The 288,358-nt window shown below is 38.9% G+C and overlaps 1 protein-coding gene across 3 annotated transcripts; it reads left to right on the forward strand.

The window, feature by feature from the left end:
* The first annotated feature begins 53,236 nt into the window (after positions 1-53,236).
* Positions 53,237-201,794, forward strand: NECTIN3 (nectin cell adhesion molecule 3). 3 transcript variants are annotated; one of them, XM_062207874.1, is made up of 9 exons: positions 54,955-55,133; positions 95,374-95,715; positions 97,808-98,104; positions 104,311-104,428; positions 116,202-116,353; positions 137,145-137,283; positions 140,061-140,145; positions 193,773-193,835; positions 194,630-201,794. In XM_062207874.1, exons 1-9 carry the CDS (start codon positions 54,971-54,973, stop codon positions 194,807-194,809), a joined length of 1,539 nt encoding a protein of 512 aa, XP_062063858.1. In that variant the 5' UTR covers positions 54,955-54,970; the 3' UTR covers positions 194,810-201,794. The 3 variants fall into 3 exon arrangements, with proteins under 3 accessions (XP_062063848.1, XP_062063858.1, XP_062063838.1); XM_062207864.1 differs by lacking the exons at positions 54,955-55,133; positions 137,145-137,283; positions 140,061-140,145; positions 193,773-193,835; positions 194,630-201,794 and adding exons at positions 53,237-53,321; positions 123,888-125,207; XM_062207854.1 differs by lacking the exons at positions 137,145-137,283; positions 140,061-140,145; positions 193,773-193,835; positions 194,630-201,794 and adding an exon at positions 123,888-125,207.
* The last annotated feature ends 86,564 nt before the right edge of the window (positions 201,795-288,358 follow it).

Consider the following 288,358-nt stretch of genomic DNA (forward strand, 5'->3'; position numbering starts at 1 on the left):
ATTACAAATTCATGCAGTAAGATTCAACTTGTATAAGGTTTAAAATTAAACAAACTAAACTATATAATAATGTTTAATGATAAATATCTAGGCAGCAAAACTACAGAGCAAAGCCATGAGAATAAAAATTTAGGATAGAAGTTACCTCTGGGAGACAGTAAAAGGAATACTTTTGTCAAGGTATCTCCAAGATGTTGGTCATTTCCTGTTGCTCTTTTTTAAAAATATTTATTTATCTATTCATTTATTTGAAAGGCAGAAAGACAGAGAGAGAAAAGAAAAGGAGAGAGCTCTTCCACCCACTGGTTCACTCCTTAAAGGGCTGCAACTTGCCAGGGCTGGGCCCTGCCAAAGGTAGGAGACAGGAACTCCATCCAGATCTCTTGCATGGGTGGCAGGGACACAAGCACTTGGGCCATTGTCCACCGACTTTCCAGGCACATTAACAGGAAGCTGGACTGGAAGAAGTGCAGCCAGAACTCTGATATGGTATGTAGGCACAAAGTGCACAATGCCAGCCCCCATTTCCTGTTTCTTAACCCTGAAGGGTACGTCCAAAGATAGTTATTTTATTGTTATTTAAACTCTACAGATATGTTAAAACACATGTTTATAAAATCTGTTTATTTGAAAGGCAGAGTCACAGAGAGAGAGGGACAGAAAAAGAGAGAGCCTTCATCCTCTAGTTCATACTCCAAATAGCTGCAATGGCTGGAGCTGGTCCAATCTGAAGCTATGAGCCAGAAGCCAGGAGCTTCTTCTGGGTCTCCCACGTGGGTGCAGGGGCCCAAGGACTTGGGCCATCTTCTACTGTTTTCCCAGGCCATAAGCAGAGAGCTGGATCAGAAGAGGAGCAGCCAGGACTTGAACCAGTGAAACAGTGACGGAGAAAATATTATTACCTCTATTCTTTGTCTCACATGGAAGAATTTCCAAGCAGACAAGGCAAAGAGAAAAGCAAGATTTAAAGGTTTAAAGCAAGATTCATTAGAGAAGAGACCTCCAGCCAGAGTGGCATGGAGGGAGGGCTCCAAGAGAGAAGAAAATAACAATAAAAAACAAACCCTGTATTTACATAGATTTAATAAGGCAAAGTTAATGGAAGTGAGATTGCCTGAAAAGAAAATAGAAAAGCAGTTGATGGGTGCCGGCACTGTGGTGTAGGAGGTTAAGCCTCTGCCTAGGGTGCCTGCATCCCATATTGGGGCCAGTTTGTGTCCCAGCAGCTCACTTCCAATTCAACTCTTTGCTCTGGCCTTGGAAAACAGCAGAAGATGGCCCAAGTCCTTGGGCCCCTGCACCAGTGTGGGAGACCCAGAAGAAGCTGCTGGCTCCTGGCCTCAGATCAGCCCAGCTCCAGCCATTGTGGCCATTTGGGGAGTGAACCAGTGGATGGAAGACCTCTCTCTCTGTCTATCCCTCCTCTGTCTATAACTCTGCCTCTCAAATAAATAAATAAATCTTTTAAAAAAAAAAAAAGAAGAGAAGAGAAGAGAAAAGAAGAAAATAAAGGAAAAGAAAAGAAGTTTTTGGCCTCAGACCCATGGAGAATTTATACAGGAGAAAACTGAGCAGATATTCCCTGCGTCTGGAGAAGAAAAAAACAAAATACATTATATTTAAAGAAAATAGATGATAGATGAATATAGGTTGTTTTGTTTGCAAATACATATTTAAAATGCCTGAACAGATACACAACAACAAGGATTTACCTCTAATGGATGGCATCAGAAGAGAGATCCAGAACACGCCCCTTTGACTTTCCATCATCTTGTAATATCAGGTGTTTTTTTGTTTTACATTGAGCATGTATTACCTTTTACTTTTCTAATTTAAATTATTAATAAAGAAAAAAGTATTATGGGAACCATTTGAGTCAGAGAGCACCATGTTCTGATATAGTCTGTCATCTCTTTTATCCTGTTATCTTTTAATTGGAAATGAAGAACTTTAAATCATAAGCATTGTCATAATCAAACATTATTTAGTTGCAAGAAACAGAAATTCACTCGAGCTATCATAAAGCCAACCTTTTAGAGGACAGTTGGTGAGGAATGCCTGGGAACTGAGGAGCAAGCTGGCAGGATTCCCCCAGTCTGCTCCCTGCTCCTCTGTGCTGCTTGCTTTTACTCGTCAATAAATCCCATCTATTTTTCCATGCGTGAGAGTTGGTGTCTTCCATTTCTTAATCTACATCATTTACAAAAACCAGCTCCTATAGCCAACTACCTAAAATTTCTAAATCACATTTTCAAGTCAATCCCAGCTCTTCCTCATGACATCAAACACCTTTTCCAGAATGTTAGATTCCATGTCCATTTTTCCAGCTCACAGGGACTGAGGGGGAATAGAAAATAGGTTCTCTAAGCTGTGGAATCTGAGAGCAGGAAGCGAAGAGTAGTAGTCGAAAGGCTCACCGGTATGCTAAAGCTCATCTCTTGGGAATATTCTGTCCATTCCAATGTTCTAAAGGTCAAAGCCAGACATGTTTATAACATTTACCTATGATTTTTAGTAACATTATATTTGAATTTTCATCAGATTATTTTATCCATGGAAATGTTTATTGATGTTATTCAGAAAAGAGAAACTTAAACAGACATGGATAGCTTTATAAAGCGGAAGCAATTCTGCAAACTCCACAGCCTGGGAAAGAGTAGTTATCACAAAATACCTATGCCATCAGGAAAGCTAAAAATAACAAATTGCCCTGGGTGTATACCGGAAGACGGCAGTTCACCACTTCCAGATAACCTTGATGGTATCCGAGACAGGAAGATTCGGCCAGGCTCCCGGGGCAGAAGAGATGCTAATGTTTTGCTGCACGTGTAAGGTGGCAGGAGAGAGACTAAGAGTAGCAGTCAAAGCACTAGGTGTATTAGTGAAGATAGTGTGTGGTAAAGTGAGCAAAAGAAATAATTTTCTAAGCTAAAACTAAAACTTTCAGTATTCTATATAGAGAGACAAATACACATAGATCAGATTGGGGGAGAAACATATACAGCAGATAAAAATTTTTGTTGGTGTCATGGTCATGAAAGTGCACTTTGTATTCTTTTCTTTTTCATCATTACTGTGGTATTTACTTCCTTAGTTTTTGATTGGATATTGAACAAAAGATAGTTGAGATATGAGGAATTTGTTTACAATGGGAATATATCCCCTGTGAGTCACATCTTAATACATTGGCATTGAAAATCTAATCATACAAACTTTTTTTCAGACAAGGGAAATATAAAAATCTAGAAACAGAGATTGGGGTGCAGAGGATTAAGCTACAGCTTGGGACCCCTACATCCTATATATGAGTGCTTAGGATCAAGTCCTATCTTTTTAAGTAAGAAAAAGTACACACAAGAGTAAAGATTCTTTCAAAATATGATGGTCACCACATTAATAAAACATTCTGGAAATTGATGTGGTGTAACAAAAGTAAATGGCCTTGGGGCCGGCGCCGTGGCTCACTTGGTTAATCCTCTGCCTGTGGTGCCGGCATCCCATATGGGCTCCGGGTACTAGTCCCGGTTGTTCCTCTTCCAATCCAGCTCTCTTCTGTGGCCCGGTAGGGCAGTGGAGGATGGCCCAAGTGCTTGGGCGCCTGCACCCGCATGGAAGACCAAGAAGAAGCACCTGGCTCCTGGCTTCAAATCAGCGTTGCTCCGGCCGTAGCAGCCATTTGTGGGGTGAACCAACAGAAGGAAGACCTTTCTCTCTGTCTCTCTCTCTCTCCCTGTCTAATTCTGTCTGTCAAATAATAAAAAAAAAAGTAAATGACCTGATAATCTGTGAATGCAATCCAACCTAGATGATTTTTCACTACTTTTTGTTATTATATATTGCTCTCTTGAGTTATTTAAATACGATTGGTTTTAGGAGGCAAAACCACATGCCAATAATTTTTTTAATATGTAAATGTTTTCTTAACTAGTATTTTAAACTTAGCATACTCCTGGAATCTTGAGTACATGTGCTGGAGACAAGCCCCAAATGATACTTGTTGACACAGTTGTGGGACAGCATTGTGGTAGAGTTAGCCATTGTCCGTGACACAGGCATCCCATATTAGAGTTGCAGTTCAAGTCCTGGCTGCTCTGCTTTCCATCCAGCTCCCTGTTAATGTACCTGGGAAAGCAGTGGAAGATGGTCCAAATATCTAAGCCCCTGCTATCCATGTGGGAGACAAAAATGAAGTTCCATGTTCCTGGCTCCAGCATGATGCAGGCCCGACTATTACAGTCATTTGTGGAGTGAACTAGTGGATGGATGGAAGGTGTCTCCCTCTCTCTCTTTGGCGTTCTGCCTTTCAAACAAATAAAATAAATAAATCTATAAAACAAAGACAGAGTAGAGAATTCAGTGCATTTTAAAGACCATATCTAGACCATATATTTTAAGCATTTTAATTGAATATCTTTCTGATAAAATAACAGAACATAAATTCAAACACAATGAAGGTTACTACTTCCTTTAATTTAAACAAGTGGTTCGATCATCTCAACGGATGATCCCCAGACCAGCAGCATAAGCACCATCTGGCAATACAAAACAGATTCCACCGCAGACCCAGTGAATCAGAAACTCTGGGAATGGGGCCCAGAAATTTTAACAAGGCTTCCAGATGAGTCAGATGCACTCTAACATTTGAGAGCTACAGCTTAAACCATTCTAGTCTGATGACCTGTACTAGAAAAAGGGAAAAACTTAGAACATTGATTAAAAAATGAATTCTTCACCAAAACACCTGCAAACGTATTTTGAAGCCTTGATGGATTAATCGTTCAGCCTGGGATATAAAGATTAAGCAAAATAATTGCAATTCAGCAGCCTGCAAGCGTGACATAATTTTAGATGAAAGGAGGCAAGTTTCCATTTTTCAGGTGAAAAGTATTACAATAGTATTACAAGAATTTTTCTGTTGCTATTGAAGATTCTAATTATGGCATTTTCTGTAATCATAGCCCTGCAGAAATGACTCTCTGGTAATGACTAAGAATGCTTGTTTAATGAGGTTGTCTAATTCAAGAACTTAAGTCAAAATTCCAAAACAAGTTTTCCCCTGGCCTAAAGATTTTTGTACAGCAGTCTTCCCTTATATGCAGTTTCACTTTCCATGGTTTCAATTATCCATGGTCAACCATCATCAGAACATATTGAACGAAAAATTCTAGAAATAAACAATTCAGAAGTTTTAAGTGAAACAGTGTTCTGAGTAGCAAGATGAAATCTAGCACTGTCCTGCTTTCTCCTACCTGAGACACCAATCAATCCTTTGTTCACCATATCCATATAAGCTGCCTGTCAGTCACCTATCAGCCCTCTTGGTTATTGGGTAAATATGGCATAAATAACCCTTACACTGTAGCCTAACAGAACATCACAACACCTGTATCATTCACCTCACTTCATCACATCATAATGGCATTGTACCATTTCATGTCACCAGAAAAAGAATAGAGTACAGTACAATGAGATGTTTTGAGTGCAACTGTAACCACATAATTTTTGTTACAGCATATTGTTCTATTTTATTATTAGTTATTATTAATCTTTAATGTGCTTAAATTACAAATTCAACTTTATCATGGCTATATAGAAAAAAGAAATATAGGGATACCAGTATGTGTTAGGTTATTCTCTGTAGTTTGAGGCATCCATGGAGGTTCTTAGAAGGCATCACTACAAATAAAGAGGGACAACTTGCTAAGGTCTGAAAATGGTTTTAGTAGTCCCCATGGGTTACTGTACTGAAAGCTTGGTCCCCAGTGTTGTGGTGTGAAGAAATGGTAGAATCTTTACAAAGTGGGGCTGATGGAAATTACTTAGTTCATTGAGAGCTCTGCCCCCCAAAAGATTGATGCTGAAGCTGGCACGGAGACTTAGAAGGTTATGCCTCCACCTGCAGAGTGGGCATCCCATATGGGCACCTGTTCAAGTTCTGGCTGCTTCATTTCTGATCCAGCTCTCTGCTAATGTGCCTGAGAAAGCAGCTAAAGATTGCCCAAGTGCTTGGGCACCTGCCACCCACATTGGATACCCGGAAGAAGCTCCTGGCTCCTGTCTTTGGCCTGGGCCAGATCTGGCCATTGCAGCCATTTGGGGAGTGAATCAGTGGGTGAAAGATCTCTCTCTCTCTCTCTCTCTCTCTCTCTCTCTCTGGATCTCTATCTGTGGCTCTCTTTCTCTGTAACTGATGTTCAAAAAAATAAATAAATATTTTAAAATGAGAGAGAGAGAGGGAGAGAGAGAGAAGGAGATTAGTGTAGTTTTTTTAGGGACCTCAGTTCTTGCAAGAGTGGGTTATTATATAACCAGGCTACTATATACACTTGACTCTTTCTGCACAGGGCTGGCTCCCTTTTCTTTTCTTTCTTTTTTTCTTTCTTTTTTTTTCTTTCTTTTTTTTTTTTTTTTTTTTTTTTTGACAGGCAGAGTGGATAGTGAGAGAGAGAGACAGAAAGGTCTTCCTTTCTATTTCTGACATGTTATAACCAAGCCATTGAAACTATTACCAAAGGCCAAACAGATGAGGCCACCTATCTTGGACTTTCAGCCTCCAAAATTTGTGAACTAAATAAATCTTTTTTCTTTTCTTTTTTTAAAGATTTATTTATTTATTTGAAAGTCAGAGTTACACTGAGAAAGGAGAGGCAGAGAGAAGTCTTCCGTCCAATGGTTCACTTCCTAGATGGCTGCAATGGCCGGAACTGCGCCGATCCAAAGCCTGGAGCCAGGAGCTTCTTCAAGTCTTCCATATGGGTGCAGGGGCCCAAGGACTTGGGCCATCTTCTACTGCTTTCCCAGGCCATGGCAGAGAGCTGGACTGGAAGAGGAGCAGCCGGGACTAGAACCGGCACCCATATGGATGTCAGTGCTTCAGACCAGGGCATTAACCCACTGTGCCACAGCGCCGGCCCCAACCTTTTTTCTTTAAAAATATCCAGGTTCAGATATTTTGTTACAGCCATGGAAAATGGACTAGTACTCATACTACTGAACTGGTATTACAAGTTTCAAAAACTCATTCTTTATTCATATCTCTCCCTATTTATTATGAGGACTTCAAAGAATGTTATAAATTCTAGTTAACATGGGGAATTGATTGTTATCTATTTTATGGCCTAATTCTTCTGTATCTTTTTCCTACATCTCTCTGCATGCTTCTCAGATCCTTGTTGTTGGTCTCCAAGAGTCCTTAGAGGTTAGTAATATTGTCAAGGGATTAATGAAGCTAATTATATATTAGAGAACCAATTTCAGTTACTGAGGATATTAACAAAACTTTTATATAAGACTTTCAAAATGTGTATGTTTGGATAGTTGTTTAGGCCTAATCAAGCTCCCTGCCGACAAATGGGCCATTTTAAAATAGGCTTATTTAAGCTACAATATTCTGAAGGAGAGTTTTAAATGCACTGTCACTTACAAAGAAAATAAATTATTACTTTCATTAGAAAGGAGAAAGATATTGCAGACAAAGGCAGGAAAACATTTCCACTTACATAAAGCTGTGCAAACTATGTAAAAGAAAAAGTCCTGTTTGTGATACTATGATCTAATAAGAAATATATGTATTTGCTCTCTGTGCCTGTTTCCTGTACACAGCTCCTAAAACCCTTGATGACGTCCCTGATGATGTAGTTGTTGTCTTTTGGTACCAAAACGATGACTGATGGCTGAGGCTCCTGGATAGCCTTGGGATGGGAACTAGTTGCCAGAGGGAACCAAGCATGTGGTTAGAGGTTGGAATTTTCACTCCACACCCAACCTCTGGGGAGAAGGGCTGAGGGTGGAACTGATCAGCAGTAACCAATGATTTAATAAATCATGGCTGTGTAGTGAAGCCCCATTAAAAACCCACAGGGCCAGGGATTAGAGAGCTCCCAGGCTAGTCCACATGTGGAGGTATAGGGAAGGTAGTGTGTCCAGACAGAATGGAAGCTCCACACCCTTTCACCTTTTGACCCTTTGAATCTCTTCCATTTGGCTGTTCTTGAGGTATGTCCTTTTATAATAGACAGCTAGAAGTCTGTGAGGTCTGTGAGCTATTGTAGCAAATGATCAGCCTGAGGAAGGGGTTATAGGAACCTGCTATTCGCAGTCAAGTTGGACAGAAATGAGGGGTAGCCCAGGGACCTATTTTTTCTGGCATCTGAAGTGAGGGACTTGTGAAGCCTAGCTTTGTGGGACTCAGCCCTCTCCTCCTGAGAGGAGGTCTGCACTACTTCTGCTTACTTCCAGAACTGAATTTCAGGACTCCCTGCTAGTGCTGCAGATCTGGTTGTATCAGAGACATCCCCAGAGTGGTGAGCAGAGTGATGCAGAGTGTCAAACACTGAGAGCCCGAGCAAGGGAAAAAAACACTGGTTTTTCTCTATTCATTTACAAACTTTTTTTTTCTTTTTCAGATTATGAATGGAATAAGAATTTTTTTAAAAAAACTTCTTCCTGGATGGCTGGCATTATGTCATAGTGGGTTAAGCTGCTGCCAACAATGTCAGCATCCCATATTGGAGCACCAGTTCAAGTCCTAGCTGCTCTGTTTCCAATTCAGAGCCCTGCTTGATTTCTCCTGGAAAAACTGTGGAAGACAGATTAAGTACTCGGGCCCCTACAATCCATGTGAGAGACACAGATGAAGCTCCAGGTTCCTGGTCATTTGGGGAGTAAACCAGTGCGTGGAAGATCTCCCTCTCCCTCTCCCTCTCCCTCTCCCTCTCCCTCTCCCTCTCCCTCTCCCTCTCCCTCTCCCTCTCCCTCTCCCTCTCCCTCTCCCTCTCCCTCTCCCTCCCTCCTTCCCCTGCCCTTTCCCTCTCTCTCCCTCTCTCTCTCTGTGACTGGTGAGTCACTGAGAGTTCTCTGAAACAAGGGAAATACTCTGGACTTCATTCTGAGTACATAGGGGACAGAGACTTGGATTAAGATGGTAGAGGTAGATGGAAGGAAGCTTGTCAGATTTGGGGAATATTGAATGGCTGAGTCAAGAGGGCTTCCCTGTGGTTTAGATGAGGGTGTCAAAACAAGGGAGGGATCAAGGGTGATTCAGAGCTTGAGACTTGAGCACTGACAAAGTGAAAGTTCAACAGAAAATATAACAGAGGCAAAAGAAGCTACTTTTTGCTAGTGGAGCATTTCTTAGAGCACTCTGTCACATCAGCACATGGAGAACTTAGTAGAAGGAGGAAGTAACGGGCAAGGGAAAAAAGTCAAGAAGGACTGAGAGCTATTCCTGTTACACAGCTTATCAGAATAAGATACAGACAGGATATCTGTGGGGAACAGAGCTAGTTGTCGTGGGTAACTTTCATGTGGCTTAATCGGCCCCCCAGGATCAGACAGCCTCAGATGCATGGCAGAGTTGAAGATAAGGAAAATGGAAGGTACCAGAAAATAATAACTAACAGAATTTGACAATAGCAATGAAACAGTCCCAAAGGAACCTTCGGAATGACTATGGACAAGTTTGTTTGCCGGGAACTGGCAGTTCTGCAACAGACGTAAGGGAAAGAGCTGCAAAGCTCAGGTTAAAGGAATTTAACATTCATTTCATTCACAAGGGATGTGACTCATCTAGGGTTTCTTACAAGTTTCATTGGTTTTATAGATTTTTTTTAAAAGATTTATTTATTTTATTATTTGAAAGGCAGAGTTATAGAGGCAGAGAGAGAGAGAGAGAAAAGAGAGAGAGAGAGAAAGGCCTTCCATCCACTGGTTCACTCCCCAAATGGTTGCAATGACTGGAGCTGTGCTGATCTGAAGCCAGGAGCCAGGAGCTTCTTCCAGCTCTCCTACGCGGGTGAAGGAGGCCAAGCACTTGGGCCATCTTCTACTGCTTTCCCAGTCCATAGCAGAGAGCTGGATTGGAAGTGGAGCAGCCGGGTCTCAAATAGGATCCCATTTGTGATGCTGGCACAGCAGGCAGTGGTTTTACCCACTACACCACAGTGCCGGCCCCCAAGTTTTAGAGATTTTATAAATGAAGACTGAGAAATGATTTACACTATTGCATTTTTTACTAGTGGAATGTTTGGGAATTGTTTTTTCTATGTTATAATACAGAAAAAGTTATCAAGCAGCACAAAATAGTATTTTAAGTTGTCTAAAACCTTTCTTCCATATATTTTTAATCAATTTATGTGTACACATACACACACACATGCATCATTACAAGAGGGCTTCAAAATATTCATATTAGGAAAAACTACTCATGGATTTCAAAAATTTTTTGCACCAAAATAAACTTAACTTTTAATTTCATCTTTCCAGAAATTGATTTTGCTTTTTTTCTTATTTTTCATTTATTTATCATAAAGGCAGAGAGATAAAGCAAGAAAGAAATAGATCTCCTACCTACAAGCACACTCTTTTAATGCCTGCAAAAGCCAGAGGTTGGCCAGGGTGACAGCTAGGAGCCGGGAACATAATCCAAGTTCCCCGCATGGGTAACAGGAATCCAATCATTTGAGCCATCAAACCCACCTCCCAGAGTCTGCACTAGCAGAAGGCAGAATGAGGAACCAGAGTTGGAAATCAAACCCAGAGACTCCAATGAGGGTTGCTAGGCTAAACAGTCACTCCTCTATGATATGTATGTTGTAAGATATATTACATCCCTATGGGTACAGTGTATAGAGGACATGCTGCGAGTGCTCCTTTAAATCACTATAAATATGGTGAAGGAGACAGGAGCTCTTTATATTGTATCTACCAATATAAATACATCTCTTGAATATACAGTACCACTGTCAGTAAGAGCTGTTTACTATTTATGTAATGGAAGAGGTGCATTTTGGCTTTTGTGATGTGTGCATGTATTTTTCTCAATTATTCTTCTCATTCTGGACATCATAACAGGAACTACCTCAGAGATAAGAAACAATGGCCATTTTCTTCCAGGAACAGAGGAAGAATTATTTTGTTTCATGATGTGATTTTTCTTTTATAGTTTTGAAAGCCTTATTGGTGCAGATGAGCTATTTCTTAAAATCTTCACACCAAAGATAGCATAAAGAAGGAGAAAGAGAGAGAATCGATATAATGCTGTTTTCATATTATAAAGAAGCTCAGAAGACAAATTAAGACCCAAATGTTCAGAAGCAATTTTAGTATCGTAACTGGTGAAATCCCAAGGGAAAGACTAAATTTTGCTTTAATTCACTTTGATGAAAAAATAAGTCAATTCCATGAATTAGGTGTGTGTGGGGTATACAGGTGACTGCAAAGCCCTGCTCCTGAGAGTAACTGGGGGACAGGAACCACAGTATATTAAAAACAATTGCCCATGTGTTTATTCTGGATGATGTGCTTGTGAGCTTGTCATTGTGAAAAGGAACAGAAAGAACAGTTTTTACAAAATCTATAATTAACCCAAAGGCCTTTCCGCTGAATGTATAGCTTAGCAAGGATTCTAAATGGATTTAAAAGGCAGGTAAAGGTAGCTTTTGCATTTTCATGAGTAACTCTCAAAGACTGTAAATGACATGAAATAACAATCATTTCCTCTCTTTTCCAGTGCTTGCAATACTTCTAAGATGTGGGGAGAGTGAGATACAAGGAGCAAATGTCTTGAAAGAAACTTGGGACATAATCTTCTTCATAGTAGGAAGCTTGTTGGTGTTGCTCATCACTCTATCTCTAGCACCTGCTGTATTGTCTGATATGTAGGAGCCCAACAAGTATATTCAATACAGATTTGAAAGTTTTTAGAAAACCTCACATGTTACTATGGCTGCTAATGCAAGATATATGACAGTGTGAGTCCGTAAATATATAGGATTGAGCCAAAAAGAGATTATCTGGAAGCATTGGAGTAATTTCAGGGGTCAATAAAATAACTTCCTATAATCTCATTTGGAAGGTAGAATTAATTACAGGAATAGATGTCTAGAGTTTAAATCATTGAGCCTGTAGCTTGCGCCCATTGGTGTCCCACTTGAGCTATTGCTAGTGTCCTAATATCAGCTTCTTCATCTCTGATAGAGGTCCCATCTGGCTTTCAGAACCAGGGCTGGCATTATGGATCTATGATCAGCACAGTCATACAAGACCTTGTACTTAGAAGGAAGTATTCCATGCTTGAGGCTTAATTCTCAGCAGCTGCTGTATGAAAATTCTTAATGTTTTTTGTCGAGACTGCATTCTGTAAGTGAAGTCCACTGGGACAGTAAAGCATGACAGCCTGTGTGGAACCTCCACTTATAGACCCCACCTCCTTGTGTCTCCCTCTCCATGAGCCAGTGACTTCTGCTACCCTATGTACCTGGAAAGAGCTGGGCACAAGTTAGAATAAAAGTTAGGGTCAGGCACACATATGTAGCATACTCCATGAGCCCAAGTGTGGGACAGGAGCCAACAAACTCTGAGGATCTGAACTTACCCATTGAGTATTACCATGCCTGAGGGAGCATGACATTAAATAACAAAGATAGACATCCACTATAAGCATCTTCTCTCTCTCTCTCTCTCTCTCTCTCTCTGTGTGTGTGTGTGTGTGTATGTGTGCGTATGTGTATCTTTGAAGGAAGAAGGTTTATTTTGGCTTAGAATTTTGGGGTTCACAGTCCAATATCAGGCAACCCTCTTGGTCTGGCATCTGATGATATTAGTGAATATTGGGACATATGCAGTGTAAAGACCATATGGCAAACCAGGAAGTAGAGAAAGAGCTTGACTGAACTCAGCTTCACACTGTCACTTTGATTTTGCTAGGGACCCTGCCAATCCTGTAGCTAACATCTGGTGGAAGCCGCTCTGCCCATAGACATGGCAGATACACAGCTAGTGAATTAATCTGCCCCTCCTTCGCTGCTCTTATCTGATGACCGATTGCTCTAGTTTGCAGAGAATGCTGAGGCACACATTTTGTCTACACTGGCTCCAGGGTTCTCCAGTAGGAGTGAGCTCCCCTACCCTCAGTGGTAACTTGACTGATAACTCACCCTTTGCTGACTGTCTTCCCTTCTTGATATAACTCCTTCACTTCCTAGCTGATATTTCCTGACATCACTTCCCAAATAAACCACTTGGAACTGAATCCTTATCTCAGAGTTTGATTCTGGAGAAACCCAAAGTAATGTAGATTCATAAGGCAATATTTGAGAGACTTTTCTAGCACTCTTGCCTAATTGAAAAAATGAACATGATGGTAGAGTAGTATCCATTCCTTCATAGATTTCTCTGTAACTGACAGGCTTAGGGGTTGGGTCTTTGTTTACCTTTTAATATCTAGGATGCATAATCAAACAAATAATAATCAACAACATTTTTTCCTTTTATTGATTTCTGCCTTCTCTGACCTGAATGAATAGGATTTAATTTTCTGAAGTATTCTTTCCCATCTTGTATAATCTTCTGGAAGAAAGGAAAAGTTGTTCTATATCTATTTCCATAAAATAGAATCATTTTCTAAAGTAGATTTCTGAATTATAGTATTTTTTAAAAATATGACCCTCAAATGACAAGGAACAACACAATGTGTTTCTGATCCTTCATTCTGAGGAACAAGTATGTTCAGCTGAAACTGAAAATGTATCTTCAACATTTATTTTCATATTTGAGTAAGAAATTGGAAGTGATAGAAAGGGATGAGGGGGAATAGGTTTTTTTTTTTTAAAGGTTTTATTTATTTATTTATTTATTTGAGAGGTAGAGTTACAGACAGTGAGAGAGAGAGAAACAGAGAGAAAGGTCTTCCCTCCGTTCGCTCACCCCACAAATGGCCGCCACGGCCAGAACTACGCCGATTCGAAGCCCGGAACCAGGTACCTCCTCCTGGTCTCCCATGCGGTTGCAGGCACCTAAGCACTTGGGCCGTCCTCCACTACACTCTGGGGCCACAGCAGAGAGCTGGACTGGAAGAGGAGTACCCGGGACTAGAACCCGGCACCCATATGGGATGCCAGCGCCTCAGGGGAGGATTAGTCAAGTGAGCCATGGTGCTAGCCCCCGGAATAGGTTATTTTTAAAGACCAAATAAATTTCATACTTAAATTTTTCTGTATTGATACTTTAAAATATTCCTGGGCGGTACTTCTGGTGCTGATGTGGAAGCAAGAGAAAAAAACTAGAGTATGCTATCAGGGTCATGGTCAAACCTCCCATTTTGGGAATTGCATTAAAGGAAAAATGATACTGAAAATTCAAAATTAATTTCCTGTTCCATCTTCCCTCCAATGATTCATAGACTCTTTGATAAAACTAATTGCAATCACTGATTTCAAAAAAAGAAAAAAGACCTCTTCCCTTGCCATGTCTCATATCTAAAAAAAGCACAGCATATTAAGCCACGCTAGTACTGCTAAGAAAAATTCTAGATCATATCCTTTTTTTTTTTTTTTTTTTTTTTTGACAGGCAGAGTAGACAGTGAGAGAGAGAGACAGAGAGAAAGGTCTTCCTTTGCCGTTGGTTCACTCTCCAATGGCCGCCGCGGCTGGCGCGCTGCGGCCGGCGCACCGCGCTGATCCGATGGCAGGAGCCAGGTGCTTCTCCTGGTCTCCCATGGGGTGCAGGGCCCAAGCACTTGGGCCATCCTCCACTGCACTCCCTGCCCACAGCAGAGAGCTGGCCTGGAAGAGGGGCAACCGGGGCAGGATCGGTGCCCTGACCGGGACTAGAACCCGGTGTTTACTCATTCTTTGAATAAAAGCCCATTGATAAGCTAATATGGGATGCAGTAACTACAATTAAACTTCAAATGTGATTCCTAATCCCTAATATTTGAGAAATGTGGTTCTAGATATAAACTGGAGCCATGAATTTGCTTCTCTAATAACCGTCTAGGTGATGTTGGTGCTGCTGGTCCAGGAACTACACTTTGAGAACCATTAACCTAGAGGTACAAAAGCAATTTCTCATACAAAAGCCTGAATATAAATCTCAAATTATTTTTCAGTTTCAATCTCTGTCTGTGAAAATGTCACTGACTCAAAGGTTTTTTTTGTTTGTTTGTTTAATTTGGTAGCAATTTGAGACAGCTGCCATTGTACTCTGGTAGTATTACCCCCTCTCACTTTTTTCATTTTCACTTCACATGCCTTATCTGAATATCGCGTGATGTGTTGAACAGTACAGATTTAGAAAGTGATTGCATAGTTTAAAATTATGAGCTTATCACATTACCTGTGGGATTTTGAATGAGTCACAACATTTCTGAAATTCATTTCCTTATTTGAACAATGGGAATGAGGTGGATTGGAAAAGATTATTATGTATTTAAAAGAAGCTTGCAACAAGGACTGATATATAATAAATGCTCAATAAAGAAGTGCTATTTAATTTTTAGATCACAGTTTTGTTCTCCTTAATTCTATCTGATACTAAGCAATGATATGAAATATGTTAAAATTATTGAACTTTTTAATCTTGCATATTTCCTTTTTTAAAAGATTTTATTTATTTATTTGAGAGGTAGAGTTACAGACAGTGAGACGGAAAGACAGAGAGAAAGGTCTTCTTTCCGTTGGTTCGCTCCCCAGATGGCCGCAATGCCCAGAGCTGTGCCGATCCAAAGCCAGGAGCCAGGCACTTCTTCCCAGTATCTCTTTTTTTTTTTTTTTTTTTTTTGGACAGGCAGAGTGGACAGTGAGAAAGAGGAAAGAGAGACAGAGAGAAAGGTCTTCCTTTGCCGTTGGTTCACCCTCCAATGGCCGCCGCGGCCAGCGTGCTGCGGCCCACGCACCGCGCCTATCCGAAGGCAGGAGCCAGGTGCTTATCCTGGTCTCCCATGGGGTGCAGGGCCCAAGCACTTGGGCCATCCTCCACTGCACTCCCTGGCCACAGCAGAGAGCTGGCCTGGAAGAGGGGCAACTGGGATAGAATCCGGCGCCCCAACCAGGACTAGAATCTGGTGTGCCGGCGCCGCTAGGCGGAGGATTAGCCTGTTAAGCCACAGCGCCGGCCTTCTTGCCAGTATCTCATGGGTGCAGAGGCCCAAGTACTTAGGCCATCTTCTACTGCTTTCCCAGGCCATAGCAGAGAGCTGTATTGGAAGAGAAACATCTGGGACTAGAACCAGCACTTATATGGGGTGCCGGTGCTGCAGGCAGAAGATTAACCCACTGCATCGCAGGGCCAGTCCCAATCTTGTATATGTCTTAAGAATACACTTTTAGGCCGGCGCCGTGGCTCAACAGGCTAATTCTCCGCCTTGCGGCGCCGGCACACTGGGTTCTAGTCCCGGTCAGGGCACCGATCCTGTCCCGGTTGCCCCTCTTCCAGGCCAGCTCTCTGCTGTGGCCAGGGAGTGCAGTGGAGGATGGCCCAAGTGTTTGGGCTCTGCACCCCATGGGAGACCAGGAGAAGCACCTGGCTCCTGCCATCGGATCAGCGCGGTGCGCCGGCCGCAGTGCGCTACCGCGGGGGCCATTGGAGGGTGAACCAACGGCAAAAGGAAGACCTTTCTCTCTGTCTCTCTCTCTCTCACTGTCCACTCTGCCTGTCAAAAAAAAAAAAAAGGAGGCTGGTACTCAGCTTCCGGGAGCTGTGGAGCTGCCTTCTCTGCCTGACGTGCGTGTGGGCTCATCTGACCACTGACCACAGGAGTCAACGCTCTCCGTTGGGGAATCTCTCTTCAGACCCGTGCTCCGGACTCAGGAGCCAGAGATGAGGAGGTAAAAGGAGGAAGGTGCTGCAGAGGTTGTTTTATTTTAAATGAGAATAAAAGAGGAGGATTTGCAACCTAGTGACTACCTGGATCTCCTCATCAGCATATGCTCCCATACTCACTGCACACAGCTGGCAACAGAGACCCCCATTTCCTGCTTCCTGTAAGGTTTGATTTTGGTGATCTCACCAGTTATCCTGAAATTCCCCTGGGATCTTTCTAAGGTTTTTAACATCCTTGGGAATGAAAGTATACTTGATTTTCTTTCCTTGTGCATAAAGGGGGTGATTGGAAAGAGTGACCAAGAAGCACTCCTAAAATGTTTTTAGTATTTTTATTTATTTATTTTTAGTTCTTAAAAGGGAGCTAAACATCTTTTTAAAGACTCTCAAAGATGAATGAAAATCATTTCTAGTGTTCACTTTGTACAGAAGTGAAAAACCATCCTTGTTTGTGTAATAAGCAAGTGCTATATGTTGCAAAAAGTCTTTGGAAAAACTGTTATCTTTAAAGGACATGTGAGCAAAAAACCCTATAGGAGCAGAAAAAAATCAAAATACATTGCTTCACCCTTGAACATTCCCTTGAAATTATTTATACTGTTTCAACTAACTATAAGAAATTTGTTCATCAGAGGAAAATGAAGATGCTATCCAATTTCCCATTCAGACAAGGAATTCCTTTTGAGGCTAACTAGAAGAGAGAGAGGAAAAAAAAAAAAAAAGAAAAAAAGTGACCGATACGGACACGAGTTTCTCTCCCTCCACTCACCCCTCAAAGGCGAGCAAGACAAAGAGCAGGCGCCATTTTGGACATACGTCATAAGCAGGGCGACCTCAGGTCTGCACCAGCCCTGAGCCTAGCAGAAAAACCTGACTCTGGGGGGAGGGGTGAAATAACAGGAGATTAGCATCTAACTTGGCAACCCAGTGGGAGACTGCAGGAGAATTGGAGCCCACACTGAGGGCAGCAGAGATTCCCTGTGTGGTCCTTGGGAAAGAGCTTCCAATCTCTGGCTCCTGTGGGTATATCATTTGCCTGCTAACTACCTCCAATTACGTTCAGCTGTGCGGAATTACTCCCCTTTGAATCAAAAAAAAGAGAGAGAGATTTACCACACCTAACCTGGGAGTGTCATCTTTGACACACCCTCAACCCTGAGGAACCAAACCCAGCTCTCAGTCCACACTTATCTCAAGCCTCTAAGGCTCCACCGAAAGCAGACAGTCCACTTAATATAGAGCCATAGTGTAACAAGAAAAAACACCACAGTGAAGAAACCAAATATCTCCAACATGCCATACAACAAACGCAAAAACCGAGGTAACAAGAACAAGGAAGACACTATGACGCCCCCAAATGAAAAAGACACCCCAATTCAAGATTATGAAGATGATGAGATAGAAGAAAGGCAAGAAGCGGATCTCAAAAAATTGATAAGAACATTAAGAAGTTCTCAAAAACAAATTCTTGAACTACAGAAATACTTAGTGGACAAGATAGAAAATCTCTCTCGTGAAAATGAAATATTAAGGAGGAATCAAAATGAAATGAAACAACTAGTGGAACAAGAAACTCTGATAGTGACAAAAAACCACAATGAAATGAAGAATTCAATAGATCAAATGACAAACACATTAGAGAGCCTTAAAAACAGAATGGGCGAAGCAGAAGAGAGAATATCAGACTTAGAACACAGAGAACAGGAAAGGAAACAGGCAAACCAAAGAAAAGAAGAAGAAATTAGAAATCTAAAAAGTATTGTCGGGAATCTACAGGATACTATTAAAAAACCTAATATTCGGGTTCTAGGAGTTCCTGAAGGCATGGAGAGGAAGAAAGGATTAGAAGGCATTTTCAGTGAGATACTAGCAGAAAATTTCCCAGGTTTGGAGAAGGACAGAGGCATCTTAGTACAGGAAGCTTATAGAACCCCTAATAAACATGACCAAAAGAGATCCTCACCACGACACATTGTAATCAAACTCACCACAGTGAAACATAAAGAAAAGATTCTAAAAGGTGCAAGAGAGAAACGTCAGATTACTTTCAGAGGATCTCCAATTAGACTCACAGCAGACTTATCAGAAACCCTACAAGCTAGAAGGGAATGGCGAGATATAGCCCAGGTACTAAGAGAGAAAAACTGCTAGCCCAGAATATTATATCCTGCAAAGCTCTCATTTGTGAATGAAGGTGAAATTAAGACTTTTCATAGCAAACAGAAACTGAAAGAATTTGTTGCCACTCATCCTGCCCTGCAAAAGATGCTTAAAGATGTGTTACACACAGAAACACAGAAACATGGTCACCAATATGAAAGAAGGTAAAGGAAGGAAACCTCACAGCAAAAGATCACAGGAAGCTCAATTTCTCTTTGACATAGAATTAAACTCTGATGCTCTGTTAAAGCAATGTGTTAAAGTAATCTAAAAACAAAAAGCAATTCAAATCAATTGGCAATCTACAAAAAGAGTTAAAGATTTTAAAAGCTATTATTAAAATTGCTATATAGGTCTATTATGCTATGTTATATGTGTGTACATATTATATGTCTACATGGGAAAATTTTATTAAGAGTTTTATTTTAATTGGCTTATAGATAAGATTGTCCATAAATTTAAGCTGCTAAAATCAATCAAAGATACATTTTAATTTGTGGGACCTGAATCTGTGTATCATATGTTTTAAACTTGTTGGTAGAAGAAACTAAAAACATTTTATATGGTTGTGCTTAAGTTTACTGGTTAAACAAACTACACCATGTTAGATATTTAAGAGGTGTTTTCAAATACATGATTCTTAAAATTTATAGAAGGCATTGGACCTTCTGGTAAATGTTTTCTTAAGTTGTTATCTAATGGTTGAAACGGTTTGCTAAGTATTCATGTAATATTGCTATTGTCAGCAAGCGATCTAGGACTTGCTCCCTCATTTCTCTATTCTAAGCCCAACTTATTCTTTCATTTCTCTATTCTCTTCAAGGTAGGAAACTAATTCTATTATGAAGGAATCTGTTGGATGCACAATTTAATCTTTAGACCTTATAAAAGAGATGGCTAACATTTTTCTGTAATAGCTTAGCCAAAATAAGAACTTAAATAATAATCTCATAGCTAGATTCACTTCGCCATTAGCGAAGTATACAGTAAATAGAAAAAACCTCCCTTTCAGACCAAAGGGAAAGAAAGTTTTAAAGTGAGAATATAATTTTCCTCATGGGCATTGTCTACCTTAGAAAAACTACTACAGAACATGCCTGTGACTATAGACTTGTAGTTCAGGCCACCGAAGATTAGAGATGGGATACGGGCACTCCCTTGACTTGCATCCTCTGGTCTGCTTTAACACAAACCAGGAGGAAAAGAAAGCTAGGCATCAGAAGCAATGGGTGGCAGGCCTATTACTGGCTGATCTGTACAGTGATCTGCCCTCAAGGAGACCCAACAGGCCAGTCCACTGCAGTGGCTTTCAATGTGGTAAGCCTGGGCTTCAGCAGAAGTCAGCTTGTGAAGAGCCCTGGCAGCTCTGCCAAGAGTTGGATCACTGGAAATGGACCTGCCCTGGAGTCGAAGGATGCCCAGGTCAGAGCCACAGATCTTATTGGCTCTAAGCTGAAAAGCCCTTCACTCAGCCCAACTTTCAAAGTGACCACTGCAGCTGAGGGTATGGGCAAGTAGGGTCAGCAACATTGCAGGCAGAACTGTAAATTTCTTGTTAGAGATGCCCCCTGCCTTTACCTGGCCAGCTCTCCTCCCAGGCCAGCCAAGTAATGAAAGTCAACAGAGTGCCTTCCCCTATGAGGTACACACCTCCCTTAGGATATACCCCATGTGAAGAGATAGATAGGTCTGGGCCTCTTAACTTACAAGGCCTAAAGCCCACCAGATTATTATCAAGCCCCTTCTATCAGGTTCTATTTGCCTCTCAATCAGAAAACTTAATTGTAGCTTAGACAGCACCTTTCTTAGCACATCTAATAATGACTCTGTCTTTTCTTCTAGTCCCTGTCTAGCACACTTGGGCCTCATTCCTTTGTAATCATAACCTCTACTCTACCACCAATGGCTCTACTCCCAACCTGTGTGTACTGATGGTCCTCTTCCCCACTTAATGCTGTATAATTGTTCAAACCTGGTAAATGCCACTCTTAGGATCCTTGGTTACTATCCTCACTCTGTCTTTTACGAGCTTGTCTAAATATGATCAGAGTCAGCAAACTTGGAAGGCTTCCATAGCCTTGGCAACTCATGACGACAGCCTAGGATGGTTACTGGCGCCATAAACTAGAGTGTCAATTTGTTGGGTCAACAACAAGAGCCACTGTGCACTTGCTCCTCATGTGGGATCTCTGTCCTTAATGTACTGTACATTTTGATTTAATGCTATAACTAGTACTCAAACAGTATGTTTCACTTTGTGTTTCTATGTGGGTGCAAACTGTTGAAATCTTTATACTAAATTGATCTTCTGTATATAAAGAGAATTGAAAATGAATCTTGATGTGAATGGAAGGGGAGAGGGAGTGGGAGAGGGGAGGGTTGTGGGTGGGAGGGAAGTTATGGGAGGGGAAAGCCATTGTAATCCATAAGCTGTACACTGGAAATTTATATTCATTAAATAAAAGTTTAAAAAAAATTAAAAAAAAAAAAAAAGAATACACTTTTAGGGGCAGCTCTGGCCATTGTGGCCAACTGTGGTGAACCAGCGGATAGAAGACCTCTCTCTCTCTCTCTCTCTTTGCCTTTCCTTCTCTCTGTGTAACTCTGACTTCCAAGTAAATAAATAAATCTTAAAAGAAAATACATTTTTGATATGTTAAAACCTGATTTAACTTTCTTATCTATATTTTATTTCTCCTCATTTTGGTGACCTCTAGGAAGTATAAAATGCTAATTTTCTTTTGACTTATTTTTTTAAGTTTTACAATGTAAAGCAGACTCTGAAAGAATGTCACAGTGGTGGTTCTAATGCTCAGTTTCTTATAGTTCCTTGTCATTTGATGTCAAATAAAAGTCATAGCTAAATGTACCCTAAAATTTCTTATTAGAAAAAATAGCTTCAAGTGAGTAAGCCTTTCAATCCAAGTACCTGAAATGCATTTATAGGCATTAGCTAATTAAGCTTTAATACACCTCCATCAGGAAAATAAGAATTACAACACATGGACTAAAACCACACAGGCTAGTTTAAGAAAGGGGGTCTCACACTATGTGTATCAGAGTGAACTGAATAGATTACGGCACAGTCAGCCAATTCATTTCCATCATTTTAATCTCTGACGGGGAACTCTAAGTTTGAAATGAAGTCTTGGAAGATTATCTTCATGTAAAAGTAATGCATATATTTGCTGACAAAAACCAAATAGTGCTGAAAGGGTTATAAGGAATGTCAACCATATTTCTTTTTCTATATATCCCTAACCTTAGGGTGTTTTGTTTTGTTTTGTTTTGTTTTGTTTTTAACAGGCAGAGTGGATAGTGAGAGAGACAGAGACAAAGGTCTTCCTTTTTGCCATTGGCTAACCCTCCAATGGCCACTGCGGCCGGCGCATCGTGCTGATCCGAAGCCAGGAGCCAGGTGCTTCTCCTGGTCTCCCATGCTGGTGCAGGGCCCAAGGACCTGGGCCATCCTCCACTGCCTTCCCGGGCCATAGCAGAGAGCTGGCCTGGAAGAGGGGCAACCAGGATAGAATCTGGCGCCCCAACCGAGACTAGAACCCTAATCTTAGGTTCTTATTTCATATACCCAGCCACTGTTAAACTGCAAGGTTCTATATTTGTAAACAACTTTTTATTGCCATTCTTGATTAACCAAAGTTAGATACTATTCATGATCCCTGAGAGATGAGGATTTACCTCTTATAACACACCTTCCCACCCCCATTCTTTTCAGCATGGTTATGTAACTTTCAGTTAAATAACCTAGCAATGTTTAGATTATTTTGAGTACATATAAATATTGCACTACCAGCCAAATAGTTTTACTATAGTTACACTTCCTTTCTTGCAAAACATTTTGGTCTTGTTCCTGGAATTCCTAGTTATTTTAATTCTTGCAGTTTCTTCTAATGATCATTCTTAATTTTTTTCTGAATTTCCATAATGTCAGGTATTTATCAAATGAGTCCCCTCTCTCACCCACCCCAACCACAGGAAGTTTTCATCTCAAATTTATGTTTTCTTTAGGGTGTCCTGAAGCACACCGTCACTTCTCTGCTGTGTTACAGTACTATGTACCTGTCATTCTATTTTCTGCATTTACTCAGTAGCTGGTGGCAAGTTTTCTCAGTATTTTCTCGCTGAAAATCTCTTTTTCTTCTTTCTACCCTCACACTGGATACTCTTATAAGTATTGTAGCCTAGGTAGAAAACTATTTTTCCGCCAGAATTGTGTAGAGATTTTTTGTTGTCTTCTAAAGAAAATAGATGACTGATTACAAATACACTCGAAGCATATGCATTAGATATGCCAAGGTCTAGTTTGGCACCATCATATACATTATAGGCATCTTAACAATTCTTAGAGAATAGATATAAAGAACATATGGTAATAGATTTTGAGTTAAAGGTAAACCTGATTGTACACCAGTGCAAAATAAAAATATGAGGTCCATTGCTAATAAATTATTAAGAATTTCAAAGTGTTGACAGTAGAGTATTAAATCAAGCATCAGGGCCTTTTAGGTGCAGGGTACCATGAAACTGCACAGCTCACACACTTGTGAAACTCATCCTGATTTAAGATCTTTCCAGGGCAGGCGCCGTGGCTCAACAGGCTAATCCTCCGCCTTGCGGCACCGGCACACCGGGTTCTAGTCCCGGTCAGGGCACCGGATTCTGTCCCGGTTGCCCCTCTTCCAGGCCAGCTCTCTGCTGTGGCCAGGGAGTGCAGTGGAGGATGGCCCAAGTGCTTGGGCCCTGTACCCCATGGGAGACCAGGAGAAGCACCTGGCTCCTGCCATCGGGTCAGCGCGGTGCACTGGCCGCAGTGCGCCAGCCGCGGCGGCCATTGGAGAGTGAACCACTGTCCACTCTGCCTGTCAAAAAAGAAAAAAAAAAAAAAAAAAAAAAAAGATCTTTCCCTATAGACTATTTCTTTAATCTTCAATCTCTCAGTTAACTTCACTGTGCTGAAAAGTTCATTTTATTTCTAAAATAAGAAAAATGATATTTGCCATTCCAAACATCTAGGGTTGTGGTGAGTTTTACATATCAAGATAAAATAAGTGGGGGGGTGGCACTGTGGCATAGTAGGTGAAGCGCTGCCTGCAGTACCGGCATCCCATATGGGAGCCAGTTCGAGTCCTGGCTGCTCTACTTCTGATCCAGCTCTCTGCTATAGTCTGGGAAAACAGTAGAAGGTGGCCAGTGTCCTTGGGCCCTTGCATCTATGTGGGAGACCCAGAAGAAGCTTCTGACTCCTGGCTTCAGATTGACGCAGCTCCAGCCATTGTGGCCAATTTGGGAGTGAAACAGCAGATGGAAGACACTCTCTCTCTCTCTCTCTCTCTGCTTCTGCCTCTCTGTAACTCTTTAAAATAAATAAATCTTTTTTTTGTAAATAAGGTAAAATAAGTGTAACAGCATTTAGGTCCTTTAGAAACTAAAATTAGGAGTGGACAGGGCAGTGTAGTGGTTAAGTGATTGCTTGGGATGCTTGCATCCCGTTTCAGAGTACCTGAGTTCAAATTCCACCTCGGCTTCCAATTCTGTCTTCCTGTTGTTGTGCATGCTGGGCAGCAGTGGTTATTGCTCAAGTCATTGTGTCCCGGCCACCCATGAGAGAGAACTAGATTGAGTTCTAGGTTCCCAGCTTTAGCCTGACTCAACCAGGCTATTGCTAGTATTTAGAATGTGAACCAGCACATGGAAGATTCTCTCTCTCTCTCTCTCTTTCACTCAAAATAAACTTTTAAAAACTACTGAAATTAAATTTACCATATGAAGCAATTATCCTACTTCTGGGTATATATTCAAAGGAAATTAAATTACTACATCAAAGAGATACCTGTATTCCCAAGTTCCTTGCAACACTATTTACACTAATTAAGCTATAGAATCAATCTAAGTATCTATCAGTTGATGAATGGGGAAAGAAAGTGTGGTATGTGTATGCAATGAAATATTATTCAGCAGTAAAGAAGAATGAAGTCTTGGCATTGTGGTAAAACAACATAGGACTGGAGGTCATTATGTTAAGTGCAGACAGACACAGAAAGCAAATACCACACATGTAGAAATCAAAAAAGTCAGTATGAACTTTGAACAGTAATTATTGGAGTTTGGGGAAGATGGAAGAAGGGGCATAGAAAAAGACTGAATAGTAGGTACCAAAACACAGGTAGAAAGTAGTAAGTTCTAGTGTTACAAAGCACATTTCACAATAGTGCATTATGTACTAGGTGAGTGACAGTAGGTTATGAAATATCTCAAGCCTTATAGCATTGTTGTGGGGTTAACTAATGCATGTAAAATTCCAGATACATTAGAGGACTCAGCAACAGTCATCACTATTGTTATTATTTTATAAGGAAGTATAGAAATAATATTTTATTTTTCAAATCATCAAGCATACCAATTTCTCCACAAGATAATGAGTTCAAAAACATGCTAATGTATAGTTGCATGGACAGAAATGCATACTCAGCTTCCTGATAGTTCAAGGCAGTGTTTAAGCCAGAGATCTAATTGTGCATCACTGATTATTTTGGTATTGTTGGTGCGCTAAAAATTGTTTTACACCTTTAAAAGATTTAATAAAATTTGTGGAATGTGAAAATTATATAAAATTCGAACTCCATTGTTTATAAACATTATTATCATAACAGTTATATTCAATTCATTTATGTATGATATATGGCTGTTTTTGCTGTACAGCAGCAATTAAGCAGTTGCAATGGGGGACCTTATGCTTTGCCAGAATCTTTCCTATCTCGTTCTTAATAGATGATTTTGCTGACTACTCCCTTGACCAGCCCAGACTTCTTGCTACATAGCCAAAACCCAATGAGATCATCCTCATACCCTCATAGTGTTGCCTTTCTGTCTGGAAACAGATCACCCTGTAGCACCAAGGCTTCTACCAGTCACACCATTCTGACTCCCCAGTTCCTTATCCCTCATCCATCTCCTGATGCTTACAGCTGCCCTCGTGGTTCTGACCTCAATTTCTTGTCTTAACCACACTCAGGAATAGAAAACATGACCAGAACTGAATGAAAGAGAATGAGGAATTAGTACATCAGAGCTGGAAAGGACCTGAGAGCCCAATATAATCTTCGCCCCATTTTATAGGAAATTCAATCCCAGAGTAGCAAAGGACTATCTGATGCTTCACGTCTGGTAATATCAAAGTTAAGATCAGCATCTAGGTTTTCTGGGCTTAATCTAAGGTAACTTGCTACACTTTTTTTTTTTTTTTTTTTTTTTTTTTTTTTTTTTTTTTACCATTGCAACACACAGCCAAAGACAAACTCGTTAAAGAGTTTACGAACACTCATAACCACATAAGCACCAATCGTATCCTTGTGCCCTCAGCATTTAAAGCAGGTACCACTCTGCTTGGTGGCAAAGTTGAGTCACTGACAGACTAGAGACTTGAAAAGAGAATATTTCCTGGGGCAGAAGATAATAAATTTGAATTCTAAACATGGTGAGTGAAGTGAAACGTATAATTGCCAATATCTAGTAAGCAGTTGAAAAGCTTTGCAAGTAGGCAGTTTTACATATCTCTCTGTTTATTGCTGCTATAAATTAATGTCAGTTTAATAGCTTAATCAGTCTATTGGATCTGTTATAGCAACAAAAAAACAGAATGGTCATACTATGTGCATCAATCCATAGATTGTATAATACAAAGAATGTGCCTTAATTTGAATTATGGATTTTAGTTAATAACAATAATAATATATCAATATTGGTTCATGAACTGTAATAAATGTATCACATATGCAAAAATATTAATAACAAGGGAAAATTGAGGTGTGAGAACACTCTGTACTTCCTGCTCAAGTTTTTAAAGTATAAAACTGCATGGAACCCGGGCCGCGGCTCACTAGGCTAATCCTCCGCCTGCAGCACTGGCACCCCAGGTTCTAGTCCCGGTTGGGGCACCAGATGCTGTCCATGTTGCTCCTCTTCCAATCCAGTTCTTTGCTGTGGCCCAGGAGTGCAGTGGAGGATGGCCCAAGTCATTGGGCCCTGCACCCGCATGGGAGACCAGGGGGAAGCACCTGGCTCCTGGCTTCGGATTGGCGCAGCGCGCTGTCTGTAGAGGCCATTTTGGGGGTGAACCAGTGGAACGAAGACCCTTCTCTCTCTCTTTCTCACTGTCTAACTCTGTCAAAAATAAAAAACAAAACAAACAAACAAAAAAAAAACTGCATGGGGCCAGCGCTGTGGCACAACAGGTTAACGCCCTGGCCTGAAGCACGGGCATCCCATAGGGGCACCAGTTCGAGTCCTGGCTGCTCCACTTCCAATCCAGCTCTCTGCTATGGCCTGGGAAATCACTACAAGATGGCCCAAGTCCTTGGGCCCTTCACCTGTGTGGGAGACCTGGAAGAAGCTTCTGGCTCCTGGCTTCAGATCGGTGCAGCTCCGGTTGTTGCGGCCAGTTGGGGAGTGAACCCCCTGATGGGGTTCTCTCTCTTTCTCCGCCTCTCCTCTCTCTGCGTCTCCTCTCTCTGTGTAACTCTGACTCTCTAATAAATAAATATATCTTATAAAAAATAAAGTATAAAACTACTATAAAACAGTCTGTTGCTTTTTTTTAAATTATATTGGTGAAAAATTCCAATAGTAATCTACTGTGGGCTACGAAATCACATAAGCAATTTGCTCTCTCAATGGAGCATCACTGGAAACACCTTCTTTTTTTTCCCCCATAACTGAGATTATATTAATCATGTTGAGGATCAGTATTCAGACATTTCAATTTGATCACTATCTAACATGTTACCAAAAATCTAAAGAATGTGTGTTGTGATTTTGAAGTTATTCCAGTGATTTTCCAGCTTCAAATTTAGAGGCAAATTTTCTTTAAGAAGATATTAATTCCCAATATCTACCATTGTTGATAAATTGCTACATAAGCCCTAACAATTCACAATTTAATACCACATATTCTACATACTCAAATTTTCAATCTTTCACAGTACATTAGCAAAATAATTAGGAAAAGTGGACTACCATGACCAAAGATGTTAAAGTGCAGACAGTTCTGACAGGGCAGTCATCAAAGAATGGTTTTCTTTAGGAGATGATTCCACCAAAAATCAACATGGGAATAGAAGTAATTTAAACACGCAAGACATATTACATGCATGATTGTGGCTCCAAATTGTTATTTAGTATGTCTCGAGTGGAAGATGTAAAAACTACTTTTTCTCATCAACGGAATAAGCTGACAGCCAACACAGTCAACTCTTTCCACTATGCAATATCCCCCACTATTTTTTGGTTGCCCCAAACAATCACTGAATGATTTCATTCTTTTTCTTTAAAAATATTTAATTGTTTATTTGAAAGGCAGAGTTACAGAGAGAGACTTTTCATCTGGTGGTTTACTCTCCAGATTGTTGTATGGGCCATCTTCTACTGCTTTCCCAGGCACAATATCAGGGAGCTGGATCAGAAGTAGAGCATCCAGGACTCAAACTAGCACTCAAATGGGATACCTGTGTTGCAGGTGGTGGCTTGACACACTATGCCACAATGCCAGCCCCTGATTTGACTCCTAGAAATATAATTTCTGTTTCAATGAATGGGATGAGGTGGATTTCCCTCTTTCTTAAAAATATTTCTAGAGCTACTAAAAACTTGTATTTACCAAAACAGTTGATGAAAGTATCCCTCAGTGTTGTACAAGAAAGGAGCAGGGACCACTGGTATAATATCATCTTGTTTTTTTCCTTCTGCTTTAGAGCTTGGCTCTTCTTAATTTGATTTTACCTTTTTTTAAAAAAGATTTTATTTATTTGAGAGGCAGAGTTACAGATACAGAGAGAGAGAGAGAGGTCTTGCATTCACTGGTTCACTCCCCAAATGGCCGCAATGGCCAGAACTGAGCCAATCTGAAGCCAGGAGCCAGAAGCTTCTTCCAGGTCTCTCACATGGGTGCAAGGACTCAAGCACTTGCGCCATCTTCCACTGCTTTCCCAGGCCATAGCAGAGAGCTGGGTCAGAAGAGGAGCAGACGGGACACAAATGGCACCAATATGGGATACCAGTACTGCAGGTGAAGGCTTAACCATCTGTGCCACAGCGCCAGCCCCCTTGGTTTTATTTTCTCCATTTTCTGCAAATAAGTCTTTAGTTCTTGACTGGCCACAGGGGCCTGTTTCCTTTTGGTCCTCTTTTCCCATTGGTTGGCACTTTTTATTTTAATGAAGAACTTAGGCTTTCCTGTTGCCTTTTTTGGTTTTGCCTCCACTTTTGCACAGCACATTTTGCAGCCCTTGCAGGTCTCCCCTTGCTCTCCTCCTTCACTGCTCCTTTCCCTTGGGCATCTTGGCAGCTGTCTGGCATGGTCCAAGCCGGAGGCCTGCCACGCAGTGAGATCTTGGCCAAACTGGGCTTCTGGCCACTTCTGCTCCTCACACCACCCGCAGAAGCAGTAGAAGATCTGGATGGGTAGAAACATATTCCTAGAAAGATACAAATGACTAAAGGCTCTTTCACGCTTAGAGTGAATATTACATCTTTATTTTCTGGAAAAAACAAGTTGAGAATATTTCAAAAATTAAAGTCAATTAAAGTGAAAAAAGAAACTGATACAAAGGGTTTTATTTTATTTATTTGCTTTGTTTTAGCATGTTTCCTGCTGGAATTTGACCTATTGGCCATTGGCATATCAAGGAAATAGATCTTTGTACCTGACAAAAGTTTTTATTTTTATTTATTATTTATATAAAGGGAAAAAACTTCATGTATTTCATATACACAGTTTTAAGGACATACTGATACTTCCCACCCTCACTTTCTCACTCACACCCTCTCATCTTATTTCTTTCTTATTTTAATTTTTGCAATGACATATTTTCAGTTTACTTTATAACCACTAAATAAAGAAATTAACAAGTAGTAAGTTGAAAAATTGTTGCCTCTCAGGAGTATAGACAAGGGCTATAAATAGTAATCAAATCTCAAGATGCCAATTTCATTCACATACATTACTTTCATTATACTCTCTGTATTAGTTACCACAAATCTGAGAAAACATATTTGACTTTTGGGGATTGGCTTACTTCAGTAAGCACAGTGGTCTCCAATTGAGTCCATTTTGCTGCAAAAAAAAAAAAATAGAATTTCATTCTTTTTTACGGCTGAGTAGTATTCTACCATGTGTATATACCACAATTTCTTTATCCAATCATAAGTTGACATCTGGGTTCAGTTCATATCTTGACTATTGTAATTGATCTTCTGTAAACATGAGGATCCACATAACTGACAAATGTTCTGCACTACAGTGTTGATTGCAACATATCTGTTCTGGTTCTATGGTGAATGATTGAACAATATACCAGTATGTACAAGCCTGCAGAATTAGCCATATCATTGCCAACCCAAATGTTTAAATCCCCTAGGAAATAAACACTGATATGTAAAGCTATACTGATTATCCAGTAATCCTCTTGGGTCACTGTGGTCAGAATAATTAAATCAACCTAGGCTGGATGGCCTTCACTTAATAGTGTAATCACACTTCCATGTGTTGAAACAAGCAAATTGACTCATTCATGTTTACTCTCCACTGACACTCAACAGCTTCCCTTCATTCTCCCTTTTAAGTATTTGAGACGTGAGTTTCTACACAACCACAAGGAAGTGAGTAAGAGCATCCGTAGATGCTACCTTTGTTATGCCAAGGGATTAGAATATTGGGATGTTAGAATTTCCAGAGGTTTGACTCAATTATTCTATTTCACTGGGTTTCAAGTGAGAAGCTTGCTCCCTCCCATCCCTTTTTGAGAGACATTGCTGTACTCCAAACTCTTCATTTGAAGATTAACCCAAAGAAATTGATTTACTAGGGGTTGGTGCTGTGGCGCAGCAGGTTGAAGCCCTGGCCTGAAGCGCCGGCATCCCATATAGGTGCCAGTTCTAGTCCCAGCTGCTCCTTTTCTGATCCAGCTTCCTGCTATGGCTTGGGATAGCAGTGGAGGATGGCCCAGGTCCTTGGGCCCCAGCACCCATGTGGGAGACCTGGAGGAAGCTCCTGGTTCCTAGCTTCGGATCGGCACAGCTCTGGTCGTTGCAGCCATCTGGGGAGTGAACCAGCAGATGGAAGACCTCTCTCTGTCTTTACCGCTCTCTGTAACTCTGTCTTTCAAATAAATAAAATAGAATCTTCAAAAAAAAAAAAAAGAATAAAAGAAATTGATTTACTTTTTAGGGACAGGTTCTAAGCTTGATTTCATTTCTCCTGAGCTGTGAAGTGTCTTCCCTTTCTCACCATGTTTTCTTAGGTCAGTCAATTTAACTCTGTGTACACTTGGCTCATGTCAACAAAAGGCAAGAATGTTGAAATGGGATGATTTCTACCACCTCTTACAGATTCTAAGATTCTATCAGTCAGTGAATGTGTGTGTGTGTGTGTAAGGGGGAAAGTGTTAGTTTTTGGCTTCAATTCTTTTTTTAAAAAAGACCCTGTCTAGCGCACTGGGGCCTCATTTCTTTGTAATCATAACCTCTACTCTACCACCAATGGCTCTACTCCCAGCCTGTGTGTACTGATGGTCCTCTTCCCCACTTAATGCTGTATAATTGTTCAAAATTTCTTTACAGACAAACCCCTCTACCTACTAAAGATGAGTGACTTTTCTCCCAGTCTTGGCTGGAATCAGCTTTCCTGTCTGTTGGGTGTTCCCCAATAAACCCTTTCCCTTAAACAATAAAAATAAAAAAGAGGGAGGTGCCTTTCTCTGAAGAGAGGAGAGAACTTCCACTTTGACTATGACCTTGTCTAAATATGATCAGAGTCGGCAAACTCGGAAGGCTTCCATAGCTTTGGCAACTCATGACGGGAGCCTAGGGTGGTTTCTGGCGCCATAAACTAGAGTGTCAATTTGTTGGGTCAACAACAGGAGTCATTGTGCACTTGCTCCTCATGTGGGATCTCTGTCCTTAATGTGCTATAAATTGTGATTTAATGCTATAACTAGTACTCAAACAGTATGTTTTACTTTGTGTTTCTGTGTGGGTGCAAACTGTTGAAATCTTTACTTAATATATACTAAATTGATCTTCTGTATATAAAGAGAATTGAAAATGAATCTTGATGTGAATGGAAGGGGAGAGGGAGCGGGAAAGGGGGGGGGTTTGGGTGGGAGGGAAGTTATGGGGGGGAAAGCCATTGTAACCCATAAACTGTACTTTGGAAATTTATATTCATTAAATAAAAGTTTAAAAAATATAAAAATAAATAAAAGCCCTTTTCTTTAACCATCAAGCAAACAAAGAAGTAGAAATTATTTGATCCTATGTGTCTACAGAAGTTAGAGCCACCTTGAAAACCCTTAGTAAGAGTCTTGTGAGGTTTCGTGTTGTGCACGAGGTGTAGCCTGTCACTGTTGGTCTTCCACCCAGCTCCTGCCCCAGGGCTTTCATACCCATCGGCATGAATGCTCAGTCTTCCAGAGCACTCAGGGTGTAGACAGCTGTTAGAACCAGGATTCCTTCTTCACCTGAGTATTGCTTTAGAAAACCAACTTTGTATAAATTAATTGACTTTTTCATGGCTGTCTTACCTCTCACAATTGGGATAACATATTTTTTTTTCTGCCTTGTCAGGTTTTGAGAAACCAATAAATTTCTCTTTCTTTTGTACTTCCCTCAACTCCAGAGGCTTGTATTTCCATCCTACAAGGAAGACTCATTTTCAATATACTTCCAATTTTGAAAGAAACAAACTGTCAGACACTGAATTATTGCCCTGTGGCCAACATATAATTCCTGGTATCTGGTTGTAACTTTCTCTCTCTCTCTCTCTCTTTCTCTCCCCCTCTCACTCACTATCTCTCCCTCTCTCTCTGTCTCTCTCTCTTTTATTTATTTATTTGAAATACAGAAATACAGAGAGAGAAGGAGAGAAAGATCTTCCATCTGCTGGTTCACTCCTCAAATGGCCACAATGGCCAGGGCTGGGCCAGACTGAAGCCAGGAGCCTCATCTGGGTCTCCCATGTGGATAGAAGAGCCCAAGCCCTTGGGCCATCTTCCACTGCATTTCCCAGGCACATTAGCAGGGAGCTGGATTGGAAGTGGAGCAGTTGGAACTTGAACATTATAAGCAGAAACTTAACCTTCTATGCCACAGCGCTGGTTTCCTGTAACTTTTCTTTGAATTGGGAAGATTAGCGGCATAGTAGGTCACATGGGCCACCTTGCCTAATAAGAAGGCCTTTGAGTACACAAACTTCCCTAGTTATCTCCTGAGCTGAAGATAGGCAGGCATTCTGAACAACAAAGGTATGCCTGAACACCAAATATTATATACTCTTTGGTGTAACAGGAAATCCAGTATCCAAGGGAAAAAATAATGTTGGAAGTGCAACCTTTGATTAGAAATCATTCTTTAAACAGAATCCTAGTTAATGATTAACATTTCAGAGACTATTTTACAGATCTAAAGGAGTTACTTAGAGTAATAGTTTATATTGGCTGGCTCCGCAGCTCAATAGGCTAATCCTCTGCCTTGCGGTGCCGGCACACTGGGTTCTAGTCCCGGTTGGGGCGCCGGATTCTGTCCCAGTTGCCCCTCTTCCAGGCCAGCTCTCTGCTGTGGCCCAGGAGTGCAATGGAGGATGGCCCAAGTGCTTGGGCCCTGCACCCCATGGGGAGACCAGGAGAAGCACCTGGCTCCTGCCATCAGGTCAGCGTGGTGCGCCAGCCACAGTGCGCCAGCCACAGCGGCCATTGGAGGGTGAACCAACAGCAAAAGGAAGACCTTTCTCTCTGTCTCTCTCTCTCTCACTGTCCACTCTGCCTGTCAAAAAAAAAAATAGTTTATATAGGTAGATATCAAAGTTTCAAAAATACTACTAATTATATTTACTCCATAACACACAATACATGACACACAGTGCACTTTAAGAGAAAAAAATTCACAAAAATGTTGCTGCAAACACATTTTTTAATACAAAAAATAATAATCACAGCTACCAGGACAGGCTACTTGGGAGCATCAAAAGCAACAGTCAATTTTGTAGCTAGCATCACCTTACTTTTGGAACACTTTATATGAGATAGACTGTGCCCTTGTCCTCACCAGGGCAGACCAAGGGAGCTCAATTGAGGATGAGAGCCAGGCACTCCCGTTCTCCAGGGAAGGACAGGAGAGAGAATTAACCATCATGAACCTGCTTCCCTGATGCCTCTTGCCATTTTGCCTTGTTTCTCTTTTCCCTCTAAACTTGGACTGTTTGCACAGACAGGCAAAAAAGTGCCTCTAATCTTGTCTAATAGTGGATAATTAAACTGGATTTTCAAGAACTGCCCTGACACCACTTCCTCTGGACCAGATTTTCAGGTTTGGAATTTGAAACTTGAAACTAACAGAAATCTCCATACAAGAATTCCACTTTAATTGCTCTTTTTTTCTGTCTTCTTTCCTTTTTTCCTACCTCTCTTTTTATGGGAGAAAAACTATATGGGTAAATGCATAATGTATTCATTCAAAGCATTATCTATTCTTTGCTTTTACCATTTGTTAAGTTAACAAATATTCACTGAGTTCGTCTATGTCTCAGCTACATACTGGTTATGTATATGGTAATCAACAAAATAGGTAAGGCCTTAGTGAGTCTTAAAATTTATGAGTTAAAAAAAAGTAAATATTTAGTATTTGCAAAAATAACCAGGGATGCCTAGAGGGTCAGGGAAGGCCTCTCTAAGGCAGTCACATATTTGAAAATCTGAGTATTTGGGGCCAGCGCTGTGGTCTAGTAGGCTAAGCCTCTGCTAGTGGCACCAGCATTCCATATGGACACTGGTTCAAGTCCCAGCTGCTCTTCTTCTGATTCTGCTCATTGCTGATGGCCTGGGAAAGCGGTGGAAGATGGCCCAAGTGCTTGGGCCCCTGAACCCTTGTGGGAGACCTGGAAAATGCTCTTGGCTGCTGGCCTCAAATTAGCGTAGATCCAGCCATTTTAGCCATTTGGGGAGTGAACCAGTGGATGGAAGACTTTTCTCTCTGTCTCTCCCTCTCTCTGTCTGTAGCCCTACCTCTCAAATAAATAAATAAAATATTTTTTAAAATGTATTTGAGGATGATTCTAGATATTCTGAACAAATTGTTCTTCTAAATCTTCCAACACAAAAATATTTTTGAGTATATCTACATATCTGCAAAACAAATGTCATGAAAACATTTATTTGTAGTGGAAATATTTATTTTTCCAAGATTGAAACCAATTTCATTCAGCAGTTTTCTAGTACCCCAGCAAAAGATCTCAAATAAAATATTTTGTTAATCAATGTCAGTGGGCTTAATAAATAAAGTGACAAGGTAAAGATGAAACCCTGGGACCAAATATACTCACCTTTAGATATGTAAGAAAAATATCTAAAATCTCAACAGGAATGAAGAAGGGAGTCTGATTAATATGATAACAGCTTCAAACCCTGTTTTGATTACTCTTTTGTTATTGCTATAAGGGGACATCAAATATAGAAACACGAAGGGATTTTTTTTTTTTTTCTAGACATGATCGTGGCCAGATTTTAGGGCTTCCTTATAAATCTAGGAAATATTTTTTTTTAACTTTTATTTAATGAATATAAATTTCCAAAGTACAGCTTATGGATTACAATGGCTCCCCCCCCCCCATAACTTCCCTCCCACCCGCAACCCTCCCCTTTCCCGCTCCCTCTCCCCTTCCATTCACATCAAGATTCATTTTCAATTCTCTTTATATACAGAAGATCAATTTAGTATATATTAAGTAAAGATTTCAACAGTTTGCCCTCATATAGCAACACCCAGTGAAACATACTGTTTGAGTACTAGTTATAGCATTAAATCACAATGTACAGCACATTAAGGACAAAGATCCTATATGATATTTTTTTAAGAATTGATTAATTTTCTATGCAATTCCCAATTTAACACCAAGTTTTTTTTTTCATTTTCAATTATCTTTATATACAGAAGATCGATTCAGTATATACTAAGTAAGGATTTCATCAGTTTACACTCACACAGAAACACAAGGTGTAAAAATACTGTTTCAGTACTAGTTATAGAATTACTTCACATTGGACAACACATTAAGGACAGATCCCACATGAGACGTAAGTACACAGTGACTCATGTTGTTGACTTAACAATTTGACACTCTTGTTTATGGCGTCAGTAATCTCCCTAGGCTCTAGTCATGAGTTGCCAAGGTTATGGAAGCCTTTAGGGTTCGCCAACTTCAATCTTATTCTGACAGGGTCATAGTCAAAGTGGAAGTTCTCTCCTCCCTTCAGAGAAAGGTACCTCCTTCTTTGATGGCCCCGTTCTTAGGAAATACTTTCTACCTCAAATGAGGCATGCAATGGACCCATCCTCAGTGGAATTATTGAATTAACAAGATAACTCATTTATACTTTTATTTTTATTGATAGGATGTGTAAACACAGGAACACAGAGAAATTCTCCCTGTTAATTACTATTGGAAAATAGTCTCTTTGTCCAATCATACTTCCCCGAGACTCTCAGTTTCTCCTCCCATCCTAGAATAACACATGAGGATACCCAAAGTTCATAGAAAATAGGGATAAGTTTATTTTGATGTAAAAAAGTTAGACCAATTCATACAAGGGGTTTTCAAAAAGTTCATGAAAAATGTAAGATTATGAAAAAACTATGCATGGATTTCAAAATTTTTTTTGCACCAAAATAAAGATATCTTTTAATCCCATTTTCCCATGAACCTTTGAAATACTTTCATTTCTTTATGAAGGCTCTTGCATCACGTAAAACTTTTTATAAAGCAATTTCTATGCTTTTCTTTTGTTATTCTGTTTTTAGTTATTGGAGCCCAAGCCATGAACTTGAGAAAGGAAGAAAATATCCTACTTTTCTTTCCTACACAGTATTGTCAGAGTATCTTATCCCACATAATATTTAATAGAGAGGATATTTCCTTCTTTACTCTTTAAAAGACAAATAAAATCCTTCCAGAAAGATGTGTATAATGTCTACCTCTCTGAATAATTACAGTAGTTAAAGGAAATTCCTGCATTATCAAAGCAACTTGATAAAGATAATAGTGGCAATGTGGAGAATGCGACACTTATTTTATTTCCCTTGTTCTGCAGTAATTTCTTTTCTAGGCATTTTAACTATCCTTTCATTTTTCTCTATAGAGCATCTGATAGAATATAGGTAATTTCTAATTATAAGAAACTGTCTTCGAAAATCACAATAGCTGCAAGCGACTGGCGATGTTGGTTGACTAATCCAGAATTCATTTCTAACCTGCTTCTCATTTGCCAAAGGCTCGAAAGGCCCATCTGAGGGATAGCCCGAGATCTGGTGCTCGGCAAAGAGTCAAGGGAGTTCTCCTGAAAAGCTTCCGGAGGTTTCAATCTACTGCTGCAGAAATGGTTCTTCACTTCAATCCTGCCTTCTGTTTTCTTGTTAGCTCAGAGCTATAGCAGCTTTTCTGTGACTGTGAATATTGAAGTTGTTAGGATGAAAAGCCAGAAATCTAGGGAGACCATGGCAGAAGGAGGGAAAGAGCCCGAGTCTGAGAAAGTGTTGATAATCGTTGAGCAAAAAACAGTGCAAGGCTACCTCCATCCTTAGCATTATGTGAGAAAGTAAATCCCTATTCATTTAAGCTACTATTCCTTACATTGTCTGTAATGTGCAGCTGAACATATTCAATAAATACCCTTGTGTATGTTGTTCTAGTCACTTAAAGGGCCTGAGCCTGCTGAGGTTCAGGACATGCTACCCCCAAAATACGGGCATTGAGGTATTTGAGAAAACAGAAACAGGAAGGTCACTCTCTAACTCCTCCAACATTTTCCCCTAAAGTAGGTCATAAGACTGTCATTTGAAAGATACTTTCCCTATGGATGGAGGAAAGGAGTAGCTTATCTGTGACACCGAGACACAAAATCTGAACAAAGAGACCTTGCTAAGTCCCTCCCACTTGATTACAAATAGATTATTCCCACTCTGTCTAATCATACTTCTCCATCAAACCTCGCATAAAATATGCACAGATTTTACCTTCTTCTTTTGGGTCTTCATTTCCTTATGAAGGCTGGTAGGTCATATAAAATTCATATTAAATGAATGTACATGCTTTTCTCTTAATGTCTTTTGTTTGGGGACTCAGCCATGAACTCAGATATGGATAAGAAAATAAATCTTTTCTCCTCTACAAGACCAAGTTTCCCTGTGTATAAAATGGAAAAGGCTGAGTCTTTTTAGATCTAGGGATTCTATGATTCAAAAACTACATTGGCTGGCGCCGCGGCTCAATAGGCTAATCCTCCACCTTGTGGCACCGGCACACCAGGTTCTAGTCCCGGTTGGGGCGCCGGATTCTATCCCGGTTGCCCCTCTTCCAGGCCAGCTCTCTGCTATGGCCCAGGAGGGCAGTGGAGGATGGCCCAAGTGCTTGGGCCCTGCACCCCATGGGAGACCAGGAGAAGCACCTGGCTCCTACCTTCAGATCAGTGCGGTGCACCGGCTACAGCGCGCTGGCCGCGGTGGCCATTGGAGGGTGAACCAACTGCAAAGGAAGACTTTTCTCTCTGTCTCTCTCTCACTGTCCACTCTGCCTGTCAAAAAATAAAATTAAATTAAAATTAAAATTAAAAAAAAAACTACATTGGCCTGATTGAATTCAAAAACAAATTTTTTAAATGATGCTGTACATATTTCAATCTTCTGTTTTGAATTTTATACATAGCATTATCTTTGCAGTGCTGTAGGGATGTTAAACAGTACATATTTTACACATATTTTGCTTCTATTTACTTTTTAGATGATTATGTAATTTTAATGTTTTCCTAATTCTAGTCAATGCAATGCTATTTCTCCATTGGGCCTGTATGGAAAACCAAAGACTTTTTGGTGCTATAAGAATGTATAATTTATATTCTCTTAAGCAAATACATGCAGAACTATTGCCCTATCAGTTAGGAGTATCTACTTTGGGGCCAGTGTTGTGGTACAGCAGCTTAAGCCACTGCTTACAATGCTGGCATTCCATATCAGAGTCCTAGTTCAAGTCCAGGCTACTCCACTTCAGATCCAGCTCCCAACTAAAGCACCTCAAAAGGCAATGGAAGATGGCCTAAGTACTTGGATCCTTTCTATCCCTGTGAAGAACAGGATGGAGTTCTGAGCTTGTGGCATCTGGCCCAGCCCCAGCCGTTGTAGCCATTTGGGGAGTGAATTAGTAGATAGAAGAACTCTTTCTCTCTATCTCTCCCTCTTTCTGTGAATCATCTTACCTTTCCAATATATAAATCTGGGGCAGTGTTATAGCATAGCAGGTTAAGCTATCACCTGCAGTGCTGACAGCTCCACTTCTGATCCAGCTCCTTGCTAATGTACTTGAGAAAGCAGCAGAGGATGGCCCAAGTGCTTGGTCCCCTGCACCCACATGGGAGACCTGGAAGAAGCTCCTGGATCCTGGATTTGGCCTGGCCCAGCCCTGGCAATTGCGGCTATTTGCAGAGTGAACCAGAAGATGGAAGAGCGCTCTCTCTCTCTCTCTCTCTTTCTCTCTCTCCTCTCTCTGTAACTCTTTCAAAAATAAATAAATAAAAAGCTAGCTAGCTAGATAAGTCTTTTGAAAAAGAATATCTAGCTTAAGAGAACTAAGACTTAATTACAAAAGGCCTATCAATCAAGTTCTAACTCTGAGCCCAGCATAAGGAAAATGTCTTTTCCAATGACAGTTCTAATGAGAAAGCCTTTTTATTGTTACTATTTAACAATCACTATGGGAAGTAATGCTTGGGCCCTGACAGGGAGCCACCCCCATAGGCACAAGAATGGAAATAAGAACTTTTTAAAGGACTTCCTAAGTAGATTTGCAACAAAAGACTTTGAGGGAATTAATACTACCCGATTTTCAATAGTGGGATGGGTTATCATAACAAAAATAATAAATGATTTTGTCATCTCAGATGTAATTTTAAGAGTTTCAGGAACTAGAATAGCCTTAACTATGTGTGAAGTTTAATTCCTGAGAAATTACATTTATTTTCAATTTTAAAGTTAAGATTTTTTTAAAAAGCCATTCTAGAAAGCAGAATCCAAGTTATATATTCAAGGTGAAAAGCTTAAAAATAATATTGTGTTATTCTATGCATTTCAATTTTAAAAATATTTTATTTATTTGTTTTGAGAGGTAGAGTTACAGACAGAGAGGGAGAGACAGAGAGAGAGGTCTTCCATCTGCTGGCTCACTTTTCCAGTGGCTACAGCAGCCAGAGCTGGGCTGATTCGAAGCCAAGAGCCAGGAGCATCTTCCGGATCTCCCAGGAGGTTGCAGGGGCCCAAGAACTTGGGCCATCTTCACTGGCTTTCCTAGGCCATAGCAGAGAGCTGGACTGGAAGAGGAGCAGCTGGAACTCAAACCGCCACCCATATGGGATGCTGGCACCACAGGTGGAGGCTTAAGCCCACTACATCCCAGCACCAGCCCTGTATTTCAATTTTTTAACCATTAAGTTAATATGTTAAGAACAGCAGATGCAAATAGTCTTTCTACTCTCAACATATTGATGATTGTAAATCAGCATGGTTCAGTATTAATTCTGCTTCTAGGTTTGATTTCAATGGTAGAATACATTAAACTTCAGTTTAGTACACTATTCTTTTTTACATTCCATTTAAAAACTTCTCAAAACAGATGTATTTAACTTGAGTAACAACTAAGTAGAAAGGTTTGCACTCAGCTGACAACTTGCTTATAATTTTTGTAGATGGAGCTTGAACTTTCTGTAAAGATCTCACAAAACCTCTGAGAACTTAGGAAAATTAACTGGAATTCGTATTATTCTGTGTAAGCAAAACCTTGTAAAATTTTTTCCGTTTCTCTGTGACAGATGATGGCAGGCAGTTAAATGGCTTTTTCCCGCCAAGATGGCATTTCTTGGCAGCTTAATCACCCATACTTAGAGTGTTCCACTCGCAGAGATCCCCAAATCCTCTGGCTTCTTCTTTGCGAGAAAAGTGTAAAATTAAACATTTAATTTCCATTAACCTTTATGTCTCACCCAACCAGCTAAAGTTGATGGACAAATATCAGACAACTGAATAAACAGGGATTAGTTTGAATCTCTAATGTCCAACCTCCACTTGGCGTTCAACACTGCCTTGAGACTTTACACTCCCATGTAACTCAGCCTCCTACACTCACAGTAATTGTTTCAAACGTCTGCTCTTGGGGCAGGTGTATAACCTATTGGTTAAGACACTCATGGTCCACATTGGGGTACCTGGGTCCAATACCTGGCTATGTTTTCCTGCTAATGTAGAGCTGGGGAAGCAACAGCGATGGCTTAAATAATTGGGTTCTTGCCACACACGTGGGAAACCTGGATTGAGTTTCTAGCTTCCGACTCAGTCTTCACCGAACCTTGGCTGTTCTAGACATTTGGGGAGTGAACCAGTAGATGGAAACTCTCTCTCTCCCTCTCTAACTCTCTACCTCTCAATAACAAACTGTTTTCTACTTTTCTGATACCTCATTCTTGCTATATTTCTTATAGTCATGATCTGCCTGCATCCTTAAAAAAAAAAGCTCCACGCAGAAAATTTCTTCAAGGGTTCTACCTTATGCACATAATCAATGCTGCATTACTGCCTTCTCTTCTTTTTCATCTGTAGAAATTTTTCCCATTATCACTCAAGGCCAATCACTCCATGAAGTCTTTGGCTACTATGGCCAGGGATGAGCTAAACTGAAATTAGGAGTCTGGAGTTTCATCTGGGTCTCCTATGTGGATAAAAAGGGCCCAGGTACTTTGGTCATTCTCTATTGCTTTCTAAGGTACAGTACCTGGAAGCTGGATTGGAAACAGTGTAGCAGGGACTCAAATCAGCACTCCAAAGTGGGATGCGATATTGCATTGCAAACTGAAGCTTAACCCACTGTGTCACAAAGCAGCCCTGAAGTATTCTTCAGATAGATCTTAAATATGGGACATTTTTAGACATTTTCATTTTTACAACTATTGTAAGCGAACTGCTGCTTATTGCTTTCTCATTCATTTAAACACATGATCATTACTAATTTCTGTGTATTCATTTTCTTGTCCGTAACCTTGCTGAATTCTCCAATTTTAATATGTTTTTAGTGAATTAGCATGGGATTTCCACATGTTCAATAGTATTACCTGCAGGTAGTGATAATTTAACTCTTCCTTTCTTATATTAAAACCTCAAAAATTATCTTTCCTACTTTCTGTGTTCAGTATTCCCAGAATAATGTTAGACAACAGTGTGATAGTAGGCATTCTTTCTTGTTATTCGGGTAATTTTACATTTTTATAATATCTCCTAACTTGCTAGTATCAGCGGCTTTCTATTTGCTAGGCTGTTCTACTATTAAAAACTCTCTCTGTGTAGCACATGGCCCTTCAGTTACTAGTGTCTCTCTTTCACAGGTAAATATTTTGGAACGCTCCCTGTATTTATTCTCTTATTCTCAACTTTTACATATTCTGCCATTAATTTCCTCAACAACGTGAGTCATATGCAGTGGCCTATGTATGGATCACAAGGCACTGAAGACAATCTTGTGATGGTGATCTTTACAGGGAGACCGAGTTCCAGTGGTGACAGTGCCAGAATTGTGAGAAAGTAGTGTCTAATGTATAGTTCAAGCCTTTTCCTTGGGGCTAAAAGTAGTAGCTAGTGTTCAGTGGGTTCATCAGTAGTGGCCTCTCTTACTTATTTCTATACTTCAATTTCGGACTTTGCCGCCTTCCAGTCTGGCTTACCACACCTTTAGCGAACTACATGTTATCTTTTATACAAATTTAGTGTTTGCTTATATTAGCCACAGTCACTTTTTATTACTTGCTCTTGTTGAGATTATTCACGGCCTCATTTAATCTTAGCAAATAACCTAAATAATCATTTCCTCTCTCCTGTTCCTCAGTTTCTATGACATCATATATTTAGTTTTCTTTTTTCCTCTCCGGCAACTCATCCCTCTCTCTTGCTGGCAATGTCTTTTCTTCAAAATTCCATGCACTTCTCAGGATTAGGCCTTTTCTTCTCACAATACCCTCAGATCCTAAATAATTTCATGTACATACTTACGTGGCTTGAAATACCATTGATTTACTAGTCACATCGAAGCTTATTTTCCCAGCATACACTAATGTTATGAGTTCTATATCTGCACATGTAACTGCACTCATCATATCTGCTCTGGTGTCTTACATGCAATTCAAATTCGAAGTTATAATATTTATTCCTGAAATTATCTTATCTCAGTGATGTCAGAAACCTTGGAATCATCCTTGACTTTATTCTTCTTGCTACTGACATCTAAACAATCTCCAAGTCTTTCCAATTCCTTTTTAGTTATCAATTTCTGTATGAGGATCCTCAAAATATTTGTGGGAAAATGGAATTAAATGGTGTTTATTTTGGGTGAAAAGATTTTGAAACCCATGCACAGTTTTTCTTTCAGTAACATGCTGTTTTCATGAACTTTTTGAAGACTTGTTTGTGCAACAAAATGAATATATATTTTCAGTGCATTTTCCATGAACACTTTGAAGTATCCTTGTATTTTCATTTTCATCACTTTGGTTCTAACCACCATCATTTCTTTCTTTCTTTCTTTCTTTCTTTCTTTCTTTCTTTCTTTCTTTCTTTCTTTCTTTCTTTTATTTTTTATTTGACAGGTAGAGTTATAGACAGTGAGAGAGAGAGAGACAGGTCTTCCTTCCATTGGTTCACTCCCCAAAGGCCACTATGGATGGCGTTGCAACGATTCGAAGCCAGGAGCCAGGGGCTTCCTCCTGATCTCCCTCCCATGCGGGTGCAGGGGCCCAAGCACCTGGGCCACCCTCCACTGCCTTCCCGCGCCACAGCAGAGAGCTAGACTGGAAGAGAGGCAACCAGGACTAGAACCTCGCGCCCATATGGGATACCGGCACCACAGGCGGAGGATTAACCAAGTGAGCCACGGCGCAGGCCCCCACCACCATTTCTTGCTTCAGTTCTTATATTCACTTAACTAATTCCCAAATCCAGTCTTATTTTCACTAACCTATTATTTTGATGGTAGTTAGATTGTTTTTCTGAAAAATGAAAAATTGATTTTGTAACTTCTCCAATGAGAATCCTTCAGTGGCTTCCCTTTTCTATTAGGATGAAATTCAAAACACTTAGCACGACCTGCAAGGATTTTCTTTACCTGGCTCCTTTCTACCTAACTAGATTCTTACGGCCTTCTTTTATTCTACACTGGTCAGTGTGCAGCCAGAAACACGGAATCCAGTGGTCATTTCAGTGAGTGAGATATTATCTGGAAATCAAGTAGCTGCTATCCCACTAACCTTCATTTCCCTCTGAAGTACTGTGCCTGTTCCTGCCTATCTTGGCTTTAAACAGTTACCTGCCTTTCTACAACTGGTGCTAAAAACTTCTACTAAAAATTGGAGCCCAGAGTCTTCTGCCACTTACTTTTATTGCTGCTAACAGAGACTCCACCAGAAGCAGAGTAAAAATTCTGCTTAAATATTCATTTAATATCTGCCTTCTATGCTAAATTGAAAAGTTATTGAAGAGAAGGACTTAGATAGGAAGAGTATGGAGAAGGAGAGACAAAGAGAAGTTGGATGATGGTTTCTATAATATAATTAGATAGGAGGAATTATTTATAGTATTCTACAGCATAAAGAGGTAACTGTAGTCTACAGCAAGTTATATTTCCAAATAGCTAGAAGAGTGCTACGATTCCCAACAAATAGAAATGATAAATGCTGGAGAAGATGGAAGTGCTAATTATCATGATTTGATTACTATAACTGTATGCATGTATCAAGATATACTGTACTCACAAATATGTACAAATGCTAATTACCTATCAATTAAAATTTTTAAATGGATGAGATGGTAAAGGAAAGAAAGAAGGAGCTATATGACTTACTCATTGTTTCACTGCCACTGGATGGAATATGGAAGATCTGGACTGTTTATTTCCTGAATAAATGAGCTCATCTCATACCATAGGATTGAAAAGTATAGTTCTGGGGCCGGCGCCATGGTGTGCTAGATTAATCCCCTGCCTGTGGCACCAGCATCCCATATGGGTGCCAGTTCTAGTCCTGGTTGCTCCTCTTCCAGCCTAGCTCTCTGCTGTGGCCTGGGAAAACAGTGGAGGATGGCCCAAGTCCTTGGGCCCCTGCACCCACATGGGAGACCAGGAAGAAGCACCTGGCTCCTGGCTTTGGATAGACACAGCTCCGGTTGTTTCGGCCAATTGGGGAGTGAACCATCAGATGGAAGAACACCCGACCCCGTCTCCTCTCTATGTAACTCTGGCTTTCAAATAGATAAATAAATCTTAAAAAAAAAAAAGTAAAGCATAGTTTCTTCATTAACTGTTGATATTTTCAAACAATAAATGGCAATAGCTAAGCAGATCACAACAGATATGGAGCTGATTCCTTTGAGAAGCTGGCTGGTAACTCCCTGATTTAGTTCTATTTATTAGGTCAAGTCCTTTGGCTTCTTATTCCTACACTAGAGAGACTGTAGGGTTCAGAGTGGCAGTCACACTATCAGCGGTCTGTTTTCTTTGAAACTGCTTTCCTGATTCTAAAACTACACTTTAAGAATTTTAGTATTCACTGGTCCGTTTTCTTTTCTTTTCTCTTCTTCTTCTTTTTTTTTTTTTTTTTTGACAGGCATAGTGGACAGTGAGAGAGAATGACAGAGAAAAAGGTCTTCCTTTCTCCGTTGGTTCACCCCCCAATGGCCGCTGCGGCCGGCACACTGCGGATGGCACACGGCACTGATCTGAAGCCAGGAGCCAGGTGCTTCTCCTGGTCTCCCATGGGGTGCAGGGCCCAAGGACCTGGGCCATCCTCCACTGCATTCCCGGGCCATAGCAGAGAGCTGGACTGGAAGAGGAGCAACCAGGACAGAATCTGACACCCCAACTGGGACTAGAACCCAGGGTGCCAGCGCCGCAGGCAGAGGATTAGCCTATTGAGCCGTGGCGCAGGCCCACTGGTCCATTTTCAAAAGATGAGTTGTATTTATGTTCTTCATCTTCGGCTACTTGGGAAATAATCATCCATGGGATCTGATTTGTGGGGAGAGTGGAGATGAGGCTACCATCACTGAACTTTTTTAAAAGGTTTTTTTTTTGTTTGTTTTTAATTTGGCAGGTAGAGTTACAGGCAGTGAGAGAGACAGAGAGAAAGGTCTTCCTTCCATTGGTTCACTCCCCAAATGGCCGCTACGCCTGGCGCTGCGGCAATCCAAAGCCAGGAGCTTCTTCCTGGCCTCCCATGTGGGTGCAGGGGCCCAAGCACTTGGGCCATCCTCCACTGCCCTCCTGGGCCACAGCAGAGAGCTGGACTGGAAGAGAAGCAACTGGGACTAGAATCCAGCACCCATATGGGATGCTGGTGCCACAGGCAGAGGATATCAAGTGAGCCACAGCGCCGGCCCCCATCACTGAACTTTTAAATTATTATTGAAAAAGAGAGGAAAGGATGGCATGAGAAGTTAAATTAGAAGATGAGTGATACAGTTCTTCTATAAGGGCTTTACTTTGTATCGGGGAAATAAGAGGCAGTATTATCCAATGAACATGCTTAGGCTTAGGAAAAGCATGATGGTTTGAAGAGAAAGAAAAGTTCAGAGCAATGCCTGTAAAGCTTCAGTAAGAATGACTATGAGGATTGGTGCATAGCTTTGAAAACCCGAGGGGAAATGTGATACAACAGAATTTCAGGTATTATATGGGGCACCCTGTTGAGATGTTATTAAGCAACTCCTGATTTCCATACAGCAGGTTGGCTGGCCTTCCTTGGTGAGAGTCCAAAAGCAGGTAATCAAAAGGTTTATATGAAGTCAGTCTGCATGGAAAAACAGAAAAGCCAAAATGGGAATAAAGGCTTTGGAGATAAGTGAGTTAGAGGACCATAAATTCATTCATTCATTCAACAGTGATGCTAAAGTGGTAGGAAAACAGGAAGCAGGGTTAGAAAAAACTCAAAAGAGAAATTCCCACTGAGACCAAAGGTTCAAAGCAGATTTAAAAGTATTGATGCTGTCAAGGAATTCAAGTAGAAGCAGGATTTAAAAAGGTGTATACAGAGGATCAAAAGAGGACGGAGTGTTGAATGAAGGCTACAGAATAATGAAGGCAACATGGGCTGAAGGGATTGGGAGAAACAGCAGCTTTCTTTTGGAAAACGATACAAATTGTCTTAAGTCTCAGGAGAAAGACCATGGATCATTTAATCTGAGAAGGTAGGACTGTTAAACGGAAAGATCTAGGGATGTTTATTCATGGTGGAAAAGGGGTTCTATATTATCTCTTCTACAAAGAGAAATGGAGTGGGTTGGGACCTGCGGTTTGTGGCATAGTGGATAAAGCTGCCACCTGCAATGCTGGCATCCCATAGCGGCAGTGGTGATCCAGCTCCCTGCTAATGGCTTCCGAAAAGCAGTGGAAGACGGCCCAATTATTTGGGTCCCTGTACCCACGTAGATACCCAGATGAAGCTCCTGGCTTCTGCCTGGCCCAGCCCTGGCTGTGTTTGCCATCTAGGGAGTGAACCAGGGGATGGAAGAGTTATCTCTCTCTTTCTCTCCCTCTCTCTGAAACTCTTTCAAATAAATAAATAGTTGTTTAAAAACGAAAGAAGTGGAATGTGCCTTGGTGGTATTGAGAGAATCTAGATAAAATTGTTAAAAACAAGCTAAGTTTGATGTTAGCATCCTTGAATGTTGAGTCAATGGAATTAATGTAAGGGGGTGGGAGGTGCATCCGTTTTTACTACTGCTATGACATTACCGCAGACACAGCAGCACACAGTTCAGATTAGGAATCCAGCACCTCCTTCTGTGCATCTTTCTGGGTTGGTGAGTGTGGCCGGCTGATGAGTATCTGTTTTGGGGTTAGATATCAAAGGCTACAAGTTGACAACAATGTTTTCAGTGATTATATAGGGCAGGATCTGTGGAAACATTCATGCAGGAACACAGTGGCTCTTCTTTATATTCAGCCTACAAAGATATTGATCTTCTTCCCTGTGTAAATACAACAGCAAAACCATCTCCAAGGCTGTTCTTTCCTTCCTCTCTCTTTCTTCCATTAAAACATTACTTACTGATTACTGACAGTGTAAAAGGAACTGTACTGAGCATTACATAAACCTACATAACTGAGACTCAAAGGACTAGTACTCAGCGGGAGGAAATTATAAAATTGACCCGAAAGTTTGTCCAATAATTATAAAATCATCAGTTGTTTTATTGTAGCCTGCCATTTGGTTTTCCCTCTTTCTTACCATTTTATTTTCCAGGTTCTTTCTTATTTTAATATTCTTCTGCCTTCACCCATATTTTCATTATCTTCCTTGAGCATTTGTTCCTCTTTTTTTTTTTTTCATCACTTTGCACTTGTGCCTTTTGCCTCTGCTTTCCTCAGTTGCCTAGACTGTTATCTCTAGCTAACCACCCTATATTCAACCCGCTCTGCAAATAAATTGTTTTGTTTAAAAATACTAACATTCTCCTGCATTAACTTTTTGTCACTTTGTTCCATTCATCACTGAAATTTCAGACCTTCATTTGCTCTGCTTGTTAGAACTTCCTTACAAAACCTCTGCTTATAATTTTCCCGTGTCTCTTGATCATCCATTTCCCTTCACCTTCACAATCATCCCTGCCTTTTCCAGCAAATCTAGTTATGCCTCCACTCACTTCAGTTGTTCTCATCATCTCAAAGATAAAAATCCAAACTTTTTTTTTTTTTTTTGAGATTTATTTATTTGGAATTCAGAGTTACAGAAAAAGATGGAGAGAGAGAAAAAGAGAGCAAGAGCAAGAAATCTATCTCTCATCTGCTAATTCGCTCCCCAGATGGTCACAATGGCCAGGGCTGGGCCAGGCCAAAGAGAGGAACCAGGAGCTTTATCTGGGTCTCCCACATGGGTGGCAGGGGCCCAAATACTTGGGCCATCTTCTGCTGCTCTCCAGGTGCATTAGCAGGGGGCTGGATTGGAAGTGGAGCAGTTGGGACATGAAGAGATGCCCATGTGGGATGCCAGTGTCACAGGCAGTGCCTTCACCTGCTATGTCACAACACTGGCCTTCACAATTCTTTACAGAGCATAGAAAAATCCTTTTGTACTCATCTAACTTCATTTTTACCTTTTCCCCTGATTCGCCCTTGCATGCTATTCCGCAGCAACACAGAAATACTTGTGGTTTTCTGAACACTGTCATGCCTCGGTCATTCCACTATTTCCTCTGCTGCTTTCCCTCCACCCAGATGGAAAACTCCTAGTCATTATTTAAGATCATTCAAATGTGATCTCTGGCATGAGAACATCCTGTTCTCTTTTAGGCTCCTCTTTTGTTTTCTCCTACTGTACTTTCCTCAAATGCTTGCAAGAATGTGATTAGTATTTGGGGTCATGACTCAGGGATTTTTCCATTCTCAACACCTAACCTAGAATCCAGCACAGTTTCATCATCTTTCTTAAACTAACCTACCCTGTTATTTAAGCTATCATGTTATGAGGGTAGCTCAAAATCTGTAAGGAAAATGGCATTAAAAATTAAGTTTATTTTAGGTAAAAAAAAAGTTTGAAATCTGTGCAGTATCTTTTTAACATGCATTTTTCATAAACTATTATAATCATAAATATATTTCTTTATTGAAAGGCCAAATTGGAGTGAGAGAGACATACACACAGAGAGAGGCCTTCCATCCATTGGTTCACTCCGCAAATGGCTGAAACAGCCAGAGTTGGGCCAGGCTGAAGCCAGGAGCTTCTTCTGGGTCTCCCATATAAGTGCAGGAGCCAAAACACTTGGGCCATCTTATGCTTTCCCAGATGCATTAGCAGGGATCTGGATTGGAGGTAGAGCAGCCGGGACTTGAAACCGGCACCTTTAGGGTATGCTAGTACTGCAGGCGGCCTAACTTTCAGGGGCAGCCCCTTGAAGACTCTGTGTATGCATGGGTTAAAAAAATTTTTTTTTGCATCAAGATAACCTAATCTTTTAATTATATTTTCCACAAATGTTTTGAAGTAACTTTGAAGTATAGCTCTTTCTGCCTGAATATCAGTTTTTCAGACTATATTCCTTGGAACCCCAGCACTCCATATAAAACAGTTACATAATATAAATAGCATTAGGTTTTAGATCATTACATGGAATATAATGTTTGCTTTCAATGTAAGTTTGGGAGAGAAGCCCAGTTCTTCCTTTCCTAAATAAGTAATCCCTTTACCTTTTAGTTTCATGATTCTCAGGGGGCAATCAAGGCCTATAAAAGAAATAGATCACCTAATCTACCTAAACATCTGGCTTTTACCATGACCTTCAGGAGGAACATCAACAAAAAAACAAAACATATGTATATATGACTAAAAAGCCAACATAATTACCCCAAATTTGCTTATTTCAAATTCACCTTGGATTATTGCCAATGAAATAGAGCAATTTTTGCTCATTTGCCTTGTTGTGTCTATTTACATTAATTGATGGGTTGATGTTGGCACTGTGATTTTAAACAGTTTGACTCATAGAAAAGTAACTGTTACAAGGGAAGGGTTTTGGAAATAATCACTGAAAAAAAGAACATCAATTGAGGTCCAACAAGGAATAAAAACCACATACTACATAACTGAGAGAACTTAATATAGTGAAATGTTTACACAGGGCTGGAGTGGGTCTTAGAGCAAAGGGAAGCACTGTAGTGACCCAGATTACAGCTGGGGCAACAAAGGAAATGGCTGGGTGATTAGAAATGAGAAGCTCGGAGCAAGATCCTGCTGGTGTGGCGTTTGGCCCTCTGAGAAGTGGGAACAGTACGACTAGGGCTGGTACCTTTGAGGGTCCTGAGTCTGATTTTGAGTATGAAATGAGTAGGAAACTGGGACCTACTGCTGAGCACAGGGTGATGAAGTGTTGCTGCTGAGCTGATGCTGATAGACGCAAGAAGTAAAGGGAAAAGAACAAGTCCCATCACCTTCCACCTCCCTCCAGTGACTTCCAATGATAAAATCTCTTAGGAAGCCAGCTAGTAAAGGAAGTGAGGTAGTTTGTAGAGTCTTGGCTCCAGCATTACATAATCAGAGTACAGAAGTATGGATCTAGAATTTAATAGTTCACTAAGCAGCAGTAATAGCAACTAAGTCAAGACTCTTAAGCACTGTCAAAGGAACCACATTCTAGTTTGAAAAAATCAACAAGATATGCTCAGGACTTTACACAATTGTTTCTACTGAGTTTGTCATTAGATATGCACTTGTATGCTATATCACCATAGTTATTATTTAAGTATCCGATCTCAAAAACTTAGGTGGCAGACATCACGGCTTTAGCAGTGAAACATATAGAGCGCATTCCACCTGCCCTTGTGGGTCTGCCATTCTAGTGAAGGGAAAAGGGTATGTCACATGACAAGTGTAAAGGAGAAAATAAAGCAAGTTAAGGAGATGGGGTTTGGGGCGGGGCAGATCATTTGAAAGAAGTGGTCATAGTTTCTGTGACAAAATGAAATCTGAGCAAGGAGTCAAAGGAAATATGACAAGAAAATGGTGTGATTATATGGAGGAAGATCTTGTAAGTAGGAAGAAGTTGCATTTGGTAAATCTGAGGTCAGTGAAAATCCTGCAAGTGGGTGGACATTTTTGTGGATCTGTAGTTTGTTTTTAACTCTTTGCATAGTTCTCCTTTAGAAGACTGTGACCCCGGTTGGATAACATCAACTTATTACCAATCTAGGACCAAATTCAAACATTCCACAAAGTAGTGCTCATCTCTTCCACTGCGGGGAAAGCTGTGCTTCTTTACACAGCAGGTTAGAAAAAATTTGCTGATGCTATTGGAAATAAACTGAAGTATATAACGTCCTATTTCTACTAAAAAATAATGATTTTGTTTTGGAGTCAGCTATGAAAACCGAGTGGTATTTTCAAGCCTTTAATATGTATTATTTGAGTAAGTGTAAAATGTCCAGCACTGTACATAATTACTTTTGTTAAAATGTCAAGCTTATTTTTTAGAAAAGAGTTAATGAACTTTGATAATTGGCAAACAGTCTTTCTGGCAGAAAGTGGGATGGATACCATCAGAATTCTTTCCCAAACAATGGAACCATTGTTGACATCAGGGACATGTTTTTGGTCAGACAAATTTTATTTTTTGAGCAAATGACTGACCACTTTTATATCAGAAATAAGTTACCAATGATTAAGAATCCCTTCAACTAGTTTACCGCTCAAACCATAAATGTGAATAGTTAGAAAATTATTTATTAGATATTAAATGTTTAAAAACATCAGTTTTGGTATTTGAAAAAAAATGTGCTATTAATGTAAAATCTTTTTTTGTGTCCAATATTAATTTACAACAGAAAAGCCCAGAATGGGCACATCTAAGCATCTCATAACATGAGAATGCGATTTAAGACCGGACACTTTTAGAAATACAAATCTGAATTTAGTAAATTTTCTTTTAAGGTGGAATTTTGAGGGGTGTCTTCTAGAAGGGAAGAACTTGGATCTTGCAGGGAAACCTCTGCACACGGCTGACACCTCTGTGCCTAGGTTTCTCCAGCTGTCAAGCAGGGATAAGAGTAATTGCTACCTTCCCTGGGAAGGGAGGGTGGTGTGCTTTGACATTTCTGGTTGAAGATGCTATATGAACACAAATGATGAACATTAGAACATAATGCACACATGCACAGACAACACCAGCATAGTACTCTTCTAATGCTTAGATAACATCTGTACTGTTCTTCCATGTTCACGCTTCACTTTGGGTGAGAGAATGTAAGTACAGCATCTCACTGTTACTCGATTTCTCCAAATATGGAGGAAACGTCTTTTTTAAAGCGCTTCATCATTCTTCTGAGAAGCGCTAAAGCTGCCAATTCCTCATGCTCTCTGTAGCAGTTGCACGGTGGCTCTCGTACTGAGCCTTTGGCACCTTTCTAAATGTTGGCTAAATTACTTTTCCTGGAGCCTGGAACCATCAGGGAAAGGCTGGGGGAATGAAATTGGCTAGTGATATTAACATTTTGGTTGTTTAACGCAGTCTCAACAACGTGTTAAAGTGCTATCTAAACAGATAATGAGCTAGTGATTGCACAGTGGGCTCTGTCTAAATATAGCAGTCAAATTAGGTTTAGGGAACGCGAAAACAGGAGAAGAAATTTTCTCAAGGGAAACGGTGGTGTCAGCACAGCTGAGGAATGTCACAATAGCTACACTTCGTCAATTATGATGATCTTTGGGGGCTCTCCCGGAGCAATGCAGGGCAGGGTGTACTCCTAAGTGCATCCTGAGGATAGGCGACAGAAAGCCCTGGCTGCAGGAGGACGACAGCGGTAGGCTCAGGGAGCGAGAGGCAAGGGGGGCGGAGGAAAAGAGGTACTTAGACCGGGAGCTGGGAGAGCGGATGGGAGTCGCCAAGTTAGGAAAGAACAAGCAGAGGTGGGCAGGGGGTGGCATGGTGTGCAGCTTCGAAGGTGAGTCAAACACGGCCAGCCCGGGGGGCGGAGGCTGGGGACACCCTGGGTCCAGGAAGCGGAGGGGGGCCGCGCGGTCTCGGCCGCAGGCCGGCTATGGTGCAGCTGAGACAGGCTCGCCTCTGGCGCCTGATCCCTGATCGTCTTCTTCTTGGGTCACATTTGTGACTGTGGCGATGGCAGGACCCAAGTGAAATGCATGGTGTCGGACTCGAGGAGGGCGTACCCCGCCTCCCAGCCTCACCGTCACGCCTGGTGGCCCTAACCGTCCACCCTCCCACCCCCTCGCGGAACTTCGGTGGCCATGGCTAGCAAGGTCAAGCCGCCGGGGCCACCGCCGCTCCTCCTCACGGGCGGATCTCGGCTACTTTCCGAGGTCGCTTTCTGGCGGCCGGCTTCAAAGGACAACGCAAACGACACGTGCGAGCATGCCAATGAAACCCAACAAGAAAAACACCGCCGCACTCCAAGCCCTCCGAGGGGCGAAATCCATGGCCTCCTGTTGCCAGTCGCCCGGCGCGGGAAGCGGACGAGCCCGGCGGCCAGACCGAAGCCAGAGCGGGGAAGCCAAGCTTCGGGGGCCCCCGTCCTCGCCCAGCTCCGCGGACCCTTCCACCAAGCCGGCCGCCCAGAGAAAGCAGCCGGAGAAACGCCGGTGCAGACGGTCAGCCGGGGAGGGGGAGGCGGGCAGAGGCAGGCTCCGGAGAGCACAGCTGTCCCAGCGAGCAGCGAGCGGACGGTCTCTCCTTTCAGTCCCCCCACGCCCCGGCGAGGAGGAAGACGACCGCTCCAGCGAGGCTGCGTCCGGCTCCTGGGCAGGGACCGCGGACGCGGACAACGGAAGGGCAGCCTCGTGCTGCCTTCCCCTCACCACCCCCTCCTCGGGCCGGGCCCCCGCCGGAGCGAGCGCGCCGCCCGAGCCGGCGATTGTCCCGAAGCCCTCCGCCTCCGTCTGCACGGGGCCGGGGTGGACCCGCGAGGGGCGGAGTGGGCGAGACCATTGCAAACCCTGGCGAGGGGGGGGCTGGCGGGAGGCGGGAGCGAGGGGCGGGGCCGGCTAACCTAGTCCAGATTTCCCTGTCCTTTTTAAAGCTCTGCTTGGGGAGGAACCCCGTTATCAAGCTGGAGGAGGAGAGGCTTTTTTTTTTTTCCTATCTCTCTCCTTCTTGAAAGGGGAGGAGCGTGTGTAGGAGGGCGGGGTGGGAGGGGACGCGGCTTGCACCCCGGGATCAGACGGGCGAAGGGAGTTGCGCGGGGAGGGCGGGCGAGCCCCAGCGCCCGCTCTGAGGGTCGGCTTCCTCTCCCCCTCCCGCGAGGGCGGGGTGGTGCGTTCCGAGTTCCCAGGAGTTCGAGGCGGGCGGGTGCCGGGGGGAGGGGAGTGGCGGCGGCGGCGGCAGCGGCGGGCGGCTCCCGCTGGAGAACCTCGGCAGTGGCGTCGGCGACGGCGGACTGGAGGCAGCCGCGAGCGCCCGGCTGAGTGTCACCCGGCGGCGACGGCGCCGGAGCTGGGAGTTCGGGACGCGCGCGCCGGACCTTCCGCCGCCGCCGCGGCTGCTGCTGCCGCCGCCGCCGCCCAGAGCCTGAAGCGCCGGGGCTAGGGAAGCCGGGGGGCGGGCGGGCCAGCGAGCGGGCCGGGGGGAGGGTGGGGGATGGCGCGGACCCCAGGGCCGGCCCCGCTGTGTCCCGGAGGCGGCAAAGCACAACTTTCCTCCGCTTCTCCCCCCGGGGCCGGGCTCCTGCTGCCGCCCCCGACGCCGCCGCCGCTGCTGCTGCTGCTGCTCTTGCCGCTGCTGCTCTTCTCCCGGCTCTGTGGTAGGTGGACCTCGGCGGCCGGCGCGGGCTGAGGGAGGCGCGACCAGGGGTCCCGGCGCGGCGGCCGGGCGGCCAGGCGGTTGTGTTCGGCCGTTGGCTGCGCGAGCGAGTGCCGCGGACTTTGGCTGGAAACTTTTCGCCGCGCCCGGGGCGAGGCCGGCGCAGGGCCAGGCCGGCGAGTGCGACGCCCGCGGCCGCGCGGGTGGGTCGCGGCGCGGAGGGCCGGGGGTCGGCGACACCTCGGGCGCGGGGCTCCTCCGGGTGAGCTCGGGGGACCGTTGCTTTCTCGCTTTCTCGCGGAGCTAGAGCGGAGAGCGCGGACTTCTGGGCTGGGGTGAAGGTGCCGGGATGCACGTTGGATGCCTCCTCTTCCCCCCTCTGTCTGTGAAACTTGAGCTGGGAGCCCAGAAACCCTAGAGCCCGGAGCCCGGTGGAATGAAGCCCTGGGGTCCACCCTTCGTGGCCTTCCACCCTGGGGAAGGCACCATCTTAGCCCACCCTGCCGCAGGATTCCCTACAGCCCTTCGGCCCGGTTCTGCCTTGGCAGCCTCCGGGTCTCTAAACTGAGCCGGTCTCTGCCTTCCCGTTTGTAGGACGTCTCTCCCTCCGTCCGGGCTCCTTATAGCAAACCGTGTTTGTCCCCAGGACCCAGATTTACGTGTTGAATTCTTGATTGCCTCTACTGTGTCCGGGTGGATCCCCCAGGTCTTTCTTCCAAGCCCTTGCTGTGCTACGGTTTCTCTGTGTCACATTTTGGAGCTACTTTCTTTGCAAGTTTCATTCCCAGATAGCAGAGACTGGAGGCCTACTTGTTAAAAAATAAATAAATAAATAAATAAAAATCTGCCTTTCCTGCAAGGGAAATAGGCATCAGTGATAATTAATGGAAGGTGGTGATTTGAGGAAAAAAGGCCATCAGCCTTTGGAAATGAGCTGTAAATATCCTAAATGGGATCAAAACACTGCAGGTAGTTATTCATTCCAGGGCTCTTGTTGAGGAAGATGAAAGGGGCAGAAGTTAACACTTGGCTCATGAAATCCTAAAGTTTTACTAGAATTTAATAAAAGGAGGGGTGTGTGCGAATTTCTTGGCTAGTGTGACTTAGTGTGTTAGAGATAGGTGAGTCCAGGTAATTGGTTATGGGAGAGGCAAACTTGGGATGAGATTGAGTGCCCCTTATCGGCTGAGAATTTCCACTACCAGTTCACCACCACGTTTCCAAGCAGTACTGTGATGAAAGTTTCTGATTTATACAGAGTATAATATAATAAATGGCATGTTTTATAATGTACACTGTTTCTGCCTCCATGATCCCTAGGAGTTTTGGTGCCAAGGCAAAGTTCTTACTGCTGTTATCTCTTAAAATTGATGCAAGCCTCTAGATTGAATTGGTGTGCTGTGCTTTTCCAGGATTGTGGATGCTCCTTGCGGTTGGGTTCCAGCATAGTTGGTGGGGGTGGGGGTGTTAACAGTTTACTATCCTGACTTAGTTTATGGTAAGAACTGAGAGAATACCGGTGCTTGTACCTGTAGAGAGGCAGACCTAGTTAGAAAAAGCCTTGTGGAAGACTTAAGGTAGGTTATATGTACAGCTGACACAGTAGAATTCGCGTAATAGTTTGACAATAGTTGTGCAAAGAAATTGTTGATTACTTTTTGAAGGAACATGTTGGTATTCACATGGAAGAAGGAAAGAGATTGTATACAAAAAGACTTTAATCATGCGCCGCTGGAAGGGCTTGATATTTTATTTTGGAGCCCAGACACTAAGCGGTGTAGGCAGATGGACTGATTAAGAGGAGGTGTAAATTGGAGTTTTTAGGGTCAACTCTGCTTTTAGTTGTAGAGATATATACTAGCTTTGTGTTACTGCGCAGTGCTCTTTTAGAGATTCCTTTTTTGGTTCATAGTGTTATAACACCCTAATTTGTGAACTCTTTTGACAAGTTGTTTCCATCAATGTTTATTTTAGAATTCAGCCTTTGAATAGGGCACAGTTTTTGAGACTTACTGATGCTTAATAAGTATGGAAACAGAATTTTCTTTATGTAAGCTGCTTGTTGATCTGACAACTTGTTGATCAAACTTCTGATGTTAGTAATACTAGCATTCATAGACTTCCTACAGCGTTTGGCATAAAGTTTTGTTTGACTAAGTGGACCCAGATTTAGAATTAAAAGATTTTTAGGCTTAAAAAGATAGACTATCTGATCATTCCGTTTAACACAGAATACTTTGCTTAGTTTTACCAAATACAGTTGTTTTCTTTTTTGCTGTTTTGATATGCTGTTTACATTTAACATAACCTTAGCTATGCTAAACTTTATCCTGTCAATTTGTTGAAAAAAAAAAAATCCCTCACAATTGGTAGACCTTATGTTCTGAAAGTTCTGAAAATTTATGCAGGTGTGCTGTTAGTTGGTTTGGGGAAGGTACACATTTTGTTATTTGAAAAACTGAAGTCTTTAAGAATTTCACAGGTTGACAGACTTACAAGTGTCTTGTTTGTTTTTAAGTCTAAAAAATTCCTAGGTATAAAGGTCAAGTGGACTAGGTTTACAACATCTAACTTGATAAGCTTCAATTACTTAATTCTGGAATTCCATATTTTTTATGATGACAACAAATTCACAAATTTATCTCACTTTTCCTTCCTGCTTTTTTTTTTCTTGTGAGGTTGAGAATATTAGCAGAGGTATGTCATTGATGAGAATTGACCTTCGTAGGGCCCCTTTTGACTGGGATTCTAGCCTCTCCTTTTTTAAGCAAGGTTTATCTTAAGATGGAAGTTTATAAGATGGCAGAACATCATACATGATGTGGATCTTTTAAGAGCACTTTGATTATTTTCTAACAATTTATAAGCAGTTGGACCTACAACACATGAATAAAGCAGAAACCTGGCTTCAAGGAGCTTTCAGAGTTGTCTTGAGATTGGTGTTTATAGTAGAGATAAACATGAGGTACTGTGGGGTTGCCCAGAAGAGGGAAACCTAAGACATTAGGTAATGATGTACACAATGTGGAGTACAAAACAAAACAAAAAAAACACTTTTTATAATTCTTGGAGTATGTCTTTATTGAAATTAGGTGTTCTATCAGTGCTATAATCTCTGGTTCTCTTGCTCTCTTTCTCTGCAGTTTATGATTCAGTTCCTAAAGAGGCAGCTTGATTCTGAAAAAAGACAGCAACTAACTGAATTATTGGCAGGTTATTTAACCTCAGAAACTTAAAGTTTCCTGTCACTTAGAAAAGAATAATATCTTGCTAATAATGTGAGTATTAAATGATGAAAGAAAATAAAGCACTTAGTGCTTAAGTAGCACTTAGATATTAGCATTTATTACATTGCACAGCTCAAGCCCCTCCCACTTGGCTATTGGTGATTAAATTCTGTTCTAATGTTGTAAATAGTTGAGTTTTCAAGTTAATTAACTATATCTATTTGCACTTGACATCTTTTTTTCCCCAAAAAGATTTATTTATTTGAAAGGCAGAGTTAGAGAGAGAGAGAGAGAGAGAGAGACACAGAGAGAGATCCTCCATCCGCTGGTTCACTCCCCAAATTGCTGCAATAGTCAGAGCTGGGTCACAATAAAGCCTGGAGATAGGAGCCCCTTCCAGATCTCCCATGTGGGTGCAGGGGCCCAAGTACTTGGGCCATCCTTCGCTGTCTTCCCAGGCACATTAACAGGGAGCGGGACTGGTGCCCACATGGGATGCCAGTGTGTAGGCACGGGCTTCAACCGCTATACCGCTAGCCCCTGTACTTTACATCTTTATATTCAATGGATAGCCTAATCAGTAGTCTTTAACTATTTGTTAATTTTGCTGTAGATAAATATGTAAATGACAGATTTTCAGAGTATTAGAATACAGTGGGATTAACTCAGTCGTGTAAGCTGTAGAACCTAGTTGAATCTTCCCTTAGTGATGTCAAATGCATTTTACAATTTGGCATAGGTCACTTAGAATGTTACTGATTACATTGGCAATATGGGGAGAGGGAGTGGAGTCCCAGTTTAGCTTCCATTTGACAAGTATCAACTTGAGGTTTATAATACACATTGCCCATATGAGTCTTTCTACATCTTAAAAGATAACTTGCTGGTAAGTAAACCAAATTTAGAATCTAGCAGAAATATCAAATCTTCCCTTCTTGCAATAAGCTACATTTTTGTAAATAGGAACTAGAACTCTTAAACAATTATGAGTATAGGTGTGTATGTATTATATTTATTGTCTTACCTTATGTTACTTATACAGGCTGCGTATCCCTTATCTTAAATACTTGTGACCATTTTTCTGATTTTTGTAATATTTTCATGTTGAGTTATCTGGGGATGGGACTCATGTCTAAACACAAAATTCGTTTGTATTTCATAACACCTTATACAACATAGCCAAAGTGTAATTTTTTAAAAAAGATTTTATTTATTTGACAGGTAGAGTTACAGGGAGAGGGAGAGACAGAGCGAAAGGTCTTCTGTCTGCTGGTTCACTCCCCAAATGGCCGCAACGACTGAACTGGGCTGATCTGAAGCCGGGAGCCAGGAGTTTTTTGAGTTTTGGGGTTCAAGCACTTGGACCTTCTTCCACTGCTTTCCCAAGGTCATAACAAAGAGCTGGATGGGAAGAGGAGCAGCCGGGACACTATCTGGTGCCCAAATGGGATGCCGAGGCCATAGGCAGAGGCTTAACCTACTATGCCATGGTGCTGGCCCCCCCAAATATAATTTATACAGTATTTTAAATAATCTTGTGCATGAAACAAAATTTCATGATGCGGAATTTTCTATTTATTGACATAATGTTGGTGCCCAAAAAGTTTCAGATTTTGGTTTTTGGATTAAGGATGCTCAACTTCTACTAACATATATTTATAATTTAGTGACTCAGAAACACTAGTGTATATGTTCTGTATGTATAGTTATAGAGAAAAGCTTAACATTATTGCCAGTTTTCTGAAACTTGCTGAAAAGAAGCTGGCTGTGATACCCTTGTTAAAAAAAATCAAAGATTATTTTGATGTTCTGTAATTTACTCATTAAAATTCATAAATATTATATTGCTATAAGATAGACTGTAATCAAAAGCTTCATAAAAATTGACAACAAAGTAGTATATGGTTTGCAAAAGATGAAACATTTAGTTAATAATTATTATTAATATGTAAGAGTAAAATCCAATAACCCTTGAATCAGTAATAGAATTTTTTTTAAAGATTTATTTTATTTATTTGAAAGAGTTACAGAGAGAGGTAGAGACAGAGAGAGAGACATCTTCCATCCACTGGCTCACTCTGGCAATGGCCAGAGTTGAGCTGATCCAAAGCCAGGAGCTTCTTCCGGGTCTCCCCTGTGGATGCAGGGGCCCAAGCACTTGGGCCATCTTCTACTGCTTTCCCAGGCCATAGCAGAGAGCTGGATCAGAAGAGGAGCAGCCTGGTCTTGAACCGCGCCCATATGGGATGCCTGCGCTTCAGGTCAGGGCTTTAACCCGCGGCACCACAGCACTAGCCCCAGTAGTAGAATTTTAATGATAATTTTTGTTTGCTTAGCACAGATCCCCAAAATGTGAGCACCAATAATGTGTCATCCTTTTAATTACCACATATATTTTTGTCTAATATGTTAAGTTTTTTGAACATATATCTTTTCTTGAATTCCATAAAAGTTAATATTTTTTTTGATTGGCTCTGAAATAGTATTGTCATTATTTAAATGAAATTTGTTCTGAATCTTAAAGTTTTTTTCTAAATGGCTTACATAAAATGGGTAGGTAATCTATTTGAAGTTATTACGGGGGTTGCCTTCAGTGAGTCTAGATGTGTCTATATTGCAGGTACTGTAGATGTTTAGAAAGGATATTATATACCTATATTGTGAATTTTATCTGTTTTCTCTAATATAGCATATAGGAATTTGTTATTGCAAGCTTAATGACTGCCTATCATTCTGTTAAGATGAGTGGGGTAGGTAGAGCTATTGTACTGTAATTCATAAACTGGAACTTCATCTGTGTATAAAAACATTCTAGCTCATAATTGGATTAATGGCTAAGAATTAACAGTATGCTTTTCACACATTTTAGATGATTATTTTGTAGGTTTAAGATACTAAGTTATATGTATGACTCAAAACAGGAGAGGCCATAATAGCTTTTTAGTTAAAAAATCCTTTACTTGATTTCCTTTAAGGGTCAAAATATCAGACTTGTTCATATCTTAAATAAATTGGCTGTTGCACACAGTAGAAGCTTTTAGGCTCTCAGTCTAGGTTTCTTCAGAAGAAATAAAATAACAAAAAGGGTGGAGTTTATAAACATTCTCAGCCAGAATCAGCAAAAGTAGGCTGTATATGTGGATTCTAATCATAATTACTAGGGAATCTTTTTCAGAATAACATGATCAGACCCTCTTATGAATTTGCTGGATAAACAAGTTAAAAGAGGTATTGAGACAGTGTTATTTTTGAGAGATATCTTTAGGTGATTCTCTATTCTTCTGCCCAGAACTAATCATTGTAGCATATTTATTTATGATTTAACCACATGTGATATACTCCACTCTTGTTCACTATTTGTATACCCATGTGCTTGATATGTAGAAGACATTCACGTTTATTTCAGAGACTTTAACAGCATATTCAAGCTTAGCCTAAATAGCACCATCCAGTAGAAATATGTGAGCCAGGTAGTTTTGAGTTTTCCTTGATGCCACATGAAGAAAAAAAGGTGAAATTTGTCTTAATGTATTTTACTTAACACAGAATGCACAAAATGCTTCAGCATTCAGTTGGTGTTTAAAATTGAGCTATTTTACATTCTGTTTTGTAGAAGTCTTTGAAATGCTGTGGGCTTTTTTATGTTTACAGATCCTTTAAATTTGGACTAGCTTCATTTGGTGGTCAAATGTGGTATATAGATCGTGGCTACCACTTTGGACAGTGTAGGTCTAAACTGTTCATTGTCTTTGATACAGGTTATATCCTTCTTCAGTTCTTGTTTATAAGGCCTAGAATGACATTGCTATACTTTCCTACCTTGTCAAATTCTGGTGCTTCGTTTATATATTAATTTCTCTGTGAATGCCTCTCTTAGCACTTCTAGCATAAAATGAGCATTCAAATTCATGCTTTTAGTTTTATTAGGTTTAGAACAATGTGAAAGTATTTTAGTAGAATATTCATCTTAAGATAAAATTTTGGAAGAAAGCACACCATGATTGAGTCCATTTTGGAATGGGAAAACTAATTGCTTACTGGGAAGTCACAATGTGCTTTGGTTATTATTAGTGGTTTAAGCAATTAGTAAAATATCTCATTTCACTAATTAAGTCGTTTTTTGTGCTATGCCTACTGTTTTATAGAAGCTGTGTTGTGCATAACACACTACATAGGAGATATCTCTTCAAAGAGGTTTATGCTTTTTATATTATTTGTATCTTGTAATTCACACATCAAGAAGTTCATGAAAAATCTTGCATGAATTTCCAAGTATTTTTGCACCAAAATAAAGTTGTCTTTTAACTTTATTTTCCACCAATATATTGATGTATAACCTCTTGAAGTTGAGATGTTAACTAGAAAATGTTGATAGGCCTGAAAATGTTGATATTAGCTAGAAAATATTGATGAGATAGTTCACTAATTTTCCTTAAAAAGGATTATTTTTTCTCTTCTCCCTTTACTCTCTGTTGTCTTCCCCATTTTGAACCTGAGATGGCTATAAAATTGACCTTGTAGGAACACCACAAGACTTCCTCTTTGATATCAACTGTGTATTACTTACCCAAGAATGCATGTAGTTTAAACAGCTTCTGTGGAACATATCTGACGTTATGTATGACACCTCTCTCTCTGGGTTTGAGTTTTAGGAATATAGTGGAAATTTAAGATAGCTAGTGTATTTTGTAATGGGAAAATGTGCCAGTGATGCTGTTGGGAAGGACATGAAAAAACCTAGGGACCAATATAAAACTAAGTGCACAGAACTGGGACTCCATCTTGGTATTTGAAAACACGGTATGAGTGCTTGACTTGTAATTGCTTCAATTCACAAGAGTAACAGAGATATTAATAAAATATTAGTATTGGTTAACTGTGGTAAGATCCAGTACATGTAGTAAATGTTTGTTTCCCATGATAGACATGATTGTCATTACTCAAATATTTTAGGTCATAGTTTTTGAAGACTATTAAGATTTCTGATTCAGTTATAGCTACCATAGGCTAGATTAAGGTTTATATCACAAATTCTTGTCATTATGGGTGCAGACCCCTTTTTAATTTGATTTAGATTAAAGATAATCATTCATGACTGTAAATTCCACTTAAGACCATAAACTGCCTAGTTTTAAAACCTGCTTATGGAGACTTAGTTCCTTTACTTTAATTGCAAAATTAAAAATTTCTGTTCAGTTTCTTTGATTATATGGATAACAGTTTTATCCTCAGTTAAAGGCACAGGGCCAGGAATCACCATTATTTACTAACCTATGAGTCTGCTTATTTTAATCACTGCATGCTGCAGTGACTTCAGTTTTGCTTGTTAAACTTAAAAGAGACAGGCCAGCATTTGTGGCATGAGCAAAGCTGCCTCCTGAGATGCTAGCATCCCATATGGGCACTGGGTCAAGTTCTTGCTGCTCTGCTTCTGACCCAGCTCCCTGCTAATAGCCTGGGGAAGGCATTGGAAGAAGGTTACCTGCTTGGGACCCTGCTGTCCCTGTGGGAGACCATATGAAGCTACTGACTCCTGGCTTTGTCCTGGCCAAGCTCCAGCTGTTGTGGCCATCTGGGAAGGATCTCTCTCTCTGTCCTTCCCTCTCCCTCTCTGTAATTTTACCTTTCAAACAAATAAATAAGTCTTAGAAAAATTAAAAAAAAAAAACTTAAAGGAGGTAAAAAAAATTACTAGCCTCTTTGTTAAGACACCTACATCCCACATGGGAGTGTTTAAGTTTGATTCCTGGCTCTGGTTCTTGCTTCCAGCTTCCCACCACCGTAGAGACACAACAGTGAGGCTCAGATAACTGAGTTCTTTTCACCTTCCTGGGAACCTAGTTTCAGCCCTGGCTGTTGCATGTGTTTGAGGCGTGAACCAGGGGCTAAAAGCTCTGTGTCTCTTCCTTTCTCTTTAAAAAATAAATAAAATGTGCTGGGCGAGGACAAGTTCCAGTGGCTGGCGGGGCTGGCGCCGCCGTCCCTGTTCGCGCGGGCCATGCAGGTGCTGGTCACCGCCATCTCGCCGGGCCGCTTCCCCGAGGCGCTGGATGAGCTGCCGCTGCCGCCGTTCCTGCAGCCCCTGGACCTCACGGGCAAGGGCTAGCCGCGGGGCCCGGCCGGCCGAGTTGGGGACGAAGCTGGTTTTCGAAGCGTGTACCCGGCACGTCACATACACTGATCTCGCAGAAAAAAATAAAATAAAATAAAATAAAATGTATGATCATCTTGATGGTGCAGTTTGTCTGCCTAGAGCCTATTAAAATCAGAGTGAACTTTAAAGATTTATTTTATTTATTTGACAGAGTTACAGAGAGGTAGAAACAGAGAGAGAGAGAGATCTTCCATCTGCTGCTTCACTCCCCAGATGGCCTCAATGGGCAGGAGCTATGCCAATCCGAAGCCAGGAACCAGGAGCTGCTTCTGGGTCTCCCACGCAGATGCAGGGGCCCAAGGACCTGGGCCATCCTCTACTGCTTTCCCAGGCCACAGTAGAGAGCTGTATCGGAAAAGGAGTAGCTGGGACTAGAACCGGCACCCATGTGGAATACTTCAGGCCAGGGCTTTAACCCACTATGCCACAGCGCCGGCCCCCTGAGTGAACTTTAATACTGAAGTCACAGTAAGGAACTGTTATTGTTCAGGTTTCAAGTTTATGATAGCTCAATGTTGAAGAATTCATAGGGTTTTTTTTTTTCCTTTTAAATTTGGTATAGACCCTACTGTTGACTGACTGATTTTGAATAATAAAAAGATATTGGCAAATCTTGAATTACCATTACTATTGATGACAGATATTCTTTCTTAGCAGGAAATAAGATGATTGACAATCATTTTTGTAATCAAGAAACTGAAATTAGGGAATACTTTTATAGTTTTTAATGAGAAAACATTTTCAACTTTTAAATTCGTAAGGGAGTCAGCAAGTGTAGTGGCTATTTTGATGCCACACATTGTCAAACTTACTTTCCATGTATATGCAAAAGGATCTGGTTATTGACACATTATTTTCATCATAGTTGATGGTGAAAATGTTTAAACTTACGTATAGCTGCTGAAATTGTGTTCCTAAAATCTCTTGTCCTTGAAAAGCTTTAATCCTGACAGCATCTGTTAAAATATTAAAGCAAATCCGAGGTTGTCTAAGAAAAATATTTTTGTTGCTTTGCTGCCCTCTAGAGTCATCTAGAATAGTCACCCTAGATTTTTTCCCATCAGATGATTAAAATATTTCTTTGACTTTTGCACCTTAAGTTTCAGGAATAAGTTGAGTAATATTTATTGTAAACTTTACTCACAACAGTTGATCTACACCTGCAAAAAATAAAAGGCTTAAAGATTGGGATAGTTTGGGGTCTACTGAATATTGATAAAGAATCAGGTGATAGGGCACCAACCTTGTATGTGCTGCAAAATATAGAGGATTTTACAGTGGGATAAGGCAGAATGTCTGCTCTCTAGCTTATAAACCCATTATTAAGACCAATTGTGTGGTAGAAAATGTTTGTTTATAAAGGTAGACATATATATCTATATCCCATTTGTAACAGTATACCAAGTGATATGATACATCTTTAAAAAAGATCAGTAAGGTCTGGAAGAGTCAAGGAAAGCTAATAAGAGATGAAACTTTTGATTTATGTCTTGAAGTGTAAATGGAGTTCAGACAAAACCAATTATTTCAAACAGGGAAGAAGGACTGTTCAAAACACAAAACATCTTTCACACATCAGGAACTCTGCTAGGCTTCTTTGAGTCTTTGCTAAAAAAATGAAAACTAATGGTCAAGGAGATGAGGAATTAGAAGAGTCATTCTCTCTCTGTCCTTCAATGCCACTATTCCCTAACCCCTATCCATGTGTATATGTCTTTTTTTTTTTTAAAGATTTATTTATTTGGCCGGCGCCGCGGCTCACTAGGCTAATCCTCCGCCTTGCGGCGCCGGCACACCGGGTTCTAGTCCCGGTCGGGGCACCGGATTCTGTCTCGGTTGCCCCTCTTCCAGGCCAGCTCTCTGCTGTGGCCTGGGAGTGCAGTGGAGGATGGCCCAAGTGCTTGGGCCCTGCACCCCATGGGAGACCAGGAGAAGCACCTGGCTCCTGCCATCGGGTCAGCGCGCTGCGCCGGCCGCAGCGCGCCTACCGCGGCGGCCATTGGAGGGTGAACCAACGGCAAAAAGGAAGACCTTTCTCTCTGTCTCTCTCTCACTGTCCACTCTGCCTGTCAAAAAGTAAAAAAAAAAAAAAAAAGAAGATTTATTTATTTGAAAGTCAGTTACACAAAAAGAGAAGGATAGAGAGAAGTCTTCCATCCGCTATTTTACTCCCCAGTTAGCCACAACGGCTGGAGCTGTGCTGGTCCAAAGCCAGGAGCCAGGAGCTTCCTCTGGGTCTTCCCATGTGGGTGCAGGGGCCCAAGGAGTTGGGCCATCTTCTACTGCTTTCCCAGGCCATAGCAGAGAGCTGGATCAGAAGTGGAGCAGCCAGATCTCGAACCGGCGTCCACATGTAATTGTTATGAAAATTCAATTGGCATTAACTACATTACAGATACAAGTAAGAGCAATGCAAGGGAAAATAAATTGTCTTATGTTAAAAATATAAACAGTGTTGTGGAATTGTAGGAGTGGTTTAACTGGGAATGAAAGAATACTTAAAGAGGAGCTAATTTTCTAGCTGATTCTTGAAGGAAGAATTTAGATTTCCACTTGTGAGAGAAGGTCAATGAAAAAGAGGGAGGCTGGCATTGTGTAGTGGGTAAAGCCACTACTGGCATCCCATGTACGTGCTGGTTCAAGTCCTGGATGCTCCACTTCTGATCTAGCTCCCTGCTTATGGCCTACAAAAAAAAGAATATGGCCCAAGTCCTTTGGCCCCTAGCACCCACGTAGGAGGAGACCAGAAGAAGCTCCTGGCTCCTGGTTTCTGCCAGCCAGGCCATTGTTGCCACCTGGGGAGTGAACCAGTGGATGGGAGATTCTCTCTCTTTCTCTTTCTCTTTCTCTTCCTCTTTTTCTGTAACTCTGCCTTTCAAATAAATAAATAAATAAATCTTAAAAAAAAAAAAAGAAAAAGAGGGTATTGCAAATAAAGATACCACTGGGATGAAAACTGTAGAAAGAATTAGTGGGTCAGACATGATCTTTATGGAGGAAAGTCTTAGATTTTTTAAAATACTTAAACCCTATTGGGAGCAGTGAGGAGCTTTGAAGTCAGATAACAATTAACTCTGTGATTTGGGAATATTATATAGCTTTGGCAGCAATGTAAAAGATATAATGGAACTATGAGACAAACAAGTGAAGGGAAACCAGTGCAGTGGTCCATGGAAAGAGGATTATAGAGATAAATAGTAGCTTTGGTAGAGGGCCTTGGAGGGAGGAATGGATCTGAGAAGTACGTGGTTTTTTGGTATTGTGATGAATGAGGAAGGAGGAGTTAGATATGAACTAAGTTGAATTTTTCCCTTCAATGACTAGGAAAGAATGGTGAAAAGATTGGTTACTTTAGTCAGTTGAGTAATTTTTTGATGCTTTAATTGTTGTGCCTCTGGGGCATATTTTTGAACTGTAGTTGGAAATTTGCTGAGAGAATCAGGATATGAAATTGGGCATTAACAGAATTAAGGTATTTGGATTGGGTGAATTGTAAGAGAGAGAAGGGGGCACACTGGGAGGAGAAAGAGAGGGAAAAGGAAAGGAAAAGGAAGGGGGGAGAGGGTGAGGAAAAGTTTTTAAGACCGAAGTATTGATTGAATAAGTTATCAATGGAAGGGAAGAAGGAGAGTGATAATTTAGAAAAAAATTCTTGATAGACACATTTAGTAGTTAGGAGGGCATTGGTGATACTTCATTCTCTAATGATTTAAGTGACACATTTTGAAAATAAGTGAGCATGGTGTGATATTGAAACTTAGGCTAGAACCTTTGGGAAAAAATGAAATAAAACATCAACTAAGAATGAATGAAATGAGTCAGCATTGAAGGTGTGAATTGTCATAATATAAACTTATGAAATGTAATTGATGATGATAGATTGATAATATGTTTATGTTGGTTGCTTTTAATATTTAAATGAGCATTAAATGTACTGTAGATTATTTAGGTAGTGTAAAAGAATAATATATAGACATCTAGCTAATGAATAAAAATGTGTTCCTGGGAGCAAATTATTTATAAATATTGAAGGAAGTGAAACTAGAGTGAAGCTACTGAGTACCTTTTGAATATGATGTAATAAGATATCTGAACGTTGAGAAGAAACAGTATAAGGAAAGTGATATTTCAGAAATACTGATTTATCTTAAGCCAGATGTTCTAGATGTAGCATTATTCCTTAATTAGGATAGTAATAAGTGGAAACTGAAGGGAAAGATTTAATAATAAGAGATTTTTGAAAGTCAGAATAATACTTTCTTATGGTCCCAGGATATGAGGAGTGGGAAAAAATTAATAAATTAAAGGTTTTGTATTGGACAGGTGGGAATGAATAGTGTAAATATTACTGAATGCTAAATGCAGATAACAGGTATTAGAAGAAAAGTTGTGTTTTCTAGGATTGCCATAATAAAGTACTAAAAACAACATAGATTAAAACAACACACATTTATTCTGTTGCAGATCTGGAGCTCTAGAAGTCTGAAATCAAGGTGTCAGCAGGGCCATGTTTCCTCTGAAGCTCTGGATAGATTCCTTCCTTGCCTCTTCCTAATTTCTGGTTGTGGCTGTCAAACCTTGGTTTGTCTTGCAACTGCATCACTACAGTATCTGCCTTTGTTGTCACATGACATATGTAAAATGAGATGACAGTCTCATTGGATTAAGGACCCAGCCTACTCCAGTATCATCTCATTTTAGATTGCAGCTTAATTAATCTACAGAGTCTGTTTCTGAATAAGGTCACTTTCACAGGTACTAGGAGTTACAACTCCAAGGTATCTTTTTAAGGGACACAATTTAACTGGAAACAAAAGGGTGGTGATTGCTTTTAAAATGTAAACTGTGAGATTTGAGGTTCAGTTCATGTCAAAGTGCTGGGTAAGTACAGTATTTAGAAGATACAAGATATGATTTTTTTTTAAGATTTATTTATTTTACTTCAAAGTCAGAGTTACACAGAGTGGGAAGGAGAGGCAGAGAGAGGGAGGTCGTCTTCCATCTGCTGTTTCACTCCCCAGTTGGCAGCAATGGCTGGAGCTGTGCTGATCCGAAGCCAGGAGCTTCTTCTGAGTCTCCCAGGCAGGTACAGGGGTCCAAGGACTTGGGCTGTCTTCTACTGCTTTCCCAGGCCATAGCAGATAGCCGGATTGGAAGTGGAGCAGCCGGCACTTGAATTGGCGCCCACACGGAATGCCGGCACTGCAGGTGGCGGCTTTACCCGCTGTGCCACAGCTCCGGCCCCAAGATATGAATTGTTTTGAACAAGACTTGAGTCAGATTCATGAAATATTAAAACTTTATTGACATATATACATAAATTTTAAGTATTTGTCCTGCTGGATAAACTATTACAGAATGAGCATATCCATGAAACCATGGCCCTGGTCAACAAATAAAGCATTGCTGGCACTCCAGAAGCTCCTCTCTCACTCTTTCTCAATCACAAATCCTCTGTGTTTTACAAAAATAACCATAGTTCTATCTTCTAACACCATAAAATAGTTTTACCTGTTATTTCTTTTAGCTTTATATAATGCCTCTTTTTGACATTGTAACATTCATCTATGTTGTTGTATTTAAAAGTTTTTTTTTACGATTATACAGTATTTGATTCCATGACTATTCCATAATTCATCAGTTTTAATATTGGACAAACCTGTGCATTGTTTTCATTTTGAAGCTTTTATTAATAGTTCTGTGAACATCATTGCACTTGTATTTTGGCAGTATAGTTGCTGGTTCATATTATATGTGTTTTTGTTGAAACAGTTTTCTAAAGTGTTTTATTATTTATATTCCCACCAATAGTATATTAAGAACTAGCTGCTCTACATCCACAACAGCCCTTTGTAATACCAGTATTTTTCTTTTATCAATGTGTAATGGTATAACATTGTGACTTTAATTTATATCTCAGTAATGATTGAGATTTTAGGAATATGGGCCATTTGAATATCCTCCTTAGTAAGTGCCTGTTCATTCTCCCCCCTTTTTATGCAGATAGGTTGTCTTTTGTCTTTTTTGTGGATTTACAGTTGTTGTATATGTATGCCAGGTATGAACCCTTTGCTAGTTGTGTGTATTAAAAGTATCTCCTCCCATTCTGGCCTTTTCACTCTGTTAACGGTGTCTGTTGAATGGAAGTTCCTTAATACCTATCCGCATGGTCAAAAGTCTTTTTCTTTATAATTATTTATGTCTTATTTACAAAATTTTGCTGTACATCATCATGAAAGTTTTACCCCTGGAAGTTTTATTGTTTTGTCTTATCTATGATATATCTGGATGTTTATTCATTAATTATGCAAGTTAAGGTCTTTATATTTTTTTCTCAATTTATTATCCAGTCAAGCCTCATCATTTATGGAAAGGGCTTTCATATGTGCTTGGGTTTGGAAAACTCTGTTCTGTTGGTTCATTTTTTAATTTTTGCAAAAATATCATAACATCTCATAGCTTTGTAATTTATCTTGATAGTAGGTAAGAGCAGGCTCATTCAAATATTTATTTGTTCAGGTTTATTGTGCTTATGTCTTTTCCTTTTCTTATAAACTTTAGTAGCAGTTTATCAGTTTTATTGGACCTACATGAAATCTGTGTGGATTAATTTGGGACTAAGTTGATGTCTTTGGTAATACCAACTCTTCTGATTCATAAACCTGGTTTCTCTCTCTGTTTGTTGAAGTTCTGTTTAGATTAAGATTTTTTTTTGTATGTAAATATCCTATGCTTACATTTTATCTGAATTATTTGAATTAAAGATTTATTGCAAGTTATTTGATTTTTTGATGTTATTGAAAAAGATATTTATAGGGCCGGCACCGTGGCTCACTAGGTTAATCTCCACCTGCAGTGCCAGCATCCCATGTGGGCGCCAGGTTCTAGTCCTGGCTGCCCCTCTTCCAGTCCAGCTCTCTGCTGTGGCCCGGCAGGACAGTGGAGGATGACCCAAGTGCTTGGGCTCCTGCACCCTCATGAGAGACCAGAAGGAAGCACCTAGCTCCTGGCTTCGGATCGGCATAGTGCTGGCGTGGCGGCCATTTGGGGAGTGAACCAATGAAAGGAAGACCTTTCTCCCTGTCTCTCTCTCTCACTGTCTATAACTCTACCTGTCAAATAAAAAAAATTTAAAAAATTTATAGAATATTTTCTATTTTTTTGAAGACATGCGCATATAATTTTAGTATTGTGATCTTCTGTTCAGAGACTTTGCTTAACTTATTAAAATTTTTTTAAAAAGATAATTCCTTTTGGGGCCAACATGGTGGGGTAGCAGGTAAAGCCGCTGCCTGCAGTGCTGGCATCCCATGTGGGTGCTGTTTTGAGTCCCAGCTGCTCTGTTTCTGATCCTGTTCCCTGATAATGTGCCTGGGAAAGCAGGGGAAGATGGCCCAAGTGCTTGGGCTTCTGTATCCATGTGAGACATCCAGATGAAGCTTTTGGCACTTGTCTTCAGCCATTGTGACCATTTGGGGAGTGAACCAGCAAGTGGAAGATCCGTCTGTCTGCCTGTTTCACTCCTTCTCTGTAACTGTTTCAAATAAATAAATAAATAAATAAATGTATGTTAAAGATAATTCCTTTTGGTACATGCCATCTTGATGGGATTGTGTTGGAATCCCCTGGCACATTTCTAACTCCACCATTTGCGGCCAGTCCGATTGAGCATGTTCCAAATTGTTCATCTCCTCCCTCTCTTTTTCCACTCTTAGATTTAACAGGGATCACTTTTCAGTTAAAATTTAAACACCTAAGAGTAATTGTGTGTTAATTATTGAGTTCAACCAATAGTACTAGAACAACAACAACAACAACAAATACTAAAAAGGATAAAGTATTACATTGTACATCTAAAGTCAGGACAGGAGCTGATCAGTTCATTGTTGCTTATAGTGTCCATTTCACTTCAACAGGTTTCCCCTTTGGCGCTCAGTTGTCACCGATCAGGGAAAACAAATGATATTTTTCTCTTTGGGACTGACTTAATTCACTCAGCATGATGTTTTCCAGACTGCTCCATCTTGTTGCAAATGACTGGGTTTCGTTGTTTCTTACTGCTGTATAGTATTCTATGGAGTACATGTCCCATAATTTCTTTATCCAGTCTACTGTTGATTGTCATTTGGGTTGGTTCCAGGTCTTAGCTATTGTGAATTGAGCTGCAATAAACATTAATGTGCAGATGGCTTTTTTATTAGCCAAATTAATTTCCTTTGGGTAAATCCCAAGGAGTGGGATGGCTGGGTTGTATGGTAGGGTTATGTTCAGGTTTCTGAGGAATCTCCAGACAGACTTCCATAGTGGCTTAACCAGTTTGCATTCCCACCAACAGTGGGTTAGTGTCCCTTTTTCCCCACATCCTCTCCAGCATCTGTTGTTGGTAGATTTCTGAATGTGAGCCATTCTCACCAATGCCATCTTACTAGTCCAAGTGATCAATTTCAGCTCACAATTGATAGCTCTGATAGGTCTAAGAGTCAAAGAGATCACACAAACAAGACAAGTATCTGCTAATACTAACTGATAGAATCAAAAAGGGAGAGAAAGATCCAACATGGGAAGTGGGATACACAGCAGACTCATAGAATGGCAGATGTCCTAAACAACACTCTGGCCTCAGAATCAGCCCTCAAGGCATTCGGATCTGGCGGAAGAGCCCATGAGAGTATAGCAGGCATGGAAAGCCAAGATATCATGGAAAAAAAAAAAAAAAAGACCTAAATGAAAGATCTCTGTGAGTGAGATCCCAGTGGAAAGAATGGGGCCATCAAAGAAGGAGGTACCCTTCTCCGAAGGGAGGAGAGAACTTCCACTTTGACTATAACCCTATTGGAATAAGATCAAAGTCAGCGAACTCTAAAGGCTTCCATAGCCCTGGCAACTCATGACTAGAGCCTAGGGAGATTACTGACGCCATGAACAGGAGTGTCAAATTGTTAAATCAGCAACAGGAGTCACTGTGTACTTACATCCCATGTGGGATCTGTCCCTAATGTGTCGTCTAAAGGGAAGTGATGCTATAACTAGTACTGAAACAGTATTTTTATACTTTGCGTTTCTGTGTGGGCACAAACTGATGAGGTCTTTACTAATTACATACTGAAGTGATCTTCTGTATATAAAGAGAATTGGAAATGAAAAAAAAACAACCTGGTGTTAAAATGGAAATGGCATAGAAAATTAATTAATTTGAAAAAAAATTATGTAGGATCTCTGTCTTTAATGTGCTGTACATTGCTATTTAATGCTATAATTTGTAATCCAATGTAGTTTTTTCACTTTATGTTGCTATATGGGCAAAAAGTTGAAATCTTTACCTAATATATACTAAACTGATCTTCTGTATACAAAGAGAATTGAAAATGAATCTTTACATGAATGGAAGGGGAAAGGGAGCGGGAAAGGGGAGGGTTGCGGGCGGGAGGGAAGTTATGGGAGGGGGGAAGCCATTGTAACCCATAAGCTATACTTTGGAAATTTATATTCATTAAATAAAAGTTTAATAAAAAAAATAAAATAAAAAAATAAAAATAAAAAAAAGATAATTCCTTTTAAAAACATTTATTTTATTTAAATTATTTTGGGGGGCAGGGGAGAGAGAGCACACTCTGGAGAGAAAGAATGCTCCTATCCACTGGTATACTCCCTGAATGCCCACTACAGCCAGAGCTGGGAGCCTGGAGTTTTACCCGCCTCTCCCACATGGGTGGAAGGGCCCCAACTACTTTCATTGCTGCTACCCAGGGTTGTATTAACAGAAACTTGGAACTAGGAGCAGAACTGGAACTCTAACCCAGGCAATATCAAATGCAGATACCCCACCATTGCTTTAACCACTAAGCCAAATGCCCCTGCCCATCCCTTGAATTTTTATTATTTATTCAGTAGACACACACTTTATATATACCCCCTTACCCTGACCCTATTTGCTGGTTCTCTCCCTAAATACTCTCAACATCCAGGGCTGGACCAGACTGAAGCTGGGAACTTGGGTTTCCCATGTGTGTGGCAGGAACCTAATTTACCACTGTCTTCCCGTGTCTCCAATAGCAGGGAAATGGTGTCAGGAGCTGGAACCAAGTTTTGAATCCAAATACTCTTGATGTGGAAGATGGATGTCTTGACTGGTATCCTAACTTCATGGCTGTTCACCTCAACTTCATCTGTTTCTAATATTTAATAGAATCTTTTGGATTCTCCATCTAATCATGCCATGTATGAATAATGAAAACCCATTTCTCTTTTGCCTTATTATTCTGTTTAAGACCTCCAGCACAATATTGAGTCAGAGTGGTGACTGCAGGCATCATTGCCTCATTTGTAGTCTTAAAGGTAAAAAAGTGTTCAACATTTCTAAATTAAGTGTGATGTTTTCTGTAGTTTTTAAAAAGATGGATTATGGAAATTTCTAATTCCAGTTTGCTAAGAATTTTTATCATTATCAAATGCCCATCTTATAGGATTTGGTCCTCCCTTTTTTTTTTTTCTTTTAAGGAATGTGGTGAGTCACATTTTGAAACAAGTTAAGCCATCTTTTGTTTGTTTGTTTGTTTGTTTAAGATTTTATTTATTTATTTGAGAGGTAGAGTTACAGACAGTGAGAGGGAGAGACAGAAAGATCTTCCTTCCATTGATTGGTTCGCTCCCCACCCAGATGGCCACAACGGCCAGAGCTGCGCTGATCCAAAGCCAGGAGCCAGGTGCTTCCTCCTGGTCTCCCATGCGGGTGCAGAGCCCAAGCACTTGGGCCATCCTCCACTGCCCGGGCTACAGCAGAGAGCTGGCCTGGAAGAGGAGCAACCAGGACAGAATCCAGCACCCCAACCGGGACTGGAACCTGGGATGCCGGCACCGCAGGTGGAGGATTAGCCAAGTGAGTTGCGGTGCGGGCCATATATATCTTCTATCTTGTGTAAGAGTTTTTATTATTTTTTTCATTAACTTGTTGGTAGAATTCCTTGCCAAAGTTTTCTTTTATGGAAAGGATTTTTTTAGTTGTATATGAAACTCTTTAATAAAAATTATAGTACTGGCCAGGCTTCTTTTTATTGTGTCACTTGTGGCACATAGTGTCCTTGTAGGAATGTTACTTTTATGATTTGAAATATACTAACATGTAATTTGCGCCTTCTATCTTTTTATCTGAATCAGTCTTTTCATTTTATAAGTATTAGTAGACTTTCAAAGAAGCCATCTTTGACTCAATATTGATCCTCTCATACTTTTTTCCTCTTGTATTCCATGTAATTATGTTCCATTTTAATATCTTCTCAGTTTTGGGGAGATTTATTTTCTATTCTTTATCTAATTATTGAGAGAGATTATGGATTTTTTTAGTTTTTCTTTTATCTCATATGAATTTGAGCATATGTGTTTCCCTATAGGTGTGGCTTCACATCCCATATATATTTTCAAAATTTTTAAAATTTCCATGTGATCTTGTTGATTCATGAATTATTTTGGAATTTATTACTTAACTAAACATAAAAAGATTTTTAAGTTGTGTTTATTATTGATTTTTATCTTAATTGCATTATGTAGGGGGAACTTATTCTTGTATGATTGCATTGTTTGGGTCCAATATGTGATCAGTATTTGACTTTTAAGTTTTCAGTTTATTGTTTAGGGCATATGCACACCCCTTCCTTTGTTGATTTTTATTTTATTTTTAGGAAAAGCAAATATTGGTCTTTTATTAACTCGCACAAGGTTATGCTGTGCTTAAAAACGTAATACTTCAGTGGTTTAAAAGATATCATTTTTTAAATGTATATATTGGGGCTGGCACCGTTGCTCACTTGGTTAATTCTCCGCCTGCGGCACCAGCATCCCACGTGGGCGCCGGGTTCTAGTACCGGTTGCTCCTCTTCCTGTCCAGCTCTTTGCTGTGGCCCGGGAGTACAGTGGAGGATGGCCCAGGTGATTGGGTGCCTGCACCCGTGTGGGAGACCAAGAAAAAGCACCTGGCTCCTGGCTTCGGATCAGTGTAGCTCTGGCTGTAGTGGCCATTTAGGGGGTGAACCAACGGAAGGAAGATCTTTCTCTCTGTCTCTCTCACTAACTATCTTTCTTTCTTTTTTTTTTCTTTTTTTTTTTTTTATTAAACTTTTATTTAATGAATATAAATTTCCAAAGTATAGCTTATGGGTTACAATGGCTTCCCCCCTCCCATAACTTCTCTCCCGCCCGCAACACTAACTATCTTTCAAATAAAAAAATGTATATATTAACATCCACATTCTATACACACTTAAAAAGAATGTACATTGCATTTGTTGGGTGAAGTGTTCTCTCTGTGTGTATCAGTTTGATCAAGTTGGTTGCATTTTCATATTTTTCATCCTTTCAGATTTTTTTCTATAACAAACACTGAGAGGTGTACTAAAGTCATATAGCATGATGTGGCTTTGTCTAATTTTCCTTGTAATTCTGTGAATTTTTGCTCTGTGGTTTGTGGTGAAGTGATGAGGTACAATCAAATTTGGAATTACTATATCTTTCTGGGATTGATTCTTTTATCATTATTAAGTGGCCATCTGTATTTAGCATTACTTCTAGTTTAAAGTCTACATTTTCTGGTTTTAGCATTGCCATATTAGGTTAATTGGCGAGTGTTTGCGTATTATCTTTTTCACAACTTTTTCTTTTGACCTTTCTGTTTTCAGCTTTAAGGAATGTCTCTTGTAAATAGCATATATTTTAAAAATTCATTCTGCTGGGCTTTATCTTTGATGTAGCACATTTAGTTATTATAATTAATTTTATATTTAATTTTGTTATCTCACATTTCACTCTCTACTTTGCAAAAAGCTTTTTGTTTCATTCATTCATCCATTGCTTTCCTTTGTGTTATTTTTAATTCTATTCTACCCCATCCCCTTATAAAATTGTTGGTTCATTTACTATTCACTTTATGGCTGCACTAGAGATTTCAAATTGTATCCACAATAGGATTAGCAAGGTAGACTTTAAGAAGTAATGCTAGAGATTGGGGCATGGTAGTATGTGTGTGTGAGACTGGGGTGGTGGTGTTGGTTTCCAGGACCTCACCCAGATACCAAAATCTGTAAAAGCTTAAGTGCAGTTCATAAAAGAACATAGTGTTCATATATGACCAACATTCAACTTCTTACATGCTTTAAATTATCTCTGTATTACTTACAATAACTCATACAACAAACACCATGTAAATAGTAGCGATATACTGTCTTGTTTAGGAAATAATGGCAAGAAAAAATATCTATACATGTGGATACGGTTTTTTTCCTGAACATTACCAATCTGTAGTTGGTTGAATCTGCTGATGTGAAACTTGCAGTTAGGGAGTGACGATTTTACATTCTTATATGTTGTTATTTCCCAAACGGCATAGAAACTGTCAGACACTTTATTTTGCATTAATGCTGTTGTGTCTGTGTCTATCTTACAAGGCATTTTTATTGTCTTACACAGTAGGTGTTTATTTTTTCCCTTTTCTATTTTTCAAATTATTTGCCATCCTCATTTCTTTGCTGAGGTTTCTTTGTATCTGGATCCCTTTTCTTTTGTTTGAATGGTATTTGTATTTAGTGCAAATCTGTTGATTAAAATTTTGTGTGTATCAACTTAGTTTTTCCTTTTTAAAAATATATAATAGCTTTATTGCTGTAATTTGCATGCCATACAATTCACTGATTTAAATTATGTAATTTAGTCATTTTAATATAATCACAGAATTGTACAAACCATCATTGCTGTCATTTTTATCACTCTCCCCACTAAAACAGTCATTTTCCATTTTACTTCACCTTTTCCAACACTAAACAATAAACTGATTTATTTTGTGACTTTATAGACTTACTTGTCACATTTCATATAAATGTCACCATAAAATATTGTGTCTTGTTTGTTTCTGTTAGTGTAATCTTTTCAAGGTTCATTCCATGTTGTAGCAAATATAAATTTTAATTTTTTATTGTAAATTTTACTGTAGTGTGGATATACCATGTTTTATTATTTAGTTATCAGTTGTTTGACATTAGGTTCATTTCTATTTTGATCTATTAAGTTTAATGCTATGGTAAACATTGACATATACATACTTGTGTGATCATGTATATTTCACTTTGATACCTACTTTGAAGTGAAATTGCAGGGTCTGTTGGTAACTGTCTTGCTAAATTGTTCTCCCAAGAGAATTCACATTACATTCCCATCATTACAAAAGCCTTCTCCCATCCTTATAAAAGTACTTTATTTTTTTATCTGGTTCCGTCCTTAAATGCCCAAAACAGATGGGGCTGGGCCAGGCCTAAGAAGAAGGAGCTCTGGGCTGGCATTGCGAGATAGTGTGAAGCTGCTGCCTGCAATGCCAGCGTCCCGTACGAGCTGGTCCTTGTCCTGCCTGCTCCATTTTCAATCCAGCTCCCTGCCAGTGGCCTGGGAAAAACAGCGGAAAATGATACCCATGTGGGAGACCTGAAAGAAATTCCTAGCTCTTGGCTTCTGCCTGGCCTGGTCCTGGCCATCTGGTCATCTCAGGAGTGAACCAGCGGATGGAAGATCTCTTTCATGAGCTGTGAACTCAATTCATGTCTGCCACATGGATGTCAGGTACCCAAATATTTGAGCAATCCCTGCTGCCTCCATTAGCAGTAAGTTGGAATTGGGAGCAAATTCAGTACTTGAACCCAGGTGCTGTGATATGGGGTATTGGTATCCCAGCTATTTCTTAACTGCTAGGCCAAATGCCCACCCCATTTATCTTTTTGATTATAGCCATGAGTGTCAGGTGGTATAGCATTTGTTACTTTGATTTTCATTTCCATGATGTTGGATGAATTTTCATTTGCTGCTGCTTTTTTTTTTGTGTGTGTGTGTGTGTAAAGATTTATTTATTTGAAAAGCAGAGTAAAAGAGGCAGAGGGAGGGAGACAAGGTGCGGGGAGAGAGAGAGAGAGAGAGGTAGGTCTTCCATCTGCCGGATCACTCCCCAAATGGCTGCAGCGGCTAGAGCTGGGCTGATCCAAAGCAGGGGCCAAAGGACTTGGGCCATCTTCCACTACTTTTCCAGGCCATAGCAGAGAGCTGGATTGCAAGTGGAGCAGCCAGAACTCGAACTGGTGCCCATAAAGGATGCTGGCACTGCAGATAGCAGCTTTACTCACTACGACACAGAGCCAGCCCCTCATTTGTTTCTTGATCATCTGTATTTCTTCTTTGATGACATGTCTATTCAGATCCTTTACTCATGTTGTAGAGTGTTTTTTTTTAATTGAGAGACAAGTACCTTATGTATGTGATCTGCAAATATTTTCCTTCAGTTTGTAGGTTCATTTTCACTTTTTTGATTTCTGTTTTAACACAAAAGTCTTTACTTTTTAGTTTTGATGAGTTCCAGTACATTTGTTTTTTTTATCCTTACTTGTTCTTTTGGTGTCATAACTGAGGCTTTGCTTAAATCAAGTTCCTTAAGAATTACTACTTTGTTTTCCTCTAGGACTTTTATAGTTTTAGCTCCTACAATTAGTCCTGTCATTCATTTGATTGAATTTTTAATTTTGATGTCAGAGAGGGTTACAACTTTACTTTTTTAAAAATACGGATATCCAGTTATTGCAAAACTATTTGTTAAAAAGATTATTCATTCTCCATTGAATTAATTTGGTAGCCGTGTTGAAATTAACTGATCAGAAATTCTGGACATTCTGTACTATTCTGTTGAACCATATGTCTATCTTTAGCATCACAGTTTTCATTACTCTAGAGTTGCTACACAGTTTTCATTATTAAAGATAATTTTGAAATTGGTAAGTGCTACTCTTCTAAATTTGTTCTCTTTTTAAAGTTGTTTGGCTATTAGTCCCATTAATTTCCACTTGAATTTGATAGAGATGATGTTGATCTGTAGATCAATTTGGAGATTGTTTGGAAATTTTAACATATTACATCTTACACATGAACATAGGATAACTTTCCATTTATTTAGGCTTTCTTTAATTTTTAACACTGTTCTATAATTTTCAGCATAAATTTTGTACTTCTGTTAAATTTATTCACATTTGTTCATTTTGTTGCTATTGTTAGTGTAATTGTCTTAATTTCATCTTCAGACTGTTCATTGCTAGTTTATAGGGGTGCAGTTAAGTTTTAGTATTGATTTTGTACCTTTCAACCCTGATGAACTCTTCTATTAGTTCTCATAGCATTTTCTTCCTGCTATATCTTTTAGCACCATCTCCTAAGAAAGTATAACAACATGTTCACATTAGAGGAGAAATACAGGATTCAGCATATAATCATAAACAAGACTCTTATTCATTATAACAAAAGGATACCAGATACACTCAGTGTAGGGGCAGGAGGCAAAGTCTGGGGAAAACTGGGCACAAGCTTCCAGAGGCCTCTACTAGAGTCAAACAGGATGCACTTAATTCCTCCAGAAATAGGTTGCGACACCACACATGAATCCTTGCTAACCAGGGAAGCTCACTAGACTCAGCATACAGAGTTTTTTTACTGGGAGGTGTTCGTTAAGGCACCCCTTGCCTACTAGCACATGCAAATTCGATTCCCAGAAGCAAGTGGTATTCAGTGTACACCATGTTTTTTGAGGAACAGTTTAGGTTTTTCAACTATTACTAACAACTACTAGTAGGAACCCCCTCAAAGGTCCTTGATGGGTGCCATGTGCGGACCACCCTTGCAAGAAGCCCTTCCCAAGGATAGGATTTTAGGGTTACTAAATCAATGGAAAATCTCTTAAACACCACCTTTTTGAGGTTTCTTATATTGAATGCTTTTTTAAATAACCAGATTCAAAAGATAATGAATATTGCCTATGAGATGCTTTATGGGAAGTATAGTAGAAGAAAATAGAGTGGTTAGACTATGCTATAAATTTATGCATCTAATTTTGACTGTTTTTGATTTGCAATGGAAAGAAAGAAAACATTGCCAAAGAGTGTGGAGAGGAACTTCAGGTATCTGATAATATTCAGCTCCTATTTCTTTCTTTTTTTTTTTTATTTCATAAATGTGAATTTACAAAGTGCAACTTTTGTATTTTTGTGGCTCCCACCCCCCCCCCGCAACCTCCCTCCCTCCCGTGGCCCTCCCCTCCCTCTCCCATCCCGCCCTTTATTGAGTTTCATTTTCAATTACCTTCATATACTGAAGATCAACTTAGTATATACTAAGCAAGGATTTCAACAGGCTGCCCTCACACAACCGCACAAGGTATAGGGTATTGTTCGACTAGTAGTGTTTTTAAGTTTCATAATAAAACACATTAAGGACAGAGATCCTACGTGGGGAGCATGTACCCAGTGACTCCCGTTGTTGATTTAACAATTGGCACTCTTATTTGTGACGTCAGCAATCACCCGAGACTCTTGCTATGAGCTGTCTAGGCTATGGAAGTCCCTTGAGTTCACTGACTCTGAACTTGTTTAGTCAAGGCCGTGTCACAGTGGAGGTTCCTTCCTCCCTTCAGAGAAAGGTGCCTCTCTCCTTGATGGCCTGTTCCTTCTGCTGGGGTCTTGTTCACCAGGGTCTTTCATTTAGATTGTTTTTCGCCATCGTGTCATGGCTTTCCATGCCTGTGAGATCAGCTCCTCTTTCTTTCAAACCCTTCTTTTAAATAATTTTCCATATATAAAAATGGAGCTAGATAGAAACTGTGAGATAGATAGAAAATGTGAGCCCTGTTTTGAAATTCTTTTTTTTTTTTTTTTTGATGACTGGATAATGGAATACTATTCAGCCATAAAATAAAATGAAATCCTCCTGTTTTTCACAACAAAATGGATGCAACTGGAAGTCATTATGCTTGGTGAAATAAGCCAGTCTCGGCCGGCGCCGTGGCTCAACAGGCTAATCCTCCGCCTTGCGGCGCCGGCATACCGGGTTCTAGTCCCGGTCGGGGCACCGATCCTGTCCCGGTTGCCCCTCTTCCAGGCCAGCTCTCTGCTGTGGCCAGGGAGTGCAGTGGAGGATGGCCCAAGTGCTTGGGCCCTGCACCCCATGGGAGACCAGGAGAAGCACCTGGCTCCTGCCATCGGAACAGCGCGGTGCGCCGGCCGCAGCGCGCTACCGCGGCGGCCATTAGAGGGTGAACCAACGGCAAAGGAAGACCTTTCTCTCTATCTCTCTCTCTCTCACTGTCCACTCTGCCTGTCAAAAATAAAAAAAAAATAAAAAAAATTAAAAAAAAGAAATAAGCCAGTCTCAAAAAGACAATTTTTTTTTAAATTTGTAGTAATATAAAATACAAAAATGTGTAAGAATTAAAAAAATTCTCTTGTAGTACTTTTCCTAGCTCCTTCATTGTGTTACATTATTGTAGATGGAAATGTATTTTTTCATGTGCATGTTGACCATTTCAATTTCTTCTTTTGAAAAATGCCTGTTTAAGTTGTTTGTCCATTTCTTAACTGGATTGTTCTGTTGTTGTTGAGTTTCTTGAGCTCTTGTAGATTCTGGATATTAATCCTTTATCAGTTGCATAGTTTGCCAATATTTTCTCCCATTCTGTTGGTTGCCTCTTCTCTTTGCTTTGTTGAATGTTTCTTTCGTAGTACAAAAACTTCTCAGCTTGATATAACCCCTTTTGTCAATTTTGGCTTTGATTGCCTGTGCTTGTTTTCCAAGAAGTTTTTGTGCCAATGTCTTGCAGAGTTTTGCCAATGTTCTCTAGTAACTTAATTGTATCAGGTTGTAGATTTAGATCCTTGATCACTTTTGAGTTGATTTTTGTGTAAGGTGTAAGGTAGGGGCCATGTATCATACTTCTGATGTGGAGATGCAATCTTTGCAGCATCATTTGTTGAAGACAGTATCATTCCTCCAGGGATTGCTTTTAGCCCCTTTGTCAAGATTAGTTGGTTGTATGGAAGTGCGTGGATTGACTTCTGGAGTTTCTACTCTGTTCCATTGGTTTATATGTCTATTTTTGTGCCAGTTCCAGGCTGTTTTGATTATAATTGTCCTATAGTATGTTTTGAAATCTGGTATTGTAATGCCTCAGGCTTTGTTTCTGTTGTTTGAGATCGCTTTAACTATTCTGTGTCTTGTGTTTCCATATGATTTTTTTTTTTTTAAGAGCTGTTTTATTTGACAGAATTACAGAAGCAGGTAGATAGAGTCTTCCATCTGCTGGTTCCCTCCCCAGATGCCACAATGACTGGAGCTGAGTCGATCTGAAGCCAGGAGCCAGGAGCTTTTTCTGAGTCTTCCACGTAGGTGCAGGGATGCAAGGACTCACCATGCTCTGCTGCTTTTCCAGGTGCATTAGCAGGGAGCCGGATTGGAAGTGGAGTATCCGGCACTAAAACCGACACCCATTTGGGATGCTGACGCTGCAGGCTGGACCCTCCACGTGAAATTTAGTATTGTTTTTTTCCTAGAACTGAGAAGAATGCCATTGGTATTTTGATTCGGATCACATTGAATCTGTAAATTGCTTTTGGTAGTATGTACATTTTGATGGTATTAATTCTTCCAATCCATGAACATGGAAGATTTTTCCCTTTTTTTGTCTCGATTTCTTTCTTTAATGTTTTGTAATTTTCATCACAGGGATCTTTTACCTCCTTGATTAAATTTATTCAAGGGTTTTCAATTTTTGTGTGTGTGTGTGTGTAGCTATTGTGAATAGGATTGATCTTAGAGGTTCTTTCTCAGCCCTAGAGTTGTATATACAAAGGCTGTTGATTTTTGTGTGTTAATTTTGTATCCTGCTACTTTATCAAACTCTTTTATGAGCTCCAATAGTGTCCTAGAGTCTGTATATGTAGGAACATGTCAGATGCAAGTAGGAACAATTTGACTTGATTCTAGGACTTGCAGTCATTAACAAGTCTAAGCATCTTTCCTGTTTGCATTTGTATTGTCATTGTTTTTTCCTGACATTATTATCTTATGCCTTGTTTAGCTGAGTAGTCTATTTTAGTACATTTCTAGAGCTGCTGTAACTAATCGTGGTAAACTTGGTAACTAAAAACAAATTTATTTCATAGTTCTAGAGTGTGAAATTGCAGAAAACAAGGTGTTGGCAAGGCTATGCTCCCGCCAGTAGCTGCAGGGAGGACTCTATTCCTTGTTTCTTCCAGCTTTTGTTGGCTACAGAGGTTCCTTGGCTTCTGATTTGCGTAACTCCAATGCCTCCCTTTGTCATTTCATGGACTTCACTTTCTTACTGTCTGTCTTCTCTGTATCTTTTGTAAGGTCCCATGTCACTGGATTTAAGGTCTACACAGATAATCCTGGTTGATCTTATCCTGAGGCTCTTAATTACATTTTCCAAATGAAGATTGCATTCACAGGTTCACATCTTCTAATTATTGTTTATTTTTTTAAAGGATTTTTTTAAAAAAATGATTTATTTATTTATTTGAAAAGCAGAGTTAGAGGCAGAGGCAGAGAGAGACAGAGAGGTTTTTCATCTGCTGGTTCACTCCCCAAATGGCCACAATGACCCAGAGCTGGGCCGATCTGAAGCCAGGAGCCAGAAGCTTCCTCTGGATCTCCAAAGTGGGTACAGAGGCCCAAGGGCTTGGCCATCTCCCCAGGCACATTAACAGGGAGCTGGGTGGGAAGTGGAGTGACCAGGACTCGAGCTGGTGCCTATATGGGATGCCGACACTGCAGGTGATGGCTTTACCTGCTGCACCACAGCGCTGGCTCCTAACTATTCTTTCTGCATATGTGATTTCTTTTTTCCACTTTGCTTTGTGAACTGCAGATGAATTTTCCCCCAAAAATTCCGGCTAATTATTTTGGCTTCCTATATTTTCACCCTACAGAATTTCCTGTTTTCCCTGCTGATTATTTATAGTTTGACTGATAAGGCTTTTAGCTCCAGACAGGTAAAGGGCATGCCTCCCTCCTCCTCAGCCTGACTTTTTTTTTTTTTTTTGGATAGGCAGAGTTAGAGAGAGAGACAGAGAGAAAGGTCTTCCTTTTTCCATTGGTTCACCCCAAAATGGCCGCTATGGCCAGTGTGTTGTGGCTGGCACGCTGTGCTGATCCGAAGCCAGGAGCCAGGTGCTTCCTCCTGGTCTCCTATGTGGGTGCAGGGCCCAAGGACCTGGGCCATCCTCCACTGCCCTGCCGGGCCACAGCAGAGAGCTGGACTGGAAGAGGAGCAACCGGGAAACAATCCGGCGCCCCAACCGGGGCTAGAACCCATGGTGCTGGCGCCGCAGGTGGAGGATTAGCCTAGTGAGTTGTGGCGCCGGCCCAGCCTGACTTCTATGAATTTACCTTGCATTTTTTGTTTTTGTGAGTTTCTGATTTTTCTTCCTTGGTGTGCCACAGTGCCCACCCCTATAGTAAACCTAGGAAACAGATGGTGTTGGTCCATTGTTGAGTCTCTCCGTCAATAGTGTGGTAGTTATTCTAGATATTTTGATTCTCTATGTAAACTTTAGAACCAATTTGTTTATATCCACCATATAACTTGCAGAGATTTTGATTTGGTTTGCATTGAATCTATAGATGGAAAGAACTGACATCTTGAATATAGTGAGTCTTGCTATCCATCAACATAGAACATCTCTCCCATTTACTATTTCTTTGATTCCTTGAGAGTTTTGTAGTTTTCTGCATATAGAACTTGTGTACATTTTATTAGGCATTACATTGTAAAGGTTGCTAATGTTAATGTATTTTTAATTTCAGATTAATTATACAATTGTCAAAACCCATGGAATATACATCACTGAGAGTAAATCCTAATGTAAACTAACAGCTTTGGGTGATAACAGCGTGTCAGTGTAGCTTCCTCAAGTATAACAAATATGCCAGTCTGGCATAGGCTGCTGTTAGTAGGAAAGTGCTTGAGGGCAGGGAATATGGGGATACTCTGAATCTTTTATTCAGATTTGCTGTGAATGAAAACACTAAAATATATAGCTTTTTAAATAAAAGGAATACCTAAACAGTAAAATACTACAGAGCAGTATAAGAAATAAACTTACACATGCCACCACATGAATTTGAAAATAATTGTGCCAAAAGAAGTCACACAGAAAAGTACATATGGTAGGATTCCATTTACTTAAAACACTAGGAAGTGGAGCCACTTTATAGTGACAGAAAGCAGGTAACTGCTTACTTGGAGGGATACAAGAAGAGTTAGTGCTTTGAAGACATTCATGTAATTCTCATACATAATATCCTTCTATAATGAGCCAGGTAAAATTTACATACACATGTATGAGGGGTCTTCAAAATGTGGAAAAATGTAAATTGTGTATGGATTTCAAAATAATTTTGCACCAAAATAAACTTTTCTTTTAATTCTGCTTTTTCACGAACTTCTAGAAGTACCTGTGAAACCAACATACATGAATAATCCAAAAACTCAAGTTTAGTGTTTCAAAGGGAGCATCTCTAAACAAGCACATGGGGCTTATTATCATCCAAGCCTAAGAATACAACTTAAAGCCATGGATGTATATCAGGGTAGAATTTAAAACAAAAACAAAAACAAAAAACACCTCAATTACTTTGGAGCCAGACTAACACAAATTGAAGAATGCACGAATTTTTAAATTACTACCAATGTGACTCTTGGTACTTGAGCCTGTTTTATCACCTATAAAGTGGACTTTTATCACTGAATTAAAAAGGTTTCCATAAAACTTACAACACTCAAATGCTTGAATGGGCACCAATTAAGCACCGAAGAAAGAATCGCTAGAATTGTTTGAGGTTCGGATAAAACTAATGCTGAGAGTTAAGTTCACAGAATGTGTGGAACTGGGATTTAGAATTAAGATTTTGCTGGACTGACCTTAGAATTAAGGCTGGTGTAAAATTGATAAGCATTGGTGTTAAGTGACTAGATAATCTAAGAAAAATTCAGAAAAAGAAGTAAATGAATATGAACAAAATATAGGGTGCATAGCAGATACTAAGAACTCAAATCTTAATTGAGTTTAAACTCAAATTTAATTGAGTTTCGATCATTGAATATTAACCACTATTTACTATAATTTAGAAAGTAGTAGAGCCTCTGACATCCAAGAATTGAGAATATAAAGAGGAAATAAAATGTGCAAGGCAATGGATGTTATAGAGTTCTCATATAATTTGAAATTCAAGCCAAAATATTTTTCAGAATGACAACATTATGCCAGAATAACTGTTGTAAACCTAAACATTCCAACGCAGATTGAGACACATCATTTTCATAAGTCACCAAATTGGTACAAACTTAAAATGAGACTTCGAAATGACAGAAATATACAGAGTAAGAAACACTATATCTGGAAATGAAATTTTCCTTCTGCTAAACATAAACAACTGCTTCTAACTTTGTGTAGGTAATTTGTGGGTGAATTGCAGCATTTAAGGTGGATTTTTTTTTTTTTTTTTAAGATTTATTTATTTGAGAGTCAGAGTCACACAGAGAGAGAAGAGGCAGAGCGAGAGAGAGGTCTTCCATCCGATGGTTCACTCCCCATTTGGCTGCAACGGCCAGAGCTGAGCTGATCTGAAGTCAGGAGTCAGGAGCTTCCTCTGGGTCTCCCACGCAGGTGCAGAGGCCCAAGGATTTGGGCCATCTTCTACTACTTTCCCAGGCCATAGCAGAGAGCTGGATCGGAAGTGGAGCAGCTGGGTTTCAAACCGGCGCCCATATGGGATGCTGGCACTTCAGGCCAGGGCGTTAACCCACTGTGCCACAGTGGGTTTTTTTCCATTTTCAATTATCTTTATATACAGAAGATCAATTTAGTTGACTTAACAATTGACACTCTTGTTTATGGCGTCAGTAATCACCCGAGGCTCTTGTCATCAGTTGCCAAGGCTATGGAAGCCTTTTGAGTTCGCCAACTTTGGTCTTATTTAGACAAGGTCATAGTCAAAGTGGAAGTTCTCTCCTCCCTTCAGAGAAAGGCATCTCCTTCTTTGATGGCCTGTTCCTTTTGCTGGGATCTCACTCGCAGAGATCTTTCACTAAATAGTGATATTTAAAAAATTTCATTTTCTGAATTTTTACTACAGGTATATAGAAATTCAGTTGTTTTGTATTCTTTGACTTCCTTCTTAAGGACCACCACTGTCAATGCAAAACACTTTTTGTGGTTGTTTTTCTAGAGGTTACATTTGATTTTTTTACAGATGGTTGTGTTTTCTGTAAATAAAGTCACTTCATTTCTTCCTTTCTTCTCTGGATGCCATTTATTTCTTTTTCTTGCCTGATCGTACTGGCTGATTTTAGTGACTAGAATTAATATTTTTATTTATTTATTTTAGAGGTAGAGTTACAGACAGAGTGGGAGACCTGGGGGAATCTCCTGGCTGGCTGCTGCCTTTGGATCGGCACAGCTCCAGCCCTTGGCAGAAATCTGGGGAACGAACCAGCGGATGGAAGACCTCTCTCTCTCTCTTCCTCTGCTTCTCTGTAACTCTGCCTTTCAAATAAATAAATAAATAAAATCTTTAAAGAAATGCTTTCTAACCTCTGTGAACTCTGAATAGTGACTGAATGGATACCTGTTCAAATAGGAACCAAGACTTCAGAGAGTTGTGTTTTTGTGGTTATGGTGTTTTCATGGAGCTATACAGGTAGGGAAAGAAGCCTCCCTCTCCTCTCCCTCTCCCTCTCCTCTCCCTCTCCCTCTCCCTCCCTCTCTTTCTCTCTCAAAAGTTAAGTTCAATTCAGTAATTACCTAATGATACAAAAGCTGAAATCAAGTAGACATACAGAGCAGAGACAGAACATTCTGTTTTACTGTCGTTTTCCTTGATTCCTAGAGTGTGCAGTAGCCAGGCAAACCTATGACAAGGTTTGAGTCTTGCTGTTATGGAATATTCAGTTCTTTACTGTCCCTTAGTATCTTTATATTCCAGCCTTTTTTTTCCCCAAAGAGTTGTATTTATTTGAAAGGCAAAGTGACACACAGGCTGTGAGGGAGAGGAAGAAAGAGGGAGGGAGGAAAGGAGAAAGGGAGACATAGAGGTCTAACTCACTCCCCAGATGGCTTCAGTGGCCATGAGTATGTAACTCCATCCAGGTCTCCCAAATGGGTGGTAGGGGCCCAGGTACCTTGTTCATTCCCTACTGCTTTCCCAGATGCACTAGCAGGAAGCTGGATTGGAAGCACAACCAGGATTCTAACCCTCACTCAAATATGGGATCCCCATGTTGCAATAGATGCTTAACCTGCTGTGCTACAATGCTGACTCCTGTATCCAGATTTTAAATCACCAATAATCATGAACTTACTTTAAATAATAGTAAATATTTGCATTTCTCAAGGACCCTTCTCCTTTGTAGTGAAACACACCTTATAGGGAAGTGGAGAGAGGGATTAATAGGTCTGTGTTTGAGTTCTTGAATAGTGAGGCATTCTAATAAGGTGGTTTAAAAATCACAACAGAGTTTTTTTTTTTTTTTATGGTTTTAAGATTCCACAGGGAAAATCATGCTCAGAAATTGTTTTTAATTTTTGGAGGTAGTCTAGGAATGGTAATGCATTAGACTCTTTCATTTGCAAAAAAGCATAACACTCATTAGTTAAAATGAAAGTAATGCAATCACTAGTTCACGGAATCTAAGAGCCAGACTATATATATAATACTTGAAGGATAGTAGAAAACCTTGCTCAAAAGATTTAAGAGGTGAAACAGAGAAGCACAAAAACATAAGGTGAAACAAAGAAACATAAACCAAAGATTTTTATGAGAAGTAAAAATATACTCCAAATATTTTTTAGAGAATAAAAATCACTTCTTCATAGAAATAAGAAACGAAAAAAGGAAATGACACCTGGTAATTATATTAATATTTGTTTATTGGTAAATTCAGATACTTTAACCATTTATAATTTAAAAAGTTAATTTTACTATATTAAGGATTTCTTTATTCTGGTTGAGTATGTATGTCTTTTTCTTGGTTTTTCTCTTTGCTGTCATCTGAAAGAGAAACTTCCAACTTACATGTTGTAGGATTTTTTAAAAATTACATATTTGAGTCACTGAGTCAGTTTTTTTATCTGTATTTCCTGGGAATCCCGTTACTAATGTTGGCCCACCTGTGGCCATGGTTTTTCTGGGTTATAATGAGACACAGTTAACAATATCCCTTCCAGGTTATTCCACTACTACCTGTCTTAGTCACCTTGGGGTGCTGAAACAAAATACTTGAGACTGGGTGATTTAAACAGCAGGCATTTATTTCTTTTATGTTTGGGGGTGGGGAGGGAGGGCCTGAGAAGTTCAAGACCCATATACCTCAGATGTAGCTGAGGAGATCCCGCTTCCAGGACTGCAGATGATTGCCTGCCTGCTGGGTCTTCAAGTGTCAGAGAGTTAGACAGAGACCATAGAAGCATGAGCTCTGATCTCTCTTCCTGTTCCTGTAAAGATATGTAATATACTGGTACATACCCTCATGACCTCACTCCATCAAACTATGCAAAGACCCAACTCATAAATACTATCACATTGGGACTAGGGCTCAACATAAGACTTTTGGGGGACACAGACATTCAATCCATAATATTTCTCTCATCACCTCTGCCCTGAGAGTGCAGTTTGCCTTTGTATTATGAAGGTTACTTCCTATGAATGATTTTGGTAACAAAGGACACAAAATAAGAAATATTCCTTTCTTTAATCCTCAGTAATCCTGTACCTAAGGTATAATTAGTTATGTGATATTGTATAAAAAATTATGTTACCTGTTTATGTACAGGCAATATGTGACTGATTTTTTAAAATATTTAGATCTTATGTCCATCTGGATTTTTAACAATTTATTGTAAAACAGGCATTTTTTTCCAAATACATATAGTGCTTGTTTTTTCTTCATTTCTTGATTAACTCATTATTCCCACACTCAAAGTACTAACCTTATTTTATGTTGTATCTCATATTTTATGGAGGTAAAATGTAAAATTTGAACTATTTTATTATACTAATGCCAAATTTTTTATTATTTTTACTTTAATATTTTGCATCCCCTTCAGTAGGCTGTTATTGTTTTTGAAATATTACTTGGCTTTTTTCCCAAGTGTTATTATTTTTTTAAGATTTATTTAGTTGAAAGTCAGAGTTATGCAGAGAGAGGAGAGGCAGAGAGAGAATCTTCCATCTGCTGGTACACTCCCCAGTTGGCTGCAGCAGCCGTAGCTGGGTTGATCCGAAGCCAGGAACCAGGAGCTTCTTCCATTCTCCCATACAGATTCAGGGGCCCAAGCATTTGGGCCATCTTCTACGGCTTTCCCAGGTCATAGCAGAGAGCTGGATCAGAAGTGGAGCAGCCAGAAAAGGAGACCATATGGGGTACCGGCACTGCAGGTGATGGCTTTACCCACTACGCCACAGTGCCAGTCCCCTTAGTCTTATTTTTCCAAATGTTTTAATCAGCATTTTCAGTGGTGTGGTAATGAATTCGTTTATTCAAGTAGAGTAAACTGACATATATGGGTATATAAATTTTCCCACCCAGGAACATGACATGACTTTTTATTTATTCTAGAAATTATTTTATAGGTTCTTTACAGTTTTATTCATGAGTGTTTTAAATATAAATATTCACAAACCAATTTAAAGCTTTTCAGCAGTAAATTTGTAAATATATCACCTATTATAACATGTTGGTTATACATATATAGTTCTTATCTACTCTGCCTGTCTCATATTATTGATTCTAAAATGCTTCATTTGATCTTCAGTTTTTTGGGTATTAGATTTTTCAAATAATAATTGTCTCTGTTCTTACCTACTTTGCCTGTCTCATAAACCAGCCATATTATTGTTTCTAAAATGTTTCGCTTGATCTTCTAGAATTTTTTGAGTATTAGATTTCTCAAATAATAATTGTCTCTGCTTTTTTAATACTTAACCTTTACTGTTTCATTTTCTTAACTTATTTTACTGGGTTGAATTTCCAGACCCAGTTCAGCAATGGTAATTAATTGTGCACAATGTTGTCTTGATCATCTCTTTAGTGATCCTGCCTCTTTTTTCATCTTAGCGTGATGATGACCACTAATTTGAGAAACATTTATTTTATTATTAAGCACCCTTCTTTTTTTCAGTTTTTAGATTTATAAAGAAAAATCAGGTAGCAAGTGTTAGCTTTTACTAAAGCCTTTTCAGCAGCAAATGAGCTTTCAAGGTGATGTATATTCTAAAAGTATTGTTACATTCTTGAAATAATCCTACTTAATATGTATTTTTTATAGATACATAGTAGGGTATTTCATAGTATTAGGAAATTTTAAATTCATGGCACTAATGGTATATTTTCTGGTTTAATATCAGGATTATAATACTTTGAATACTTTTTCTCATGTCTTGGATTAATTTTTTAAAGATTAATTTATTTTTACTTGAAAGTCACAGTTACACAGAGAAAGAAGACGCAGAGAGAGAGAGAGAGAGAGAGAGGTCTTCCATTCTCTGGTTCACTCCCCAGATGGCCGTGACAGCCAGAGCTGCACAGATCTGAAGCCAGGAGCCAGCAGCTTCTTCTGGGTCTCCCATGTGGGTGCAGGGGCCCAAGGACTGGGGCCATCTTCTACTGCTTTCCCAGGGCATAGCAGAGAGCTGGATTGGAAGTGGAGCTGCCGGGTCTCGACCCAGCGTCCATATGGGATGCTGGCACTGCAGGATGCGGCTTTACCTGCTACGCCACAGTGCCCTTGGATTAATTTTCAAAGTAATAATTATCTACACTGATTATCTTGTCAGTGATATATACTTCTGCACTTTTGTATTCCTTTACAAATTTCAATCAGATAAAACTTTGCTGTAAAAGACAGCTGTTTCTTGTGTACAAATTTTCCATTTTTTAGTACTTTTTTTGTTAAGATTATTTCTTCCTCTTGTTAGATTACGTGTGAATGGTAAACTTTCTATGGACGTCTTGTATGTTTTCTAATGTACTTGTTGGTGAACAGCATCTTGATTAGCTATAGTATTCATGAATTATTTTTTAAATATTTATTTGAAAAGCAAAGAGATAGAGAGACAGATTCCATCCACTTGTTGACTAACTCCCTAAATGGTTTCAAAGGCCAGGTTTGAGTCAGACTGAAGCCTGGAGCCAGGAGCTTCATTGGAGTCTCCCACATGGGTGGCTGTCTTCTAAATGTACTAGGGGGAAGCTGGATTGGAGGCAGAGCTGCTGGGACTTGAACCTGCATGGCACTAGGATTTGCAGGTTTCCCTAGAGGCAGGTTAACCCCTGCATGACAATGCCAGCTAACCCTTCCCTGGATCCCTGCCTGCCTTCCTTTCTCTCTTTTTCTGTTTCCCTATCCTACCTTCCTCCCAGTGAATATTAGTCTGATTTTCTTCAAAATAAATTGTTTTGCTCCATGGCTGTTAGGAAGGAAATAAATGCTAGATGGAAGAAGTTCGATGTTATTTTATTTTAACTTTTTTGCCTATGGAATTTTTTTTCTTTACCCTGTATTAGAAAATAAATGAGTACACATTTATATAAGTATTTCTTCATTAATATTTTCTGGAAATTGTTTTAAAAAAAAATTTATAGAGGCATTTATTATAGGAACCCTCCAAAAGAAGATACAGAGATACTTCAAACAGTTTGAAGAAAGTGAAATTAAAAGTTTATTTTTCTGTACTGGAATTTTGAAATCTGTGCATTATGGGGGTCTTTTAAAAATTCATGGAAAAATGTGTATTATTAAAGGACTGCTTGGATTTATAAGGTTTTTTTTTTTTCACCAAAATTATCTTTAATTCTGTTTTCAACAATCTCTTTTTTCTTTAAAGATTTATTTATTTTTTATTTGAAAGGCAGAGCTACAGAGAGGCAGAGGCTGAGATATAGAGAGAGGTCCTTTATCCGCTGGTTTACTCCCCAAATGGCTGCAATGGCTGGAGCTGAGCCAATCCAAAGCCAGGAGCCAGGAGCTTCCTTTAGGTCTCCCACGCTGGTGCAGGAGCCCAAGGACTTGGCCCATCCTCCACAGCCACAACCCAGGCCACAGCAGAGCTGGATTGGAAGTGGAGCAGCCTGGTCTCCAACCAGTGCCCATTTGGCATACCCAGATGGGTGGCTTCACCTGCTACGCCACAGAGCCAGCTCCAACTGATTTTCGGAAGTACCCCTGTACTTAAAAAAATATATGTATTTATTTGTGGGGCACAGCTAGAGATCCCTCATCAGGGCAGGACTGGGCTGAAGCTGGAATCTAGGAAAAAAGGAATACAATGCAGATCTTCCATTTGAGTGGTAGGAACCCAAATTCTTGCGCCATCGCTGCTGCTGACCAGTATCTGCAGTGGTAGGAAGTTAGAAGTCAGGAGCCAGAGCTGAGTATTGAACCGAGGCACCTGGATGTGTGATGAGGACATCTTAACTGCTGATGCTAAATGCCTACAGTATTGTATTTGATTTGAAAGTTCTTAAGTGATTATCTATTGCTGTGTAAAAAAATTTACCCTAAAACTTAGTACCTCTGAAATGGCATCCTTTTATTACCAGTCAGTATTTATGTGTCAAGAATCTAGCCATGGCTCCATTGGATCCTGTGCTTCATGGTCTCAAAAAGCAACAGTTAGGATGGCAGCCAAGGCTGGAATCTCATGAAAGGCTTGAAGGGGAGGGTACCAGTTTTGTGCTTTTTCCACTGTAATACACATTGAAGGATATTTGATTTATTTCATATTCACTCTTTGGATCTCACATTCAGCCCAAAGAACATCTGGCTCTTTTCATTTCTTTTCATTCTTCAGTCATAAACAGTTGTGTGCATTTGTGTTTATATGTGTATATATATCAATAAAGGGAGGAAGGAAGGGAGGGAGGGAGTTCATATGTTAGCATAACTTTTTTTACATTTGACAACTATAGTTTTTTTCTAACTGTGGTATTTTTCCCCCCATAGGTGCCTTAGCTGGACCAATTATTGTGGAGCCACATGTCACAGCAGTATGGGGAAAGAATGTTTCATTGAAGTGTTTAATTGAAGTGAATGAAACCATAACACAAATTTCATGGGAGAAAATACATGGCAAAAGTTCACAGACTATTGCAGTTCATCATCCTCAATATGGATTCTCTGTTCAAGGAGAGTATCAGGGAAGAGTCTTGTTTAAAAACTATTCACTTAATGATGCAACAATTACTCTACATAACATAGGATTCTCTGATTCTGGAAAATACATATGCAAAGCTGTTACTTTCCCACTTGGAAATGCGCAGTCCTCCACAACTGTAACTGTGCTAGGTAAGTGTCCTTGAATTGTGTTTTTGGGGGTACTGGTGAGTATTATAACAAAAAAATTTTTTGCAAGAATTTAAAATGTTTGGATTTTTATCTAAATTTAGGTTTAAAATTAAAGAATTCAAATATAACTTCTCAAATTTTGACTTTAAATTCCATAATTCTAGTTCTCAAAAATTTTGTCTGTATTTTCCTACTTACCTAAATAATGCTATGTAGTTTTGGCTAAAGCAAAGAATCTCTTAAAGTAAAATATGATACAAAATTAGATTCAGGTCAAGGACAGATAGCATTGAAAGATTCATTAGAAATTCTGGGGGCCTGCCCTGTGGCTTAGTAGGGTAAGCTTCTGCCTATGGCACCAGCATCCCATGTGGGTGCTGGTTTCTATCCCAGCTGCTCCTCTTTTGATCCAGCTCTTTGCTATGACCTGTGAAAGCAGTAGAAGATGGCCCAAGCCTTTGGGCCCCTGCACCTGCATGGGAGACTCAGAAGAAGCTCCTGGCTTCTGCCTGGCCCAACTCTGGCCATTGCTGCCATCTGGGGAGTGAACCAGCAGGAGGAATACTTTTCTGTCTCTCCCTCTCTGTAATGCTCTTTCAAATAAATAAATAAAATCTTTTTTTAAAAAATAAATCCTGGAAGTGGAAAAAAAATTGTCATTGAGATAAAAGAAACTCAATGCACAAAATATAGACTTGACATAAGAATTTATGAAGTGAGGGCTGGCATTGTGGCTTAGCAATTAAAACCGCCGCCTGTGATGCTGGCATCACCTATGGTGCTGGTTAGTTTCCAGATTGTGTCACTTCTGACCTAGCTCCTTGCGAATCGCCTGGGAAAAGCAGCAGAAGATGACCCATTTATTTGGGCCACTGTCACGCATGTATGAGATTGGATGAAGCTCCTGGCTTTGGCCTTGCCCAGTTCTGGCTGTTGGTTGCCACATGGGGAGTGAAACAGAAGTTGGAAGATCTCTCTTTCTCTCTCTATAACTGACTTCCAAGTAAATAAATAAATCTTTTTTTTTTTTTTAAAGAATTTGTGAAATGAATACTTAGGAATTTATATAGCAAGATGTGACAAGATAAATAGGAGATATGAAGGATACACTGAGAGTTAACAGTTGCTTTACCCTGCTGATGAACTTTTTTACACTAGAAGACAGGTGGTAGTATATTCCAGTAAACTTAACTGTTAGTGACATTCTGTGTTAGTGTGAGTATCAGCACAAGAAGTTGAACAAAATTAGTAGCCCTAATCAGTTCTTTTAGGTATATGCGAAGTTAAAGATGGAAAAGGTAGTGTTTTGAATGAAATTATTGATTTACCCACTGGGCCAAGAAAATCATGTTTCATCTCCAGTGGATATGGTCAGACACTTTGCTTTGTTCAACATTTTCTTTCACTATAGATTGCATGTTCGTGCTCTGAATTTTTCTGCTATAAAATGAGACATTTTATAAAAACCACTCTTTTTCCCCTTCCAGAGTAGTGATATCTTTAATCCCGTAAAGGAAACTATGATTCAGTTCAGAAATTTTTTGTGTGCTAGTTTAGATTACCCTTATCTGTCCCTGTGTAATGATGTATATCTGTATCAAGGAGAGCCATCCCTCTAATGAAAAAATCTTGACCACTTGGGACTGGTGTTTGGTGTAGTGGTTAAGACACTAATTGGAAACCCTGTGTCCCACATCAGAGTGCCTAGGTGAGACTCTTGGCTCCAGATTCCAGCTTCGTGCTAATGCAGACTCTGAGAAATAGTGGTGATCACTCATATACTTGGGTTCATGCTATTCCTGTGGGAGACTTGCATTGAATTTCTGGCGCTCATTTGGGGAATGAACCAGTGGATGGAAATGGCGTTCTCTGTATTTCCCTTTCTCTCTGTTTCTGATTTTCAGATTTTAAAATGTCCTCTTGTTTATCCTAAGTCCTGGAATGCAGTTGATGTTGACATCACCCAACAAAGTGGGTGTGTGAACATTTATAAGCATTTGTTGCTAAGCTTATGAAATATGCCTGCATGTGACTTGGAAGAATGTAAATATATTCTTAATTGAAATATAATTTCTTGTTTTATTTTAAACAGTTGAACCCACTGTGAGCCTGATAAAAGGGCCTGATTCTTTAATTGATGGAGGAAATGAAACAGTAGCAGCCATTTGTATTGCAGCCACTGGAAAACCAGTTGCACATATTGACTGGGAAGGAGATCTTGGTGAAATGGAATCCACCACCACTTCTTTTCCAAATGAAACAGCAACAATTGTCAGCCATTACAAGCTGTTTCCAACTAGATTTGCTAGAGGAAGGCGAATTACTTGTGTTGTGAAACATCCAGCCTTGGAGAAGGATATCCGATACTCTTTCGTATTAGATATACAGTGTAAGTAAACGGTAACATTTGCTTTTTGGAACTCTATGTATTTTCATTTTTCGTTGACATATTTGCTTATCAAAATATTTTTAGTTTGAATGCTTAGGATTCACATATTCCTACAGTTTTTTCTTTGTTGACTTTTTTCTTTACTATTTGTTTATATTTTTATGGAAATCAGTGAACATAATTTTTTTTTAACAGTTTTGTAAAGATGGATAGTTGTTTGCCACTTAAAAATTAATTTGCTAGCTAATCTTAGAACCTTTAAAGTAGGCTGAACTTAAGGGAGTTCTCAAAATTTATACTTCAAAATGTGTAATACTTAGAGACAAACCACTTCTCCATTCTTTTTACTTGGGCTGCTATTCAGCTTCATGGATACTACTTTATCCTTGCTGTTTTCAGCAAGAATCTTATATAACCTAGACACGTTAATTAATATGAATTTTGTACTTTTCAGTATTATTTCTAATCTGATCTTCACTGGTCATAGTGTAAGATTCTTACATGGAGCCGGCGCCACGGCTCAACAGGCTAATCCTCCGCCTTGCGGCGCCGGCACACCGGGTTCTAGTTCCGGTCGGGGCACCGGATTCTGTCCCGGTTGCCCCTCTTCCAGGCCAGCTCTCTGCTATGGCCCGGGAAGGCAGTGGAGGATGGCCCAAGTGCTTGGGCCCTGCACCCCATGGGAGACCAGGAGAAGCACCTGGCTCCTGCCTTCGGATTAGCGTGGTGCGCCGGCCACGGCGGTCATTGGAGGGTGAACCAACAGCAAAAGGAAGACCTTTCTCTCTCTCTCTCTCTCTCTCTCTCTCTCTCTCTCACTATCCACTCTGCCTGTCAAAAAAAAAAAAAAATTAAAAAAAAAAAAAAGATTCTTACATGGGTAAAATATTTTAAGGACATCATTGGGATTGTTAGCATAGATAAGATTCATAGCTAGTCTACCTTGTACTTATATACATATTTTTTTGTTAAGGGACATTCTCCTGTGTGTGTACTTATGTATTTGATGTATTTACTTTTACTTTTTAATAAAACTTTTCAACTTCTGATACATTCTTGATGATTTGTGTAGCATTTTAAAATTCTGGGCAAGAGAAAGGGTGGGAGCTAGTGCCATGACATGCAGATTAAAAGCCAAGGCCTGCAGTGCTGGCATCCCATATGTGCGCCAATGTGAATCCCGGCTCTCCACTTCCAAACCGGCTCCTTACTAATGTGTCCAGGAAAGCTGAGGATGACCCAAGTCCTTGGGCCCTCCACCCATGTGGGAGATCTAGAAGAAACTAGACTCCTGGCTTTAGCCTGGCCCAGCCTTGGCTGTATGGCCATTTAGGGGAGAGAACCAATGGAAGCTTTCCATCTTTGTCTCTCCTTTTGTCTAACTCTGCCTTTCAAATAAATACATAAGTCTTTTAAAAAAGAAGAGAGAAGGCCGGCGCCGCGGCTCAATAGGCTAATCCTCCGCCTTGCGGCGCCGGCACACCGGGTTCTAGTCCCGGTCGGGGCACCGATCCTGTCCCGGTTGCCCCTCTTCCAGGCCAGCTCTCTGCTGTGGCCAGGGAGTGCAGTGGAGGATGGCCCAAGTGCTTGGGCCCTGCACCCCATGGGAGACCAGGAGAAGCACCTGGCTCCTGCCATCGGAACAGCGTGGTGCGCTGGCTGCAGCGCGCCTACCGCGGCGGCCATTGGAGGGTGAACCAACGGAGAAGGGAAGACCTTTCTCTCTGTCATTCTCTCTCACTGTCCACTCTGCCTGTCAAAAAAAAAAAATGAAAAAAAAATATTAAAAAAAAAAAAAGAGGAGAGAAATGGTGACAGTGCTGGTAGCTTATAGGAAGGATAGTGAAAAGTAGGCAGACTGCAGATACAGTTAGGAAAAGTATTTAGGTTCTGCAGTAATTTCCATCACTGTACAAATTATGGAAGTTTTATTTCTTATTTTGTTTTTTAATATATCCATAGAATTTTTAATTACCTTACATGTTCATTACCTTTAGTGCAATGGCTTCTAAAGCAAATTCACTTCTCTGGAGAATCAATTTTTTTTTTGTTTCTGTACTTGTTCAAACTGTTAGCATTTTCCCTTTTTTCTCATAAAATTCAGATCCCAGTAGTGTGTGCTGTCAGTATTTCTCTTACATTTTTTTTTCTTCCAACAATGACTGACATTTTCTGTAATTTATAATGTTGTTAGTTTTTATTTGATTGAATGCAGTCCTAGATAAATACTTTTTTTAAGCTTTTAAACTATGGTCTAGATTTATTGGCTTGCTCCTAAAATGTTCTTAGAATACTCATGACTTTTTTTTTGAAACCTATAAGGCATGTGAACATAGTTCAAGGTGATAGTCTTATATTTGCACATTCATTGCTGAAAATTTGGAGATATTCTTTGGGGGTATTTTAGTGGTTTCCCTCTCTTTTAAAAAGAGATTGGGAATAAGTGTTGGGCACAATGGTTTAGATACTGTTTGAAATGCCCATTTCCCATTTCAGAGTGCCTGAGTCCTGGCTCCCCTTCTGATTCCGGCTTCCTGTAATGCACACTCCAATTGCCATCAGGTGACAGTTTAAGTAATTGATTCCCTGATAGCCATGTGGGAGACCTAGGTTGAGTTCCCAGCTCTTGGCTTTGGCCTGGCCTAGCCCTAGTTGTTGCAGGCATTTGGATGGTAAATTAGCAGGTGGAACTGTTATTTCTCTGTCTCTCTCACTTCTGTTAGAAATAAATGAAATTTTAGAAAGGAAAAATAGATTAAACTCACAGATATCTCGACTGTTTTTTTAAAAGAACATGTTTACCATTCCATATATTTTGTCAATGCTGAAAAGAATTATTTGAATTTTATTTATTTGCATTTTGTTCAAAGGTGGAGGGAGGAGGGAGGGATGGAAGAGAGAGATCTCTTCTACCTGCTTGTATCTTCCCCAAATGCTCACAACAGCAAGGGCTAGACCAGGGTGGAACCTGGAGTCTGCAACTCCATTTGGGTCTCCCACATGTGTATCAAGGAATCAATTACTTAAACTATTACCTGATGGCTACTGTGGTGTGCATTAGCAGGAAGCTGGAATTGGAAGTAGAGCTGGGACTTGAACCCAGGCACTCCAATGTGGAATGTGGGTGTCTCAAGTGGTGTCTTAACGGCTATAGCAAACCTCTGTCCCTGGGCTGTTCTTTCAGCAGCATGTAGACTTACTAATTTTAAGTTAGAAAATCAATAATTCTTGATGATTAGGATGCAGGCATTTCTTTTTTAAAATCGCTAAGATAATGCTGCCTTAATAAATTGCTTTTTCAGTGGATAAAGCTTCTCTGCCAGAGTTCAGTGATGACTTTTTCTTTTTCTAACCTTTCATTTGTTCATGTGCTACTTACCCTGCACTACGTCCAAGAAACTGTTAGTGACACCTTTCATGAATTCCCCCACGAATATTCTCAGTCTAAGTTAGTTCTTTTTTCTTACCTTCTCTCTTAACCTACATTCTTTTCTTTGGTGACCCTCAAAATAGATTTTTAAAATATATTAAATAATTAAAATATCATCTCCCCTGTTACTATTAGTATGTGAATTTTATGAATACAGAATCTGAATGTTTAACAAACACCTAGAATAGTTCCTGGTGCTTATTAGGAGCTAAACAAAATAATAGTTGAATGCATGCTGGGTATAGGACTTTATAGTTTGTGGGCATACATTTATATTTCTGGTAGGTATGGATAATCACACATTAAATTAGTTGTGCTATACATATGTCATAGTATTTCTGGGTTTATTTGAGTAGGTAAAGTTTATGTTTTAGTGTGGATAAGGCCACAGATAATTTACTACAGTTGTAAGTAGATATTCTTAGGAAGTTTGTGTCAAATCAATATAGCCCCATAGACTGTTGCTTTTTAAAGATTATATTCATTTGAAAGGTAGAGTTATAGACAGAGGCAGAGACAGAGAGCAAGTTCTATCTGCTGGTTCATTCCCCAAACAGCCACAATGACCAGAGCTGTACTGATCTGAAGCCAGGAGCCAGGAGCTTCTTCTGGGTTTCCCACATGGGTGTAGGGGCCATCTTTGACTGCTTTCCCTGGCCATAGCAGAGAGCTGGATCAGGAGAAGAAAATGCAGGGACTAGAACCGGCATCCATATGGGATGTCGGCGCCACAGGCAGAGGATTAACCTGCGCCACAGTACCAGCCCCTCTCATCCTAGACTATAAATTAATTGTAATATAAGGAATCTAATCTTTGTAATTGACTAGATATTTCTTATGGGATTTTTCCCTCTAGATTAAACATCTCTTTAAACAGTTTTTTAAAACTTTTATTTAATAAATATAAATTTCGAAAGTACAGCTTTTGGATTATAGCAGCTTTTTCCCCATAATTACCCTCCCACCCGCAAACTATTCCATCTCCTACTACCTCTCCCATTCCATTCTTCATTAAGATTCATTTTTAATTATCTTTATATACAGATCAACTTAGTATATACTAAGTAAAGATTTCAGCAGACTGCACCCACACATACATACAAAGTATAAACTATTGTTTGAATACTAGTTTTATCATTAATTCGCATAGTGCAACACATTAAGGACAGAGATCCTATATGGGGAGTAGGTGCACAGTGACTCCTATTGTTGATTTAACAATTGACATTTATGACATCAGTAATCACTCGAGGCTCTTGTCATGAGCTGCCAAGGCTATGGAAGCCTTTTGGGTTCACAAACTCCAGTCTTATTTAGACAATGCCATATTCATAGTGGAAGTTCTCTACTCCCTTCAGAGAAAGGTACCTCCTTCTTTGATGGCACGTTCTTTCTACTAGGATCTCACTCAGAGATCTTTCATTTAGGTCTTTTTTTTTTGCCACAGTGTCTTGGCTTTCCATGCCTGGAAAACTCTCATGAGCTTTTTTAGCCAAATCCGAATGCCTTAAGGGCTGATTCTGAGGCCAGAATGCTGTTTAGGGCATTTACCATTCTATGAGTCTGTTGTGTATCCCGCTTCCCATGTTGGATTGTTCTCTCCTTTTTAATTCTATCAGTTATTATTAGCAGACACTGGTCTTATTTATGTGATCCCTTTGGTACTAACTCCTATCTTTATGATAAATTATGAACTTAAACGGATCACTTTAACTAGAAGGATGGTATTGGTCTGTGCTGCCTTAATGGGATAAGAGTTGAACCAATGGTATTAAGTAGAACAAGAAAATACTAGAAAGAATAAAATAGTAAGCTATTCCTCAACAGTCAGGACAAGGGCTGATCAAGTCTTTGTTTCTCATAGTGTCAGTTTCACTTCCTTTTAGGTGCTCAGTTGTCACCGATCAGGGAGAACATACGATATTTGTCCCTTTGGAACTGGCTTATTTCACTCAGCATGATGTTTTCCAGATTCCTCCATTTTGTTGCAAATGACCAGATTTCATTCTTATTTTTAACTGCTGTATAGTATTCTATACTGTACATATCCCATGATGGGCATTTAGGTTGATTCCATGTCTTAGCTGTTGTGAATTGAGCTGCAATAACATTAAGGTGCAGGTAGCTCTTTTATTTGCCAATTTAATTTCCTTTGGGTAAATTCTGAGCATTGGGATGGCTGGGTCAGGTGGTAGGGCTATATTCAGGTTTTTGAGGAATTTCCAAACTGTCTTGCATAGTGGTTTTACCAGTTTGCATTCACACCAACAGTGGATTAGTGTGCCTCTTTCCCCACATCTTCACCAGCATCTTTTGTTAGTTGATTTCTGTATGTAAGCCGTTCTAACTGGGGTGAGGTGTAACCTCATTGTGTAAACAGTTTTATATCGTAACTTGGTACTACATGGAACTTAAAAAAAAAAAATCTTGTCTCATTATTTAATTATTTTGTTCATGTATTCCTATGTCTCATAATAGGACTCCTCCTATATTTTGCTTTTGCTGGTTAAAGGCTTATGAATACTCTTGGATTTATTTGGTATCTCTAATAAGTAGAACTATACTTGGTTGTAGTTGTATAGTTTTGGAGTACTCACTCATTGTCCATTCTTTTAATTAATATTTATTGAGTAGTTTTTGTATATTGAATATACATGTTAGAGTAAGGAAAAATGATTTCTGCTTTTCTAAAGTTTAATATGTCAATGCTTTATCATTATATATTGCGCTTAATGTAACAAGAGATCATCTGTCCTATCATGCATTTATTTTCTAGATGCTCCTGAAGTTTCAGTAACAGGGTATGATGGAAATTGGTTTGTAGGAAGAAAAGGTGTTAATCTGAAGTGTAATGCTGATGCAAATCCACCACCCTTCAAATCTGTGTGGAGCAGGTAAAGTTATGTACTTCCAAAGACAAACTATGTAGAAGTGAAAAGTATTCTTTATGTATATTCAAATGTTTTTATTGCTGTAACACATGATTATAATAGCTGAGAAATTCAGTTAAATGAGATTTGAAGTGTGTTCCTGTCCTCTTCTCCCATCATCCTGCTCCCTCAGTTATGTTCCTCAGAAGCTATGTTAGTAATTTTAGCAATTTCTTCTGGTAGTTACCAATGTAGATCTTAAATTGTTACTTTTCGATTCACCAGTTCTTAACACCTTCTGTCTATTGACTTCTTAGGTAGATGAAGAATTAATTTTTTTCATCCTTTCACCCACAGATACATCCATATACACATTCTTACCCTTTATAGTTCAAATGAGGTTAACTTACTTTTTTTTTTTTTTTAGAGGATATTTATTTATTTAGTTGAGTGGCAGAGTTACAGGCAGAGTGGGAGAGAGGGAGAGAAAGGTCTTCTATCCACTGGTTTACTTTCCAAATCACCACAACAACGTGAGCTGGGCAGATCAAGAGCCGGGAGCTTCTTCCAGGTCTCCCACACTGGTTCAGGGGCCCAAGCAGTTGGGCCATCTTCTACTGCTTTCCCAGGCTATAGTAGAGAGCTGGATTGGAAGAGGAGCAGCTGGGACACCATCTGGCGCCCGTATGGGATGCTGGTGCTGCAGGCAGAGACTTAGCCTACTACAGCACAGTGCCAGCCCCGGTTAACTTACTTTTACTTAAACTCTGTAATCACCATTTGACTCCTTATGGCAGGTTAATATTTTGTATTGAGAGCTAAATAGTATACCAGTGTTCTGTTTTCTTTTCTCTGCAGCTATTTGTTTTCCCTGTAGCTAGTAATTGCCTCATTTTGCATTTGTAGCATATTCACTGCATGTCCGTAATTAGTCTCTTTATCCATGAATTTTCAAACTATTACACTGAAGTTTTCATTCATATTTCTCTGTATATGGGCCTTATTTCAGTCTTGAGACTTTTGGTAATTTTCTTTTCTTTTTGATAGATTCACTCTCTTTTTTCTTTCCTGTTACTATTACTACAACTCCTATTTACTGTAAAATATTCTCTGTTTCATGTTTTTCAGACATTGTTTTTGTTCTTAGAATATTTTCTTGTTGTTAAAAAATTTCCATTAACAATGATTTTTAAAAAAACTTGGGAGCATGTTTATTTATTTATTTTTCAACTTTTATTTAATATAAATTTCCAAAGTACAACTTTCGGATTATAGCAGCTTTTTCCCCCATAACCTCCCTCCCACCCACAGCTATCCCATCTCCCACTCCCTCTCCCATTCCATTCACATCAAGATTCATTTTCAATTCTCTTTATATACAGAAGATCATCTTAGTATATGCTAAGTAAAGATTTCAACAGACTGCACCCGCACAGACACACAAAGTATAAAGCACTGTTTGAATGCTGGTTTTACTGTTAATTCGCATAGTACAACACATTAAGGACAGAGATCCTATATGGGGAGTAGGTGCACAGTGACTCCTATTGTTGATTTAACAATTGACACTTATTTATGATGTCAGTAATCACTCATGAATTGCCAAGGCTATGGAAGCCTCTTGAGTTCACAAACTCCAATCTTACTTAGACAATGCCATATTCACAGTGGAAGTTCTCTACTCCCTTCAGAGAAAGGTACCTCCTTCTTTGATGGTACCGTTCTTTCTACTAGGATCTCAGAGATTTTTCATTTAGGTTTTTGTTTGTTTGTTTGTTTGTTTGTTTTTTGCCACAGTGTCTTGGCTTTCCATGCCTGGGAAACTCTCAAGAGCTTTTCAGCCAGATCTGAATGCCTTAAGGGCCGATTCTGGACCAGAGTGGGAACATATTTATAATTTATCAAATCATCTTTTTTTGGTGGATCTACATTTCATTTTGTAGTTATTTCTTAATTTTCTTGGTTGTCTAGTCATTTCACAGTGAGACATTAAAATAAAATGCTTGGACAGCGCCGCGGCTCAATAGGCTAATCCTCCGCTTTGCGGCGCCGGCACACTGGGTTCTAGTCCTGGTCGGGGTGCCGGATTCTGTCCCAGTTGCTCCTCTTCCAGGCCAGCTCTCTGCTGTGGCCTAGGAGTGCAGTGGAGGATGGCCCAAGTCCGTGGGCCCTGCACCAGCATGGGAGACCAGGAGAAGCACCTGGCTCCTGCCTTCGGATCAGTGCGGTGTACCGGCCCCGGCCGCGGCGGCTATTGGAGGGTGAACCAATGGAAAAAGAAGACCTTTCTCTCTGTCTTCCTCTACTGCCTCTACTGTCCACTCTGCCTATCAAAAAAAAAAAAAAAAAAAAAAAAAAAAAAAAAAAAAAAAGCTCCATAGGAACTCAAGAGAATTATTCATTAGTAAATTCTGCTTGGAGTGATCCAGTAGAGAGGTCATTAGTTTCTCCTACATGTCTCTGATGGAAGAATTATAGTCTTCAGGCTGTTCAGTTTATTTAATTAGCATTCATTCTTTTGCCTGAGAAATTAGTCTTTGTATCTGTTCAGAGTTGGGAGAAATCTGTTGGTTTGTTTTATAACTTCAGCTAGTCCTGTCTCCAGCCTTTTACCTCATGCTGACCTTCTGCAATATAGTGAGGAAAAATAAACCTTTTTTGAGTTCTTTGTACCACATTGGCCGCTTTCTCATCCATATACCTCCCACCTAAAGTAAAACTTTTCAGTCTTGGCACAACTGACATTTTAGTTTGGATCATTCTTTTTTGTGATGGGCAGTCTTGTGAAATGTAAGATGTTTAACAGCATCATGGCTGCTCTGTACTCTACAGCCACAACCATGAGCCACTTCCCTCGTGGAAACCAGACATATCTTCAGATATACTAGATGTTCTCCGAGACGAAATCAGGTTGAGAAACACTGGCTTGGGTGGGCTGGCGTTGTGGCTCAGTGCATTAAGCTACTGCTTGGAGTGCTTGCATTTCATATCAGAATGCAGGTTCAAATATCAGCTGCTCCACTTTGGATCCAGCCTCCTGCTAATATGCCTGGGAATATAGTAGAAGATGGCCCAAATTCTTGGGCCCCTGCCACCTGTATAGGAGACCTAAATGTAGATCCTGGATCATGACTTCATTCTGACTATCTCTCTCTCTCTCCAGATCTCCCCTATCAGTCTGCCTTCCAATTAAATAAATCTTTAAAAAGAGAAAGGAATACTAGCCTAAAGCATATACTGTTCTCTGTCTTCTAAAAGCTTTGTTGAAGTATCTTGTCTGTTGAATTCTGCCCCCTAATCTCCTCATGTGTTTTTAGTAACTTTTTGATTCTTAACACTTGTTTTTGGTGGAATTTTATTGGATCAAGGAAACCTTATAGTTGTTCAGTCTGTTGTCTGGAAGTTTTTTGTTTTTTTTTTTTAAATAGTGAACAGGACAGGCATTTGGAACAGCAGTTAAGATGTTGCTTCTGATGCCTGCATTACCTATTACAGTACCTGGGTTCTAGTCCTGGCTCTGCTTCCATTTCTGTGTTCTTGTTACATATTACACCCTGGCAGGCACCAATGATGGTTTTTAAGTGAGTTTCTGCCATCCACACAGGAGAACTGATTTGAGTCCTGAGCTCCTGGCTTTGGCCTGGATGAGCCCAGCTCTGGTTCTTTATGTTTGAGGAGTGAACCATCAGATGGAAGAACTCTGTATCTTTCTCTCTCTGCCTTTAAAATAAATAAAATAAACAAATATATATATTTTTAAAATAGGTTCTTTTTCATTTACATTCTCTTGTAGGAAACAGTTATCAATTAAGATGTCTACTTGCTAGGGTGTTACTAAAACTAACACAGTTCTGGGTTCTCATCCCTATGTCCATACATGTATTTTTTGAGTAAGTAATTTAATAATTCTAATTCTTAGTTTCCTCATAGTTAACAGTATTCAAAGAATTTTTGTAATGGTGTAGACAGTGAACATAAATCATGTAACATAGGTATAAGAACACAGAAGATATTTGGCACATATCATTTATTGTATGTTTAATATGATATTTCAATTTTTACTTTTTTGAATAAATTTAACTTTGAAAATACATAAACAATTTTCAAAGTTTTCAAAGGACTAAAGGAATTTTGGGCCCAATATACAGAAATAATTAATATATAGAAATAATTAAGACCATACACTTCATAATCATTCTTACTCTTCTAGAGTTCATATTTTGAAAAGAGACACTTGTAGAATGTTTGCTTTCTGAAGTTCTCATAACAAGATTATTTTTGATTTTAAGCAATGTGAGAATATTATCTTCATCCTTCAGTGGTGCTGAATTAAAATACAAATTGAGCATTTCAAATCCAGAAATCCCAAATTTGAAATGTTCCAAAATTTTAAACTTTTTGATCACTGAGATACTCCATAGGTTTTAGATTTTCAGATCAGGAATGATCTACTAGTAAAGTGTATGCCAGTGTTAACAATATCTGAAAAAATAGAATCTGAAACACCTTCAGATAAAGGATATTCAACTTGCGTTAGTAACATCAAAAGATTTTACTAATCGTTTTCCTACCTGCTATCCTTGGGATTGCAAAACAAAACATTCTGTTTATTCTCCAGTGTTGATTTGATTCTTTGCATCTTTTTGTTATTCCTTGGTCTTACTCCCTTTGTAATGAGTTGTTGATTTCCTCTTGTTTACATGCATCAAAAGGAAGGATCTAATCTTAATTATTTCTGCATTCTTGCAACCCTAGCAGAACAGAGTAAGGTAGATAGTAAGCTCCTAGTAATTGAAATAATGAATAAATGAATGAACTCTTTGAAAATCCGCTTAGTCCAAACAATCACAGATGCACACTTGAATTTACTTGACTTTTTATCCTCTTAAAAATAAATTGTGTAAATTAGAGCAGTTTGTAAAATAAACTTTTCTTGTTTTTTATACTGTTAGATTAGAAAAGTGATTTTTAACAGTTCCATTTCAGTGAATGACTTTAGAGTTCTTAAAGTGGAACTTATATGATATATAATAAAAAAAAAATGGGGGCCGGCTGGTGCCATGGTGCAATGGGTTAAAGCACTGGCCTGAGGCACCAGCATCTCAAATGGGCGCTGGTTCTAGTCCTGGCTGTTCCTCTTCTTATCCAGCTCTCTACTGTGGCCTAGGATAGCAGTAGAAGATGGCCCAAGTCCTTGGGCCCCTGGACCCGCTTGGGAGACCTGGAAGAGGCTCCTGGCTCCTGGCTTCAGATCTGTGCAGCTCTGGCTGTCACGGCCATCTGGGGAGTGAACCAGCAGATGGAAGGCTTCTCTCTCTGTCTCTACTTCTCTCTGTAACTCTGTATTTCAAATAAATAAAATAAATCTTTTAAAAAAATAATGTATACATTAGATACAGGACATCTTAACCAAATTAGTTTAGACACAGTTTAGAAAAAATTTTCTTTATGCCAAATGGTGCCATGGTTTTTATATATATGTGTGTGTGTGTGTGTGTATGTATGTATTTTTTTTTTCTATTTGACAGAGATAGACAGTGAGAGAGAGAGACAAGAGACAGAGACAAAGGTCTTCCTTCCGTTGGTTCACCCCGCAGATGGCTGCTATGGCTGGTGCTATGCCGATCTGAAGCCAGGAGCCAGGTGCTTTCTCCTGGTCTCCCATGAGGGTGCAGGAGCCCAAGCACTTGGGCCATCCTCCACTGCCTTCCCAGGCCATAACAGAGAGCTGGACTGGAAGAGGAGCAACTGGGACTAGAACCTGGTGCCTATGTGGGATGCCGGTGCTGCAGGCAGAGGATTAACCAAGTGAGCCATGGCACCAGCCTGCCATGGTTTGTATTTTTTAAGCTTTTATTTAATGATTGCAAATTTCTTTCTTTCTTTTTTTTTTTTTTTTTTTTGGACAGGCAGAGTGGATAGTGAGAGAGAGAGAGACAGAGAGAAAGGTCTTCCTTTTTGCCGTTGGTTCACCCTCCAATGGCCGCTGCGGCCGGCGCATCTCGCTGATCCGAAGCCAGGAGCCAGGTGCTTCTCCCATGCGGGTGCAGGGCCCGAGGACTTGGGCCATCCTCCACTGCCTTCCCGGGCCATAGCAGAGAGCTGGCCTGGGAGAGGGGCAACCGGGATAGAATCCGGCGCCTCAACCAGGACTAGACCCCGGTGTGCCGGCGCCACAAGGTGGAGGATTAGCCTGTTAAGCCACGGCACCAGCCTAATGATTGCAAATTTCATAGGTAAAACTTTAGGAATATAGTGGTTCTTCCTCCTATACCCGCCCTCTCATCCCTACTCCTGTCCCACCTCCTACTCTCTTTCCCATCCCATTCTTCATCAAGATTCATTTTTAATTAGCTTTATATAGAGAAGACCAACTCTGTACTAAGTAAAGGTTTCAACAGTTTGTACCCTCCAAACACACAATATATAAAGTACTGTTTGAGAACAAGTTTAGCAGTTAATTCTCATAGTACAACTCAATAAGGACAGGGGTCCTACATGGGGAGTAAGTGCAGAGTAACATTTAACAATTAACACTCTTATTTATTTATGATGTCAGTGATTACCTGAGGTTCTTGTCATGAGCTGTCAAGGCTCTGGAAGCCTTTTGAGACCACAAACTCCGTCAGTATTTATACAGGGCCATAAGCAAGGTGGAAGTTCTCTGCTCCCTTCAGAGAAAAGTGCATCCTTCTTTAATGGCCCCTTCATTCCATTGAGATCTCACTCACAGAGATCCTTCATGTAGGACATCGTTTTGCCACAGTCTCTTGGCTTTCCGCGCCTGAAATGCTCTAATGGGCTTTTCAGCCAGCTCCAAATGCCTTAAGAGCTGATTCTGGGGTCAGAGTGTTACTTAAAGCAGTTGTTATTCTATAATGATTCTGTTGTGTGGACTGCTTCCCATATTGGATCATTCTCTCTCTCTCTTTTTTTTTTAATTCTATCTATTATTATTACCAGGAACTTGATGCTATTCATATGATCTCTTTAACACTTAATCATGTCTGTGTTCACTGTAACATTTAATATGATCACTTTAAAATTAAGGTGGCATTTTTAGCTCCAAATTTTAATGGGATTTGGAGTCCCATGACAAGTTTTTAAACTACTTTTAGAAGTAAGTTCATAGGAATGTATGCAGAACTATACTGCTTTACAGTTAAAAACTTCCTCCTCCTCTTATTCCCACTCTTATTTTTTACTGAGATCTATTTTAAATTGCCTTGATATATATATGATTAACGATATGTTAAGTAAATACTTCAACAAATAGTATGAAGAAAAAAAAAGATGAAAAAACAAAATGAAACTGTTCCTTGACATCCAAGATAAGGACTATTCAAGTCTTTGCTTATTAAAGTGTCAATTTCACCTCTATAGATTTTGTTTTAGGTGTTCTATTTGTTGTCACAGATCAGAAAAAAAGTATGGTATTTGTCCCTATGGGCCTGGCGTATTTCACTAAGTATGATGTTTTCCAGATTCATTCCTTTTGTTGCAAATGACCATACTGCATTTTTTTTTAACTGCTATGTAGTATTCCATAGTGTATATATCCCATAATTTCTTTATCCAGACTTCGGTTGATGGGCATTTAGGTTGATTCCATGTCTTAGCTATTGTAAATTGAGCTGCAATAAACATGGAGGTGCAGATAGCTCTTTTGTTTGCTGATTTCATTTCCCTGGGGTAAAATCCCAGGAGTGGGATGGTGGGTCATACAGTAGGTCTACGTTCAGATTTTTGAGGTATCTCCTTACTGTCTTCCATAGTGGCTTTACTAGTTTACATTCCTACCAACAGTGGATTAGGGTAACTTTTTCCCCACATCCTCTCCAGCATTTGTTGATTTCTATATGAAAGCCATTCTAACTGGAGTGAGGTGAATCTTCATTGTGGTTTTGATTTGCATTTCCATGACAGTTAGTGATCCTGAACATTTTTTCATGTGTCTGTTGGCCATTTGAATTTTCTCTTTTGGAAAATGTCTGTTTAAGTCCTTTGCCCATCTCTTAACTGGGTTTTTTGTTTTGTTGTGGAGTTTCTTGATGTCTTTGTCGATTCTGGTTATTAATCCTTTATCAGTTGTGTAGTTTGCAAATAATTTCTCCCAGTCTGTTAGTTGCCTCTTCACTTTCCATACTGGTTCTTCTGTCACACAGAAACTTCTCAATTTGAAGTAATCTCATTTGTTAATTTTCACTTTGACTGCCTGTGCCTCAGGAGTCTTTTCCAAGAAGTCTTTGCCTTTGCCAGTGTCTCGCAGGGTTCCCCTGATGTTCTCTAATAATTTGATGGTTCGGGTCATAGATTTAGATCTTTAATTCATGTTGAGTGGGTTTTTTGTGCAAGGTGTGAGGTAGGGGTCTTACTTTATACTCTGCACTTGGAAATCCAGTTTTCCAGCACCATTTGTTGAATAGACTGTCTTTGCTCCTGGGATTGGTTTTAGTTCCTTGGTCAAATATAAGTTGTAGATGTTTGGGTTGATTTCTGGTGTTGCAATCCTGTTCCATTGGTCTATCCATCTGCTTCTGTACCAGTACCAGGCTGTTTTGATTATAACCGCCAGAATTGGCCAGAATTTTGTTGAGGATTTCTGCATCTATGTTCATCAGGGAAATTGGTCTCTAATTCTCTTTCTCTGTTTCATCTTTTCCAGGTTTAGGAATTAAGGTGATGCTGGCTTCACAGAAAGAATTTGGGAGGATTCCCTCCCTTTCAATTGTTTTGAATAACTTGAGAAGAATTGGAGTTAGTTCTTCTTTAAATGTCTGGTAGAATTCAGCAGTGAAGCCAGTGGGACCTGGGCTTTTCTTTGTTGGAAGAGTCTTTATTACTGATTCGGTTTCTGTCTTGGTAATGGGTCTGTTTAGGTTTTCTGTCTTCAAAGCTCATTTTAGGTAGAGTTGTAGGTGTCCAGGAATCTATCCATTTCCGCTAGGTTTCCCAGTTTGTTGGCATACAGCTCTTTGTAGTAATTTCTGATGATGGTTTTTATTTCTGTGGTGTCTATTATTACATTTTCTTTTTCAACTCTGATTTTATTGATTTGGGTCTTCTCTCTCCTTTTTTTGACTAGTTAGGTCAGTAGTGTTTCAGTTTTATTTTTTCAAAAACCATCTCTTCATTTTGCTGATCTTTTGTATTTTTTTGTTTCAATTTTGTGTATTCTCTAATTATTTCTTTTCTTCTAGTTTTGGGTTTGGTTTGCTGTTGTTTTTCTAGATCCTTGAGGTGTATAGATAGTTCCTTTATTTGGTGCCTTTCCAGCTTCTTGATGTAGGTACCAGTTGATATAAATTTTTTTTTTTTTTTGACAGGCAGAGTGGATAGTGAGAGAGAGACAGAGAGAAAGGTCTTCCTTTTTGCCGTTGGTTCACCCTTCAATGGCCGCTGCGGCCGGCGCATCGCGCTGATCCGAAGCCAGGAGCCAGGTGCTTCTCCTGGTCTCCCATGCTGGTGCAGGGCCCAAGGACTTGGGCCATCCTCCACTGCCTTCCCGGGCCATAGCAGAGAGCTGGCCTGGAAGAGAGGCAACTGGGATAGAATCCGGCGCCCCGACCGGGACTAGAACCCGGTGTGCCGGCACCACAAGGTGGAGGATTAGCCTGTTAAGCCACGGCGCCGGCCTATAAATTTTCCTCTTAATACTGCTTTTGCTGTATCTCACAGGTTTATTGTCCTCATTTGTTTCCATAAATTTTTGATTTATCTTTTGATTTCTTCTATGACCCACTATTCATTCAGAAACATGTTGTTCATTCTCCATGTGTTTTCATATGATGTAGAGATTCTTGAGTTGTTGATTTCCAGCTTTATTTCATTATGATCTAAGAAGATGCATGGTATGATTTAGATTTTTTTTGAATTTGCTGAGACTCATTTTATAGCCTAGCATGTGGTCAGTCCTAGCGAAGGTTCCATGTACTGGAGAGAAAAATGGGTACTCTGAGGCTGTAGGGTAGAAGGCTCTGTAGGTATCTGCTAAGTCTGTTTGGTCTTTGCTGTTGATTATCTCTGTTGTTTCCTCATTGATTTTCTGTCTGGTTGAACTGTCCATAGCTGAAAGTGGTGTATTGAAGTCCCCCATTACTATTGTATTTAAGTCTATATCTCCCTTTAAATATGTTAACAATTCTAAATAGCCAGCTGCCCTGTAATAGGTACATGTGATTTATAATAGTCACATCTTCTTGTTGAATTGATCCTTTCATCATTTTATAGTGTCCTTTTTTTGTGTGTCTTAATAGTTTTTGTATTGATGTCTATTTTGTTGGATACTAGGATAGCCACACCAGCTCTTTTCTTGGTTTCTGTTATTAAGGATTATCTTTTCCCATCCTTACACTTTCAGTATGCATGTGTCTTTGTTGGTAAGATGTTTTTATTTTGGGAAGCAAGTAGATGGGTTTTCTTTTTTAATCCATTCAGCCAGTCTGTTTCTTCCCGCTTGGAGCTTCAAATGCAGTTTGCCAGGCTCCCCCGCCCACCACTATCCACAGCTCCGTGGACTCTCGATTCCTCACCTGGTTCACTTTGGGGGTTTGGTGCCAATCTCCTCATTCGGCGTCTTTGCCAGGCCCTCATTGTGCCTTAGCTGCGCCTCTGCCACTTTTTTTTGCTTCCTTGGCAAGGACCTACGCAGTCTCCGTTGGACTCCTGGGCTTCTCTGTGCAAATTTCTCATGACTCTGTGGCAGGCTTGTATCCCCTCTGCTTATTTATTAATTAACTATCTATTTTGCCCCATGTGACTCAGAAAGTCCTGTTGATGTCCGTCCCCCCCCGTCCCCCCCCCCCCCCCCCCCGCCGTTTATGGTACAAATAAACTTTCAATTGACCTTTCTTGGTGCTTTAGAAGCTATCTTTGGATTGGATACAGTATACATTTATATTAGCTTTCCTAGAAATATGTCATAGAAAGTGATGAAACATTATATATTTAAATGTGATGACTTTTTTATTTAGAAACTTGTAGATATATCTTTTGAAGGTTTATAATTCACTTAAATCTTTGATACTAGTTTATATCTTCGAATGATTTATTTTCTAATTTCCAGTTTTCTGAAAAGAACTATTTTACATCATGCATGTTTTTACTTTCTTTCTCATTCTGTTATGTTAGCCTATCTATACTTATGTAGATTAATATTTTGAAAGAGTAGGTGGGGAGTGAGCATTTGGCCTTGTGGTTGAGATAGCAGTCCAGATACCCACATTATGTATCTGAGAACCTGCTTTGATTCCTAGCTCCAGCTCCTGATACCAGCTTCCTGTTACGCTGACCCTTGCAGGGCAGTGGTGATGGCTCACATGGTAGGATTACTGCCTCCCATTTGGGAGACCTAGATTGTATTCCTGACACCTGGCTTTGGTCTTGCCCCTATCCCAGCCTGTCATTCAGGAGTATTTAGGGTGTGAACCTAACCTAACCTAACCCCCCTTTCCCTCCCCTCTCTTTCCTTCTCCTCTCCTCCTGTTCCTTCCCTCCTCTCCCTTACCCCTTTCTATCCTTCCTCTCCCTTCCCTTCTCTGTTTCTCAAATAAATTTTTAAAACATTACTACATGTTAAAAAGGAATTGGTATTCTTAATCTTAATGGGTTTTGTCATTTAGGTTGTCTTTATTAAAATGTAAATGTATTAATTATATGCTTTCATCTCACAGTGATTTCTATCTGAAAGATACTAGTTCTTTCACTAACATCTCAAAAGTGTAATATCTTATTTTAAATAACTGTCAATAAATACAATGTGGAGATATTTATAATATCATGCTTTTTTAAAATTTAGGTTAGATGGACAGTGGCCTGATGGTTTATTGGCTTCAGACAACACTCTTCATTTTGTCCATCCACTGACTTTCAATTATTCTGGTGTTTATGTTTGTAAAGTGACCAATTCACTTGGTCAAAGAAGTGATCAAAAGATCATCTACATTTCAGGTAAGTTACTATCTACATGAAAAATGAGTTACTTAAAATATTCCTATAGTAACAGTATAATTTTAAGCTATAATTTACACTTGCAAAGCGAAAGATTTCTCAGTGTGAGGTTTTCAAAAAATCTAAGAGGGGTAGTGATAACTATCTTGCATAGGTGGCATTCTGTTACTTAAAGAAATGTGAAAATATGCATGTGGCAAGTTTATATACATTTTAATTCCTACATGCTAGGTCATTTTTTCAATTAAACAATACTTAGCATTATTTTTATAGGTCACGTGACTTTCTAGAACTTTTTGTGTTAATAGCAATATCTAAAGTGTCCCATCTCTTGCCTTTGGTGGCTACTTTGCATAGTGGTGTCTGCTAAATAAAATGGGATATTAACTTTGATAAACTGATATGTTAAGTAATATTACATGCCACTAAGTATGGGAATATACCATATTGGGATACTGAGAAATGAGAGTACAATTGATAATATTTTTAATAAAATTTGAGATGTTTCTTATTATCAGCCCTTGAGTCCATAAACTTAATTTTTTTAAAAAAAATTTGTTAATATAAATAGATTTCGTATACTCTATAGATGTAATTCTGAGATGATTCCCTTATTTTCCTCTTTCTTTTCTCTCATCCTCCCTCATTTCCCTTCCTTATTTCCTTCTTTTTCGTTAATTTTTGCAAAATCATAATTTCAGTCTACTGTATAATCACAGGCTTAACACACCAATAACCATAATATTCAATGAGTTAAGATAGAAAGACTACAGTTCCATAGGAATATAAACAAGGGCTAAAAGCAGCAATCAAATTACAAGGTGTCCATTTCGTTCATATATATCTTTTGTATTCCATATTAGCTGCGACATATCAGAGGAAACATGATATTTGGTTTTTTGGGGACTGACTTATGTTACTAAGCATAGTGATTTCCAGTTGCATCCATTTTGTTACAAAAGACAGAATTTCATTCTTTTTTTTAATGGCTGCATCGTATTCCATAGTGTGTATATACCATATTTTCTTTGTCCAGTTGTCATTCAGTGGGCATCTGGGTTGATTCCATATCTAGCTATGGATTGAGTTGCAATAAATATTGGGAAACAAATAACTTTCATATGCTGGTTGCAATTCGTTTGAGTAAATTCCCAGGAGCAGAATGGCTGGGTCATTTGGTAGATCAATTTTCATATTTCTGAGTAACCTCCAATTAATGCCTTCCATAATGGTTACACTATTTTACATTCCAACCAGCGGTGAATTAGGGAACCTTTTTCCCCACATCCTTACCAGCATTTATTATTTTTTGATTTTTGGATGATAGCCATTCTAACTCTGGTGAGGATTTTTGCTTTAATGAGAATGTTTTTAGTTAGTTAAAGTGTTAATTTGAGAATTCACAAAATTTCTGAAGAGCTAAAAATACATTTCTGAGTGCAACTATAAATAATATATTAGCTAGGAATACTTACTTACAAAAATTACATGAAATGTTTTCCTTACTGACTAAGAGAATATAGCAATCTTCATAACTGGCAAATTAAAAACTAAGGGGGAAAGGGGAGAGAACCTTTGAAAAATTCAGGTTTGTATGGTAACTATATAATTCATAGTTAAAGTTTGCATTTCTTCAAATTAAAAACTAAATAGGTAAAGATTTTAGATAAACTTTATGTTGGCTTAAATGTTATGCTCTCAGTACTTGTATAGTCTCAGTCTGAGAGCAATCCCCTTTTTTATTTTCTCATTGTACTGACCACAGTTTATAGTTGTAAGCACATTTTATTTATGATCTGTCCCCACAATTTAACAGTTTGTGTTTGGCTCTCTTCATCACTATATACGCAGCAATTAGCTTAGCGCCTTACATATGATCGAGACTCAGTTTTTTTTTGCATATCTGTAGCAAGATTAGAGTTGTATATATTCCTAGCCCCTTCTGCTAATAGCAGTGCTTTGATAGAAATCTGAAGGATACTAAATATTAGTATATTAGTCTCTCTCTCTCTCTCTCTCTCTCTCTCTCTCTGTCTCTCTCTCTCTCTCTCCCCTTAGAAGATAAGCAACAGGAAATAAATATTTAAAATATATTTATCTAAGGCCTGTTTACTTTTTGTTTCTGTTGTACAATTTGGTGTGGGATATGATTAATAAATATTAGGTCCAATATGTTTTAGTTATGTAAACCTTTAAATACGAAGGCTGAATTTGAAATATTCTGATTCCTTTGGTGTTACTCTAAATTTATATATTTTGGCATTCTGGGACCACTTTCATATATCCTGACTTTTGTGATTGGCTATTAGTGATCATTAACCCAGTTGCAACTTAACATGTTCCTACTGCTGCTGCTATATTGGTCCTCTCATCAGCAACTGTTACTTCACAACAAACAGTTAATTTCCCCCTTTGAATCTATTCTCCTTTAATCTGGCATCAAATGAGAAGCCAGAGGGATTCTTGAAAAGATCATGTAAGATCATGTCAGTCCTTTGCTCAAAACCACCTCATTTTATCTACATTGAAAACCAATTTTTTCCAGTGACTTACAAGATTCTATACTTGATGTGACCCCAGATTATCACACTCAAAACTCATTTCTTATTACATAGTTCTTCCTTACTGGCTCAGCCATGCTGTCTCTTTGTTCTTCAGATAGAACAGTTAACGTTTTGACCTTAGAGTCTGCATGTGACTGACATTCCAGTGCCTGGACTGCTCATCAGTTAGGTGTTCTTATAGTGCTTTGCCTCATTTCCTTTAGGTCTTTGCTAAAATATCACCTTTTCCATTGAGGTCTTTTCCTTTATGACTATATTTAAAACTCAGCTTCTATTTTACTAATTTCTGTCTTCCTTCTCTGCATTAATTTCATCTTAAGTACTTGCTGTCATGTGGCATATTATATATTTGATTTGATTTGTATGCTTGTCTGTTTTTACCCCTACTAGAACATAAGTTCCGAAAGATTTTAAAGGATAAGTTCTAAAAGTTCTAATCAATTTTCATCTGCTTTAATTACTGCTATCGTCCCAATATCCAGTAATAGATATCTGTTGCAGTGTATCGCATGAATGATTTTGAGAACAACCAGGAAAGAATTAAAAAGCAAGAATCTACCTTTATGTATTTTTCTTTTCTTTGACTAAAGGACTATAACTTTATACATTTTTAAATTAGTATCTACTAAATATTATAAGAAGAAAAAAATTTAAACTTTTTAAAAAATCATGATTAATTATCATTAAGTACTTTAGAAAAAGACAAGGTTATCTGAGATGATTTTCTTTAAGTTTTTTTTTCCCAGAGTCTATAAACAGTTCAGTATGCCAGTTTCAGTTAATTCCTCTAAGGGCTTCTTGATGTATATCTAGTAACCTAGATACAATGGTATATTTCTGAAATGACTGTGTAATAAAACTTAGTAGACTTTTATCAGAATAAGGGACTATAATTCACACAGAGTGAATGATTTGTTAATCTTTATCATTGGAAATTGTGTGTATTCTTTTTCCTCTAGGTGCAATTTTTTAACCTCATTGTTAAAATAGATATTTAAAATTTTTAGCAATGATTTTTTAAAAAGCATATGTAAGTCAGATGTATCTTATGACTCAGAATGGACTTAGCAACTCTGAGTGAAATTGTTCTTATATTATTACATGTTTTTCCACATTGGTGGACATATGATTTTGGATAAAAGGTCATGGGTTCAAGTATAATGTCAGTTGTTGGATTAAACTCTAATATACTATCATTCTCAGGAGGTACAATGGTTGTTTGTCCAGTACCTTACTGAATGTTGGAAATTGTGTTTTTCTTGTTTACTTTTAGTGTGAATTTTCTGTCTACCAATATTTTCACTGTGTGAATAGAGAAACAAATTTTTACTTGACAGATTTCTAAAATTCCTATTACTATATAAAATTTGAATTTCAAATCACACTGACTGTAGGATCCAGACATAGTTTAAACTTAAAAGGACACAGTTAGCAGTTCTTAAACTTTCAGCTGCTTGATTTTGTTTATAAATAACATATACATTTAAATTTTGTTTGTACATATATAACACAGATGAGATCTGTAAGAAAAGGAAGGCAATCCACTTAATTTTTTAACACAGTAGTTATTAGATGAAAATATACATTATGCCTATAGGTATAAGTACTGTTCTATTTGTTTTCCTACTTGGCAGATCACATTAATTAGAAAAATAAACAAGTTCTTCATTTGTGTGAGAAGTCTATCAAGAGTTCATTTATACATTGTATACTAATTTATCAAACATTTAGGAAAGAGTTTTAAAAGTGATATCTGAATTAAATTGAAGAATTTATGTTGGGAAAGTTTTGAAATAATAATAAGTATTAATGATTACAAAGTAGTCCTGCTTCCTTGCACAAATTGTGACTATCATTCTAAATCAGAAAACAAACAGAAATAAATATCTCAGTGTATTTTCTTAGGTCGATTGCTTCAAATGCACAATAATTATTTGAATTATTAATAATGGTTCCTTAGGTTACTTTATGGATTTAAGACTTTGTTCCCTCAGCTTTTAACATAAGAATCATAATAACTTTTAGGTCTGTTACTGGAACTATAGGACAAATTTAACAAGTACTAACAGGTTGTATAGAGTGATGGTTAAGACATATTAGAAAATCTCATTTTATTAGTAAATGCTTTAGGTAAAGAAGAAACTACTGGGCAACAGACAGACAGCTGGATTTTAGAAAGAAGGAGAACAGGACTTATGGTGCACTCTTAGAATAGGAATTACAGTGCTGCCTTTTGTTAATAAAATCATAAATTCTAGGCAGGCATATATTAGTGAGTAAAAAGTATAAATTCTGAAATCATACTGAATTTAAATTCTACCTCTGCTTCTCCCCATGACTTGAGTAAGTTATTGATGCTCTTTGTGTTTTTATGTCTTCCTCTATACAATTACAATTACTTCACCAAGCCATTTTATATACAAAAATAATAATTCATTTTATAAAATATTAGTAGCAAGGATATACTAATTTTAATACTGGTTAAGAAGGAAGATGGTAGTTGAAACATTTCTAGACCCAGTAAGTCAAATAATATGAATTTTTAAATGGTAGGATTTTTTTGTTAAATTTTTCAGAAAACTGTTTTGTTAAATCTGAGTGAAATGAACAGTACACATCTATCAGTATTCATATGAAGAGCTTTGCAAGTAGAAATAAGAAATACCGCTTTTTCCTAAGATACTTGGTAAAAATGTTCAGCTTTGTATTTTATACTTAGTAAGAGCTCAGTTATATGCACTGTTCTAAAGAAAGAAAGAAAAAAAAACCAAAGGTAGCTTATCAGGACTTACCAAAAACCCACAAATCTTATACAAAAATGTGCAACTTATATTTTATGTAGATATTCTTTTGTTTAATTATACTTTGCCAGCTTATTGTAACACTTTTTTTTTTTGAGAATCATTGTAAAGGTAACTTTCAGCCTTTAAACCTTGAGTTTCCTATTACTTCTGCCCCTTCAAATTCTAAATATATGAATTTTATTTTTGCAAATGATTTAATTTTTAGTCTGTTTCTTTAGTATCCTCATTATTAGAAATTTGATTATCTGAGGCTTTACTTTAAACTACAATGACCCTACAATTCTACAGTTTCCTTTAAATTGAATATATTCAGCTAATGAATATGTTCTAATAAATTAAAATTCTTTAAATTAAAATTCTTTGGGGCCAACGCTATGGCTCGCTTGGTTAATTCTCCGCCTGTGGCACCGGCATCCCATATGGGTGCCAGGTTCTAGTCCTGGTTGCTCCTCTTCCAGTCCAGCTCTATGCTGTGGCACGGGAGGGGAGGGGAGGATGACCGAAGTGCTTGGGCCCCTGCAACCTGCATAAGAGACCAGGAGGAAGCACCTGGCTCCTGGCTTCAGATCAGCACAGCGCCGGCCGTAGTGGCCATTTGGGGGGTGAACCAACGGAAGGAAGACCTTTCTTTCTCTCGCTGTCTACTTTTATCTGTCAAATAATATATATATATATACATATATATATATATACACACACATATATATATAAATTAAAATTCTTCCTTGATTCTTTTACATATATTTTGGTAACTGATATTCACATCAAAGTACTTGACCAGGATTACCTGGTATATATTAGTTTGAACTCATAGGAAATTAGTTATTCTGTACTTGTTAAGTTTTGTACTGTACTTCTAAATTTTTACCACATTCTATACATATGGCATTCCGTGATGAAACCTGTTTCAGTAAGTATTTTTCTTTAGCTTGTCAATATTAGAATAACTTACCCCATGTAGATTTAGTAGTTTTCTAACAATCATTTTTTAAAAACTCTGTCAGTACCACTCATTTAAAAATTAGAGGAGATTACCATTTGGGTTATTTATTTTTACCTGTGAAGAAATTTAAGATTTGTGAACTCATCCTTTCTTGAAACTGTAGAATTTTGTGTAACATGACCTACAAATACTTCTTAATTGATAATTAACCAATCTTTAATTTTTACTATTTATGTTTAGTTGCTTTTTAATATTAATGGCTATTTACTCTGTAATCTAATTTCTAAGTTCACAGGTTCATTTGCATCTAATATTTTAGTATTATTAGAATGTTCTCTCTAAAATATTAGTTACTCTTTTTGAGACTCCATCCTGAAGCAATAATATTAAATTTTGCAGAAATAGTTAAAATTCCTTAATTTTCTAAATGTTCAGATATCTTACCTATGGAGTATTAGATGTGATGATGAGCATTAATTTATCAATCTATGATTTATAACTTTTTAACTTAATCTATGTTTATATAGTCTCATTTGATAATAGCCAATTTGGTTAACACAGTTTAAACATATGCTTTTATTTTTAAACTACTAAATAATGGTCTTTATTATATAACTTCTTTCTTAAAATGTCTAGAGTTCCATTTATCTAAGTAAAATATTTTTGAGAGAATTATTAAACCAATGGCTTGTACTATGCCCACTTAACAAGAATCTATAGTTTTTCATTCTTTCAAAAATAAGCTCATATCATAAAAATAAGCCATATTAGGTAAAAATGGATATTAAGAAACTGGCTTTAATTTTTCATTCTTTTGTTTAGTTGTGCTACTGGCTAAGAATATATGCATTTGAATTATTAGAATTTTTTGATATGATAATTCTTAAGCCAGCTGTGTATGGGATATTTAATATAATACACTTCATTTAACAAATAAACAAAAAAGAGATAACCTATTCCCTGTTGTATACTACCACTCTTAAACTTGATGTAGAATAATTTAGGATTTACTTAATTGGTAACTGACTAAATGTCAGTTTTACATTTTTTAAAAATACATAAGTACCACTATCATCTATCTTAATTGAATTAAGAATGAAAAACTATTGTTACTGTGAATTTATATTCATTAACTGTGCTGTCTTTTCAACTTGCTGCTGAATCAGCTTGCATTGACATTCTTTGCCTTTCTGTGTCTTGTCTATCTTTACTGTTTCCATTAGATCCTCCTACCACTACCACCCTTCAGCCTACCATTCAGTGGCAACCCTCAACTGCTGACATCGAGGATCTAGCAACAGAACCTAAAAAATTGCCTTTCCCATTGTCAACCTTGGCAACAATTAAGGATGACACAATTGGCACAATCATTGCTAGTGTAGTGGGTGGGGCTCTCTTCATAGTGCTTGTAAGTGTTTTGGCTGGAATATTCTGCTATAGGAGAAGACGGACGTTTCGTGGAGATTACTTTGCCAAGAACTACATTCCACCTTCAGATATGCAAAAAGAATCACAAATAGATGTTCTTCAACAAGATGAGCTTGATTCTTATCCAGACAGTGTAAAAAAAGAAAACAAAAATCCAGTGAACAATCTAATACGTAAAGACTATTTAGAAGAACCTGAAAAGACCCAGTGGAACAATGTAGAAAATCTCAATAGGTTTGAAAGACCAATGGATTATTACGAAGATCTAAAAATGGGAATGAAGTTCGTCGGCGATGAACATTATGACGAAAATGAAGATGACTTAGTTTCACATGTAGATGGTTCCGTAATTTCCAGGAGGGAGTGGTATGTTTAGCAACCACTAAATGTGACTTAACTATGTACAATGTTTCATTCATACTAGTTGATCATTTTCAGATTGTTCATACTTTTTCTTGAGGAAGAATAAGCTTTTTCAAGTTGATTTTCAAGCTTTTTATATTCTATTCTGACAAATGAAAATGTAAAATCTAGATTCAGTGTATCTGAGCTGCTTTACAATTTTTTTCAATGCTGTACTACTGTCTCAAGATTTAAATTTTAATGCAGAGTACTTTATTAATCTGAGGCACACAGGTAAGAGGAAATGTCAACGTTAAATGTATGAGTTTTTGGTACAAAAATTAAAAAAAAAGGAAACTACCTTGGCATTGTGTATTAAATGTTTACCTAAAACTATACTCTCAAGTATGTTTGTTAAACAGATACCTCTCGAAGTTTATTACCACTAAATGATACTGCATCAAAATTGACTATAAAATTAATTCAAGAAATGTTTCTAAATATTTTTAGCATCCAAAAAAATTCAGCCTCTTAGAACATCTTTCTTTTTCAAAACATTATTTTCTAAGTTTCTATACAAATGAAATATTTACCTCTGCATTTTAATGAGCCTTGCCATAATTACTGTAAGGTGGCTTTGCAAAGATATTTTGTTGCACTAAAACTGTGGTAGTAAACTCAGTGAATATGATGTGTGAAAGAGCATAATTAGCTGATCAATATTTTTGTCCAAAATATATACAAGAGGAATAAAACATGCCTTTTAAAAATAATTATTGCAGTTTATTTCATCTCTGGAAGACAATTATCATATTGTCTTGTGAATATGGATTTTGGTACATTAAGCAGTAGCCTTATTTTAATGTTTTATGGCCTACATATGAATAGTAATAAAAAGATGTACACAGTTAAATACAGTGCAGAGAGGGAATTTCAGTATATTGGAGTATTAGTTTTAGAAATGATATATTCCAACCAGTAATCTATACAAAGAATTTTCTAGACCATCTTGTTTTAGTCATTTAATGTTGATGTTGTTCAAACGGGTAAATGTACAGAAAAGAAATTTAGAATAAACTTTGAAACTTTGAATTGAAGTAGAAAAATCTGAATTATAGAACTGGTCTTTAACACTTGCAAATGGATATTGGCAAATCATCCCCTTTTCCCTCTAAATGTATGTATGTGTTTCAAGATTTTTGTTTTCCCAATTAAAACTGGAAACATATCATGAGGAGTTTTTTTGTTTTTTCATATTTTACATAATTCATTATATTCTTTCCAGAATCATGTATCTTTTAGAAAGAAATACTATCTAAATCTTCCTAAATGGATCTTTGTGAGGTAATTAAATTGCTTCTGTAGTGGAGTTCTATAAAATTGTAACACAGCTGTTTTGAAGCCCAAAGAATGTTTTTGTATTGATGATTCATTTGAAAAAAAGTATTGTGTAGGATAAATGTTTGCCAGGGAAATGAAGTGAAAGTGAGTAAGAAAATTATAAATAAATTATTTTTTTAATGAAAAGCAAAGTAAATACTTTTTTAACCCTCCTAACCACCATGCTTTAAATTCTCATCAAACCTGTGTTTTAGAAGACAGAATTCTAAGGTTGGTGGAATGTTGCAAGTCACAAAAAGCTTTCTTTTAAGTGATTATAAACTAGTTTCCTTTTTTTTTTTTTAAATCAGGAATATTTTATGGAAATTAGAAACATTTTATTTCTCTTCCCGAACACTGAGTTACAGACTATATCATGTTAAGGAATGAAATTAAGTAAAGGTCACTGATAGCTTGTTTAAAAATGTCTGAGTTTTAATATGGTTAACCACGTATATATGAAAATAGTAAGACTTTGGGCAACACCATTGGAAGAATCCTTTCTTAATACTATGCTGTGATTGAAGTGACTTTATTTTTTATTTAAGTATCACAGATCATATGGCCACCAGATGATAGGTCAAGAATTTCTTTCCATGAAAGATAAAAATTTGTGGCTTTTTTAATTGGAATTTTCTCTTTAGAAATAACAGTTTGAAATACTTTGTTAATCTAAGCAGAATAATCTCATTTTGGATTATGTATAAATCTCCATTTGAATATAATCTGAAGGAAATTAATGATGTCTTTCAAGAACTACATTTAAAAAATATCTGCTTAATGATTTTGAACTTCCTTTTCCTTTATGACTCGCTGTGCACTTGGTTATTGTTTTTGTTTTTGTGGCAGAGGGCAGCAAGAAACCCACAAGTGAGTATTTAATGTATTCTGGATCATTAATATAAATAATTTGGCAAACTGGAAAGTTTCCAAATTTTAAGAATCCGATATTAGGACTTAAGACTTTGGAAGCATTGCACTGTTGTTTATTAGAACTTGATGTATGTTTACTGTACATACAGACGTGTTAGCATACATGAATAGTCATATTAAATAGTTTTATTAAGTTAATTTTTTGAATACCAGTAATGTACACAGCAAATTGATAAGTATGTATGAAAGTCCTACTATATTCTTGGAAAAGATGAATGAGTATTTTTACTATTTTTTGTATATATATTTATCTCTTCCATATGTTTTCAGTGGTTTTTGCATTTTTGTATTCGCTTTAGGGTTTTCCTTGATAATGGTTAAAATATTTCATTAATACAGTGAAGATGAATGTAACTCTTTTCTGCCATTTTTATTAAAATACATTGAAACTTCAATAAGCTAGAGATTAACTGTAATAATAATACTTCTCTGTAGTTGAAAGGTTTGATTTTTTATCATGTGCCTAATAGGTTTCTTTTTTTATTAATCTAATTAAAGAAACAATTAAGATTTTTTTTTAGCAGTAAATATTGCTTCTGATAGCTAAACACAGGCAAGTTTATCAGGCAACCCGTGGCTACATATCATGCATTAAGAGACTGTAAGAAGTTCAGTGTGTAAGTGTAAAAATTGAGAGAATTTAGTGATTTTGTATGTGAAAACATCTATTTGAGATTCATTTTGTTTTTGGTAAATATATGGAAGTAATCAGTGTAAAATACAAGAAGGGAAAATGGAACCTATATTGAATTTTTAATTTTAATAGTAGAATAGATTGAATTATTTTTCCTGTATACTTGCTAATTCGAAATATACTGTTCATAAAAAGGTTCTTTCTCAAATTTTGGGTATATTGAGTTGGGGTTTAATTTTAGTTTGTACCTATGGTAATCTAATTTATTTTCTTTCTTTCCTCCTTTCTTTCTCTTTCTCTTTTTCTTTTTCTTTTTCTTTTTTTTTCTTTCTTTCCCAACTTACATACTAGGTGTTATTCCTAATAGCCATGCAACTAATTTTTAAATAAAAGTTTTAAAAAATCTTCAGAAGTATATTTCTGTAATGAGCCTATGACTGTGTATTATGTTCTTTGTTCTCATTATGGTATTTTCTAGTGTGTGTGTTTGCATGTGTGGATGTAGCGTATTTTCCTTTATTTTTTTTAAATTAACACAGTGAGATATTTCAACTAATGTGTGAACTGAACAAATAAGACATTCGACCTCCCTTTTCCTTACCATTCTTCCATGTTTGGTGCTTGCCAGCTCCTTGCCTCCAGTGTTTTTACAGTCTGTGACACGTTTTTGTGATCTCTTGTCACACCACTGTGCTGTGTGACTCTGGAACCTATTACTTTTCATCCAACAGTGTTTTTGGTTCCTTTATCCTACCACTATCTGTGTCTCCCAAACCATCCTATCCAGTCTCTACTAATCACTTTTCTGATTTCAAATTGACCTTTTCTTCTTTAACTTCCACATATGAGAGAGAGCACACTGCATTTGCCTTTTTTGTCTAGCTTGTTTCACTTAATGAACTCCAGTTCCATCCATTTTGCTGTAGATGTCAGGATTACATTCTTTTTGATGATTGAATAATATTCTGTCATGTGTTTATACCACATTTAGCTATCAAAGTAGAAAATTAGAGCCTACTTTATTTTCTCAGACAAGACTAATACCATATTAAGGATACAGTTAAAGTTTCAGAGAGCACATAGAATTAGGTGTTAGTCATTACACTCTTGATTTTTTTTAATTTTAAAAATTTTTCATCATTTAAACATTTTTTTCTGATACTTTTTCATGTTACCGTAATATTAACACAAAGAGAATAGATTAAATGTAGGTACAGTTATAAGAATATGATATTAACCATTTAATTTGTATTTCATATACACATGAATAACATTTGAAAATATCTGAGAAAAGGTTTCATCTGTACTGATCATGTATAGGCATTTTTTTCTTGTCATTATTTCCTAAGCAGTGTAACAACTATTTACAAAGCATTTGCATTGTTAGGTATTGTAAGTAATATGGAGATGCTTTAAAGTATGTGGGAGATGTACATAAGACATGTGCAAATAATACACCATTTTATCAAAGGGATTTGAATATTTGTTGTGGATATCAAGAGATGACCATTGACTTTCACTTTGAAATGAACACATTTCACGATATTGATCTTGCCCTCTAGCTATGTTTACTTACTGTTTGTGAGTTTTGCTTAGAAATAACAGTATTTTGAATTATTTTTGTAATCAATTTCACTGCATCTTTTTGACATTTTGTATGTTTTCTCTAAACTTTATTTTAGAAAATGCAGCAACCTTTTTGTGATTAACGTACAATTTGAATGCAATTTCAAGATCCTCTCATGGTATACCCTCAAAAATGCATAAAAGAATCTTTGGAATAGTGTACAGCATACATCAAGTTTCATGTTTTAAAACTCTGTTTCTTGTCTGTTCTTTGACTTAAGTAGAGATAGGTTTCTGTCGAGCTTGAAAGTTAGTTTTGTTTACAAAAAAGCTTTTATTCTTGAACCATGGTAATAGTTATTCTTACCCATTTCATTTTAGAAGCATAAAACATGCTTCCATAGGGGGTCAAGATATATTTCAATGCCTTTTAGTTAGTTAATATATATACTATGATACCTTTTAGTTAATAGGGTCTGGCTGGGTGCTAATGATTGAAACAGACTAAAACATGAGCTTTAGAATGATAAATTAAAAAATACAAATGATTCTCAAAACTTCAGAATAACTGGAGGCCTCACTTTCTTACATGCCTATTTAATATTTCTGCATGCACATGGCATCTACCTGTAGAATCTCAGTTATGAGAAATATTTTGGAAAATCCAGTTATGAGGAGACACTGTTTTCCAAAAGTCAGGAAAATAACTGACTCTAGATGCTTTGAACACTTTCCCAATTTTTTTAGAGTTTATGGAAAATTATACAAAAATAGAGTAAATAAATTAACCTCATCTTCAGTTACTATCAGTTCTTGATCAATGTTGTTTCATTTATACCCATACCCATGTAAGCTCTTTTGCCATTACTTCTTCTTTAAATATAAATCAGTATTTAATTCTAAAGGATAAGGACATTTTGAAAACTAACCATGATATAATTGTTGTAGTAGAAATTCATAATTTATTAATATCAATAATTTATAAGATCAGAATTTCTTTTTTAACTTTTATTTAATAAATATAAATTTCTAGAGTACAGCTTTTGGATTACAGTGGCTTTTTCACCCCATAACTTCCCTCCCACCCACAACCCTCCCATCTCCTGCTCCCTCTCCCATTCCATTCACATCAAGATTCATTTTCAGTTATCTTTATATACAGCAGAAGATGAAAATTTCTAATCATATTTTCTCAGGTTTAGTCTGGATCTGAGTGTGATCCATATACTTTGTTTGCTAGAAATGCCATTTAATCGGTGCCATCCCCTGCCCACCCCTCATTTTTCCCTTGCAATTTATTTGTTTAGAAAACAATTTCATTTTTCTTAGTTTCCCAGTTTGGATTGTGCCGATTTCACCCATATGGATCATCCTGTGTCATCTTTAAACTGATAGTGAAGTCTAGAACTTTGGGTTAGATTCAGGTTTAATCTGGGGGACAAGAGTACTTCATAGGGTAGGTATATTCTCCCATCAGAAGGCACACAATGCCGACTGTTGTAAAGCTCTGAATTGGGAGCCATCTGATACTCAATGTCTGGATCTGTTAATAGCTAGCCTGTTAGAGTCTAGATCTGTTTAGTGTTAATTTTGGTTTTAAAAAAAGCACCATGTGCTTTGATGTCTGAATGTGTCCATGTTGCTCTTTTTACCTGAAATCACCTTTCCTCATTTTTCCACACAGGGAAAGATCCAGCTCAAATGATTTATGAAACTTCCTTCTTTAGAATTATTGATAACTGCTTGTATTCTTTTAGATCAACTTCAGTCTACCATAACTTCACATTTTAATCTGGTTTCTACCTGTCTTTTCCAGACTAGTGAAAGTTCTTTTTTTTTTTTTTTTTTTTATTTTTTGACAGGCAGAGTGGACAGTGAGAGAGAGAGAGAGACAGAGAGAAAGGTCTTCCTTTGCCGTTGGTTCACCCTCTAATGGCCGCCGCGGTAGCGCGCTGCGGCCGGCGCACCGCGCTGTTCCGATGGCAGGAGCCAGGTGCTTCTCCTGGTCTCCCATGGGGTGCAGAGCCCAAACACTCGGGCCATCCTCCACTGCACTCCCTGGCCACAGCAGAGAGCTGGCCTGGAAGAGGGGCAACCGGGACAGGATCGGTGCCCTGACCGGGACTAGAACCCGGTGTGCCGGCGCCGCAAGGCGGAGGATTAGCCTGTTGAGCCACGGCGCCGGCCTGTGAAAGTTCTTTTGACTGTCAGTTAAAAACTAGTATGTAGTCCAATTACATGTCCATTTCTATAGCAGTGGGCTAATGCATTATAAAATAGAAATGGAAGTTATAACTGAAAATGCTCTTAAAGTATTAATGCTTTTTCTTACTTAACACCATAATACGGGAAGCAATATGTGCTTTATTTGAAAAGTTAACATTTTTACTAAGATGTTTTTGAGAAAACCACGTGATTGTGCTTCACTTGTTTAATTTAGTTTTATACCTTTGGATTCACTGTTTCAAATGTCTGATTACATGTTCAGTGTGTGTCAGAGAGTTTTTAAGTGTGCTAACTAAAATGCTGTTTCTCGAAAACAAGTTCAAATAGAAAAAGTACATTGTTGGGGATGTGAACAGTTTTTATCTCAACCACTGTTTTCAGAGTTTTTCTTCATGTTCAAAATGCTTGATTTTTCAGTGTCTTGGTAATCCGAATAATATTACCCTCAGGCTAGCTATCATGGTTGGATATGAGGTTTATTGTTAATGAGTGAATGTAAATATTTTAGTCAGTTGCCTTATTTATTTGAATCTCTTTGCTTGTCACATCTTACTAGATTGCTATGGTTTTATTTCATAATATAACTGATATTCATATACTTGGAGTAGAACTATTTATATTGCTAGTTTTTAGTGTGATTTGTACATGCATTACTAGTGCTATCTTTATTTTACCAATTCTTTGTCAGAATCACGTTTACTAGGAATAAGTGTGTACTAGTATATAACATATAGATTAAGCACTGATAACACTCCCTTGGTCCATGTGTCAAGTATTTAGCTGTCACATGGGACACCCATGTAATTCCTCCTCTGCATTGTAAATGTTGGCTAAATTTTTATATCAATTTATTGAGCTGAGCTTTCATGTGTCATGGAGTACAGATTATGCTGAAAAGGAATAACTAAGTGATGCTGTATGTGTCTGCTTGATTTGGTTCCAGAACGATTCCAGCTCCATTCTTCACATATGATACTGTAGGTGCCCTTTGTGGCAGTTGAACACCTGACAAAGTGGAACAAGCAAAGCCGTCAGTGCCAATCTGTGTATTATATTCTGGTAAACATTATATTAAATGCCCTTTAACAAAGATAAGTGGTAGTATTTTACATTCATTGGATTATTATATTTCATGAATTCTGTGACCCATTTTGCTCCCTTTTATGAGGATTCAAGACTATAAAACATCCTTGCATTTTTAAATTGCACAATGGTTGGCACATAATGATCCTTGGTAATTTGTTGGATGAGAGGTTGAGGAGACTGAACAGACCCAAATTCAGAGCACTTTTATTTTTAAAAAGAGATAAATATTTGGATGGTTATAAAGACTCAGATATCATAATGAGAAGATAAAGGGGCTATTGAAAAGAGGCTAATGAAAAATGAGTGTATGGAAAAAAATGGTAATACAATGGTATATAGTATGAGAACACATAAGAGGAAGTTTGACTTGTAGTCCATCACATTAATCTTTGAATCATGATGTCATCACTGAAGTTTTGTCAAAGCTACTGAAGAGGAAGGAGGACACTGTTGTGTACATTTAATATGTGTGTTAGGTGTGCACATATGCTTAAATAGCCATCACGTTCATATTCCCTTGTATCAGACAACACTTTCACCTAGTTCAGTGTCTATGAAAGTTAGCCATATGTGTATTTCCCCCCCAAATATATTTCTTATATCTCTATTAAATTTTTAGTATGATGTATACCTAATTTTTGAACATTTTTCTCAGAAGATATGTGTAATATCTCTATTAGTAGTCTGCCTTTTGAAGATAAATTTCCAGAGATGTGGGTTAAAATAGCTGCTGTGATAACAGCAAGCTTTTCTTTTATAGACACATGCAAAAATTTTTAATGATAAATATTTTAATTCTCTTCTCTTTTTGTTTTCTGCTACTTGTAAGCCTGCCATTAGCTTTAGTAGAACATTTCCTTAGTTGATGGTAGTGTTGTTTCATGTCAGTCACCCAGTAAACCAGCTTAGCATTTAAAAATGCTAAGTTCTCCATATGTACTCCTCTAATTTTTTTTTCTCTTGTAGTGGTTTTATTGGAATAGAGTCTAAATAGTTTGTATTTTTGTGTGTGTGCAGAGGCAGTGTTTAAGACTAGAATTCTCAGTTTTCATCAAAATACTTTGGCATGAATTCAAATGATTGCACCTCTTTTTATTTCATAGTGATGTTCAATTCAATATCCTCAAAATATCAATACCTTTAAATATATTACATCTTTCTTCTCAATTACAGCTATAATCAGAAAAGGAAATATGAAATATAGCCCATATATATTTAACAATTTTCCTATGTGCGGTATATTATCCAGTCAGTAAATGGATTCATGCCTCATTTTTCTAATTGCTCATTTCAGCACTTACCTGCCTATTCTGAAACTATGAAGAGGTATGCTCAAAAAATGATACGTATGCATAAAGAATGAATTAATGGAACCAGGTGAAATAAAGATGCCTGTATTATGCTAGAAGGAAATGTCATGTGTACATAGTTAACTCTTGTTCGGAACATCCTGGATCTAAATATTATAAGACTAACAGAATTGGATTAGCAGGTCATAAATAAAATGTTTAAAAATCATATCTGTTAAGACATGAGAATTACTTCATCATATTAAAAGTAGCAACTATTTTGAGTTGGTAATTATTTTAAGATGCTAAAAGTTACATGAATATGCTTTAGTACCTAGCAAAACACCATTAAATTGCAGACTGTTGCTAAAATGAAGTGAAAGGCTTTTTTTAAAACTTTCATTTAGTAAATATAAATTTCCAAAGTACAGTTTATGGATTACAATGGTTTTTCCCCCCTAAAACTTACCTCCCACCTGCAACCCTCCCATCTCCTGCTCCCTCTCCCACCCCATTCACATCAAGATTCATTTTCAATTATCTTTATATACAGAAGATCAATTTAGCATATATTAAGTAAAGACTTAAACAGTTTTCACCCACACAGAACATAAAGTATAAAATACTGTTTGAGTACCAGTTATAGCATTAATTCACATTGAACAACACATTAAGGACAGAGATCCTACATGAGGAGTAAGTGCACAGTGACTCCTGTTGTTGACTTAGCAAATTGACACTCTTGTTTATGGCTTCAGTAATCTCCCTAGGCTCTTGTCATGAGTTGCCAAGGCTATGGAAGCCTTTTGAGTTCGCCGACTTTGATCTTATTTAGACAAGGTCATAGTCAAAGTGGAAGTTCTCTCCTCCCTTCAGAGAAAGGCACCTCCTTCTTTGATGGCCTGTTGTTTCTACTGGGATCTCACAGAGATCTTTCATTTAGGTCCCCCCTGCCTCCCCCCACTTTTTTTTTTGCCAGAGTGTCTTGGCTTTCCATGATGAAAGGCTTTCTTGAAGAAGATGGCAGGTCTGATTAATTTATAATTATTTGTAGATTGAAAGTCTAATTTAGGCTAATTCTATTCAAAGTGAACTTTTGAAAAGTAAGTTTGGAAGTATTACTATATATGTGATATTAATTTTCTCATCAAATTATGGTGTAGAATAGGTTATTTGTAAGTATTCTCATATCTGCTTTTCACATTTATAAGTGCAAGGTAATATTGAACTGTACTAGGTTTCTAATCTTTTTCTCATCTAGCATATTTTCAATGGAGATAACTAAGGACTAGAGAAATAAGCAACAATAGACAAACCAAGACTATGTTAGCAGAGGAGGGTAACAATATGAATTGCCTGAGTTGGCTATAATGTTTAAGAATAATTAATTGTGTGCTATTTCACTAATTTTAGATTCTATTCAAGGTTTGAAAAAAATTGAAGTAAGTGACTTGTATTCATAAGAATTTTAGTCTAGAATGAGCCTAACAAGTTAACCCTCTAGTAAATAAACCAAGGCTTGTTAGTATACTGGAGAAATTTTAAGTTACAGAGAAAATAAAACATTACTTTTAGTAGTGTGAAACACCATGTGGTTCATATTTTTATAGTAGTTGGAAAATAATTAAAAATATATATTCATAAGCATAGAAATACTATGATGGTAAGTAGGTAATATATATTTCAGACCTGATAGTGCTTAATTTAAATTTACTGTGTCTGGATCCTAACAATAATTGTAGCTACTTAAGAGTAAGTAATTTGAATATTTGTGAATATGTTAATTTAGTGAGAACTGAGAAATCTTCATTACCAAATAGACAAAAGGCAAGTCTATATTAGATGTTGTCAAAGAAAATAATTTTTACAAAGGTGTGTGAAAGTTTATATCCTATCTCATTCTTTTAGTTTGTTGTGTTCTTTACTGCCCATTAATTCAATGACCTTGGGCAGATTATTTAACTTTAGACCTGTAGTATTTTCTTTTTTTTTTTTAACTTTTATTTAGTAAATATAAATTTCCAAAGTACAGTTTTTGGATTACAATGTCTTTCCCCCCCATAACTTCCCTCCCACTCGCATCCCTCCCATCTCCCGCTCCCTCTCCCTCTCCCATTCCATTCACATCAAGATTCATTTTCAATTCTCTTTATCTACAGAAGATCGATTTAGTATATATTAAGTAAGGATTTCATCAGTTTGCACCCACACAGGAACACAAAGTGTAAAATACTGTTTCAGTACTAGTTATAGCATTACTTCACATTGGACAACACATTAAGGACAGAGATCCCACATGAGAAGTAAGTACACAGTGACTCCTGTTGCTGGCTTAACAATTTGACACTCTTGTTTATGGCATGAGTAATCTCCCTAGGCTCTAGTCATAAGTTGCCAAGGCTATGGAAGCCTTTTGAGTTCACCCACTTCGATCTTATTCCGACAGGGTCATAGCCAAAGTGGAAGCTCTCTCTTCCCTTCAGAGAAAGGTACCTCCTTCTTTGATGGCCCGTTCTTTCTACTGTGATCTCACTCACAGAGATCTTTCATTTAAGACCTGTAGTATTTTCATTTATAGAATATTGTCTTCAATAACTATTATTGGTTAGTTAACAGAATCATGTATGTGAAGGAACTTTGTAAATTATGAATCATCCCACAAAATTTAACTGGAGGATTTAGTATGGCTGAGATTGCCAAAATAATACTCAGAGATCGATAGTTTTGTCATATCCCTTAATAATTATATTTTCAAATGCATAGTTAAATGGGATAATTTTAGTAGATTTCCTTTTTTGAGGGGGTAGTTAATGAAATAAAGTGACTTACCAGTTTTAAAAGTGTGTGAAAATGCTGATTGTTACATATATCTTTTACATTTTAGAAAACGTGGTTTGGGGAAGGGAAATTGGTATTCAGAAATGATTTAGTGTGCCTATAGCCAGGAGATAGGAAAGAATTCACATTTAATTTTGTAGTAAAGATGATATGTTCAGTGTACTTTTTATTAGTTATACATGAATTAGGGAAATTTTACGCAATGAGTACTGTTTTAGAATGTTTACTCGTATTTTAAAATGTTGCTTTAAAGCATTTAAAAATTTTACTGTGTTTGTTGTCACTTCTTTGATTAGGTAATCTAGGATGTATTTGGTTGTTGTTTTATCTTCCCTTGAAGGTTTTTGGTTTCTTCAATAGATTTTTTAAAATTTTAATAGAATAAAAATGGTAAGTATTTGTATTCTTGGTCAGGTCTTGAAGAACAGTAATATTTTTGTCACCTTTTAGAGTAATTGTTTTCATTCTTAATCTTTTCTCCTTCACACATTCTCTGACCACAGAAATAGATTTACTTGTTGATGACTGACTAGGGTATCCTTTTTATAATTTGAAGGACACAAAGCTGGGTGCTAAGGTAGAAGGAGAAAACAGTGTTAGCATAATGGTAAAAAATTAATCAAATTTGGGGTCCTCTGGGCGGGCAGTTGGATAAGATACTTCAATCATGCAGTCTCTGCACATTGTAGAAAGTAAAATATGCAACATCATAAACTCTTTAAAATTGTTTGAAAAGACTAATTTTTGTTACTTTACAGATGTTCCGTTTAAGCAGACCTCTTCTATAGCAGTTGCTGGAGCTGTAATTGGAGCTGTTCTTGCCCTTTTTATCATTGCTATCTTTATGACTGTGCTGCTGACTCCAAGGAAAAAGAGACCATCCTATCTTGACAAAGTGTAGGTAACTTTTCTGCCTGTTTTCAACTGTGCGTATTCATTATCCATAGGTCTTTATATGTCTCTTTACAGCTACACATACATAGAGTCCAAAGGATGGAGTGAAGATTATATCACTTTTGTTAAATGACCATACTTGGTCCAAATGTCTCAAACTACTCTTGATAAATGAACAATATCAAGGGGCTGCTGGAGACAAATATATTGGATATATTTTACACAATTGCTTATTAGACATCCTTCTAAATGCAGCATAATGATACTTTATGTTGTTCTGCCTTCTGAATAGCAAAGTGGGCCTCTGTTGAAGTAAGTAGTTTTTGAAAAACAAATATAAAAGTATTTTAGAAATTTTAATTACTTCTTGAATGTGTATGCTTGTCAGCTACTAAGAGTTATTATATAGATTGAGTTTTTTAGATTTATTTATTTATCTGAAAGTTGGAGTTACACAGAGAGAGAAAGTGTTCCATCTGCTGGTTCACTCTCCAGATGGCTGCAATGGCTAGAGGTGTGCTGATCCAAAGCCAGGAGCCGGGAGCTTCTAGGTCTCCCACACGGGTACAGGGGCCCAAGGACTTGGGCCATCTTCTGCTTTCCCTGGCCGTAGCAGAGAGCTGGATTGGAAGTGAAGCAGCTGGGACTCGAACCGGAGCCCATATGGGATGCCGGCACTGCAGGCAGCGGCTTTTCCTGCTATGCCACAGTGTTAGCCCCTAAATAGATTGAGTTTTGAGTTTTTTTTTTTTTTTTCATTAAGAAAAATACTGGGTGATTACAAAATAGGCATCATTTCTTTAAAGAATAAATAATTCTTTCACCTAATCATTGAATTAGAATTTAAAGTCCTAAATTGCACCTTGTTTCAAATGAATCAAATGGGGCAACATTTGGAGTCTCTTAATTACATTGATAGCTTTGGTGCTTCATAAGTGAAATGTGAATCATACTGTACCTACTTAGCTTGTTGTGATGAGGATAGAACAAGTTAATGTTTTATAAAAAATTCTATATAAATGGCATTTTTGAGCAGTTATTAGTTTTTAATATTAAAGCCACAGCCTAGCTTTTAAAGAGTATATTTCTTTTATACTTACAAATGCTTTGTATATATCTCTGCTCTCTATTTTGACCCAATTATAGCAGTGGTCTTTGTGGATTTAAAACGCATCAGAATCAGTTTCAGCTTTATCATAGTCAAATTAGTAGTATGACCGTGAACAATTCCTTTTACTTCCATAAGCCTGTTTTCTTACCTAAACAGCCTATGGCCCCTCATAGTCAAATTAGTAGTATGACTGTGAACAATTCTTTTTACTTTTTTTTTTTTTTTTTGACAGGCAGAGTGGATAGTGAGAGAGAGAGACAGAGACAAAGGTCTTCCTTTTTGCCGTTGGTTCACCCTCCAATGGCCGCTGCGGCCGGCTCAACGTGCTGATCCGAAGCCAGGAGCCAGGTGCTTCTCCTGGTCTCCCATGCGGGTGCAGGGCCCAAGGACTTGGGCCATCCTCCACTGCCTTCCCGGGCCATAGCAGAGAGCTGGCCTGGAAGAGGGGCAACCGGGATAGAATCCGGCACCCTAACCGGGACTAGATCCTGGTATGCCGGCGCCGCAAGGTGGAGGATTAGCCTGTTAAGCCACGGCGCCGGCCCTTTTTACTTCTTTAAGCCTGATTTTTTTACCTAAACAGCCTATGGCCCCTCAAAGCTGTAAATTTGCTGTGATTTTCATTAGACAAAAAGAAACAGCTGTTTTGTACAAAGGACAGCAAAGTATTCTTTCACAGTAATACCTGTGACACTGGAGTTTTTCAAGAGTGAGTAGCATGTTGTCGGCATCATGTTGGTTCTCAGATTATCTCAGCCTTTTCTATGGTCTTAAAACATATTTTACTAGTAGGCTAATAAATTCATGTAACCATTTTATTTATTGTTTGGATTCTGTGCATATAAAATATTACTTTATGCTCTTAAAAATTGTCAGACTACAGAGAATTTATTACTTCATCTGTAGCTTCGACTCCCTTTATCCTTTAGTAAAGATGATCTTTTACTGATTAAAAGTACTGAAAATATCTGTAATTTTCAAAAGTGTGAGTATATATAATTTTCTAAAATACAGAGGTCTATAAGTTATAATTAAATTTATTTTTATAACTTTGAGATGTATGAAAATATGATTTTTGTTTTATAAATTAGGTCATTTTGGAAAAAATAAGTGCCTTCCTTGAGAATATAATGTTCCCTTTGTTTATTTCAGGTGGCAAGATTTATATATGTAGATTACAAATCTTAGATTGTGGTAAATATTCTAAATGATGAAACCTTTTGAAAATGTTTTAGAAGCATTTAAAATACATTATAAACTTTTTGTCATTTAAGATACAATCTTTTAAAGCACTTTTATGCCACATTGGAAGGAAACGTAATGACACACATATTTGACTGTCTTTAAAATATTGGTAGGCATAGTTAAATGTGAAAAAGTGGTCCTATGCCAAATTACTAAATTATAATTTTCAAAAAAAGCCTTCTGTGTGAATTTCTTCTTTAACCATCAACTAGCTTGATCATAAACATTGGAAAAATCTTTGATAGATGAAAGGAAATACAAGAACTGAATTAAACATGTAGACTAGGATAAAATTATGTATTTATGTATTGTAAAAAAATATCCTCAGAGTTTATGAGAACCTTGAAATTTTGGTTCTTTTTCTTTCTTTCTTTTTTTTTTTTCTGAATTTCACAGTCACCTTATCCAACCCTTTTTAATGCAGGATTGACCTTCCACCCACACATAAGCCACCTCCTATGTATGAAGAACGATCTCCCCCTTTGCCTCAGAAAACCCTCCTATATCAGGTATGTGTTCCTGAATATACTTATTCTAAAATACAGGAAAAATATGTAGCCATTTTTGATTTCTTTTGAAATGTTTAGTCATTATATCTTAATTATAACATAATAGTATCTAATTCTTAACATGCTCAGTCATTTCTCTGAAACATTTTGGTAATCAAACCTTGTCTACAGATTATTAAGAAAAGTTATGATGAGCATAGCTAAGACCCATCAGCAAGATATTAGGCTTTTTACCAAAAGCTTATAGTTGATGACATATTAGTATAGTTTATTGACATGCAGATTCATTGTAAAATATGCATTTTATATAAAACTTAGAAATGTTGAATGTCTTTGGAGGAGTATCATGAAGAACTTAGTTTTTTAGATTTTTTTTTTTTTTTTGTCTTATTCTTTCCTACCTATAAAAGATACTGAGGTTGTATAACACTGTATCCAGAATTTACCTCTAGGGATAATCTGTGGTATTTTCCTCCTAAAATGTATCTAGCTTTGGTTTAAGTAAAGCAAATTATTTGTCAACAATTTTTTTAATTTAGTAGGAAAATGCTAAAGGAATGTTTCTATCAAGATGTCAGCTTCTATTCCTTTGCCAGCTGTACATTTAATAATAGTTAACTTTACAAGCACTAAACAGGAAGGAGCTTTTCCTCACATGTGTACCCACTGTTGGTGGGCACCATCTTTGTCATTAATTCAAGTTAGGTGTGGTGTCCTGAGGTTGAAGATATGCCATATTTTAGACCTCTTTTAAGCAGTAGCATAATCTCTCACTTTTGGCAAATAACTGAAGGTGACAAGTAGTGTGAAATGTTGACAAGATACTTAGCTATGGCTGTTGTTAGATGCTGTGGATAAGCCATTTTCCTTCCTCAGCAAAGCTAGTGATTTGTCCGAGGATTTCTAGATTAGTTTGGGAAAATTTTTTTTTTTTTTTGGAAGATTCTTAGAGATTTTCATTTTTTAGGATAACCTTAATTGGATATAATATTAATCTTTTCAAGTTAACAAAGGATTATATAGCTTGTTATTTATATTCTCAAATATTTATAAATGCATCTGAGTTGGGAAGAGTTATTTGCCTCAGGTCATGTGACCTGGGGTTTAGTCAAGGAAATGTGGTTGCTATATATACCAGTGTAGATACTGCTTAAATAAATACAAAAGGAGGATTTTTCTTGGATGATTTGAGTTGATATTGGTATATACTGCAGTTTCTATTATGGTTGGAGTAAGAAACTTCCTGGTTGGATTATTTTGGAGACTGGAGTTTTCACATTGGGGGTGAAATTATTCAGTTGCTGAATAGTCATTTTTATTAATAGTAAGTTGTATAACTTTGAAAGTCATGAACCTGGGTCGGAACAAAACCTTATATGGAAAAGGAAAGAAAGATGTTTCAGAAAATTTACAGCAAACCTAAAAGGTACAGCAAACATTGGGCTTTAGAGAGTCAGAGCTGATTCTGTTACCTCAGTTGCAAAATTAATCAGTTGAAAACATTGTTTCCTTTCTCTAGCTCTAAAACTGCTCTGGAGAGTGAGAGCTTGAGTTGGATGTGAAATAAACAATTTCATTCTTTTTTTTTTTTTTTTTTTTTGACAGGCAGAGTGGATAGTGAGAGAGACAGAGACAAAGGTCTTCCTTTTTGCCGTTGGTTCACCCTCCAGTGGCCGCTGCGGCCGGCGCATTGCGCTGATCTGAAGCCAGGAGCCAGGTGCTTCTCCTGGTCTCCCATGCAGGTGCAGGGCCCAAGGACTTGGGCCATCCTCCACTGCCTTCCTGGGCCATAGCAGAGAGCTGGCCTGGGAGAGGGGCAACCGGGATAGAATCTGGCGCCCCAACTGGGACTAGAACCCAGTGTGCCAGCGCCGCAAGGTGGAGGATTAGCCTTAACAGCCACGGCGCCGGCCCACAATTTCATTCTTAATTCCATTAAACATTTAGTAATAAAATTTAGGCTAAAATCATCATCTGTAAAATAATGTATTATGATTCATGAACGCTAATGTCATATGTTGGTTATATGGATGTTGGTTCTTTGTTTAATCTTATCAGTGTAGAAATTGTATAGTAATTGTCTCCTGGTTACCAAGAAATCTGTTTTATGTAATTATTTAATTAGTTTCATGCATTGATGGCATACTATAATAGTAAATATCTTGTAATGTTCCACTGCTCTAGTTAACTTGTCAACTTTAAACTCATGAAATTATTCCTGCTTAGTCTTTAGTCATGAGTCTCATAGTGAGGAGGGTCTCATGCCCCCAGAATGCCACCAGTGGCTTTAAGCAAGAGACTCCCATCACCTCTACCCTGAGGGAGCAATCTCTCCCTGCTCAGCTGTTGATTTTATGGTAATAGTGACAGAAGTCAGCCTAGAAGTTTCTCCTCTACATATTGGGGATTGAGGTCTGGTATGGAGAAGTGGCAGTTTCCTTGCGTTGAACTTTGACTGTAAAGGTTTGTGGTGGCACGCATTTGAGGGTACTGAAACAAAATCATGGAAAAATAGAATTAAAGGATAAGTTTATTTTATGCTGAAATTTTAGAAATCCAGGAATTTTTAGTGTATATTGTAATGGACTTATTATAGACCTCTAATATTTATGATTTAAAAATTTTTTGTATCAAAATAACTTGGAAAGGCAGGCATTATGGCACAGCAGGTTAAGCCACTGAGTGCTGGTTTGAGTGTTGGCAATTCCACTTCTGATCCAATTCTCTGCTGATGATCGTTCGGCTACTTGAGATTCTGCTACCCATGTATGAGACCTGGATGGAGTTCCTGACTGGCTTTGGCCTCTTTTGGCCCTAGCTATTGGTTAGTGAACCTGTAGATGGAAGATCTCTCTCTCATTTTCATTCTCATTCTCATTCTGCCTTTCAAATACCTAAATAAATCTTTAAAAAAAGAACTTACATTTTAATTCTACTTTTCTGCAAACTTGTTGCACTAATGTCATATATGTGTTGATGTTTTTCTATGTTAAGTATTCTGTGTCATAAAGTGGAATATATGCATAAAGTCCTTGTATGATTGAAACAAGATTTTTCAGGGTCTACATGGAAACTAACTGAGAAACTATCGATTGCAGAGAACTTTGGTATAATATTAAAAAATTTTTTTAGTTATCTGATGACTACTAAAGTAGTCCTTCCTCTTCCAACTGCATATCTGTGTGGAGCTATTTTTGTTCTTTAGATACTGTCAGCTAAACAACATATTGTAAGATTGAGTAGTAATAGCAGATAGGAAAATCAAGATTTTTCCTTTTCACCCAGGCATTGTTAAAAATTGTAAAAATGGAATTACAAGAATGGTACTCTTCTCACTAAGCTTTGTTTTAGAAGTATTGTTTTTATTTAAAAGATCTTACTCATGCTAATATATAATATATATTCACTCTTTTTTTTTAACTTTTATTTAATAAATATAAATTTCCAAAGTACAGCTTTTGGATTACAGTGGCTTTCCCCCCCATAACTTCCCTCCCACTTGCAACCCTCCCATCTCCCGCTCCCTCTCCCATTCCATTCAAGTAGTACTCAAACAGTACTTTACACTTTGTGTTTCTGTGTGGGTGCAAACTGTTGAAATCTTTACTTAGTATATACTAAATTGATCTTCTGTATATAGATAATTGAAAGTGAATCTTAATGTGAATATATTCACTCTTAAAGGTTAAATATTTTAAGAAATTATTAACTTTTATATATAATATGCTGAATTTGGGAAGCTGTTACCGACACAGATAATTTTAGTCCTCAAAAGGTAAACCTGTGAAGGAGTCCTGAGGGCAAAATATTGAGAACCTCTGCTGCATACTGTAAGCAATGTGAATGCAAGGATACTGTCACTGTTGTGTAGAACTGCATGTATCCTTAGTGCACAACAGAGTACTTGGCACACAGTAGGTAACTGATGCACTTTTTAAAATTTTTTTAATTCTGAAAAGTTTTATTTATTATATATAACATGTTTTGATATATGTCTTTAACATGGGCTAATTAAGTCAATATATAATAATATATTACATCACAAGTTCTGATAAAAATTTTTGAATGAATAATTGAAAGAATCAAGCCATTTATATTCTCTTTAGCTTGTGATCTGTGAAATTTCTACATTGTTCTATAACATTTATATGTTAGATATTATATTCCAAAAATTTAGCATCTGTGTATCTAACATTTAGTACCAGTGTATTAGGCACCAGATATCAATGAAACTATGAAAAATCTATGAAAAAAGACAGAGAATAAACAAATACTCTGGGGAAATATCTCACAATATTAGTGGTGATAATCTTTATGTTAGACTTTTCAATAAATATTATTTTTATGTCATGTTTGTGTAATTTCTATTTTTTATGTAGCCCCTCCCATTCCCCCAGACATATATACCTCCAGTCAGTGGCCTTAAACAGGAAAATAAAGACCTATTGAAAGGCTGAATCATTGGACTGGAATGTGAGGTTGGTTGTACTGTTTATGCAGTGCTTCAGTAGAATTCATTGTTAGAAAAACTGATTTTTTTTCCTCAGTAATTCACTATACCATGTCTCATTCTTTAATAAATGTTTATAGATGTTCATAGGAAGAATGTTATTGGAAGAGTTCCTGTACGTATTTTTTGAGTAGATACAACGTGAAGAAATATTTTCTAAAATCTTCACTCCCCCATCTTTATTCCTGTTTACTTCTAACATCTCTTGTCAGATAACTACTTTAGTAATTTGACTTGTTACTATTTCTAAGCCTAAATAAGAAAATATCACATACATGCATTTTTATTTCCCTCTTTTGTAAAAGTTAGCATATTGTATATGCTGTTATATATCTTATCAATTCTTCCTGAGTTATAGGCTGGAGGTCTTTCGTTATTGTGATGCAGAGAGCATCTCATCATGTCTATAAAGGTTCTAAAGTGTGTATAGAACATAGTTTGTAAACTTGAAATGTTTTTAATGACTGTGATGAATAGTGTTGTATATGTGGTGTTTTGCATCCATGCAAACATAATGTGAAGGATATGCTTTTAGGTTTGGTCTTACTGCATCAAACAGTAAATAATTTATAGTTTTGATAGATATTAACAAATTATCCTCTGTAAGTGTTGTACTATTTTGCACTCCTACTAGTAATGTATATAATTTTCTGTTTATCCACAGGTTCACCGGTAGTAAATATTTTCTGCTTGATTATTGCTGATTTACTGAGAATGGCATATACATATAATTTTTAATACTGTTAATGAGTTTTAACAGCTTTTCATATGTTTAAAATGCCATTTATTTTCCTTAAAACTCATTCTTCTACATTTTAATTGGACAAAATTATGAACATTTATTTATTTTTTTTAAAAGATTTATTTATTTACTTGAAAGTCAGAGTTACACACAGAGAGAAGGAGAGGCAGAGAGAGAGAGGTCTTCCATCTGGTGGTTCACTATCCAATTGGCCACAATGGCCGGAGCTGTGCCCAGTCCACAACTAGGAGCCAGGAGCTTCTTCCAGGTATCTCCCGCAGGTGCAGGGGCCCAAGCACTTGGGTCATCTTGTACTGCTTTCCCAGGCCATAGCAGAGAGCTGGATCAGTAGTGGAGCTTCTGGGGTTCAAACCAGCACCCATATGGGATGCCAGCACTGCAGGCAGTGGCTTTACCCACTACGTCACAGCGCCGGCCCCAGTGATAAGATTTTGATTTTGTGAAATTTTGAGACTTTTTGTGGCCTAATATATGGTCTGTCCTAGAGAATGATGCATGTGCTGATAGAAAGAATGTGTGTTCTGTAAATCTTGCATGGAATGTATTGTAATCTCTTAATTATCTTTGATATTTCTGTGTTGATTTTTTCTTTGGGTGATCACCTGTAAAGTTATGAACATTTAAACATTTTCTAAGTGTATGTGAAAAGCTTTTGTTTTGATTTCAACGTGGGTATTGCTCCTTGGTATTCAAGTTGGTGAAAAAGAAAATTTAGTAAGATGAATTACATATTTTTCATTGATATATGTTGCAAGAAGATAAGAAATGCAAAACTGTTATGGCTAGAACTCAAATGTTACCAGACATTGTCATTTTGTTATTATTGTTGTTTTTCTTTTTTACTTATTTGAGAGGCAGAGAGACACAGATAGGTAAATAGAGAGCTCCCATCCATTGGTACACTTCCCATATCCTACAGTATACTGAGCTAGGTCCATGTCAAAGCTGGGAGCCAGGAATTCAACCCAGGTTCCCACATGGGTGGCAGGGACTCAATTACTTAGGCCTCCCAGAATTGCCTTTAACAAAAGACTAGAATTAAGAGTGGAGGGATGTAGGCAAAGGATGTCACCACTAGCCCAAATGTCAGCTTCCAAACTGGGTTTTTAAAAAAACTCAAGTTTGAGAGTTAGAGATATATCTTTCAGGTATGTTAGTTTCAATTATCAATCATGCCATATTTCATTTAAGCCTCTCTTGAACCTCTTTGTCCGTATGTTCTTTATAATATCATAGACTTCCATTATTTTCCTTTCAACACATCACTACTTCTTCTAATATTTTTAGGTAGGTAACTCTTTTTAAATAATCATCAGTGGTCTGGTTTTTGTCCTCCTCCCCACAATATCTGGATGTTGTACAATGCTTACAGATACTACTAGTAGTTAACGATCTTTGGAGTCAGGAGATCACAAGGAAGAAGATGATAGAATTACTAACACTTGTCTTCAAGATTGTAAGAAAGTGTGACTGAGTGGATCATTCAAGTAAATAAATTATTTATTTGAAAGGCGGAGTTACAGAGAGGCAGAGGCAGAAAGAGAGAGAGGGGTATCTTCCATCTGCTGGTTTATCTCCAAATGGACATAATGGCCGGAGCTGGGCCAATCCAAAGCCAGGAGCCAGGAGCTTCCTCTAGGTCTACCACAAGGGTGCAGGGTGATAGAACAAGGACATAAGCCTCAGCCATTTTAGGTTTCTTGTTACCCCTGCTTTCTTTCAGATCAGTTTCATCTCACACCCTGTATTGTTCCCCACCCCACTCCCTGCATTCTTCCCCAGGATTGGGAACCAGTGGGCCAAACCTGAAGAAGTAGTATGGGGAAGCTCATCCTTACCTACTGCTCCCCACCTCCACCCCTAGCCCACCTAAGATATAAAAGGACCCAGCCTGCTGGGGTCAGGGCCTCTTGCCTACTGTTTGGTCTGTGAGCATGGTGGCGGTCAACCTCTGTGGATTTATTTTCTCTGAATAAATTTGGTCTGGCTGCAAGTTCATACTCTGCCTCCTCTCTTTTCCTAACATTTTTAGTGCCCTGTGTGAGGAGGCACCAATCTGTACTCTTTTCCTAACACAGGGACCCAAGGACTTGGGCTGTCTTCTACCACTTTCCCAGGTTATAGCAGAGAGCTGGATCGGAAGTGTACCAGCCAAGACTTGAACCAGTACCCATATGGGATTCCAGGACTGCTGGCAGCAGCTTTGCCTACTGCGCCACAGCACCGGCCCCTATGTATTTCTTAATAGAAATATTAGGGACACCAAGCTGTATTTTTTACAGAAATTATTAATACCTTTATTATATGCACACTGTACTTTTTGGTTTATAGTACTATTTTGTTTTGTGTTTGTCATTCATTAATCAAATAATTTTTGAGTGCATCACTTGTGCCAGTACTGAAGATACTTAGCTAATTAAACATATGAAAAAATTATTTACGTAGCTTACATTTCGGTGACATAGATAAATACTTATGATGACAACTTTCTTCCTTTTCAAGAACAACTTTATGAAGTATACTTGGCATATAATAAATTGAACACATTAAAAGTATAAGTTGACACATTTGACACATGATACAGAAGCACATGCATAACCAGAAAATATCTTCAGTCAAGATAATACACACGTCTGTCATTTCCAAGAGCCCTCGACTGCCTTTTTGTGATTTCCGTTTTTTAGCCATCTCCAGGATGACAACTACTGGTCTATTTCTGTCCATTTATAAAGTATTCCTCCCCAGTGGATCCCTGAAACCATGGATAGTGCTGAGCCTTGTATATACTGTATTTTTCTCTATACCATACACACCTACAATAAAGTTTAATTTGTAAGATAGGAACTATGTGAGATTAACAACAGTAGCTAATACTAAAATAGAACAGTTCTAACAATAGCAGTTATGTGAATGTGGACTCAATAATTTAGATGAATATAAATATTTTGGATTCTGTGTGTATGTAATTGAAACTGCAGAAAGCCAGGCTATGGAAAAGGAGGGATTAATATATTAGTTTACATGTTCTCAATTTTTTTTTTTTTTTTTTTGACAGAGTGGATAGTGAGAGAGACAGAGAGAAAGGTCTTCCTTTTTGCCGTTGGTTCACCCTCCAATGGCCGCTGCGGCCGGCTCATCGCGCTGATCCGAAGCTTGGAGCCAGGTGCTTCTCCTGGTCTCCCATGCAGGTGCAGGGCCCAAGCACCTGGGCCATCCTCCACTGCCTTCCCGGGCCATAGCAGAGAGCTGGCCTGGAAGAGGGGCAACCGGGACAGAATCTGGCGCCCTAATCGGGACTAGAACCCGGTGCGCCGGCGCTGCAAGGCGGAGGATCAGCCTGTTAAGCCACGGCGCCGGCCCATGTTCTCAAATTTTATACAATAGCAACATGCAGTGTGTTCTCTTATGGTCTTGATTCTTTCACTTCACATAGTGATTTTGGGATTTGTTCATGTTGTGCTGGTCAGTGTTTTGTTCCTTTTCCATGGGTGTACTTTGTAGATATAATACTACATTTTCTTTATATATTTACCTGTGATTGGACACTCCCCTAGTTTCTATTTTAAACAAAGGTGTTATAAACATTTATATGCAAGTCATTGTATAAGCAGATGCTTTAATTTTCTTGGTTAAACACTTAGGACTGGAATGGCTAGGTAGTATGGCTAAGTGTATGTTTTATGTTTAACTTTTAAAGAAAATACCCAACTCTCATTCTAAATTGTTTTACCAAGTATGTACGTGAGTTGCTCCATATCCTTATAAATACTTCTTGTGGTTGGTCTTTCAAATTTCAGATATTAAATAGGTTTGCAGTTGTATTTCATTTTGGTTTTAATTTCCATTTTCTCTGGTTACTAATTTGTAGAAAACTTTCCATTTACTGATTTGTTTACTGTTTATCTTCTTTATTGACATGCCTCTTCAAGCATTTATATTTCTATTGAATTTTGAGAGTTGTTTATATATTTTAGATATAAGTCTTTTGTCAGATATATGATTTGTAAATATTTTCTCCCATTTTCTTGCCAGTATTTTAATAGTGACTTTTGAAATAATGAGCAAAGGTTCTTAATTTTAAAGTACTCTAGTTTTATGCAATAACATATTGCCATGCTTTCCCTTTGGAATGCAGGTGTGGGAAACCTAATTTTGTTAGTTGCACTTCTGTTTAACCAAAACTTTATGGTGAATATGAGGGTATTTCAAGAGATTCTTAGACAATAAAATTAAAATATATTTTTGATACAGAATTTTTTTGAAATCCATGCATATTAAGAGTCTTCCAAAAGTTCACAAAAATGTGTATTATGAAAAATTATGGATTTCAAACATTTTTCCCACAAACTTATCTTTTAATTTCATTTTTTTCATGAGCATTTTGAAGTAGCCTTGTATTTTATGTTGTATCATTTTCTTGAGTTAATTTAAAAGATGGCAGTTTTCCTTGGTTATTAGAATTGTCAGAATCTGCTGTCTTCAGAAAACATAAATTGTATACATAATTCTTATCAGAGAAATTGGAAAGATTTAGCCTCTCTAATGGTATGTTGTGGCCCATGGCATAGAAGTAGCTATTAATCTTTATATATTATATGCACTGTGTATCAAACACAATAATTAGTAAGATCAAATGTTTAATACAATTTTTTTTTGACAGGCAGAGTGGACAGTGAGAGAGAAAGAGACAGAGAGAAAGGTCTTCCTTTACCATTGGTTCACCCTCCAATGGCCGCCGCTGTCGGCGCGCTGCTGATCTGAAGCCAGGATCCAGGTGCTTCTCCTGGTCTCCCATGCGGGTGCAGGGCCCAAGCACTTAGGCCATCCTCCACTGCACTCCCGGGCCACAGCAGAGAGCTGGCCTGGAAGAGGGGCAACTGGGACAGAATCCGGCGCCCCAACCGGGACTAGAACCTGGTGTGCCAGCGCCGCAGGCGGAGGATTAGCCTGTTGAGCCATGGCACCGGCCTTAATACAGTTTTTAATATAGGACATAGAGATTGGCATTTGGCCCAGTGGTTAAGATACCCACATTCCATATCAGAGTACCTGAATTTGAGTCATGGCTCTATTTCCTATTGCAGCTTCCTGCTAATGTGCACCTTGGGAGGCAGCAGGTGATGGCTCAGGTACTTTCCATGCCGTTCACTTGGAAAACATGGATTGAGTTCCTGGCTCCCAGCTTTAGCCTGGCTCAGTCCTAATTGTTGAGGACATTTAGGGGTTTAACCAAAGCGGGTGAGAATACACTCTATGTTGCTTGCCTCTTAAATAAAAATAATAAGAAATTTAGTGAAAATTAAATTAGGATAGGCATGTTGTGCATGAAGAAAAAATATTTTATAGCTGAATCGTTAAATCTTATTCTTATTAGAATCAAGTGGGAGCCAATAGTCTTATTGAAAAGACCAATGTTTAGTTATTCTGACTTACTGTAAGTTGTAGAAATACTCTTAGAAACTTTATTATAGACTTATTATGTATGTATAAGCCAGAAGTAATCAATGGGACCTGGAGTGATGGTTTCTTTCCTCTTCTTCTCCTCTCCCCTCCCCTCCCCTCCCCTCCCCTCCTCTCTCTCCCCTCTCCCCTCTCCCCTCTCCCCTCTCCCCTCTTCTCTCTTCTCTTCTCTTCTCTTCTCTTCTCTTCTCTTCTCTTCTCTTCTCTTTCCTTTTCGTTTCTTTTCGTTTCTAAAATTTATTTATTTATTTGAAAGGCAGAGTAACTTAGAGAGATTGGGGAGGTGTGGGAGGAGGAGACAGAGAGATATCTATCATCATCTGGGTTACTCCTCAAATGGCCCAAAAAGCTGGGTTTGGGCCAGGCCAATGCTAGGAGCCAGGAGCTTCTTGCAGGTCTCCCATGTGGGTGCAGAGGCCCAAGAACTTGGGCCATCTTCCTGCTGCTTTCCCAGGTACATTAGCAGAGAGCTGGATGTAAAGTGCAGCAACTGGGCCTTAAACCAATGCCCATGTGGGATGCCAGCATCACACGCAGGGGCTGAATGATGATTTCTGAGAATAAAGTTTAAGTTTAATTACATTTCAGTATTTTTATTGACATAGAAATATTTGCAAATATTGCCAGTATTAATGTATTAAATATGTGATTATTCAAGAATTGAAACCTTCTGACCTTGATTCTCATTGCTTTCTTTTTGTGATTTGTAACAGGATTACCTCTGAGTGGGGGACTTTGGACTGTTTTAAGAATGAAAGAAAAAAAGCCCAAAACCTCAACTAAGTTATGCAATATTTCCTTTCAGAGCTCTTTCTAATGCTGATTGGATTACTTTCATGCAGAGCACATGATTTACAAGAGCTAGCATCATTTTAGTCACTAATATTCAGTTGCAAAAGAAAACTAGATCATCCTTTTTAAAAGAAAAAGGATTAAATGATGGCCTTTTAAGACTGTTTTGAGGAATTCAGAGAACATCTAATTCATGGTATTTCAGGAGATTTGTATAGCTCCACTTGGTTTCACCTACATTATAAATCTCCCATTTTTCTTCCTTTTGAAACATTATTACTGAGTCAGAAGAACACATTTGTTACAAAAATTAGATATTCATTATTTATATTTATATGTGTTTGTGGTTTTCCTATTTAAACCATGGCTACTACTTCCTTTGTACTCTTTATTGATATCTGATAAACTGCTTTATACACAGGCTATTCATTAAGGTCAAAAATTATCAAAATTCATGCACTACAGTAGCACTTCATCTTTTTTTTTTTTTTTTTTTTTTTTTTGACAGGCAGAGTGGACAGTGAGAGAGAGAAAGGTCTTCCTTTTGCAGTTGGTTCACCCTCCAATGGCTGCCACGGCCGGTGCGCTGCGACTGGCACACCACGCTGATCTGATGGCAGGAGCCAGGTGCTTATCCTGGTCTCCCATGCAGGTGCAGGGCCCAAGCACTTGGGCCATCCTCCATTGCACTCCCTGGCCACAGCAGAAAGCTGGCCTGGAAGAGGGGCAACCGGGACAGGACCGGTGCCCCGACCGGGACTAGAACCCGGTGTGCTGGCGCCGCAAGGTGGAGGATTACCCTATTGAGCTGTGGCGCCGGCAGCACTTCATCTTTATAATTGTGTAATATCTTAAAAAAACTGATTTTAAAAAGCAGTCTGGGAATTTTATAGCCCATCATTATTTTTGAACAAAGTGGTGGAACTTTTGGAAAAGATGCTAGTGCATGATATAATTTCTAAAGTATTATTATCATCAACTCACAATAACTAAAAATGAACCTTTAAAGCTCATTGAACATCGTAAATGCTAACATACTAACTCAGATGCAGTGGCCAACACTTAAAAAAAAGTTTTAATGTCCACTGGTACTTGGAAACTCATGCAGAACTGTATTATCCTAACCATTAAGTTACTTAATTGTAGCCTTTGCCTTGATTTTAAAAGAATTAAATTTAGACTATTAAGAGTTGAGATGCAATCAGAGCATTAAATTTTGGATAGTTTATTTGAGATTTGTGGTAAGTTCACAGTACCATCTACCAGTTCACTCCCCAAATGGCCACCATAGCTGGAGCTGAGTTGATCTAAAACCAGGGGCCAGGAGCTCCTTCCAGGTCTCACATGCTGGTGCAGAGGCCCAAGCACTTGGGCCATCTTAAACTGTTTTCCCACACCATAAGCAGAGAGCTGGAGCAAAAGAAGAGTAGCTTTTTTATCTAGTCAACAGTAAATGGACATCTGGGTTGATTCCATATTTTACACTATTGTGAATTGTGCTGAAGTGAACATGGGGGTACAGATAACTCTTTCAGATGCTGATTTCTTTTGGTTTAGGTAAATTTCCAGGAGTGGGATGGCTGTATCATATAGTATGTCTATATTCAGATTTCTGGAGTATCCCCATACTGTCCTCCACAGTGGCTGAACCAGTTTACATTCCTACCAATTATGGACCAGGGTACCTTTTTGCCCATATTCTCGATAGCATTTGTCATTTGTTGATTTCTGTATGAGAGCCATTCTAACTGGGATGAGGTGAAACCTCATCATGGTTTTGATTTGCACTTCTGTGATGCCTAGTGATCCTGAGCATTTTCTTAAATGTCTGTTGGCCATTTGAATTTCCTCTCTTTTTTTTCTAATTTTTTTATTTTTGACAGGCAGACTGGACAGTAGAGGGAGACAGAGAGAAAGGTCTTCCTTTTTGCCGTTGGTTCACCCTCCAATGGCCGCCGCGGTAGGCGCGCTGCATCCAGCACACCGCGCTGTTCCGATGGCAGGAGCCAGGTGCTTCTCCTGGTCTCCCATGGGGTGCAGGGCCCAAGCACTTGGGCCATCCTCCACTGCACTCCCTGGCCACAGCAGAGAGCTGGCCTGGAAGAGGAGCAACCGGGACAGGATCGGTGCCCCAACCGGGACTAGAACCCGGTGTGTCGGCACCGCAAGGCGGAGGATTAGCCTAGTGAGCCGCGGCGCCGGCTTTGAATTTCCTCTCTTGAAAAATGCCTGTTCAAATCCTTTGCCCATTTCTTAACTGGATTGTTTTGTTGTTGTTGAATTTCTTGAGCTCTTTATGGATTCTGGATGATAACCCTTTATCAGTTACATAGTTTGAAATAATTTCTCACATTGTTTCAATTGCCTCTTCACTTTGCTAATGTTTCTTTTGCAGTGCAGAAGCTTCTTAGATTGATATAATCCAGTTGTCAATTTTGGCTTTGATTACATGGGATTCTTTGGTCTTTTCCAAGAACTCTTTGTGTATTCCAGTGTCTTGCAGAGTTTCCCCAATGTTCTCTAATAATTTGTTGGTATCAGGCCATAAATTTAGGTCTTTGACCCCTTTCGAGTGGATTTTTGTGTAAGGTGTAAGGAAGGTGTCTATTTTCATACTTCTGCACATGGAGATCCAGTTTTCCCAGCACCATTTGTTAAAGAGATTGTCCTTGCTCCAGGAATTCATTTTACCTCCTTGTCAAAAGTAAGTTGGCAATTTATGGCAAACCCACAGCCAGCAACCAGTTGAATGGGGAAAAGCTAGAAGCATTCCCTCCAAGATCTGGAGCCAGACAAGGATGTCCACTCTCACCATTGCTATTAAATATAGTCCTGGGAGCTTTATCTAGAGTCATTAGGCAAGAAAAAGAAATCAAAGGGATACAGATTTGAAAGGAGAAAATAAAACTATCCCTATTTGCAGATGACATAATCCTATATATAGGAGATCCCAAAGACTCCACTAAGATAATATTGGAACTCATAAAAGAGTTTGGTAAAGTGGCAAGATATAAAATTAGCACAGAAAATATTAATAGCCTTTGTATACATAGACAATGTCATGGCTGAGAAAGAAATTTTAAGATCAGTCCCTTTCACAATAGCTCCAGAAAGAATCAAATACCTTGGAATAAATTTAACCACAGATGTCAAAGATCTCTGTGATAAAAATTCTAAAATACTAAAGAAAGAAATAGAAGCAGACATTTAAAAATAGAAAAATCATCCATGTTGATAGATTAGAAGAATCAACATCATCAGAATGTTCATACTACAAAAGCAATTTACAGATTCAGTGCAATCCCAATCAAAATACCAATGACATTCTTCTCAGATCTAGAAAAAATGTTGCTAAAGTTCATATGGAAACACAAGAGACTCTGAATAGCTAAAGCAACCTTATACAATAAAAACAAAGTTGGGGAGCCGGTGCTGTGGCGCAGCGGGTTAATGCCCTGGCCTGAAGTGCCAGCATCCCATATGGGCGTTGGTTCTAATCCCGGCTGCTCCACTTCCAATCTAGCTCTCTGCTGTGACCTGGGATAGCAGTAGAGGATGGCCCAAGTCCTTGGGCCCCTGAACCCACGTGGGGGACCCAGAAGAAGCTCCTGGCTTCAGATCGGCGTAGCTCTGGCCGTTGCGGCCAATTGGGGAGTGAACCATCAATGGAAGACCTCTCTCTCTCTGCCTTTCCTCTCAAGTAAAAAATAAATAAATCATTATTAAAAAAAAAAAAAAGTTGGAGGCATCACAGTACCTGATTTCTAGACATAGTACAGGGCAATTATTGTCAAAACAGCCTGGTACTGGCACAAAAACTGACTTGTAGACCAATAGAACAGAGTAGAAACTCCAGAAATAAATCTATAATTTTGAAAAAAGCTACAAGAGGGGCCAACTTTGCATTCCATTTGGTGCCCGTTTATAGTCCTGGCTGCTGCACTTTCGATCCAGCTCCCTGATAGTGTACCTGGAATGCAGTGGAAGATGACTCAAGTGCTTGGACCCCTGCATCCGTGCGAGAAATCTGAAAGAAGCTCCTGTTTCCTGGCTTCAGCCTGGTGCAGCTCTGGCTGTTTGTGCCATTCGGGGGAGTGGACTGGCAAATGGAAGACCTTCTCTTCTCTTCTCTTCTCTTCTCTTCTCTTCTCTTCTCTTCTCTTCTCTTCTCTTCGCTCCCTCGCTCCCTCGCTCCCTTGCTCCCTCGCTCCCTCTCCCCTCTCCCCTCTCCCTCTCTCTCTGTAACTCTGTTTTTCAAGTAAATAAATAAATCATAAAGAAAAAAAATCTACAAGTTAGAAATAAAGTTGATCATTGGTATCTACAGGAGATTGGTATCTACAGGTTCCAAAACCTCCTGCTGATACCAAAATTCAGTAGTTCAAATCCTTTATATGAAATGGTGCAATATTTGTATATAACCTCTGCAGTCCTCTCATATACTTTAAATTATTTCAAGATTCCATACAATACCTAATAAAAGGTAAATGCTATGCAAATAGTTGCTGTGCTATATTGTTTAAGGAATCATTACAAAAAATACTTTCAATCTGTGTTTGGTTGAATCTGGATTGTTTATTTAATTTTAAGTATTTTTAACATTAAAAGTAATTGGGTAGGAAAACATTCAAAGGGGTATGTTCCAGGAGATTGACTCATAATCATTTGACCTAGAGTCACTAAATTATTTCATTTTATTATATGAGTATAAGAATCTTTCACCTAATCTGTTTTAGCAGCCTGTCAAATTAGTTTCCACAGTTATCACACTGCCATACTACAAATTTCCTGTTCCTATGCACAATTACCTTTCTTTTTCCCAAAAGACATGTTTTCACCACTGGTTAAATTTGGTTATGGTATGAATCATTTTATTGACTCCTTGGAATGTATTCTCAAACCAAGATATTTATACAGTGAATGTTATGCACTGCAATCTCCCTTTGTTTGGTTTGCTGATACTTGCTTGGTTGGGAATGTGCTCAGGGCAGTTAGTCTGTTTGTGACTCACTTATTTAAAATATATTGCTTGCTATTTGGGAATCTCATTCTGAAAAGAAATAAGCCCTGACATGGCTCATGTGTTTCCTAAGTCATGTCAATTAAAAATCAAATCCTAGGATTCAGACTAAATAGCAGTTTATTATTAAGTTAAACAGGCCCATTGTTTGATGGGGGAAAACTTACCTGCAGTAGTACTTCTGTTTGAATCACTGATGCTGCCTTACAAATGGTTTTCAAATATCATTAGGCTTGTTAAAATAATTTCCATATATACAAATGTGTCACAACTCACTTTCTTTACTTTTGTATGCTGATTATTAATAAATAAATGTGTAACACATTCACATTTATGATCATTACATATGATGAGTTTCCATGACAACCAAACAAAAACTTAGAACTTAAAAATATATTAAATTCTTTTAGGCCTACTTCTGATTTTCCAAGAGATTCATCTTGAATTTATTTAGTATTTATGTAATTACATAATTGCTTATCTGTTTTTTCCATAGAGTCAAACTCCATGATGATTCTTCTTATTTGATTGATTTGGGGGCATACTTTTTCTTTATAGTATTAGAAAATGGAGCTAGGGCAGGTAAACGTTATGGTATGGTAGATTTGAACACTTAATATAAAGACTTCCAATACTCTTTCTGATGATAGTATCGATACATTGAGAAGTGACAGCCTCATTGTTTTGGGTACTTTGCTGTTGCTTTTAGATGTGGGTTATAGAAGCTATTTCTGCCTTTGCAATAAAGTTAAGTTTTAAGTCTCCTTCTAATCTGATTGCTTGAGTCTTTGTATCCTTGAGAAGATAAAATAGGTGGTAGATTGAAAGTAGCACTGTTACTACTTGAGAACAATGTTCTAGATGGATATGTGTTTCTGATTGTAACATTTAATAATAAATGATTAATTAATGAATTAGTAAAAGCACACATGTTGGTGGTAACTCCACCCTATATGTGTTTTCATTGAAATTGATTTCAGTAACTAACCATTGCCAATTCCAGATATCATTGAATGTTTCAAAAGGGAAGTTTAACATAAGCAAAAATTACCAGAAAATTTTCTACTTTTTTTTCCAAGAACAAAGATTTTATTCTTAAATTTGTGAATTATACATTGTCTTATGATTGGTGTATGATGATGACTGTTTATAGGACACTAAAAGCTTAAAATGTACCTTGAATGGTATCTTTACAGTAGTTTTAACTACAGTGGATGTTAGGTACGATATAAAACTTGTTAGCTATAATTCTTGTACATAAGTGACTTTGGAAAACTGGTAATTTTGAGGTATTTAAAGGGAAATACTTAGCTTAATAATGATTCCTATTTAAATTTGACACCTTAAAGAAGCTATTCTCAATTTCAGATATTTGGTGGGCATTAATTATTTTGGCTATCAGTTCTATATTAAAAGAAATGATATGTAAGTGTAGTTGTTTAAAATATTTTAAATGCCCTGTTGTTAATGTGTATTTTCCCATGGAGGCAAAAATAACTCTTCAGATAAATGATACAAAATAAGAGCTTTACATTTAAATAGAACCTGAGAAATTACCAGGTATATTCAAGAGAAGGTAGCTACAAAGTTGCACAATTTACTATGGTTATTTCCCATTGAGATGTGAATCACATTTAAGTCTGCGAAATTTTGTGTGCATGTACACATACACAATAAACAATTGTACTAGCACATGAAATACATAAGAAAAAAGAATTAAATTGAATTCCATTAAATCTAAAGCTTTTGGTATTTGAAAGAAAACAAAGGTAAATCATAGATGGGAAAAATAGTTGCAACATGTATACCAGATAAGAAAATTATACCCAGAATATTAAAGAAGTATTTTTTACCTTCATAATGTTTTTTTTTTCCTAAAAATGATACATAAAAGTTATTTGTATTTCTGGGATACCATGTGATTTTTAAGTACATGTATAATATTGTTAATGTTCAAATCAGAGCAAACATTTGTATACTCAAACATTTATCATTTATTTATGGTGAAAACATTAATTTCTTCTAAGTGTGTGTGTGTGTGTGTGTCTGTGTGTCTGTGGTCACTCTACTGTGCAATAGAACACCAGGACAACTTTCTCCTGCGCCTAACTCAACTTAGTACTTACTCATCAGTGAACCATTCCTCAATCCTCATCCCTCCCTTCTCCCTACTCCCTCAGCCTCTGGTACCTATATTCTACCCTCATCTTCTATGAGATCAACACTTTTAGATTCCACATATTAGTGAGCTCATGGAGTACTTATCTTTCTGTGCCTGGCTTATTTCATTTAACCTAGTGACCTCCAGTTCCATTCATGTTATTACAAATGACAGAATTTCATCCTTTTTAAGTGGCCAAATAGTATCCTATTGTGTGTATATGTATGATATTTTCTTTATGGACGCTAAAGTTATTCCATTGTTTTGGCTATTGTGAGTAGTACTACAATAAGCTTGGGTGGTACAGATGTCTCTTTGACAGACTGATTTTATTTCATTTCAATTTATAGCCAATAATGAGATTACTATTTCATGGTAGTTTGTTTTTATTTGTGTGTGTAATTTCCATATTGCTTTCCACAATGGCTATACTAATATACATTGCCACCAATAGCATGCAGAGGTTCCCTTTTCTCCATGTCCTTACTACTACTTTTTTTTATCTTTTGTCTTTTGACAAAACTTTTAACTGGAGAAAATTGATACTTCATTGTAATTTTGATATGCATTTCCCTAATTATTAGTGATGATGAACATTTTTTGTATACCTGTTGGCCATTTGAATGTCTTCCTTTAAAAGAAAGTCCATTTAAACCTATTGTAATTTTTTAATTGGATTGGTTTTCCTATTGAGTTATTTGAGTATCTACTGTTATTGTCAGATATATAGTTCATAAATATTTCCCCATTCATTAGGTAATCTCTTCACTATTGATTGTTTCTTTGCCATGCAAAAACTTTAATTTGGGAAAATCAAATTTGTTTATTGCTTTTGTTTCCTTTGTTTTGGTGGATTATCTAAAAAATACCTTGCCTATTATAATGTCCTGAAGCATTTCCCTTTTGTTTTCTTCTAATAGTTTGATAGGTTCAGGTCTTACTTTGTGTCTTTAATCCATTTTAAGTTGAATTTTGAATATTGTGAGAGTCTTATTATTCTTAGGCAGTTGGACATCCAATTTTCCCAGCACTGTTATGGAATAGACTGTCCTTTCTATAAAGAAGTCTGAAGTCAGTGATAGGAAGACAACAAACCAAGTTTTAAAAAACGAGGAGAAGATTTACAGATGTTATGTCAAAGCAAACGTATTAGTTCAGTTAGCACAGAAGAGATACTCATCATGAGTCATCAGAACAATACAATTATAGCACAGTGAAATGCCACTAAACGTCAGTTAGATTGGTTAAAATTAAGCAAAGTGATAGAACTAAGTATTGATATAATAGCTATAGCTCCCATTTATTTACTTATTTAATGATTTTATTTTTTGAGAGGAAGAGTTACAGACAGTAAGAGGGAGAGACAGAGACAAAGATCTTCCATCTGCTGATTCACTCCCCAGGTGGCCGCAACAGCTGGAGCTGAGTCGATCCAAAGCTAGGAGCCAAGAGCTTTGCCAAGTCTTCCACGTGGGTGCAGGGCCATCTTCTGTTGCTTTCCCAGGCCATAGCAAAGAGCTGGATGGGAAGAGGAGCAACCGGGACTAGAACTGGCACCCATATGGGATGCCGGCACCACAGGCGGAGGATTAACATATTACACCACAGCACTGGCCCCCTATTTATTTTTATAAATACTTTATTTACTTTATATGAAGAAATGTGCATGTTTGAATTTATTCTCTATTTTTGTTCTGGGTTTATTGCTGAATATTATTTTCTATACATATATGTCAAGGTACTACATATAGTTAAAAGTCTGAACACCAAAATCATTCTTAAGGAACATTCCCTTGCCCCCATTCCCATTGTAGTGCTTATGTCCAAGGATTTATAATGAATATGGTTTTGGCCTCCACAAGGAGTGCCTAGTTTGTATCAAAATTTTAATGTCTTCTGCAACTGCTTAACCTTGTCATTGGAGAGACTGTTTCATAATGAATTAACTGTATATCATCTACCACATTTAATTCTTTTTAAAATGAGTAATGTGGTATTGCAAGATAAGTAACTTTCCAAGAGAGAGAGTAGATAGGGCAGCACATGACAAATCTGAGACATTGCGCTTCAATTGGGAAAACCATTTGAGGCCTCATAACGCACATTTCCACTCAAGATTTATTCCATCCTCCAAAAACAACTTTACTGTTTCACAGTGCATATTCCATTTTGATAGGCAAATTGATAGATTAGAAATATAGCCTCTAATAATATTTTTCATTGATTGATAAATCATGTAATATTAGGTATTACCTTCATAACATTCCAGTTATAAAAAGTTAATTTGCTTAAATAAGGCATTACAATGGTAGTCATTTTTTAAAAGATTTATGTATTTATTTGAAAGGCAGAGAGAGAGAGAGGTCTTCAATCTACTGGTTCACTCTCCAAATGGCTGCAACAGCTGGAGCTGGGCCAATCTGAAGCTAGGAGGCAGAAGTTTCTTCTGGTTCTTCCCATGCGGGTGCAGGGACCCAAGGACTTGGGCCACCCTCTACTGGCCATAGCAGGGAGCTGGATCGGAAGTGGAGCAGCCAGGACTTGAACTGGCACTTATATAGGATGGTGCACTGCAGGCAGCAGCTTTACCCATTATGCCACACTGCCAGGCCCGAAATGATAGTTATTTTGAGAAAATGCATTATAGAGGTCAAATATCAGTGAGATTAGATCTGAGTACCAGATTATCAGATAGCATTCCATGTATTTTCTCAAGGTGAATAGGATATATGTATTTGTAAGATATATGTAAGTAACTTTACTATTACCAACTAAAATTGCAAGGGTATAACTAAATTAATGCTATATATTTAAAATAAAATTTTAATACCTGTAATAACAATAAAAAAGAAATCTACTTCCTTTTAACTTATTTAGATCTGATTAGTATCTCTCTAATTCTTTAAATTCTTTTAAACATTTTAAACTGCAGTGATTGAGAACACACACACATGTATAAAATCCAGGTGCTTTTCATACATACCTCAAATGCTTACAACAGCCTTTCAAGAATTATTTGATAGCTGTTCAAATATTTAATGTTCTCTGACTTGCTCTCACCACATTTTTATATTCACTTACATGCTCCTGGTGTTTTTAGGCATTCCTTACATAATGTAGTTTATCTTTGCTCCTGGGTCACTCTCCATTAGCAAACTCTGGTTTAATATTCCCTGTGAAATATGTTGACTAGAACAAAATAGGATATTCCAGGATGGTATGTGCCAAACAAAGCAAGACTATAATTTTGCTTCTGATCCTTGTGCTTCTCTTAAAATTATCTGCTTCTTTTGTGTGTGTGTATGTGTATGTGTGTGTATGATCTGACAGCCTACTATAAACCTTAAGTCTTATTCTTGCAAATGCCTGTCAATCCAAACATGTTCCTTGCAGTTACATTCATTTTGTTAACCCAGTTGTGTGTAAATTTAACCATTTTCGATAAATATCCAACCTGGTGACAACTTTTTAAATTAATAGACTCAAATTTGAATAATTTTGGTTCTTTAAGTTTCCTGAGCTGGTTGAGAAACAGGAAACCAAAGTGATAAAACTCACGAGAATGTTTAAGGAGATGGCAAGGTATAATTGGGATATCGAAAATCAGTGATCATATTCTTTTTTGAATTCAAAGACAGACTCCTGCTATTATTGGCCGTCCTCCATACCAACCTCTTTCAGGATTTTTTTCTTTCTTACTTTATATATATTTTCACTGTGTGCTGTTTTTGTATATGTTTCCAACAAGATGGTCATATATTTTCTAATTTTATAAAATAGTCCTAATTAGAAATATAGATGTAATATGAAAATTAGGATGAGTAAAAGACCGGTTTTTGAGAACAGAAACCAGGGGGAAGAATGAACTTTTATCTGTTATACTCTTGATGTAAAAATGTTGGGGTATGGAGTAGAAGAGTGGACAGAAATATTAACTAGTATAGGGTTCTAAATCTTTGCAAACACAATCTAATAACATAAGATATGGCATACTAATGAGCTAGAGTTTCAAACAAAAATTGATGTCCATGAGTATTAGTTTGGTACTATACCTACCTTGTTTCTGGTGGTTAAAAGCTGCCTCTTGGCCTCTGTCACTCCAAGATACCATTTTCTCCATTTAATTCTGAGAGTTTAATAGTAGCAGTATCCACTGTCCTACTTGGCCTACAGAGAAAGGGAATGGTGTCAGGATCCTCTGGAGGGTGCAGTTTAAGAGTGTCTGGACAGGACTTAAAGGAGAATCTGCTTTAGCATTTGGTAGTTTCCTCTACAGTACACCAACGAAACCTAGAATTTTACCTTCATTTCGTATAGCCTTACCTTTGGGGCTGGATTTCAGTCAACCAACTGTTAGAACTACCGCCATCCACTCAGACTAATATATTGAATCCAGAATCTCAATGTAGTACAACTGTGTAAACCAATTTTGACTTAACAGTGTGTTCTTTCCACCATGATCCCAAACCCATAGGATACATTCCCCTGCAGGTTAAGGCTTCTCCAACTATAAATTGGTAATAAATTGCAGTTAAGAAAAGTCATGCTTTGTAGACCCTAGGATAAGCTGATTTAGAAAATAAATTTCTTAAAAAAAAAAAAAAGTCAGCATACAGCTAAAATAAAGTAGTTGGCATTTATGTGCTTCCTAGAAATCTCGGGGTAAATTTACCATTTAGTTATGTATATTATTTTTTGTTCCTCACCACAGCCAACACATTTCTCTACCATATAACAGTGGCTCTCTTTCCTTCAACTCCCAGTAACTTTTTCCCAACCTTCATTTAAGCCTTCACCAAGAGCCTCTTTGAAGGCCAACAAGCTTCTTTTCATTTTTCTTTTTTTTTTTTTTTTAATACTTTTTTTTTTTTTTTGACAGGCAGAGTGGACAGTGAGAGAGAGACAGAGAGAAAGGTCTTCCTTTTGCCGTTGGTTCACCCTCCAATGGCCGCCGCGGTAGCGCGCTGCGGCCGGTGCACCGCGCTGTTCCGATGGCAGGAGCCAGGTGCTTCTCCTGGTCTCCCATGGGGTGCAGGACCCAAGGACTTGGGCCATCCTCCACTGCACTCCCTGGCCACAGCAGAGAGCTGGCCTGGAAGAGGGGCAACCGGGACAGGATCGGTGCCCCGACCGGGACTAGAACCCCGTGTGCCGGCGCCGCAAGGCGGAGGATTAGCCTAGTGAGCCGCGGCGCCGGCTCTTTTCATTTTTCTTAAAAAAGATTTATTTATTTTATTTGAAAGAGTTACACAGAGGAGAGGCAGAGAGAGAGAAAGAGAGGTCTTCCATCCAATGGTTCACTCCACAATTGGCCAAAACAGCCAGAGCTGCATCGATCTGAGCCAGGAGCTTCTTCCGGGTCTCCTACGTGGGTGCAGGGGCCCAAGGATTTGGCGCATCTTCTACTGCTTTCCCAGGTCATTGCAGAGAGCTGGATCAGAAGTGGAGCAGCCGGGACTAGAACCGGTGCCCATATGGGATGCTAGCACTTTAGGCTAGGGTGTTAACCTGCTGCACCACAGCACCGGCCCCAACAAGCTTCTTTTATCTATCTATCCAGAATCCTTCCTACAGCTCCCTGTAGCCTGCTCCCAAAGCTGCTGCCACATTTTAGGTTTTTTGGTTTTTGTTTTCTCAGTGAACTTCCAAGTATAAAAATCTATTGGTTTTCTTTTGCTTTATAACAAATCATCTAAACTTAATGGCTTAAACAAACAACTGCTATTTTTTTTTTTTTTTAACTATCATAATTCTGAGTTGACAGGGTGTCTCTTGGTTCTTCCCACAGTGTCTCTCAAAGTTGCAATCTGACTGTAGCTGGGGCTGTAGTCATCCAGAGGTTTACTCATTTGTCTGTTTCTTTGGCCAGAAAGACTACAAAGCTGGGACTGGAACAGTTCACACTTGTACTCCTCCAGGATCTTTTTCTATGGTCTCTATGTATTGCCTCCAGCATGGTTGCTTCTGTGTAGCCAGACTTTTACATGGCAGCTTCAGGATTCCTGAAGTACATGTTCCTTGACAGAAGAGACAGGTGGAATCTATATTATTCTTTCACTTACACCATAATGTACTATGAAGGTACTTGAAAAAGTTTGTGGAAATCTGGATTTAAAATGTAAGTGTGTTTTGCTGCAAAAATTGATGCATGAGTTGTTCATAATGTACTTTTCCATAAACTTTTTGAAGACTTTTTATAATTGAAGCAACCACAAAGGACCACTCAGCTATGAGGCGAGTTGACGTAGACTCCACTACCTAATGAGGGAATGACAATATTTTGGGAAATTTGTGTGTGACTAGAAATATTGTTGCAGTTACACTGTTCCATCCATGTGTTCTCTTGTTACCAGAATTTTTTGAAGCATGAGAGTATAAACTAAAAGACAGTGCTAATATAGGTTAATCTTAAGAATAAATTTATATTATATTTGTATTGTACAGGGTGTTTTCAAAAAATTTGTGGAAAATGTGTGCTATGAAGTAACTACTCATGGATTTCAATTTTTTTGCTTCAAAATAAACATCTTTGAATTCTATTTCCATACTTTTTGAAGTACCCTCATATTGCTGTATGCCATTAAATGGTCATGACTTTGGTGACCATCAAGAAACTGAAGGCAAAGATTTTAATGCTGTTAGGAAAGAATTAAGTGGGGAAGGCTGTTTGGAGATCTGTTTTATATGTGGTTATTTCATTACTGAGTGTTTTCATATCATAGGTATTCTTGTCTCTGTACAAAGATGCATTTGCAATTAGTTGGATATATACTATTTTGAGAAAGAAAATTTCCTAATTTTCATATAATGATGGAGGGGATCAGTAAATGGACAATTCAGAATCAGGAAAAGATTTTCCAGTGGAAGAGATGAAATAAGGGCTGGCAGTCCTAACAAATTAAATATTAATTAAAAATTAATTTAAAAGTTTCTGAGTTATTTTACAAAACGTGATATCTTCCAGTTTCAACCATTTCTCTACTAGTAATAGGGTGCTTTTTTATGACTGAATAATTTTCTGTCATGTGTATATACACCCTAAAAAAAGGCAATCCAGGATAATGATGATTACTGTTTGGGAAGGGTCGGGGGACTAGAGGGAGACTGGATAACAAGGACCAAAAGCCAGAAGTAAGAAGTGCTAGGGTTTATAGCACAGTGGTGTGACTGTAGTTCAAACTAACTTAGTAATATGTTTTATGAAAAACTAGAATATAGGAGCTTGAAATATAAACAAAATGATAGAGATGGAAATATTAAATATTTTAATTTGATCTTTCACATTGTGTGCATGTATTGAAATATCACACTATATCCTATAAATAAATATAATTATTACATGTTCTAAAACTTTCTAAAAAAGCTGTTTAAGGAACTGGAAATGCTGACTACCCTGACTGATCATTACACGTTGTGTAATGACTACTGACTTTTCACATCGCACTCCACGAATATGCACAATTCAAATAATGGGGAAAATATCATTAAAAAGTCATATAAGAGTAAAAATTACTGTGAAACAAATGGGAAACTTGAAGTGCAGAAGTACCACATGTGAAAAGTACTTGCATTTCAGAACTGATTGTGCTTAATATCAGGTGTTAGTAAAACGTGGAGCTGAAATTACAATTTCAAAATTAACAAAATATAATAGTTTCAAGAACTAGTGTTTTAAAATTTGTACCTTTTATGCATTTGACATTTTAAAAATATGGTTTTATGCAATTTGAATATTTAGTTTCATCAAATGTAATTAGCAAAATATTTAGATGCTATTCCTTCAAATCTGTCTTCCATATGGAGTCTTTGGCATAATTTCTCTTAGCTGGAGATTGACATGTCTTATCCTAGATTTTGTGTAGTCAGTCTTCAAAAGGGGTTTCTTTCCCTATATTCCTACCACCAACAAATACTGTGAGTAAAGTGATTATATAAGCACATGTAGGAGTGCTGTAAAATGAGTGACTTAATTAAAACAACAGAAAAAAAAAAAAAAAAGAAATTGATTCTTTCAAAGTTCTGAAAGCAGAAGTCCCTAAGGTTTTGGCAAGGTGTCTGAGAGAAATCTGCCCCATGCCTTTCTCCTGGGTTCTGGTGATTTCTGGGAATCCTTGGCATTCTTTGGGTTTTAGTCTTTGCATGGCATTCTCTCTCTGTCCAAATTTCCCTCTTCTTGAAAGAATATCAGTCATCGAATTAGGGCCTACCCTAATCCAGTGTGACTGCATTTTTTACTTGATTATATTGGCAAAGACTCCATTTTGAAAGAAAATCACATTCAAAAGTACCAGGGATTACGACTTGGACACGTCTTTTTTGAGAAACATAATTCAGCACTCACCACCATATAACTGAAGCACTGGACTTTTGTTAAAGGTACATTTAAATGACAGGCCACTTCGTGCCCGTTTCGTCTTTTATGACAGAATTTTTACTTCTAAAACATTTAAGGTTAACTTTAATCAGGAATAGATGACTCCTTTAAAGCATTCTTTTTTTTACTGTCAGCATGTGATATCTTTGCCAGAGAAGTTATTTAGAAGAGGACCTGTCCACATAATGTGTTAGATGTTTACTGTGTGGGAAATGGAATAGATTTCTTTACAATAGCTTTCCTATGAGGACCAGAGTAACATATAAATGGACAGTGTGGAGAAAATGTGAGATGCTTGTAATATCCCATCCTACTTGCTTATTGTATAGAACTACTGACAGTTGATAGCATAGGGGGTCTTTTAAATTCTGCTTTTCTCAGAAGGCTAACTTGGATCCTTCATACATGCTTGTGAAATTAAAAAGCCTTCACAAATAAGTAACTTGGCTACTCTGCATGAACTTAACTACTTCATATGCTTGTTAGCTACACAGTGGGAGGCTATAGTTATAGAATAAAGAACTATTAATGATTAGGATACTCTGTTTCAAGAACAATATTTGGGAAATTGCCTAGTCTGAATTGTAGCCAATGTATTGAATAAAATGTTTTAAAACCTCTCCTGAGACTGAAATTACATTTACATCTATATGTGTAATTACACATATATTTATAGATGTAATCAAATATATTTACTGTTATTTTCATGTAAGATTTTTAAGTGATTGGGCATAAAACTTTCTAAGTGGTCTTTTCATTTATGTTACTATGACTAGTTCTTACCTATCTGTGCAACAAAGAGAGTGAAAAATGGAAAAAATTAAACTCTACCAGTAATACAGAAGCCAGTAACTTGAATTCATCATCCGAGAGAGGGTTTTCCAGACAAAAGTTAAGTGGCTCTTCCATCAGGATGGACTTGGTTAGGCTGCTGGATTCAACAATCCCCAGGTTTCCAAGGCTTAAGAAAAGCACAGGTTTATTGCTGTAGACTCAGGGTCTGCTGCGGTTCTGTTGATGATCTGGGGCAGCTTGACTTCCTTTGCTGATTCAGGGTTTCAGTTCCACTCCAACACAAGGTTCCATGGTCACTGCAACAGGCAAAAAAAGTTCGAGAATTGAGCTTAAAAATACTTCTCAGTGCATTGTGTCTTCTCCCCTATATTGGCTCACTAAAGTCACATAACTTCAAAAGGGTGAGAAAATGTAATCCTCCCAAGTGCCCAGACAAGGGAGCTCCATGTAGTGAACAGTGTAGGCTTGACATGCTCCCTTACTGATTCCTGTCCACTCACGTTGCTGTGACATGATCCACAGCCAAAGAGCAAAGGGAAATTGTATAATCTCCTAACTGAACTCAAAACTAATGATCTACTGGTTTCCTTTGTGGTACCTTTAGAAGTCTCTCATCTGACCAGGATAGGACTACAAATGGTTGAAAAGTCTGGGAAACCGGCCTAAGACAAATGACTTTCTTATATTATCCTTGTTGTCTATGCCTACCTGATATTGATCTGATTTGAGATTTTCTGGATCCCATCCAGATTAAGGTCTGTTTTAAGAGAGATCCTGGGAACAGCTTGGAATTGAATTCTCAGATGTGTATAAATATTGCTTTTGACAGTCTTCAAGAAAATTATATTCACTTGATTTTTTTTGTTTTTTGTTTTTTTTTTTTTTTTGGTTTTTTTTTTTTGACAGGCAGAGTGGACAGTGAGAGAGAGAGACAGAGAGAAAGGTCTTCCTTGTGCCGTTGGTTCACCCTCCAATGGCTGCTGCGGCCGGTGCACCGCGCTTATCCGAAGCCAGGAGGCAGGTGCTTATCCTGGTCTCCCATGCAGGTGCAGGGCCCAAGCACCTGGGCCATCCTCCACTGCCTTCCCTGGCCACAGCAGAGAGCTGGCCTGGAAGAGGGGCAACCGGGACAGAATCCGACGCCCCGACCGGAACTAGAATCTGGTGTGCCGGCGCCGCAGGTGGAGGATTAGCCTATTGAGCCATGGCGCTGGCCCCACTTGATATTAATAATCCAAAGCTTTAATTTTAATTTTTTTGTTATATCCAAAGCCTTGGTAATCTTTCTTTTCAGTGTGTAAACATAATATAATAAATAAATGCTACATAATATTGTTCATTTTATATATATATATATACACACACACATATGAAGGTATTTCAAAAAGTTCATGAAAAATTAACTTAAAACAAATATACTTTGGTGCAGAATATTTTGAAATTCGTCCAGTTTTTTTTTATTACAATACATGTTTGCCATGAGCTTTTTTTGATGACCCTTTGTACGCATATATTTCAGGGGCAGGCAGTCTTTTTGTTCTGTTTGCATATTTTTTTAGAAGCAGAGAGATGGAGAAAGAGTGGGAGAGAGACTTACAGGCAGAGAGCTTCCATTTGCTTATTCTCTCAAATGTTTGCAGTGACTAAAGAATCAAAGCCAGGATCCTAAAACTCAATTCTGGTCTTTCCCACAATTGCAGGAACCCAAGTATTTGAGCCATTACTATTGCTTCCCAGAGTCTGCGTTAGCAGGAAGCCGGAATCAGGAGCCAGACCCTGGGGATCAAGCCTGGGTTTTCCATATGAAATGTGAACATTCCAACTGGCATCTTAAGCTAGGCCGAATGTCTATCTCATCATGAGCTTTTTGAAGTACCTCTCATACATAGATAGATTTACACCTGTAAATTACTCAACAAAATGTATACGTGGGTGATTTGATCCTTTGAACTAAAGAATTTTGCATTCTGTAGCCATGTTCATTTTCTATAATTGAAGGTTAAGTAGAAATGAATTTCTTTAATGAGTCCAAAGATTATTTAAGAAGTTAACTCTACATCTGGGAAATACTTCTACATCTGTGAAATACTTTGAATAATGACTAATTATTGTGTTAGTTGCTTTTTAGTAGTAAATTAGAGTTTTCAACTGGACAGAACCTCAAAAATCACATTGTCTAGCCATTTTTCTCTTTTGAATACTTCATTACTGTCTTCAACATACAATTTCTTCTAACATTAACAGTTACAACAAGATGCTATTAAAAGTGCATGTTAAATAGAGGTAATACTTCAAGCTGGCTAAATTTATAAAGAAATGGGGTTTACTTAGCTCATAATTCTGAAGGTTCTAGGGCATGGTACCTGTATCATCTTAGTTCCTGGCTGTGCAACATCATTGCCAGAGCATGTATGAGGAAAAGGAAGGATCACATGGCCAAACAAAAGAAAGGCTGGGATCCCACAATACCTTCTGAGCCATACCTCCAGTTGACTTTAGGACCTCCCAGTAGGCCTTGCCTTTTAAAAATCTACACCATCTCCCAATACCAACACATTGGTGACCAAGCTTCCAACACATAACTCCTGGAGATTATATCAAAAACATTGCAAGAGAGATGATGTGGTGCCGGCACCCCCCATGGGTGCTGGTTCAAGTCCTGACTGCTCTACTTTTTATCTAGCTTCCTGCTAATGTGCCTGGGAGAGCAGTGGAAGATGACCCAAGTACCTGGGCCCCTGCATCCATGTGGGAGACCTGGAAGAAGCTCCTAGCTCCTTCCTTCAGAAAAGCCCTTAGAGCTATTTGGGGAGTGAGCCAGCAGATGGAAGATCTGTCTTTCTGTCTCTTCCCCCTACCACCATATGTGTGTATAACTTCACCTCTCAAATAAATAAATACAATCGTTTTTAAAATTTATTTATTTGACAGTTAGTCAATGAGAGAGAGAGAGAAAGGTCTTCCTTCCGTTGGTTCACCCCCCAGATGACAGCTACGGCCAGAGCTATGCCAGTCCGAAGCCAGGAGCCAGGTGCTTCCTCCTGGTCTCCCATGCAGGTGCAGGGCCCAAGCACTTGAGCCATCCTCCACTTCCTTCCTGGGCCACAGCAGAGAGCTGGACTGGAAGAGGAGCAATCAGAACTAGAACCCAGTGCCCATATGGGATGCTGGCGCCACAGGTGGAGGATTAAGCAAGTGAGCCATAGCGCCGGCCCCAATAAATACAATCATATATATATATAAAAGGATGATGCAAGTTCCTTTGAAAACTTGACCTTGGAGCAGGCATTTGGCTTAGACATTAACAGGGTGCTTGAGATGCCCGCATGCCTTATCACAGTACTTTTGTTTGAGTCCTGGCTTTGCTTATGCAACAACCTGTGAGGCAGCAGGTAATGGCCCAGGTATTTGGGTCCCTGCCACACATGTGAAAAAACAGGGTTTTGTTCCTAGCTCTTGGCTTTGGCTTGGTCTAGCCCCAGCTGTTGGCATATGGGAAATAAAGCATCAGAGAGAATGTGTGTCTGTCTCTTTCTCCCTCTCTGTCTCCCCTCCCTCCCTTCCTTCCTTTATTACCCTTCTCCCCCCTTCTCCCTCTTCTTTGGACCTATTATCCTATCCTTTATGTTTGTTATTAAAATTACACAAATAAGGCCGGCGCCACGGCTCACTTGGCTAATCCTCTGCCTGTGGCTCCACCTGGCTTCTAGTCCGGGTTGGGGCGCCGGATTCTGTCCCGGTTGCTCCTCTTCCAGTCCAGCTCTCTGCTGTGGCCCAGAAAGGCACTGGAGGGTGGTCCAAGTGCTTGGGCCCTGCACCTGCATGGGAGACCAGGAGAAGCACCTGGCTTCTGGCTTTGGATCAGCCCAGCGCACCGGCTGTGGCGGCCATTTGGGAGTGAACCAATGGAAGGAAGACCTTTCTTTTGGTCTCTCTCCCTCTCACTGTCTAACTCTGCCTGTCAAAAAAAAATTACACAAATAAAAGGTCCAGTATTTTTATATTGAACATGAAGATTTGTGTACAGTGGTACAAACTTGAAATTAGGTAGGTGAACTTAAACGTGTGAGTTATGTGAAGTGAAAGTATTCTGGGGCTTCGGAAGTGGGGACAAAAGGCTTTCAAAGTGAGTCATCTTTGCTTTCGCTGTTCATGTGTTTCCTCGGGTGCATCACAAGTGTTCCAGGGGTAGCAGAGAGTCTACAGCCATTAGCCTATCTGGTCATTAAGAGGAAGCCCCCTTTTCATTGCCAGGTCATCCCGCGAGGCCTGCGTACTGTCAGCATGGGAGGGCGATAGCGCTCCTCCTCAAGGAGCACCTGAGACAAGCCTCAGTGACTCCTTTATTAAGGAGTAAGCACACCTTTTAAAAGGCAAGCAGAGGGTGCTTAACTGATTCAGGCCAATACTAATTCTATAGGATGAAGAAATATTGGTGCTGCTATGCTTCTCCAATCAGCTTGAAGGTCACGTAGGCTAATAGCTTTCCGGGTGGGCCTGGGCCACACGTTAGAGCAGTTTACCTGATTGGCAGAAGGGGGGGGGGTTGGTGAGGGAAATGTGCCTGGGGCTCCCTCCACATGCCAGCAGTCAGGCTAACTGCATGGGCTAGGCAGGCAGTCTCACCGGATCACCCACATTCGTCAGCAGCGAGGTTAGGATGGGCTTCTAATTTTAGGCAGCTGGCTTCTATATGTTGTATATAATATTCCACCTCAGTGTTAGGCCTTCATAGTAATCTATAATGAACAGCCAAATAAGAAAAACCGAGAAAAATAATGCTGGAGTGCAAAGAATATAGAATTGTTAATTCCACCTAGGAATCTGAGAAGGCTTCACGGGGAGAATAATTTGATTTTTTTTTTTGGTTTTTTTTTTTTTTGACAGGCAGAGTGGATAGAGAGAGAGAGACAGAGACAAAGGTCTTCCTTTTTGCCGTTGGTTCACCCTCCAATGGCCGCTGCGGCCGGCGCATCGCGCTGATCCGAAGCCAGGAACAAGGTGCTTCTCCTGGTCTCCCATGCGGGTGCAGGGCCCAAGGACTTGGGCCATCCTCCACTGCCTTCCCGGGCCATAGCAGAGAGCTGGCCTGGAAGAGGGGCAACCGGGATAGAATCCGGTGCCCCAACCGGGACTAGAACCCGGTGTGCCGGCGCCGCAAGGTGGAGGATTAGCCTGTTAAGCCACGGCGCCGGCCTTGATTTTTAATAGTAAGAATTCCAATAGGCAGAGAAGAGGATATTCCTAGGAGAAGCAAATAGATAAGCAGAGACAGGGAGACAAGAAAAAGGGCTGGCTATGCCCAGCCCCAAGCATGTGGGTACACACATACACACAGACTTTATATCTCCTCTCCCCCTTTATTTCTCCAATACTTATTACCATATAATATACTATATACCTATACCACTTATTGGTTTTCTGTTCTATTAGAAGCAGTCCATTAGGACAGTGATTTTTATATGCACCACTCTGTTTTCACATACAAAAATCGGTTGGAACTCAAATATTTATTGAGTGAATTAATCAAAGGTGTTTGAGAAAGGCAGTGACATGATCTAACCTGTACTCTGGCAGGTAACTCACAAGGTGTTATAAGTGATAATTTGGAGAACCAGGGGATTAGAGGCAAAGGGAAGTACAGAGACTCTCAAAAGTATTTTGGTTTTCCAGCTAATCACAGTCAAGGACAAGAGGGTTCTTTAATTATTTGAAGCCACTGTTGCCTTCTTCCAGCACATAATGACATGTCTGGCACATCTTGGGTGTTCAGAAAATTATTGGATGGATGGATGGATGAATCTATAATTATTAGAGTAAGATTAGTATCATTTAGCTCTTAATTCTATACTCCTCCCTCTTTTACCTTGCCATGAGGCTATATTAGTTTCTAAACAGAATAATATCTAGGGAAAAGTAAGCAAATTTACCTTTGCTCTAAAAGAAGGAAACCCATACAATAAATGTGGTTTATAGCAGTGCATTGAGATTATTAAAAGTTTATAAGAGTAAGAAAATTTTCAAGATGTATGTTTTAAAATCAAAATTTAGCATCAAGCATAGTACATCATGATATTACAATATTAGCAGTAAGCAGTTTTTCTTAGCAAACTGTGCTAAAGAATAAGTAAAAAGAACCATCAGAAAATTAATATAAACACAGTTACTAGAGCATATTTTAAAGTTGTTGATGATTATTCCACTTACTTAGTTTCCAGGATATAATGTGAATGTATCATTTCTACATTAAAACATTCAATTATAGGTAAGTAGAATTATAGCAACAGTTTTACATTCAGTTGTAATGATTAAATTGTAAATACAAATTTTTATGCATGGGAAACATCTGTCATATAAATCTTTAGTAGTGAAAATTCACGAGTGTATATATTTTAATTTTGATGGTTATTGTTAATGAATTTACACCAATGTATACTGTGTATGTATGCACCAAGAATATATGGGAGGAAAGCATGTTTAATTCACTTATTAGCTAGCTTTGCATTTAACAAAATTATTACTATACTACTAAAGTATGCTAGTCAGTTGAACTTGTTCTTGTGCAGCCACTTTTTAGTGTTTCTGAAGTGTGAGCTCTCAAATCACTGATGTTTGATGAATTTGGCTGTATATATATTTAATTAAGTTCTCTTTAAACTTGTATCCTTCATTTGTATATTAATGTTGAAGCCTAACCACGTATTCTGTTCTTTATTGGACATGGAGATAGAGAAAAATGAAAGGTGGAGGGAAATAGTGGTAAAGGTGGGATGGAAGTAGTTCGATGATAAAAAGGTTTTTATTGAATTATTGTGAATAACATCGTTTGCTGAATGCTGCATGGGTGCTAGGCATTGTTGTAAGTGCTTTGCATGAACTATCTTATTTAATCCTTACAGTCACTCTCTCATATATGAATTAGTGGTTTTCCCCCTTTTATTGATGAGGAAATAGGAGCTTTGGGGTGTATTAAGGGAAGAGGAAATCATTCAATGATACTTGTCAAAATAAGTCTAGATCTCACTGAAACAAGATTTTGTAGTATAGAGAGAGATTAGGCTTAACAAAATACAGCATGGATAAATGGGAATTTATAGCCAAGAAGCAGAGTAGGGGTCATGGATGGAAAATGACCCGGAGGAAACATCAGGGATAAGGATCTGGCTCAACTGATCTAACAGGGCTCTTGCTGAGAATAGACCAGGGTAGATCAGACATCCTGTAGGGGATGGTGGAGGTTGAAGAACTTGACCAGAAATGGAGGGCGATCAGATATTGAGGGTGGGGATTGCTAAATCTGGATTTTACAAAAAAGTTACGTAGAGGAACCTAGCACAAGGTTATGATGCGTGGCTAAATTTTGGTCAAGCTAAAAGCTTTGTCAGAGGTTAAGTAATTTCCTCCTCAAGGTTAGCTCTAATAGATGTCTTCTAAGTTTGGGTTCTTAGCATCTATTCCTTGCTACCTACCAACTGAGAGAACATATGTTAATACTAATTAAAGTTTACATTTATTTATCTGTTTTAAGTGTAAGGCATTATTCTAAGTACTTTAGCTCATATAATTCTCATAACAGCCTCGATAATAGCACATGCTGTTACCATTCTGGTTTTCAGATGAGCAAGCAGGTCGGAGTTAAATCACTTTACCAATGTCAATAGCTAAGAGAGGTGAGATGAGAACCCAGGCAGTCTAGTTCAAGAGCCCACAATCTGTTTCAAGTACAGAAAAGGTCACTAGCCTGCAAGTCCAGAAACACAGATTTGGATTTGTGTCCCAGCTCTGTTAGTGAGCCCTTTAGAGAAATGCTTCCACCTCTCTGGAACTCTGTTTCCTCATACGTGAAAGGAGGGCGTTTGTTTCTCCATCATCCCTGAGGGTTTCCTTGTGCTAAAATTTTAGAATCCTTCAAATGAAAAGGGTTGGGCAACTTTTGCAGCTTCTGATTGGTCATTTGTTGAGGACAGTCTTAGACTTTAGTAGCTGTGATTATTCCAAGCCTCTGAGATCCTACCCAGAAGACACTTAGCTGCTGGGATCTCAGATTCCATCCTTTTGTAATGCAGAAGATGTCTCTGCATCTCTGCAGGGCAGAGATGTTTAGACTGGAAAGCTCTTTCTAGGGAGATATCTTTATGCCTCTACTGCACATGTGAGTGGAACCTCGTAAGAAAAAAAAATTAAAATTAAAAACATTTGAAATATATATGTCATCTGTTTTTTTTTTCCAAAGTAAAGCTAAAATGTAAAGTGCACATGTTTTCTCAGAACAATTCACTTTGTCATTCCACTTGCCTTGTTAAAAGTCTGCTGCACAGATTTGTAGCCAAGTAGTTCAGTAGATTTTTTTTCCCCAATATTTTGCAAAATAAGGAAATGTTCAGGCATTTTGCTAACATTAGTCATCTAAATATTCTGTTCCTTCTCTTCTTGTTTGAATTGAACACAAACTCAACTAAGAATATTTTAGAATAATGAAGTTGAGGACTTTGTACTGATTACACCTCCAGTTTCTTCTGGACATCGTTTATTTTATGATTTTTCTCCATTTTTATGTCCTTCAATCTGCGTACAAATCTTTATACCTTGTGTATGTAACAGCTTCTTCTTTCCATGATTCTGTTTCTTCTAAGTTTCTTGTAGCACCTTTCACCATTTCTCCTCCACCTCCAGCTACTCATACCCTCATGTATGTGCACTCGTGGAAACCCACATGTCAGGTGCCCTTTTCACTTTGATGTAGAAACTTAGATGCTGCTAAGTAAAAAAAAAAAAAAATGTGTGCAGTATAATAAACATGTTTAAATTTTAGAAAAGGAAGGATGGAAATAAAAATAAGAGCCATTCCATATCTTACACATTTTAAGACTACAAAGTTAGCCTGGACTCAAAAATGATTTTAGGAGGAAAGAAATGCATTAGGTCTTAGGCTGAATTATTGAACAAGCAAGGAGTAAAACTTTATTCTTAATAGTGCTAAATATTTGCTGCAGCATTCTCCACCCACAAATTGTTATCAGGTGGATATTTTTTCTGTCGGCAGTTCCCTTGATCTGCCATTTACCATGCACATTGCTTGGAGTCCTCATTTCTCTGTGATCACCTAGATTTTCTGGGGAAATCCTGCACAAGTCTTTCTGAGAACTTTTGTACTCTGCCCCACACTATTCAGTTTCACCAAATCCTTTGAGCCTGAAAGGAGATCGCACCACAAAACTTGCAGTTGCTTTGGAGGAAAAGTGGAATTTTTCAGCTTTTGAAACCACTTACGTTGAGTATTATCTTTCCTTCCTCTCCTCCATGGAATTTATGCACAAATGTCACATTCCTTTCAAAACCAGTCTACAGTCAAAAGGCAAACAATTAGGCCTTTTTCTTGCGTACACAGATGGTGCTCATTCTCTTTGATGTGTTACCCATTCCAGAACTGTTAGGAAAACAGGACTCCTCTTCCAAATGCATGCCACTCTTCCTTTATACAAGATGCTTCATCTCCATGAACAAGGAAGGTCTATGTCTGGATCTGCAGCTGCTTCTCATCTTCACATGAGCAGCAGTCTTCTCTCCATGTGATAACGTTTACCCCTCCCATTTCATACCTCTTGCCACTGTCAGGCCATGAGCAGCTTTTACCTCTTCTGGATCTTTCACCTGTAAGCACACACAACCTTTCCAATCAGGATCTTCTACAGGGCCCTAAAGTCTTACTCATCTGTTTCAGGACATGGCAGTCCTATCCCTTTTACTCCTCCCTGTATCTCACTACTGGTTTCATATCTAACATGAGCCACTCACTCACCACTCAGATTTTACAGTCTGTCCTCTCGTCAAGAGCAGTCATTTCCTCCTCAGCCTCCTCTGTAATACACTCCCTTCTTCAATTGACCTGGCATTCCTTTCTCTTTCCATTGTGCTTTTGAAAAATCTGTGTTCTGTTTTCTTCAATGGATTATGATCCTTCTCACTCCTAGACTCACTCTATACTCATAATCTCCTTTATTATCCCTACTGTTATCCTTTTCACAAATATACCTTTTTTCTTGTAAAACTTTAAAAAAATTTTTTTTTCATTTTTATTTTTTGACAGGCAGAGTTAGAGAGAGACAGAGAGAAAGGTCTTCCTTCCGTTGGTTCACCCCCCAAATGGCCACTACAGCTGGCGCACTGTGCCAATCTGAAGCCAGGAGCCAGGTGCTTCCTCCTGGTCTCCCATGCAGGTGCAGGGCCCAAGCACTTGGGCCATCCTCCACTGCCTTCCTGGGCCACAGCAGAGAGCTGGACTGGAAGAGGAGCAACCGGGACAGAATCCGGGGCCCTGACTGGGACTAGAACCCGGGGTGCCGGTGCTGCAGGCAGAGGATTAGCCAAGTGAGCCACGGCACCGGCCTCTTGTAAAACTTAATAACTGTGCAGCCTACATTTATTTCTATTTCATCTTTTTTTTTTTTTTCTATACATGTCTGCAGCTTCAGCATACTTGGTTAGTTCCATTGACGTTTTCTGCTTCTCTCATTTTCCTTCCTCTGTGCCCTACTATCAATAATAAAATCTTGGACTCCCCTAGGCTCTGTGAGGCTAGTCGTTGTCATCATCATTGGCCAGATTCATGCTACTTTCAATTGTGTTTGTCTCAGCTAAGATTTGGGTGGCTTTGAAGGCTTATGACTCTCATGCCTAGCCTGGTGCTCCAGTATGATCAGGTGAGTCCTCCCTTCTCACCAGTAAAATCTGTGGCTCACTAATACTAATTAATCTTCACTTCTCCATGACTTAGGTTGATTACATTGGCCTCTGAACTGTCATTCCTGTGGTGTCTCTAAGACTTTTACTCCATAACCTACAGTTTCAAATAGTTCTCAGCACTTCAAATTTTTCCCAGCCCATTTTACATCAACGTGTGACCCGAAGTACTGATTTTCATAATGTTATTTATAATCATTTTTATCATTTCATATGAATATTTGTTTTCTACTGTAGACATATTTGTATGCTTGATTATGAGTTTTTGTATCAGACCCTGCTCAATGTACTTTAGAAATAAATGGAATATGTGCCTATTACTATTTTAAAATCCAAGGCACATCTGGTCTTTAGAATTTTGGATGTGACACTGTTGACCTATAGTGATTTGGGCTGATAATCCTGTGAGAGCAGCTAGCTGGGTACTGTGCTGACAAGGAAATAGAGACACATAAGACAGGCATTCTACTGGTTTTCAAACTTTCTTGCTTAACGGTTTCACAATTTGAAACATAAGACATAAGAAAGATTATCAGTTTCCTAGACGGTAGATGTCCCTTCATTTGTATCCCCATTGGTAGAGTATTACTGATGATGAGATTATTCAGAGGACCAACTCTATTAATTTCCAGTTCATTCATGTGCAAAACCAAAATTTCTGCCAGTTCTCAAGGCAGGTATACCAAACGTGATGACATTGCTCCTTAACACTGTTTCTGGACTAACTGCTTGGAAATGAGAAAAGGCCTCCTTAAAGAGACACTTTCTGATGGCTCTCAAGAGGCATCTGTAGTTAGTACCATTTCCGGATAGGGTCCTCCACAGGTTAAGTCATTCCAGCTTGTGTAGGGAAGAGGTAACATGTTATTCTTTTGAGTTCATGTTTTAAAATTTTCTATTTACTTCCTGTACTGTTAAAGGTACACATTTAATTGTTTTCCTTTCAGGTCAAGGAATGTCATCCTGCAATGGTGTTTACCAATCCCAGACTAAGTAGATGGCTTATTATTTGTGTTTGTTAGTTGTTTTAGGGGCTAATATGAAATACCCAAACAGACAACATAAATTTTGTGTGTATATATAGAGAAACTGTTTTTAACTGTTGTCTACTTTTAGTAAGCAGTGTTTTTGGCCTCATAGCATCTGATGACAGTAAAGGTGAATTGAAGATTCAAGAAAAATCCTTGGCTCATTAGCTAAGCAATATTCATCCACTGGAAGGACTCCCCTCCTTTCATATAATCTGTTTCTTTTTCCTCCTGGAGTTACCAGTACTGTGAACCTTGATTCTGATCACTGATGCGTTCTGGTCATGCTTGACCCATGAGCTAGATTCCAGCTCACTTACCTTTCTGCAGGTCACTGGTAGCTTTCATACCTATGTGTTAGACAGTGACAAATTAGGATTATAGTTACTTCTTTAATTCAAACAAAGCTGCTATCTTTGGGTTGCATATTCAGAAAATTGATGTCCCTAAAAGTTCATAATAACTTAACATAGCGGCTGATTTCTCTCTGTGTTCTCTATTTTATTATTTGAAGTAATTGTCTATGTTGCCTGTGTTTTCTTTTTTTCCTTAAAGGAAAATGTTTTTTAAAAATTAAGTTAAATTTTCAACAAAAATATCCAAGAAAAATGTGTTATTGTTAACTAAGTACATTCAAAGGAGTAACTTAGATGGTTTTGGAATAATGACCATTAAGCAAATGAATAGAGACCCTTCCATATTTAATTTTCTACCTTTGTGTTTATTATTCTCTCATAGGTAAAGTAGATTAATGGTTATGGAAGTAGACCCGTTATTGCCTATCCTTTCATAGAAAGGAAGATAAGGGAAGTGGTATTCCATATTTAAATAGTCTGCCTATTTTGTTAGGATCCAAAATGTCTTCTGTACTGAAGGTTTTGGAAGGCCTTTTCTAGTTTTTTAAATATTGTATTTTGCAAAGAGTGGTGTAAATAATTAACTACATGAAAATTCTAAGAGTATCTTCCCAGTACCATGAATTAAAGGTCAGCAGTTTGCTTTGAATTGCTTAACGATATTTTTAAAGATCTTAGAAGGGTCTAAAAAGCAGAACTAAACTGAATGCAGTATGGTGGCATTTTCAAGCACATCGTCATTTATCTAATGTACCCTCAGATTTTTAAGTGAATATATAATTTTTCTCTAATTGATATTTGTTGTAAGTATAGATGTGGAATACTTGAAAGCAAGAAGGAACTGAGATGCTGGAATAAATGTGACATTTGGGAAGGCCACGTTAATGTCTCTAGAGAAGATTATATGTTGGTTTTCATCTTAGTTTGTAAAATTTTGACCGTTGCACATTTAAGTCAGCAATGGGATGAATTTTTGTCCATTTTCCCTGAGAACACATATTTTTCCAAGGTAATGTGAACTAGCATGATGAATACTATTTGTGTACTTGTTGGCGTGGGAGTGTAATACTATGCCTGATACAGAAAAGGCAATTAATATCTTGTTTGAGGGTATTTGGGCATATGAATGAAATTATATAGCAGATAAATTGAAGGTTTCCCTTGTGGGAAAATTTGGAGATGAACTAATCTGTGTGAATGTTGAGGGATAGCACAAAGGTACAGGTTTGAAGAGCAAAGGTACGCACTGAGATGACACCGAACCATTCTGGTGCTAAAATATGCACACATTATTCTTCATGGAAGATAGTACAGATGAATGCATACACATTTGATTTTTGCCTTTGAAAGGTGTAGGGTTTGTGATTAGGGACATTTTAGAATTGTATGTTGATATCCAGTTTGTCTGTAAATAATTTCCCATCATCTTTCTCATCTGCTTTAATTAGATACTTTGCTTTGCATACATATTACATTTTAGTTGAACTATCACTTTCTTGTATATTTTAGTGTAAGGATTAAGCAAGACTGTAAACCAAGATAAGAAATTTCATTAGAATGTGTCATATCAGATTTCACTTTGAAAAATTAAAATCTAGACTGTATACTCAGTAGAAGTAATAAAATTTATTTACCAGTGGTAAGAAAGAACATTGCCTTCCTTTTGGATAAGAAAGCATTTTCAACAACAAAATAGTTATAATTCTGATGTGAGTTAAGAAAAGTACAGTGCTGCCTTGTGAGCTATAATATCTAATATTATAAATAAACCTTATGATTTGTGTCTTTGCCATGAGAACTTTCTTCCTGTACTCATTCCCTCTTTATCTGCCTCATTACAACCTTTAATATTATTAATTAGGAAACTGGACATTACATTTTAAAGTACTAACTATATTATTTCATTGTACAAACATGCCATCAAAAAGAGGAAAAATGCCCTCTAGCTTAGCTTTGCCAAGTATTGTCTCAGAGCAGATGATCACTGTGTGTTCAGTCTTGAGGCAGAAGGGAAAGTCTCAGGTACACAAATGTGAATTTGAGTTTGAGCTCTGTGAACCTGGAAACATTGCTTCCTCATCTCTCAGAGAGGAACAAAGACAGACATAACATAAGAGAGTGAGTACATCCAAAGCATCTTGAACAATGCTTGTCTTAAGATAAATCTTGGCTATAATAAAATTTTGCTATAGTTAGGCTTTCAGGCAAATGCAGTCACATAGATATCTTAAATTTGTGAGATATCATGTTAAAGCCTTTGGTTTGAAATTGTAAAATAAAATTGTATAAGTGTGGGGGGGTGTTAGCTAATGGTAGGGACAGGGAATAAAGGAATAGTCTTTTGTTTAGTCAGTCCTTACAAATTATAATTTCACTTTTCCCCAAGCTGAACCTAATGTCTGTTTCAACCATGTTGGCATTATTGACTTAAATTCTGAGTTTCCTTTCGCTCTTGCTTTCTTTAATGCTAGATCTTGTCTAGTTTTGCTTTACAAGACTCCTGAGAAGCAGAGATCTAGAACTTGTATTCATGGTGTTCACTTCTTTTTTATGCACTATTTCAGACTCATCTCTGCCCTGTCCTTTGCAAATGATAATTCATCAAAGCTCAAGGTTTCCAGTCTAACGGGTATAGGTTTTTCCGTGTGATCTAGTACCCGCATCACCAGTAGGTGACTAAAAGTAGGAGTCAGAATAGGTCCTGTGCATTGATAGTACCTCAGCAAGTGTTTATGGAGCACCTAGTCTATGATAGCTTCATGTAAAGTATTGGAGAACCCTCCCATGTGTGTGGGATGGAATACATGGACAGATCGCAGACGTGACCCCTGCCCTGTAGAACATTAGGAAACAGGAACTGTAAGTAAATGAAGCTCAGGTTTGGGGATTAAGACCCAGACAGACTTTTACACATTTACATAGTGTATGTTGTAGCAATCTGCATTAATTGTGATTGATGCATACTAAAGAACTACAAATTAAAAAATAACAAGGAAAAACTTCCTGTTTAAAAGAAAAAGATTGATAAATAATACAGTAACCTCCTTGATGTTCACAGAAAATGCTTCATCTGCTTTTGAGAAACCCTGCATTTATAAATTCCCCTGTCTTTTATAAAAATCCATATAGAAGAGTTGAGAACAAAAAGTACATAGAGTGATGGAGATAGAATGGTCCCTGAACTCATTAACTTGCTAAATGATTAACCCCAGCACAAAAGCCTCTTAGGTTTTGGTTCTAACTTATGTCTCAACAAAATTACAAATTACTACCTGTCATAAACCTTTTAAGTTCACTTATGAATGCTTGAGACCAGCAATATTAAATCTGTGAATGCTAAGAATCTATGGTAATAATAAGAGACATCCATGTGAATGGCTTTCCCATATGCATAATTATGGAGAACAGTAACAATTATGTGTCTCATTACACAAGTGCCTAATTAATGTTGTTATAAATTTTGCTTGATTAGAATACAACCTTTATCGTTGTTGCTCATGCCACATGGTATCTCATAGTTATTAAAAAAGCTAAAGGGACACTGACCTTTGATTCATGGTGGCACTAATGTTTTATGAATTCTTTCAGAGAGATACTTAATGGGCAAGAATGTAATATCCTGAATGCCTTGAAGAATCCATACTTTATGAATTATGTATGGTAGTCAGTAATTATGTGTTACTCCTTTAGAGTGAAGAAATCTTCTCTACAGATTAGAAATTTAGTCATGAGAACACAAACAAGCAGTTGGTTAATTGAGCAGAGAAATTTTGGCACCAGGGATAATCTGTTATAAAGTATTTGAGAATTTACTGTGTACTTTTAGTATTGTTAGTACTAAATGTATTATTAGCCTTTCTTTAAGTGTTTGATAGAATTTACAAGTGGTTCTATCTGGCCCAGAAATTTCTTTGTGGAAAGGATTTTAATTGTATCTTTCAAGACAGTTTTCTATTCATCTAGGTTGTCCAAATTAATTGGCACCAGGCTGTGCTTAACACATTAATTTCTGTGGGATCACTAATGATGTCACCTTTTTTATTTTGATACTGATTTGAGTTTCTCCATTTTTCTTACTAAGGATTTTCTAGTTTCACTGAGCTTTTTGAAGATTCAACCTTTGTTTTCATTAAATTTTCTCAATGTTATTAATTTCAATTTTTTAAAAGATTTTACTTGTTTATTTGAGAGAGAGAGTTACAGGCAGAGAAAGGGAGAGACAGAGAGAACGGTCTTCCATCTGCTGGTTCACTCTCCAGTTGGCCGCAACGACCAGAGCTGCATTGATCCTAAGCCAGGAGCTTCCTCTGGTTCTCCCACATGGGTGTAGGAGCCCACGCACTTGAGCCATCTTCCACTGCTTTCCCAGGCCATTAGCAGAGAGCTGGATCAGAAGAGGAGAAACTGGGACACCAATCAGTACCCATATGAGGTACTGGCGCCACATGTGGAGGCCTAGCCTACTACACCACAGCACCGGCCCCTAGTTTGGTTTTTCATTCTTTCTTTTTTTAGATTTAATTTGCTCCAGTTTTTTCAGTTCCTTAAAAAAGAAGCAAAGAAGCTTTGACTATTAATTTGAGAAACTTTCTAATAAAAATATTTCTACAGTGATGGGGAACCTTTTTCTGCCAAGGGCTATTTGGAGATTTTATAGCATCATTTGCTGACCATACAAAATCATCAGCTTAAACATTATCCTGCTATGGATCAATTGAATTTCGAGTCTGCCTGCAATTATATTGGCAGGGCCAGACCAGGTGATTTTGCAGGCCAGAGATAGCCCACGGGCTAGATGTTCCCCACCCATGTAAAAGTATAAATTTTGTTGTAAATATGAAATCCTGAAGCATTTGGTGTTAATATCTTATTATCATTCTTTAAAAATACTTTCTGATCTGATGTTTCTTTTTGGTCAATGAATTATTTTGATGTTGAAATTTGAAACATTTTGAGATTCTCAATTTTTTTTTTACGGATTTCTCATTTTAAAAAATTTATCTGAAAAGCAAAGAGACAGAGAGAGGAAGACAGAAAGAGAGAATCTTTCATCTACTGACTGATTCCCCAAATGCCCACAGCAGCTGGATATGAGCCATGCTGAAGACAGGAACCTGGACTCATCCTCATATCCCACATGGCAGAGACCCAAGTACTTGAGCCATCACCTTCTACCTCCCAGGGTACAAATAAGCAGGAAGCTGGAATTGGAAGAAGAGCCAGGACTCAAACCAGGGACTCCCATATACAATGTAGACATCCCAAGAAGCATTTTTTTTGTGTCTGTGAGATTTACACACGAAACATTTATTTTTCTCCAGAAACCTTTTATTGAAGGTATACAAACTTCCTGCATTTCATAAATACAACCTTAGGAACATAGTGATTCTTCCCACCCTACCCGTACTCCCACCTTCCTTCCTCATCCCTCTCCTATTCCAATTCTTATTTTTTACTAAAATTTATTTTCAATTAACTTTATACATGTAAGATTAACTCTGTACTAAATAAAGAGTTCAACAAATAGTTTGAAGAAAAAACTGTTCCTCAACAGTGGAGACAAAGGCTGTTCAAAGTCATGGCAACTCAGAGTGTCAGCTTCATTTCTGTTGATTACCTTTTAGGTGCTCTATTAGTTACCACAGATCAGGGAGAACATAGGTATTTGTCCTTTTAGGTCTGGCTTATTTCACTAAGTATAATGTTTTCCCGTTGCATCTATTTCATTGCAAATGACAGAATTTCATTTATTTTTGCTGCTCTGTTGTATTCTGTGATGTACATATGCTATAATTTCTTTATCCAATCTTCAATTGATGGGCATTTGGGTTGCTTCTATATCTTGGCTATTGTGAATTGAGCTGCAGTAAACATGGGGGTACAGATAACTCTTTCATTTGCTGATTTCATTTCCTATGTGTAAATTCCCAGCAGTTGGATTGCTGGATCATATGGTAGGTCTATATTCAGATATCTGAGATCTCCACACTGTCTTCCACGGTGGCTGGACCAGTTTACATTCCCTCCAACAGTAGATTAGAGTACCTTTTCCCCCACATCTTTGCCATCATTTGCTGTTTGTTGATTTCTGAATGAAAGCTATTTTAACTGTGGTTAAATGAGGTGAAACCTCATTGTGGTTTTAATTCACATTTTCCTGAGGGCTAGTGATCCTGAGCATTCTTTTCATGTGTGTGTTGGCCATTTGGATTTCCTCTTTTGAAAAATGTCTGTTTAAGTCCTTTGCCCATTTCTTAACTAGTCTGTTTGTTTTGTTGTTGTTGAGTTTCTGGATATTAATCCTTTATCTGTTGCATAGTTTGCAAATAATTTCTCCCATTCTGTCAGTTGCCTCTTTACTTTGCTGAATGTTTCTTTTGCAGTGCAGAAACTTCTTAGCTTGATGTAATCCCATTTGTCAATTTTGGCTTTGACTTTGATTGCCTGTGCATCTGTGGTCTTTTCCAAGAAGTCTTTGCCTATACCAGTGTCTTGCAGTATTTCCCCAATGTTCTCTAATAATTTGATGGCATTGGGTCATAGATTAGGTTTTTGACCCATTTTGAGTGGATTTTTGTGTAAAGTGTAAGGTAGGGGGCTTGCTTCATACTTCTGCATGCAGAGATCCAATTTTACCAGCACCATTTGTTGAAAAGACTGTCCTTACTCCAGGGATAGATTTTTTTCCTTTGTCAAAGATAAATTGATTGCAGATGCATGGAGTTGATTTCTGGAGTTTCTGTTCTGATCCATTGGTTTACACATCTTTGTGTTGATAATTTCTGCTTTCTGGTATACTGATCTTTTATTCTTCAGTGTTTCATCTGCTATTAAGGCCATCCAGTGACATTTTCCTTTTCAGATACTATAATTTTTAAACTCTAGAAGTTCTCTTTGATTCTTTCTCACTGTTGTCGATTCTCATATTCATAGTTTCTTTTTTAGCCTTAAACATATTTATAATGGCTATTTTAAAGCTTTTTTTCTACTAATTCAATCATACTTCTGGTTTCTGAGTTTATTTCTACTGATTTATTTTTTTTCCTGCTTTTTTTTTTTTTTGATCAGTAAATTTTAACTAGATGTTGGACATTGTGAATTTTTTGTTGTCAATTATTTGAATGTTGCTGCCTCCCTTAGTAAGAATTGAGTTGTTATCTGGCAGTAAATTAATTTACTTTAAGATTAACCTGCTATTTGAAATCTTGTTGTTAAGCATTGTTATAGAATAATCTATCCTCAGGTGCTACTTTAGTTTTACTTATAAGGCCCTAGGTCTCTACTGAATGTCTCACATGTTCAATGAGGATTTTCTGCTTTGGCTGCCTGGAACTCAAGTGTCACCCAACTCTAATCAAGCTCTGTTAGTTGTTAATCTGATAGCCGCTGGTATTTTTCTTTCTCCAGTAGATTGTTTTTTGTCTGCTGTGTGCATTTCCAGACTAGTTTTCAGCCATAGCATCTCTACTATGCAGATTTCTGAAGGTTTTTCTGAGTGGATCCCTCTCTGTGGTACCTGTTCTGCAGATTCCCAGCTTCCTCAGTTTGCCTCAGCAAGACTCTGTGCTGTTCTTGAAGTTTCCTCCCTTCATACTGCAGGAAAGTTAGAGCTTTCAGAGGATAACCTTCTGTGTCTGCATCTGTGTGTGTGTGTGTGTGTTAGTGTTCCCTATTGTCTGGAATCCCAGCTCAGTGTAGCACAGTTGTCTGGTGTCTGAAAACTTGTTTTTTAATAGCTTATGACAGAGGGCTAATCTTGTATTCTCCACCATGAGTGGAAGCAGAAGTAAAAATGTATTTCACTTGTCAGGAAGAAGCATTAGGGCAAGATATGTCAATAGAATTTTGTGCCTTGCCGAGGCATAAAACCAAGAGCAAGAGAATGCCAACAGATGCAGAGAATCATGGGGAGAACAGACCAGAAATAGGGGAATACAGGTCACAGAACAATGACCCAGCTCAGAGAAAATGACTGGCTTTTCTGAGACCTAGTAATTCGAGAAACTTCTCTGTTAAGCATCCTATGAAAGGTAATTTCAACATGAACCCCAGGTGTTAACCTGAAACCCTGATATCTTTGGGAAAAAAGGAGATATAATTCCACAGGTCAATGGTGAAATTGGAAAGATAACAGAAATTCACAAATAGATGTGAATTGAAAAGGAAAAAGTAACATAAAACACTGTATTATCAAGGGTTCAGAGGTTCTTGGCAGGCTTAAGAGGGCAGCTTATAGTAATCTGGTCCTTTTTTCCAAGAGACCAGACAAGATTTTAGGCAGAATCAAAAGTAATTAATATATTCAGTATTCATGTATACTGAATTCGTGTATACTGATTATACTTCATATAATCTGTACTCTTTCCATAAAGAATTGTTAACATTAAAATATTTATGTCTGGCACACTATAAGTGGCAATAGAAGGTTAGCCAAGGATATGTCATGAAAGCTTAGCAAATGCTTGACTTGGAAAGGCAGCAGTGGGTAGACCAGTTGCATGCTAGGTGTAAGATTATGGGGTGCTTAGTATATCTTCACCTACAGCCCTGGAGATTTAAGGGTGATGTGTGGTTCTCTAGCAAGAAGGGGATGAGTTTAAAGGATTATATTAAGGGAAGGTTTTAGCAGTTAAGTTAAATGCCTTTGACAATTCAGGAATTGGATGTTGTAAAAAATGCTGTCTTTGCTTTGTTTCTGAAGTTGGGGAAAGTTTTAACATACTTGTACTCCTGGAGAAAGGAGTGAGTGATATGAGGACAAGAGAACTAAAAGATAAAAACCATGATTTGAAAGTTCTTGCAGATGTTGGAATGGTTTGCTGAAGTGGAGAGAAAACCCAAAAAGTGGTGAGGTGGGGGTATAAGCTGAATTGTCTTTGTGACCGTGATGATGGCATGGGCAGGGTGAAGAAGACAGTAATCTAGATGCCAGAGTCCTTAATGGAACACTACTGTGGACACGACAGATGGTCATTAGGAAGGGTTTTGCTTTCTCTGATGTTCCTGGAACCATCAGATGTCATTGGCAGTATGCAATTGGAGGGAACATGTTAGGGGAAAGTTTGAGAAGGTAGGAGAGTGTTTTTAAAATGAGTGATGTCTGTGGTTTACAAATTACAATACAAGAAAAAGTTAAGGTAAAAGGGAAGTACAGAGCTGCTAGAGAATGACATTGTGAAAACCAGTAGAAGATCAAAGAGACTTAATTTGACACCAAGGACAAATGTAGGAACTCTGATTTGGAAGTTTTTCCACTGGCAGAAAAAGCAGAGTATTTGTGACACTACCAGCTTGAAATTTTAGTTCTGTCATCACTGAGAACAAACCTTAACGGACCTGAAAACTATGAGATTTTAAAATATTATTATTATTATTATTTTATTTGACAGGTAGAGTTATAGACAGAGAGAAAGGTCTTCCTTCCATTGGTTCACCTCCCAAATGGCCGCTAAGGCCGGCACTGCACCGATCTGAAGCCATGAGCCAGGTGCTTCTCCTGGTCTCCCATGCAGGTGCAGAGGCCCAAGCACTTGGGCCATCCTCCACTGCCCTCCTGGGCCACAACAGAGAGCTGGACTGGAAGAGGAGCAACTGGGACTACTGGGACTAGAACCCGGCACCCATATGGGATGCCAGCGCTGCAGGCAGAGGATTAACCAAGTGAGCCACTGCGCAGGCCAAAATATTATTTGTATGGAAACAGAACAAAATAGATGCTAAAAGGAGGAAGTTCTAGTTTGTTTGTTAGGCCAGAGAAGGCAAAATGTTTACTAAGATAAGAACATAGTGGTTTTGACACATTGGAAGCCAGGAATGAAAGTCTATATGACATTCGCAAATCAGCAAAGTGAGTATGGATGGCAGCTCAACAGAAATTACTATGATATAGTACATCAAAGTAGGGAGACCAAAATATGCATTACAGTTCAGAGCGGCCCGGGGCTTTCTAGGAAAAGACACACTAGTAAGAGAATAGTGTATGTTATGTATCCATCAGTTAACGTTATATATTTTTATTCAGCACATATACATTCACAATAAAACATATGTAAAGTATTATGTAATGTACTTTTCATATACTGTGGCTGTGAATTTTTTCCAGCCCCAAACGCTGATGAGGATGGGGAGCAGCTGGAACTCTCATTCATTACAGATGAGAGTACAAAATGGTATAGCCACTTTAGAATGCAGTTTGGCAGTTCCTGAGCAAACTGTACAATCCAGCAACCTCTTTCCTTGATATTTACCCAAATGAAATGAAAGCACGTGTTCACAAAAACCCTGCACGATGATTTTTATAGCAGCTGTATTCATAATTGCTAATGGAATTGCTATAGAAGCAACCAAGGTGTTCTTCATTAGGTGAATGGCTAAATAAACTGGTTCATTTAGACAATGGAGTAGTATTTGGTACTAAAAAGAAATGATTCATCAAGGCATGAAGTATCTATTATTGAGGGAAAATCTAGTCTGGGGTCCAGCACTGTGTTGTAGCAGGTTATACCGCTGCTTGCAACACCAGCAAACCATGTCAGAGCCCCAGTTTGAGTCCTGGCTGCTCTGCTTCAGTCCAGCTCCTTGTTGATGTGCTTGGGAGTGTATCAGAAGATGGTCCGAGTTCTTGGGCCCCTGCCACCCACTTGGGAGACCCAGATGGGATTCCATGCACCTGACTCACCTCACCTGGCCTCGACCCTGCTGTTGTGCGAATTTGGGGAGTGAAACAGCAGATGGAAAATTTTTCTACCTCCCAATCTCTGTCACTCTGCCTTTCAAATAAATAAATCTTTTTTAAAAATAGTTTATCTGAAAAAGCTACATACTGAATGATTCCATCTATGTACATTCTAGAAAAAGTGACATTATAGAAACAATAAAAAGATGAATGGTTGCCTGAGACTGTGAGTGGGTGGGAACAGATGAATCAATGGATCACAGGAGGTTTTTAAGGCAGTGAGACTATTTTGCATGATGCTCCCACGGTGGATCAGAAAGTCAGTATACTCAGCATTGCAGATTTTTTATGAATTGACAGGAGAACAGATACACATTAACATTAGATTTAGCTTCTTACATGTTGAGCCTAGGATACAAAATCTTGTCAGAGATTGAGTGGCCATTGCAATGCAGAAATAGTTACACAACTATCCCTAGTCCCTGGTCTCTAAATTAGAGCCTTCCCTAGGCTGTGTGGAGTTCCTGTCTATATAAACAATTTGATTAGATATGACATTATTCATGGCTCATGTGAGGTATAGTGAGTGTTACCATGTTTTGTTGATGATGAAAAAATGCATTTGGTTTTTTCCCTTTTTTTTAAAAGATCTGTTTATTTATTTGAAAGAGTTATGCAGAGAGAGAGAGAGAGAGAGAGAGAGAGAAAGATAGTTGTCTTCCATCCACTGGTTCACTCCCCAGTTGGCCTCAATGGCTGGAGCAGAGCTGATCTGAAGCCAGGAGCCAGGAGCCTCTTCCAGGTCTCCCACACAGTTGCAGAGGTCCGATGACTTGGGCCATCCTCTACTGCTTTTCCAGGCCATAGCAGAGAGCTGGATTGGAAGCAGAGCAGTGGGGATATGAACCGGTGCCCATATGGGATGCCGACACTACAGGCCATGGCTTTAACCCACTGTGCCACAGCGCCAGCTCCAAACAAATGCATTTCTTACCCAGTGTGTTCATAAAGGCATTATTGATCATTTCTCTTCTGTCATGTTAAATTTATCATTTGGAATTTTATAGCATAAACATAAACACAGAACAACATGTGTTCTAACTACCTCTCTTGTTGAACTCTTAAGACTGTAATCAGTGTGTTCCTAGAATGTGCTTTTTAAAAATTTTAAAAAAAAGATTTATTTTGTTTATTTGAAAGAGAGAGTTACAGAGAGAGGTAGAGCCAGACAGAAAGAGGTCTTCCATCCACTGGTTCACTCCTCCAGATGGCTGCAATGGCCAGAGCTGCGCCAATACGAAGCCAGGAGTTTCCTCCGGGTCTTCCAGATGGGTGCAGTGGCCCAAGGACATGGGCCATCTTCTACTGCTTTCCCAGGCCATAGCAGAGAGCTAGATTGGAAGTGAAGCAGCCGGGACTCGAACCCATACTTATTTGGGATGCAAGCGCTGCAGGCCGCGGCTTTAACACGCTGCACCACATCGCCGGCCCTTAGAATGTGCTTTTAATCTTTAAGTGTTGACCATTCTCCTGCTTCCACACTGAGCCACCAATGGGGAGGAATGGACATGGGCTGTATTCATGAACCCCTTTTATTTTTGCCATCAGAAGGTGTCATGTTCAATATTTCTTTTCCAATCTCTTTGCACTTTTCCACATGATTAGACTATTAAGTAAGGAATAAAAATAATCAGCAGAAATCTTTGATTCCCCTCCATTTGGTAGAACATATATATTCCTTGTTGGAGGCTGAGTTTGCTAGGAACATATTTCACTTGCTTTTCCCTCCTTCAGAAGTGTCAGACTTAGTAAGTCATGATGAGACACGTGGGGCTACTGAAGAAAACAGTGGTGTGTCTGTGGCGTGTCTCTATCAGTGTTCCTTAATGCTGATAAAAGAGGGTAGTGGGTTGTGACTTTTATGGACTCTTTCTTCTAGAGATCCTTTTTAAAGATGTCTAGATACTTCCTCAAAAAGAATGGATGGACTCTAGCTGCTTAGAAAATGTGCACCCACCCTCACTAAGAAGCAGCTTCTAACTGCCGTGCCCCTTATCAAAGCAGATTCAGCTGTAAGTTATGTAGAATCATGTCTTAGTCACTGACATTAAAAGAAGGGAACAGCAATAAGGATAATCTAATACAGTAAAGAATCAAAAAATGTTAATTTTCCAAGTCTACTTTCCTTGGACCAGGACCAGTTACATAATTTATGAGGTCCAGTGCAAACGAAAAATGCAGAGCACTTTGTTCCAAAATTAAGAATGTCAGGATGGCAAAATTAGGCACCTAAACTGGAGTAGATAAGAGGCTTATCCTTAGTAAGAAGTCACCTCCGGTCATGTGTCAGATGTGGCATGATGCTTTCAGGGCATTCACTTCTATGCCAACTTTCATTGAGCCAGTGCTCAGGCCCCTGCCAGGGCAAAGGGCAATAGCGGTTGCTGGATGAAGGGCAGGCAGTGGGGCCAGCTGAGGCCTGGTAAACTGGGATGGAGGAGCAGCCAAAAACCAATGGAAGCCAGGCCACAGGAGGCAGGCCACCCATAAGCAGGGGCTGCAAGTTCCGGGAGCATGCTGCTCTTTCCCATTACAGCTCTTACAAAATACAAATTCACAATTAAATTAAGAAATATAATATGACAGTTGCAGAGTATTAGGTTCCAAGTGCCCTGTATGACTGGTCACATATCCATGAAGCTGGCACTGCCTTGGACTTTTACCAAGGTGCATTGCTAGAAGCTGTTCATGTGGAAAACACCCTGGAACCACACTGATATAAGAGGCAGAAGAAATGTGGTTGATTTTTCCATCCTTTTGTGAAAATTTTGCTTGATTGTAGACTTTTAACAAGACATGATTAGCTCTTTTCATTGCAAGATTCTTATTGGTGTTGATCGATATGTTGGACCATGTGCCTGTTTTGAAGTGCATATCTTTTGTCTTCTTCCAGACTGAACACTTGCCTTTGCAGACTGAGTTCAAAGAAAGGGACGTTGGCAGTCTTCAGCCCTCTGTAAGTAACACTGTGATGTTGCATCAGCAGGTGGCTAACGTGCTTGTCAAAATACCTAGTTTCCATAAAAGTTCATTTCATTCCCTCCCCTAGGCAGTTGTCTCTACTATGATTTGGTGAAGTCCTTGAGCTTGCTTACTCTTAGTTACTTCTAAGTGTCTTAGAAGTAATCAAGTTTTATAAATTCACTAACCAGGCAGAGAGTTCTGTACGAGAGACCCCACAGAGCATCAAGGGGGGATTCATTTTATAGTAAGTGTCAGTTATAGCCCAAGGTCAAGCCAGAAGGAAAGATGGAGATGTGTATATTTGTGGCAGCATTTCTTATTAGTTTTCTCAAGCATGTGGTCAAATGCCTGTTCATTTTGCTGTGTCCTTTCTCTAATGCCCCAGTGCTGAATCTTGAGGTTTCTTTTGTTTTATTTGAATTAATTCCCTGTCTTTCTCACATATTCACTCCAAGCTTGAGCCTGTCTTGAGAGACTCTTGATGTCACCACCTTGTTCTCTGGTTTGCTTTAACTGACACCACATCCAAATTTCAAGACCTAAAACTGATCACAGTCCCTATTAGTCACAATTCTGTATTTAGAAGCAGCACCATTTTTATTCAGGAACTGCAAGCAACAAATGACTGGAAAATGATAAATTATTGAACTTTAACTTGCCATTCAGTAGCTTTTGGGGTAATGAATCTAGGACACTGTAATAAATTCTATTCTTGCCTGTTTTGACCAAAGTGCTAGAAAATGCAAACAGCTGCTCTGCTAATGTAAGCAATGCTTGGATTTTCAGAATGGACTAAATGCCCAGGGACGTGACTATGACGATGAGATTCCAGTGGGAGAAGAAGGGATTCAGCAGGTGTACCCCCTATACAATCAGATGTGCTATCAAGACCGGAGCCCTGGCAAACATCATCAAAACAATGACCTTGAGAGAGTCTACATCAATCCACGAGAACATTATGTGTGATTTGCCTTTTTCCAGTAGATGTTCTAACAAATGTTTATTCTTAGATGGGGGAGAGAAACTGAGGCCAATGATTATTTTATTTTCTCTCATATAAAACAATCTCAGTCTAAGGGTACCAGGAGTCCTGATGAATAACTTGGAGCCAGTAGTGAATTTCTTTCCTTTGTTAAGGATTTTTCAACCACCAGCTGTGTTTGTGAACTTGACTATAGCTTTGTGTGTTTCAGTGACGACGGTGTTTAACTACTAACATTTGGCCTACAATGCCATGTTCATTTAAAAGTACAGCATCTGTCTGTAATGACTGCAGTGATTCTCTGGGAAAAAAAAAGGCCCCAGCTGTAGTATTAACCTCAGTGGGTCTTGGGTAGCCCAGCCTGTTCATCTGGAATGCAAACAGGCAGAAAAATAAGTTCAGAATCCATTTCACTAATTAATTAGCGGGGATTTGGATTATCCTGACATGCTTAGCACAATTACAATACCTGTGTACAAGCAGAAGCCTAAGGAAAGAGGCGAATTTTACCCTTTTTCTAAAGCAACGACAGCAAAAGGCAATTTAAACCTGAAGCCTGTTAGTTGACTTTAAACCTTTGTGTTGTTGTAATGTATGTTCCTTCTGGGTCACTGAGGTCCTGAGGGTTGCATATTTCTTGCTGTTATGTGCCTGCAGTTGGCCAGCTGCAAGTGACAAAGGTTCTTTTGCTGCGTTGTTGTTCTCACAGTCCATTTCTGTACTAGCCAGATTAGCCTATTTACCACGTATTAAATACTCAAGCCCTTGTCTAACTGGTATATATCCTTTAGCTTTGCCCTTCTTTTCTCTAATGTGGTACATGACAAGCTCAGCTTTCACTTCTGAAATGTCTTTTAAAACTTTAGCTACCCTCTGCGTTCTTCAGAGTATTTATTGTCCATGTTTAATCTACCTCTGAAAAGCCTGCTGGAAAAATCACCGTGAAGTAACTCCTGCACTTAAAATGGAAATTTGGAAAACTTTTGTCTGAAAAAAGAGTTACTCCCATATGGTATGTGTGCTAAACCCACATGTCCTTTGCACCTCGTCCTCTGCTATAAGGAGAGTAATGACATGCTCAAAAGCAAATACAGTGACTTATAGACCAGGTATCCTGCAACACTTGAGGGCCTGTGAATGTCTGCTTGGAGCTTTCTCATCTCCTTTTGCCAACTTTCCATCAGTAGTAGTTAACAGAGGGGTGAGCTGAGATGGACAGATCACAGGTACAGGTGCAAACTTCCGTCACTCTCCTCTCGTCTTAAGGAAAGTGTTGTTTTACTGTGTGTTCTGGAAGATTTGAGATGTGTCACCAGTATGAAAAACACTGCAAACGTGTCATATACGAAAAAAGAATAGTGTAAGCACTAAACCAGATTAAATAGTATACATTTCCAACCTAAACTTTAAGTGGAGAGGGAAATATTAACATAGATATCCAATGAGATACCAAAGATGCTTCGTGATTCATGTGCTGGCTGTAGTTCTTCTTTGTATGGTTGTTTCCTTTTCGCTTTTCAGACAAGTTATCCAGGTTATTCTATAGTAGTAATATGCTGGTCCCCCCGCCCCCATTACCTGAATGGCCAACAATTCTGGAAGAAAGGATGCTTAAATTTCAACTCAGTGCTTTGGCTAGATAATTAGCAATTTAAAAGAGTATAGCTGCATATGACCCTAATTGCTGAATCACTATGCTACCTCAGAGTTGAGTGTTCTGCCCTTTGTATCAAAGAACATATTCAACTTTATTTTGGGGAATATCATCACTGAGTTAGTATAACAGAAGGTAGAGGAATTCTGACGTTTGTTTCCAGCGGGAAGATGATTATGGTTAGAGCTCTCCTTAACGAGGAAGTCTTTCATCAATCCTGGTTGTTATAGACTAGAGGCAATATGGCAGTGAAACACCATATTAGAAAGCTTTAGAAATGTCTTACACATTAGGGATGGTTTCTCTAGGATTCTGCTGGGAAGCCAGTTATTAAATTAGATACATAAAAGCACTACACTATGAAGCCAGGGGGAATACAGATGTCTTCATTAGCACCAGGGAAAAGGATTCGGAAGCAGTGGGTTTTAGGAGCCCTTTCGCCTGACCACAGAGACCTCCCACTTTCTACTTGTAACATTCTCCATGTAGTTATTGGGGAAAAAATTCAGGATATAGACACCTCTCTTGCAGTCAGTTCAGTATCCTCTTTACTTGTCAGCTATTGTCAGCTATGATATTTCCTTAAACTGGTGGATGTTATGGCTGTTGGTCTTTCACATGGGTCAAGTAAGCTCTCTAATAGTTTAGCCTGGTGCCTCCTGGCTGTTCTCTAAAAAAAAACTGAGCTAAATAGTAAGAAGCTTTAAAATAGGTTTAATCAACCAGCCCCCTCAACCAAAAATGCCACCCTAAATTAGCCTGTTGATCTCTAAATTTGGAGCCTAGACTACTTGGGAATGCTATTTAAATTTGGGAGTTAAATTTGTAAAGGTCAGTGAGTAAGACTTAGGGATATAGTCCACAGTGTTAGGTACTTTTCCCATAACTAATTAAATAAAACACATTGAAACAGAAATGGCTTCCTAGATACTTCTCAACTTATGGTTGTGGCTTTGCATTTTAAGGGAGTTGTGTGTGCTTGCCTTTAACACTGCCTTTATTGCCTATTTTTAAGCACCCCGAGCTCCAGGAATGTGCTTTGTTGCTGCAGTAGCAGATCACCAAGTTCATTGCACACCACACTAAAATAAAGCATCTGCACTACCACGTATTGGCATGACATATATATGGGATAAAATCTTAAATGGCAGTTATATAGTGCCTTTCTTTGAGATGTCTTCCTATGCCTAGCATTCTTAGGTTTTCCAAGTTTGAAGAATTCTATGCTCTTTAAGACATATAATATACCTGTGCTAGGGTTCCCTGTAATATGTATGTAATAAATGATAAACATGCACTCAGTGAGCCAGTTTCCTTACTAATTTTCTATGGCCTTGTTTGCTTATAGGGACAGGAAAATTTCTTCCTTCTTCTTTTGTGAATGATTTCCGAAGTCCTCTTCATAGAAGTCAAAATTTCACTTTTATTTTTCATTGTTCAGCCTTTCCCTGAACTTTGCTGATTTCTGGTGCTGTTTGCTAGATACCACAGAGACTTCCTTCAATGCTTTGATTCCCTAGAGTGTGCAGGATAGACCATTATTCCAAGAATCAAAAGAACAGGTTCTACTCCCGACTTCATATCTTTCTAGTCATGGAAAATTAGGCAACTCACTTTATATATGTGGGGTATCAGCATGGGATGTCAGTTGCTCCCATCTGTAAAGCAGAGATGATAATACCTTCCCTGCCAACCTCTTGTGGTGAGAGTTAAAACAAGATAATAATGAATAGGAAAGTGTAAATTCTCTTCAAACTGACAAATGCCTATGACTCTGTTATTGTTGCAATTGAACCTAAACTTCCAATGCCATTACCAGCATTTAATTACTGCAGTATGCCCATGGAGAACTAAGTGCAGCATGAAGATTTTGTTTGACCTAATTTATGTATAACCAAGTGCCTGTGAAGACACCTTATTGCAACAAACATTTGTCCTGTAGAAGGCTTGATACCTGAATTAAAAATACATGTTGCTATGACCGGTAGTTGCTTTCGTTTTACAAATCACTACTGTTGACTCATCTCCCTGAATATCAACCTGACTGTTGTTGGATCCTCCTTCCAGGAGGTCCTGTGGGGCCAGACAGGCTTGTGCTCTGATGCAGTACAATCATATGTCATACTCATCACCATTCAGCTGTTACTCCTTTCTAGTTTGCTATTAGGAAGTGGTCCTAATAATTTTTTGTTTTGTTTTACACAGAGAGGATCCATTCAAGAAAACCATACGAAATATTTATTAATATGGAAAAAAGTACATGTACTCATTTTGTAACTTAGTTTTTGACCTCCACATATTCAGAAAACTCTACTATTAATCATTATGTTAATCATAGTTTCAGAACAGCAACTAAAGAATTAAAAGACTCCATCCCAGTTGATTCGATTTTAGTGGGCTTTGCCTTAGATTCTGTCCTCAAGTTGGTTCTTTAATATACTCATTTTTTCATCTGTTTTGCCATTATTGAACTTCTAGGCCTGGTAACAATTTTATGTGCATAGTGGACAACTGGAAAAAGGGCTATCTTTGGTAGCAAGCCAGAATAAAGAGTATGAGACAGAAATGTTAGAGTCCCCCACTGTGGCTTGGCTCTGTGTTTCTCTTTTTCCTGTGCCTGACTGACAAGGAAGGACCTAGACTCTTACTTTATTCCTGAGTAGTGTGCAGACTTCATAGAAGGACCGGGGGTTTTCAGCCCTATCATACTAAGCATTAATATTTGTAAGCATATTCTATAGACTATGACTAAATTAGTACTGTGCCTCCATGTATTTGGGTTTCCTCCCTAAAGAAAAGTGTAAGCTGACATAAGCCAATTTGGGTATTCACTGTTAGGTGGTTTTGCAGCCTTCAGTGAGGGCTGTCCTGAACCTAACCAGGGGATAATTGACTCTGAATTCAGATTTTAGAACAAGTACTGCTTCATGCATGTTTATGAGCAATCAGGCGTCAGAACAGTCATCCAACCTGTCCTGTAAGCTTGAAAAAGTCCCAACTCCTCCCTTTTAGGCAACCCAACAGTATACTACCTACAAGAGTGATTAGAAGTGAGTCTTGCTATATTCCAGCAGATCCATTCAGGTGATGATCTGATGTATGTAGAGAATGAGTTAGAAATCCTAGGTCTGTTGGGCATCCTGGATTCTTACACCTGTTCTTGGAAGGGCTGAGCTAATCCACAGATCTTTAAGGACAGTAAATTAACCATTAAAAATACTCATTCTTTAACAATCTCTGGTAATAGCCTGTGAGGTGACCAATTTAATGCTAACTGTTCTTGAAAGGTATATTCTTGATTAGGATACGTCAGATGTCAACCAAACATCCCCAGAGTTTGTATTAAGGCTGATTAACGTATGCCAAAATAATGTAGATAAACTATATCAAATGTAAAATCTTGTTAAGGACTTCTCAGGTTTCACTCTATCCACACAGTAGGGTGGGGCAGAACTACTTACTATTGTGAAGTCAACAATCTGCTAAATAGAGTGGAACTGGCATTTATCCAGTGACAGCTTTTTCTGTACTTCTGTATGTGCATGTTTGTGTGAGACACGCATCAACTTAAAATTTGCTACTCAAAAAAAAAAAATGCTGTTCACATATATAAAAAACACCATACCTGTAAGCATCTCACTAATGCAAACACATTTTATAATATCTACTTTAACATTATCTCTGCAAAAATATTAGAGGCAGGAAAAGACAGGCCATATTTATGTTGCCAGCCTAAGTACTTAAAATATTTTTATTCCTAGTCTATTTCCATTATTGCATCAGTTATCTCCTCTATTCAAGTTGTAGTTTGACTGTAAAAATTTGAAGCTAAGTAAAGAATGCCAAAAATTCAAGAGATACTAAACAGCTTTTTATTATATATCATCAATTGGGACAATGCCATAAAAATTATATCTAAATCCTAGGGATAAATGAAACTACCAATGACAAATACATTCTCCATTCTTCTTGGTTATGAGGAAATCCTGATTCATCCCCCAGTGTGCTCCAGTCAGTTCTGCAGTGGCTAAGGCTATGATGTATATCAAATGACAACCCTCCATACATCCACAAGTACCAGCTACATTCTTTATTCTGTTGCTGTGAGGTTTGCATTTAAATGCATATATTTAAGAAAAACGTTTGTTGTGAACATTATTGCCACGAAGGTGTGTAGAAAAGAGCAACATCTCTATGAGTTGAAAATGAATAGGATCCTGTCCTCTGAAGTGCTCCCATTCTACAGCTGTGTTGCTTACAGTTGCCATTAGCACATGACTTACACAAAACAAATATATAGTTGGACCCAAGGAAATAGACTCTTGGATTTAAAATTATTGTGCTAGTTGCCACCCCAAATAATCTTCAGTAGATATAAACACAGCTGTCTAAGATATTCAATCTTTTTTTTCTTTTTTTTTAACTTTTATTTAAGAAATACAAATTTCCAAAGTACAACTTTTGGATTATAGCTGCTTTTTCTCCCCATAACCTCCCTCCCACCCACAACCCTCCCATCTCCCGCTCCCTCTCCCATCCCTTTCATATTAAGATTCATAAAATATTCAATCTTTTAATGCATTAAATGTGGCAAACCAGAGTTGCTGCCTTCTGCTCTTTATTTTTCTTTTTTCCAGCACTGGCACTTAAAGTTTCTATAATCAGGTCCTCTTTGGCCCAGCAGGATCTTCGGTATCCTGACCTAAACTGGTTGTATTTATTACCATAGCTTGGGATTTAACTGTGAAAGTCGATTAGAGGATACGTTAGGGAAAGCCTCCCTTTGAATCCAGAACATCAGATTTGCTACACTGGCTTAGAACTCTGACCTGTCCTACTATAGTTGTGTCTGACAGCCATGAAGAGATGCTTTATGTGTCTCCTCCACAGGTTAATTCCCCTTAATATCTCCCAGTGGATATCTATAGAGCCCAGAGGGGCACATGGTTTTCCACATGGATGGGCACCATTGTTTTACTCTTCAATACCATTTCCAATAATGACCAATAGTATCTAAAAATTCACCCTAGAATATTGATCAAGCTGCCTTAAATTCCTCTCTCAAGTCTTATTGATGGCTCAGTGTCCATTCTATTTTAACTTAAGACAACAGCTGTTTGTCGTAAGTGCGTCAGTTTACATTTGCCTACACCTTGGCTCATTTATGTCCATTTTTCCCCATGGGGTCTTAGGAGATTGTATTGCATATATTCCCTTCAATGAGCATTTCAATACCCAGATGAGTGTTTGTCATCTTAGGTTTCACTGTATAATTAAAATTCCAAGTCCTTTGTAACAATAAATAAATAAATAACTGGTGTTGCTACTGGATCCCTGGATTATTCCACTTGTCCATCCATAAAAGTTCCTGTTTATCCTCTTCCTTCTGTTTCTATTTTTAAGTCAGTACTTTAAGACATAACATCTGCTCCATGCTATTCATTCTCCATGTGGTCGTAACCTCTCAGCTTCTTTGCATCTCAGTTTTATCCCTGTAAATTAATGCTCTCAATCACAGGTTACAGGGGTGGGGATGGGGGCTGGCAATGAGATATTTAAGGATTGTCTTCAAGAAAAATCACTCTTTTAAAGAGATTTTATAAAAGTCCCTCAGCTCAAAAATGGGAAACTCTATCGCTGTTAAGTTTTTTCCTATCCTTGTTTCACTGTTTTGTTTTCTGCAAGGTAATCTGTGTCTAAAATGACTCTTTACTCAGGTTTTAACTTTTATTCGACTAACCCTTTTCACACCGGAATCTACATTATTTATGTTCTGAACTTTTCACTTATGGATCCAGAATTAATTCTGCCACAACAAATGCCTCACACTTTTACCCCTATCATTAAACCAATTAATGTCTCCCCCTTCCCCACACAAAAAAAATCTGGCTCTTCCTACATTTTTATATCTAATGAGGTCTCTGGCCCTGGCAAGTTCTCACCATATGCCTTGGTTCTCTCTGTGTAAACTGTGGTTAAATCTGCTCTTTCACAGTACCTGGATGTTGTGAGTCCAGACTAATCAATGGCGAAAATGATCTTGCAAATATCCTGTATTATATAAATTGACAATGGATAATCAGAGAAGTCTTCAAGTAGAAATAAGTTCCTATGTAGCCCAGTTTGGAATACTAATCCACCCATGGTTTTTAAAAGAAATATTTTAGTCACCCTTTTTATAGTGAAAATCAATTTTTAGTCATTGAACTATTTCTACTTTGGTGTGTAGGAAGTGGTCAATAGTATACTTGCTTATGAGAAAAAACCCAAATTGTATTTCAGATGTTAAACAGTTATATAACATTGTAGTTGTGTAAGGAGGAAGATTTTAGCTCACATGTTGCAAAACACAGAAATACAAGGATTAACTATGCATTTGAGATTGTTTTATAAATAGTAGATGTTGGTGTGGTTGCTTTAGATAGTCTTTATTTTTAAGTTACCAGATTGTCTTTTATTTTTGCAGTTTTGAACTACATGGTTCTCTACAAGTTTTGAATAAAGTTTTTTTTTATCAATTAAACTTCTGTGTGTACATTATTAATAAATCAATTATTAAAATACATACAAGAATTAAAAACCTAAGTATGTACCTGTGAAATTGAAAATTAAAAAAAAAAATTCTTCAAGCTGGTTTTTGACACAGCAGTTAAAGCATCACTTGGGCTGCCCATACCCCATATCAGATTGCCTGGATTTGAGTCCCAGCTCCGCTCCTGCTTCCAGCTTCCTACTAATGCACACCTTCAGAGGCAGCAGATAAAGCTCAAGTGGCTGGGTCTCTGCCATCACACAGAGACCCAAATTGAGTTCCTGACTCCTGGGTCTGATCTGAGTGAGCCACATCTGTGGTGGGCATTTGGGAGTACACCAGCAGGTAAAAGTCTCTCTCTCTCTCTCTGTCTCTCATGCTCTGCCTTTTATGTCAACTTTGTCTCCATATAAATGCTTTATAAAACTAGTAACTGAAGTGCTTTTTGAAAATGGTTTTTGAGGGGCTGGCGCTGTGGCGCAGCGAGTTAAAGCCCTGGCCTGAAGCACCGGCATCCCATATGGGCACCGGTTCGAGTCCTGGCTGCTCTTCTTCCAATCCAGCTCTCTGTTATGGCCTGGGAAAGCAGAGGAGGATGGCCTGAATCCTTGGGCCCCTACACCCATGTGGGGAACCCAGAGGAGACTCCTGGCTCCTGGTTTCGCATCGGTGTAGCTCCGGCCATTGCGGCCATCTTGGGGAGTGAACCATCAGATGGAAGACCTCTCTGTCTCTACCTCTCTCTCTAACTCTGTCTTTCAAATAAATAAAAATCTTTTTAAAAATGGTTTTTGGGCTGGCGTTGTGGCTCAATAGGCTAATCCTCCGCCTGCGGCACAGGCACCCCAGGTTCTAGTCCCGGTTGGGGCGCCGGATTCTGTCCCGGTTGCCTCTCTTCCAGTCCAGCTCTCTGCTGTGGCCCGGGAGTGCAGTGGAGGATGGCCCAAGTCCTTGGGCCCTGCACCCACATGAGAGACCAGGAGAAGCACCTGGCTCCTGGCTTCGGATCAGCGTGGTGTGCTGGCCGCAGCACGCTGGCCGCAGTGGCCATTGGGGGATGAACCAATAGAAAAGGAAGACCTTTCTCTCTGTCTCTCTCTCACTGTCCACTCTGCCTGTCAAAAAATAAAAATAAAAAAATTTTAAAAATGGTTTTTGAACATGATAAATTGTATCTTTAATTACTGAAAATTAAGACGTTTTAATGAAGCCACGATTATTCCACTTAAAGAATTGTTCTTTATGCCTGATTAATCCTTAGGAGTTAAAATGTCCTTTTATGAAGTTTTGGTGCTAAGTGGTCATTTTATACATTTCTGTTTACAAAACAAAAAGCAAAGAAAGTTGATCTCTGACGGACTCCAGAACTGTGTGTGCAAAATGCCTTAGCGCTCTGTGAAGTCCCAAAGTCTAGAAACCACTTTTTTAAAAAAACATATAACATTTTATTGATACACCAAATACTTCAGTCTTTTAAAGTGTCGAGTTCAGTATATTCAGAGTAGAGCAACTATCACCACAGTCAATTTTAAAACACTTTCCTCATCCTGAGAAGTAGCCCATGCACGTTAGTAGTCACTCCCTGCCCACCCTTCCCTCAAGTCCCGTCTACTTTCTGTCTGGATTTGCCTTTTCTGGGATGTGTAAGGTAAGTGGGATCATACAGTACGCTGTCTCTTGTGATTGACTTCCTTCACATGCTATACTATTTCCAAAGTTCATGCATGTTGCAGTGTATGTTATTTCTTTAAATTGTCAGCGAATGTTCCATTATATGGGCATATCACATCATCAGCTGGTGAGTTCTTTGCACTCTTGGAAATATCAGTAATGCTGCTGTGAGCATTTTATGTGCGAGTTTTTGTATGAACACATTCTATTTCTCTTGCATATATACCTAGTAATGGAATTGTGGATCATGTGGTCACTCTGTGGTTTAACTTTTTGAAGAAAGGCCAAACTGTTTCTCAAAACTGCTGCACCATTTTGTACTCCCACCAACAGTATGAGGATTTCAATTTCTCCCCATCTTCCTCAAAGCTGTTATTATATGTTTTTTTGATTCTGGCTATTCTAGTAGGTATGCAGTGGTATTTCAAGTGTTTTTATTTGTATTGCTCTAGTGGCTAATGATGTTTATTTCCTACAACTCTTAAAAAGGTAAAGCCACTCTTACTCATGGCCCATATGAAAACAATCTGCAGACTGGATTTGACTCAAAACCAGCCAACCTCTGACCTCGAGGATAGAGTTAGTAAACAAGTATGTTAACACAGGAATTATAAATACACTCTATATGGCATCCCATATCAGGGGGTTAGTTTAAGTCCCTGCTGCTCTACTTCTCATCCAGCTTCCTGCTAATGTGCCTGGGAAGGCAGCAGATGATGGCCCAAGTTCTTAGGCCCCTGCTACCCACATCAAGAACTGGATGGAGTTCCTGACTCCTTGCTTCACCCTGTGCCAGCTATTTGCAGCCCTGGGGAGTGAACCAGCAGTTGAAAAAATATCTGTTCCTCTCCCTACACCCACTCTTCCTCCCTCTGTCATTCTGCCTTTCAAATAAATAAACCATTTTAAAAATAGGCATGAGAGATTGAACAGAACACAACAGGCCTTCAGAAAGTTCACAGAAAATATATATTATGAAAAAAATTGAATTTAAAAAAACACCAAAATAAAAATTATTTTCCCATGAACTTTTTGAAGTACCTTCATATGTGAGCAAATGATGATAAATTGGCTTGCTGGATTAACACGCACACAAACACACTGTGACTGCACCATTTCCTGATTTCCGTGGTTCTCTCACAGTGGACAATTTTAGGCTCCCCATGTGACACTCCTGAAGCTGAAGTTGGAAAGGCCATGCACAATCAGTATTCGCAAGCTGGTCCTGGCTGACTCTGGCACGTCCTTATTGCAAACTACTTCAAACTGCATGAGGGAATCAGTAAATATAACTAACATCTTCAAAGTTATCATTGGTCTTGTCCTGCAGTCCTATACGCATCCCATGGGAGGGAAAATGAGACTCCCCTACCCCTAAAAAAGGCCTTTTGCTTTTTTTAGTCTTTCCTCTAGAAATATGACCTTATGTCTACAAGATAGTGCATAAGCATGCACAGTGTCAAAAACATTTTTAAAAGCATTGGAATAAAGTCGAAGCAACAAAGGGGAACATGCTCTTAGCCATCCACAAAACTTCTTGGAAAATATATTCTGGTGGAGTGTTGAGTAGATGGGAAATGGCAACATTAAACACAAGAACAGGCATATTCCACACATGTGGATGGTTTTTGCAGCAGTTTAAAAGAGTCAAGAGAAAGTTTGGGAAGATTTATCTCAGTGGTTAGACATGCAATACGTGATCAGATATTTTGCTTGTGAGTTTCTTCCTGGAGTTTCCAAGAAAAACCTCAACATTGGGTTTCTGTTTCTGCAAAAACAGCACAATATACCCACTAAAATTGCTGAAAGAAAGCTCTAAAGAAATTATGTGGCAAATCACCCAGAAAATAAGCAATCCTATCTCCAACTTTAAATAACACTTTGAAAATCTAGTAAATTTCCAGATTGGTATTAGTTCATTGCCCATATTTTTATAATCAAGCTTCCTTGTCCACCCTCTCCTGGGGCTTCCCCTATCCTTGCTAAACATTTCCATTCCTAGTGGTATAAATCCCAAAGTCAATGAGGGATTCACGCTTTTAAACTGTCAACTCAAGCCAAAGAAGAAACTTTTCTGAGCAACAAAAGGTTATTATGTTAATTTGCTCAGTACAGCTATTAATCACAGAGAGACATATTGATAGCTTAATCAGCATTTCCAATTTCTGATTCTCCAACATTGTGATTTCCTAAATAGGAATATACAGGGCAAAGAGATGTAAGCTATTTGCAACTTCTCTGCACAATCTCCTTTTCTTGGCTAAAGAGAAAGCAGAGCGTTTTCCAAATTATAAAGGACACTCTAGCACAAGTGTCCTCTGCTATGATTCCATCAGATTTCCTGAACTTAGTTCTGCTTTTTTCCAAAGTCGCACTTGTCCCTGTGCATGTCACATGATGTCACCATGGTGAGCTCAACAGCCAAGGCCTATGTCCTGTACCCTAATGGAAAGCACCAGTGTGTTTTCAGCTAAATTTGTTTTCTCCTGCAGTTGGCCTATGGAAACATCTGCCACTGTTCCATTCTGTTCTGAATACAGAGATTCCTACTCTAGCCAGCTGCTTGCATTCCACGAAGCCAGTGTGAGGTTGGGAAGGGAGGTCCTCACAGAGAGAGAGCACCCAGGTAGGGCTGTTATGCTGTGGATAGATTCCCGAGCAGAATTACAGGACATCACCCCTATTAAGTTCTGGGTGCAAAAAGGTTGCCTGGCACTCCCCAGGGAGGGCGATGTGCAGCGGGAGGCTGATGAGTAGTGTGTGGCAGGAGGAAATGTGTAAGCCAACTCCAAAAGCATTGCTATGCTGAGGGGGCACAGGTTGGGCTCTCTGGCATCGAACTGAAGAGGAGTCTGGGCTGCTGGGTGTTTATTAGAAACCCACTCCTGTGGCGAGGAGGATAGGGGAACAGAATTGGGCAGATAGAGAAGTCAAACTACAATGCAAGCCAAACAAAACCTCAGCCACCTGCAACATATATGGCTTATCAGAACTGTGTTAAAGTGATCTTTATACCACTGCCTCAATCAGTGTTGGATATGAGTCTTCCCCTTGGCGAGGAAGCTGTCCCGGTGGAGGGACACCTTGCAGGAGCTGATAACTGGTTTATACCTCCTTACCTGAAGGAGGGCCTCTACGGTGCTTCCTCTGTCCACTGCAGTTCACAGCTGCCATTGCTGATTCACATTTTATGTCTGTGCAGGGGCTGCTCCCCCAGGGCTTTGGTGGGGCTCTTCTCTGTGGGAAAACTTTAAAGAAAAAAATTATCGGGATACATTATAATTCCTTACCATTGCAGCCAACTTTGGAGCTACAACTGATAATCATTGTCTCCCTCTTCCACTATCCATTCCAGAATCCCCTCCCTGTCAGCTACTGCCTTTCCTCGTCTTCGTAGCTTACCTGGTGCCATGGTCCAGAGTCTCTCACCTGAGCAGCCTGAGCTCCTGGTCATGATGCCTTTCTCAGGCTGAGGTTGCTATGTTTCATAATCCCAACTGGACAAGGGAGGACCAGAAGACACCCAAGTAGATGCCCTGTATAGTGCACATATGCCTTCCTGCCTCACTGTAAAAGCAGTTCCCAAACCCTTCTGATGGTCATGGTAAACGGATCCTACTAAGATGATTTCTCTTCTTGCTTGCTGGTCCCTGGACACAAGGAACCTAGAGTGCCCAGAAAACAAATATAACCTATATATCAATGGACTCTTTCTGCTTTTCCAGGTTGAAAGTGTGTTCTTTTTTTTGGAGAACCAGACTCTAATCGTATGAGCAGAGTCATGGGAACTGGAAGAAAAACATAAAATTAAGGAGTGGTGTTAAATTGGCTGGCGCTGCGGCTCACTAGGCTAATCCTCCGCCTTGCGGCGCCAGCACACCGGGTTCTAGTCCCGGTCGGGGCACCGGATTCTGTCCCGGTTGCCCCTCTTCCAGGCCAGCTCTCTGCTGTGGCCAGGGAGTGCAGTGGAGGATGGCCCAAGTCCTTGGGCCCTGCACTCCATGGGAGACCAGGAGAAGCACCTGGCTCCTGGCTTCCAATCAGCGCGGTGGGCCGGCCGCAGTGCGCCTACCACGGCGGCCATTGGAGGGTGAACCAACGGCAAAAAGGAAGACCTTTCTCTCTGTCTCTCTCTCACTGTCCACTCTGCCTGTCAAAAAATAATAAATAAATAAATAAATAAATAAATAAATAAATAAATAAATAAAAAATAAGGAGTGGTGTTAAATAGGGATGTTCCTATTCCCATGTCTTGGTTTTGGACCATGTAGTCTCCCTGTTAGAAACATGACATGGTGAAGATCTTGAATTCAACATATATACTGTGTTCTGGAAGATGAGGCCCTGTACTTGCAGATTAGAAAGTTATTTCTAAGCTGGTGTTTCAACTTCACCTTTGGTAGGATGTCCCAACACAGGTAAATGGTACAATCCGTGAAATGCCTTGTAGATCTGGTATCAGATGTATCACTTTCACACCTGTAAAATGATTCCCAGGTCTGCCTCAAGGTATGTGGTATGTGTGGATCATGCCTGTGAGTCAAACATTTCATGAATCCTTAAATAGTGTTCTTCTCTGAGGCATCACAAGAATAAAAAGCAAACTATACTTAGAATATGGGTCTATTCCTGTTAGAATAAGTCTGTCTATTCTCAGGTATGGGTCCAATGTAGTGCACTTGCTACCAAGTGCCTCTAAGAGGCCAACTGATCTCTCCAGGAACAGTGCCAGGCTCGGGTGTCAACATTGGGCTTTGAGGCTGGCAAGTTGGTGATTGGCTGGCAGTCAATATCCTCACCCTTTGTGTTCATTCACATCCTTGCATCCATATGTTTTTTTTTTTTTTTTTTTTTTTTTTTAACAGGCAGAGTGGACAGTGAGAGAGAGTGACAGAGAGAAAGGTCTTCCTTTTGCCGTTGGTTCACCCTCCAATGGCCGCCGCGGCTGGCGTGCTGCAACCGGCGCACCGCGCTGATCCGAAGGCAGGAAGCCAGGTGCTTCTCCTGGTCTCCCATGGGGTGCAGGGCCCAAGGACTTGGGCCGTCCTCCACTGCACTCCCGGGCCACAGCAGAGAGCTGGACTGGAAGAGGGGCAACGGGGACAGAATCCAGCGCCCCGACCGGGACTAGAATCCGGTGTGCCGGTGCCTCTAGGCGGAGGATAAGCCTGTTCAGCCACGGCACTAGCCCCCATATACTTCTATCCCAGAACTTTTTGTCCACTTTTTCTCCATCCAGATCTCTGAACAGCTAGCTGGCTATTCACCACCAATTCCCCTGAGTTCCTATGTGCAAACAATCCCAACATACAATGAATCAACATATTTTTGAGCCCTACAATGGTACGAAAATGGTATGCATTCAATGGAAGCTATACTTTGGGACAGTGCTGTGGTGTCATAGGCTAAGCCTTGGCCTGTGGTGTTAGCATCCCATTTGGGAGCTAGTTTGTATCCCACACTGCTCTTTTTCTGATCCAGGTCTCTGCTTATGGTCTGGGAAAACAGTAGAAGATGGACCAAGTGTTTGGACCCCTGCTCTTGTTTGGAAGACCCAGAAAAACTTCCGGCTCCTGGTTTCAGATAGGCTCAGCTCCAGCCATTGTGGCCGTTTGGAAAGTGAACCGGAGGATGGAAGACCTTTCTCTCTGTCTCTTCCTTTGTCTGTAACTCGACCTCTCAAATAAATAAAATGAAACCTTTGAAAATAAAGAAACTATACTTCAATATGCAATATGATACTCGCTCACAATGCTGAACAGTGCCAGGTAGCCTCATGCTATCACAAGGGTAAATTATGAAACTTTGCAGTGTATGGTGTTGTTAAGCTATGAGTTCAATAGCTTAGATGTTTTAAATATATTTTCAACTTAATATACTTTCAGTTACAATGGATTTATCAAGCTATATCCAGTTGAGGGTATCTGTATGCTGTAAGTCATTATATGTTTTAAAAAATATAATACTGGGGTCTTCCTTTCTTGGAGCCGCCAAGCTGATGTTGCAGCAGGAGGTTTCTGACTTAAATAAATATTGCTTTGCTCACACACACACACACAAAACACACTAAAATAAAAAATAAAATATTTAAGCAGGTGCACCTCCTGGAGCTCTGCCCTTTGGGAGAAATTTGTCTTTCTACTATCATTCAAGGCCATCCCCGAGTGAGTCCGCATGGCAGCTGAAATCCATTGTTGGCTTACATTCACCTCTTGTCATAGCTCATTTTGTGCAGCTATAACAGAATGTCTTATACTGGGTAATTTATAAAGAACAGAAATGTATTTTTTTACATTTCTGAAAGCTAGGAAGTTCAACAGCAAGGGGCCCGTGTCTATCAAGGGCCTTCTTGCTGAGTCATCCCATAGCAGAAAACACAAGGACAAGAGAGATCAGGAGAGGGCAGAACTTGCCTTTTTATAAAGGCATCAGCCCACCTATGAGGCTGAAGCCCTCGTGGCCTGATCATCTCTTAAAAGTTGCACCTCTTGTGGCTGGCTCTGTGGCTTAGCAGGTTAAGCCTCCACCTGCAGTGCCAGCATCACAAATGGGCTCTGGTTCTATTCCCAGATGCTCCATTTTTGATCCAGCTCTCTGCTCTTGCCGAAAGCAGTAGAAGATGGCCCAAGTCCTTGGGCCTCTGCACCTGCGTGAGAGACTTAGAAGAAGCTCCTGGCTCCTGGCTTCAGATTGGCGCAGCTCCGGCCGTTGAGGCCAATTGGGGAGTGAACCCGCTGATGGAAGACCTGTCTCTCTGCCTCTCCTCATTCTGTGTAACTCTGACTTTCAAATAAAATAAATAAATCTTTTTTAAAAAAAGATGCACCTCAATATTGTTAACAATTACAGTTAAATCTCATCATGGGGTTTGGAGAGGACAAACTTTTAAACCATAGAATCTCTCTAAAACTAGTTCCTCCGACAGCTGGTTGTAAATGAACCCTAGTGAGGACCACAAATATGGTCTGAGGGAGGGCACGGGTGCAACAGGTGATATGGAGGTATGAAATGTCTGTTCAGACAACTTGCTTATGCCATCCAAGTTCTGTTCATATTCCATCCTAGATGTTTCACCTCCATCTAAAATGGATTGTTGATGTGACTTGGTGGGTTCTGATGGAACTTTGCTCATAATTGGCAGAATAGTTTTTGAAAAGATTTATCATCCTCTAGTGGAGGGAATATCTTTGCAATAGAATTCTAGGGGCATTTATTATGGTTTTCCCACCAAAACTTGCCATACATTTCACACAGCATTTTTTTCCACCATAGGGTCTGCCTAGGCATGATGCAGACCACTTTAGTGATGAGGGCCCTACTCAAAGCTAACAGAATTGTTGGTTATTATCACCTGGGCCAGGGCAGTATCCCAGATGTGAAAAACACTGTCCTCAGAAAATGAAGAATCCCCTGCTCCAACCCCGGGGGGCCTTCCACTTCCTTCTACATTGTAGAAAGTACAAGATGAAATGAGTTGTTTCCCATTTTAGAGGAAGTGGCCAAGCCACCTCCAATAACTGAATTCTCAAACATTTTACTGACATGCCAGGCCTTACATCTATAGTTTTTCTCCTACTTTCTAGAGTACATAATATGATGCATATTGATGTAGTGGATAAAGGAAATGTTCAATGGGATCTCAAAAAGTCTACTTCTGTTTTGACTACATTATGACAGAGAGCAGGAAATTTACTATAATCTTAAATCAAACTTTATATATTGTCACTCCTTCAACATGAATGTAAATACTTTCTCATCAGAATAGAAAATAACACATTTGTTAAAGTAATGGCCACACATAACATGAGCTCCACACTGTATTAATCTCTTCTAGTGAGGATACCACATTTCACAAAATATCTGTGAGAGCACTGAGTTTATGGGAAGCTACCATCATCCTCCAGGGTCTGCCTGGATTTTCAATGGCCATAGTGGTGAATTATATGGAAATATAATAGAGCCCATCATCTATTAAATCATTAGCTGCAATATAATTTCTTTCTATTTTTTTTTTCTTTTGACAGGTAGAGTGGACAGTGAGAGAGAGACAGAGAGAAAGGTCTTCCTTTTGCCGTTGGTTCACCCTCCAATGGCCGCTGCGGCTGGCACGCTGTGGCCGGCGCACCGCACTGATCCGATGGCAGGAGCCAGGTGCTTCTCCTGGTCTCCCATGGGGTGTAGGGCCCAAGCACTTGGGCCATCCTCCACTGTACTCCCTGGTCACAGCAATGAGCTGGCCTGGAAGAGGGGCCTTAGCTGCAATATAATTTCTATCATCTCTTTTGGAGGCAACATTCTGTAATACTATTTGCTTGGGATATGGAGATAGTTTTAGACATTTCCTGTTGGTCTTTTCCACTACGGTAATCCTTTACCACAGACAAGTGGCCCAGTGTGAGAGTTGTGCCAACTCAAGTGTATCAATGTCTTAGACTAGGGAAGTGACCAACAAGTGAGTCCTAGACTTTGATCAGAACTCCATTAATTACCACCGCTCTATAGGTACCCACTCCAACAACAGGAGAACATAATTATACTTAAAGACTCCAGGGATTAATGCCAGCTTGGGCCAGTGTTTGAAATGTCTTGTTTCCCAAGTTACAGTTGCCCAAGTAAAATGACCATCAGTTTGGACAAGAACTGGGAGAATTGTTGGCATGGATACTTGCTGTGGTTCTGCAGAGTCCCTTTTGTGGGGATACTTATAGTTGTTTGGTCAGTTCAGGTGTGAAAACTATCTGGAGCCCAGAAATGGAGCAGAATATTTTGACATTTTATTTATCAGTTGTCTCACTAACCAGCCCTCATTTCTTCTGATGGTATAAAATGAGTCCATCTATTCCTTATCCATCTCTTTAATCCTTGAAGCCTGTGTTGTCTTAATTCAGTAGTTCTCAAACTTTAGTTTGCATTATAATCATCTGGAGAGCTCATTAAACCACAGATGGCTGGGTCCCCTCCCCAGAGTTACTGATTCAGCAGGTCTGAGGAGGTCTTGAGGATTTGAGAAGTTCCCGGATGATAATGCTGTGTTGTTGCTGGTGCTGGGTCCAGGGGCCACTGTAATCATCTCCTAACTCTTAGGTAAGGTCATTTGGGCTGCCCCCCTGACCTTGCTGCTCAGTAGTGTAATTGTATCCACCTGGCTTGCTTCAGGCTGTTACATGTCAGTACCCAGCCCTTGGTATTCTGGGGTCCTACCATCACCTCTGTTATTAACATTTAGGGTCCTTTCTTTTTTTTTTTTTTTTTTTTTTTTTTTTTTTTTTAATTAAACTTTTATTTAATGAATATAAATTTCCAAAGTATAGCTTATGGGTTACAATGGCTTCCCCCCTCCCATAACTTCCCTCCCGCCCGCTACCCTCCCCTTTCCCGCTCCCTTTCCCCTTCCATTCATGTAAAGATTCATTTTCAATTCTCTTTGTATACAGAAGATCAGTTTAGTATATATTAGGTAAAGATTTCAACTTTTTGCCCATATAGCAACATCAAGTGAAAAAACTACCATTGGATTACTAATTATAGCATTAAATAGCAATGTACAGCACATTAAAGACAGAGATCCTACATAATTTTTTTTTTCAAATTAATTAATTTTCTATGCCATTTCCATTTTAACACCAGGTTTTTTTTTTTTTTTTTCATTTCCAATTCTCTTTATATACAGAGGATCACTTCAGTATATAATTAGCAAAGACCTCATCAGTTTGTGCCCACACAGAAACGCAAAGTATAAAAATACCGTTTCAGTACCAGTCATAGCATCACTTGGCTTTAGACGACACATTAGGGACAGATCCCACATGGGGTGTAAGTACACAGTGACTCCTGTTGCTGATTTAACAATTTGACACTCCTGTTCATGGCGTCAGTAATCTCCCTAGGCTCTAGTCATGAGTTGCCAGGGCTATGGAAGCCTTTAGAGTTCGCTGACTTTGATCTTATTCCGATAGGGTCATAGTCAAAGTGGAGGTTCTCTCCTCCCTTCGGAGAAGGGTACCTCCTTCTTTGATGGCCCCGTTCTTTCCACTGGGATCTCACTCACAGAGATCATTCATTTAGGTCTTTTTTTTTTTTTTTCCATGATATCTTGGCTTTCCATGCCTGCTATACTCTCATGGGCTCTTCAGCCAGATCTGAATGCCTTGAGGGCTGATTCTGAGGCCAGAGTGTTGTTTAGGACCTGGAACCAACCCAAATGCCCATCAACAGTAGACTGGATAAAGAAATTATGGGACATGTACAACATTTAGGGTCCTTTCATCATTGCCGAACATTTTAGCAATGCTGGAGCCCCTCTCACCAGCTTATTTATAATGGCCTTGGTTAATGGTGTATCCTCTGGGTCTTTTTGTGGAACATAACCCTTTGCTGGCTTTTTGGGCCTCACATATCTAGTCTACCACATGTACTGCTGTGAGCTTTTTAATCCCTTCTTCCTCTATTTGCCAAGGAAAACTTGGCATTCCAACTTCAGTTATTGTGGGCCGTTGCTTTTTCCACCATTCTAGGAGCCATCCTAGTAACAAGGTGACACCATCTCCTGGGGGATGTGCCAAGGTATAAATCCTGTATCACTGGAGATTGCTCCCAAATCAATAAACTCCCTTATCCCATCTTACACTCCAACACCTCTTGGTCAAGCAGCCTCAGAATCCAGTCCCACTGGTACTGCCTGGCATCTGCCCATTCATATTGGCTAGAATTGCAGCCTCTTTGGAGTTGAGTCCCATTTCTCTCTTATCAGGCCCAGCATGTCCCCAGCTGGATATGACTTAATCCTACTTATAGTCCCCATAGCCCAGGAGGAGAGGAGGGGGTAGACTGTGAGGTGGGTACAGGATGTCTTAAAGGGGAGAGGCTATGCTGTTTTCAATCAAGAGGGAGTAGGGAAGTAGAGGAAGTAGCTCACCCTAGGTAGGGGAGGGTATGCTCTGTCTGCAGGCTCAGAGAATTTAAAAGAGATGTAAAATGAACAAGCCAGGTTTACCAGGACTATCCTAGTTGTAGCACTGAAAGTCCCGTGCTCTAGGAAACCCTCCAGTCGTGGGTAAACTAGGACAAGAGGTTACCCTAAAATTTTTGGGATTCAAATTGTGAAATGGGATGTGCCCTTTTTAAGTCTCAATCTTTCCAATAGGCTGGAATAACAGGTCAGCTTTGTCTCTGGAACTCAGCGTTAGATCTTGTCCTGGCCTTGGGCCAGGCGCTTGCCTGGCCTCCTGCTGGATATGAGAGCCTCCTTGTAAACTACTAGGGAAAGTGTTGTTCATATATGGTGTTCATTTGCCTATTCATCTCCTGCAGGCCTTCATTATCTTCAGGATATAATTGGCCCTTAGTAATACTCACATAATCGCAGTGTTCTCATACTTAAGGTTTCCCACTTACTTCTCAAACACCTGGTGAATCTCACCTGCTAGTGCATTCTTTTCCACCACTAGAGCAGTCCTTTTCACTGTCTCCTTCATATCACTCATTCGTATCTTTTTATATTTCAACTTCCACAAATGTGAGTTTCTTTGAGAATTCTTTTTCTTAAAAAAGATTTATTTATTTATTTGAAAGGCAGAGTTACAGAGAAAGAGGAGGAGAGAGAAAAAGAGAGAGAGAGAGAGAGAGATCTTTCATTCACGGTTCATCCCCAAATGGCCGCAATAGCCAGGAATGAGCCAGGCTGAAGCCCGGAGCCAGGAGCTTCTTCCAGGTCTCCCATGCCAGTGCAGGGCCCCAAGCACTTGGACCATCCTCTGCTGCTTTCCCAGGTGCATTAGCAGGGATCTGGATCATAAGTGGAGCAACTGAGACTCGAACTGGCACCCATATGGGATACCAGCACTGCAGGCCATGGCTTTAACACACTGAGCCACAGCGCCGGCCCCGAGATTTCAAATTGTGAAACAATACATTGTAATATTTATCATAAGAATCCTCAATATGTTATTTTAAAAAGGAATTCTTGAAGTGAATAGTACATACTAATTTTGATTTTAAAATTCTAATCGGTGTGAAAACAGACTTTCTTCAGTGATGTCAAGAAGAACTAAAGCTAGAAGGTGGAAAAGTTTGTGTTTAAATACTTCATTAAGAACATTCTTGAAAGAAAACGTTGAGATCTTTTCTGGTAACAGGTAACTGGATGGGTCTCATTCAGATGTTTATCATATTTCAAAGATGAATTCCTCCATAAAACGCTCGCCTATCAGCCTCAGGTTTGAGATATCTTGGATCAAAGTGACACTTCTGCTGACAAAACACACAGCTCCTTAATTCTTCCACAGTCACCAAAGTCTGGCATCCGCACATGAGCTTCCCCTTATCCCCTGCATTTGCTACATTTCTACATTTCTCCTTCATTTTATATCCACAACACGTCTCACCCTTCTGTAATATTCAGTTATGTATCCATCCTTCTATCCATTCAATAAACACACCTGAGTGTCTATGCAGGTCTGCTTTCAGTACTGGGAATATGGCAACAACAATGGTAAACACACACATCTCTACCTCATGGAGGCAGTGGGGAGACATCAACAACCTAATTTTTTGAATCTATATATAAGGCGGTCAAGAGTACAAATGAAAAACAAGAGGAAGGGGTCAAAAAGTGTTAGGGGCCGAGAGCTTGCAATTTTGGAAAGATGACAGAAGGTGATATTGATATAGAACACAGGGTGGGAAGAGGAACTGTATGTTTAGGGAATGAATGATGTAGGCAAAGACAGAAGCAAGTGCAAGGATGCTGTGGCAAATCTGTGGCCACCATCCTGAGGAATAGCAGTTGGTGAGGGGGAAAGTTGCAGAAAATGAGTTCTTCAGTGGGAGCTGGCTGAGGTAGCACTGTGTGGGCATTGTATGCACCTGTGTCTCTGGAGGGCTCTCCACACAGCAGTTTTAGACTCCGCCTTTACTTAGGCAGCTCACTCTGACTGCCACGTTGAAGTTGACCAAGGTAGGGGCTAGCATAGCAGCAGAAAGCCTGATTCAGAGACCAGCTCCACTGCTACTCGAAGGCTGCGGTAGGATTCAGATTGCAGGGGTGGCAGGAGGAGCCATGAGTTTGTTTTGCAGGCACAACCTCCTCACAATCCGCGCTCGAGTCTTTTCTGTGTTCCCCAGGGCTTAGCCTTTCTGAAAATCCACTGTTTCCATGTCACTCCTTGCTGGCCAATCCGTGGTCTGTTCTTTTGTCTAGTGCTCTGTCAGCAGCTTGGCGTTCCTGCTATCCTCTATCTGCTCCCACTCCTCGGCACACGCTCTCTGCTCCAGCCCCCTTGTTTACCACCCTCCATGCGCAGTGCCTGTTCTTTTAACCTCTGCAGAGAAAGCTCATGCTCTCTTTGCTTAGACCTTTCCATCTTAAGGCTTATTGCAAGTGTCATCTTCCCTAAAGCTGAAGTCCATGTGAGCATCTCAGTTCTCTGCCCCGGCCCTGGGAGGCTGTACCTCACAGATTGACAGTTTAACCCACGTCCATTGCACTATTTTCTAGCTCAGTATTTGTGCTTGCATGAGTTCATCATCTCCACAAAGGCAGGGACTGGATAGAATATTCTCTGCATCCTCTACTCCCCCAGTACAGATGGAGCATGTAATATGGGCTTGGCAAAGATTTGTTGGACTGAACAAAACCTAACATATGATCTTCAAAACAAAGTTAGCTTTCGCCTAATGATCTGGCAAGCTCTTTTGAACATGTTAAAGACACAAGGGAAAACATGATCATGATAACAACCACCTGTATAACTCCTTCCCCATGTTCCTAACTATTCATCCCCTGCCCGTTTCTTGGGAGTGGTAACATACTTCACGCCTGCTTCTTATCAATGTAACAAGGATATCCCATGTATTTCATGTATGATCCTCATCTCCCCCAGCAGAATGCATGGCACTCTTCTAGGTGCCGGGCTCATTCCCCTACTCCTCCTTCCCCTCCCCACTCTGCTCACCCCTCCCCTGCATGGTGTGGATTATTTGCAGGCATCACTTCCAAGGATGAATCACATTAAAACCTGCCGAGCTGCCTGTTTATCCGGGCTCCAGGTTTCCTTTACCAGCTGTGGACGTTTTTGCAAACTCTATATTACCACCTAATTGAAACTGCTGCTTGGTTCCATTTCTCTTATTAAAGACATATTAAGGAAATCAGTTCAATGCCTTAGCCATTTTAAAGTCATCATTAATCTTATGATCTTGATTTACCAGCAAACTAAAAAAATGTGTTCCTACGAATCTTTCTCCTGCTTTTAAGTCTCTCTTGCTGGTATCAAAGGACATTTCATTGCTCATTTTGTTTCATCAGCTTTGCCTAATTTAACAGTTGAAGTTTTTGTGCGTTCCCTGTGATATCTCTTGTAATATCTATTGTTTGTCCTCACCCATCTATCTGTCCCTGTTTATCACTTGAATTTCCACTGATTCATGAATTTGGATGATGAAAATGAACTGTGATATTGTGAGTTTCCTTCGGAGGGTCCTAGAGAGCAGCTTCCGTGTTTCTCTGTGGTTTGGCTCCATGCTGCCTTGTTTGCCAGTCTCGTAGTTGAGATCTCTCAGTCTCCACCTGAACACGGGCTCTGAGTCTGAACTCAGGACTTGCCAGAGGAAAGTATGGGCCACAGGTCCTGTGAATGTTGGCACCCAGTCTGTACCCCGCACGTGAAATCTAGCAACTGGCTTTGTGTTTGGCTCTCCTAGACCCAAGGACCTGACTTGGTAACGTGTCTAGATCTTTAGATCAGCTAGGGTTTCCCCTTATCCTTGCAGATCTCCCCTCTGCACCACAGTTAAGGACCTAGGGTCTGCCTTAGCATTCAGAAGCACCATGATCTGGTCTCACATTTTAGCAGACAACATATTTAGCTCTCCACACCCTACCAGGGTCAGATACACCCACCAGGGATTACTTACGGAACTTCTCAAGTCCAAGTGCTGTTTGCTTGGGTAAGACCTGCCATCTCATCCTCTGGATGGCAAGCCCTGCCCTGCTACGTGGACATTGTTCAACCACCCTCTGTTGGGCAGGAAGCTGCCTGCTTCATTTATAAGGAGCATCTCACTCGGTACCCACTGCTGTAAGTGTGGTCAATGGCTTTTGCCTACTCCAGCATCCCAGATTTCACCTCTAAAGGAAGCCCTCAGCAAAACAAGATGTTGAAAGGGTTGTCTCAGTATTTTCCACATCTCCTAAACATTTTCTATCTTTCAGAATCACCTGTTTGAGTGTCTGAAGTCCTCCTGCTAAGGCAGTGGTGCTTTTTTTTTTTTTTTTTTTTTTTTTAGAAATTATTATTTTGAAAAGGAGAGAGAGAGAAAGAGAGAGATCTTCTGTCCATTGGTTCACTCCCCAGTTGTCCACAACAGCTATGGCTGGGCCAGCTATGGGCTGAAGCCAATAGCAAGAAACCAAATCTGGATCTCCCATGTGGGTGGCCAAGATGCAAATACTTGAGCCATCATCTTCTGCCTCCAGGATGCACATTAGGAGGAGGCTGGAATTAGAAGCAGAGATGGAACTTGAATCTGGGCACTCTGACATGTGATGCAGGCACCCCAAGTGGCATCTTAACCACCGTGCCATACGTCTGCCCCTAAGCAGTGGTTCTAACTGGGGCTGCCCCTTTTGTTCCCTTTTTGCAGCAAAAGCCCTGATGTTTGGATTCTGCAAAACATCGTCTCAGAGGCAGCTGAGATTTTTTTCTGAAACTCAGTACTGAGAATATCATAAATTACCACCAAATGGTTCCATTATAATAGTTAGGGGTGATCCTCTGGGTAGGACCCGCTGTAGATGGTTTGAAGAAATGTGCTTTATACCCCATCAACCTTTACTTTTTTTCTAAAAAGAGGAAACCTCTTAAAAATAATTAGGTTTTAAACAACAATGAAATAACCATTTCCCACTCCTTATAGCAATAACAAATTTTTAAACTATAATATTCAGTCTTGAAATGTGATAATAAAATAATATCTTCATATGCTGCTTCTAGGAATGTAAACTAGTACATCTTTTAAAAAGAAAGCCCTGTTCTCTGACCCAATAATTTCTCACTTAGCAATATGAATATTGCTTAGCCCTATGAATATAGTAAAATAATCAAAGGTTCATATATTAAGATCTTTATTAAATTATTATTTAAAGTAGCAAGTACTGAGGAAGAGTACAGAAATTATTAACAGAGAAAAGTGAATGTACTTACATAAAAATATTTATGTAATGGAACAATATATAACCATTGCAATGTATTTAATGGATATTTTGAATAACAGAAAAGTCTAAATAGATATTGAGTGAAAATAGTAAGATTCAAAATACTAGGAACTGGTGTTGTATAGTAGCAGGTAAAGCCACTGCCTGCAACACCAAGATCCCATATTGGCACTGGTTCAAGTCCCAGCTGGTCTACTTCCAATCCAGGTCCCTGAAAATATGCCTGGGAAAAGCAATGGGAGATAACCCAAGTACTTGGGCCCTTGTCATCCCTGTGGTAGACCTGGAAAAAGCTCCTAGCTTCAGCCTGGCCCAGTGCTGGCCGATGTGGCCAACTGGGGAATGAACCAGCAATGGAAGATCTCTCTCTCTCTCCCTGTCTCTCCTTCTCTCTGTGCAACTCTGACTTTCAAATAAGTAATAAGTCTTTTAAAAAGTCTCAAGAAAACAAAGCAAATTTTGTGATCTTGATTATGTCACAGTGGTACAGTTTATATTTGTGTATCTCTGTATTATATAAACAAAGCTGGAATCAATTAAAATGTTAACAGCACTCCTTTATGGGGTTAGAATTACTTTTATTCTAATATTTCAATGTTTTTTTAAATGTTCTGTAACAAACATGTCTTACTTTTAAAACAATTATTTGAGAGGCAGAAACAGTGAAAGAGAGGGAGAGAGAGATAGCGATCTGGCATTTGCTTTTTCATTCCCCAAATGCCCACAATAGCAACCTAGAAACTCAATGCAGATCTCTCTTTTGTGTGACAGGAACCCAAGTACTTGAGCCATTACCTGCTGCCTCCCAGGGTGTGCATTAACAGGAGGCTGGATTCGGAGTGAAGGTAGGCCTGGACCCTAAGTATCCTTGTATGGGATGCACGCATACCAACCTAGCATCTTAACTGGTAGACCAAACACTAGCTGGCAGATCTTACTTTTATAGTTCCAAATATAGCATGAAAGAACACGTAGTTAGTTAAAATTCAGTTCAATGTAAACAACTTCAGCAATTGGAGCTGTTGAGGTATGCATTGCCTCCAGTATTTGGTAGGAAAGGTACTCAAGTAGAATAGTAATGTGTCTCTTTCAGTGAGTTTTCCTATTATATTGCTTGAGAAATTACACTCTTTCAGCATCTGATCTTGTGTGTGTAACTCTCATTTTTTTATGTTCTAGGTAAATAATCAAGGACTTAAACATAACACTGATAATGGTAAAAAATTGTCTTTGTTGAGATGAACTCCATGTAAAAAAAATGTCAGAACCTGGGGCCAGCATTTTGGTGCAGTGGGTTAAGCCGTCACTTACAATGCTGGCTACTCTGCTTCCAATCGGCTCCCTGCTAGTGTACTTGAAACGGTGATGGATGATGGCCTGAGTGCTTGGGCCCACATAGGAAACTGAGATGGAATTCCTTGTCCCTGGCTTTGGTCTGACCCATTCCTGGCCATTGTTACCATCTGGGGAGTGAGCCAGCTGACGGAAGATTGCTCGCTCTCTCTCTCTCTCTCTCTGTCATTCTGCCTTTCAAATAAATACATACATACATATATATATATATATATATATATATTTAAGTGCCAGAACCTAAACTGAGTAAACTTTGAGCATGATGTTCTCATGATTCTGGTCCAGGTTGAGAAGGGTTTGATGACCAGGCCCACTGTGCTGGGCTGACCAGGATGAGAAAAAAGTCAATGTAAGCTTTGGAGCCCTTCACTGAAGGAAGTGCAAATAAAGTCAGGACCTACAATAGAAAGATCCGGTCATTTTGAACTCCGAGAACAAAGGGTGTCTTTTGAGTAATTTTAAGTGATTTTGCTGTCCCTGAGACTTTCTGGAGTGACCTCCTGGTGAACTACTCTGAAGTCTTCACTGTGAGGTGGAGGGGTGGCTAGCTGGATGGAGGAATGTGCCCTGCAAGACGGAAGGAGGAAGCACACAGAGGCCTTGCTGGGCTGCGTACACATGTGGTCTGGGATGGCTGAGCCTCTGCAATGTAAGACATTGCTTCTCAGTATGACTGTTCCCCCTGTTCCACCTGGGTGCTCCTGCTGGAAGGCCTTGCAGGCTGGTTTTGCCAACTGCTTGCCTCTGTTTCCCAGGTTCTAGTTGGCAGGGTATTGCTCTGTGCCCAGAACTTCTGCCCCCTGGCTGGCTCAGGCCCTGAACTGCCCAACTTTGACTTAAGCGTTCCTCATCAGCAAGGCTGTATTTTCCTAACCTCAAACCAGAACATGTGGGATAAGGATATTTCTTCCCAATTTGTCTTGGAAAAGTCTTTTCATTATAAAAATTAGATCATGTTTTAGTTATATTTAGTGAAATGCTCCTTTTGAGGGAACAAATGCTTGTGATTGAGCTGCCCTGGCACATCTGGTTTTTATGGCCACTGTGCTTGTGTCTGGATTTCCTGAGGGAGCCCTGGAGAATCAGTGGGGCTTCCCCCAGGGTCCCCTCTCAGCCCAGGCAAATCTGGCAACAGTTCTTCCCTGAGATGCCCCTGCACTCATGAGAACGTGGTGCTTGATTCTTTTGCACCTAGGAACAAACAGGCTAGCAGCTCCCAGCTTCCTCCAGAAAGAACTTTAGGATTTTTACTTCAAAGCTTTTAAAACACTCTATTTGATGAGCATCAAAAATTTTAGATCTGTTGTCTCCAATTTTTTTCAGTGGCCGTTTCATTATTTTTCAAAGGTCAGCTAGATATAGAAATAGTTTGTCTCCAATTACAAATCACTTGCTGCAAATGTATGAATTTTGAATTCAGAAATTATCAGTTCTGATGAGGGGTTAGGTGGAAGTTGGGGGCAGAGAGGAAGCCCCATTTCAATGTAAGGTCAGCTTCACCTCCAAGTTTGCAGTCTTTGAAGTGTAAACTGTTCTGTCATGAATTCTGGGAGCTTCCCTTGCCCCAGGGATGCTGTGATTTGCCTTCAGATCTGAAATAGGATGAGAACTCTGGAATTTTTCTTAGGGATAAAAAGGAAACATCTCAGCATGTGCTTTTCAAGATAATTCTTTATTTTGGTCTCCTTACTTTAGAAAACAGTCTACAGGTGTGTTGTCAGCTAAGCTGAATGAGATGAGCTCCTCCCCTGTGCCCTGTGGCTCTTGCTGTTTTTGAGCTGATGAGTGAAACACAGGACGCCAGAGCATGACTGTGGCATGGGCTGGCTGTGGGCTTGGGCGTGGTTGTGGAGAAGCCATGGCAGAGCACAAGCATCTGGGGAGGAGTGCGAATCACTCCCCCAGGCCCACTATGTCTGCAAAGGAGGACACCACTGTCATGCTGGGATTGTGGCATATTTGTATAATATCATTAAATACTCTGTTTCAGACTGTAAGAAAAAGAGGGCAGATTGGTGCCTCCTCACATGGGGCACCAAATGTAAGGAAATGCCGAAGAGAGAGGAGACAGATATAAACACACAGCCAAACCAAATTTATTCAGAGAAAATAAACTCGCAGAGGTCAACCAACTGCCAGCATGTACACAGACTGAACACATGGCACGGGGCCCAGACCGCAGCAGGCTGGGCCTTTTTATATCCTAGGTGGGCTAGGGGTAGGGGTGGGGGCAGTAGGTGGAGGTGAGCTTCTCCATAACGGTTCTTCAAGTTGGGCCCACTAACTTCCAAACCTGGGGAAGAATGCAGGGGGTGGGGTGGGGAACCATACAGGGTATGAGACAGAACTTGTCTCTTGAAAGAAGGCAGGGCTAACAAGAACCTACAATGACTGAGGCTTATGTCCTTGTCCCATCAATCCTGACTCTGAGTATAGATAAGGAGGTGGGGTGCTGGTTTCTTTCTGGCTACGTGGGGTGAGGATCTATACTCTGGATCAGATTGATTGAAGAAGATCAGTCTTGTGTTGGTCTTGAGTAATGGCTTGGGATATAGCAGTCATATGCTCCTCTAAGGACTTTTGAAATATGTTAATTATATATGGTAAGAATAGGAGCACTATGATTATGAGGACATGAGGACAAATTAGAAACACTGTCCATGGTGGAAAAGATGACCAAAATGAGGACATAAGGGGAAACAGGAACGCAAGAGTACTGAGTATGCCTGGTTGCCAGAGAGAAAAGAATACTCCCATTTTGTTCAGGGCATATGTGCTGGCAAAGAGCTGTGGGATGGAGTTAGTCTGACCTGCTTCTAGTCCTGGGTTCCCTCATTTCCTTCTTCTGCTTGTGGAAGCCCTGGCTGTTCTAAGGGGCTCGGGCAAGGACTGAAGTTGAGTTCTTCGAGCTGAGTAGGGGCAGAGTATGGACCCGTGGTCAAGACAGGGTTCCAGCAGATGGCCTCTTGAGGTGGCTGCAGCACTAGCTCACAGAAACTGTCTCCATTCGAGGTTTACATGTGCATGGCCATCTAGAATTCTGTTGTCTGAAGCAAATGAATCTAACAAGCAGATTAAATGCACAGGACCTAAAACTAAGGACAGTCATTTCTAGAGGACTTAAGAAAGGTGCTGTCCAAACCAGCAGGGAGTTTTCCCATTGAGAGGCAAATAGAAACTGACAGGAGGTGCTTGATAATAATCAGGTAGGTGTTAAGGCTTGGCCAGGTATATGTGAGGTCCAGGCCTGTCTATCTCTTCACAGAGGGTACTGGAAGCGTCATCATAAGGGAGGTGTGAACCTCCTTAGGAAAGACACCCTGTTGACTTCCATTACCTAGGTGGCCTGGGAACAGAGCTGGCCTGAATAGGAGGTTATTATTGAAAGGTGGCATCTCTACAGCTGTGCCTGGATTGTTAATGACCCTAGGCTGTCTCCCTAATGACAGTGGTAACTTTGGAAGTTGGGCAGAGTGAAGGAATTTTTCAGTGTGGGGCCAACAGGGTCTGTGGTTCTAACCTAGGAGTCCTTCAACTTCTAAGGCAGTTCTGTTTCCAGTGGCCTGGCTTTTGGAAGAGCTGACAGCTGCTTACCCAATGCCCCAACTCCTCATATCAAAAACAGGTGCCATTTGGGGGTGGACTGGCTCTGTTGGGTTTCCTTGATGGCAGATCTCCATGTAAAGCAGCCATTAATTGGCCTGCCACCTATCCTTACAATGCTCCTGCTGCCTCACTTCTCTTTCTTCTGGTTTCTGTTAAAGTAGGACACGGAAGAAGCCTTTAGGAATGTCAGCCAAGGGGCTGCTCAGTCCGGTGCCTAATCTTTGGTGGCTTGAGCTGGGAATCTGTTATGACAACATTCTTCCTGTGAGATAAGACGATGCCCATGAGGAAAGCTATGTAAGATCAAACATGAAGACCACCTTACCCAAATTGTCTTATATAAGGTCTAAAGATCAAACTGATGGAGAGTACATCCTGATGGAGAGCTCTAGAGAATAGAATCAGTTTTTCATCTTGAAGAGAATAGAGGAGAAATGAGGAAACAAGTCAGGCTTCCCAGATTGCTTACTGTCTGTGACTTAATATCAAGTGAAAATTTAGTAAACAATTTTAACTGTCAAATAACTTACAAGAAGATTTGCAAAAAGATCCAATGCCTTCCATAAATTTTAAGAGTACATGTAGTTGGAAATATTTCCTGAATATCTAACATAAGTTTAAGCCAATTAAAATAGAGCTGTTAACAAATTTTCCATGTAGACATACAATATGTGCATACACATATAACACATTATAGGAGAGTAGGAGAGAATGACAAAACAGTTTCAGTTATTAGCAAAGAGATTTTGGCTGCTACTACCAAAGGCAGGGAAAAGATAGAAGAAGCGTAGGCGTGGAGCATTTTTTTTTTTTTTTTTTTTTGGAGTGAAGTTGCTCAGGACTTACCACTGTTCTGGTTGCTAGCCCTGCCAAATTTATTACTGGGAATGGCTGAAGCAGAAGTTTAATCTTTCTGTGAGATGTGACTCCATTATGTTAGAGTTTAGGATGTTGGTGTTTGTAGAAGAGGAGGTGGGTAGTTAAAGAAGACTTTATTTTAGGGAGGACAGAGTGGGGGTGGAGAGAGTAGGTGCTGAGCTGGCCCCGGGCAGAGGGCAGTTGTGGGGGTGAGAGTGTTGAAGTCAGGCTTCATTGCATTTGTACAGCAGGCAGGGTCCTTTCTGGAGCTGCTTGCTGGGGGAGGTGCAGAGAACCTCACAGACCCTGATAAGGTGGGCAGGGAGATGTAAGAAAGGCTTCTGGGTAAAATTCACAGTGCATTGTCTTAGGAGTTTGGAATGTCCCAGTTGTGGGACTTTCCAGAAAAATAAACATTCTGCTAGCATTTACAGTATCTGTCTGTGCCCAGGGGGGAGAGAGTAGCAGAATGGAGGAGGAGGGGTCAGGAAGAGAGGAGAGAGGCAGTTTTAGCTGCCAGTGAGAGGCAGTGGGGAAGAGCCAGACAGGGAGCCAGGGCAAGTAGAGGGTCATGTTCCTTAGATAGCAGCTCACCTGAGGACAGAGCAAGAGTGGAAAAAGGGAGTGGAGAGTTCAAGGGGAAGCTCCAAGCCTTTCTCCTGCCTGAGGGCTTGGAAGGAGGAAAGTTGACCTCAGAGGAGGAGAAAGGCTTAAATGTAGAGGAATCAGGTGGGTCTGCCAGAGAAGAGTCACCAGATAGAGGCCTGGGAGGGTCCTGGACTGATAGGGCAGGGGTCAGTGTCACGGAGAGAGTGGCATGAGGGGGAAACAGCGGGGCAGAGCGCCTACAGGGAGGCTTTTCTTCCTTGAGAAGAACAGGATAAAGAGAGTTTAGGGGAGAAGAGGGTGGAGGGTGGCAACTGCCCCTGCTGCCGCTGATCAGAGGGAAGAGGCGGTGCTAGACAGAGGGGAATGGAGTGGTGGAGGGCTCTGTGTTTCTGAGATGCCGGCTTCTCAGGTGGAGAGGGAGAAGGGAGAGATGGGGAGGTGGAAGACTTAGTGGAAGGCTCCAGACCTCCTCCCTCCATGAGCACTTGGATTGTAGAAAGTTGACCACAGAGGAGGAGAGAGGCTTGGAATAGGGGACCTCTGACCATTTGTCATTTCTCTGTGTAAAGTTACTAAAATTTGAAACAAAAATGCCAAATTAGAATAATTGTGCAATTTATACTGAGGCCAAATTTTAGTGTAGAGATGGATTGATCGCCTCCGCTTTACCTCCCCCTTCAGGCCCAGCTTGTGCATGACTTAAGAGGCAGGCCAGAGTGGAGTCCACTTTTGGAACCTGTGGATTAAGCAAAATATGATGAGAGGAGAGGGTCCTTTCACAGGCTGTCTCCTGGGAAAAGCACCCCAACTGAGAACCTAAGTTCTGAGTCCTCTAAGAGGGGAGAGCTAGAATCCCCAGAAACCCACTTTTAAGCTGTGGTTGATGAGTATCTCCCCAAAGTGAGGGAAATCGAATGAATACCCCAGGCCCTACAAGGGAGGATGAACCAGTCACAAGCATCGCCCCAGTGCGCTTGAGGTGACAGAGACCTCTCTTACCAATCTGATGGGTTGAGAATGAAATCTGCTGTTGGATGCAGCAATGAGATTTGGCAAAGGGCACTGGCTGTAAATTCTTTGGGGAAATGAGGAAGTGCAAGGAGGAATGAGAAACTATTCTGGAGAGACATCTCTCAGGGCCATTCAGGTCAGAAGGGAAAAAGAAGATTGTAGGAAATAGAAGGTGGGGGTGGGCAGAGATAGTAAAAAGTGCAAGGAGTTCAGAAAGGAGGAGAGAGCTCAGAGGAAGGGTAGGGATCACAGTTCTTACCCAGAGACCAGGTCCTCTGCTCCCCTCCTCATACCACATGTAAGGAAAAGGAGCACACAACAGAGTGGAGGCAGAATACAAACTCACAGCCAGATCGAATTTATTCAGAGAAAATCAACTCACAGAGGTTGACCAACTGCCAGCGTGTACACAAACCAAACACATGGCAGAGGGCCCAGACCGCAGCAGGCTGGGCCTTTTTATATCCTAGGTGGGCTAGGGGTAGGGGTGGGGGCAGTACGCAGAGATGAGCTTCTCCATAATGGTTCTTCAAGTTGGGCCCACTAACTTCCAAACCTGGGGAAGAATGCAGGGGGTGGGGTGGGGAACCATACAGAGTATGAGACGAACTGGTCTTTTGAAAGAAGGCAGGGCTAACAAGAACCTAAAATGGCTGAGGCTCATGTCCTTGTTCCATCACCGACAATGGAAAGTCAAGGTTTTTAAAATCTGCAATAGATAGAAGAGCCTTGCAATATACTCATGTGAATGGACACAGCACTAAAGAATAGGTAGAAGTAAGAATATCTTAGGTCCATCCTTTTCATTCCTTTTTTTCTTAAAGACTTATTTATTTATTTGAAAGTCAGAGTTACACAGAGAGGAGAGGCAGATTGAGAGAGAGAGAGAGAGGTCTTCCATCCACTGGTTCACTTCCCAATTGGCTGCAACAGCCAGAGCTGTTTTGATCCGAAGCCAGGAGCCACGAGCTTCTTCCAGGTCTCCCACATGGGTGCAGGTGGGCCATCTTCCACTGCTTTCTCAGGCTGTAGCAGAGAGCTGGATTGGAAGTGGAGCAGCCAGGACTAGAACCGGCGCCCAAATGGGATGCAGCACTGCAGGTGGCAGCTTTAAGCACTATACCACAGCGCCGGCCCCCTTATCATTACTTTTACATGGAGAGTTAGATAAACTTATTTCTTTCACTCTAAGGGTCTCCAACAATGGAAAAGGATTTCCCCACAGAATTTTTAAACAGGAAGGAACCCTACAGAATGTTGTATTTTGAAGGTGGGTTTACCAGAAAAACTAAACCATTTTTTTCCTCAAATATTCAGTAGAATTTTAGAGCCTGTTCCCCTTCCTGGGAGAGATTCGTTAAGATCTTGGGTTCACTCATGGAAGCACAGCCATTCAGGGAGACTTGATGAAACAGGAAAGGAGAGAGTTACCATGACTTTGGCATTTTAAATGTAAAAACAGTAAGTAAAAAAGAACATTTTAAACATATTTTAAATTTTTATTAATATATAAATAGAACAGATTTCACAAGAACATTTTAGTAAATGACTAATACTGAGAGCTAACATTTATCTAGTGCTTTCTATTTTCTCCTCTAAGTCTCATGAAGTAGGTATACTACTATTATCTGTACCTTAGAGATGAGGCCACTGATGAATAGAGAGACGAAATAAGTTGTCCAAGATTATACACATAGAAAGTGGGAGAACTGGTATCCGTGGCATGGAAGCCTTGCTGTAGGGTATCTTGTTTTTAACCACAACACACTCTCCGGAGTTGAATGGTGGTTCCTATCCAATGGTTTCATCTGTTACACCAGACAACCTCAACAAGCATCTAGTCCTCACCAGCGTGTGCGTTATTCTCACAAAACTGTGAAGGGGGGTAGTTTTCCTTAACCTTGTTTTGCAAATGAGGAAACACATTCAGAGGGATGAAATAATCTACCCATGTTTATGACAGCTAGTTAAGGAGAGTGGACATCTGAACATATGTTTGAGTGCAAATGCATACTCCTCCCACTGTTGTACATGAATATGTGAAGGCAGATGATCTAATATCTGAATTTGTTTTGCTTTTCAGATTTATAGTTTTAAAAATATATTGATTAAATTTACCACACAGGATTTTATTGAGCAGCCCAATAATGATGAATCAATATCAACAACTCACCTTTGACACCAGACATTAAACACCTATGCTTTGCAAGTAAAAACGTGAAAAGTAACTGAAGACATAAACAAAGTAATTAGTATCTCAACATAATCCCGGTTTGGGCACACAAACATCAGAGACATGCATACAACTGTATGCCCAATCTAATTTGAAGGACATTCTAGAAAGACAGGTTTCAGAAGTAGAGATCAGTGCCTGCTGTTTTAAATCAACCATTTGCCACTCACTCTGATAAGGGCTTCTTACTTGACCAGCGATGAGCAGAAGCTGAATTATAGACTTTGGGCTTCCCGGCAGGCCTCTGGTATGCCAAATAGCAGCTGATTTATCCATCAGATCTGTGTACTAAATGAAGTCGCCCAGATAAACAGATGGCTTGGCCAGGGTGGTATTTCACAAAGCAACATGTGTTTGTTTGAATAACATGGTCATAAACCTTTCACTCTGGGTCTAAAATTAAGTTGTGGCTTTTGGATATTTCCTTAGGCTACACAGGAGAGCATTCAAATGTCAAATTTATAGCCTAGTTTCATCAGTAAGTTTTACATACTTTTTTATACTCATTTATTAGGTAAAATTAAAGCACGCATATGCTTTGAATGTGTGTGTGACTGTGAGGAGGGTGATATTCTATACAGAAATCCAAGCTCTGTGATTCTGACCTACAGCTACACAGAGTAATGCATGGGTTTGTACTGTCTCTTACAAAAAATATACCACACTGTGACTCTGAGCCTGAAATTTTACTTACAATACAATAACTGTCAAAGACTGGGGGGTTCATTTTACTAGAGAGTTAGATTGTCACTTTATCTTTAAAAATTAATAAGTAGAGAAGGAAGCATTCACTTTGAACATCATTCTGCCCTAGCTGATCATCCGATGTTGCAACTATGAATCTCATGGTCATTCCTCTAAAGAGAACCAAAGGATGACTAGGGGAGGATGTTTTTCTTATCAAAGGTGGAATAAGAGAAAGAAGTAAGGAAATTGAGTCAGAAATGCACTTTTATACTATTTTATTCTCATATTTCATATTTACAAGAATGAATACAACTAGAGCTTTTTGTCTTGTTAAAAATCACACATTACTATTTAAAATATTCCAACAAGCTCCATCTTATCTTTTGTGTTTGTCCAACTATTATCTGTACAAATGAAAGAATAGCCATCTTGTTTTAATATTATGATGATGTTTCGGAGGTAATTTTCTCTTTCCAATTTGCTACTATGTTACAATATTTATAAATAAAAATTTAATTTTAGGCAATTGTAGACTTACATGCAGTTAGAAGAAACAGAAGGGTTCCCTGTGAGGGCTGGTTCCTTGTGAGGGCCTTCATCCAGTTTCCCCCAATGGTAACTTCTTGAAAAACTGCAGTGCAATGTCACAAACAAGGAATTGACACTGATGAAATTCATGGACCTTATTTGTGCTTTACCAGTTTTACTTGAACTCATTTGTGTGTGTGTGTATGTGTGTGTGTGTTTATGAGACCCAGTTCTATGCAATTCACATGACCACCATCATAGTCAAATACAAAACAGCTCCTCATAAGGATTCCGTGTGCTATTCTTTTATAGCCACAGCCATTTCCCTCACTCTCTCCAGTCCCTAGTCCTTACCTGGTCTCCATTTCTGTGCTGTTTCTATTTCAAGAATGCTACATACATGCTGTCACACAGTATGTAATCTTCTGAGCTTGGCTATTTAAACTCAGTCCAATTCCTTTGAGATCTAATCACATTGTATTCCATAGTACAGATGTGTCAGTCTGTTTACTAATGCACTTCATTGATAGGTAAATGGCTAAACTACAGTTTGTTTACAGTTCAGGCTATTATTAATGACACTGCTTTTAAATTTGTGTGCCGGTTTTGGGTTGAACATAAGTTTTTACTTTTCTGAGATAAATACCTGCAAAATACAATTACTGTGTTTTACGGTAAGCACATGTTTAATATATAAGAAACCTTCATGTTTTCTTCAAGAGTGGCTGCATCAATTTACATTCCCATCAGCAAAATATTTTTTTCTTTTTGTAACAATAAAATGAAATGCCATGTATCTTTGATAAACCAGAGTTCTCAGAAAGATCTTACTTCCCTCATTATTTTTGGGTATGTTTATTCTAACTTCTATCTCAAAACACTTGAGCCATTCATTCACATTTGTAGTTCTCCATTACTTAAACATTTCTTGTTTTTTTTTTTTTTACATAAACATAATATTTATCTATTTGAAAGGCAGAGAGACAAAGAAAGAGAAACACAGATTGTCAAAGAGAGGTCTCTTCTACTACTTCACTCCCCAAATGCCTACAAGGACTCCTGACTGGTTCTGAAGCCTGGAGCCAGGAACTCAATTATTCATCTACTGGTTCACTCCCCAAATGCCTGCAATGGCCTGGAGCCAAGAGCTTCATCCAGGTCTCCCATGAGGATGCAGGGGCCCAAGCACTAGAACCCTCTTTCACTGCTTTCCCAGGTGCATTTGTAGGGAACTGGGTCACAAATAGAACAGCTGGGACATGAACAAGTGCCTATATGAGATGCTGGCATTGTGAGTGTGGCATTGTGGGTGTGGATTAACTGACTGTGTCACAACACCTCCTGTACAATTGCATTCTCTTTTTTTTAAAGATTTTATTTATTTATTTGAGAGTTAGAGTTACAGATAGTGAGAGGGAGAGACAGAGAAAGGTCTTCCACCTGCTGGTTCACTCCCCAAATAGCCACAATGGCCAGAGCTGCGCCGATCTGAAGCCAGGAGCCAGGTGCTTCCTCTGGTCTCCCATACGGGTGCAGGGGCCCAAGGACTTGAGCCATCTTCTACTGTTTTCCCAGGCCACAGCAGAGAGCTGGATTGGAAGAGGAGCAGCCAGGACTAGAACCAGCGACCACATGGGATGCTGGCGCCACAGGTGGAGGATTAACCTGCGCCACAGCGCCAGCCCCTACATTCTAAGGAAGTAGTTAAGACAGTAGAGGTAAGGGTCCACATTTGTACAATCCTATGATATGGCACAATGATGCCTTAGTCTTTTCAGTTAACTACTTCTATTAAGATGTAGAGTTAATGAAAGTCTTCATTAGTAGTTCTTAGGAGAGTCATTGCATATAAACCTTCTTTATAACATAAGGAAAGATTGCAAGAGACCTTTTATTATTAGCTAGACATTCAATGAGAGATATATGTGAACTAGATTTGTATAAATCTCTAGTTATTTCAATAAGCTTAGTCGGGGGAGAGTAGTAGAGGACCTAAGGAGACATAGAGTGTGATTGGAGTCAGAAGGTGGAGGAAGATTCACGTCGGGCAGGAACTGAGAGTCTGCAGTGGAGACATGATTCAGGTCAGAAGCTAACTGCATGAGAACTGGGCCCCAGGCTGCATGTGCAGCGGATTTTACCCTTAGAGTTATTACAGGTGCCACTCAGCACTGGCAATTCTTGTAATGCTATGACTAATTTTACTTAAAAGTTCATTTGGGGTGTAATTATCTCTTGTCATTGTAAATTACATATTACTTCAAGGTATTAGCTATACCTGATATAAATGTGTTGTATAACTGCATAGTATACTTCCAAAAGATCATTTAGAATATTCTAAATTCACCAGCTTCCAAAGTTCCTTGATAAATTGCTTAGGCAACATAATATCATTGTTGTATAAAAAAAGGTTTCAAGGCACTTTATACAAATTAATAGCATATTACTCCCACCTTAATTGTTCAAAAGATAATACTCAGAAATGCCTAATAAAATATCTTAAAATATTATGCACCCTCAGTCTTACTGGATCCCAGATGGACTCATTGACCAATCTTTATAAGATAGATTGTGTATGTGTATGTGAGTGTGTGTGTTTAGTGGAGGTATTTTTTGTAGTAGCACATGCTGAGATTTCTGGTAGAAATATTTACTATAGTGCTGGCACATAAAGCAAGAGCTATTAGACTTTAATGCTTTTCTCCCTAAACTTTTTATAGCCCTTCGTTTTTAATCGCTGCCAATCTGCTGATTTTATTTTAAATAGATACTTCAAGACTGTGCTTTGTCAAAACAGACAGATGTATCATTAAATTCCCTCCCAAATTACACATTAGGCAATGTCTTTGTTTCATGAGCTACTGAGGTATTTGAATGTGTTATAATCTGGAGTAAAAAAGGAGGCCAAAGAGCTGATTTTCAGAGCAGAAAACCCTGTAATTTGGAACTGATTGTTCTGATTACATATGGCTTTGCGAAAGGCGTGTTGGCCAAAGTGAGAGTGGCCATGGCCCTGGTGCTCATATTAGGTTTTGTTGGAAGAGTCTGTGTTATATTCCTGTGGAGTTGTTTTCCCCATCTATTAATGATCTTTTTACAGAAGGGAGCAAAGGATAAATTGATTGGATAATTCTCAAATACTTCTTTTCAACTGAGTTATATAACAGCTTTCAATTGTTGCTGTAACAAATTTTCATAAATGTACTGGCTTACAACAATGCAAATTCAGTATCTTACAATTCTACAGGGCAAAAGACTGAAATGGATCTTACTGGGTGAAAAGCAAGGTGTCAGCAGGGCGGTGTTCATTCTTGAGGCTTTGAGGAGGATCCATTTTCTTACTCTTCCAGCTTCCAAGGCCTGCTTGTGTCTCTCGGCCTATTGCCCTTCCCCTGCCTTCAAAGACAGCAATGTGGCACCTTCAGCCTTTCCCATGCACTCACCTCCTTGCATCATCTGTCAGAACCCCTTTGACTGCATTGAATTCAACTGGAAAACACAGGGTAACCACTGCATGGTAAGATCCTTCACTAAATCACATTGGCAAAGTGCCTTGTGCCATATAAGATTATGTTTTCTCTGGTCTCAGAGATTAGGACACACACATCTTTGCAAGGCTATTATTGTGCTTAGACAGGTATTTATATAATGAATGTGTGTTAAGCAATTTTTGTGTGTAAGGCCCTTTGCTAAATATGAAAATCCGTAATAGATTTCCTTTCAGCCTAGGCGATTCTTCCCAGAAAACCATCTTTTTAACAAGCAAGCCTAGTTAGGGATTCCAATAAGGGAAAAGGAATGGAGATTATCTGGAGAAGAGGAGCATTCTTTCAGTAAGGGAGGCACCTCAGGGGAAGCTTTGTGAGGACTAGATGGACATCTCTGTCCATTGTACCCATTTCACAATACGCAGGCCAACATTGCTGCAGTATTCACTGTGACCTTTGGTTTTCTCAGCCCATGAGGAAAAGTCAAGCTCTAATGTCAGAACTGGAAGAGAGAGATCTCACAGAAAAGAAGCCTATATCAATATATTGGTTTTCATATTTGCATTTCTGTTCCCACCGATCAAAGATTGAGGTTAGAACACTCTCTTAGGGAGACAATTTGGAATTTTCAGAAAAGGAACCTCTGAATGGGAAAAATATAAAACCTGCCACTGGAACCCCCCAGACAGGGAACATGGAGAAAATCCTGTCAACTCTGAAGGCTGCTGTGTCCTGTCAGTGGTGTGGCTTCTGAAATCACATGAAATGCCAGAGCCCCTCAGAGGAAGCTAGCTCCTGGTTTGAGTGCTAGAAAAAGCACGCCCTGTGTTGTATGCAGAGCCTGTCGCTCGAAGCCTGCGCACCACTGTCAGTAAGCCTTTCTAAATCCTGAAAGCATTCTCTTTGTTTCTAAAACTGTCCCTACTTTTGAGGCTGAACGCTCTTTCTGTTCCTTTTACTGCTTCCAGGGTGCATTTCAGCCTCCTTTGATCACCGGAAGTTTGTCATGTGTTGGCCACTTTGGTTTTTGCTGAGTGGAGCAATATCCTGGGAGGTTTTGGGAGCTCCTGGATTAGTTTCTTTTAGGAGTTCCCCTGTGGCACTCATCCAAGTTTTCTCTGTACCCACCAGGAGGAGAAGGAGACACTCACATGTTTTCTCTGAGGTCTTGGGACTCCATCAGCCCAGAGAAGGTTCTGTGCAGGTCTCCCTATGGACTCCAGTCATCAGTGGCATCCTAACTACCTTCTGTGGGTAGACCCCGGACCCACAGCCAGTATAGACTGCAGGCAGGGGCATACTTTCTTTGTATACACTGGCTTTACCGCTCCTTTTTTCACTTCTTTAAACATTAAGATAATAAAAAAGAGTTGATCTTATTTCTAGAGTTTTTTTTTCACCAAGTAAGTAGTGGTCCATGATGTTCAAAAATATTTTTAAGTAAAGTTGCTTGATTTTATTTTTATTTGTTTTTAAACTTACTCAAGAGTCAGAGAGACAGATATCCTACCTTTGCTGCTTCATTCCCCAAATGACTGCAATGGCCAGGACTAGGCAGAACTGAAGCTGGGGGCTGGGATCTCAGTTTAGGACTCCTGTGTGGGTGGTAGGGATTCATCTACTGTGTCGTCACCTGCTACATCCCAGGGTGTGCATTCACAGGAACATGGAGCAGAGAGCTGAGGCCAGGACTCAAAATAAGTACTATGATGTGAGGGATGGGTATCTTCATTGCTAGGCTACATGCCTTCATGTTAAAAATGTCTTTAGTTAATGTATCTGATCACCAATTTTTCACTTACTGAGAGACTGTTGTACACAAGACACTGCTCTTAGAATTCTTTCAGAATTCTATTCTAGTCCAAAGAATAGACAGCACAAACACATAGAAAGAAGAGTATACAGGTCTGGAAACCTGGATTTGTTAGGATGTCACCAACACAGTCTGACCTTGAGCAAACCCCATCCTCTCTCAGGAACTCTGTTTGCTCCACTGCAAAAGAGAATGAATTTGGTTGCTCTCCAAGGTCCATTTCCAGGTGTACATTCAAGTGAGTGTAAGTCCAGGTGTGCAGAGTTCTATACCTGCCCTGCTTCCACTGGGAATGGGGAAGGTGGACACTTTCATTTACTTTACTTCCTCCAAATAAAATCTTTCCTCCTCTTATTATCATGGCCAGGAGAAAGAGATAAGATCTGTTTAAAATAAACCAAATGCAAACAAGCAAAATGCTTAGCTTTTATAAGTACAGAATAGTAATTTTTAGAAAGTTAACCAAGCTTATTTTTAAATTGCAGAGGTAGCAATACTCATTGTCCAAATTTAGAAAATAATGAAAAGCAGAGAGGAGCAGAATAAAACTATTTGGAAACATCAAATCTTAGCATTTTGGTGTGCTTTCGTATGATCTCATAGTTCCTGATTGTTCCAGATAAAATTGGAAATATGCTCTACACGTCTTTCTTTACTGCAACACCATGCTGTCAATAATTACAACATAACACATACTTTGTTTCCTCATTTTCGAATCTGTTAAAAAATATAGAGCAACAAAGAACCATTTTAATCTGCATCTTAATTCTTAGATAGCAATGAGTTTTCATTTCTTTTGCATTTTGTGCTTTATGCGTTGTTTCCTCAAATATCTTGTTTGAGTCTCCGAGCTACTTCTCAGGCAGCTTTGTTTCTTTGGAGATGCGTGACATTTTGCTCTTTAAGGCCAGGGGAAACAGCATGTGGTTCCTGTCCCACAGACACTTGTCTTGGCTGGCACAGTGATTAACCTGGCATCAATTTCACTAAGTGCTATTTAAGGAGGGAAGACATGCAACCTGGAAATTTAGCCATTAACAATAAATTAAGGCCATCAGGAAACAGTCAAGAAACTTTCAAGACACAAAAACTCTTCTCTATCTTTCTGCCTTAAAGAGACTTGATCCAAATTAAGTTGAACAGGTCCAGTGGATATCTGATCAGGTGTGGTCGCCACACCTTTCAAGACAAGTCACTATGGCTTTGTGGTGGGGCAGTGGGTACCATGCTGTATTTCAGGGTTTGCAGAGCTTTTGCTCCCCCACGAAAGAAATGCTCTTAAGATGCACATTATTTTTTTTACTTATTAAGCTGTGTGTGCGTGTGTTGTGTGTGTACACATGCAGACCATGTACACACGTGGGATTTCATAGGTACCTAGGTGTTTTTAGTATTGCAGCTCAAGTCGTAAGTGCAATAGAAGGAATTTATAAAGGGATTTGAAATCAGAGTACATACTCATTGTTTAATTAATACAAGTGAGTCTTCAAGATTTCACAGAAAATGCCTATTATGAAAAAAGCATACATACATTTCAATTTTTTATGCCAAAATGTTTATCTTATAATTCCATTTTTCCAAAAACATTTTAAAGTTCCCTGATCTGTAGATCAATCTAACTATACTTCTTATATAGAAGGTTTTAATATATGGAACAATTTATAAAATTCATTGGTTTACTAATATTTACTGAGGGCTTCCTATGTGTCAGATGTTGTTGTATGTGTTGCAGCTTGATCAGTGATTAAATAGACAAAATGACTACCTTCCCAGAACTTGTTTTCTAGTGCAAAGAGGCGAACAAAAAGCAAATAGATCAATACAACATTTTAGATGTTAATGAGTGCTTGGGAGAAATAATAATGTGTGGAGGAAGATCAGGTATTTGGTGTGGACATAGGTAGATGTTGGTGAGAAGGGGTTGGGGGTGGCTGTTCTAGTGTGGTTAGGAAAGTCCTGATGATATATGTGCATATAATGTACATCATAAATGTGACTTAAGAGAAGGGATGTGAGAATGTGAGAAAGGCAGTCAGTCAGCTACCTGGAAGACAAGTGATCCAGGCACAGGAAGCAGCATGTTCAAAGGCCCCAGGGCAGACTTGATGTAATTTAGGAAAAGCAAGGAGGTCTGTATGGCTATATTAGGTCTTGCTTTCTCAGGGTTATCTGCCCATCTTAAAGTCAACAGATTAGAAAAACGAGTTACATCTGCAAAATTCCTTCATATTAATATCAAGATCAGTGTTCAGCTGATTTCCTGGGAGAATATATGTGGATACAAGCAGTTGGGGATCTTGGGGCCCATGTTAGGATTCTGCTCACAGAAGTGGGAAAACCTAGAACTAGCATACACTGAATATAGGAGGGTGACATTTGTTTCCAGGTGGCCCTAGGCACACTCAGGCATGAGAATGAGTGAAGTGGGCAAGGTTGTGGAGTGACGTTTTAACAATCATTACTGTGAATTGCTACTGAGAGAGGTATGTAAAATGGGAGGGGGAACTTAGGTTTGCTGAACAAGATTATGTGCTACCCTATTAGAAAGTGGGAGCACTTGTATAAATATGGAGATATAATGATAGGGTCTGCTTGGGATACTGAGATTAGGGGAGTAGGAATGCAGGCTTGTCAATCGGGTGGACAATTCCCAACAGCCAGATTATGAGAAACCTGGACAGCATGTTTTATCCTCAAGAGTGGTGGCATAGAGAAAAAAATGAGGAACATGAGAATCACATCTGGGCACAGGTCCTTCCAAAGGCCTCATGTAGGTCCACTAAGCCAGTGCTATAGAAAGCTCACAAGTTGGCAGCATCATCACTACCTGGGAGCTAGTTAGACATGATAATCTCAGGTCCCATCTCAGACCTCCTAAATCATTTTAATAAAAAATCCCCAGGAGATTTGTATGCATGTGCATATTTGGCAAAAGCTACTGTACCCCACCATACTGTAGAAGAGCCCATTGCCTGCGCTTCTCAACAGTTGGGCAAAAGTCTCATGTACCAGGAAATTGCCTGAATCCTGGGAGCTGGGAACAGTTACTCACCAGACTTCTATCACCCAAGGCACAGTTCATCACCATTATAAACACTTGCTAGAAGTCACCTTGTGGCCCAGTGCCACTCTATGCAGTGTCCTGTCACTTCAGGGACAGCACCATTCCTAGATGAAGTTTCTCTAAAGGTGAGCTACAGAAAATGATTTGAGATCCATTGGGATGAACGGGTTTAACTATCCAGCCAGAATTTGACGGTTGCTTCTATAACCTCACCCAGTGCATATCGGACATAAGAACTCATGAGGCAGGGCTCCATCTGCTGCAGTCCATCAAGCAGAAAATTCTCCCTGAGAAGCCAAATGCTGAGAGGGAGGCCCCATGGGAACTGGCCCGATTGGATGCACCCATTAATCTTGTGATCTGCTCTCTATCTCTTCAGAAATAATGAGTGTGTCTAGTAGGATGTGACAGAATGGCTAGAAGTTAAGGCTGAGTGCCAATTGAGGGCCCATCCCCATGAAACAAATCTGTCAACAGCCTCCAAACAATAACCTCCAAATGAGATGAATGTCCAAAACACTCCTCCTCCTCCTCAGACCTCCTCCCTTTCCCAAGATGATGCTTCAGATACCTGCTATGCCGGAAAAAAAGCACAAACTGAAATAAGAACAAGGAAGACAATATGAGCCCCCCAAAGGATCACCACAACCCTTCAATAATAGAAACTGGAGACGAAAAGATAGAGGATTTGCCAGAAATGGAATTCAGAAAATTAATCATCAGATTATTTAGAAGTAATCAGAAGCAGATTCATGATCTAAAGAAAAAGTGCCCCCAAGAAATTGAGATATTAAAAAGAAGTCAGAATGTAATACTAGAAATAAAGAATTCAATAGATCAAATAAAAAATACAGTGGAAAGTCTTAGCAGCAGAATAAGTGAGATAGAAGAAAGGATATCAGAACTAGAAGACAATGTTCTGGAAATATTACAGACAAACCATTAAAGAGAAGAAGAAATCAGGAAACTTAAAAATATGATTGGAGATTTACTAGATACTACCAAGATACCCAACATACAGATCCTAAGATTTCAAGAAGGCATGAAAAAACAGAAAGGATTAGAAGGCCTTCTTAATGAAATAATAACAGAAAACTTCCCCAATTTGGAGAAAGAAAGAGACATCTAAGTGCAGGAGGTAAACAGAACTCCCAATAGAAACGACCAGAAAAAATCGTCACCACAACACATTGTGGTAAAACTCTCCACAGTAAAACATAAAAAGAAGATATTAAAATGTGCATGAGATACTCTGGCCTCAGAATTAGCCCTTGGCATTCAGATCTGAAGAGCCCATGAGAGTATTTTAGGCATGGAAAGCCAAGGCACTCTGGCAAACAACAACAACAACAAAACAAAACAAAAAAACAACTAAATGAAAGATCTCTGCAAGTGAGATCCCAGTGGAAAGAACAGGCCATGAAAGAAGGAGGTTCCTTTCTCTGAAGGGAGGAGAGAACTTCCACTTTGACTATGACCTCGTTTAAATAAGATCGGAGTCGGCAAACCCAGAATGCTTCCATAGCCTTGGCAACTCATGACGAGAGCCTAGGGTGATTACTGACGCCATAAACAAGAATGTCAATTTGCTCAGTCAACAACAGGAGTCACTGTGCACTTACTCCTCATGTAGGATCTCTGTCCTTAATGTGTTGTTCAATGTTAATTAATGCTATAACTAGTACTCAAATAGTATTTTACACTTTGTGTTTCTGTGTGGGTGCAAACTGTTGAAATCTTTACTTAATATATACTAAATTGATCTTCTGTATATAAAGATAATTGAAAATGAATCTTGATGCAAATGGAATGGGAGAGGGAGTGGGAGATGGGAGGGTTGTGGGTGCGAGGGAAGTTTTTTTGGGTGGAAAAGCCATTGTAATCCATAAAATGTACTTTGGAAATTTATATTTATTAAATAAACGTTAAAAAAATGTGCATGAGAGAAACATCAAACCACATTCAGGAGAAATCCAATTAGACTCACCCCAGACTTCTCATCAAAAACCCTACAGGTAAGAGAAAAATAGCGAGATATATTCCAAGTGTTAAGAGAAAAAAAAAAAACAATCCAGAATACTGTACCCTGCAAAGCTCTCATTTATGAATGAAGGATAAATAAAGATCTTTCACAATAAACAGAAACTGAAAAAATTTGTAACTACTAGTCCAACCCTACAAAAGATGCTCAAGGATGTGCTATACACAAAAAGAGTAACATCACAAAGAAGATGAATGCAGAAAATGACCCAGTAAAATCACAAAAGAAACCCAAAAAGTGAAATTATGACTATCCACAGAAACATAACAGTGCAAAGTCAATACTTAATGATAGTCACCCAGAATGTAAATGGTCTCAACTCCCCAGTTAAAAGGCACAGATTGGCTGAATGGACTAAAAAAGAAAACCCATATTAGCTGCCTTAAACAAACACATCTTACCAATAGAGACATGCAGACTGAAAGTGAAAGGATGGAAAAGGATAATCATGCTAATAGAAACCAAAAAAGAGCTGGTGTAGCTATCCTAATATCAGAACAAATAGACTTATCACAAAAACTATTAAAAGAGACAAAGAAGTGCACTATTTAATGATTAAAGGACCAATTCAACAGGAAGATATGACTATCATAAATGTATATTCACATAATTACAGGCACCTGGCTATATAAAAGAAATGTTAATAGACGTAAAGGGAGAGATAGACTCAAATACAATAGTAATGTTGGACTTCAGTACCCCACTGTAAACATTAGACAGATCAACCAGGCAGAAAATTAATAAGGAAACAACAGAGTTAATCAACACTATAGACCAAATAGACCTAGCAGATATCTACAGAGCCTTCCACCCAACAACTATGGAGTATACATTTTTCTCCCTGAGTACCTTGAACTTTATCTAGGATCAACCACATTCTAGGACATAAAGCAAGTCTCAGCAAATTCACAATAATTGAAATCACACCATGAATCCTCTTGGACCACAATGGAGTAAAGCTAGAAATCAGGAACTCAGGAGCCTTTAGAACAAATGTAAACACATGGAAACTGAACAGCATGCTCCTGAATGAACAGTGTGAAATAGAAGAAATCAAAAGAGAAATAAAAAATTACTGGAAACAAATGAAGATGATAATACAATATATCAAATGTGTGGGATACAGCAAAAGCAGTGTTAAGAGGAAAGTTTATAGCAATAGGTGCCTACATCAAGAAATTGGAAAGGCACCAAATAAATGAACTATCAATATACCTCAAGGATCTTGAAAAACAGTAACAAACCAATCCTAAAACTAGTAAGAGAAAAGAAATAATTAAAATTAGAGAAGAAATTAACAAAATTGAAGCAAACAATCGGCAAATTGAAGAACTGATTTTTTTGAAAAAATAAACAAAATTGAAACACCATTGGCCCAACTAACCAAAGAAGGAGGGAGAAGACCCAAATTAATAAAATAAAAGATGAAAAATGAAATATTACAACAGATACCACAGAAATAAAAATAATCATCAGAAATTACTCCAAAAAACTATATGCCAAAAAACTGGGAAACCTAGAAGAAATGGATAGATTCCTGGACACATAAAACTTCCCCTATATTTTGAGTTATGAAGACATAGAAAACCTAAACAATATCTGAATGAAAACACAACCAAGGCAGAAATTAAATTAGTAGTAAAGACGCTCCCAAGAAAGAAAAGCCCAGGACAAAATGTTTTCACTGCTGAATTCTACCAGAAATCTAAAGATGAACTATTTCCACTTCTCAAGTTATTCAAAACAATTGAAAGAGAAGGGATCCTCCATTCTATGTAGCCACCATCACCTTAATTCCTAAACCTAGAAAAGATGCAACAGAGAAGAAGAAATACAGAGTAATTTTTCTGATGAACATAGATGCAAAAATCCTCAACAAATTCTGGCCAATAGAATCCAACAACACATCAGAAAGATTATCCACCTAGATCAAGTGGGATTTATCCCTGGTATGCAGGGATGGTTCAACATTTGCAAGTCAATCAATGTGATATATCACATCAAAAAACAAGAACAAAAACCATATGATTATCTCAAGTGATGCAGATAAAGCATTTGATAAAACACAACACATTCTCATGATAAAAACTCTAAGCATATCGAGTTTAGAAGGAACATTCATTAATGCAATCAAGGCAATTTATGACAAAGCCAAGGCCAGCATCCTATTGAATGGGTGAAAAGTTAGAAGCATTCCCACTGAGATCCGAAAACAGATAAGGATGCCCACTGTCCCATTGCTGTTGAAGTCCTGGAAGTTCTAGCCAGAGCCATTAGACAAGAAAAAGAAGTCAAAGGGATTCAAATCAGGAAAGAGGAAGCACAACTACCCTATTTGCAGATGAAATGATCATATATATAGGGGATCCAAAAGACTCCAAGAAGAGACTATTGGAACTAATAGAAGAGTTTGGTAAAGTAGCGGGATATAAAATCAATACACAAAAAACAACAGCTTTTCTATACATAGACAATGCCATGGCTGAGAAAGCATTTCTAAGATCAATCCCATTCACATGATAGCTACAAAAGAAATGAAGTAGCTAGGAATAAACCTAACAAAGAAAGTCAAAGATCTCTACAATGAGAATTACAAAACCCTAAAGAAAGAAATAGAAGAAGACACGAAAATATTGAAAAAACATCTATGTTCATGAATTGGAACAATCAATATTATCATAATGTCCATCCTTCTGAAAGCAATTTATAGATTTAATGTAATACCAATTAAAATACCAATCATTCTTCTCAGATCTAGAAAAGAAATGATGCTGAAATTCATATGGATGCACAAGGGCCTGCGAATAACTAAAACAATTATATATCACCAAAACAAAGCCCGAGGCATTACAATGCCAGGTTTCAAGATGTATTACAAGGCAGTTATAATCAAAACATCCTGGTACTGGTACAAAAACAAATGGATAGACCAATGGAACAGAATAGAAATGCCAGAAATCAATTAAAACATCTATAACCAACTTATGTTCAACCAAGGAGCTAAAACCAATCTCTGGAGCAAGGACATTCTCTTCAACAAACAATGCTGGGAAAACTGGGTTTCCACATGTAGGAGCATGAAGTAGGTTCCTTACCATACATCTTACACAAAAATCCATTCAAAATGGATTGAAGACCTAAACCTATGAACTGATACCATCAAATTATTAGAGAGCATTGGGGAAACCCTGCAAGATATTGGCATAGGAAAAGGCTACTTGGAAAAGACCCCAGAGATACAGGCAATAAAAGCCAAACAGAAAAGCCCATGAGAGAATTTTCAGGCATCAAAAGCCAAGACACTGTGGCAAACAAAATGTCTTGCATGGAGGATCTCTGTGAATTAGACCTAAGTGGAAAGAAGGGGCCCTCAAAGAAGGATGTACTTTTCTCTGAAGGGAGGAGAAAACTTTCACTTTGCCTTTGGCCTTGTCTAAATACTGATAATGACTGTGATCTCAAAAGGCTTCCATAGCCCAGGGAACTCATGGTAAGAGACTCAGGTGATAACTGATATCATACATAAGAGTTTAATTATTAAATTAACAGCAGGAGTCACTGTGCACTTACTTCCCATGCAGGACCTCTGTCCTAAATGAGTCATACTATGAGATTCAACTGTAAAACTTGTTCTCAGTTTTTATTTAGTGTGTTCATGTGTGCAAATAGTTGAAAATTTACTTAGTATAGAGTTGGCCTTCTCTGTATAAAATTAATTAAAAATTAATCTTAATGGAGAATGGGAGTAGGAATGGGAGAGGGAAGGGGAAGAGGGGAGGAGGTGGGAGTATGAGGGTGGGTATGGTGGGATGGATCACTGTATTACTAAAGATGAGCTCATGAAATTTATATGCATTAAATAAAAGGTTTCTGAAAAAAATTTGATAGATCAAATGAAAATGTGGTGTAGAACATGAAGGACCAATAAGACAGAGATTGAATCAGCAATAAAGACCTGCCCAAAAATAAAAGCCCAGGACCAGTTTTACTGCTGAATTCTACCAGACATTTAAAGAACTAATTTCAATACTTCTCAAGCTATTCAAAACAATTGAAAGGTAGGGAATCATCCCAAACTCCTCTCATGCAACCTGTACCATCTGAATTCCTAAATCAGAGAAAGATACAATGAGAAAGAGAACTATAGACCAAGATCTCTTGTGAGCATAGATGCAAAAATCCTCAACAAAATATTAGCTAATCACATCTAACAATACATCAGAAAGATCATTTTCCTGGCCAAGTTGGATTTATCCCTGGTGTGCAGGGATGGTTAAACATTTGCAAATCCATCAATGTGATACATCAGATTAACAAACTGAAGAATAATAACTGTATGATTGTCTCAATAGGTACAGAGAAAGCATTTGATAAGGTACAACATCTATTCATGATGAAAACCGTAAGCAAATCGGGTACAGAAGGAACATTCCTCAACACAATCAAGGCAATTTATGACAAACCCACAACCAATATTCTATTGAATGGGGAAAAGAAGGAAACATTCCTCCTAAGATCTGGAACCAGACAAGGGTCCCCAGTCACACCATTGTTATTTAATATACTCCTGGAAATTTTAGCCAGAGCAATTAAGCAAGAAAAGCAAATCAAAAGGAAACAAATTGGAAAGGAAGAAATCAAACTATCCCAGTTTGCAAATGACGTGATCCTATATATTGGTGATTAAAAAGACTCCACTGGGAGATTATTGGAACTAAAAAAATCACTGAGTAAAGTGACAGAATATAAATCATCCAGAAAAATCAATAGCCTTTGTATATACAGACAAGGCCATGACTGAGAAAGAACTTTTAAGATTAGTCCCGTTCACAATAGCTCCAAAAAGAATCAAATATCTTGGAATAAATTTAACCAAGGATGTCAAAGATCTCTATAATGAAAATTACAAAACTGTAAAGAAATAGAAGACATTAAAAAGGAAAAATTTTCCATGTTCACAGATTATAAAAATCAACATCATCAAAATGTCCATATTACAAAAAAAATTTACAGATTTAGTGTGATCCCAATAAAAATACCAGCCACATTCTTCTCAGATCTAGAAAAAAAATCATACTAAAATTTATATGGAAGGACAAGAGACCCTGAATAGTTAAAGCAACGTTACACACACACACACACACAAAAAAAGCTGGAGGCATCTAAATACCCGAAATGAAGACATACTACAGGGCAATTATAATCAAAATAGCCTGGTACATGCACAGAAACAGATTTTTAGACCAATGGAACAGAAAAGAAACTCCAGAAATAAACCCATGCATCTAGAACAAACTTGTCTTTGACAAAGGAGCTAAAAACAATCCCTAGAGCAAACACAGTCTTTTCAACAAATGGTGCTGAAAAAACTGGATCTCTATGTACAGGAGTATGAAACTAGAACCCTATCTTACACCATACACAAAAATCCACTCATATAATTGTTTATATTCTTAGTACCCAATCAACAATTATATAAGGACATGCTGGATTAATAAATACAAATGGCAACACCCAGCATTTCTAATATGTGCGAGTCCACACAGCAGACTCCTAGAATGACATTCACTGTAAATAACACTCTGACCTCAGAATTAACCCCTAAGTCTTCCTATTCTGGCTGAAAGGCCTGTGAGAGCATTTCAGGCATGGAAAGCCAAGACTCTGTGGCAAAAAATACCCTACACAGAGGATCTCTGTGAGACCTCAGTGGAAAGAAAGGACCATCAGAGAAGGATGTACTCTTCTCTGAAGGGAGGAGAGAACATTCACTTTGCTTATGGCCATGTCCAAAATACTGATGGTGTCTATAGTCACAAAAGGCTTCCATAGCCTTGGCAGTCCATGGCAAGAGCCTTGGGTGATCACTGACATCATAAATAAGAGTGCCAATTGTTAAAGGAACAACAGAAATCACTGTGCACTTACTCCCCATGTAAGACCTCCATCTTTAATGAGTTGTCGTATGTGAATTGACTGCAAATCTTGTTCTCAAACTGTACTCTATATGTTGTGTGTGTGTGTGTGTGTGAAAATTGTTGAAACCTGTGCTTAACATGGAGTTGGTCCTCTCTATATAAAATCAAACTAAAAATGAACCATAATGAAGAAGGTGGGAGAGGAAGAGGGAGGTAGGATGGGAGTCAGGGTGAGAGGCTAGGTATGGGGGAAAGAACCACTATATTCCTATGGTTGTACCTATGAAAAATGCATTCATTAAATAAAAACTTAAAAAAATATGCTAGTTGGCTTCTACAATATTATATTACCTCTGCAGAAATGTTGTAATATTCATAGAAGAGATATGATTGTACTTTTTGCAGATAAGGAATAAAAGGCTAAAAAGTGAAGCAAGACTTCTGCAAAGTTTGTGCAAAGTTGTATAGCTAAAATGTGGTTGAGAACTCAATCCTATACATCCTAATTCCATGCTCTTTGCTCTTTCTGTGACACCACTACTGTAGCAGCAAGTACAGTTGCACAGTGAAGTGTGTCCAAGTCACAACTGACTAACCTGGAAGAAGTATGAGGGAGAGAGAAACTATCATCACTCAAGTGATGGTTGAGTGCCATACCTATGACAGCATTTTAGAGCTTATAAGATATGTTCACCTAAGTTATCTCAAAATACACAGAAGTTTTGTGAGACAGATAGGGCAAGACTAAACCCACTGGACTCAAATGGTGGTAGAGGACTTGAAATGGAGCTAGCTGAAATTGAGATATATTGTTTTGGGCAGGAGGCTTTCAGTGCTTCTCAAATCATACAGTGAGTGAGCAGAATTTCCAAGGCAAAGACCAACCCTGAGTCTGAACACCTTTTGTCCAGCATTGTAGTAGAGGAGGGGAACAAATGTCGAATGGATATACAAATATGTGACACCTAAAGTGGATGACAGCAGTAAAAAGAGTGTGATGTGCAGTGTATATATATATATTGTGTGTGTGTGTGTGTGTAGAGGTAGTTCTTGGTGAGATGAGCTTTTGGAGCGAGGAGCAGTGATTAATAAAATTGGATTATTCATATGTTAACAGTGCCTCCATACCCTGAATTCAGGTTTTTCATTTGATGTTTCCAGCTATTCTCATGTCTACATAGGGTTGCATTTTTCTTTTAAAGGTTTATTTATTTATTTGAAAGAGGTACACACACACATGCACATATTCACACAGTGATCTTCTGTTCATTGGTTTACTGCTTAGACAGCTGCAATGGCTGGGACAAGGTCAGGCCAAAACCAGGAGCCAGGAGCTTCATTTCAGTTGCCAACGTGGCTGAAGGGGCCCAAGCACTTGTTCTGTCTTCCTCTGCATTTCCAAGGCCTTTAAGAGGGAGCTGAATCAGAAGTGGAGCAGCTGGGATATGAACCGGAGCCTATATGGGATGCAGACATTTCAGGCAGCAACTTTACGTGCTATGCCACATCGCTGGCCCCTGGTTGATTTTTTTTAAAAAGAGCTATGTGTTATTTTCCCAAATGAAGCATTTGGCAAAAAACCTGGAGAAAGAACTTACCTGAACCAGACAGCAAATAGAAGATTCTCTTGTCTTTCAGTTAAGAATATTTCTAGAGCCAAACTACAATTTCTGTTCGTGTAAGTTCTGGTTACACTCAGCCAATGAAACGCCACTGTTTTCCTCTCCTTTGTTTCCAGTGTTTTATTGGGGATTACGTTTGTCCCCTCACAGTAGCCCCTGAATGTTGCCTGGCATGGTCTATACTCTTTTTCTTCTCGTCTTCCTCTCTCTTCCTCTGCTCCCCCCACTCCTACTCCCTGCATCTTCTTCCTTGCAGTTTCCATTTGGCTTCCAGCTGCTTGTTTGGAATATCCAAGCTTGGAGTAGTCTTCGCTCTGTACTTAAAGCTTAGCTCGTAAGCACGGGAACAAGCTCCTTAGAGGGAGGCATGAGTGCCTTTTTATCTCAAAGTCTTCTTCGGCACAGGGGAATGTGGAGTGCAGCCAGGAGGAATTTCATGGTGCTTGTTGTCCTGGAGCTCCTTCTGATGAGGTCTTCTCCAATAAGTGGGCATTCTTCCCAGAGAAGTCATCTCAGCCAAATTATGTGCGTTTGCTCCCAGTATTATTACTTTTTAGCCTCCTGCCTCTCTTTCAATTCTATATTAGCTGTAACCATCCAGAGAACTCAACTTTGTCTTCCAATTTGCAGGAAGTTAAGGAAAGCCTTAGATGCGGTGTTCCTTTATAATCAGTTGATAAGCCAAATTGTTAGAAGAGCAAAAACAGTTTTCTAACAAAAACCAAGAAACCTCAAGATTATGTCTGAGGAATAGTTGATGGATGGGTAGCATGATTTAGTGCAGCTTTTGAGGTTTGCATGGTGTGTCTGAGTTTTTCAAGCTCTGTGTTTCTTAAATAGAGTTTGCTTTCTTTTTCTTTACCATAAAAGTGATGCATACTTGAACCTATCTGGAGAAATTGTTTTCCATCTCATGGAGAGTAAGTGCCAAAATCCTTCCCGTAAGAAGGATTTTGTAAGACATATATAATATGGAGCCTTGTTACCTTAATGATCCTTTTTCTCTCCTCCAATTTTTCATGCTATTCCACTACTTTTTTTCTCTCATTCAAGCTAAGCATGTTAATGCTTCAAGGCTTTACATTGGGAAAACACTTTTCTTCCAGAAGGCACCATCACTCTCTCATGTCTGAGATCCCTACTCACATGCTACCTCATAGTTGGGCTTTAAATAACTCCCTGCCTAGGAGCACACTGTCTCCATTACTCTTTCTTAAGCTATAACACTCATCACCACCCAATGTATTATATTTTTACTTGTTTATGATGTGAGTTCCTTATCCTTCTGAAGCAGTGCTGAATCTAGGAAGCATTCAATGAGCATTCTTTGCATGGTTGAATGCAAGCCATTCTTTGAATTTTGGCAGGAACTGTGCTTCTTCAACCCAGATGAGAAGGTAGCTTGCTGGTACTTTGGATCAAGAAACAGGATCAGTAAACATTTTTAAATAAGAAGCATGTGGATTGTCTATCAGTCAGGAATTGGTTAACAATCCAGAAGTAGGAAAAAATAATAAGGGAATTGGATTGTAGTATAGTTGGAGTTTTATCATGGGATGTTAGACAAGCAAAGGTAAGGTAAGCAAAGTTGCTTTCAGGAAACTTAGAACAAAAGGTTTATAGGAAGTCATCACCAATGGCCTCAGCTGAATTTTGCAAAGGGAAGTAAATGATTCTCAGGAAGATGCCCAAAAGTTTCAGGTAAAAATCATGATGTATTTGTCACCTGCTGACTCCCACCTTGGCCTACAGGTACCACTTAAGGAATTCAAGGCTCTTCCACATGAAAAATCTCAAACAAATGCTTTTCATTGACTTAATCTAACTGGGCTCCACTGGCAAGAGAAATCTGGAAAGTATGATTTCTGACCTTCTCAATCCTGCAATACTGAGGAGAGCTTAAGGGTGCAATGGTTCTGATTTTCAATAAGCAATATCCAGCACAGATTGTTCATTCATTGTTTAGGGAATTGCTTTAATTTGATGATTGGTTTAATCTTCCTGCCTACTATCATCCACTTGACATACTGCAATGGTACATTTTAAATCTCAGCCCAAAGGAGCAGGCATTTAGCCTAGCAGTGAAAATACTCGCAACCCACATCAGAGAGCCTGGGTTTGAGTTCTACCTCTGGCTCCTCACTCTAGCTTCCAAGTAATACAGAACCTGCTGGGGGTAAGGGGAGCAGAATTGATGGCTCAAGTAATTCGGTTCCTGCCACTCATGTAGGTGACCTGGGTTTTTTTCCTAACTCCTGGTTGTGGTTTCTGTCCAGCTCCTGCTATTGCAGGCATTTGGGGGAGTGATCCAGTGCATGGTATCTCTTTCTCGATCTCTCTCTCTCTCTCTTTCTCTCTCTATCTCACTTTCTCTCATCTCTTCCCTCACCTCTCAAATAAAAATATTTTGCAAAACCAAAATCTCCACCTGAAGAATCTAACAATATACTAGCTAAGATTATTCAATTCATCCTACATTCCTCTTCCGTGGTCCAATGAGCTCTGCAAATGTGCCTCTGAAAGTATCTGTCTAGGAGCATGCCCAGCAGCTGAATTCTCATCTTCTAAAATTACAAAGTATATTTGCATCTCCATTGGTAAGAGATGCTTTCCTCTACCCTCTTACACTCCCCCATTCCCTAGCAAGTGGACTTCTCCCACTTGATTGGGGAACAAAACCAGGATTAGGTTGGAGCCAATGGGCCATTGGTATCATGCATCTGGATCTCAATTTTTCACTGATAATCTAGATATAGCCTCAGGTGGGTGGGCAAGAAGCATAGTGCACCATGAGGAAACCTTCCTAATATCTCACTGGGGTCAGAGCAGGACAAGTAAATGTTTTCTTGACTTGCCGTTAGAAAGCAAATGAGGCAGAAGGATTTGCCAGTGATGGCATGGTCACTGTAGGACTCACTATCTCCCCTGGTGAGTCAGCAGCCACTCAACTGAGAATAGATTTTAGGAAGATGGCTCACTCTCCGTTTTGTTTAGGCACTTGATACATTGGTTTCAGTTAGTTTTGGGCACATCACTGCAAACCAGTGTTCAGAAATAGAACCAGCCTCTGCGTATTGCAGGCACTTTCCATAGTTCTTTTATGCCATTTAAAGGCCTCCAAACAGATGCCTTTGTATATTTGGCTGGAGATTTTGGGCTAGTCCAGTAAAGGGAAATATCATGAACTTCTGGGTAACAGCAACACTGTAGTTAGTCCAGAGTGGTCTAGCAACAGCAGACAGCATCAGAACATCCCACTTCTCTTCCAGCACGTCAACACAACACACTTCCTTCCTCTCATAGTGACCTCCTTGATCTTTTGCATCTCCACTTGACATCACTATTGGTCTTTTAGAAATACCCTGTTATATGGGGCCATCAAAGAAGGAGGTACCTTTCTCTGAAGGGAGGAGAGAACTTCCACTTTGACTATGACCCTGTCTGAATAAGATCGAAGTTGGCAAACCCTAAAGGCTTCCATAGCCTTGGCAACTCATGATTAGAGCCTAGGGAGATTACTGACGCCATAAACAAGAGTGTCAAATTGTTAAGTCAACAACAGGAGTCACTGTGTACTTATGTCTCATGTGGGATCTGTCCTTAATGTGTTGTCCAATGTGAAGTAATGCTATAACTAGTACTGAAACAGTATTTTTACACTTTGTGTTTCTGTGTGGGTGCAAACTGATGAAATCTTTACTTAGTATATACTGAATTGATCTTCTGTATAGAAAGATAATTGAAAATGAAAAAAAAAAACCCTGGTGTTAAATTGGAAATTGCATAGAAAATTAATCAATTTTTTAAAAATATCATGTAGGATCTCTGTCCTTAATATGCGGTACATTGTGATTTAATGCTATAACTAGTACTCCAACAGTATTTTTCACTTTGTGTTATTATGTGAGGGCAAACTGTTGAAATCTTTACTTAATATATACTAAATTGATCTTCTGTATATAAAGAGAATTGAAAATGAATCTTGATGTGAATGGAAAGGGAGAGGGAACGGGAAAGGGGAGGGTTGCAGGTGGGAGGGAAGTTATGGGTGGGGGGGGAGCCATTGTAATCCATAAGTTGTTCTTTGGAAATTTATATTCATTAAATAAAAGTTTTTTAAAAAAAGAAATACCCTGTTATAGCTGTGCACTTGAATTATATGTAGAATGTCAAATTCTCTCTCTCATCATAGAAACTGTATTAGAATTATTGGATATATCTTTTGATTAGATATTTAACTCTTCAGAGTCCTATTTAATGTAAGGGAAATCAAAATTTCAGGGATAGATATATGATGCTCTCCTGTACTTCCATAACTGATGATCTGCATAATCTGAGGATTTAATTGAAAAAAAAAAAAAACTTCACAAAATGTGCCATATTGACTCTGCCAGAATTTAATATCTCCAGGATATTCCCTTGGTGATTGTAGAAGTCACTAATGTTGTCTTCTATGTTACACTTGATTACTGTCTGATTTCTGGGAATCCTTGTCCTATACCATCACCATCATCCCTAAAATTACCACTTCTACTCCCACTCCTTCCCTAGGCTGCTAAGTATGCACAGTACATTTCTATTGGGATATGAAGGTAACTAATATCCTATTTAACTTAACCTCAAGGCTTATCAATTGCATGGTTCCTTCTTCTGACTGAATTTCCTGAAACATTTTGCTGTACTTAATTCCTTGAAATCTAACTTCCATACTTGATGTTTTCCAAAAACATAATTTACTCTCAAAGCTCTCTTGTGATCACCTCATTACCAAATTCAATAGACTTTTATCCATACCATTTCTGACATATTTGTCAAAGTGAGCTATCCCAAAACTTAGTCTAACTGCACAACAAACCGTACTCAAACTCAATGACTTAAGGCAGAAATCATATATTGCTGTTTGCTCCTTTTGCAGATTGTTTGGGATTCAGTTGTTAGAAGATGGATTTTGGGACCTATAGCAGCCCATAGCAGAAGGAAATCAATTTAAAAATTAAACCAAACAGAAACCAAACAGAAATGTCGAAGAACAAAGGAAAAATCCTGAATAAGAATATTGAAGAACCTATGAACTCACCAATGGAGCAGGCTAAAACATCCATAATAGAGGCTGAAGAAGAATTTGAAGTCATGCCAGAAAAATAATTCAGAAAGTTAATAATCAGATTACTTAGAAACAATGAGAAACAGATTCAAGATCTGAATGAAAACACACCCAAGGAATAGAGATTCTAAAGAGAAGCCAGAATGAAATACTGGAAATGAAAAACGCAATTGACCAAATTAAAAATACTATGGAATCCTTCAGTAATTGAACAGATGAAATAGAAGAGCGAATATCAGAACTTAAAGACAAACTTCCAAAAATAATACAGTCAGATCAAACACAAGAAGAAATTAGAAAATTAAAAATCACGGTTAGAAACATCCAAGATTCAATCAAGTGTTGTAACGTCCAGATAATAGGAGTCTCTGAGGGTGTGGAAAGAGAGAACGAATTCAAAGGCCTTTAATTTATTAATTAATTATTAATTTTATTTAATGAAATAATATCAGAAAACTTCCAATATAGGCAGGTTGAAAGAAATATCCAAGTGCAACAAATACACAGGAGTCTGAATAAATATGACCAGAAGAGGAATTCACCATGACACACTGTGGCGACACTCAGCTGAGTGAAACACAAAGAACAAATCCTAAAATGTGCCAGAGAGAAACGACAAATCACATTCAGAGGTAATTCAATCAGACTCACCCTGGACTTCTCATCTCAAACCCTACAGGCAAGGAGACAATGGCGTGATATATTCCAAGTTTTAAAAGATAAAGGCTGCCAACCAAGAATAATGTACCCTGCAAAGCTATCATTTATGAATGAAGGGCAAATAAAGATTATCCATGACAAATAGAAACTGAAAGAATTTGTATCTTTGCATCCAGCCCTACAACACTGGCTCAAGGATGTGCTGCACACAGAAACACAAAAACAAGAACTTCACTACAAAAGAAGAATAATGTAGAAAATGACCCAGCCAAAATACAAACAAATACCAAAATACATAAGCAGCTCTTCTTAAGGAAACATGGCAGGAAAAAGACAGTATTTAACAATAGTCACACTGAATGTAAATGGTCTCAACTCTACAGTCAAAAGACACAGACTAGCTGAATGGATTAAAAAAGAAAATCAATCTATCTGTTGCTTTCAAGAATCACACCTCACCAGCAAAGACGCATGCAGACTGAAAGTGAAAGGATGGAAAAAGATATTCCAAGCTAACAGAAACCAAAAAAGAGCCAGTGTGGCCATTCTAATATCAGACTTTAACATAAAAGCTATTAAAAGAGACAAAGAACACTACATAATGATAAAGGATCAATCCAACACGAAGATATTACTATTATAAATGTACATGCACCTAATTACAGGGTGCCTGGCTATTTGAAAGAATTACTAAAGGATTTAAAGGGAGATATAGACTCAAATACAATAGTAATAGGGGACTTCAATACCCCACTCTCACCAATGGATAGATCAATCAGACAGAAAACCAACAAAGAAACAACAGAGCTAATTGACACTATAAACCAAATAGACCTAATAGATATCTATAGAGCATTCCACCCCACAGCCACAAAGTACATATATTACTCCCCAGTACAATGAACTTACTCTAGGATTGACCATATGCTAGGCCATAAAGGGAGCCTCCGCAAATTCAAAAAAATTGAAATTATACCAAGCATCTTCTCAGACCACAATGCAGTGAAACTCGAAATCAACAACTCAAGAATCTCTGCATCATATGCAAACACATGGAGAATGAACAACATGATTCTGAATGAACAGTGGGTCATAGAAGAAATCAAAAGAGAAATCAAAAAATTTCTAGGAACAAATTCAAAATGACAATACAACTTATCAAAACTGTGAGGTATAACAAAAACAGTGATAAGAGGAAGGTTTATAGCAGTTGGTGCCTACATAAAGAAACTGGAAAGGGACCAAATAAATGACCTCTCTATGCACCTCAATGATCTAGAAAAACAGCATCAAACCAAACCCAAATCCAGCAGAAGAAAAGAAACAATAAAGATTAGAGAAGAAATCAATAGAATTGAAGCCAAAAAACAATACAAAAGATCAGCAAAGCCAAGAGCTGGTTCTTTGAAAAAATAAACAAAATAGACACACCATTGGCCCAACCAAAAAAGGAGAGAAAGGACTCAAATCAGCAAAATTAAATATGGTAATGGAAATGTAACAACAGACACAACAGATATAAAAAGAATAATCAGAAACCACTACAAAGAGCTGTATGCCAACAAATTGGGAAACCTAAAAGAAATGGATAGAGTCCTGGACACATACAACCTTCCAAAACTGAGCCATGAAGACGTAGAAAACCTAAACAGACCCATAATTATGAAAGAAATTGAATCAGTAATAAAAGCACTACCACAAAAGAAGAGCCCAGGACCAGACGGCTTCACCGCTGAGTTCTACCAGACATTTAAAGAACAACTAATCCCAGTGCTTCTCAAATTTTTCAAAACAATTGAAAGGGAGGAAATCCTCCCAAATTCTTTCTATGAAGCCAATATCACCTTAATTCCTAAACCCAGAAAAGACACAACAGAGAAAGAAAACTATAGACCTATCTCCCTGATGAACATAGGTGTAAAAATACTCAACAAAATCCTGGCCAATAGAATCCAACTACACATCCGAAAGATCATTCACCCAGACCAAGTGGGATTTATCCCTGGTATGCAGGGATGGTTCAATATTGGAAAATCAATCAATGTGATACATCACATTAACAAATTGAGAAGCAAAAATCATATGATTATCTCAATAGATGCAGAGAAAACATTTGACAAAATACAACACACTTTCATGATGAAAACTCTAAGCAAATTGGGTTTAGAAGGAATATTCCTCAACACAATTAAGGCAATTTATGACAAACCCATGGCCAGCATTATTTTGAATGGGGAAAAGTTGGAGGTATTTCCATTGAAAACTGGCACCAAACACTCTCACCATTGCTATTCAATATAGTCTTATAAGTTTTAGCTAGAGCCATCAAGCAAGAAAAAGAAATTAAAGGGATACAAATGGGAAAGGAGGAAGTCAAACTATCCCTATTTGCAGATGACATGATTCTATATGTAGGGGATAAAAAGACTCCACTAAGAGACTATTGGAACTCATAGAAGAGTTTGGTAAAATAGCAGGATATAAACTCCATACACAAAAATCAACAGCCTTTGTATACACAGGCAATGCCATGGCTGAGAAAGAACTTCTAAGATCACTCCCATTCACAATAGCTACAAAAACATTCAAGTACCTTGGAATAAATTTAACCAAGGATGTCAAAGATCTCTATGATGAAAATTACAAAATATTAAAAAAGAAATAGAAGAAGACACAAAAAATGGAAAAATCTGCCATGTTTGTGGATTGGAAGAATTAATATAATCAAAATGTCCATTCTTCTGAAAGCAATTTACAGGTTCAATGCCATACCAATCAATATACCAAAGACAACCAAAGCAACCTAAAAGTTCATCAACTGAAAACTGGATAAATTGTGGGATATGTATACTATGGAATACTACACAGCAGTAAAAATGGATGAAATCTGGTCCTTTACAACCAAATGGAGCAAGCTGGAAAACCTCATACTTAGTGAAATAACCCAGTCCCAAAGAGACAAACACCATTATTGTTCTCCCTGATTCAGGAGAATTAATAGCACAACTAAAATGAAAGCTATAAAAGTGAAATAGTCACTTTTAGAAATAATGTTTTCTAGAATCCTTGACCTAATTGTTGAGAGACAATTAACTATTGTTACTTTTTACTGTGTATACCCTTATTGTTTTGTTTTGTTGGTTATTTTCTCTGTTTTCTTTCTCTCTCCTCTCTCTACTTCACACTATATGCTGAACTCTTTATGTAACACAGAGTTAATTATATGTATTTTAAAGCAATTGGAAAAAGATCCCAGTTAAAAACAAGGGAGGGAATAAGAGATGGAGAAGGTAGTCTAAAATTGTAAAACAGTATAGTTCTGCATACAGGCATACAGACTTACCTTTCAGGGTGCAGCCTAAGAACTAATCATGGGGCTCCAAACCCATAAGAATCAGTGATATGAGCACAATCTTCACTGTTACAAAGATCATATTAAATGTTAAAGTCAACAGATAGACTGGTCTAAGTTTAAAAAGGTTGACATAAATAACATCAAGTACCCGGTAAAAATAATATAATTAAAAAAGAAAGGAAGGAACAACATGGGAAGCAGTCCACACAGCAGACTCCTAGAATGACTTTTGCAGTAAATAACACTCTGACCTTAGAATCAACCCATAAGGCTTCCTGGTTGGGCTGAAAGGCCTGCAAGAGCATATTGTGCATGGAAAGACAAGACTCTGTGGAAAAAAATCTGACATGGAGGATCTCTGTGAGACCTCAGAGGAAAGGAAGGGTTATCAAAGGAGACACTCTTCTCTGAAGGGAGAAGAGAACATCCTCTTTGCTTATGACCGTGTCCAAATACCGATGGAGTCTATGGTCACAAAAGGCTTCCATAGCCCGGCAGCCCATGACAAGAACCTCAGATGATCACTGACTTCATAAAACAAGAGTGTTATTTGTTAAAGGAACAACAGTAGTCACTGTGTACTTCCTCCCCAGGTAGGACCTCTGTCCTTATTTAATTACAATATGAGAATCAACTGCAAATTCTCTCCCCAAACTGTACTTTATATGTTGTGTGTGGGCATGGGGACAAATTGTTGAAATCTGTGATTAGCATAGAGTTGGCCCTCTGTATTTAAAGTCATACTAAAAATGATCCATAATGAAGAAGGAGATGGGAGAGGGAATGGAAGGTGGGATGGGAGCAGGGTGGGGGACATGGGGGAAAGAACCACTGTATCCCTAAAGTTGTATCTATGTAAAATGCATTCATTAAATAAAAAAAAAAAGAAAGAAAGGAAATTAGTCACTGGAAGAAGGTATGGGAGTGGGATAATTCTTCTGAATTACTAATAATGTGTGAGGCTTGATCTGTCTGATAAACTTGACCTCGTGAAAATTCATCATAAAGTTTACACAGATACCTGCAGAGCCAGGAAGAGACACTGAAGCATGCAGACTTCTGACAACAACAACAACAAAAAGATGGATTTGACTGGGGGCTCTTGCTTCAGGGCAGGGTTGCAGGGATGGCTTTGCTTTATGCTAAGGTCAGCTAAGAAGGCTCTTCTCTACATTTGTCTAATTTTCTTCCTATGATCAACAAGAAAGCTGAGGTGTGCCCCTCTCATTGAAATGACTGAGACACAGGAAGCTAAGTGGAAGTACGTAAAGCCTCATAAAGCCTATGCTTGGAGCTGGCTCACTAATCTTCCCACATGCTACTGGCTAAAGCAAGTCACATGAAGAAACCCAAAGTCCAGGGACATGGAACTCCATCCAACAATGCTAAGATCTATCTATCTATCTATTTTATTTATTTATTATTTATTTATTTATTTAGACAGGGAGAGGCAGAGAGAATGGTCTTCCTTCCGTTGGTTTACTCCTCAAACGGCCATAGCGGCCGGTGCTGCGCCCATCTGAAGCCAGGAGCCAGGTGCTTCTCCTGGTCTCCCGTGCAGGTGCAGGGGCCCAAGCACTTGGGCCATCCTCCACTGCCCTCCCACGCCACAGCAGAGAGCTAGACTGGAAGAGGAGTGGCCTAGACTAGAACCTGACGCCCATATGGGATGCCTGCACCACAAATGCAGGATTAACCAAGTGAGCCACAGTGCTGGCCCTCTAAGATCTTTTAAAAGTGAGGATGTAGGGAGTGGTGGAGAATTGAAGCCTTTTTCAGTCCACCACACCTGAGGCCTCCTCCTACTATGACTTTTGTGATCCTCATACTTCTGAGTATTTTCGTAGGTTTCCAGTGATGTTTCACAGGATCTGTTAATTATTTATCATGAATTTTCATCAAAATTGCCTTTTGTCTTATACTCTTATCTTCATCAATATAATAATTAGGGGGCCGGTGCTGTGGCACAGCGGGTTAAAGCCTTGGCTTGAGTGCCAGCATCCCATATGAGTGCCGGTTCTAGTCCTGGTTGCTCCTCTTCCTGTCCAGCTCTCTTCTATGGCCTGGGATAGCAATAGAAGATGGCTCAAGTCCTTGGGCTGCTGGCCTGATGTGGGAGACCCGGAGAAAGCTCCGGGCTCCTGGCTTTGGATCGGCGGTGCAGCTCCGGCCGTTGCAGCCATCTGGAGAGTGAACCAGCAGAGGGAGGACCTCTCTCTCTTTCTCTACCTCTCTCTGTAGCTGTCTTTTAAATAAATAAAATAAATCTTTAAAAAAATAATTAAATTCAATTATGACATTAGTGTTGCAGTACCTCTCAGATCTCTATTCTAAGCCCTTTTTCTCACTAGTTTAATTTATTTCATCTTTAGAGATTTTAGTTAATATAATTGATTGTCACCCAAGAGGGACAGTTATTTAGCACAGAAGTTGGGTTATCCTCATCCAATATTGGAGTGCCTGGTTTGAAGTCCTGGCTCTGGTTCCAGTTCCCAGCTTCCTATTAATGTACACCTTTGGAGGCAGCAGGTGAAGGCTCATGGATTTGGGAGCCTTCCACCCACATGCAAGACACAGAACAAGATTGAATCCTGGCTCCTGGCTTCAGCCTGACCCACCTCTGTCTATTGTAGGCATTTGGGTGCGAACCACTGCATGGAAGATCTTTGTTGAATTATCTACCTATTTGTCTCTCTCTGCCTGTAAAATAGAATGAAAATTTTTTTAGAAAAATCCAGAAGCAATTTACCACTCATCACTTAAAAGTATTTTTCCTTTTTCCTTTTCTTTTACCTCTACCAACATTACAGTTTGGAGTCGTTATATTTTTCTTTATGCTTCACATTCTATATCATGCTCCATAGCAAACCTTAACGCACTTTCTTAAGAAATGAGTCTCTATATCTTTTGAGAGTTGGCCTCTGTTATTCTTAACTGCTTCCACCACTAGTCAAGTTCTACCCCCATTCTTCAATGCTTCACATATGGTCAACTTCTCTGTGAAGACATCTTCTCTACCATCTCCAGGTTTCTTTGGTTTCTTTGCTTTTGAATGCCTAAGCTATTTGTAATCTATGTTACATAATTGTCAATATTATTGATTATCAATTTATCAATTCTATTCTCACTCTCCTATTTTGGTTTGTTCAATTTTTATATATCTATCCCCCCAGTTGGAATATAACCCAAGGAAGTTATGTGTTGGATTAAGGTAGTGTAGAAATTAGAGGCAAACAAATCTGATTTGAGTCATATTCAGTCTTTATTACTTGTGTGCTTTGAACAGCAGTTTTCTTATCTATAAAAATGACTTACTTACATTTAAGACTCTTGAAGAAGAATCCTATGGAGCAATAATGAAATCTGGGACATATTTAGCATGTGTAAACTAAAAATGTTGATCTCATAGAGGTAGAAAGTAGAACAGTGGTTACCAGAGACTGAGATGGTTAAGCAAGAGAGGGAGTAGGGAGAAATACTGATCAGAGTACATAATGATAGTGGGACAGAAGGAATAAGTTCAAGAGGTCTATTACACAGCATGATGACTATAGTAAACAGTGATATATTGTATTATTGAAAAGAAAGGAATTGTATTCCTCTTATGTTCTTCCAGGAAAAGTATTTATGAATTTTATATATCATACTTTTCTGCAAATATGGGAGGACCAAATAATGTGGGCTGAAAATTTGTATCTATCAGTGGAGTTTTAAAAAGCAATTTACCTCCAAGATTTCTAGGAAATAAGTCTTGCTTGTATTAGCAGAGCCTAGTGAATTGTGAAATAGCTATTGTTCATTTTGAATGTTTCCAGTTATCTTGATTTATGTAATTTTTCCTTCCAGTTATTTTCTTCAAATAAAACCTTTCTCAGTGAGTATCTGATACTGGTCATTCCTAGTTCAGTATGAATTTACCTTGGTTACTTTTTCCACCAAGTGTCTTTTAATAGTTCACTCACTCTATCATTCTTTCATTTATTTTGTTATTGACCCATGACCTTTCTTCACTTGCAGAGATTGTATACTCACAGCATCCATGGGTAATTTGGTTCCAAATATGCCCATCACACTCCTTCCGTTCTACCCGCTAAGAGGAGCAGCGCTCCTCCCTTACTGACAGCAACTTAACAAAATGTGCCTTTCAACATGACCTGGATGAAGCCTCCTTGTCTGGAGCATAGCTGACACAAAAGTTGGAAAAAGAGAATTGTAAGTACTATCAGGATAGAGTAGGCAGAATGCTGGGATCAAGAAAATAAGGAGAAATGCAAGAGCTAGAAGTCTGTATTTAGTACAAAATAAGTTTGGGCTTATAATATTACATAGAAAAAACAAAAAGCTAACAATGGAATGCTGTGTTGGTTAAGGTACAAAGCCATTTCTTGTTAGTGGAAACCCTATCCTATTTTACTAGCCATCTCTGAGGTACTTTATTAATTCTGCATGACACACTCCAGAAAGATCATTGACAAAATGGGGTGATTAGAGGAGGCCAGCCTGGGAATGAAGGGTCTAAAAAACCTTCCTAATAGGAGCCAAAGGACAGAGAGAGGTCATAGCCACCAAGTATTTGAAGGTCTGCCTTGTTGGATGAAGAGTAGCTTTGCTTTCCTCGGTCACAGAGTATAGAATTGGTGCTCTGTACAATGGGTGGCCTGGCTCATAGGCTCTGAATTCCTCATCTCTAACATTTTAAGTTAAAACTCAATGGACAGTTGAAAATGATAGTGACTACTTATATTTAGTCATTACCAGGCACTGGTATGTATTGAAGTCCCATAACAACCCTATAAGTCAGATATTATAATTATTTCCATTTTAAAATCAAGGAGACAAAAGCATTGAAAGTTTTCTGTCCAAGGTCATGCAGCTCATTAGGAATAGAGCTGGGATTTGAATGCAGTTATTCTAGTACCATTTTGTTTCTGAAAGACGGTTGAGATGAGGTTTTCACATGTAATGTATATGCTCTAAGTTGCTTTTCATCTCTCTCTTTCATAATGATAATTTTTGTGATGTAAGTTCCAGTTTAAAATCCATCACAGGTATCTGTGCTTTGCTTAACTTTCTTTGTTTATGAGGCTTTTCAAAAATGAATACTCATCCATGGACAATGAGTATTATGAATAAACTCTGCTTGGATTTCTGAAAAATACGTTGCTCCCAAACAAACTTATCTTTGAATTCACTTTTCCATGAAGTTTTTGAAGTATCTTGTAATTTTTACCTTGTTAGCTCCTTAAGTATACTTTCAGGACAAAAAGGAGATACGTATCTTGACAGAGAGGATGTGAGCTAGGCCATTTCACAGAAAGATCAGCGTGTATCTGTTTCTAGCCTGTGAGTGCCAGAGGTTTGCGGAAGAGGGAAAGAGTGGGAACAAGGAAGCATCCATGTCTAACCTGATAAATGAAAAAGCCTTGATCTCCTGCAGAGTCAATCACTTTTTCCTTCTCCAGTCTGGGCTGACTCAGCCCAGCCAAATTTCTTGTTGGGCTTTATACCTCTTTTTTTTTTTCTATTTTTGCTACAGTCACTCAGAAAAGAGAGCTGAACTCTATTTGCCTTATCATATCACCACCATGTGCTGTGAAGCTCTCTGTATTAGTTATATATTGTTTTATAGCAAATTACTCCAAAACAAGTGGTCTAAAAACAATAAAATACTTGTGTCACAGTTTCTCTGGGTTAGGAATCCGGGAATGATTTCACTATATAGTTCTTTATTAGGATTCCCATGAAGTTGAAGCTACATCTCCAAAGGCACCCAGTAGTCTGAGGGAGCTACATTCAAGTTCACGCATGTGACTCTAAAGTTCTTTATTGTGTAGGCGTTTCCACAAGTATAATCACAATTTGGTTTTTCCAAAGCAAGTAAAAGGACAAAAGGAAAGAGAGAGAGAGAGAGAGAGCAAGAAAGAGAAAGGGAGAGAGAGACATGAGATGGAAGTGTAATCTCAGAAGTGACACAGCATCACTTCTGTTGCATTACTGATCATGCAAACCAACCCTGGAAAATGTTACCAAGCATCCTTCTTTTTCCAAATATTATTGTTTTGCAACTATCAGCTACTGAGACTTTGGCATTCTGCATGTATGATGTCTACAGAAATGGGGGGAAAAAGCAGGTGCTGTGCCTCACTTCTGGTTAATTAAATGTTGATTCCAAGGCAGCTGGTGGAATATGTGCACTATATATTATCCCACGTGGTTTTTCTCTCTTCTTCTAAATCACACATTTTAATTAACCTTCGAGCCCTTGCTGGGGCTTTGAAAGAACTTAATTGGCCTGCAGAGAATGGAACACACAACAGCCAAACAAAGGCTACTTTTCAGTTGTTTTTACTCCCAGGACTTAGACAATTGAAATTATTGTTTTATTTCATTCTTTGAAGCCCAGAGCTACATGTGAATTCATATTTGGAACTGGAAGAAGCATTCTGGAATGCTTAAGGTTTCCAAAAGGCATTTAAATAGCAGTTTTATGTGAGTAATACTTAAGTCGTCCATTCATCTGATGTCTTCGGATTTACAATATGAGTTTTATACTGTCTGATTTTTTTGGCCTTCATCATTAAGAATGGTAAGTATTTTGACCAGCATTTAATAGGCAAACATTAACAGTCAGATGGGAAATACTTGGTATCAGAACCCCTTCAGAGATTTCCAGCTGCCTTGAGTTTCATCAAACCTATGACTGAGCATCACAGTTGATGTGTATATTTCATTTTATATATGAAAATAGTTCACAGGTGTTTATTAAAAACCAGTGATACACAGAGTTCAGAGCCATAGGTAAATAGCCATGTGTTCCTGGGAAATTCTTGGGATCAAACCATAACGACAGTGAGTTCCCTAGAGGAGATATATAGGCAGAATGGATGTGCTGAAAGAGAGAAAGAAGCCCATGAAGGTGACTAAGAAGGTACAAGGTAGGGGAATACCTAGAAAATAACAGTGAAGAAAAATGAAGGGAGGTGCTTTGCAAAAAAGAGTAGCCAATAGTGACAAAAGTTACAGAAATATCAAGGGAAAAGTTATGGAGAAAATGCTGCAGAGTATACCAAAATTGTGAGGTGGAAGTGGGATACTACATCCACTATAGAACAGTAACCATGTGACTGACAATGAGCAAAGGCTTTCTATACCTTAAATCACTGGATTTTTGCCATATCTCCTTCAGATAGATGCTATTATTAATCCCATTTGATGAAAAAGGGACTTGAGATTCATAGAGTTGAGACATTGCCCTAAGTAAAATGCTATTAATGATAGAATTAGAACTAGAATCTTGTCCTGACAACAAACAACAAACAAACTCTATCTCTTGCCTTAATCCATTTAGGATGCTAAGACAAAATACCATAGATATGGTGGCTTATTTAAAAAAGAGAAATTTGTTTCTAATGGTTCTGGAATCTAAGAAATCCATGATGTAGGCACTGAAACTATCGGTATCTGGTGAGGTCCTGCTCTCTTTTTCATAGAGAGCTCTCAGGACGTGGCAAAAATGGTGTAAAAATGGGATGTCTTTTGTAAGTCATTAAATTTACTCTGAGATCTCTGCACTCATGAAATAATCACTTCTCAAAGGCCACATCTCCAAGTCCCAGCACATTGGGGATTAGATTTCAACATTCGAATTTTCAGGGTATACAGGTGTTCAATTTATAGTAACTCTTTAAAAAATGATTTATTTATTTACTATTTGAAAAGCAGAGTTACAGAAAGGCAGAGGCAGAGAGAGAAAGATTTCCATCCCCTGGTTCATTCCCCAAATGGCCACAGTGGTTGGAGCTGAGCCAATCCAAAGCCAAGAGCCTACGTGGGTTCAGGGGCCCAAGCACTTGGGCCATATTCTACTGCTTTCCCAGGCCATATTAGGGAGCTGGATTGGAAGTGGAGCAGCCAGGACTCCAACCGGCACCCATAAGTGTTGTCAGCACTGCAGCCTGTGGCTTTAATTGCTACAGCACTGCACCTATAGTAACTCTTGACTACTATACTTGGATGCCTTGTGATTCATCAAATTATCATTATTTTTCTTTGTTTTGAAGTGGTGGTAGACTCATATCCAAATAGAAATAATAAAGAATTCTGAAATCCCTTGACCAAACTTACATAATAATAGCATTTGCAAATGATAGTATACTACCACAACCGGAAAATTGACAGATACAAAGATATAATGCTTGTTGATTACAAGGATTCCCTGCTTATCACCCTTTTACAGCCAGGCTCACTTTCCACATGCCCCAGCTGTGTAAACCATGGAGCTCATACTTACTAATGTTTATCATTTCAAACATTCTATAGGGTACGGCTTTTAAATCCCAGAATAATGCCCTGGAGGTTAATCCAGACAGCTGCACATGTCAGTAGTCTGTTTTTCATTGCTGAGCATTATTCTGTGACTGACATGGGTGTATCATGGTTTGCTTAACCATTCATTTGTTGAAGACGGATAAGTGATTTATACTTTTTGTCTACCATTTGTCTATGAACATTCATGTATGCGCTTTTGTGTGAATGTAAGTTTTTATTTGTATGGGATAAATGTCCAAGAATGCAACTACTGGGTTGTACATGATTGTGTGTTTAGTTTCTTAAGACATTCAAATTATTTTCCAGAGTGGCTATGCCATTCATACCATTTTATACTCCAACCAACAATGTATAAGTGATCTGGATTTATATTTCCTTGCCAACATCTGATATTGCCATTACTCTTCATTTTTGCCATTCTGAAATCAGTCAGTAATGACTGGTAAAAGGTGACTGTTTTTCTCAAATATCTATGCCTCAACAAAATATTAGAAGACATATAAAGAAACAGGGAAGGGGCCAGCGCTGTGGCGTAGCAGTAAAGCTGTTGCCTGCAGTGCTGGCATCCCATATGGGCACCGGTTCAAGTCCCAGCTGCTCCACTTCTGATTCAGCTCTCTACCATAGCCTGGGAAAGCAATAGAAGATGGCCCAAGTCCTTGGAGCCACATGGGAGACGCGGAAGAAGCTCCTGGCTTCTGACTTTGGATCAGTGCAGCTCCTGCTGTTGTGGCCATCTGGGGAGTGAACCAGCAGATGGAAGACCTCTCTCTCTCTCTCTCTCTCTCTCTCTCTATCTGCCTCTCCTTTTCTCTCTGTGTAACTCAAGTAAAATAAATAATAAATATTAAAAAAAGAAAAAAATACCATATTCAATCAGAAATAATTGAGAACCTTTTTTCTAAAATTAGAATCAAGGCAAAGATGCCTATTTATATACGTACAATCAGCAGGGTATTACAAGTCTCAGCCATAGCAAAGGACATGACATCCAAAATCAGAAAGGAAGAGGAAGAAATATATCCATATGTAGACGACATAATCTTATATGCAGAAGATACTAAAGATACCAGGAAAAACACTACTAGAATTAATCAACAAATCCAGCACACCTATAGGATACAAAATCAACAATACAAAAATAATCATCATCTGCATTCTTATGCATTAACAAGGTATAATATGAAAAATGAAATCAATAAAACAATTCCATTTACAATTACACCAAAAAAGAATCAAACAGTTAGGAATAAACTTCACCAAGCCAGTGCAATATTTGTAGACTGAAAACTACAACACTTTTCTGAAAGAAATTGAAGATATAAATAATAAGATCTTCTGTGTTCATAGATTAGAAAATGTTTACACTACTGAAACTGATCTATAGCTTCAATGTAATCCCCACAAAAATCTAAAATGCACTTTGTTGCACAAAAAGAAAAAAAAAGCATGCTAAAATTAAATCAAGATATCAAGGAAACCAAAATAGACAAAATATTCTCGAATAAAAGGACAGTATTACAAGCCTACACTTCCAAATTTTAAAACATATTATAGTAATCAAAATAATGTGGCACAGCTATAGCCATATATTTAGATTAATAGAACAGAATAGAATGCTAAAAATAAACCCTTATATAAACCCTTATGAATATTCTCAAATGATATTTGATAAAGGTTGCCAAACTACATAATGAAAAGTGAGAAGAGTATTCTGTTCAACAACTGGGTCTGGGAAAACTAAAAACACAAAAATTAGCACAAAATGGACTAAAGAACCAGAGAAGCCATAAAATTATTAAACAGTTAAAATAATCACAGGAGAAAACTTCTTGATATTGGATTTGTGATAATTGCTTGAATAGGACATCAACTGAATGGGCATCAAAAGAAAAAATAGAAAAACAGAATTATATCAAAATTTAATTCTGCACACTAAAGGAAGTAAATTGTAGAGTGAAAATGCACCTGCAGAATGGGAAAAATATTTGAAAATTATAAATCTGATAATGCATTAATAGCAGACTATGTGACAAAGCCCAAGAAACTTAACAATAGAAAAAAGGATAACCCAGTTCAAAATGGGCAAATGACTTGAATAGACATTTTTCAAAAGGATTTATACATATGGACATCAATCATAAGAAAGAATGCACAACAGTGCTAATAATTAGAGTAAAGCAAATCAAAACTATACTAAAACATTATCTCATACCCACTAGGATGTTTGCTATCAAAAACAAAAAAGTAAGTAGTGATAAGGATGTGGAGAAATAGGGACCCTTACACATTGTGAGTTAGAGTTTAAAATAGTGCATCTGCTATGGAAAACTATAGTATAGCATTCCCTCAAAAAATTAAACATAACATTAATATATGATCCAGCAACTCTTGCTCTCATATATCTGCAATAGAATTGAAAATGGAGTTTTGAAGAAATATTTGATCCACCAAGTTCACTGGGACACTATCCACAATAGCTAAGAGATGAGAGATACACAAATGTCCATTGACAGATAAAAGAAAATGAAGTATATACGCACAGTATTATTCAGCTTAAAAAGAATGAAACTCTTTCACTTGCTACAACATCTATGAATATTAAAGGTATTATGCAAAAGAAATAACACAATAATTAATTTAGCAAAGATTGTGATTCCACTTTCATCAGGTACTTAAAGTTGTCAAACTTATAAAAATAGAAAATAGAATTTTGGTTGCTAGAATTTGTTGGGAGGAAGAAATGAAGAATTGTTCAATGGGTAGTTTCAATTTTACACAATGGCATTTTTTTTAAGATTTATTTATTTATTTGAAAGTCAGAGTTACACACAGAGAGAAGGAGAGGCAGAGAGAGAGAGAGAGGGAGAGAGAGAGGTCTTCCATCCGCTGGTTCACTCCCCAATTGGCCACAGTGGCTAGAGCACGCCGACCCAAAGCCAGGAGCCAGGAGCTTCTTCCAGGTCTCCCACGTGGGTGCAGGGGCCCAAGGACTTGGGCCATCCTCTACTGCTTTCCCAGGTCATAGCAGAGCACTGGATCGGAAGTGGAGCAGCTGGGTCTCAAACCAGTGCCCATATGAGATGCTGGCGCTTTAGGCCAGGGAGTTACCTGGCTATGCCACATCGCAGGCCCCAGTATTTTGCTCTTTTTTAAACTTGAGGTTATTTCCTGCTATTTCTAATTTCTTCAAAGATTTTTTTTATTATGAGTGGGTGTTAGATTTTGACAAATGTTTTTTCTGCATCAACTGATACCCTTATGCAAGAACAAGATATTTATAAATTACAAGAAAATGGAAACTTAGTTTTTACAGCTTCTGTAGATGATTGTCTAACATACTCAAGCTCTCTAGAATCATATTGTCTTTGAGTTTCCATGCTTGTTAGCTTCACTGCTTCCCATTACTTTTCCAATAACCTTTCCAAACTAATCCATACCAGCTTCATAGAAGCCATGTGTTTGGGAAACAAAGATTATTTTTAACAATGGCCCATGAGAGATCATATCTCACCATTGGTAGCTTCCTCCTGGTATCACAGCAATGGGAGTCTAGCCAGACATTTGGCCCACAATACTTCCATGCTTTCTCAGAGCACAGCTTGCCCTTTATTTTAATGCCAAGGAAACCTTCACATCTTTCATAATAAAATGTATGAATTCTGTTTGAAGGAAGAAGCTTGGCTAAATAATTTATCAGTAAATGCTAGGTATATAAATCCATGACATTTTAAGTCACTAAAAAGAAATATGCTATAGTTTAGAAAGTATTTTCCTACAACTATTCTATCCTAGCAGCTCAGCAGTTACAGCCTCCTAAGTATTAAGCAGTGGTTACTAACTGCTCCTTCATAAATTGAAGCATTACTTTCACGGTCATTTGCTTTAAGAATTAAAACAATGATGAACTATCCTTCCTTCTCTACTTTAAAAATATTTTATTTCTTTCTTTGAGAGTGAGAGTGAGAGACTGCGCCTGTATCCACTGATTCACTCCTCAAATTTCCAAAATGGCTAGATCTGCATCAGGCCAAGGCCAAGAGCCAGGAACTCAATGTAGTTCTCTGGTGTCGATTTCATGAGCCTAACTACTTGAGCCATCACCTGCTGCCTCCCAGTATCTCTGTTATCAGGAAGCTGGAATTAGTGCCAAAGCTGCAGCCAGGGATCAAACTCAGTACAGACAGGAACAGCCTTGTAACTTTTTAAAGTTTTTTTTTTTTTTTTTAACATTTTAACTTCTAGGCCCAACTCCCTCTCCTCTGTCTACTTTCTTGCTTTCCTCTCTTCTGTTTCAACCAGCGTTGAGCAAGCAATAGATAACTGGAGTGATAGGCACTCTTGGGCAATAAAGTATGGTATAATACTTATTTATGCCATATTTGGGGGTGTATATTCTATGATGAGAAACATTAATTCAGAAAATAAAAGTATAAAAAGTAAAATCTCAATGGCATGAAAGTGATGACTCCTAATTAAAGACCCACGGGGCAATCACATGCTACTAATTCACGAGATGATTCACCATGTTATATGAAACTAGATCTGTCTGATTCCAAAGTATGTATGTCCACCACACTGTGTCTTGATACTAAATTTATAGAAAGGATAAATATGTATTTGATGAAACAGTCTTGTAAGTACATATGGAAGAGATATATGATTTAGGTTCTGAAGCATAGGTACAAGGTTCTAGGTAGACATAGTGGAAGCCATAGGAGTGCATTTAGGGAAAAACCACCAAAGCACATAATATTAATTATGACATGGTCAAATATTTCCAAGTTGAAGCATGTAATCTGTTTTTTGCTATTGCAGCATTTCTGTGGGAATCAATAAGACTTCAAAAGGAAAGACAATTTTAGGATAAAAAACACAGATTTGGGAATGCCAGGGTAAGAAATGTGTACTTTATACCACATTCAATTAATAACCTGAATGTGTTGTGATGCCTGCTTTTTCATATCCTTGTATGGTTTCTCTTTCACATTGACTCTGGGTTTGGTTGTGTGACTTACTTTGTGACTGGCCAATGGAATATCAGCAAACGTGAGGCTGAATGTTTAATTAAGCACAGGAGTTGACTCTCTTAGAAGTTTGCTGCTTCCATGTGAGAAACATGGAAAGGCTCCATTGAAAAATAACCCAGATGACTTTCTTGCCAGATCTAGTTACCTAAGCCATCTTGGACCATCTATCCCTTGTCAAATGGCTAGATTGATACCAGGCAGGATGAGTGAGAGAACTACCTAACTGACCCCAGGTCCAATTGCAGAAAAGTGAGCCAACAGATTGTTTTTTTATTTGTTTTTTCTTTGTTTTGTTTTGTTTTGTTTTTTTGACAAGCAGAGTGGACAGTGAGAGAGAGAGGGAGAGAGACAGAGAGAAAGGTCTTCCTTTTTCCGTTGGTTCACCCTCCAATGGCCGCCATGGCCAGCGCGCTTTGGCGCACCGCGCTGATCCGAAGCCTGGAGCCAGGTGCTTCTGCTGGTCTCCCATGCGGGTGCAGGGCCCAAGCACTTGGGCCATCCTCCACTGCCTTCCCAGGCCACAGCAGAGAGCTGGACTGGAAGAGGGGCAACCGGGACAGAATCCAGCACTCCAACCAGGACTAGAACCCGGTGTGCCGGCACCGCAGGCAGAGGATTAGCCTGTTGAGCCGCGGTGCCGACCAACAGATTGTTTTTTAAGTCACTGGAATTTGGAATAGTTTGTTAAATAGCAATAGACAGCTGATACATAAGTATGAAAATTCACTGAAGACAGGGCTTATCTCCTGTGTGAATAGTTGAGGAACCTTGTGACTTAATCAGTCAGTAAACGGCAGTGAGAGCAGCACTACAGCTGCCTGGCAAAGGTAACAATATTTACACAGATTCAGGGATTGCTTATGGGGGAGGAATACACAGGGGTCTCATAACAAGCCCTTGAGTTATAATGATGAATCACAGAGGGGAAAACTGACATTGCCCCAAATAGTAGACTGCTGGCTAATTTGAAATCTGAGTTCTATGATGATTCAGATGTTGTTGAGATTTCATCTTGAATATTATATCTTAATTTAAAAATACATTTTCATTGAGAGAATGTAGCATTAAAATGAGCAACTTTATGATCCATTGCATTTTGTTCCTTGCAGTCTGGTTAACAATCCATTTTAATAAGCCAGTAGCTGAGGAACTACTGTCCTCTCATGTAAATGAGAAGGTGCGTTCATCTTTATTCTTCACTGTGATTACCTTTTATTTATTTTTGAAAGCTTCCTGGATTTCAGCTCATTGTTCAATTGGGAATCATATCTGTTCTATTCAGAGCAGTTATTTTAATTTCCAAATTCTGAACAGAAATTATATCTATGATTCATTTCACTCTGCCTTTTTGCTTTGGTTTTACTGAATGTAATTTCTTCCTTTTTTCCCTGTGCCTACTAGAAATCAATTTAACTATGAGGTCCTTGTCTTTTCACTTTCTTTTTGTCCCTCATTCTAATTCCCATTAGAAAAATCTTCCTTGAACATGAAGAAAAAGGAAATTTTGTGGGATAAATTTTTTGCTTTCTATTTTTTTTGTTTAATGCATATTTATTTTGAGTGATGACTATATTTTATAACTCCCTCCCCAAAGAAGTATTACAGGCCAAATAAAGTTATCAATTGCTCCTAAGAAACATGAAGTGATGAGAGAATATTTCATTTCATATGGTTTTTCAAAATAAACTGCTGTCCAGACTAATATAACATGCGCCAAGGGTGACTTAATGAAAATCTGTAAAGGAATAGAGAGAAGTTTAAAAATGAATACATGCCGTATGGAGCAAAATTACATACTATAAGATACTAACATCCTTTTGGAAAATATTATGAATTGTGTTCCAGACCACTGTTTCTCATATGTCACATGTATCTTCACTCCACAGCCATTGTAACCTACTTGGACCCTCATTTGCCCTCATTGTCCCTCAATCAGATGCAATCTCTATGCCTAACATTCTAACACACCCAAAGATGACAGGTGTATGAGGAAAAGTCCTCAGGTTGATTTCCAAGTCCTCAAGATCTGTTTTGAATTAGAGTTTTCTAAGCTTCATCTGAACTTCTGATTATCAGGAACATAAGACTGGGAGAAGTCAGCATGTTGGATCAGTTCTTAACATGAGACAGTCAAGATCCTGAATGTATATTTGTACTCTGAGTCACATAAATTGACTGGAATCATAGTTAATTTCTTTCAATCTGTTATCTTCCCTGCTGTACATTAAAGTACATAAAACAATGTGCATCACTAAATTAGTCCACAGAAAATGGAATTTATCTTGGAGGACTTCCATTGCTAATGATGCTAACAGTGTTCTTACGTAATCTAGAATCATTTCCTTTAGTCTATAGTCTCCATCTGTAAACTTGGGATATTTGTATTTCCTTCTTCTTCTGGCAGGCCTATCTAATTTTTAAGGAATAGACACCCAGTCAGGTAAGATCAAGTAAAGGCTGGAAAAGTATTGTAAGAATAAAGAGTTTGGGGTTCTGAGCCGGGGCACAGTAGGTTAATCCTTGGCCTGTGGTGCCAGCATCCCATATGGGTGCCCGTTCCCGTCTCAGATGCTCCTCTTCCAATGCAGCTCTCTGCTGTGGCCTGGGAAAGCAGTAGAAGATGGCCCCTTGGGCCCCTGCACCCACATGGGAGACCAGGAAGAAGCACTTGGCTCCTGGCTTTGGATCAGTGCAGCCCCCGCCATTGTTGCCACCTGGGTAGTGAACCAGCTGACAGAAGACCTTTCTCTCTGTCTCTCCCTCTCATTGTCTGTAACTCTAGCTCTCAAATGAATAAATAAAATCTTATAAAAAAAAGAATAAAGAGTTCACATTGGGTTCCAAGGACTGGAGCCATCCCGATTAGACCTTGTAGAAACAGAAAGTCACCAGAGTTAAAAGCTCTCTTCTCCAACACTCAGGACCTGATTCACTGCCTGCTCAGTCCTTCTCTACACATAATTTATTCTCCTTTCTTAAGATTTTTTCTTTAAATATGTGTATATGTATACAAAGAAATATATATATGGTTAACAAATATTTTATATATACATATTAGCGACATAGTGATGCCTCCCACCCTATTCTCCCTCATGCCCACCAGTGTACCTCAACAGTATAGACAAAGGATGTAAATAATAATCAAATCTCAAAATTTCAATTTAACATATATACATTATATTTTTTGCACTCTTATCAGTTACCACAGAGCAGGGAAAATAGATGATATTTGTCTTTTTGGGACTGACATTTCACCAAGCATAATGGCTTCCAGTTGCATCCATTTTGTTGCTAAAGACAGAATTTTATTCTTTTTTACAACTAAGTAGTTCTCCATTGTGTATATATACCTCAATTTCTTTTATCTAGTCATCAGTTGGTGGACATTTGGGTTGACTGTATATCTTAGCTATTGTGAATTGATCTGCAATGAACATGAGGGTACAGACAACTCTTTCATATGCTGATTTTATTTCTTTTGGGTAAATTCCTAGTAGTGGAATGGCTGGGTCATATGGTAGACCTATTTTCAGATTCCAGAGGTAAATTCATATTTTATTCCACATTGATTGCTCTAGTTTACATTCCTACCAACAATGGATTAGGCTATCCTTTTCCCTACACCCTTGTTTGTTGATTTCTGTATGAGAGCTGTACTAACTGGGGTAAGGTGATAACCTCATTGTGGTTTTGATCTGCATTTCCCTGATGGCTAGTGATCCTGAACATTTTTTCATGTGTCTGTTGGCCATTTGCATTTCATCCTTTTAAAAATGCCTGTTCAACTCCTTTGCCTGTTTCTTAACTGGGTTGTTTGTTTTGTGGCTGCTGAGTTTCTTGAGCTCTTTCTAGATTCTGGATATTAATCCTTAATCAGTTACATAGTTTGCAAATATTTTCTCCCATTCTGACAGTTGCCTCTTCACTTTATTGAGTGTTTCATTTGCTGTGTTGAAGCTTTTTAATTGATGCAATCCCATATGTTAATTTTGGCTTTGAGTGCCTGTGCTTCTGGGGTCTTTTCCTAAAACAGTGTCTTGCAGAGTTTCCCTGATGTTTTCCTCTAGTAATTTGATGGTATCAGGTCACAGATTTAGATCCTTGGTCCATTTTTCTATAAGATGTAAGGCAGGGTTTCTGTTTCATACTTCTGTACGTGGTGATCCAATTTTCCCAGCACCATTTGTTAAAGATAATGTCCTTATCCAGGGACTGATTTCAGCTTGTTTATCAAAAATAAGTTGGTTTTGATATGTGGATTGATTTCTCCGGTTTTTTATTCTGTTAAATTCATCTACATGTATTTGTGTGTATGTGTGCTGGTCCCAGGCTATTTTGATTATAACTGTCCTGCAGCATGTCTTGAAATCTAGTAAACATTCGGTTTCATTTAATTATTTATAGCTATTGGGGATGTCTTGTATTTCCATATGAATTTTATCATCATTTCTTCTATATCTGAGAAGAATGTCTTTTGTATTTTGATTTGTATTGCATTTAATCTGTAAATTGATTTTGGGAGAATGGACATTTTGCTGATATTAATCCTTCCAATGTGTGAACATTGAAGATTCTTTAATTTCTTTGTGTCTTCTTTTATTTCCTTTTTTGATGCTTTATAATTTTCATCATAAACATACTTGACATCCTTGGTTCAATTTATTTCAAGATATTACAATTATTTTGTAACTATCACGAAAGGGACTGATCTTACGAGTTCTTTCATAGCCATGACATTCTCTGTGAATACAACAGGTATCGATTTTTTGTGCATTAATTTTATATTCTGCAATTTTACCAAACTCTCATAAATTACAATAGCTTCTTTTTTTTCTCTTTATGTACAGAAGATCAGTTTAGTATATATTAAGTAAAGATTTCAACAGTTTACCCCCATATAGCAGCACAAAGTGAAAAAATACTGTTGGAGTACTAGTTATAGCATTAAATGACAGTGTACAGTACATTAAAGACAGAAATCCTACATGATATTTTTTAAAAATTGATTAATTTTCTATGCCATTTCCAATTTAACAACAGGGTTTTTTTTTTCATTTCCAATTGTCTTTATATACAGAAGATCGATTCAGTATATAATTAGTAAAGATTTCATCAGTTTGTACCCACACAGAAACACAAAGTGTAAAAATACTGTTTCAGTACTAGTTATAGCATCACTTCACATTAGACAACACATTAAAGACAGATCCCACATGAGATGTAAGTACACAGTGACTCCTGTTGCTGACTTAACAATTTGACACTCTTGTTTATGGCGTCAGTAATCTCCCTAGGCTGTAGTCATGAGTTGCAAGGGCTATGGAAGCCTTTAGGGTTCGCCGACTTTGATCTTATTCTTATAGGGTCATAGTCAAAGTGGAAGTTCTCTCCTCCCTTCGGAGAAGGGTACCTCCATCTTTGATGGCCCCATTCTTTCCACTTGGATCTCACTCGCAGAGATCTTTCATTTAGGTCTTCTTTTTTTTCTTTTCCATGGTGTCTTGGCTTTCCATGCCTACAATACTCTCATGGGCTCTTCAGCCAGATCCAAATGCCTTAAGGGCTGATTCTGAGGCCAGAGTGTTGTTTAGGACATCTGCCGTTCTATGAGTCTGCTGTGTATCCTGCTTCCCATGTTGGATCGTTCTCTCCCTTTTTGATTCTATCAGTTAGTATTAGCAGACACTAGTCTTGTTTGTGTGATCCCTTTGACTCTTAGACCTATCAGAGCCATCAATTGTGAACTGAAATTGATCACTTAGACTAATGAGATGGCATTGGTACATGCCACCTTGATGGGATTGTATTGGAATCCCCTGGCACATTTCTAACTCCACCATTTGGGGCAAGTGCGATTGAGCATGTCCCAAATTGTACATCTCCTTCCTAAATTACAATAGTTTCTTAATGAGGACTTTTGGGTCCCCTATATATAGGAACATGTCATCTGCAAATAGAGATAATTTGACTTTCTCATGCCCAATTTGTATCTCTTTGATTTCTTTTCCTTGCCTAATAGCTATGCTTAAAACTTCCAGAACTGTATTGAATGGTAATTGTGAAAGTGGACATCTTTGGTTCTGGATCTTAGTGTAAATTCTTCCAACTTTTCCCCATTAAATATTATGATGGCTGTGGGTTTATCATATATCACGTTGATTGTGTTAAGGAACGTTCATTCTATACCCAATTTGCTTAAGATTTTCATCATGAACAGATGTTATATTTTATTAAATGATTTCTCTTCATCTAATGAGATAATCATATGGTTCTTATTCTTCAGTTTGTATATGTGATATATCACATTCATTGATTTGTGAATGTTGAACCATCCCTGCATACCAGGGAGAAATCTCACTTGTTCTGGGTAAATGATCTTTCTGGTATGTGTTAGATTTGATTAGCTAGTATTTTGTTGATGATTTTTTCATCTATGTTCATCAGGGTTATTGGTGTGTAGTTCTCTTTCTTTCTGTGTCTTTTTCATGTTTTGAAATTAAGATGATGCTGGTCTCATAGAAGGAATTTGGGAGGATTCCATCCCTTTTAATTATTTTGAATGCTTTGAGAATAATTGGAATTAGTTCTTCTTTAAAAGTCTGGTAGAAAATAAGCAATGAAGCCATCTGACTGGGCTTTTCTATGTTGGGACGGTCTTTACTACTGATTCAATCTCCATCTTAGCTATTGGTCTATTTAGGTTTTCCACATATTCATAACTCAATTTTGGTAGATTTTATGTGTTCAGAATTCTACCCATTTCTTCTAGATTTTCCAATTTATTGCTATACTGCCATTTGTAGTAATTCCTGATGATTCTTTTTGTTGCTATGGTGTCCATTTTTTTTAAAAGATTTATTTATTTACTTGGAAGTCAGAGTTACACAGAGAGAGGAGAGACAGAAAGAGAGAGAGAGAGAGAGAGGTCGAGAGAGGTCTTCCATCTGATGGTTCACTCCCCCAAATGGTTGCAATGGCTGGAGCTGTGCTGATATGAAGCCAGGAGCCAGGAGCTTCTTCTGGGTCTCCCACGTGGGTGCAGGGGCCAAAGGACTTTTGATATGCTGTGTTGTCATCTTCATAAATTTGTTTCCATAAATTATTTGATTTCCATTTTGATTTCTTCCATGACCCACTGTTCATTCAGGAGCATGTTGATCAGTCTCCACGTGTTTGCATATTTTCTGGAGCTTCTAACGTTGTTAATTTCTAGCTTCATTCCATTGTGGTCAAAAAAGATACATGACATGATTTTAGGTTTTTTTTTTTATTTGTTGAGATATGTTTTATGGCCTAGTATATGGTCTATCCTAGAGAAAATTCCATCCACTGGTGAGTAGACTGTGTATTCTGAGTCTGAATAGAGAGGAATAGTCCAAGTCTTAAAAGAAAAAAATTTGTCAATCCAGAATTCTGTATCTCGAAAAACTGTTGTTTATGAATGAAAGGAAATGAAGGTGAAATTTGGACTGCTTCTTTCATTAAGGAGTAAGTTATCCATGACTTGAAATGTTCAAATCACGTTCCAACATCAAAGAAGGTATCTTAACAATTTAAGATTTCAATTTCCTGATCATATTCTTGTAACTAATTGGTCTTTGAAAAACAAGGTAACTATTGACAAAGACTTACAGACTTAATGCCTGACATACACACTGTTGAATTAAAATTGTGATATTTTTCTTTGTTAGTTTCTTATTTATCAAATGAGCTAAATCATTTTGTTGATCAAGAGAGCTGACTGTGATACCAGATGAACAGGGAATGACAAGATTGGCATCCTATAATAAACATCAGAAAAACTCACCTATATTTTACTTAGAAAAATTCATCTTATGTTCAAATCAAAATGTCATGACTGTCATCTGTTGATAGCACAGCAAATCTTTATTTTAGACACCTTTGAAAGAGTTTGGTTTAAAATAACCCCTAAAAGGATCAATCCAATGAACAGCTAAAATATTATGCTTAAAAGAGACAGACTAAGAGGTGTCTACTATTTCTCTAGCTTCCTTAAATCTTGTCCTGTATAAAGCAAGGATGCTGTGCACCAGGATTCTGTCTTGATGTCCCACAAAGATACCTTCATTATTAGCATTATATTGTGTATTTAGTACCTACAAATTGCTGCTTTTCATTTTTCCCATTCTATTGCTTTCTTACCTTATATAATAGAAAATAGGAAAGCATTGCCCAAGAATTTGGTACCATAAAAATATTTCCCCATTTGAAATTGTGGCTTTATTTTTAACATAATTATATAATATTATGTTTAACTTTTGCCTTGTCTTCTAGGAAGCTGGAGACTATCAGAGGTGTTTAATTTCAGTGAAGGTATCAGCCTGGTTATGGCTAAATGTATTCTTTCTTCTCTAAATTTTTGTTACCTTAATTTCAGGTGCATATATTTAAATCATACAACATTCCTTTTAGAAGCAGATAAAATTTAAATTAATCAAATTGAAGGAATAAAGAGACATATTTTAGACTAGATACACTAAGAAAATATGGTATACATACACTATAGAATATTACTCAGCCATAAACAGAATTAAATCCTGGAGCCATCACCATGGCGCGGTAGGTTAATCCTCCGCTTCCGGTGCCAGCATCCCATATGGGCGCTGGTTCTAGTCCCGGCTGCTACACTTCCAATCCAGCTCTCTGCTGTGGCCTAGGAAAGTAGATGGCCCAAGTGCTTGGGCCCCTTGCACCACATGGGAGACCAGGGAGAAACACCTGTCTCCTGGCTTTGGATCAGCATAGCTCTAGCCATTGCGGCCATTTGGGGAGGGAACCAACAGAAGGACGAACTTTCTCTCTATCTCTCCCTCTCACTGTCTGTAACTCTACATCTCAAATAAATAAATAAAATCTTAAAAAAAAGAATTAAATCCTGCTTTTCTGCAACTAAATGGCTGCAACTTGAAACCATTATGCTTAGTTAAATTAGGCAGTCTCCCCAAAACAAATACACTTTCCCTGATTTGTGGTAACTAATATACAGAGTACAAAAATTTTAATGAAACAAGCAAAATTGGCATTGTAAAATTTGATTATTGTTTACAGCTCTTGTCTATACATTAGAGGAACAGTGATTTTTCTACCTAGTACTTGTTGAATTCTCTATTTACAAGAGGGTTTAACTTGCAATTATAAAATAAACTAAAAGTATATTATTGTAAAAATTAAAAAGGAAAATAATAATAAAGAAAGAGAGAATGGGAGCATGGGCAAACGTGGGTAGGGTGGAAAGTATCATTATGCTCTTAAAACTCTATATGTGAGTTACATGAAATTTGTTCACTTAATATATAAATAAAAATTTTTAAAAATAGAAAAAAAAATTCCAAGAGGTCTTGATGATCTCAATATTTGATGTTTCAACACAGGGGTAGACATTTGGTGCAGTGGTTAAGACAGTGTTTGGGACACTCACATTCCATATCAGGGTGCTTGGGTTCTAGTCCTGGTTCTGATTCTAAGTTCCTTCTAGTGCAGACCCTGTGAGGCAGTGGGATGGATGGCTGAAGAGCTTTGGTTCCTGAACTTGCATGCAAAAACTCGATTTGGAAAACCAGCTCCTGACTTTAGCCTGGTCCATCTCCAGCTGTTTCAGACATTTGGGGAATGAATGGGTGATGGAAATTCTCTATATATACATTTGTTTACTTCTTTCTGTCTGTATTTACCTTTCAAATAAAAGTAATTAAATAGACAAAGGTTGAAATATGAGTGTTTATGTGAGCCTGACCTATGTGTGTGCTTCCTTGCTTTGCTAAACATGCTGCAATAAATTCCTAGCAATAAATGTCAAAAGGAATGTAACTTGCAAGAAAAATGTATAGTATTCACTGTGGTTAATTACTGGTAGCAGGTCAATGGTTTTTTTTTTTTTTTTGCCACCTTGAAGAAATACATTGAAAGAACGAAAGCCTTTTTAAATCTTACATAAATAATATTTTCCTTATGTGAGTTTTAAAAATTTTTCACTACTAAGAAATTTATTTGTTTTCGAGATTCTTTTAAACTGTTATTTTAATTGCATATGTATATGGGATATATTGTGATAATTTAATACATGTTTTCAATGTGTGATGATCAAATCAAATTAACACTTCCATTCTCTTACACATTTAATAATGTTTGGATAACACAAGAATTGTACACATTTATAAGATCACTATGTGATACTTCACTAAGTGTACACAATATATATTGAACAAATCAGGATAATTAAAATTTCACTCTTCTTATCTTGTATTTGTTTATTAAATATATAATAGGCTATTTGAAGCATAGTCACCTCAGTGTGCTATGGAACACTCATTTCCTCCATCTAACTGTTTTTGTATCCATTTTTAACCACCCTCTATATCTCTTCTCCCAACCCTTTGAAACCTGTAATAATCACAATTATACATTCAGATTGACTCTTTTTAAGCTTCCCTATACAACAGAGAACATTTAGCATTTGTCTTTCTGAGTCCGACTTATTTCACTTAACACTATGTTCTCTAGTTCCATCCATTTTGCTGCTAATGATAGACTTTAATTCTATTTTGTGTCTGAATAATATTCCATTTTGAACAAATATGATATTTTATTTATTAATTCATCTGTTGATGAAATCCAAGCTGATTCCATATGCAGCTTTTAAATTTTTTTTTTTTTTTTGGACAGGCAGAGTGGATAGTGAGAGAGAGAGACAGAGACAGAGAGAAAGGTCTTCCTTTGCCGTTGGTTCACTCTCCAATGGCCACTGCGGCTGGCGCATCGTGCTGATCCAAAGCCAGGAGCCAGGTGCTTCTCCTGGTCTCCCATGCAGGTGCAGGGCCCAAGCACTTGGGCCATCCTCCACTGCCTTCCCAGGCCATAGCAGAGAGCTGGCCTGGAAGAGGGGCAACCGGGATAGAATCCCGTGCCCTGACCAGGACTAGAACCCAGTGTGCCGGTGCCACAAGGCAGAGGATTAGCCTGTTAAGCCATGACGCCGGCCTAAAATTTATTTTTTAAGGAATACAAACTTTAATAAATACAACTTTAGGAATATAGTTATTCTTCCCACTTTACCTGCCCTCCCACTCACACTCCCACCCCTCCTCCTCCTCCCTCTCCCCTTGCCAGTACCATTCTCCATTAAGACTCATTTTCAATTAACTTTCTTCTTCTTCTTTTTTTTTTTTTTTTTTGAAAGGCAGAGTGGACAGTGAGAGAGAGAGAGACAGAGAGAAAGGGCTTCCTTTTGCCGTTGGTTCACCCTCCAATGGCTGCTGTGGCCAGTGCGCTGTTGCCGGCGCACCGCACCAATCCGAAAGCAGGAGCCAGGTGCTTCTCCTAGTCTCCCATGCGGGTGCAGGGCCCAAGCACTTGGGCCATCCTCCACTGCCTTCCCGGGCCACAGCAGAGAGCTGGCCTGGAAGAGGGGCAACCAGGACAGCCCCGACCGGGACTACAACCCGGTGTGCTGGTGCCACAAGGTGGAGGATTAACCTATTGAGCCGTGGCACCAGCCTCAATTAACTTTGTACGTAGAAGACCAACTCTATACTAAGTAAAGATTTCAACAATTTGAACACACCTACACACACAGAGAAAAAAAATGAGAACTGGTTTTATGATTAACTCTCATAATAGAACTCATTGGGGACAAGTACTGCATGGGGAGTTAGTGCACAGTGACTCTTGTTAATTTAACAATTAACACTTTTATGTGTGATGTCAGTGACCAACAAAGCTCTTGAAATGAGCTGCCTAGATTATGGGAGCAGTTTGCATCCACAAACTCCACCAGTATTCGGACAAGGCAATAAGCAAAGTGGAAATTCTCTCCTCTATCTTTTGAGAAAAGAACATCCTTCTCTGATGGCCACTTCTTCCCACTGGAGTCACACTCACAGAAATCCTTCACATAGAACATTTTTTGCTGCAATGTCTTGTGTTTTCATGCTGAAATGCTCTCATGGGCTTTTCAGCCAGACCTGGAATCTTTAAGGGCTGATTCTGAGGTCAGAGTGTTACTTAATGTGATTGTCATTCTATGATTCTGCTGTGTGGACTGCTTCCCATGTTGGAACATTCTCTCTTTTTTAATTCTATATATTATGATGACCAGACACTTGATACTATTTATATGATCACTTTAACACTTAAGATGGCATTTTTACCACTAAGCTGAATGGGATTTGGGGTCCCACGGGAAGTTTTTAAACTGCACCCTTAGAAGTCAGTATGTAGTAATGTATGCAGAACTATAAGCCTTTAGAGTTACAAACTTCCTTCTCCCTCTCTTATTCACACTCTTATTTTTTACTGAGATGTATTTTCAATCAACTTTATGCACATATAATTAACTCTATGTTAAGTGAAGAGTTCAATAAATAGTAGGAAGAAAAAACAGACAAAAAAATAAAAACGAAACTGTTCCTTGACAGTCAAAACAAGGGAAGCTCAAGTCATTCTTTCTCAAGGTGTCAATTTCCCTTCTAAAGATTTCCTTTTAGATGCTCTATTAGTTGTCACAGATCAGGGAGAACATATGGTATTTGTCCCTTTAGGACTGCCTTATTTCACTAAGTATGATGTTTTCCAGATTCATCCATTTTGTTACAAATGACCAGATTTCATTTTTTTCTGCTGTGTAGTATTCCATAGAGCACATATCCCATTTTTTTATCTGATCTTCAGTTAATGGGAATTTAGGTTGATTCCATGTCTTAGCAATTGTGAATTGAGATGCAATAAATATGGAGTTGTAGATAACTCTTTTGTTTAATGATTTATTTCCCTTGGGTATATTCCCAGGAGTGGGATAGCTAGGTCATATGGTAGGTCTATATTCAGATTTTTGAGGTATCTCTATACTGTCTTCCATAGTGGCTTTACCAGTTTACATTCCCACTAACAGTGGATTAGGGTACCATTTTTCTCACACCCTCACAAGCATTTGTTGTTTGTTGATTTCTGTATAAAAGCCATTCTAACCTCATTGTGGTTTTGATTTGCATTTCCTTGACAGCTAGTCATCCTGAACATTTTTTTCATGTGTCTGTTGGCCATTTGGATTTCTTCTTTTGAAAAATGTCTGGTTTTTTTTTTTTTTTTTTGGCATACAGCTCTTTGTAATAATTTCTGATGATTTTTATTTCTGTGGTATATGTTGTTACATTTCCTTTTTCATCTCTGATTTTATTTATTTGGGTCTTCTCTCTCCTTTCTTTGGCTAGTTGGGCCTATGGTGTTTCAATTTTGTTTATTTAAAAAAAAACAGCTCTTAAATTTGCTGATCTTTTGTAAATTTTTTTGTTCAATTTTGTTCTTTTCTTCTCTAATTTTAATTATTTATTTTCCCCTACTAGTTTTGGGTTTGGTTTGCTGTTGTTTTTCTAGATTCTTGAGATGCATTGATAGCTCATTTATTTGGTGCCCTTACAAGTTCTTGATGTAGACACCAATTACTGTAAACATTCCTCTTAACACTGCCTTTGTTGTATCCCATAATTTTTGATACGTTGTGTTGTTGTCTTCATTTCCTTCCAGAAATTTTTTTATTTGTCTTTGATTTCTTCTATGACACACTGCTCATTCACGAGCATGTTGTTCAGCCTCCATGTGTTTGCATATGTTCTATAGATTCCTGATCTGTTGATTTCCAGCTTACTCCATTGTGGTCCATTAAGATGCATGGTATAATTTTGACATTGGTGGCCATGCCCTCCACATATGTAGATTGTGTCCCTCTAATTTGTGTAGTTTCCTCTATTGTTTTCTTCCTAACTCTTCCCTGAGACTACACTCACTCCACTTTTTAAAAACTATCTTCTAGATTAGAACAGTAAGTTCCATCCCTACTTTGCCATCTTGGAACTCCTCCAAAATACTTCTACATCTAGCTTTTTAATAGTGTAAAATAGAAATGGGTATGTAGCTGTCTTTTTTTAAGGTTTTAAATTTATTTGAGAGGTAGAGTTACAGAGAGAGAGAGGGAGAGACAGAGAGAAAAGTCTTCTACCCACTGGTTCATTTGCTAGATGGCTGTAATAGCTGGGGCTAGGCTGACCTGAAGCCAGGACCAAGGAGCTTCTCTTCCAGGTCTCCCATGCAGGTGCAGGGGCCCAAGGATTTGGTCCATCTTTCAGTAGAGAGCTAGATTTGAAGAGGAGCAGCTAGGACATACACTGGCACCCATATTGCATTCTGGTGCTGTAGGCAGAGGCTTTACCAGCTACACCACTGCACCATCCCCCAGATATCATTTTTTTTTCCAATGTGACCATGGTAGTTTTATTCTATTTAGTAAAAGACTGTAACAAACCAAATAATTTTTTTTAATTTGTGGATTAACAAATCATGGTATATGTAGAAAATAATATTTTTCAGCAATAAATAAAATGAAGTATTTACACATACAGCAACATGAATAAGTTTACAGAAATAGTGCTGAGTAAAATAAACAATACACAGGGTCCAGCATTGTGACATAGTGGGTAAAGCCACTGCCTTCAGTGCCAGCATCCCATATGGGCTTGGGTTCAAGTCCAGGCTGCTGCACTTCCAGTCCAGCTCCTTACTAATGTGCACAGGTAATCAGTGGAAGACGGTCCAAATTCTTGGGCCCTTGCATCTATGTGGGAGACTCAGAAGAAGCTCCTGGCTCCTGGCTTTGGATCAGCCCAACTCCAGATGTTGCAGCCATTTCTTGGAGTGAATTTGTGGATGGAAGATCTATCTCTCTCTCTCTGCCTCTTACTTTCTGTAACTCTGCCATTCAAATAGATAAACAAATCTTTAAAAGTAACAAAGAAACAATACACAAAAATTACGTGTCACAGAATTCAATTCATATTTATTCTAGAAAAGTTAAATGAATCTGTAGTGATGTACAGCATATTCATCATTCTCTGATACCTGGCATGAAAATTGGCTTGGATTAGAAGAGGCTCAGGAACTAAGTGACATAAATAGAACATTGGTGCAATAATACCAGAATTACATTCCTTTCTAGGAACTTAAAATGTGGCAAATTTTCCCATATATTGAGTCATAAAAATAATTTATGTAATATTATTGATATAATTAAGATTTTTTCAAATCACAATAGTATTTTAGGTTAGAAATTAACAATAAAAAATTAACTAGGAAATGCTTAGTAGGAAATATTTTAAAAATCTAATAACTAAGAAATCAAAATTATAGATAGACTCTTGGAATAAATTTAAAAAACATATTGGACATCGCAGTGACCATTGTTAATGACAATATATTGTATTCGTAAGAAATGCTAAAAGAATGAATGTTAAGTATTCCCATCACAAAAAGGATAATTATATGAGGTGATGTACATTTTAGTTAGATTTGATCTTTCCACCATGTCTATGTGCATCAAAACATCATGTTGTACCTGACAAATACACATAATTTTACCTGTAAAATCAAAAAAGAAATCAATGATAACATGTTGACCTCATTCTCTCTGAGTTAGAGTATGATTAAAAAATATTTGGCAGATCCATGTCTATACTGGTAGTTCTATCTTGTGTAACAATACAAGGAAAAAGATAAATTAAATGAAAACAGAAGAAATGCAACTTTCGTTATTCACAGATATATTTTTAATTTAATTTAATTTGTATTCTTTTTAAATATTTTAATTCATTTTTAACAGATTTAATGTGATTTGTAGAAACAATTCTAAGAACATAATGATATCCCTTCCCTCCCTCCATCCCTTCCTTTCTCCCTCCCCCTAATCCTTCCCACCCTTTCTTTTTTAAATTTTATTTAAGTTACACAAGTTTCATGTATCTCATATATACAGATTTAGGAATGCAGTGATATTTCCCACCCTACCTTCCCTTTCACCCATGTTCCAACAATTCTTCCTCCTCTCTCTCACATTCCCACTCTTCATTTTTACAAAGATCTATTTTCAGTTTACTTAATGATCATACAGTTAACCCTACACTAAGTAAAAGAGTTCAACAAATAGTATGAAGAAAGAAAAACAAACAAAAAACATGGTTCCTCAATGGAAAAGACAAGGGCTGTAAACAATCATCCAATCACAAAATGTCTATTTCATTTCAATACATTACATTTCAGGCACTCAGTTTGTTATCTTGGATCAGGGAAAACATGATATCTGTCTCTGTCTTT

The sequence above is a fragment of the Lepus europaeus genome, chromosome 2 (assembly GCF_033115175.1).
Source record: "Lepus europaeus isolate LE1 chromosome 2, mLepTim1.pri, whole genome shotgun sequence".
NCBI classification, from domain to species: Eukaryota; Metazoa; Chordata; class Mammalia; order Lagomorpha; family Leporidae; genus Lepus; species Lepus europaeus.

Coding starts and splice junctions, on each gene's coding strand:
- NECTIN3 (XM_062207854.1), top strand. CDS start 54,971: ATGGCGCGGACCCCAGGGCCGGCCCCGCTGTGTCCCGGAGGCGGCAAA. Junction 98,105..104,310: donor TTTCGTATTAGATATACAGT/GTAAGTAAACGG, acceptor TTTATTTTCTAG/ATGCTCCTGAAGTTTCAGTA. Junction 104,429..116,201: donor TTCAAATCTGTGTGGAGCAG/GTAAAGTTATGT, acceptor TTTAAAATTTAG/GTTAGATGGACAGTGGCCTG.